General features: G+C 32.6%; 3 protein-coding genes across 11 annotated transcripts; 2 read left to right on the forward strand and 1 right to left on the reverse strand.

Annotated features, from left to right (window-relative positions):
• Positions 1-3,241: 3,241 nt before the first annotated feature.
• On the reverse strand, positions 3,242-16,489 carry LOC130448868 (hypoxia up-regulated protein 1). The gene is made up of 6 exons (XM_056786432.1): positions 16,221-16,489; positions 14,877-15,918; positions 14,486-14,761; positions 13,700-14,084; positions 11,508-12,403; positions 3,242-10,677 (listed from the first exon to the last, which is right to left on the reverse strand). The coding sequence occupies exons 2-6, from the start codon at positions 15,906-15,908 to the stop codon at positions 10,507-10,509; spliced, it is 2,760 nt and encodes a 919-aa protein (XP_056642410.1). The 5' UTR covers positions 15,909-15,918; positions 16,221-16,489; the 3' UTR covers positions 3,242-10,506.
• A 1,069-nt stretch (positions 16,490-17,558) lies between these two features.
• Positions 17,559-113,767, forward strand: LOC130448867 (signal-induced proliferation-associated 1-like protein 1). 9 transcript variants are annotated; one of them, XM_056786421.1, is made up of 16 exons: positions 17,559-17,868; positions 76,023-76,195; positions 77,726-77,979; positions 79,574-79,918; positions 81,806-81,968; positions 84,199-84,386; positions 94,302-94,422; positions 96,468-96,696; positions 97,593-97,749; positions 98,918-99,180; positions 99,527-99,791; positions 101,140-101,515; positions 102,762-102,779; positions 104,643-105,123; positions 107,392-108,539; positions 108,892-113,767. In XM_056786421.1, the coding sequence occupies exons 2-16, from the start codon at positions 76,032-76,034 to the stop codon at positions 109,103-109,105; spliced, it is 4,386 nt and encodes a 1,461-aa protein (XP_056642399.1). In that variant the 5' UTR covers positions 17,559-17,868; positions 76,023-76,031; the 3' UTR covers positions 109,106-113,767. The 9 variants fall into 9 exon arrangements, with proteins under 9 accessions (XP_056642399.1, XP_056642405.1, XP_056642402.1 ...); XM_056786427.1 differs by having other exon boundaries at positions 99,527-99,767; XM_056786424.1 differs by having other exon boundaries at positions 81,812-81,968.
• Positions 113,768-115,618: 1,851 nt separating this feature from the next.
• Positions 115,619-163,909, forward strand: LOC130448869 (galectin-8-like). The gene is made up of 6 exons (XM_056786433.1): positions 115,619-116,171; positions 120,497-120,588; positions 126,154-126,231; positions 129,114-129,444; positions 147,404-147,569; positions 160,236-163,909. Exons 1-6 carry the CDS (start codon positions 116,037-116,039, stop codon positions 160,550-160,552), a joined length of 1,119 nt encoding a protein of 372 aa, XP_056642411.1. The 5' UTR covers positions 115,619-116,036; the 3' UTR covers positions 160,553-163,909.
• Positions 163,910-282,187: the final 118,278 nt, after the last annotated feature.

Consider the following 282,187-nt stretch of genomic DNA (forward strand, 5'->3'; position numbering starts at 1 on the left):
AAAAACTTGTTGTATATCCTGTTATATACAATTAAATATATTCAAGTAATGATCAAAATTATACTGTAAGTGATAAAAATGTAGGATTATGCTTATGTTTTTTTAATATAGCAGCTAAACAAGAATTTTAAGTAAGCTAAAAATGTATATGTGTACTTATTTGATTGCTATATAGAGTCTCTTTTTCAAAAAGTACCCAAAATCAATTTTATTATTGCGATAGACACCTGTGATGAGCTGTGGCGAGATATTGTATCATAATTCTCTGTATTGTTTCAAAAATATGACTCGATTCAAATACATGCTTTATATGGTTTTCGATAGAATCACAACTCGAAAGAAAAAGTAGTTTTTTTAAATCAACCAAGTACAAAGATTGATATTCTACAAATAAGTGTCCTAAAAGAATGTTTCTTTTAATAGAAAAAAATAATAAGTTTGCTTTTGGTATAGTGACAGCGTCTACAATCAATAAAGACGTTTAAGAGAATGTGACATTGAGTTAATTGTTTTTGATTTGCAGATTTATCAACTACTCTGAATTGGCACCAATTAAGAATTGAAACACCTTATCATTTATTAAAATTCCATGAATCTTATGTCTGTACTAGCGAAAGGGCTACTAGTATCACGAATTTATAATTTACGAAGCCTCAAAGTATGTCTTTGTGTATTTCTACAGCTTTTTAAGATATCAATACAATAATAAAACAACGAAACATAAACATTATCTAACTAACAAAAATGCAAAGTAAACATACAGCAGATAAAGAGACATAATACAAAGGAATTGATAAAGGTATAAGACGTTTTGTGGTTTGCAATCAATTCCATTCCTCGTTAAGTATCAAATACCAAATATGATAATTCGAAACATACGGCTTATTAGTGTTTAAAAAATAACTAAGATTAATATTTTAATTAATTCATAAAGTTTTAAAGTAAGTCAACGGTATCAAATTTATATAAACAAATAACTTATAGTTATTAGCTTCAGGATAGAAAGGCATTCAAAAAACAAATTTTTTCAACTTAAAAATGATGTAACAACAAAAGATCTTTCGAAATTGATGGAATGTCACCACAAATGTAGCGTAACTATCGAAAAAATCGATACAATGCTGAAAAGAGAATTCCACAGCTGATCTCAACATTTATAATTCGAATGTAATATATTTGATTGAATATTGGAATAATAAATTCGAAATAGAAGTAAACTAATTAAAAGTCTTCCTTCGAAATTTACCGAACAAGTGTTTTTAGTAAGAAAAGTTTATTTTGGGTAGTTTTTGAACGAATATTATATTACTTCGGTATAATATTGACTTTTACATGTATATGTTTCATTTTGTATCACATTTTATTGTTGTTAATCGTTAGAAAATGCTTTCTTTTATAAGTTTAAATGTATTATCAATATCGCTCTTCATAAAATAAGTAATCAAAGTACAACAAGAAAAACTTTAAAAATCTCACTTTTTTAAAAATATAATAGTTTATGTTATGTTATATAAAGTTTCAATCGATTCAAATACCCATCATTATGCACCGCAAAATTAAAATTTTCAATTTTTTGTCAATATTTATGAATTTTCCGTAATATTAATTTGCTTCAAAGAATTTCTTGGGATTTCATAACATACTTTCCCATTTGATCTGTATTAGTTTTCCCTATTTGCTGTTAATCCTCTTAACTCCCTATCTTCCAACAGGTTTTCTTCAAAACTCAATTTGTATAGAAGCAACTCAAAAGCAACAAATTTTAATTCAAACTCATGAGGTTAGAAAATATCACGTGAAGCGGATTCTGAAAATCACACAAAACTGTAGCATCAACCACAATTGTCTCCATTAAACTCAATACAACGATTCCAAGACTGTTGCAATGGTTCAAAGAATCCTTGGTAATCGTTTGAAATCAACCACGGTTACAGCTTCCTCGACCTCCTCTACGCTTCGAGTTCTTTTGAGGTGTGATTCAACTTGGAAAAGAAATAAGTCGTCGAAGGTGATATTGAAGCTAAATCATTAGAACGCTAAACATATTTTATCAATCAATCTGCAGTGTACCGTGGTGCATGATCAGTTTATCTTGGCGAGTTCAAACAGCACTAAAACTGTCCAATCACTATTTCGCTGACAGACACATATTTACGATATCGAGAAAAAACTATCAACGTTTCCTTCACTCGCTACTTAGATATCTGCACTTTTGTTGGATAACATACGTTTGTACACTCAAATGCCCAGGTATCATCTCCACAGATTACCATTTTCTGCCTTCGCTTTGAAGGCAGCACAACAAATGTTTACAGATAGTTTTTCGCATTTGTTCTTGTTCGTGCGTGATACATTCTAGCAACATCTTCACCCGTGTTTAAAATGTCGTATAACGATGCTATGAATATGGAAAAAAACTATTAACATTGTCTTCAGTCGCGGCTTGGATATCGTTGTATTTATTAGACAACTTTTGCTTTCTCTCTGAATTCTGAATGCAACACAACAAATTTTTGCATTTCCCGCATTTGTTTTTGTTTATGAATGAAAAATTTTGGCACCATATCAAACGAACGATAGACATTAGTGATAATTGAAGCTACTTGACTTGGATCGTCTTCTACTGATTTACTGATCTTTTGTTCAATTCAAACCCGCATGGATTTTCCTTACACTTGTTTTCAACGCACAGGAAAATACGCACAAACAAAACATTCTCCGATTTTAATCTTGAATAATTCCCGGAACTTAACCACCTCACCCTTCTTTGTAGTTTAACTTATTAGTTGCGCTACTTAATAGTTTATGTTGCTTAAGAATGTTTCTTGCGCTTCATTTATAACCGCGCTAATATCTAATGTAATATCTGTTTATTTTCATTTTTCTTTCCTTGGTTAGGTTATTTTATCTCTCAAGTCTCAAATCTTTTTTGTCTATTATTTAGAGATGTTGTAATATGCAATACGCTCTATTCCATATAGTTTCTCTATTTGTTCAGTATTTGGGTGTATCATGTTTTTCTTTTTTCCTTGTGCTTGCAAGAAATTCAGAGTCTTCTTGATGTGATATTAACATGAAAAGTTGAATCAAATCAACGAATTTGCTTGAACTTGATTAAAATGTATATTTTACGGAAACAATCATAATTATTTCTGTATTTGAAAACAGATGTGCTTACTTTTGATTGACACTTTACCTCAAAAACTCGAGGTCTGGCTATTAAATAACGAGACTGGTTACGAAAAAGGGTTTTATTGTAAAAAATAGTCTACATTCGAATGCTTCCCTTCAATATAGTTCCCTACCCTCGCCATACACCTTTCCATACGTTTTTTTATTCATCAAAGCAGTGCTGGAAGTCTTCTTGGTGAGGGTCTTCAGGAGTTCTGGTTTACCGCTTCCATCGACTCAATTCAGGTCCCGTTCAAAGCAGATTTTATCTTCAGAAACAAAAAAAAGGTCGCACAGTGCCAAATCTGGTGAGTAGGACGAGTGTTCGAGCACTGGAGTGCATTTTTTACGAACTCATTCTCGCAGTGTTGTCAAAACTAGCAAACTCGTCGTGTTTTGGAACGTTCATTGATAAGATATCTAGATATCTAAGGCACTATTCCTTTTTAGCCTAACCTCTAGGCGCGTAGTCTCGTTATTTAATAGCCAGACCTCGTATTCTATTATTAAAAAAATATTAAAAGTATTAGTATTAAAACCAGATTTCCTGCTGTGAATATGAGTACTTTTTTAGAAGAGCGATTTAAATCAGATCTTTTTGCCGAAAAAAGTTTATTAAAATAATACAATATATAGAAGTACTGTACGCATAAGAAAGCTCTCTGTATTTTTTGGAAAAAATCTTCTATAAAATATGTCTTTCCCATTACGTCACTCTTATAGTTTTTAAATGTTAGAGAGCAACTCAAACTGTGATATTACGAAGTAATGTATAAAACTAATGCGTTTAAACTTAGACAAAAGTGTACAGAGTGTTCCTAGCTATAAGTTACGACTATGGATCTATCTTCTGCAATAAGCAAAGCTAATAATTAACAAAATAGGCAATAACAGCCGTTGAATAATTGTTGCAAGTTTGTGAAAAGTATTACTGAGATAATATGGAAATGTCTTGTTTGCAAAACTTTGCTAATAAGGTAAATGTCCCGATGTTCGTCACGTGAAAATAACCATTTAAAACATTAATTTTCCCCTATAGAAATCTCGTTGATATCAAGTAATTCAAAGTAGGTAGAGATGTTTTTTTTTTGTATCAAATTAATAGCGAAACCTGGCGTCTCGAGTTAAACATTTTTTAATATAGATACTGTAGGTTTCTATTTTCAGTTTCTAGACACTTATCCAGCAATAAAACATGCAATTGACTTTCCAGAACAATCCACAAATTCCTAGAACCTCTTAGAACTTGTTAAATCTCTTATAGTTTCAATTATTTTAGAATTTTCTAGATCATTTTAGAACTTTCTCGAACATTCTAAATCGATCGTAATACATTTCGAAACTTTCGGGAAATTTCTAGAACTTTCTTGAATATTCTTAATCGATCGTAATAAGTTGCACTCATTTTGGAACTTTCTAGATCATTCGGGAAATTTCTCGAATATTCTAAATTGATCATAATAAATTGAACTTATTTTGGAACTTTCCAGATCATTCGGGAAATTTCTAGAACTTTCTCGAATATTCTTAATCGATCGTAATAAGTTGCACTCATTTTGGAACTTTCTAGATCATTCGGGAAATTTCTCGAATATTCTAAATCGATCATAATAAATTGAACTTATTTTGGAACTTTCCAGATCATTCGGGAAATTTCTAGAACTTTCTCGAATATTCTTAATCGATCGTAATAAGTTGCACTCATTTTGGAACTTTCTAGATCATTCTAGAAACTTATTTTGGAACTTTCTAGATCATTTGGGAAATTTATAGAACAGTCTAAATCGATTACAATAATAGTCTTTTTAGCCCCAAAGACAAAAATATATGTTTTCACATTTTAGCTTCCCACAACCACCCCCTTCCAAGTTGATTGGGGTTGGTAATGATAGAGAAAACCGTGTCTTTACGTACTGAAAAAGCAATTTATTATATATAAATTCCTTAGACCGTCTTTATATGTTTATGTTTCTTAACGTTCTTGATTTTAGGTCTCTTCTGTTTTAAAATTAGTTTTTAATCATTTTTGGAAGATAAAAATTGACGTTTCGACTTTTCTTCTAGTCTTTATCAAAATCTGATACTGACACCGACAAGTATCATTTCCAGTATTCGTCAGATGAATACTTATTATTATCATCGTTTATTTCGGGACTTACAATTAGTTACATAAATTACAAATTTCATAAATTTTCTTTTATTTTTTTGGAAACAACATTGCTACACGTTTGATATTAAATCATGTCTTCTTCAAGCTTTTCCTCTTACATATTGGAAAACCAAGCTTTTTATCGTTTTTGATTAGCCGCACAAATTCAATTCTCCTGATTTTTTTGGTTTATGTTCTCATAGTCCTTTTTTCAGAAGCTTTTCTGTTTTCTTTGCCTTCCAGTCGATTTATTTCAATTTTTTGTTATTTTTCAATTGTTTGAATTTAAGCTTGTCTTGCTGAATAAGAGACTCGAGGTAGTTTGAATGGTCTTCTATTTCAATTTTGAAGTAGTCTGAAACATCTGGATCCAGAAGAAGCAATCCGCGTCTTCTGAAACCATTCCTCAACATATCGGATTTGAGTTTATTTTCAATACTTTTTGAAGAAGTCAAAAATTGTCGCGTTTTCAACGCACTTCGTTATTTTTTATTTAAAACTATTATTTTTAAAATGTTCTTTTTCATTGAATCCATTTTTATCATTAGTATATGCAATATCTTTAACTTTTTCTGCTTCTTTTTCGAAATTGTCAAAATTATCTCTAACAGTTTGTATGAAATCTATTAGTGAATCATATATTGAAAATTGCTTTATTTAGGGATTCGTCTTGCCAATTTATCTCGATCTGCTTGTCGTTTTTTTTCTAATTTTCACTTAAATGTTTATAAAAATTCATTTTAAAGACCACGTTCTAAATAATGTTATACTTCGATAAAAACATTTTTATTTTAGGAATACACGTGCCTAGGTCTCAGTCCGCCCCTGGTCTATATCGATCACTGGGACATTCACCTGACTTTAAATATTAGACTTAATTTTTACTAACTTGGCTTAACTTCTAGAACAAGTCACTAAGTTTTTGCAAGAAGATGAGAATAAGAATTCTTTGTACACGTAATTTGATCATAGTTCAAATTATAAAAAAATACGTATAGATTTGTAAAGATGAAAAAAAGTTTAGAAGCATTGTGTATCCTATTCGTGGGCTTCGCTAGAAATATTTATATTTTTTCCATTTTATAAAATTCATGTTCACAATCACGTCACACTTGTGTGTAAACTGCACCAAAGTAGGACAGATCTGAAAATGTAATCGTAGAAAACAAAAGCTTTGTTGAAAAACGCTTCGAAAACATCAATATTTAATAATAGAGTTTCTTCTTAAGCTCGGGCGTTCTATGTCAAAAAATATGATTAAAAACAACGAACTGGTGAACTGGTTATCGAGGTACAATTAAGTAGAATTAATCATATTTGTTTGGATAGCAACACAATTCAATAAGTCGAGTGACTAACTAAAAAAATTCATCAATGAAATCTCCTCCATACAATTATTCCAACGCTTCTTTAACTTCTAGATACCGTAACTGTAGGAGTTGTCCTTTACCTCAAAATAAGCTTCAGTGTCAGCAATTGCTGCTTTATTTTAGCGGAATTGTTTATCGGCGAATAACTTGTGGTCACTGATGGCCAGATCTGGACCATACGGAAACAATTCGAATTGTAATTCGTTTGATTTAATCATCGTTGCTACCGACTTGTGGATTGGTGCGTTGTCTTGATAAAACAGGGGTTTTTTCTTCTACATATGATCCAACGATTCTATGTAGTATTCGCTATTGATTGTCTCTCCCTTTTTTAGGCCCGTGGTTTTACGGCCTCAGCTATCTCACGCAATTTCAATTTACGATTAGATGTAACCAATTTGTGGACTTTTTTGATGTTTTCTATAGTAACTACCTGAATTGGATGACCAGAACGTTCACTATCATCGGTGTCTGTATGACTATGTTTAAATTCAGCAAATCAATAAGGTCTTTTCGATGGAGCAGAGTCCGGATAACACTTTTGAAGCCATTGCTGAGCTTGTACAGTATTTTTTTTCATCAAGAAGCAATGCTTCACTTAAATGGCTGTCACTTTTTTCTGACTAATCGAAATATCATGAAATGTGACACATAGTTTTTTGAAAGTTGATACTTCATAAACGTCATATGGATTTGACAGTTGCAGCGCCATCTGTGTATCAGTCACACGACTTATTGAGTGATGTATTAGGTCTGAGGTTTGTGTAAACTTAAATATGTTTCTCTTAGCTGTGTTGTTCTAACCAATCACATAAATTTACAGCCTACTGTTGCAGTTTTTATCTTGAAGTACGAAACGCATTTTAAAAAATCGTTTTTTAAATATAATTTTAATCAAAAAAAAATGTATTCTGCGGCAATCAAATTTACGATAACGGTCATTATTATTTAATTAAAGCGCGCAATTATGTAATTGGATTTACGTTAAGTTTATGTATTTAATATAAATATATTTTTATGTAATTTTCTGTATCATGTATTTTTTCGTTTAAGATTAAGCATAAAAAATTATTTAAATGCAATATGTATATCAAAAATTGTAAATGTTAAGGTTAGTTTGTCGAGAGTGACTTTAAGTTACATTTGATTTGATAACCCCCAGCTTAAATTGCAAACCTCGTAGCTCCATAGAACCAAATTTTGCAGTAGACAGAAAAAACTTGATAATGAAACAAATTGAATGAAAACTTAACCTTTTTTTATATTAAGGGATTGAAATAGTAGCCAGATAATAAATTTCTAAAAAATAAAGAAAAACAGTTCACGTAAATTAGTTAGATGTAAACAAAATGGTGGAGTTTTGAGGTTTCCTGTTTAGACTTTGAATCTTTCAGATCGTTCAGAAATTATCTATCTAATGGTATGAAAATGTTGATATAAGAAAAAACGGAGTTGCGTGGTTTGCGACGTTACGTATCATCAGATCTTTTATTGAACTTTATTTTGATTTCATGCAGAAATTTCCATTTTATTCAGCAATAACAATATTTGGAACAATTCCTTGACAAACGACAGAATACTTTTATGTTTATTGATTTAGTAGAGCTTTACAAAATTCTATTTGATGCTAGTTGCTTACAATATTTTTTCTACTCCCATTACATCTATAAACATTCAAAATATTAATGAAAAACTATAGAATCCAACTTAGGAATCAAGAATTTTAGAGAAAAGTAAATCTATAACTATTCCTTTGGATAAATAAAAATAAGAAAGTTATCAGTTATAAATTGTTATAAATCAATGCGTATTCAGTAACTTTGTGGAAATAAGGGAAACGGCCATATTGTTCAAGTCACTCAAAGAAAGCGCACGAAATTTAACCACATTTTTTACAGTTTCTTTTTTATTTTGGTTCATTTTTAAACTCACAAATTGAACATATTTCACAGTAACAAACAACTATAATAACCGATGCCGTTATTCATATACATATACAACTTTTATGCATATTGTTTTAGTTCATAATGATTTACTTTAAGATATTTAAGCTTAAATCCATATGAGATGAAAATCAATGAATTTTACTTTCAATACCCCCTTAAATCATATAAGTATTCTTTTGTTGCTTTTATGTTTCTGCCATGAAAGATAACTAAACATAATTGAATTTTGATTTCACTATTTATTTTATTGAGATTTTTGAAATGTATTTTTATTAAGTTACTGAAATATCTATTATCCTAATAAATAATAAATTTTCGTTTAGAATTCTTTCGATCGCTAACCGTTTCATCCTGTTTTATGTTTGAGCAGTTTCTCTATTTAAGTTGTTCCTTTTTCAAGTAAAGACATGTTTTGAGTAATTTTTTTCCTATTATATATTTTAATATTATTTCGTGTATATATCTATCTTATATTCTGTTATTTTAATATTATTTTTAAAAGCAAATTTGTAATATTTTTTGGGTTTTTTGCCATACGTTATTATTATTTGAACTGTATAATTTTTTATGTATGTGTTTTAGTTGATTTTGTTATAAATTTTGTTCGGTTAAACTGATCCAAAAATTATCTTTTGGTTGTTATGTTTGATGTCGTATGCTCTAGGAATTATCTGGAAAATTATTTTATATAACAAGAAAATTAAGATTTCAAGTTTTTAGTTTCTTCACGCGTTATAGAAAATGATTTGAAATTTTATTTTTTGAGGCATTAGATATTACTGAATTGTTCTTCATCTGAAATAAGCCATAGAAGCAAAATTTTTGTTGATACCAAAATAAATATGTTACCGTTCACATTCACCACTTTTGTATAAATACTTTTACGATATGTGAATTATTATTATTATTAAGATAATCTTCTATATATTATGTACATTAGGCATTATCACAATTTATAGATAATGCAATAAAGTACCTGAAAATATTGAAACCGTATTTTCTTGATCCTGCTAATCTTTACATCCTTTGAAAAATCCATCAAAAGAGAATTGAACTTCAACAAGAAACAAATTTATCATCGATGAAACCAAAAAAAGTGTATGTCCATTTCAACAGATTTTTAAAGAAAGCTTTAAAATTATGTTATTTCCAAAAATGCAGACATTGAGTCCTCAAAAGTTTTTGGATATAAAGCAGAATTACTCATTTACATACTAAAAAGAAAAAAATACTTAAAATACAATTTTTTTGGTTTATAATGGATTTACACATATTTCTAATAAAAAGTTGACTTATTTTGTATTATTACTAAAACAAAGAACATCAATTTGGGGGATGAGGAAGGGGGATGAGGAAGGGGGTTGAGCCAATTCTCATCAGGGAGGAGGGGCGGTAAGAAATGTATAAAAACGCCTCACGTAATTGGATACCCCCAAGTTTCTGCTAGGTAACGGTAGTGTAACTGAAACGTAATAAAAGTGATCAAAAACTGAGACAGAACAAGACAAGAAGTGCTAATAAAAATTTGATTTCAAAATACATTAATCGACCTTAAATGATTGTGTGATTTACAACGCTATGTTTCTAGTAGTTTTTTAAAAAGAAATTTAAAATAAACAAATTCGAACTGTATGTACAACATATTTATTGAAAAAAATATAGTTTAATAATACTTTAATAAATAATGGAGAGTGCACGTATTGAATTGACCCAACTTTTTAGAAAAAAAAACAAGAGAGAATTTGTCTAAGAAACAATGTAACTTTGGCGAGCATACTCGTGTTTACCACAATTGATTAACGGATTCTAACAAAATCCTTTAAATTATCTTTTCCCACACAAATTGTTCATATCCTAAAAAATTTGCTAACTATAGCTCTGAATGACTATCTGTATCACTGTCTTCTGATTTCGACGATTGAACTTCATCATTTTCCTCGTTCGTATCGATTTCGATATTTTCAGTAGTGTTCTTTTCTTCTTTATCCGGCTGTTGTTCTTCTGCGACTGGTATTTCTTCTTCTTTAACTGGCTTTTCCACCTATAATATAATTAAAAAATAGAAAATTGACATCCAAGAAGTAATTGAAGTACCTAACTAAATACTTAAGGTAAAATAATATTTAGTGACAATTTGAAAATTAGAGTTTTCGAATAAACTAGGTTGAAATACCAAATATAGTGAACTATCGTTATGTTTAATGTTTTAACACTTTTAATTAAACTATGCATATTAAATAAAGAGTATCCAATTAAATAGGTTGAGTAGAAATGTTATAAGAAAAATTTGGCTTTGTAATCGTGATTCTTTTTATTAGATTTTGTTAGTTGACAACCTTATAATAAAAATACATTTGATTACAACAATTGAATCTTTAAATTGAAGGTTATGTTTTCTTCTTCGTTCTTAACTTAGGAAATAATCTGTGGAGCTATATAAATTTTCAAGTCAGATAAACACGAAGTAGAGGTCGACCACAAAAGAGGAGAAGTGACAATCTAGAGCCAGGATGAGGAAAATTATTGTAGAAGGGACATGAGATAGACCTATTATGGAAGAAAGCAGAAGATATAATTGATACTGATTTACAAAAACAACTTGTAATACTACCCATCCGCCTCCAGAGTAAATTAAAGAAGGTTTACATATCACTAAATACATGGGTTTTATAGCCAAATAGTATATTCTCACAAATTTAAAAAAATTATGCAATTGAGATAACAGGTTTCAAGATAATAATCCTTTTGCAGTATTATCTTGACATATATTGCTGTTTAACATTCAAACTCCTTTATAAATCTTTAAATTTAGTATAACTATTTTTAAGAAAGAAAAAATAGATGAAACAAATTAAAAATGAATCCACTAACCTTTTTAGGTTTCCAAAGTTTTGCTTTATTCAGTAGATATTTCACTTCTCTGTCCAATGCACCCATTTTATCCATCATGGATTTGATACTCAATTTAACTGGTTCATTTTTCGGTGTTGCTTCTTGTTCTTTAACCATTTTATCTTTCCATTCTTCAGTTTCTTTAATAATTTTCTCTAAAGTTTCTACTTCTACATCAGTAAATATGTCTCTATCGGGATTATCTTTAGTGGCATTTTTAGCACTTAATAAAAAGTTGGAGGAGTGATTTAAAAGACTGTTTAGAGCATTGAGAGCTTCTGGTCGTTCTTTATGTTCAAAAACTCTCGCCAACACATCTTTTGTTAATTCCATCAATTCTTCAATCTTCTTTTCGTATGTTTCTGCATTAGCATCAGATCCTTCATCATATATCCAATCGGACGTTCGGCTACAAGCCATACTGATTTTTTCTCTTTCTTCTGCAGTTGTGGCTTCTTTGTATTCCTCTTCTTCTAATTTGTTCTGCATGTCAATAACGAAACTTTCTAAATTGTTCAATGCTGTAGACCTTCTATTTATTTCTCTATCGATTGCATCTAATGCACTAATTTTTTCTACAGATTTTTCCAGTTGTTTTTTATTTAAAATCGGAATTCCTAATTGCAGTTCAGCTGATACAATTGGTTCTTTGAGGGTAATTATTTTTGGTTTGGCTTCTTTGATTTTTTCTGTAGATTGTTTAGACGTTTCATTAGACGTTGCTGTGGGGGCTGCTTTTTCTTTGGGCTCTTCTTTATCTTCAACTAATTTTTCATCAGAGGTTTCTTCGGAGCGTTTTTCTTCTGATGGGGGTTCTGTTGGTTTTTCTTCTGCAGATTTTTCTTCTCCTCCAAACAATTTGCTAAATGTGCTCCCTAAAGCATAAAATAATTTCTCGAATTAATCTTTAAATAATAGAAAGATTTTCCCAATTAATTCTTATAAAAAGGTTGAAGGAACAGATTTCAATATTATGAATAGAACGAAATAGGAAAGTAACTGGTCAATTTAAATAAATTAAAAAAAGAGTTATAAAGTATTGAATATTTAATTAGAAAAGTAGTAATAAGTTAGTGTAGTGTAGAGTGTTTAAATAAATTAAATGAGTGAAAGAGAGTGTTTATAAATTCACCCCACGGATAAAATTAGAATAAATAAATAATAAAAACTTCACAATATACTTTTACCACGTTTGGATGTCATCATGTCCACTATGCGACATTTTGAACAAAAAAACAAAAGTTGGAGAAGCTGGTTATTAGCTACAATAATAGCAGTCTAAAAGAAAGGCGACACTTTCTTGTAGACTGGATGACACTTGTGGTTTTGGCTAATTTTTCGTTTTAAGACGGAAAGAAACCCACAATAATTCATTTTTAATCTAACAGTGCTTAAGAGTATCAAAAAAATTAAATTGTTTCCAAACAGCATTGTTTAATTCTACAGTTAAGTGAATCAAAGTTGCCCTACTATGAACTTCTAGCCTCATAAAGTTTATCATCACTATAAATTGTTTGTATTTCATATTTAGTCGGTTTAATAGATTGTCATCTTTAACCCCAGTAAGTTATCTTCAATTATTTATTATTTATCTTATAATTAATGTGACTGTAATCCAACATAAATATCTTTATCTACTTTTCTAATTATTATTGCATAAGATAAGAATTAGTATTTAAAGAAGTTTGTAAGCTAGTAACGTGTTCTTAATAGTTTGATATTCGTCGAGTACGCCAGTCAGATTATTAGAATCAAATAAATAAATCGCTGCAGTTAGCATCCTAACAGGTGGAATGAAGTTTTTTTGTCTTTGAGGTCATTATAAAGGTCATAGCGACAACCTCTTCATTGGGACCATTTTTTTGTCCAGCGTACATACTCTTGAAGCCTGAGAACAGGAAAAAGTCGGTAGAGGTCATATCTGAAGAATACTGTGGATGCGGTAGCAATTCATAGAATTAATACAAATTTTCCTTTGTTTTCATGGAACTGGGCATTATCTGCATTGTGTTTCCACTTGATTACCTACCTCCTGAATGTTAAATACTAATTAGAGTTAATACAGTATAAGATGAAACAAAAAATGATACCACAAAAAAACAGATGCAAATGTAGAAAAATCCAAATCCAAGACGAATTTTCTATTTAGAAGATATGTAAATTGGACTCACCTAATTTGGACAAAGTACCCTCTTCTTCATCGGAGGGTAACACAGTTTTTTCCACTACTAGCTCAGCATTCACGAAATTTAATACACCGGAATCGTCCATTGCAAAATGCGCTTTTATTCCCTTGGTTTCTACGTTGTCGCCAACATTTTTATTCAAAACTTCAGCAACTCCTTTCAAATCGTATTTAGAAATTTGAGTGTTGCCCAAATTTTTCAATTCTTCTTCAGTTAAATGATTGAGATCAGCATAGTTAACGTTGAAACTGAAATCTGTAGTGTGCTTGTTGAATGTAATTATTTTTTTCTGAGGATAGGGGTTCATTAAGCCAAAGAGGGTACGTTTTACTTGCTTAACGCCATCTTCGGCGTTTCTTTCAAAAGTGACCTAAAAAATCCGATAACATCAATTTGGAATATTCCCTTTACTATAATGAAGAAGATTTTTGAAAACCTAAAATAACATTTATTAACCTAATCAATTTAAATTAAATAACATTGAGAGTGAGAGATAAAGAGAGACAGAGATAGAGAGATGATTTGTTGGGTATATTTTGGGTGGGATGAGGACATTTTTTATAGAGAGAAGGGTTCATTTGAATTGGCCTTGACAGAGGAGTTGCTCCTCTGCTGCTTTATGCTGAAAATGAAATGAAAATCATCAACATAATTTTGATAATACTTAGGATTGAGGTTAACTGAATAAAAACACGCAACTAACTATAGTTACAAAAAGGAAATTTAAAACAATTCACTTAAATATTTGATAATATAAGGAAAATGTCTTACTTGAATTGGATACAAAACTGCATCTTTGGTGATAAATTTGGCAACTTTGAAACCGGTGCTAAGGTCAGCTGCTTTGTAAACTGCTCCCATAGCAGCAGCCTCATCTGTATTCAAGTTTTTTGACAATTCCTGTCCAACAGCTTTTTTTATGTATTCTTGAATTTTTGGCACTCTTGTTCCTGCACCTACCAAGACAACTTGACTAACAACATCTATGGTTAGATGGGCAGCTTTTAAGGCTTGTTCCACTGGTTTACCCACTCTTTCAAAGAGATCCTAAAATCAATTTTTTCCATCATAAATATTTCACTTAGGCTTGAGTAAACAGTTCAATGAGATTGCTTCATTGGTGCTTCTATATTAATTACCAATATAATATATACCTACTTACCGTGAAAAGTTCTTCCATTTCTTCCCTTGTAATTTTCAATTTGAAATCTTGCTCATCTAATAAATTTTCAATTTGTGCAATATGCTCAGCATTCGCAGATAAAACATTTTTCAATCTACCAGCTTCTTTGAACAATTTTGCCATGGCTCTATCATTCTTAAAAACATCATTTTGGGTTTTTTTCATGTTGTTAAACTTTGTAGCTAAATAATTTCTCAATCTGATCTGCATTTCAAGACCTCCAAGCGTCCTATCAAAACCGACTCCCAAAATTGAAGCTTGTGGATTTATTTCTACATATGGTTTATCTTTTGCTTTAACAGTTTGATAACTAACAAGAGTAGCAGTTGTGGAAGAAGCACCCATATCATAGAAGATTACATACTGAGCAGTTTCATTAAAAGTTTTTGATCTGAATATCCCAAAATTTAGTGCAACTGCTGTATAATCATTGATCAACTGTAATACTTTAAGTCCTGCGAGTTCTGCTGCTTGCAAAAGAGCTTTTCTTTCTACTTGATTGAAAAAACCTGGTACAGTTAATACACATTCCTTAATAGGTTGCTGAGCACCAGTTTCTGCAAATTCTCTAGCTTTTCCTAACAACTGAGCTACTAACTCTTCAACGCTGAAAGTAGTTTCTTCATCTATTTTAAATGATATAGTTTTCCTCTCTGCATCTTCTATAATATCATAATAAGGGAAGCGTTGTTTATATAATTGCACTATGGGATGGTCGATACTTTTTCCTAGAAGGTCTAGTAGATAACTGAATGCTAATTTTGGAAATCGTACTCCTATACTTTGAGCATCTTCACCAAAAAGTCTTGTATTATCTCTGAAACTGATAACAGCCGGTGTTTTTCTCTTAGATTCCTTATTTAAAGCTATTTCCATTGGAACTCCTGGAGAAACAATTCCTACTTTCATCCATTCTGATCCTAAATCTACTGACATAACAGCTAAACTGTTCACATATGATACCCCAATGTAACATATTAACAGAGATAGTACTGTAAAAGGTAACTTCATACTTGCTCACCTATAAAAAATATATTTTTCAACAATTTTTACGGCCGAAATAATTGTTTCTTCAAAACTTGATACATTACGCAAAATTTGTAATAGCTATGAAAATATCATCATATTCGAAAAACATGAAATTTTATTATAGATATAATAAGAGATGATGATGAAATAGCATTACTTTAATTTAAAAACTGGCTCCTACACCGAAAAATTGGTTACTTCTCAAGATTTATAAGGCAATTACTTTTTGTATCTTACAGGTTACCGCTGATAAACATTATTTAAAAGTACATAATACGGTTAATATAAACTTACCAAGATTTAGTCTTCGGTAATTTTAGCTTAGTTGATTTATCTGAAACGAGTTATTTTATCCTACAAATAATATGCAAAATCCACGTCATATATACCCATGTGCAGTATAATCCTTCTAAAAATTTTATCACTGAAAACAGCTGTCAAAAGAAAAATTTGTTGTTGTGACGTTATACAATGATTGTCATCGACTGATTGTGTGTGGCCTATTTCTATTGGTTGAAATCATTACGTGGATAACCATAATGTTTGTTGGTTGGTGCACCTCTATCGTGAACTTTTCAGCTATTGGCAACAGTGAATAAATATCACTTCACTGTGGACAACTCATTCTGTGATCAAAATAGAGATGGGCTTAATTATGTACCATGAGAAAGCTATTCAAAGCTATATACTTATTCTTAAGTAGAATATATTGTATTTTTTCACAAAATATTGCAAATATGCAAATCTTTAGTTTTAATATCAATTATTTCAAGTCAAATGAAGAGAAACTTTTCAACTGAAATCTGGAGTTTTATAGGTCACTAGTTTCTCACATATTCACCATTGAACATTGACCACATTGGCACAAAACTAATAAATCTTTTCAAAGAATCGGAATATTATACTGAACACACTGTTTAGACTACCACTACACCAACACTCACAATTATCCTGTTTGACGAGCGTTTCAATAACCAAGATAAACTGTTTACTTTCGTTCTTTGAAGGTGACTTGCATGTCAGACAGTGTAATATTAGTCAGACAGAGTATTGGTATAGTAGTAGTCTAAACAGTGTGCTCAGTATAAATATTACAAACGGTTATACGGCTTAATAGGTATATTGGATTGGTCGTTGGAAAATTACCTTCAACACGAAAACATTGAGTCAAATTGATATCATGAATCGATATATTGTGTTATACTACATCAGTTTTTAATCTGGAACTCGTACATTTATTTCATTTCACCGAACCACTCTTTTTTATTTAGTAGTTCACGAAGCGCCCACCTTTACATCACAATTATTTCATTGCAGATATTAAATGTGGTCTGTGGAAGTATTGAGTACATAATATAGGTATAGCTAATCGTGGAATTAAAGTTAAAATTTGGAACCTCAATTATTCTAAAAGCACATTTTATCAAAGAAAACAAGACGAAAAGTACCATCTCACACTAAAGATAAAATTTAAATTAAATTCCAGACATCTACTACCAGTTAGTAGAACTAGCAATGAATGTTTTGGATACTAGCGACCTCTATTGTTGGTAGCCGAAACTTTAAACAATTTTCTATATGACGATGTCATTGTCATCTCATATATTTTTGACATTTGACAATACCTAGAATCAGTCGACAAGAAAAAAATAATTGTTAGTTGTTTTCAAGTTACAGGCTGTGGCGGTGTGTGGAGTTTTAATAATAAACGTGTTTTGTTATTGTATTTTTGACATGTAAAACCATCAAACTTAAAAGTGTTTTTGTTTTGTTTGGTGTTTTAAATGTTTTGTTTTAACAGTTAAAATATTGTGCCGATTATTAGAACTATCAAATAAGTACTTCGACGAAAAATAGGAGTACCCGTCCAAAGGAAACAAAAGGCTTTAAAGTGACGTTGTTTTGTGTGCCTCGACAAAAACGATCATCTCAGAGCGAAAGCGTGAGTTCATTTTCCTATTAACCAATCATAAATATAGTTAATGTATTTCAGATTTTTGATGGCCATAAGTACCCACTTTAATATTTGTATGATTTTACAGTTAACTTCGTATTTTGTTGACTTCATAGCTAGGTTAATAATTATGTATCATTTGAACTTATTTTTTATAAAGTATTACTCGTTTTGCTCAAGACATTTTTTTATTCATTCATATCTGTCTACTTATTAAGTAGATATTTTACAGTTATAAAGGAAGCTTTTATCACATATTTTATAGGTTAGTATATAATTAGCATATTAAAGTACGTGATATATTTTATTATTATTGGGTATCAAATTTAGGTATATGCAATTCATCCACACCTTAATAGTTTGTTTTGCTTTGTTATTAAATAATAGCAGGTATATTTCAATTTATTGTATGTACTATTTATGTTTGGTTGATATTTAAATGTTTATATTTATATACACATGTCAATTAAGTCGTAAATGCCAATGAATTTATTTTTCTTCTTCTTTATAGAGTATTCTTACAATTTAAATCTCCATTATTTTTAGCAATAAGAAAGTTAATTTGCTTATTAATGTTTTTTGAAAGAATAATAATTATACATAATCATTTAAATATCCTCATAAAATCACCAATAAAGCTTAAAAGGATCATTTTGTGGAGATTTATATAACAATATAGTCTCACTATCTACAGCTCAGGAGAGTGAGGTGATGTGTCTTTCCCCACCTTGTTTGTATTTAGCCAATATAGGTGAAAAATATTATGGGAATACCCTCTGGGGCCTGGGCTGGTTATTCATTCATGCTCCTTCATTTTGTGATTAGATACATTTTAGTTTGCTTACAAATATTTTATACCGGGTGTATACATAATATTTATTTATCAGGACGGTTTTTTATACCTTGTTAAAAGATAATTATTAGTGCAATTATTTTAATAAATCTTATCCCAAAAAAATATTTTTTGTTCTTTGGAATTAATTTTATTAGCAGATTACAAAATGAAATGATGTAAAAAAGGAAGTTTTCAAAATAAAATTGGTCTTGAGTTTCTTTTTATAAGAATTTTTTTTTATTCAGTGAACATAGGTTAACAATGATCTTAAATCCCCCGTATACATTTAACGTCACTTCTTTACCATTTGATACTTTCCTAAAATTGTTTAATGTTACAGTTTATAGGCTCCTAGGAATGTGTTTAGTCATCTTTTCCAACCATGCAGCCAAATCACTTCTACCATTTTGCTGTTCTCATGAATTCTATAAATCTGATATTTTCGGTAATTTATCAGTGCTAAATCAATAAAAAAAATTGGGATACAAAATTATGTACTAGATGCAAAATAACTATACCATTTTCACTTTATGAATAATTCTTATGTTATCAAGGACCCACTACTATCCAAAGATATAAGTACTTAATATAAGTTGAACTAAGCCAGATTATTGGTCCAATTTTAGGGTGTTTAGTATGTATTTTGGGCTGGACGCATAATTTTTTGATAATGAGGCTGGTCAAGTAGTGATCAAGCAGTGGTACTGAAATATCAACTGACATTTCTGAATCAACAACTTGAGATAATTTAATTTTATATATATATATATATATATATATATATATATATAATTTTGTTAACATATTTTTTTAATTCTTACTAGTTTGAAACAAAATAATAGTTTTTGTTGAAAGATATTTTTGTGATTTATTTGTATTTGATGATATAAAGCTACATTTAAGTAAATTTGTCTTTGAACAATGGCACTTCCCATTTGAAATTATTTTTTTTTTCTACAAAGTAATTTGTATAATGACAATTATTTCATTCCACAATGGCAAACCAATTTCATCAGTTTACAGTAAGTTTAGAATCTCATGATTTCATTATTATTTAGGTTTTCAAGAAAATTGTTTTATAATTGTTGATATGATTCATGTGCAACACTTTTAATGATAGTTCATAATACTTTACAGTTTGCAGCTTTTCTAGTAAACTGTTTTTTTTTAAATATGTTCTGTTCCACTAGTAAAATGCTAAAGTATTTTATTCAAGTTTCGGTCTCTTGATCAACTGTGAATATGATCAGTTTAAATGTTTTCCTCGATCATTCATATACAGTAATTTTGATCTAATTTTTTAATAACTTGTAAATTATAAAATTATAAAACTTTTTTCAATGTGGAAACTGATAAGAAGAAATTAAGAATCCATATATATTTCTAAATATGAAATATTTTGAGCGTTCTTAATTTGAAATTTTTAACATGTAATCAAAGAATCTGAAACCCCATGTATTTCCGCTCGGTATAGGTGAATATCACCAGGACATGCATGAAATAATAATAAAGGAAAAGCAAATATGACGTTAATTAAATTGAAAGCTCAACTATATATCTACCTACATAAATATTTAAGATTACTTTGGAAAAACCTTGTATAGGTTACGCATATGAATATGTTAGTGGTTAATGATTAATTATGAATTTTTAATCACCTTGTTGTAATCGCAACGTCTCCGATTGTGTTGTAAATAAATGAATAATTTTTATTTATAGTACTAGCTTCTGCTTCGAACGGTTAGTACCTTTAATATATTAATTATCAATGCCTACATGTTTTCTGATGTTGGGTCGCATCAGCTTGTTGCCTTGAATGTAATATAATCTTTAGACAACTTGAGTTATTTTAATGCATTTTATCCACGACTATTGAATAATAATGTACCTATTATACGTTTTGCTTGGCCTTTATAATACCCATTAACCACAGTAGTGGTTAATGAATTCATTAATCACTGCTTTCTTGTTTTAACTATATTATATTATTTTGTTACAAAAAAATCTGTTTTCATAATTTTATCATGTAAAACACTGCTAAATATTTTCAATTTAGTTCTGTACACATAAAAAAATTAGAAAAAGTAGGTTTTCTTATACCGGATTGGAACCCAGGACCTAGAGCTTAAAAGCACGAAGCATCAGTGACATTGGATGTGTTGTTTATTGTATATCTGTTTTTTAACGTACCATTGTTTTCGAAACAATTTTTATATTGAAGTACCTTTTGAAAAAATATAAATTTGACTACAACCTGTCAAAATTTTTGTTTGCATGCGTGGATTTTTCAGTGTTTGAATAGTTGATGTTAAATTATGTTGAAAAAACCAACTAAAAATGGATATAGAAAGTGAAAGTGAAGCTGCTGAAGTTGCCTCATTAAATTGATTGCTGGAAAAGTTAAAGTATATAATACGGCATATGAATTGGGACTGGGAACTGGGAAAAGGGATTATTAATAACTATAAATAAATACTATCCTCTGGTAACATTAGATACCCAATATTTGTGAAACTAATACACAGTGTAGTAAATAGCCTTTTCTGCGCCTTTGTTTTTATAGATATTATAGATACCATAGAGCAATGGTATGTACATGCCTACTTCATTTCATTCTTGGTGGACCTTGGTGTTGATGGACAAATTATCTAATATTTTGGAAGAAAAATCTAACTAGAACTATTTACGTGGACCCTTCGCTTCTTATACAACCCACTGTGTCTAACTCACTAAAAGTCAAACCCAAGTTTACTACTGCAAATGCGTTGCCCAACCTGATGCTTAAGATTAAATTTTTTGGCCTTTTTGGTCTTCATCAAATAACACCCTGCACTACTTGATATGGTAGTTTTGAATAAGGAAAGCAGCGTTTAAGTATGAATTGTTGAAAAAACGTTTATTAGATAATATTTGCAAATATTATTCCAGTAGTTTCCAACCTGATGGAATCGCCTCCCTAGGGATACTTGATACCAATAAATTATGAAAGCTTATTGCAGCACTTTGGTTTTTGATGAAAAACACTTGAACACTTTGGGAATTGCAGCTTTAGATGTGATTGGGAGGATTGAATGTTTACTTTTTCTTGAAGATATTTCAAGTTATTAAATATTGTTTAATCATTTTCGAATACCTGTTTTTCTATTTCTACTTGGGATTGTATAATTGTATTTTAAGAGAATTTACTATTGTTTTAAAATCTCACAAAAATCCAGTTTAAGTGTGAAGGTTCTCTACAATAACCTCGAAATATAGGAGGTTATTTGAGCTTATCCTTTTTTTGTGTGTAAAAAAACATTCTTACAAAAAGACATCAATGAAATTAATAAAAAACAATTCTCATTCAAACGCGTCAATAACGTTTAATTTTAACTGTATTTCCTTGGGAATATTTAAAAATAAACTTCAAAAACTGTTTATGAAATAACATTCTATTTTAATTTAAATGTTGTTTGGACATTCCAATTTTTTGTTTACACCAATCAAGACACATGAGATGTGTTTCAAATCAAAATAATTAAAACTATAAAATTGCTTCCTGTCATTTGTATTGTTTGATTTTACATTTGATATCGAGTTTATATTTAAATAACAAAAAATAAATTTTATAAAAAATATAATTGCTACAATCGTAGTGGTTTATTGTTATATAAACTGCAATTCATAGGTGTTTACAGCTGATCTGTTAAAATCATTCTTTTTAGATAATCTAGAATTTGGCTACCAGAAATCTTCGTCTTCTAACACGTCTAACACATTTTTTTACCAACATCGATTTTAACCTTCAAGAGCAATATAATCATTCTAACGCTTCTCTAACTTCTCGATGCCCTTCTTGTAGAAGAATTTCTCTTTTGTCTCAAAATAGGCTTCAGTTTCTGCAATTGCTTCTTCATTTCAGCTGAATTTCTTACCAGGGGAGCATTCTTGTAAGATCGGCGAATAGCCAGTAGTCACTGGGGGCCAGATCTGGACTATACGGTGGATGAGAAAGCTGTTCGTTCAATTTAACCATCGTTGCCATCGACTTGTGAATCGGTACATTGTCTTGGTGAAACAGTAGTTATTTCTTTGACAATGAGGCTGTTTTTCCTTGATTTTTGCATCGAAACGATCCAACAACTCGACGTAGTATTCGCTATTGATTATCTTTCCCTTTTGGAGATAGTCGATGAACAATATTTCATGGGCATCCCCATGCCACTTTCTCAGCCGACTGTTGTGCTTTTGAACGCTTCAAACGTGGTTCATCGACTTCAATCCACTCAGATTATGATCGTTTTGATTACGAAGTGAAATGATGGATCCATATTTCATCCGTTACGTGTAAACATGGCCAAACACTGTCCTGAATCATTAGCACGTTGTTGTTTTTGATCGACTTGAGTAAACGCGACACCCACTTTGAAAAAAGCTTTCTCATGGTCAAATATTCATGCATCATTGTAAACACAATGCCTTCTGATATTTTTACGGCCTCAGCTATCTCACGCAATTTCAATTTACGATTTGATATAACCAATTTGTGGACTTTTTTGATGTTTTCTATAGTAACCACCTGAATTGGATGGCCAGAACGTTCACCATCATCGGTGTTTGTATGACCACGTTTAAATTCAGCAAATCAATAACAAATGGTCCTTTTCGATGGAGTTGAGTCCGTACAGTCCCCTTGTACAGTTTTTTTCATTAGGAAGCAAGGATAAATTTTGTTTTGAATCCATTCTTTTGACAAGAACGTTTAAATGGCTGTCACTTTTTTCTGACTTATCGAAATGTCACGCCGAAAATGCGTATCTGCTATGTCTAGCTAAGTCTTTAGGTGTCTATTGAGGCGACAGTGCTTCAAGAGAAAACTCCTGTTAGTATTTGTAGATTGTTCTTACTTAGATTGATACATTCAGCAGATCTACACTGGTTATAGTTTCCCAGAAGAGTTTTTGCCTCTCTCGGCCCTTGTAGGTTGTACCAATAATTGATTTTGTTCCTATCTACCTTCTTTTCCAATTCTTTTACAATTATTCTGTAGCTGATACCACAGAAAGGTTCAGATCCCATCTGGTCTGTCATCGCTTTAATGAACAGCATTCATAACATTTTCTGAAGCAACGTTCGACAATAACAACGCAATGTTTGTGCTTTCATAATCACCCGTTCCAGAAGTTGAGCTTTGTATTGCACTTTGAAGGACTGAATAATGCTTTGGTCTAACGGTTGGATTTTCGATGTTGTGGTTCGAGGCAAAAATTTTAATTTTACATTTATGAATAGTAGAATAGACCCATTTTTTCCTCATTTCTGCAACAATTTCTCTAACCCATGGTTCGAATATAGCACTAGTCATCCAAGTAGATTTATTATCTCCCAAGAAGACAGGAAGGGATTCAAGTTGATAATATTTAAATGCATCAAGTTTTACCGATCGTCAGAGATTTCAATGTTTCCCCAGTCATACTGGCATATAGAAGAACAGTAACACGTTATTTTCAAAGTTTTTCTTTTTTGCAAGTTACGTCTTTCATTACCAGACTTCTATTAGGCATTGTTTTATACTAAAAAAAAACTATTTGAAAAGATTGGATTAATATAATTCCTTTCTGGTACAATTTTCCCATGGATTTCTTACTTTGTCATCCACAAATCAGATTTATCGTACGTTTTTTTCACTATTATTCAGAGGTACATATTTTATATTCCATCCGCCATTTGTTATTGTAAAGAATAATGAAAATGTTGTTTTACAAAACGGAGGCGTTTTTTTGTATACCGTTCTTGCTTCACCGGAAGTTTAAAAATACCTTGAAGAATTAATTAGACATGTACTCGAACGATTCAGACCTCGTAGTCGGCCGTTTTTTTTATTATACAACAAATTGAACCAAATAACAACTCAAAGACAAAATCAACAATAATTAAGTAAGACAATCATCCTGTTAGAATTCCTCTGCGAATCCAATAAAATTGAGGCAGCTTAGGCAATACAAATTTTTCAATTATCCTTTTATTCAATAAGCGCAGCAACAACTTCTGTGATATATTTTACGAGAGTTGTCTGAAAAGTTTCCGATTTAACAAAGGCAACAAAACATTTTTTTCCTACTCTATACTCTGTTCCTACAAGAAATGGAGTCTCTAAAAGTGCGTCTCCATTGAACGAACAATGGGGAAACAAGTTTGTCAAACACGTTGATTAAAGTGCAGTTTTAACAAACATTTTCACCAAACAATTGCGATTCGGCATGAAACATTAGTCAGTTAGGTTTTGTCGAAGAATGGGTGATTTAAACCGCCGTCGTCGTCTGGTCTGCATTGCAGCAGCTTATATTCTAATGGAAGAACCTCGTTCTCGTCGATGGTGACAGAGACAATTGTTTTTACGGCGTTATGAATATAGTGGTGATGACAAAATACTAAATTTCGTCAAGCAATCAGCGTTTAAGATCGTTTGGCTACACTATCTTAGACTAACTGTTTTATTATTTTTTTTCATTGAAGATAGGCCGGAAAGTAAATAAAAATGAGTCCGTTAAAAACTTTTATTGGACTATCACAATAATTTTCTGGCTCGGTCCGACAAAATGAGATTTTCTAACTTAAAAATACACCGGAAAGTACTAATTTCTAGCCCAGTAAACTAACATTTTCATCAACTCGTATTCCATGATTATAAATTGAACTCTCGATGTCGATTCACCTATAAATCATTAATATGTAAATTTTAGATTTAATGATGATTTCGAATAATTAGAACTTATTAAATTTCTTAATTATATAATTACCTACCAACGAATTAAATTAATTAGGATGAATTAAGTCGACTGTGTGAATAAACTTTTATTTTTTATACATGGTCCGTTGAAATGGAAGGAACATTGAATTTGTGCTTTGATTATGTAAAATTGTCTCAAATAATTTTTTTCGTATATTTCGTTTACTGTTAAGTCAGAATTTCTGGATCGGTTGCTGATATTCATACTGAACACACTGTTTGCATTATCCCTACACGAATACTCAATTCAAGCGACACGCGTTTCGATAACTGAGTAATCGTCTTCAGTTTATCTTTAATCTTTGATAACGATAACATACTTACGAGTCGATAATTATTCACTAATGATAGTGTTCTGCTTATAAAATTCGGAAAAGTCATTTTTTTCATGACATCCAACATTTAAAAACGCAGCATTTAATTATGGAAGCTTTCTACTTCAAGTGTCAATTGATTTTGCACTTGTATTGCTCTGCTAACTTTTTTCCAAAGTTAACAGAACAGCCAATTAATTAGCGTTTAATTAGCACGTAATTTTCCGCTTATTGTTTCTTCTCTCTGCTCATATTGCTCTGCTAACTTTATAGTCCGGTCAAATTAGACCAAATAATAAAAGTGAAGCTACATAAATTCCAACCAAGCTCAAAGTCAGTAAAATTGTTTAAAATACAATTGAACATAGAATTTGAATGTTCCCCATCATTTCCGTGTATGGAAAAAATTTTATTCAAGGTCAAAGGTGAAAAAAAATGAGTTTTTCGCAATTTTTAGCAAAACAGTGAGTTTTATCATAAAAATACTTCAGACGAAAATTGTCGACCATTAAATTGTCTGCAAAAAACGTATGCATACTTTTTTTCCTACAAGCCACTGTTTCTAAGATATAATGACTCAAAAAGTTGTAGTTTTAATGTTTCAGATTTAATGTCGTATTTAATTGCTATAATGATTGCACGAGAAATACCAAAGCTGCAGGACAACATCGTCGAACTTTAGCAACATCTTCGTCAATTGATAATTTATTTGAGAAACTTATAATAACAGTTCCAATCAGGCAACAGAAATTTCTTACCAATACTCACAACAAGTGTCGGTTCATTCCAATGTTGTTAGAAAAACTGACCGCTGAAAACATATTGATGAAACCATTAAATACGACAGTAGCTTTTATGATCTACAATTTTCGTCTGAAGTATTTTTATGATAAAACTCACCGATTTGCTAAAAATAGCAAAAATACTCATTTTTTTCACCTTTGACCTTGAATGAAATTTTTTTCCATACACGGAAATGATGAGTAACATTCAAATTCTATGTTCAATTGTATTTTAAACAATTGTACTAATTTTCAGCACGATGGAAATTTATGTTTGTATGTATTATTTAAATACAAGATGAAATCCTAAATTGTTTTAAGTCAGATAATAAAAAATTAAATTGTGCTTAGATAATATTATGGCTCGCTAGATGATTTTAAAGAATTGATCAAGTACATAAAAATTATTTTTACATTTTTTCATGATAACTCATCTCTTGAACGAGGATTTTCTATTAATAAAGACTGCTTAATTGAAAATCTTCAAGAAGATTCGAAGATTCTTCAAGAAAATTCGCCCCAAATTAAAAAAAAAAATTTAAAAAATAAAGAATTAAATACTTTGATAGTAAGAATACATATTGAAAAAAAAAACAGCAATTGAAAAATCTTTTAGATAAAAAGAAAGCTCTAGTCGAAACTAGTCGTCGAGATATTTCATCCACAGATGATGAAATTGAAAAATAAAAGAATAAATGAATAATTATAAGATAAAGAAAAGAGTATTACATATGCTATTTAATTTGTTTGCTCTAAAATTGTTAATTTTTCATATTTATTTAATAAAGGGTGGTCCAACCAAAATGCACGATGTTAATTGTAACTAAAACAAAAAGTTTTCAGAGAATTAACTTAATATTTTCTATAATGGTAGAAGGATCTATGACAATTATGTGTGGGACAAAATATCGGCCAAATGCTCGCCACGGCTTCGCTGGCATACCTCTATCCGATGGTCCATATTTTCAATGACTCTGAGACATAATTGAAGTCCAATGTCGTTAATGTGCCGAATTATCTCGTTCTCTAGCTCTTGAATTGTTGTTGGCTTATTGACGTACACTTTTCCTTTCAAATATCCCCAAAGAAAGAAGTCCAACGGTGTCAAATAATCACATGATCGTGGCAGCCAATTAACATCGCCACGACATGAGATAACACGACCATTGAATTTCTCGCGCAAAACAACCATTGTTTCGTTGGCTGTGTGGCAAGTGGCACCATCCTGTTGGAACCACATATCGTCCAGGTCCATATCCTCAGTTTCTGGCCACAAAAAGTCCGTTATTATCTCGCGATAGCGAACACCATTCACAGTAACTGCTTGGCCGACATCATTTTCGAAGGATGACGTCCCAGCCCTTAAACCGCACCAAACAGTCACTCTTTGTGGATGCATCGACTTTTCAACAATCACTCGTGGATTCTCATTTGCCTAAATGAGGCAATTCTACTTATTAACGAATCTTCTGAGGTGAAAGTGTGCCTCGTCGCTGAAGATGATTTTGCCGACGCTTGAAATGGCCAACAATGTTTTCCGCAGAACCAACGGGGCGAGCATGAACAGGTATTTTCACATTTCCTACAGACCCGGTTTGCTGAAATTTGCGCACAATGTCCGTGGCTTTTTCCCGTCTGTATGAGCTTGAGAGTTGAATATCTCGGCACTCGCAGGATGTGTCCGAAATAAGATACTTTTCGTTGTTTAATTACCGCGATCAGTTCTCATTCCACACCCGCTTTCCTCAGTACTTCTTCATTTGTCATGTGCTGTGTCCATGGGATTCGTAGAAGTCTGAGCAACAGCCACATTTCCATTGTTTAAGGATCTCACTTTCAGGGACCACTTCTCCACACCATTCAAAAGGATTGTCCAAATATAACATTTTATCACCCTCAATCTAAGGCTTAGGGGGGCTTCTCGGCGGATTAGGAACTTATTAAACTTTGTAAAAGCTGTTTTTGCAATTGCTATCCGAGTTTTAACTTCCTCGTTGCAACAGCCACATTTCAATTGCTTCATTAAGCTAATTTTTACGTACTTACGTTTTAGGTTAAGTAAATTATTTTAGTCAGAGTTAGAAATTCACTTCCTTCTGTCGTCAATAAAATCGATGAGATAAAAGTTTTAAATGACAATATATATACTGTCTATTTTTAGAATTGGGTCGATTTATCAAAACTGTCGTTATATATATAATTTACTCAATAAACTTTGTATTATACCAACTATAACAATAAGTAATTATATCAGAGAATAAATGAACGAGACATGCTGTCTCCAAAATAATTATTAATGAATAATTCACTACAATTCTCAATTGAATAACAATGGGACAATTGAGAATGTCTAATTTTTGAAAATGACTTATTATACTTTATATAATCTTACTTGAAAGACTATAAAAAGTATCTAACTGCAAAAATTATATATCGAAGGGAGTTTTAAGGTAGCGATTAGGAATAAATAAATAAAGTAGAGAACTTCACTAATTAGTAAACTCGATTAGAGATCAAAGTTTCACAAGTGATCGTAACCAAAAAAGCTCCATCGTATTTTTTGCATTAAATGAAATATTTAGTTCGGCTTCGACTGTTGACATTAACGTTATAATTATTTTAATTTATTCTTCGGATCCCAGTCTATTGTGCCCTTTTTGTTATTAATGGTAGTATTATCTTTCTATCGAAATGTTTTTCTTATTTATTTTCATACGGTGAGGTGGATTCATACACTAACACTAAGTATACTAAACTATTCACTATGCACTAAATTATACACTTAACTATTCACCAAACTTATTACTAAACACTTTTACTTTTCTGTGATGATGTATGCGGGATGACATCAGATTATTTACTGACTACTACGACTGTTAGAGACTCGTTTATATACGTTTTAATCAAATCCATAATAAGGCCTTTTTAGAAATTAATTTTATAAAAACGACCACAACATACTGTAAATAAAAATAAATATAAAGAAATTTGTGGTGTTTATGAAAACATCGGTGAAAATAGTCTTTCTGGAATTGCCCTCTGCATCCACTACATTTAAGATTCTATTAACATAATAAAACAGGACCGACTTCACGGTCTACGTCAGTGGACGAGTTGGTAACACTTTTATTAATAATTATTCGAATTCATAGAGGGTGATGGTTTTTTTACGACCATTTTAAGAATTTGTGATAAAGGGTAGTACGGGTGTCAGTCGAGAGTTTGAAGGGTTAGATATTTTAAATATGTCTGAGTGCCTAAGACGAAAACATGGAAATTAGTTAAAAAATATTATTATTGAACGTATTAAACAAACACCTTTTATTCCGTCTTCTACAATTTATCTAATACAAGTTTGGCAGGTTATAGATTGCAAAGTTTTAATTATTTACATAGAATTCTAATATAAAAGTTATATTACTCTATTCTTTATTTAATTAAACATTTAAACAATCCAGGTCGCTATCGATTGACACACTTTGCGGTCAACAGTGGTGTTCCCCAGGGATGCATCTTGTTACCTCCTCTCTAAAACTTCACCGACGATATCACACTGGTGTCGTCGTGCAAATCAACTAACCCAATAAACAAACAAATTATCCTCAATACCGATCTTGAAAACGTTCTGGTGTCGAGAAGAAGCAATCTGATTGAGTTCAATGCCTCAAAGATCCAGGTTGCTATTCTTACGAAGAAGGCTGGTAATGCAGCTCAGGATTTGTTCAAATACCACCATCAGCGCAAATACACTTGTTGGATGTTGAAGTTGAAGCGATTTAGCCAAGGCAACTTCACAACACATTTTTGCAATATCGTTCGCACATTTGGAGCTCGTCTCTCAAGCATACCGTGAACATGCTCGACTCAATACAGAAGAAAGCAGTTCGACTTACAGGCGATCCAGAGTTGGAAAGCTTAGAGCATAGAAGAAAGGTTAGGTTAGGCTCATGAACAAGGAATTCGTCTATAGACGCTCTGAACTTCAATTTATCGCGACTCATTTTTTTTTTGAGAAATGAGAGCTTGTGGAATCAGCTACCAAGGCATTACAAACTACAGGAGTTCAAGATCAATATCCACATATAACTCCACCCGGCAGACAACACTTACTCAAGTGTAGAAGGGTTTACCATCTTGTGCTTGCTTTTGGGACGCCGCTGAAGGCGGCATAATCATTTGTTATTTGTCACTGTTACCAGACTGTTTGACTTCCCATAGGTTGACAACACTTTAGCTACGGTAATTGTTAGTTTCCGCTATGTTTCTGATGTCACTTTTACATTAATCTGATAGATACTCATTCAAACATTATTTTCGTTGTTGGGTGAATATGGAGAAAAAAGAATTTAAATTGTTAATAAAACATTATTATTTACGTGAATGAACAATCGAAGAAACCGACGAGAAGCTACGTAAATATTATCTAAATCTCCCTGACTCTTGGGATGATTGTTAATATCCTGGACCGTTATTCGTTATTCCAAAAAATGGTTATTATGCATGTCATCAAATAAGAAAAAATTTATCTTTACTCGAAGAGATAAAAGACGCCCCACTGCGAACTGAATAGTAAAAACCTTGTTTAGGTCCACGTTACAATATTTAATTTTCAGAATCAGTGAATCATTTAAAAGTATAAATAAACAACAATATCACACGTAAATTGGGTATTATACATAATTCGGAATATTTCTGATGTTTTTGAACTTGTTGACTAGACTATAAACTCTAAATCCAAAGTCGTCCACTTAAAACGCCACCTTTGATGTAGTTTATTCTTCCGTTGAAAAAATTATGTGACACAAAGACAAACAAAAATTAATGCAACTAATCAAGTAGTTTAGTCAAGACAATTAAGTTTATTGAAATTCTTCGTTTTAACCACGAAATGACACCGAATATAAAATGGGATGTATTTGTATGAATGTTTAAAAGAATGGCTGTGCATACGACAATAGGAGATATGCTAATTTTATATTATGCATTTGCGTGTCCGAAAAGTAATTAAAATGAACCACAAAATTTATCTCTATAGTATTTATTTTTTTGTTCTGGAAAACGAACAGTGACATTTTTGAGTTACTTTTTTGAAAGACTAATTTGGAGTATGTTGGAATATTTAATGCAAAAATCCTTCTCTTTTAAGATATTATACTTTGGTAATTTAACGTTTATCACTCATAACTCCGATAACCTTGAAAATTTAGTATGTTGATTAATTTGATATGCATATACGGGGCGCGGAAATCATTTATTCATATATTTTTATGTTGAAAATTTAACTGATACTGTCATACCAGACATACCGAAAATTGCGTTTTGAGTGTTCCATGTAGTGAAGATCAGTGATAATGATAATAAAAAAAATGATGAACAACATATTCAAGAAAAGCTTAAACAGATACTACAATCAACATAATACATTATCCAAATATTTCACTAAATTAAAATCGAAAATACCAAAAAACAAAAGAAGTAATATTATATATCGAGTGCCTTGTACTAAATGTAACGTTGTCTACATAGGGCAGACATCTCAGTATTTAGAAAATAGAATAAAATGTCATCAATACGAGAAAAGAAATAAAACTGCATTAACCAAACATGAAATATCAAAACATAAATTCAATTATAAAGATTCGAAAATTCTTGGAACGGAATCTAATACAATGATAAAAAAGGTCCAAATAATTTAAGTAAAATTTATAGATCTATTTTGTAAATTCTATTAAAACAAATAATTTAATTGGTTACTGCTTTATATTTGAGATGTAAGAACTAAGAACAAATTCATTTTTCTTATTAAAACAAATTTTTATTTTGATTTTATTCTTATTTCGATATTCATGATGTAAGTGATCTATTGATTAATATAAATATACAAATTGTCAGTGAAATAAGTCAAAACGTCAGTTTTTATCTTTCTTTTATAATTATATACAATTACCTATACTTTTATAATATTAATTTCAATATAATTTTGGAAGTAAAGTTTTCTATTTTAAAACATCTGTTAAACAAATTTTTAACCTTGTAATATATTTTGGTATTTCCTAAAATAAAGAAAAAAAGGTTTTCGAGCTACAGGTTATACATCCAGGTACGGGTTTAAATATAAAATCAATAAAACAAACCCAAAATATATTAATTTTAGGAAGTTCTCTCCGATCCTCAACATTGTAAGGACACACCCCTGTAACTCTAATAGAAATAAAAAAATCTTTCAATTGATAACGTATTTAGTTTTTTTTTCCATAAAATATACCGTTACCTAATCCATAATCCCAACAGAGGACCTGCCTGTCATTCGTGAGGATTATCCCTTTTTTTACTCAGTTAATACCGAAGTACTTATCTATAGGTATGAATAGTGCAAAAAAATTTTCAATTAGGAAAAAATATATTTTTATTTTGGAAATAATGGTGGTGTCATGCCACGGCGGCTTTTATTGACAAGCCTCTATAATTGTCAACCATTTACTTTAAATAGTATAAAATGTAAAAAACCGCAATTCAATATGTGATTTCAATAGAAAAATACTAGAAAAAATAGAAACAAATATAAATTTTACATAATCTAGTAGGCGTTTACATGTCATAAATTGTTGACAACTGTAACGGCTAATTATCTATAAATAGGTAACGCCTTGTACAAATATAACTGTTCCAAATGCTTTTCGAATGATTTGAGAACGCAGCTAAGATATACAGTACCCGTTAAAAGTTTTTGCCCACCTCATAATCCATTCAGTAAATTTCCAAATGATACACTTTGAAAAATTTCTCTTTCTTAGTGTCATGCGAAGGTCGAAACGGTATCTTACCAACTCAAAATATTAGTATTCGTTATTTGTTTACTTCATACGAGCGCATTTTTATATTTTATCTGTGATTGCAACATGTTTAAACTTGCAATTACCGGCTGATTTTCTTATTATTCTTTAACTGTGAATTGTTTTCTCGGTGTTTATGATTGTAGTTTAGTCCCAGTTAGTCCTATGTAGACGTGCTCGGATTTATACTTTTTCTTCGTTCGTAAACGTTTTGTTTTCCCTAAATTCAGACTTGTAAGTTTTAAAATGGATAAAAACCAAGGCTTGAAACTATTGCATTAATCGTGATTCTTCATAGACTGTAAATATGATCGCCCAGAGATAGCAGCTAAGATCATTGAATCTAGGGATCTGCCTTTGTTTACTTATACAGTGGAAAGGAAATTGAGAGAAGCTGGGTAGAAGGGTGGGCTAAAGAAAATAAAAATTGGACCCATGAAGAATGGGAATGAGAGTTTTGTGGAGTGATGAGTTTAAGTTTGAGGTTTTTGGGTCTAATAGAAGAGTGTTTGTGCGCCGGTTAAAGAAAGAACTGATGTTAGAAACATGTGGAATCCCGGCTGGAAAACACAATGGAGGCTCGGTGATGGTATGGGTATGCTTTGGAGGAAGAGCGACTGAAAACTAGGTAAAAATCGAAGGAATTTTGAAGAAAGAAGGCTATAAAAAATACTAAAAAGAAAATGTAGTACGTTCTGGCCAGCACCTGATCGGTAAAAATTTATCTTCCAGTATGACAACGATCCCAATCATTCCTCGAGACTGTGCAAAGATATATTTGAAAGAAGTGGAAAGGAATAGTGTATTGAAATTATTGACAATTCGTTTGAGTTGTTGTGGGACCAATTGAACATAGAAGTCAGGAAGTAGTGTCCTACTTCCACTTTACATTTTTGAAATATCCTGAAAAAAGCATGGAATCAAATAGACGACGATTATTTATCGAAATTGTTACAGAAAATGTCAAAATTTTTAACCGGTAGTGTATGCAACATAATTTTTGCTATAGGATGTTTGAAAATGTAACTGAACCTTGAAAACAAAACAGATCCGCTTAAATAAAAAGAAACAATACGGAATTAACAAGTTGGAATTTCTGAAACCGTTGATGATATTCATAATGATTCATAATATCTGCATCTGAAAAAATGAAGAACATTTCGAGTTATAATATTTAATATCAAATATCGACTTTCATCTTTGTTTTATCGGCAAACAAAGCTAATAACTTAATTAAAAAATTAATGTCCGAAATCACCCATTAATTACTCATGAAGCATGACGTTCATTAATTGTCATTTTAAAAATGTGTACGAAAATTTTAGACTTAAATACATTCTAAGTAGTTAAATAATTTAATTCACAACATTGTAAAAACTATTTATTAACATAAAATATAAATAAATAAATAAATAAAGTGGTTTCAACAATCTGACTACCGTACTCGGTGGAAGTCAAAACTATTAAAAACACACTATGCGTGTATATGCTCTCTTAAATACTAATCCTATTGTATACACAAAAGCTATAATTAATTATATTTATGGTAGTTAGAATCACATCAATACAAAAATAAGGGTAAGTTATTTGATAAGTTAATGGAACTTCAAGTGTCTAAGGGATATATGGAATCGCTTAAGTAAGACGTTGTTTCCTATCAGGGGACGGTCAGTTGACAATAAAACTTAATGATTACGATAGTAACTAACAATTCTTCACAGTCACATAAATATAAGACAAAAATTAGGTAATCAAGTAATAATATAATAAAATAAGAGACATATATGACTTAATATATGGTTAACAGATCTTAAATTAGCTGCCTTTTTTGAATCACCTTGTAGTATGTAATAACCATCAGAGTAGTAGTCACTTCTAAAGTTCAATTAAGTTCGTGGTAAAAGTAAATTTTTAAAAGATGATTCACCAGACTGCGTTGTCCGTTATGGCACATGAAGAATATAAAAGTTGCCCCACTTAATGTGTCATCTAAGAGGTCGCTTTAAATTTTTATAGAATGACATTCCCATCAGACTCGATGAGAGAAGTTCGAAGAATTTATGTTCAAAGCTATGAGATAAATAAATAAAGGTGTTGAAACATTTTATCATTATATTTTCCTTTGGTTGAGTACTACAATAAGACAATATTTGTGGTAGGTGATCAGGTCAGTCCTTAACCCTTATTATTGATTTAATTTTAACAATTTCTTTTTAATATTTCTGTCCGGTTTCGCTCAGGGAGTTGATTGATTGATGAGATTCAATGGTAGTTGGAATAAATTGATAATATCCAGTGTTTTCAATAACTAAGTCACAAAAAATCTATTTATTAAACAAAAAAATATAAATAAATAGTGGTTTCTATAATCTGGCTACTGTACTGACGGTATCTATAATTTTACAGTGACATATACATGGCAAAATGATACACATATTCTTGTCCTTTCGTAGCATCTATCAATAATAATCTTTCAGATGCCACATTACCAATGGTGTATTAAAAGTTTGACCTTCCCGCTTAAGGCATTTGGCCAGCAGAGAAACGAACATTTTCGGCATATTTTACTTTTCTATTTCCGAAAAGAAAAGAAAGCTGCGGCTCACAAAGAAATTTGTCAAGTTTATGGTGCTGATTACTTAACAGATCTCACGTATCAGAAATGGTATAAAACATTCCGTTTTGGAGATTCTTCCCTTGAAGATAAGCAACGTTCTGGTCAACCTACTGAAGTTGATGTTAACCGAATCAAAGTCATACTTGAAGAATATCATCATATAACTGTTCGAGAGGTTGCGAAGAGGATGCATGTAACTACAATTGAAAACGTCTTAAAACGTCTTGGGCTAGGTAAGAAGCTTGATATTTGGGTACTTCACGAATTGAAAGAAAGAAAGAATCAACATTTGCGATACGCAATACGCATTCTTGAAAAGAATCATCACTGGTGATGAAAAATGGGTCCTGTACAGTAACCTAGTTCGAAATCGATCATGGAACAAATGCGATGAACCAGAACAACCCACATCGGAAGCTGAAAAACAAAAAAAAATCTCATGCTGTCAGTTTGTTGGGATTACAAAGGTGTTTGAGCTGCTTCCACGAAACCAAAACATCAATTCTGATGTTCACTTTCAACAATTAATAAAACATGAAGCAATCAATAGTGTTCCACCATGATAATGCAAAGCCTGACACATCTTTGGCTACTCGCGGGAAACTATTGGAGCTTGGTTGGGAAGTGATGCCATGTCCCCCATACAGCCCTGATCTGGCACCATTTATTTCGAGGTTTGCAGAATTCTATGAATGGTCAAACTTTCACAAATGACGATGACCTTCAATTCAATCGCACCTGGTTGAGTTTTTTGCTGAAATTTTATGAGTGCGGAATCTTGAAGTGAATAAAAGATGGCAAAAGGTCTTTGTCTAAAAACTATTTGTTAAAAAACAAGTGTTTTATTCTACAAAACCGATTTACTTTGTCGCCAACCCAATATTCAGATTATTCTGTAATAATACTAACTAAAGTTTTGGATTAGTAAGTAAGTTTTATTACTCTCTCCCACATAGAAGTACTACTACAATTCCGGGACACCCTATATATAATACGCTTTTAGTTTCTGTATTATTACAAAATTATCTTGTATCTTTGTATTTACAAAATTCACCGAAGCGAAAATGATGGTTTATAAGCAATTTGCGGAATTTTAAAAGATGAATCACCAACAGACTGCTAAAAGATAATGGGGCTCTACCATGTGGGTCAACGATTCACTTCTTTAATATTCTTTTGCCTCGATAAACGACCATCTCTGTTGTGTGTTATTTAAAAGCATTAGGGGTCTACAGAATAGAAACTAAATTATTTTATGGTCTCTGAAAAGAACAGCATTCATCAAATTTTTTTGTATTTATATATACGAGTATGTGAATCGAACTTATACATAAATCGGATCTATGAATCTAATATACATCGAATAAAAATAATTTGAATCAATTTGGTTTGGCACGTTTCTACATAAATTAAATTCATATTAATCGAGTCTACATAAATGAAATGAAAACCCTTAGACCAAAACGCAGTTCCGGCATTAAAAATTCGGTAGGAGAAACAAACATTAAGGAGAAGCCAATTACCAGAGGATCATGGACATCGACATCTCAAGATCGAGACTGAAGAAATTGGAAGATACAGGACAAGCCCTAAAATAAGTGGAAGAAGGAGCAAATATTCATTATGAGAAGAAAGATACAAAACTTTATGGCAGGTGCTCTAGTCGCTTTAGGTCAAATAGATGCAGATCACAAAATCACTCAGGAATTGGAGCGTAATTGAAAAAATAAGTAGAACACATTTACAGATAACTTATAAAGTAAACGTTATACATTAGGAGAAGATGATGAAGTAAGTCGTAGTTTATTTCAGAAATGTATAGAGCAATAAAAACTCATTAGGTATGCACAGGGACCACAGAGTGACCCAACGAATATTTAAGCCACTTTCATAGTTCGGCATTGATTTCGTTATACAATTCGTTCTTTTTATCAAGTGCAGGTAATACCACCCGGGTTAGGGTCAATGTATGGGTTTAGCCTATTGTTATCCATTCACAAACACTGAAAATAGTGTGCCAAAGGCGTGCCGTGAGGATACTCGTAGAAGTTTATTTTAACAGAATAAAAATTAGGCGTTATGTACATAGTATTAGGTACACTTATTTTTTATTGAACATTATACAGAAATTAAATTGCAAAAAATCATAATATTCTTCGTCATCTGAGTTACTGTCATCTCCTCCTTAATGGGTCGACGGTCCGATCGATTGAGTAGTCAAGATCCCACATTTTCTCCTCTTCTTTAATGACATGCTGGACTGCCAGTTCTCTGGTGTCACCACCTTAATGGCTTGATCAAACAGTAGCTTAACGTCTTTCAGTTTGAATGTCGTGTTGTGTCTTGCTACAAATCCTTCCATTTGCGCCCATATAAGTTCTATAGGATTAAGTTCGCAACGATATGGCGGTGTGCGCAGCTCAGTTACACTATGTATCCATGTCCTTGTGATAATCTTCCGTATGGCTCTACTGAATGATTAGCAAATCTGTCTTCTCAAAGCACTGTTATTGAATACTTTAAGGCGAAAAAACCTTTTCGGCTCTTAAAAATTTCTTCGTCGTCGTCGTCTGGTGACTGCATCAAAATTAAGGTGCAATATATTGTTAATGGGAAATTGGCCATTCGATTCATCCCGAATTTGATGTATGTGTGTATGGATTTGGGATCTCGTATACACTGCGACACAAAGGATCTATTTTATCCCTCTTTCTTGCTGCTGGAGAGCCCTGTGTGTACAGCTGATCCATCAATCCCACTCCTTGCTTCGTCTTCTATTTCATACGCTCCCAGGTGTAGTGCTCTGGAGTTTCACACTTCGAGAGAATGTGGATAGAGTTTTCATCCTCTGTGCAAAACCTGCACCCCGCATTATCTGCTAGATCTAACGTCTTCAGGTGTTTGTTGAGGCAACAGTATAATTCCTGTTAGTATTGGTAGATTGTTCTTACTTAGGTTGATACGTTTAGCAGATCTACTCTGGTTATAGTTTGTGGGTTGTCCCAATAATTGGTTTTGCTCCTATCTACCTTCTTTTCCAGTGCTTTTTCCATTTCCCTTCGCTTCAGGTCCGTCTGATTTTCTCTTGTATGATGTTTTGATTCCACTTGCTTTTACAGTTTATTATTCAGGTGAAATTTTTTTTCAAAGCTAAACTTTTTTGATGTAGCCCAGGGTTGATTATTATTTAGGAACAGGTTTTCTTTGATGATTTTAAATGATGTTTTCTCTGCCACGCTTTCCGGAACTATGTGGAGAGGTAGGAGATTTTCTAGTGCAGCTGTTGGCCAATATTTCATGGCTCTAGCTGCACGTAAAAAGTCTTTGTACCTTCGAGAAATTATTCCTCGTGGTATTCGAAATAGTTTTAGTACCTCAAACCACAGCCCCATTTGTGATGATTGTACATGTACATTCACCGTAGGATCTTTGGGTTACAACCCCAATTCCTCCCTTTTTCATGTTTGTTCCAGAGAAGTTTATTGTCTTGTGTGAGTCCCAGATATTTCCCGAGTTTTGTATGTCAGATGAGTTTGAATTCGAACTTATTATAGCATGATATCTAACCATTGCGCCATAAATTTTTCATTTGTTCAAACTTATTAATAAGATGCCAGCTTAGAATTCAAACATAACCTTGACGTTTGCCGCTAAAGGAGAGACATTTGTGACTTTACCTTATAGTTCAAATTAAAATAACATTTAGGCTAAATGTCAATTATGATTAATTTAATGTAAACTTTGAATTTAAGGCTTCCTTTGAATGTATTACGAAACCGGCCGTTAAATATTTAACCTAACACATTTCTTTCAACATGACGGTAGCCCTATTCATTCTACACAAAGGATTATTAAATCGCTCTAGTAAAGGTAATAGGGAATCGTTTAAATAACGCCCTATTTCAATAATGACCTTGTAATAAGCGACGATATTGAACTAAATGAAGTTATAATAAAACCAGATTGATAATATGCGTATGTTTAATTGATCGAATCGCAGTAATCTTTTGCTGGTAAGAGTTCAAACTGTTTTTTTTTTGTTGCTTTATCAATAAGTACCTAACTCTCCGTTGAGTTAAAACCTTGACCCTTCGCGACTGTCAATGAATAATGCATTTGAATGAATTATTCTGGTATGTATATAATATATACCGGAAATGACCAGAGAATATCGGATATAGCAACTTGATCCGGTCGACCATATCTCCACCCTCCTACGTACTTTATATATAAAATAATACAATTTAACTTAGATAGTTAATATGGTATTATCTGACCTTTCTATTTGTCGATGACGACGACGACTTATGCGGGTGTCATTTCGGTATTCAATCAGTCCGCTAACAAACTGGTTCTGTCGTTGAACCATGTTGTTGGCCTTTTATGTTTATTGAAGTAGTTGCTTGATTAACAGGACCGTATCTACTATAACTGTTTTGGTATTGGAAAGATGCGAATAAAACGTTTTCAACCTAAAAAAAGTTGCTTTATTGGGACTTTTCGGGAACCGGGTTAACCTGATCATGATCTGAAAGTTCGAAACTAATCCGGATTACGTTCATTGTTATTCGGAAACTGAAGTAGTCTTATGATCGGACCCTTTCTATTCCGATAGACCAGTGGGTATGAGGATGGTTCCAGAAGTACCTGGCCATGACCTAGAGATGGCGAAAGCTGCTTGAAAAATACCAAATACAATACATCTATTCAAAAGCTTTAACCCAACCAATATAAAAGCTTGAACCAAATTCTACTCTGAGTGAGACCACGGCAAAAACTTTTGTACAAGTAATGAGGAATGGGCTTGGTCGTTATGGAAGTGCAAAACTCAATCGCCTCAGGAATGCTAATATAGAACTATCTGATAAGAATTTGGCTGATATTCACAATGAACGAGAAGATGGATATCGAAAACGATCATATGACCTTTTGTTGGACTTGCCACTACCATTTCTATGCAATTTGTTTATAATACTATTCCTGAATAGTTGTGTGATCAGTGTACTAAAAGGGTTCACATCAACTGTCATCTGCGAAGAATTTCCGAGGGTTTTTCACCAGATTTCATTAAGAAATAGAATGAAATTATCAAAACAGTTTCTTTAGAAATAGTTGCTTAAAATACGTGCTATCAACTTCATGCTTGGAATCAAAATGAAATAAAAAGCTGTAATTGAGGACGAATGTGATGCAGTGTTGCCATTTCCAGAGTTATGATTAAATTTCCAGAAATTAATTGCCGCACCTCGTAAGAATATTTCAGTTATGAATGTGATTACGCCCCTCGATGGGCATATTTCCAAAGAAAATAATTCCCATTATTTTTTGGCAACTTCCTTCTTCTATTCTTTAGAATTACTTTTCAAGATAAGGCCGTTGGATACAATGCCACACTGACATTTATCTATTTTTGTTTAAACTGACTAATTTTGCAATTTCTTTTGAGTTATACTTATTGACCCTAATAATTTACAGTCAATTGGATTTCGTCTTTCATAGGGATGCACATTCTTTTAAGACGAATGCATTTTCTATCGTATCAATTACTACTTATTTTATAAAAAAATACAGTGTGATACTTTTGTGGAATCATAGTTATAAGTTGAAATTAAACTGAACGTCACGATATATTAAGAACTGTTGATCATTTCTAAGAAAATTTACGTTTAATTTTAATGCCTGATTAATTTAAAACCATCAATTTAGACTAATTGGAATTGTCGATGGTGAAATAGTTATTAAAGTATGAAGACATATTAAATAAAGTATGATTGTTAAATTAGAAGTATACAAGAGAGTAATAAAACTTAATTTCTCATCTTATATTTTAAAAAAATTGATGATGATTTCCATTCCGTTCAGGCGTTCTACCCAACCGATTTGCTTAATTTTTTTTTTTTTCAATGAAAGGTATTGATGCACAGATCAGCCATCAACCATCGGATTTCATCTAATTTTCACCATTCTCAAGTTATACTCAAATGCGATTTCCCCCTGTACATTACTTTTGGGAGTTTTTCACATACACACGTTCTATCCTCAATATCTCAGGTTCTATTCAAGATAGAGACTTCATTGTTTAAGAACACTCGCTGAAACACCCTTTTTCTTTTGAGTTTTTGAACACTTAAATCGGTTGAGTTGGAGAGGCGCTAGGCGCGGACATTCAATGTGGAGTTATGGATTTTTGTAGGTTTTTGGCAATTTTTCTACATTCAAAGATCTATATCTCAGGTTCTAATATAGCTACAGAGTTCGTTTTGGTTAAAGAACACTCGCTGAAACACCTTCTCTATTTTGAGTTTTTGAACACTTAAATCGGTTAAGTTGGAGAGGAGCTAGGCGCGGACATTCAATGTGGAGCTATGGATTTTTGTAGGTTTTTGGCAATTTTTCTATATTCAAAGATCTATATCTCAGGTTCTAATATAGCTACAGAGTTCGTTTTGGATTAAGAACACTCGCTGAAACACCTTCTTTCTTTTGAGTTTTTGAACACTTAAATCGGTTGAGTTGGAGAGGAGCTAGGCGCGGACATTCAATGTGGAGTTATGGATTTTTGTAGGTTTTTGGCAATTTTTCTACATTCAAAGATCTATATCTCAGGTTCTAATATAGCTACAGAGTTCGTTTTGGTTAAAGAACACTCGCTGAAACACCTTCTCTATTTTGAGTTTTTGAACACTTAAATCGGTTAAGTTGGAGAGGAGCTAGGCGCGGACATTCAATGTGGAGCTATGGATTTTTGTAGGTTTTTGGCAATTTTTCTATATTCAAAGATCTATATCTCAGGTTCTAATATAGCTACAGAGTTCGTTTTGGATTAAGAACACTCGCTGAAACACCTTCTTTCTTTTGAGTTTTGAACACTTAAATCGGTTGAGTTTTAGAGGAGCTAGGCGCGGACATTCAATGTGGAGTTATGGATTTTTGTAGGTTTTTGGCAATTTTTCTATATTCAAAGATCTATATCTCAGGTTCTAATATAGCTACAGAGTTCGTTTTGGATTAAGAACACTCGCTGAAACACCTTCTTTCTTTTGAGTTTTTGAACACTTAAATCGGTTGAGTTGGAGAGGAGCTAGGCGCGGACATTCAATGTGGAGTTATGGATTTTTGTAGGTTTTTGGCAATTTTTCTACATTCAAAGATCTATATCTCAGGTTCTAATATAGCTACAGAGTTCGTTTTGGTTAAAGAACACTCGCTGAAACACCTTCTCTATTTTGAGTTTTTGAACACTTAAATCGGTTAAGTTGGAGAGGCGCTAGGCGCGGACATTCAATGTGGAGCTATGGATTTTTGTAGGTTTTTGGCAATTTTTCTATATTCAAAGATCTATATCTCAGGTTCTAATATAGCTACAGAGTTCGTTTTGGATTAAGAACACTCGCTGAAACACCTTCTTTCTTTTGAGTTTTGAACACTTAAATCGGTTGAGTTTTAGAGGAGCTAGGCGCGGACATTCAATTGGAGCTATGGATTTTTGTAGGTTTTTGGCAATTTTTCTATATTCAAAGATCTATATCTCAGGTTCTAATATAGCTACAGAGTTCGTTTTGGATTAAGAACACTCGCTGAAACACCTTCTTTCTTTTGAGTTTTTGAACACTTAAATCGGTTGAGTTGGAGAGGAGCTAGGCGCGGACATTCAATGTGGAGTTATGGATTTTTGTAGGTTTTTGGCAATTTTTCTACATTCAAAGATCTATATCTCAGGTTCTAATATAGCTACAGAGTTCGTTTTGGATTAAGAACACTCACTGAAACACCTTCTTTCTTTTGAGTTAGCTACAGAGTTCGTTCTTTTCTATTATAATGATTTCTGATACTTATTTAATGGATTCGATGCGAGCGAAGCCGCGGGTAAAATCTGGTACATAACTTAATACGGTCATTTTAAATATTATTACAGACTGATCAGACTATTTCCGAAAATTTTGATAATTGTAACTAAGCTAATCCAAGTTTTCTTTTTTTAAATATAAGCTGTACAGAACAATAGAAAAAGCTGCAGTTTTATCAGAAGCCCTTTGTATTCCCGAAAGTCTATTTGAATAGAAAGCAACAAAATTGTAATATGGAGAAGAAATTACGTAGGTCTGCAACAAAAATGCTGGTTTTAACTGAATACACTGGATTTTCGTAATACTTTATTTTTAAAATGGAAATACCTGTCCAATAATAGAAAAAATATTTATAGAACCGTAACACGTACCACTTTTCAATAGCTTAATTATAATAATATTATAATAATAAATCTAAAAATAACATTAAAAATATTCTGTTTAGTTTCATAGTAAGTTATGTAAGTTTCATAGAAATGAGTCGGTTGGTGAGTGTCGTGCGAGATGTAAAATTAAAATACTCCGAGGGAAAAATGCTACGGAATGTCGCAGTGCATTAGTAGAAACCCTTCGAAATAATGCTCTACCATACCGTAGCTCATTACACAGTCTTCTGGCGACTTGATCTGTCTAAATTCAATAGCGTCAATTTTCTGACTACATAGATGTCGCCACGTCCGTGCGCACGCCGACCCTTACTGATCACTGGTTGACCCACTTCCTGCTACTATACCAAGTATCTCAGATCCATGGTATATTCTACATTATACCAGCAGAACTTCCTAAAAGACATTTAAACTTTTTTGATTCATTCACGAAAGAAAAAGATATTAACGATGATTTGTGCCTCAAGCCTCATAGAAAACTAGTCACCTAGACTATCGGGTGTTAAAATTCAAAAGATGTTCAACTAATAAAATGAAAAGATAAATTTTTAACTACTTCCCGTTACCAAGATAGGAACTATAAAGTTTCAATTCACAGGTGTGTCCTATCAAAACATTTTAGTGGTTCATACGTTGTAATATTACGACATTTATTATGATGTCATTACGTGGTCTTTTAGGACGTGAGTGCGTTAATATTTTTAGCGGAAGCAATATTTACCTATACGAATAACTAAACATCAAATAAATGCTACGTTGATTATAGCAGTAACCCCACGTTTGTATTTTAGGCCAAGCAACGGTGAATTTGTTATACAACCATGACCAAGCAATTTTAATGTCTTCACTTGGTAGAAATAAAGTTTTTAAAACCTACAACAACATCTCCAATACGTCATTATGCGTTTCAAATTAAAAGAGATTAATTTTTCGTGAATTTGTCTTCCCTACAGCTCAAGAGACCTCAAACCAAGGGAATTAACACGACGAACAAGTAAAAAGGTCTTTGTAGTAGAAAGAAAATGAAATTAATTTACTTTACATCACCATTTGATCATTATAGGTCACGTCACTTATGACAGGGACCTTGAAGGGCACACTTCAGTTAATTTGGTAATTATACACTTTCACGGTCACCTGGTTTTTTGGCTCTAGAAAATCGAAAAATGGATGGATTTTAATGATCTTGGTCTCAAAATGCTCCATTTTACGGCGGATTTATAAAAAAAATAGTAGAAGTAGCTGGAATAAAAATTTCTCATAGTTTTACTGTTTTAAATCGTAAAAAAAACGGTTTTGCAAAATAATCCTTTACAAAAAATTATGGTAATTAAACACTTTCGCGGTCACCTGGTTTTTTGGTTAGGTTAGGTTAGGTTGGCTCTAGAAAATCGAAAAATGGATGGATTTTAATGATCTTGGTCTCAAAATGTTCCATTTTACGGCGGATTTATAAACAAAAATACGAAAATTAAAAAAAATAAATATTTTTTACATTCATGACTTTAAATGCAAACAAATGACTTTCTACATATAATCCTTCGTAACTGTTTCTGAAGTCGTGGAATCAAGTTCGTATATTTTGTTTCGCAATTTACATAAAAAAATGAATATTTTGAAAAAAAAAAGTTTTTCTACTATTTAAGGTTTAAAATTATTAAAAACCGCAAATTCAGCCACTACCCCCGTGTTTTTCATAAATTCGTCGTAAAATGGAACATTTGAAGACCAGAATTATAAAATTTATTCATTTTTCGATTTTTAATGGTCCAAAAACTATTAACATTGAAGAATATAGTACGAAACTATTCACGAAAATTGATTGTTTTTCATCGATTTCATTTTAAGCTATAAAAACTGAAAAAATCATTCTTTTTGGATTTTTTTTTTAAATTATTTATTAATTTATGTAGAATACAAAAAAATATAAAAACTTTATCTGATAATGAGATAATTTTTTGTAAAGGATTATTTTGTAAAACCGTTTTTTTACGATTTAAAACAGTAAAACTATGAGAAATTTTCATTCCAGCTATTTCTACAAATTTTTTTATAAATCTGCCATAAAATGCAACATTTTGAGACCAAGATCATTAAAATCGATCCATTTTTCGATTTTCTAGAGCTAAAAAACCAGGTGACCGTGAAAGTGTATAATTACCGTTAATTTTCATATAAAATTGTATAAGCAATTGTGAAGCGTTTGGTTTTTACTAGCTTTTACCCGCGGCTTCGCTCGCATCGAATCCGTTAAATAAGTATCAGAAATCATTATAATAGAAAAGAACGAACTCTGCAGCTATATTAGATCCTGAGATATAGATCTTTGAATGTAGAAAAATTGCCAAAAATCTACAAAAATCCATAACTCCACATTGAATGTCCGCGCCTAGCTTCTCTCCAACTCAACCGATTTAAGTGTTCAAAAACTCAAAAGAAAGAAGGTGTTTCCGCGAGTGTTCTTAATCCAAAACGAAGTCTCTATCTTGAATAGAACCTGAGATATTGAGGATAGAACGTGTGTATGTGAAAAACTCCCATAAGTAATGTACAGGAGGAAATCGCATTTGAGTATAACTTGAGAATGGTGAAAATTAGATGAAATCCGATGGTTGATGACTGATTTGTGCATCAATGCGTTTCATTGAAAAAAAAATTAAGCAAATCGGTTAGGTAGAACACCTGAACGGCATAATATTCGTCTTAGTAAGAGTGAGTGATAGAGAATGAGCAAAAAAGAGTCGATTCCATCTCGATTTACATTACTGTTACAAAAGATGGAGGAATAATTAAGAACTTATTTCAATCGCTTCTTTAGGCTATATCAAAATGGAAAGTGCATAAACCAACCTGTCAATTTCCTCGATCCCAAGTAAAATTGCTAAATATCTTAAATTTGATAACTTGATGGGATATACTGAAAACACCTTCAACGCCCGTGTAAAAGCGCTCTAGCGCTAAGAAATGGAGGTAGAAGCACAGGCACGGTGTGTCTGAACCAAAGTTAAATGAAATGGCTCAACACTTTGAAACTTGCTTCAGATATCGAAAGTAGATTACTTATAGGTCATAAAAAATCTATTTCCAAAATAATCTGTGTAGCCCTTTTCAAAAAAAACCATGTAATAAGAGAATAGTAATAGCTATACTTATAGTTTTCATACGTAATAATAATAATAAGCATTTTTTGATAGATATTTCATATTTCATTAGTTTTTTATTTATTTCTGGTCAATGAAACGAAAAAAAAATTTTTTTTCTTTAAATCAGTTTTTTTTAAAAGGGCTATACAGATTATTTTGGAAATAGATTTTTTATGACCTATAAGTAATCTACTTTCGATATCTGAAGCAAGTTCCAAAGTGTTGAGCCATTTCATTTAACTTTGGTTCAGACACACACCGTCAGGGGAACGTTGACAGGGAATCTTTAAAGCCGTTTGTTTTTATTACAAAGATCAAAACTTACTTTTGTTTGTGGGATACTTCGGACACCAATTATAACAAAAGAACTGTGAAAAAAAGTGCTGGAAAATCTTTACTTGAACGATTTTGACATCATTTCAAAAGACGTATTGAAAACCAAATATAAATCATTAGAGGACTGCTATTGGATAAATCTTAACAAAGTTAAACCATAGTATAATTTTTCTTTATTAAAGGACTTACAATCTTTGAAGGATCCATTCTTAAAAACTCAAGGACTCAAATTATTGTAAGCACCACGATTTTGTGGTAATCTAATAAAATTCCGAATCTACAAAGTCCATTTGTTTTTATTATAAATATACCTGGATACTTGGGACATCAATTATAGCAAAAAAAAGTGAAAAAAAGGTCTAGGAAGAAATTATTAGAAAATCTTTGATTTATCGATTTTGACATCATTTCAAAAGACGTATTGAAAACCAAATATAAATCACTAGAGGACTGCCCTTGGATAAATCTTAACAAAGTTAAACTATAGTATAATTTTTCTTTATTAAAGGACTTGCAATCTTTGAAGGATCCATTCTTAAAAACTCAAGGATTTTCATCTACAATGAAATCTCGTCTCCTAATCCAATTTCGAATCTACAAAGTCAGTTTGTTTTTATTAATTTTAAGCTACTTCACACCAATTCTTAGAATTTGTAGATTAGCCACGTCTACAAAGGCCAGTTTATTAATGAATACTAGAGTTGGTTGTCTTAACTCTCAGGAGACATTCCGAATGGAACAACAATAAAAATGAAGTTGCAAATAAAATTTTAGTAGATAGTTAAAGTATTTTTCCAAATTATACATAGAGTATTTTCGTATGAAATAACATTTGTATGAACATAATGAATATATCGAATGTACTTGTATATTTGAACCTAATCAACCCGATTATAACTTCCATACAGTGAAGAAGAAAAAGTGTACTGTATACTAAGAACATTGTGTCATACTGGTTATATTGGTATGAGCGTTTTCCAGCCCTGCAGAGGAGCAATTCCTATATCAGGGCCTACTCAAGCAAACCAAATTCCTTTCAAAAATCCTGCAATCCTACCAAACTTTAACCGACGAATCTCTCTCTCTCTCTTTATAAAAATTTGAACTTTTATTTGTAAATAAATTCACGTTTATAAATAATAATTTTAATATAACCAACATCCCCTGTAGAAGATCAAGCTTTCTTCAGGATAATTTGTCCAGTCCCTTTAATCTCAAAGAATTAATCTAAGTAATAATATTATTCTATGATAATTTTTATTTATTGTTTCATCCAAAATTTAAAAATTATACATTTTTGAGATCTACTTTTCAAACCCCTTCCAACGAAACGTCGCACTATTCCTTCCTATTTCATAAATCTAAAGGGAATGTTGTCAAATGTATATATTGTATGTTAATAGTTTTGTTAAAATATTTACGACTTTCAAATGAGAATTTAATTTACCATCCTACTCTAATAATTTCTGGAGTTGTTTTTAAATCTTTCCAATTGCTACTGAAGCGCCACCCTAATTTGTTCCCTTTTAACGGACATGAGACATTGACACCTGACTCAGAATGTCAGTAATGCCACTTATCAAATAAAATAATAATGATACCAACTTTTATACCCCTAAAAACACCCCTTGAATGTCAAAAAATAATTTGTATCAAAAATTTAAGCACTGTACTTAATAAATGGCCACTAAGTGTAAAGTAAACCTCAAGCTGTGTGTTCACCGGTGCGTTTTCCTTTGTAACACGAAAAAACTCCCGTAAACACAGTTGGAATTTGGAGGAAATGGATAGAAAACTGTGTTGTTTGTCGTTTCTTTATTCCCGGTTATAAAAAGATCATTCACCCAAGATTTATCGATCCAATTTACATTTTCTTTTTGTGCCAGTATTCCAACTATGAAAACACATTCAGTTAATTGAGTTTGCTTGTTTTTCTTGCATATATTATCCTCGTAAAAAGGATCATTGTTTAATTTTTCATTAGATCTAGGTCGTAATACCAACTGAACTAACAATTGCGCGGATTGTTTAGATCGACTAAGTATATGCCAAAGTTGACCTCGTTTTGGTTTGTTACCAGTTTAGCATTTATCGGAAGTTGTACTCTGGCGTGGCGATGATTTAGTTTAAACTCATTTATATACCGGATGTCTCCTAATCACATATACTTCAACTTGTGATTGCTTCATCAATTATTGGATAAAAAAATTAGTTGCTGTTGTTTTTTCTATTGGTGGCGTATAACAAGGTCTTTCATTCATTTATTTTCAACAGTTCGAGTTGAATTTTGGTATCTTATTTACACATATTTGAGTTTATGATTAAGATCTGTCTGGAGTAATTTTTGAGGTTGGTTATATTGTATATAGGTCCTAAAATGCCAAATATTGTTCCGAGTGATAGATTTGATGATGATATTTCTGCGCTAAAAGATAGACACTCTGAAATTAAGTGTTTTATAGTCAATTTGCAATTGTAGTTGTCACATTTAGGTTCAGGTTTAACATCGAATCGATTAAAAGAACTTTTCGGGACCACTGACCATGGTTACCCTCACTTCAAGCTTGTATATGGACGTTGACCATTCGCTCTACCATTCATTTAGCACTTTATGTTTTGGGGGCTGATCACTATTACAGTTTCCTTAGTAACTAGGTCTGCTTTATCGTTTCCTTTTATTCCAGTAGATTATAGTCTCATCACCCGTTAAAATTGATCTTGATCCTCACGGCAAACCTCCCCTCGACGCTGATTTTCTACTGCGCTGAAAATTCGAGGCTCCCAACTGAAATTAATCATATTTGAATGCTTACGTAGAAACATTAGAAAACTTATTTTTGAAATGCTGGTCTGTGCTGCAATATTTTTTGTTTTCAAGTGCGGGTCACTTAGAACAATTTCTTTCACTAATTTAATGTTTTTTTGGAGTAGTTACCATCACAGGACCTTCCGCACGAGTGTCATCTTCTAAAGATCCTCGTCCGTAGCAGAAAGAACTAATTTTTAATTGTTGAAAATGTCAGACACAAGTCACCGTAAACAGAGCTTCCATTCCGTTTTTAATTTGTGTTGGTGTAAGTCCTTTTTTAGTCAAAACTTTTATGAATCGATGGAAGTAGCAAGTCGAAACTTTGTGTAAAACTTGTGAAGACTTGTCAATGACGCATGCATAAATATTTTTGCGAACACACTCTATATACTAAGTCAGAACTACATACGTTTTCCATTGCAAAATATTTACAGGGGATTTTTCCTAATTATCTCACTAATTTTTTGAATTGGTTGTGGTTATATTGAAGGCATTATCTCCATAATTAAATTACCCACTAGTCCCAATGTTTATCCTTTTCTTTTACCAAGTCGACTCTTTGTATTTCTCGACTAGGTTGACCTCATGATTTTTTATGTTTACTTTCTAATTTTGTTCAAATATCTTTCTCGAACAATTAAAATTTAAAACCTATACAAGCGAATTTTTTTTTGTCTCGGAATATTCCCGCGCGTGCAAATTTGTTCATTGTTGATTTGAACTAGAGCTCAATCCATAATTTAAACTTGAGTTTAATTTTAAATTTTATCCAAAGTAAAATTGCGTTTTAGTAGACGAAGATCGAGATAAAAAATTTGCAACCTGTATAAATCATAAGAAGCATCTAAGAAAATAGAATCCGTCCAACAAAAAGTTCAATTTGAGATGAAATAATCGTTATAATAAATCACTTTTTCCAAATAAAAATCTAACCAATTCTAAAAATAAATTGTTATTTAAACTCATTACCCTCTATATTTTAAACTCCCCCAATACAGAAATTAGATACTGTGATTAGCTTGTAAAATTTCTCTTCGTACCCTTACATAGTTATCATTTTAATTAATAGTATTACTTGCATGACATGGAACTGTAACTAGATCGAAAACAGATAGTACACGTAGTATGGCAAATCGTGCAGATGTTTCAGAAATATGATTCTTTTGTGAAAACAGATGGCGCGTTACATCATCTTTTTTTATTCAAACTATATACACCCCTTTTTAATGTTTCTTTCAAAGCATTCACTTAAATAAATTGTCGATGCTTCCAAATAATAACGCAACTTATTTATGAGGTTGCTTATTGTTGTTAGTTTAATTAATGTTGGTTCTACGAGGATACATTGAAAAATTCTTAGCCTACTATAGAACTAAAAAAAATTTCGATGTCAAAATATTTTACTACGCAACATAGTCTCCTCTTAGTTGGATACATTTATTACAGCGAACCTGCAACGTCTCTAGACCTGTTTCTTCTTGCAAACCAGACCTCAACAGCTTTTATTACTTCCTCGTTGGAAGAAAATTTACGAGCTTTTGAACTTTTTCAAAGTTGAGAAAAGAGATGATAGTTGGACGGAGTCAAATCTTGTGATTAAGGGGGGTGTTCTAGTAATTCAAACCCTAAACTCACGAATTTTTTGCATGGCAACATGAGATTTGAGTGCAGGAGCGTGCAAAACACCTTTGGATAGCTTTCCGCGTCTTTTCTCTTTAATTGAGTGGTCAGTAATGTTCAATAGTAATCTCCAGTTATTGTGCTACCCTTATCCAAAAAATCAATCATGATTACTCCATGGCAATTCCAAAAAACTGAAGCAAGAACTTTTCCAGCTGATTTTTGGACACGAAACTTCTTATGTCTTGGAGAACCAGAGTGTCGCCATTCCATCGATAGTTGCTTTGTTTCTGAAAATCAAACATTTGGGGATCCATTTTGCAGCCATTTTTCTGAGATGACACAGAAACTGACCTTCCCGATCGGTCATCATCTTCAATGGAAAATTTATCTCTTTTGAAGCTTGCAGTACAATTTTTCACGGTCGCTTACGAAGGACATCGATCACCAAGGGTATTAAACATATCTTCGTAAATCTGCTTACCTCTTGATCTTCTTTTCTTTTAATTTATTGCGTAGCTCTGGTTTACTTTTTCGACGTCAAACTTCACACTGACACTTCTGATAAGTTATTGGTAACGCAATATTTTGCATGGAACTGGTCTAAGCTAGGATATCAATACATTCTCGTAATTAACGATTTATATGAGGTAGTGAAAAATTAGATGTAGTCTTACTGAATAAATACTCTTGGTCTGAAACAAAATATCAATAACCATATTAATCAAGAACTTCTCGTGATGTCCAGAAATGACATTAAGATGATAGGCATGGCAGAAGACGATAACCTCAGATTCCGCGAGTAAACTATGGAAAGCATGTTCTCTGCGAATGTCCTGCTTATTTCATTAAAAGTCTTATTGGGATGTTCTCATCATCCTTCGATGTTCTCAACACCGTTTCCCTATTCTAATATATGAAACTGTCAACAAATTTGTTCCGCCTTAGAAGCAAATAAGATTTGAGCTCCATTTTTGGCCAGGTATTTTGGTGTATAGGTTGCACTTTTCAATGAAGCATTTCATTGGTCATGGCGAATGCAAGACGAATAGGAAACTGAAGTCGGTTAAACTCAAACGACAAATCGGTTTAGTTCATTTGGATCCTCGGAATGAGAACTTCCTCATATCCAAATTGTCCTTTGAGTATCGACGCGTAAATCATATTTTCAATCAATTTACTCACCATCAAATGCTTTCCGTGGCACAGTTTTTTTTAGTTTATGTTTCGAAGCATGATTACAACGTAGCTAACCTTTAGTCTTCAATAATGTCTGCTCCAAAAAAGATCATTTAGAAACAACAATTGTCTATATGAGTGTTTGAGAGAATATTTTTTCCTTCGGATGTCTCATGTCGCGGAGTTAATAATAGCAATTTCCCACTAAGGCAACACAATCCTGACATTTCTCCGGAAAACATCAATGGGCTATACTATTTGCAAACAATGTCCATTGGCTCATTACGAACACAGTAATCAGTGCTGCAATCGTATCGAAACACTGCTCGATTCAAATTAGTACTTCAAAATTTTTTTCTTATGATGAAAAATTATCGATGATTTCTGAGATTCTCTCGACCATTTCGCATTGCCAACCGAGCCGTTTCGCGGTTAGCCTCGCTGTGCTCTTGTGATGGAAAAGCACGAAGTCGAAACATAGTAAAGCAGCGTTCTTTACTTGCAATTTCTTGTTCTTCGGTTTATTCATTCGAATGTTTCGAATCCTAGTTGCATTACGGCTTTGTCGAGAAAGATTGTATTGGTCTCGTCACTGTTAATGACTCCATTTTATAAGAATCAAGTGCTTGCAGGGATGCTCTGCTATCTGATCAGTGAGCGCCTGGAAAATGGAAGATTCTGCGCTCATTGAGATAGCGAAATTAGCTCTTGGGCCATATATTCCTGACCCTTCTTGTCTATTTTCCGTTTTAGAGCCATCAGTGTAGAATACAAATGAAGCTCGTGGAATTGCAATCTCTGCACTTGTTATTATAATTTTATAGTTTTTAGTAAAGCATAGTTTGGAAGAGGTAGGATCCGTGACCGTGTCTATGTGCACCTTACATTCCTAAGGGCGAAGATGCCCAGTTAGGTAGCCGGGCTCCATGTTCTGTTCCTTATATGATCATGTTATCACAAGGTAGGTTGCAACTTACCTAGAGTTGTATCCCCAATTTTGGTTTTTGTTCTTGGCCACAATATGAAAGTTGCATAGCTTATGATCATGGATTTGTGCATCCAGTTCATAATTTTGGGCTTTAAGTCCCATGTTCCTCTGATCATTTCACAGCAGTTGTATAAAGCACTTCGTGCCTTTTGGCTTATTGCCTGAAGATGATTTCTCCATGTTAGTCTCTTATCGAAGGTCACCCCGAGATATTTAATATCCGACTTAAAGGCTAGTTGGACCCCGCGATATGTAAATATCGTCAAAAAGATGTTAAAAGCTTTTCGAAAAATGGGATACAAAATGTCTTTTTTTGCAATCACATCTCAATATTTTGCGACGAGCACTTTTATTACCCTATGTTTATAAAAACCTGACGGCATATCCGGGTTTTGGGCTCTGAAATCCAGAGTTTTGACGCGTCTTGTTCTCTTCTTCAGAATCTTCTTATAGAAAGTTATCTTCTTATAGAGTTTTGTTATTTTTACCCCCTTCAATAAAAGTTTACCAGAAAATACCAACTAAACAACACAATGAAATAATATAACCATCAAAATACCAAAGTGTTGAGTAATTGTTGACTGAAGGACAACTTAACAATGCAATGTCACAAAAACGTTGACTCGGCACCATACGATCCATCTTTATTGGATAATCTCATTACGACATTATAATATTGACGGAAATTAATGCTTGTTCACAAAGAACCAAGTCGCTCAGTATTGAGTAATTTTATCTCGCGTACAATCGAAGTGAATATTCACTAATTCAACCAAGAAAACCGGTTGGCGCCAGCAACACTCATATCATTCGCTGTATGTGTTTATTTATACGAATACAACCAATGACTTACGTTTAAAGACTAACAGTCTGTTCCAGATGTTCTACGACTATTTAAATTGTTTTAATTTAAGTGGAATTCACAAATATATTGCGTAATAACTACGAGGGCTATTTTGTTTTCAATCTCCAATTGGGGGCGAACAAAAAAATGGTAGAAAGGTCATAAATAAATAAAACTTTGATTATTTTTCAATATATTCATTTTTCATTTCAAGACAATTTTCCTAACGTCTGATAAAAGCTTCTATGCCACTATAAAAATATGATGAATCTCTGGAGTCAACATTTTCGTACACTACCTGCTGGATTCATCGTTGCTGTTTAATCTTCCACCCTTTAACTCGATTTTCAGCTCTGCGAAGAAAAAATAATCGGAAGGAGCTAGATCGGGGTTATATAAGTGGTGTTCATACTCTGTGAAGCCACATTTTTGTCCATTAGCCTTGGAAAGCGAAGTAAAATGGACTGGAACATTGTCATGAAGCAGAAGCATACCTCGGCTGATTTCGCCTCGCCTTTTTTCGATTATATTTTGATGTTGATGATTTTAGTAAGTCAGGTTAATACGGCCCCATTCACAGTTGTATTTGATCCCTTAAAGTCAACCAAAAGGATACCCTCGCAGACTCAAAATACCGAGACTCTTACTTTTTTATTGTTTTTTGTGACTTTTGGACTTTTTGGCACGGACTTTCCTTTTCCATGCCATTACAAAGGATCTCTTTTGGAAGTAGAATCACCCGTCAACATTGATTAAATTATACTCTCTTGGTCATCGAGGCAAAGCCCTAAAAATCGCTCTACTCTATACACTCCACTTGACGTTGATTTTGAACTGCGCTGAGATGATTTTGCACTGCGCTGAGAATTCGAGACACGCACCTTGCACTGAATTTTTGTTATATTTAAATGCTCATGTGGGATCCTATTTTGGAAGTGCTAGTCTGTGCTGCAAATTGTTTTGTTTTTAGGCGCCGGTCACTTAGAACCATTTCTTTCACTAATTTAACGTTATCTGGAGTAGTCACTGTCACAAGAACTCCCGCGCGTGGAACCTAGACCAATTTTTAATTGTTGAAAATCTTAGATACACGTGACCGTAAACAGCCTCCATTCTGTTTCTGATTTGTGTCGCTGTTATCCTTTTGAGTCAATTTTATAACAGCGTTAAACTCAATTTGAGACATTTTTCGACACAACTTGTGGTCGTTGTGCTGTAATCTAATAAAATGCATCGAAGCAAGTTGAAACTTTGTGTAAAACCTGTTGAGCTTGTCACTGCCGCGCGCATAAAAAATTTTGCGACCGCACTACGTGAAGAAGATTTTATTACCAATAGTAATATACATCAAATGTCCCGAAATAATCAATTATATTGATAATTGCATTGATAATATCGATTGATAGTCCTTCAATGACCACTCTTAACATTTTATCAGTCGTCAATTTTTCAGTGAATCTCTCGAGTCGTTTATTGTTTGTGATGTCCATTTTGGCTTCAACTTTGACAATATACGTTCAAAAAAAAGCCAGGACAAAAGAGAACAAGAAGAGACGCTCTGGTCTATACATTTACTCCAAGTTTTGCAAGATACTGAACTAGATGTTTAAAATATATCAAAACAGTTACTTCTGGGACCATCCTCGTGTTAGCATTAGCTTTACCATACTTTTATGAAAAATGTTCGTTTTAATACCATAATATAGACATCACTAGAACCACCTGATTTTTTCCATTTATCTCCTGGAACTCTGTATTCAAATTTGTTCGTGGAATATTTAGGGGGATAGTTTATTTAGTTCTATTAATTCATTTCATAAAGTGAACACACTTCGTTAAAAATCTGGTGGCGTCTAATTTAGTATTAAATGTTCACAACATATGAGTACCATTTAATGGGTTTCTGAACCAGTCGTAGGATAAATACGTAGGATATTCCTGATCTGAGTTGGAAGTTGGAAACTTATCAGACAACCCTCATATTTCACATATGGAATATTTAATGAATTGATTACTAACAATTGACTAGTTGATTAATAAATTTTTCAATTGATTCATGTAATGTCATCATTCATGTTAGTTTCCAAAAAAGTCATTCAAAGTTGGACTCGTGTAGAATTGAAAATATTAAAACCGAAACGATTTCTTTGGAAAATCGACTCGACTCATTGTGGTTACCTTGTACATTTTTTTAGCCTAATTTGTTTGTCAATTGCTACATTGTATTGCTTAGACTTTCGTAATTGTTACCTCAACATTATAATCTGCTGCATTCACTTATGGTTCTCCCCCATCTTATTTACTTTTGTTATTATCATAATATGTGGAAACTATTTGTGCGACGTAATTGTTTGTATCTCATTTTAGAGAATCATGAGAAACGCCTAAACAACTTTTCATTTCAATTAAGCTTTTTTTAAACAAAAAATTTGAAGAAATTGTTTATAATTTTCATTAGGACAACCTGTATATCTAATTTTACTGTCATTCTTCAGATAAGAATATACAGGGTATTTCTAAATTCATGCGTCAAAGTTTCTCCTTTCCGAGATGTCACCCTTAAAAGGTGGTGTCTGAAATTGAGATGGCGTCTTCCACAGACAAACAAGATTGAAATTTTTTTATTACTTCTGTCGATTTGGACAGATGACGGTATCCACAACGAGTTTTTGGCATTAATCGACATGTCATTTATGAACCATGCATCTCATTCGTGCATTTGGAGTATGTTTTCAATATTTCAGCAAAGTAGAAAACAAAAGTCCACAGTTGCACGTTTTTAACTTGGATTTTAACATAAAAAAAAACACTGTACATATATAAAAAAAGTTAGTAATGCTATTCCGGCATATTATTGGATCCCCATAGTATTCTAACTGTTGAGGATTTTAAAAACACTGATTAAGTAAAAACATTTCGTGACCATTTTATTATATAATTTCATTTGTGTATATTAACATTAATAATGTCACTAACTACTTATGCATGTTTATATTAAATTGGATTAGTTGTGCGTGCGAAAGGTTAAGGCCCCAAGAGTCTCGTATCTCTTCGTTGTCTCTAAGTGAATTGTTCAACCAGCACCCATTTGATTATTAACTGTGACCTGCATTTACACTTAGACACACATCGGGGAATCACTTTTATTATTTTAAATTATAAGTGAATTCAATGTAAGTCATTGACGTGCTACGAGGAGTACGCAATTTCTCAATTAAAGTGAGCTATGTTGGTTTGTGTTTGTTCTCCTGATTTCAGGACACAATCTTTTGGGGAAAAAGTAAGAGTAAGATTGATAAATATTGAACAATTCAGTTTCAATAGTGAGAAAGTGGTTTACTGGATCTACACCTAGCCTTATAAGCAAGGAAGACGCCGAACGTTCTGCGCGATCGGTAAGTTCACTGTCGACGGCAGATGTTCAGTCCTCGAGTACCGTCGAAGATTTCCTAGCCTTCCGACATCAACTGAATACTTATCTTGAAGAGACTAAGAGATCTTCTCGAGGATGGCCAGTCCCAAAGCAATCGTTCTATTGAGGTTGACGATTAGCGGGCCTTTTTTTTTTTTTGAAAACCTCATGGGCCAAACGACAACTGTGGACGACGCACAATGATCGAGCACATAAACGATTTTCTGAAAGAAGCATTACCAGTTCGCTTATTCTCTCGTTTTGATAACTTGCAGTGGCCGGTGAGATCACCCGATCTAACCCTCCTTGCCCTTTTTTTTGAAGTATCGGGTTCACATCAACAAGTTTCACACTCTTGAAGTCCTCAAGAAAAATATTCGGAGCCTTTCGCACGAGGCTCTAGTAAGAGTGACGGAATGTACCATAAAATGAGTCCATATTGTTAGTAACTTTGGTGGCGGCTACTTGACCGACATCCTTTCCTCAACTTGATGGAATAAATTCTTATGGATTGAATAAACGAAGCGGTTTTTCTACCGCTGTGTGATCCTAAACTAGTAAACACCAACTGTCTTGTAATATTCGCTGTGTATGTCAGTTACCTAAGTTTACTCAATTCACCAACTTGCTTTTTTAAAAACAATTTAATTAGCAAACTGAGAATTTAATAATTTAAAGTTACAAATAGTTACATCAATCTGACTGGCGTACTAGACGAATATCAGTTGAATGAACAAAATATTAGTTTCACAGGCTTCTTTATATATTAGTTCTTATCTTATACAATAATAATTATAAAATTAGATAAATATATTTATGGTTCATTATTGTCACATTAATAATAATTAACTGAAGACGATACTTCCATGGGGTTGAAGTGGAAACTAAAAAACTTACAGACTAAACATATTCAAAATTTATAGCAAGATAACTTGAAGAGGTTATAGCTCATAATAATAAATAAGTAATTGCTCCGCTGTGGAGAGGGTTGTTTTGGATAACTTAACCCTATTAAAAACGCTTTTAAGGATCTTAAATAACGCAATCAACGCAAACGTCCATCAAATCCTTTACGTTAGGGAGGTGCTACTATAGCGTTAGTGTAAATTTTAAATAAAGCGCTAGAAATTTAAGAATAAGGAGAAAGAAGGAAAGAAATACAAAAATTCTTACAAATTCAATATTCAATTAACGACTCTTGTCATTTGAATTATTAAAGTTTCTAACACTGGATACTTCACTCTATCTAAAATAACTTAGTTCATATGATATCTCGTCCGACAGCCATTCTGGTCAAATTTTGAATTATAATTTACCGTCTACAAGCGAACAGTTTTTAGGTTAAGCCCTCATAAGAGATGGCCCTCCTTACCTCTACCCTCCATACCCCAAGTATGCCTTAATCTCACATAATGTCTCGTGACGATCTTGCGATATCCGTTTACGCACAGTATCGATGTTTTCTTGGTCAACAGCCGATTTTGGACGACCTGCATGGAATTCATTCTATAGCGAAGTGCAATCATGATTGAATTCGGAAAACCAGCAAAACGCGATGGTTCGAAGTCGAAGTGAATTGATCGGCACACTGCTGTTGGTTCAATCCAGGTCGAAACTCATAGAAAATCATCGCACGAAAAAATTCGCGATTCATTTCCATTTTTTGACCAAAATAAACGTTCTTTATCTATAATAGCACTCGTATGATAACACGTTCTGAATACGTTCACTATTAAAAATGTTATAATTTATGATGGTAATGTCAGATTTGACATATTCACTTCATTGTTGCCATGTCTCAAAACTTGAGTAGCAAATATTCTGGTTTATGCTTTTGTCTTATTTTTGATTCGGATTTTTTCTCTTCCATCACTCTAGTTTTCTATTTTCTTTTTCTTCCATTATTCTTGTATCCTATATTCTTTTCCTTCCGTTATTCTTATTTTCCATATATTTCTCCATTATTGATGTTTACTATACTTTTCTTTCATGTGCGGTTCAATTCTCTTTTTCTCCCATTATTCTTGTTTCTTATTTTCTCTTTCTTCCATTAATTCTGTTTCCAATATGCTTACCTTACGATTGGCTTGATTTTTTTTCTGCCATTATTCTTGTTCCTTCTTTTCCTTTCATTATTTTTGTTTTCTATATTCTTTTCCTTCTTAGTGAGACTTGATTATGCTTGATTCTTGGTAAATTTTTTCACTATACTAATTATTATTATTTTTTTTAATTTTAATATTAATTCCAATTATTTTCCGTAATCATCTCTACTGTTCATTTTTTATTGAGCATTTTCTCTAGACATTTTTCTTTAAATATTTAAAAATAAAAAAATGAAAGTTGAAATCCAATTATGGAGGACTCGAATTCCAAACCCATTCATTACTGACACCGTGTAACATAAGTCATAATAAGTTTTTAAATTTTTCAAATTTCTAGTTTCGTTTTTTTTCTTTTAGTTATCGTTTTTATTTTCTCCCATCTCTATTCTTTTAACTTTAACTAAGTACCCAAGTAAATTTCAGCATACTCTGTGAATCCGAAAAACGTACGGTTTCCGGAAAAGACGCATTATTTTGTTTAAAGACGTAAAGACGACGGATCGCTTTAATTTCAAAATAAGACGTGTTGGTGAATCATTATTTTGTTCATTTACGTTTATATTTCCATCGTTATTTTTTTTAATTGGAACTTTATATCGTTATCGTTTTTTTTTATATAAATTTTTCATCTAACCTACCGACTATTGACATTCTAAATGATACCCTAGACTACAAGAACTAAATTAGAATCTACAGAAGTATTATTTGTTTCAGACTTCAAACACCTCATCTCTAGATATCATTTTTCTGAATATCTACATAGTTTTATTTTATCCAAGTAATCTAAATATGATCAATAATCTTTTTTCATATTGCATCCTGTGTTTACTTTCTGATAGTAAGTTCCACTCTTATCAAAGATAACTTCATTATCAGCATAGTAGACAACTACACCTTCGTAATAATGACGTCTATAGGAATATATAATCGTTGTACGAGGCGCTTCTAATATGTTCTTGTAATAAACTAAAATTCGAATTTTACTAATGGGATAATATGGTCTGACGGAGACTGATGATTCAACGAATCCGCCTCCGAAGAATGCGACGCGTCTTTATCGATATTTATATCGTTTTTCTTTTTCAAATTTTGACGATTATAACCCTAAAGGACTAGTGTTTGAAATCCGGTAGTTCTGATTTTTTGTAGACTTGTTTGTGATGTTGACCTCATAAATAATCCAAGTTTGTGACCTCGAGCGCCGTACGCTACTTGCTCAAAAATCGAAAAAACAGCGTAAATATCTTTATTTATTCCAAATTTTGGCAAATTTAACCCTAAAGGACTAGTTTTTGAAATCCGGTAGTTCTGATTTTTTGTAGACTTGTTTGTGATGTTGACCTGATAAATAATCCAAGTTTGTGACCTCGAGCGCCGTACGCTACTTGCTCAAAAATCGAAAAAACAGCGTAAATATCTTTATTTTTTCCAAATTTTGGCAAATTTAACACTAAAGGACTAGTTTTTGAAATCCGGTAGTTCTGATTTTTTGTAGACTTGTATATGATGTTGGCCTGATGAATAATCCAAGTTTGTGACCTCGAGCGCCGTACGCAATTTCATCAAAAATCGAAAAAACAGCGTAAAAATCTTTATTTTTTCCAAATTTTAGCAAATTTAACACTAAAGGACTAGTTTTTGAAATCCGGTAGTTCTGATTTTTTGTAGACTTGTTTGTGATGTTGACCTGATAAATAATCCAAGTTTGTGACCTCGAGCGCCGTACGCTACTTGCTCAAAAATCGAAAAAACAGCGTAAATATCTTTATTTATTCCAAATTTTGGCAAATTTAACCCTAAAGGACTAGTTTTTGAAATCCGGTAGTTCTGATTTTTTGTAGACTTGCTTGTGATGTTGACCTGATAAATAATCCAAGTTTGTGACCTCGAGCGCCGTACGCTACTTGCTCAAAAATCGAAAAAACAGCGTAAATATCTTTATTTTTTCCAAATTTTGGCAAATTTAACACTAAAGGACTAGTTTTTGAAATCCGGTAGTTCTGATTTTTTGTAGACTTGTATATGATGTTGGCCTGATGAATAATCCAAGTTTGTGACCTCGAGCGCCGTACGCAATTTCATCAAAAATCGAAAAAACAGCGTAAAAATCTTTATTTTTTCCAAATTTTGGCAAATTTAACACTAAAGGACTAGTTTTTGAAATCCGGTAGTTCTGATTTTTTGTAGACTTGTTTGTGATGTTGACCTGATAAATAATCCAAGTTTGTGACCTCGAGCGCCGTACGCTACTTGCTCAAAAATCGAAAAAACAGCGTAAATATCTTTATTTATTCCAAATTTTGGCAAATTTAACCCTAAAGGACTAGTTTTTGAAATCCGGTAGTTCTGATTTTTTGTAGACTTGTTTGTGATGTTGACCTGATAAATAATCCAAGTTTGTGACCTCGAGCGCCGTACGCTACTTGCTCAAAAATCGAAAAAACAGCGTAAATATCTTTATTTTTTCCAAATTTTGGCAAATTTAACCCTAAAGGACTAGTTTTTGAAATCCGGTAGTTCTGATTTTTTGTAGACTTGTATATGATGTTGGCCTGATGAATAATCCAAGTTTGTGACCTCGAGCGCCGTACGCAATTTCATCAAAAATCGAAAAAACAGCGTAAAAATCTTTATTTTTTCCATATTTTGACAAATTTAACACTAAAGGACTAGTTTTTGAAATCCGGTAGTTCTGATTTTTTGTAGACTTGTTTATGATGTTGACCTGATAAATAATCCAAGTTTGTGACCTCGAGCGCCGTACGCTACTTGCTCAAAAATCGAAAAAACAGCGTAAATATCTTTATTTATTCCAAATTTTGGCAAATTTAACCCTAAAGGACTAGTTTTTGAAATCCGGTAGTTCTGATTTTTTGTAGACTTGTTTGTGATGTTAACCTGATAAATAATCCAAGTTTGTGACCTCGAGCGCCGTACGCTACTTGCTCAAAAATCGAAAAAACAGCGTAAATATCTTTATTTTTTCCAAATTTTGGCAAATTTAACCCTAAAGGACTAGTTTTTGAAATCCGGTAGTTCTGATTTTTTGTAGACTTGTATATGATGTTGGCCTGATGAATAATCCAAGTTTGTGACCTCGAGCGCCGTACGCAATTTCATCAAAAATCGAAAAAACAGCGTAAAAATCTTTATTTATTCCAAATTTTGGCAAATTTAACCCTAAAGGACTAGTTTTTGAAATCCGGTAGTTCTGATTTTTTGTAGACTTGTTTATGATGTTGACCTGATAAATAATCCAAGTTTGTGACCTCGAGCGCCGTACGCTACTTGCTCAAAAATCGAAAAAACAGCGTAAATATCTTTATTTATTCCAAATTTTGGCAAATTTAACCCTAAAGGACTAGTTTTTGAAATCCGGTAGTTCTGATTTTTTGTAGACTTGTTTGTGATGTTAACCTGATAAATAATCCAAGTTTGTGACCTCGAGCGCCGTACGCTACTTGCTCAAAAATCGAAAAAACAGCGTAAATATCTTTATTTTTTCCAAATTTTGGCAAATTTAACCCTAAAGGACTAGTTTTTGAAATCCGGTAGTTCTGATTTTTTGTAGACTTGTATATGATGTTGGCCTGATGAATAATCCAAGTTTGTGACCTCGAGCGCCGTACGCAATTTCATCAAAAATCGAAAAAACAGCGTAAAAATCTTTATTTTTTCCATATTTTGACAAATTTAACACTAAAGGACTAGTTTTTGAAATCCGGTAGTTCTGATTTTTTGTAGACTTGTTTATGATGTTGACCTGATAAATAATCCAAGCTTGTGACCTCGAACACCGTACGTAACTTCGTCAAAGATCAAAAAAAACGGCGTAAAAATCTTTATTTTTTCCAAATTTTGGCAAATTTAACACTAAAGGACTAGTTTTTGAAATCCGGTAGTTCTGATTTTTTGTAGACTTGTATATGATGTTGGCCTGATGAATAATCCAAGTTTGTGACCTCGAGCGCCGTACGCAATTTCATCAAAAATCGAAAAAACAGCGTAAAAATCTTTATTTTTTCCAAATTTTGGCAAATTTAACACTAAAGAACTAGTTTTTGAAATCCGGTAGTTCTGATTTTTTGTAGACTTGTTTGTGATGTTGACCTGATAAATAATCCAAGTTTGTGACCTCGAGCGCCGTACGCTACTTGCTCAAAAATCGAAAAAACAGCGTAAATATCTTTATTTTTTCCAAATTTTGGCAAATTTAACCCTAAAGGACTAGTTTTTGAAATCCGGTAGTTCTGATTTTTTGTAGACTTGTATATGATGTTGGCCTGATGAATAATCCAAGTTTGTGACCTCGAGCGCCGTTCGCAATTTCATCAAAAATCAAAAAAAAACGGCGTAAAAATCTTTATTTTTTCCAAATTTTGGCAAATTTAACCCTAAAGGACTAGTTTTTGATATCCGGTAGTTCTGATTTTTTGCAGATTTGTTTATATTGTGGGTTTAATGAATAATCCAAGTTTGCGACCTCGAGTGTCGAGCGCACCTAAGTAAAAAATCGAAAAAAACCCAAAAAATCGTTTTTTTTTTCTTCAAATTTCAGCGATTATTACCGTACAGAATTGGTTTTTGAAACCCGGTAGTATTGATTTTTTGCAGACATGTTTATGATGAATAATACAAGTTTGTGACCTCGAGCACCGAACGCAACTTTGTTAAAAATAGGAAAAATCATTATTTTTTCAAATTTTGGCGATAATAATCGTAAAGGATTACTTTTTGGAAAAACTTTTTTGGATCGTTCTTGAAGTAAACTGTATTTGCTACAATATGAAATTAGAACAATCTCTGTGGACCCAATAGTTTGCGATATTAAACCTTTCAAAATTTATAATTTTTTTCAAGCTTTCGCAATTACTCTAATCATTCTAATTAAATTTACATTCTCGAAGAAGTCATCAGATGGTGTGAATTGTATTGTTGTGACTTTGCGACCATACATCCTCCTGTATGACTTCAACTGCTGCTTTCCCCACGCGTAGACTTTCTCTTAAGGATCTGAACTTCTACTTTCACCACCAATTAACCCTTAACCGTAATGGCAAAGATTTGTAAATTATTTGTAAACAAACACGCCCACGGTTGACAATCCCGATACTAGAGATACTCCCAATTACTCTGTTCTTCCACATTTGACATTTGATTGAACTGACGTTTTAAAAGAAAAGAATATTTTGAAATATTTGTTTTATATAAACATAAACATAAAAATTATTACAACAAACTTCATATTAATTTTCCCCGTTTCTATGGTCTCAAAATTGAGTGATATACCGGATTTCATATTATAAATTCGTTCATCTATATGAGAAATTTTTTTGTAGTTGTATCGGATTTATTTATAAATATACACACCCTCGCTTACAGAACAGAGTAAAACTACCTGGGTTTGAAGGAATTCAATGAATAAACCGTCGCTTTAGAATAAATTCCTCAGCACATACAATACGTGTAAAAGTAATTCATTTTCTTTACATTTTGAGCGTGACTGTTTTTGTTTGTGGTAGTATTCACATCGTTGTCAGATTTTTCTTTTTATCAAAAATATAATGAACTTTGTCATTTCTTGTATGGTGTGTATGTAAAACAACATAGTCCACTGCAAGGTTTTGAGAAATAATCAAATAAACAAATGCTAAATGTATTTCTATGAATCAAAAACTGCTAAACAATGTGAAATCTACGATAATCAATTTTGTATTATCAAAAAAGGTCTTTACCTTGCTTTATAGGAGCTCTTGCACAAGACCGATTCTTCCTTATTAATCTTTGAATCCGTTTGCCTAATTCGTAAGTACGCTACTCCAATTTCAGAGCTCTATCAAGGTAGCACCATCAAATTAGCAAAAATATTCAAAATTTGTAGCTTTTTTGTTGCTGTAAGTACGACCAATAATTAGAAATAAAGACCGGACGAATTTTTTATACTAGCAGTAATATTCTTGACAAATGCTAGCTTGAACTCGACTTGTTATACGAAAAATGGAGAGAAGATTTAGTTGCTACATTGAACAATGTTCAAATGAGGCTGAAGAATGAGCAACAAAATAGGAACTAAAAATCGGCCGCTCCTTTCGATCAGCAACAATTTTTCTAGTACACGCTACCTTGAACTGGACTTGTTGAACAACAAATGCTGAAGAAATTTCTTTGCTACATTAAACAATGTTCAAATGAGTCTAAAGAATAAACAACAACATGGAAATTAAAAATCGGTCGATACTTCCGATCAGCACCAATCAACGTGGTTTTTTGCGCTCTAATAATTATTCTATTTCATCAAAAACGACTCGAAAAAAAATTTCGAAGTTATGTAAAATTGTTCCCAAATTTTTCGATAACGATATCTCTCGAAGCAATCAACCGATTCTCACGTTTTTGTCGGCAATAGACGCAGTTTTTTAAGCTCTAATAATTATTTTCTTTCGTCAAAAACGATCCGAAAAGAAATGTCGAAGCTATGTAGAAAAAAACCTTTGTTCAGTTTTCTTTCGTTCACGATATCTCTCGAACAAATCAACCGATTTTCACCTGCTTGGCGGCAATCAACGTGGTTTAATGATGTTAAAAGCTGATTCGTTTTTGGAATCGATCGATAAAGCCGTTTAAAGGTTATTTCAAAAAAACCACATTTGAAAAAAACATTCGTGGTTTTTTTGAGATTTCTTAAAATCCACTAGTTGTGTCAACCAATTCGAATGGCTCCAACCGCGACGGAATCGGTCGAGCCATTCAAAAGGTATAAGAGGGTCACATACATACGGACATAATCGCGGAAATATTCAAGGAAGCTTCCTGGGATCTCTAAACGTCGAGATCTGAGGAAAACTTATTTCGAAAAACGGGGTAAAACCAATAACTACCCGATTTTTGAGAATTTTCAATTTTCTTAGCGGAAAGTTGAAGAAAAAACTTATTTTCGGTTTTCTTTCTCCAACGATAACTCACAAACAAATCAACTAATTCCGACCAGACTGGCGGCGATCGACGTGGTTTTTTGGGTTTAAGAACTGATAAGTTTTTGAAATCGATCAGTAGAGCCGTTTAAAAAATATCTCAAAAGGACCACATTTAAAAATCGATTTTGTTGCTTATTCTTTAGGCCCATTTGAACATTGTTCAATGTAGCAACTAAGTCTTCTCTCCATTTTTCGTGTACCTGTAACAAGTCGAGTTCAAGCTAGCATGTTGAAGAAAATTACTGCTAGTTTAAAAAATTCGTCCGGTCTTTTTTTTAATTATCGGTAGTACAACAAATTTTGGTTCACTAGTTGACTCGATATTCATTGGTTTATCAAAATTTTATGCTAGCTTTATATGAATTTCGCATTAATTGCGTTTTTCCGCGAACGGCTGCACTTGATAAAAAAAAGAATTGTACAATGAAATCAATGCCAAACTATGAAAGTGGCTTAAATATTCGTTGGGTCACTCTGTGGTCCCTTTGCATACCTAATGACGTTTTATTACCCTATACCTTTCTGAAATAAATTATAGTTATTTGTTTTTGTTTGTTTTTTAGTTTTTACAAGCCTTTGTCTATAAATTGTCTCAATTTTTTTGACAATAAAGCATTTCTCTCTCTCTCCCTTCCCTCTCATAGGAAGTATGGTTGTTATTATAGATTTTATTATTTCGTTTACTATATTGTTTATGACTAAGTATAATAAATTAAATTCTGTTTAGATGTATGTATAAGACATTTCTTTCTTTACACCGGGTATTAAAACTCCATACGCTATATATATATTTTAATCTTCCTATAACAGAGCTATAAACTACATTTTATTTTACAGTTTAATCTGTTCTTAAAATTTCATAGTTTATTTTTTCATGGAAGTTTGCAATTACGGACTTCCTGCTATTCACATGATATTAATAGATTATTATTTTTTAATTATAACGTTAATTGAAATATCTATTGTATGCAGACCTATTATAATGATAACAAGTTAGCCTGGAAACCTTGCGAAAAGATAAAAGATCATTATTGTTAATAGATTACTACGTAGTCACTAGGTTATTGAGGTTTTTGTTACATGCACATACAATTTTTCTAATTAATAACATCATTTGTTTTAGTTAGAATAGGCCGTATCAATACCATGTCAAAATCAGCTCATTTATATCCTTGTACCCTATAATAAGGGATTGTTTTATAGGCGGCTACAGGGTGAATGAAATATATTGGTGTTATTAGAATTAATTTGCCACAAAGGTCGTATATTAGCGCTTCTCAGAAACTACGATCTGATGTCAGGTGATTGTTGATCGGAGCTAGATTTTGATCACACTTTCAAAACTTCTCGTTCAATTTTCGGTGGAAATTTCAAATTTTAAACATGATCTACAACAACTTTTGATTTTTATTACTTTTTTGTGTGTTAATTGATCCATAATATTTATTTAGTTATTCCTAGATTTTTAATACTTGTTCTTGATCAGTTACCAACGATTTACCTACTCAAACGGATTTTGCACTGAATACGGATGGTTATACAGATCCTAAATACCAGGTGAAAAAATGTCAGCTAATGTAGATGCAGCAAATAATTTTAAGAAGAAATTGGATGAAAATATCTGCGACTTCGATTTTGTTTATAATTTTGTTGAAACCGGATTAAACTGGAAATCATTACTTTCGAAATATTCAGTTTTTAGGCGAGAGAATTCAGCTCCAGGACTTAAAACTACCAAAGAGCGAGTAACTATATTAGTCTGCGCTAACGCTACCGGAAACCATGAAATACTCATCGGAAAATCAAAATATGTTTTAAAAATATTAAAGTGCACTTAATTTATAAAAATCAAAAAAACGCATGGTTGAACTTTGAAATATTCATTCATAGATAATGAGCCAACCCATCCTTCGGTTGAATTGTTAGAGTGAGAAAATGAAAAGTTTAAAGTAAAATTGTTGCCTTCTAATGTGACATCCTTGCTACAACCAATGGATCAATATTATTGAAACGACTTTATAGAAAACAACTTTTTTAGACGACGCCATCTGAAAGTTGTTCGTTTTGTATTCATTTACATACCGAAAGTTGCGTTTTGAGTGTTCCATGTAGTGAAAGTGACAGCAAAACACTTTCGGAACGCTCTGGAGAATGTTGACAGTTGACAGTTTCACTTCGATGATTTTGCATAACCTTAAATTTTTAATTTTCTGAAATTTTTCTCGTCCAACAAAGTGTAGCACTTTCAGTCCTTGGCATACAAATAACTATAACGTACGGTTGTATCTGTTGATGAAGATGATGTAGAAGTCGTTTTATCATTTTCGAAGGGAATGAATGTAAAGGAGTGTTATTAGATGGTTGGGATTTGCTTAAAAAGATAACTTTAAACAAGGCTTGGAACAGAGTACTTAATCGGGAGAATGAAAATTCAATAACCAATATTGGTGATTTTATTCTCGAGGATATGAATGAACTAATGTTAAATATACAAATATGCCAGGATTGTGATGATGATATCAAAGAGTGTTTCACTTGTGACAGTAATGATCAAGGCTTTCAGATTATATCGTATGGCGAAATCATAGAAAACATATTGCAGATAAATGGACAGCAGGAAATGCAAGAAGATGAAATAAAAGAAAATCTAGACGTGGAAAATGATGTAGGCCATCTCATGATGAAGTACTTCAGGCTCTGGAAACAGCTCTCAACAGAGTGATTCTGTGAGTTTACTACAGCTGCAACGAATTCGTGATATAGCAGCAATGAAGAGAAAAAGTAACTTACGTCATACGCCAATTATCAAAAATTTTTAACCAAATTAAACTTATTATTATTATTGATGAATAATATTATTATTTGTTAATAAATATTACCATTATTGAACTTATTTTATTTCACAAAACACGCTTTTCTTCGTACAATCGATTATTCGAATCCCTATAATTAGTCCGGTTAATCGAGTTTATTTCATTTTGGTGTCTACTTCAAATATATTCTAGATGTTAATATTTAGGTGCATACAAATTGGATCTTATTGCGAGAGATGGTTTGAAAATTGAATAATAATTCGCCCACAATTACTTCATCTCTAATAAGTATTAATTTACTACTCGATTCCCATGACGAATTTATGGATACAAGTAGTGATTAATGTTAACTTATTCCCACATGTTACTTAATAGAAATTCAAACAGATTGCGAATTTCTTAAAATATCGGTTACTCAACGGTGTTTGCAAATATATTTTTTTTGCAACGAATTTGTTGTATTATATAAATTTCTGGAAAATTAATTACAAAATTTCATTCGAACATAGGTCTGCTAAAACAATAATATTTTTCTGTTCCACTGAATATCTCAACGAATTTTCTTACAAATTAAATTACGATTATTATCTTGAGTAAGTGGTTTATGTGTTCAAATTTTGTTAACAATAAATATATTGTTTCTAATAAAAATTCCTCCTCATGATTCGTTATTTGCGCAATTTTCGCGCATAAAAACAAGGGCGTCGCTGGCTTAAGACTAAGGGGGGGGCAATGGGGCAATATTATGGCCTGGTACAGATATAGGTATAGGTAATTATACAAACTCTTGAAATATTCTGTATAAAATGTAAAAGTGCTAATCTCATTAAATTTTTCTTTCAAAATACTGTCCGATTGAAGATCTATCAACTCCATTTGCAAATGAACTGGAGCCTGTGAAGCTTCAAAACGATTGTTGAATTCCGTAATCAAATTTTTCAGAAGTTGAGAATTTTCATCCAATTTTTTTGGTTCACTTTGCCAAATGATTTTAAATGAGGGAAATGGTCCAAAGTTTGATTTTTTACCTGATTTTCCCACAGCATCAACTTTGTTTCAAAGGCTTGAATATATGAATACATTTGAGAGAAAATCAGATTTTTACTCTGTAAATTTATATCCAGATCAGTCAAGTGTTTATTCATATATACCAAAAAGGCACAATCAATCAACCAATCATTGTCATAATCAATTGGTTTGCCTTTTTCTAACATTTAAGCTTGAATAGGGTCACGTAATACAAAAAATCTTTCTAAAAAAACTCCTCGACTGAGCCAACGAACTTCGGTGAAATAAGGGACATCAGAAAACTTTTCGTCCAAATGTTGTAAAAATTCCCTGAACTGTCAGTGATTTAGTCCTCTGCTCCTTATAAACTTTACAATTTTAATTATAGGTCCGTTTTTAAATGTTTGGATGCTAATGATTTCAAATTAATTATACAGTGAAATCCCAAAAAATTCCCTGATGTTTTCTGTTTTAATTTAGTTACAACGCCGTAGACTTGAGGGTACGAGTATTTAAAACATCCGTAGAGGAATTAAATGAAGTCTAAAAGCTCTAAATTCTTCTTTATGTGACACATTGCGATCGCGGGCCTTATTGATACAACCCGCGGGCCGCTTCCGGCCCCTTATCTTTGACAAGACTGCTCTAGTAGAAAAACAAATTTGGACATTTATTTAACAATACCCACCTCTGATTTGGTAAAAAATTCCATCATCTTCAATGCCAAAAAATTATTCAATCAGCTACCTTCCGAATTAAAAGTGGCAAAATACATTCAATAAGTTCCGGAGATTGCCAGAGGTATTTCTGCCTTATTTTTCTGTGGCAGAATTTTACAATCTACCATGGACTAGCATAATTCAATATTTAGTATCGATAAGATGTTAATATTTATTATTAAACCAAATATTTATTTTATTTATATTATCTAATTTAAAATTGCGTTGTTTTGTCCATAAAATTGTAAAAGTTTCTTGTGGCAATAAAACTTATCACTTTCTCTCTCTGATTTTTATACAGGGTGTCTCATAAAGAGTGTCGGTTTCCAATGATCATTGTGTTTATTAAATAATCATACAAAACATTGATATTCGAGCTACAGCCCATCAAATTCTACGGTTTTAACCGAACAAGCTTTTTGATACTTTAGTAAAACCATTATTTGGGCTCAGGTGCATTATCCATAACAATGACTTGAATTTGGCGGAATGTTTGGTAGGAGCTGATCAGTTGCAAATTTTTCAAATAATGTCGCAGTGACGATTAGCACACAAAAATCGCTAACTGAAGTAAAAAACTAAAAAGCACACAACAGCGAATGTAACAGTCGAATTCAAATTAGTTTTTTTATTTAATTCAAATAATGAGACAGATTTTTCCTTGATGAAACACTGATTTTTACCCCGGTTACTAACTTGTTAAATTCTCTATTAGTCCGGTCAATTTAGACATACGAACTTACATAAATTCCTACCAAGCTGAAAATTAGTAAAACTGTCTTATATATAATTGAAAATACAATTTGAAAGCTCTCAATCATTCCCTTGTTCAAAAATTGGTTTTTCGCGATTTTCAGAAAAACGGTAAGTTCAATCATAAAATTATCTTAGACAAAAATTGTACATCATAAAATTGTCTACAAAACACGTATCGATACTTATTTTCTTACGAGCCACTGTTTCTGAGATATAATGATTCAAAAAGTTGTAATCGTCATAATATGAGGTAGTGTAATTTGCCCGTTTTTTAACTTGGTTTCCCTCGTAGACTTATTCTAAGGGACTGTTGTGATCGTGTTCAATTTGAAACTATTGCAAAATAATGGAAAGTGGCAGAGATTAAGAATATAAAAGCGATTTGAATTAAAAAATTTCCGATTTTTAAGATAGTCCGTAAATTTATCTGTTCTCTCGATACTTGCATTACTTCATACCACGTTCAACAGTAATAATTTCACTTTCAGTTCAAAGTTTGGCAGAAATAAAACAATATTCTGACATTTTTGTTATATCACTCAAAACAGCACGATATAGGTTAGGTTAAACACGTGTTTTCACTACCATTTAGCGCTCAAGAATAACGGTATTTAATTTATTACAGCAGGTATAAGACCCATGCACAAAAATATATTATAAACATGTAACTCAACTATATACGTGGCGCACTTTATGACGATTACAACTTTTACAACTTTGAATCGTTATATCTCAGAAACGGCGGCTCATAGGAAAAAAAGTATTCATACGTTTTTTGTAGATAATGTTATGATCTACAATTTTTGTCTGAGCTATTTTTGTGATAGAACTTACCATTTTGCTGAAAATCGCGATAAATCCATTTTTTGACTTTTGACCGTGAATAAAATTTTTTCCGATAGACGGGAATGAAGGGGAACTTTCAAATTTCTTTTTTAATTATATTTTAAACAATTTTACCGATTTTCAGCTTGATGGAAATTTATGTAGCTTCACGTTTATTTTTGGTCTAATTTGACCGGACTATATATTTATTATAAGAATAAGTATTGTAAACGCTTCTTTGGAACTCTCCTTGGTATATGAATATCGCTGTCGGAGAATACTTTTCAGCCAAATGGCCGACGATAGGGAATAATACATCCGCAGATGTACCCACCCACCCCAAAATGAATTAAAATAAACAAAAAAATCTCAAAAATCCAAAAAAAAAACGAGAACAGCCGTTTTTACTTACAAGTTTCACTTCGTTTTCTTCAGCCAAAATCCCCCGTTAGAAATAGTTGGACAAACAAACCCCAACGAAACCACTACAACCCCAGCCCTGCAGAGGAGCTATTCCTATATCGGGGCCTACTCAAACAAACCACATTCCTTACAAAAATCTTCCTTATCCCACCAAATTAGTACAACGAATCTCTCTCTCTATTTAGAATACTTTTTAGTCATTTTTCAAATAAGAATATACAGGGTATTTCCAAATTTATGCGACAAAATTCAGGAGGTGATTGCTCTTATGAAAGTAAGATTAGTCTTTCCTATAACAAAATTTTCTCAGTCCACCCCTTTCCGAGATATCACCCTTTAAAGGTGGTGACTAAAATTGAATTTTAATTGTTTTCTCTATAAACTTGAAATTCTGTGATTTTCGAGTATTTGCGCAATTTTCCTGTTACTTCATACACAATTACGGGTAACACAAAACACTAATAAAATATGTTTATTATAATAAATAGAAAATACATATATATTAATTCAAAACAATATCTATCCTACAAAATGACTCATTGAATTCAAGGTGTGTGGGTCCAATTAAACAAATGTTAGTCACAACTCATCTAACTTCTCTTTTGCTTTTACGTAATCTTGATAGTGTTAAAATTGTCACGCTCGGTGAACCTGGACATCGGAGCTACTACCAATTGAATCGGTACCATTATGAGTCAGCTGGTTTACGGATTGCATGACAGATATAATCAAAATTGAAATTATCTATCATACACCTTATTATCCATTTAAAACAGAAACGCGGTGTTGATGAAATTTAAAAATAGAATGGGTAATACCATACTTTGGCGTGTGTGTATGTGTGTGTGTGTGTGTGTGTGTGTGTGTGTGTGTATGTGTGTGTATGTATGTGTGTGTGTGTGTGTATACAGGGTGTCCCACGTCGAGTTGAAACTATTTGTATAAATGGCAAAATACTTTTGGTAAAATCTTGAAAATTTCTACGTTTGGGTTTTGCGTGCATACATACTTTTTGAGATATTAATTTTTTTGTAAAAAATTTGACCGTTGCAGGCCCTTATATATCATTTTTTACGAGGATACCTTTAAAAATATGAAAATGATTTTTGCTCGGTTGCTTTTAGCCAGGTCAGACGTATTTGAATCCATTCGTATCCCAAAAAACCGTCGCCATGACCTTGCCTGCAGATGGAACGGTCTTTGCCTTCTTTGGAGCCGGTTCTCCTTGATTGTTCTTTTGATATGGGTGTGAATTGTTGGACCCATGTTTTATCCATCGTTATGAAACGACTTTATTTATTTGAAACATTGCCGAACACTCGATGGAAACATCTTCACGACTCTGTTTTTGGTCCATTGTGAGCAAACACGGCACCCATCTGGCTCACAGCTTTCTCATGTCCAAATTTTTACTTAATATGCGATGTACCGCACTCTTTGAAATGCCTACTAGCTCGTGCACTTTCAGTCGACACTCATCCAGTACCGTTTTGTGTATTTTCTTCAACATTTCTGGAGTCGTCACCTCATTTTGTCGACCACTGCGATGCTGATCTTAGCAGGTCGTACGGCCTAGTTTAATGGTACCCAATAACTTACTGTTGATAACGAAGGAACAGATTCACCCAGAGTAGAATCTAGTTCATCTTTTCTATTAGTTGGACTAATGCCTAAACTTGAAACAGTGTAATTTTTTGAAGCAACTACCGCCATTTCTAGGACTGGCCAGGTACTTCTGCTGAGACCATACTCGTGATATATTTTTGGAGAGTCTATAAACGTATTAAATCTAGTTTTTGTTACAGCGTGATGGGATGATCGGCCTGCAAGAATGTGGGCCCGCGCCGCCTAGAGCGCCGCTCTCAACAGCAGCGCCACCGACCGGCAACAGAATTCGAGACAGAACCGCCCAGGCTGTAGACTACTATAACACTCATGTTCATCGAGCTTGGAATAACGTGGGACTCACCAACAATAGGTTGGTACTAAATCATTTTCATTTATGCAAAATTTAATAAATAATCTAAGAGTATCTGCAGGTGCAGCTTCTCCAATGATATCAATGCTATGATTGTCTCACCTTAAATTCATTGAACCAACCTTCCGATACTTGAAATCCTTAATCTGAACATTCACCACCACAACCACCATCAAGTTTTTTAAAATGTATGTCTTCTTCTGAACTATTGGACCATTTAGTAGCACCATATTTTGGTTGCGGCCTTCGATCCATAATGACAACGCTAAAATTTTTTCCATTGCTGGATCACGAACTCGTATCTGGGTCATGAGATAAAAATTACTAGAGGCAACCAAACAACAGAACTGTCTCGAAGAACGACCCTAGGATGGGCTTCGTTTGGTACATTGCGAGATGTGTTCAAAGGAGATGTGCAAATCGACCTTAAGAGAAAAGCATTTAACCAATGCGTCCTCCCAGTCCTGACATATGGCGCGGAGACCCTGACATTAACTAGAAGATCAATACTTAAATTGCAAATTACACAGCGTAAAATGGAAAGGACTATGCTTGGCATCACTATGAGGGATGGGATAAGGAAGGTCGAATTGCGCAGACAATCTGGAGTTAAAGATATCATAGATACAAGATAACCGATGGACAAAAAGAATTCTAGATTGGAGATCGAGAACAGGCAGACGAAATCCAGGAAGACCCCCTACGAGATGGACTGACGATATTAAAAGAATACGAACAAATTGGGTAGCAACCGCTCAGAGCAGAGAAAACTGGTAGCATTTGGAGGAGGCTTATGACCAGCAGTGGTCGAGATAAGGCTGAATGATGATGATCTCATAAGATATATTTTACTTTTTTATTAGTTCATTAGAAGACGCAATTAGAAATAATATTGGATTGGATAACTATTAGAAGATTAGAAGGAAGCGCAAATAAGGGTCTTTTACGGTATTCTGATTTCGAAATTTGGTATATGGGTTTAGATGTTGATTTTAAATAATTACCAATACTTTTTTTTATTATTTTTGTCATATAAAAGGTACATTAAATATGTTTTTTGTAAACCTATTTCTTATGGTGCGCTTCGACTCATTTTAGAGTTATCCTTATCACTTCAAACCATTACAAAAACTTTGTCTACTGTCAGAAATACTTTTCTAAAGAAGAGATTCTTGGAATCAAAATAAAACATAATTTCTGAATTTAACGAAACTTATTAAGAAACAAATCTTAAAACACGGCTATGTAATCTTAAAAACACAGAGCTTTTGGTCTGTCCAAACCTTTTTCTATAGTTATAGAAAACCAATAAAAGACGAAGACCTTGTATTAGTTCATATACGTTTATGAAAATTTTAAGGAATACTTAGATTATTTCGTAATAATTTTGTATTAGAAAACTGGTATTATTACTCTATCGTGCTTAAATAGTTGAATGTTTTCCAATTGGAGACAACAAATGTACTTTTACTTATTAATTAATATTCGAATTCAGTTATTTTGAACAATAAATTTCAATTTAAATTCAAGGTCTTCCTTCAACGACAGGCATCATCATCATCCAGCCCCCAGGAAACCACAACTGTATGCTCCCGAGCATCTCTGCCGCAGCAATTCTAGTTTAGAACTCCTTGAACATAACGGTCGACCGTCGAATTCGAACTCTCCTCTCTTGAAGAGGGAATATGGTAGTCACGGATCGATAGACGTTATTGATAGGCAACATCCAGGAATACAGGTTAACAATGAATTCTTCAAGATGTTGCAGGACTACAGACCTGCAGGTAAGACGAAATAACACTGAAAATGAAATAGGTAAGAATCAGAGATTTAGTGTTATCTTAATTATATAATAATTTAAAATTAAAAACAAAATAGTTTGCAATTATTAGTTTGTACAATGGCTTACTTTTTGTCAAAACTCAAAAAAGTGAAGTTATTCAGATACATGCCAAAATACTGTCGGTAAAATAGAAGTAGGCTAAACATGATAACGAAGTGAGTCTGCGCTCTTTTATTTGTCTTTAAATGTTACATCGTCTGGTCCTTCGAGCCGGATACCAGGATTGCTACTCCAGTTTTGAGACAAATAAAAGTAAATATTCGTAATTGGATAGGGTTTTACTGTTTTTCAAAAAATTCTTCATCAATATCAATATACTTTTGCATGCGTTTGAACCAATTATTGTCGTATTTTTTCCATTCCGATTGAGGTACCTCCAAAACATGTGATTCGAACGCATTTATTCTATTTATTTTTGATCTGCAGTAATAAGGATAAATTATTGGGTGCCAATACGGCGACGTTTCGACTGTTCAAAAATGTTTCAACTGATGTGTGATATCTCGCATTTGTCGTGGTGGAGAATGATTCGTCTTCAGCGATTGGTTTCCCTGATTTTTTCGAACATATCTGACAAACAAATTCTGGCGTAAAATACAGAATTGACCGTTCTCTGTTGCCCTAATGGAACGGTGACGACATGTCCAGTTATTCCGAAAAAACAGGCGACAATTTGCATCGTGCGCGAACAACTTTTGTTGGATTTGACTCGTCTTACAAGATACATATAGTCGATTCTTGTTTAGCTTCTGGTTCATTTGCATAGAGCCATGATTCGTCCTCTGTCACCATCTTATAGATCTTTAGAAGAATTTTTCTCAGTATTTCTTTGTACCAATCGACACTAGCTATTTTTGAGCGGTATCCAACGTGAACAAACCTTTTTGACAGCCAAATGTTCATCTTGCAATATCAGTTTACGCACAGTATCGATTTTTTATGCCCCAACAGCCGATTTTGAACGGCCCTCACGATATTTGCACGATTGAATTTGCAAAACTAGCGAAACATGGTAGCTCGAGATGGTGTTTTATCACCAAAAGTCGAAGGGAATTTATCGGTACGCTGCTGTTGTTTCAAGTATCTTCTTTTTCTTCCTCTTTCAATAGGACCAGGTCCTGTTCAATCATGTACATTTGGCCCACTTCCTGGATCTTCCTGAGAAGCTGAACTCCAGCTCTCGTACCACTTCTTTGGAGGTCTGCCTACAGGTCTGCGTGTGTTCGTTCTCTGAGTTTTGGCCCACTTTGCCCATCTGCATTCTTTCTACATGATCGCTCCTGACCCATCTCACGCCCAATTCTTCTCTTATATCATCACTTCTTAATAGGTCCCTGAGGGTGACTCCCTTGATGTTAAAAATGTGAAACTCGATTATGGCAATGTCAAATTTGACAAATTCACATCAGTGTTGTCATATCTTAAAAATTAAGTAGCAACCCTCGAATGAACGCATTGGAGAGAGAGTGAGAGAGTAATTGTTTGATAGTTTGTATTAAGTCGAGTGAGTTTGTTCGATTGAATTCATTTTACAGGTTTGGTAAGCATCGATCAACGTTCACCGGGACCCTCGGAGTACCTTCGGGGCAAGGTAGAAGGAAATGCGGATGATCAATCAGCACAAAGCCCCAAACAAAAAAATAGACTAAAAAAACATTTCTGGGCGAACGGTAGTGTCCCATCTAATAATTCAAAAATATCGAAACAGACTATGGATGACAGTGTAGTGAGTAGTAGTTCTTCGGTATGTGTTTCCGCCGAAAGTGAGGAAATCGCGAGGAGACGCGCTTTTACCCATTACGATTGTCAATCATTGACTACAAATTTAAATTACGCCGTTAGATTGAGGAAGAACCTGTTAGCCAAAAGGAGGAATACAGGTGAGTCTTACGGATATTGATCGCTAACTCTTATTATACTAGTTCACAAACAAAACTTTTTTTTTCATATTTGTATTTTCAATGTTTCGATATTAGTTCGTTTCAAAAACATACCATTTATACGTTTACCTTATTCTTTAGAAAGTTTTCTCTAGTTTGGATTATCAGTAATTTAATGAGCCATTAAATTTAACGACATTACACAAAAATTCATAATCAAATAACTTTTATCTGAATTTAATAATTAGTCCAGTTATCTTAGGCCAAATTAGGTGAATATATCAGAAAATCGAGCTTAACAATAAAAATAAAACTAAGTTTTACGAAAGTTAAATCTGTTAAGCCAAAAATAATTAATTAGATTTCTCCCTAGAATTGCAACTTACACGCAATAAAAATGGCACCAAATCGATAAAATTGCAAGTGCGAGATCTTGCATCAAACAATCAGATCAACTTCATCTGCGCATGATTTTGATCAAGAAATATTGCGTCTTGCATTGTATTGCACGTTATCTTGCAAAAAAGTTCAAAAAGGTAACAGAACAGCCAATATTTCGAAAACTTGCACAGCGGAAAATTTCGTAACCTGGCATTTAATTAGTGTTTTATTTTTCTCTTATTGTTTTATTTTGTCTACTCATATTGCTCTGTGACCTGTGAGAATGTGTGCACCAATTTTGCACACACTTATGGAACGTTAAAATTTCCTTTTGCCGCACACATTCTTGTCAAACACGATTACCGACATTTTCGATATTTTCGTCCGTTTTTGACATATGCGATCTGAACGTGATTTATCTTAAACCACTCAAAAACATTCATTGTTATATAATTGTTTCAATAATCAATGAATTATAAGTTTCATGAAAAATTTCACAATAATTTGTTGCTAAACAAAAAATGAGTCCCTATACAAAAGAAAGACACGGCTACACTGATTTGTTTAATGCTATACAACTATCACACCACGTATAAATAAATATTATAAAAATAATGAAACGAGAATTGATGGATCTAGGATATACTTTAAACTTTAAACTAGGAGGTAGTCTAAAGGTGATATCAGATGGTTCACTTTTCGGTTCATTCGGATGAATGAACCGAAAAGTGATTGTTCTCTTTTTTTTTATTCCACCCTTACAAGGTACACACAAAATGACACAAAAATGAACTTTACGCGCTCATTTCCTCGAATATGTCGTCAAACGAATTCGAGTGAACGTTCTCTTCGTGTTCATACGATTTTTCGTTCATTCGGAGTGCGAGTGATTGATGCCGAATGCCGAATGCCGAAATCCAACATCGCTGGATTGGTGCACTAATAAATAATAAAGTGATTAATGAATTTATTAGGCATCAATCACTCGCACTCAGAATGAACGAAAAATCGTATGAACACGAAGAGAACGTTCACTCGAATTCGTTTGATGACATAAAGTTCATTTTTTTGTCATTTTGTGTGTGTCTTGTGAGCGTGGAATGAAAAAAAGAGAGAACATTCATTTGAGTGATCATTCATCCGAATGAACCGAAAAGTGAACCGTCTGGTATCACCTTAACATAAAAAGTCGAAAAGCGAAATTTCCATCCCGGCGAGAGAAAAAACATTCAAAACTTTTTTTCTTTACTGCTAGATTACTTTCAATTATCAATTTCAAGGCTGCTATTTTGTAATAAATTGGTGAAAATCGAGGTTATGATTTTTAGAGAAAATAATGGCACGTTGATATGTGTAAACATGTGATTTTTTTTTTAAAATCCCTTGAATGTCTTGATAAAAAAAATTTTATTTACTTTTTACACATTTTTTTTTGCATGCTGCACCAACAATTATAAAATTTTTGGTGAAGCTTTAATCGAAACAATATTGTTTTAAAACGAATAGCTACAGGTGCTTCAGCTGCTTCTGTGATGGTCCGTTCTTCCACGCCGGATGGAGAAAACGAGGACGATTGTGGAGATGGTCAACGAAACGATCTAGTGGAAAATTGCCCGTTTTTCAGAAACGAAATCGGAGGAGAAGAAGAAAGAATAGTCAGTCTATCAAGGTATTGTTCACAAAGGAATTTATTAAAAATAAAGTTTAAATTATAACTTAACTACATTATAGATTTAATTTAAACTTCGTAAAATTGTTTTGCGAAAATTTTGACTTATACGAATGCCCCGGCTGGCATTTTCATATCCGATCTGTACAGAATTTGGTGATGTACTAATTGCGGGCCCCCGTTTCCAAGCTCAAACATCGTGTACCTTATCGATGCTGTTTTATGTAGCAAGCTCTGGGACTAATTCGATGTTGAGGTTCACGCTTTTGCTAAGAGAGAACATCGACATATCCAAATTTTTCAAGCCTAAAGAGTCTTCTGTCTTCTCACAAGATGATAACATAAAACTTTTAGTACAAGCCCCTGATGAACGTTTATTGCAATTAAAGTAACTTTTCCCATTTCATGAAAACCTTAATTTCAATTTCAAGCTGTTTTGGCAATAGAAGTAGCCGGTACTTGTGATTATGGATCCCTCTATGGATACAAAAAATTTTAGTTCAAAATATTCATAATAATGGTCAACCTCTTCGAATACATCCGGGAAATGTGGACCAGCGATATTCAATCTACAACATAGGAACTCAAATGTCCTAATTTAACTACTACGTGAACTAAACAACTCTAGAGGACTATCCAACAGACCAGTGGCGTAGCGTGCTTTGGAGGGGCCCTGTATCAAAATTTGTTGGGGGCCCAAATGAAGGGTAAAATTTTCTCACAAAAGAAACAAAAATGCTTGCATTAAATTGATTATAAGTTATGGCTACATCTTAGAAATTGAGCTAACCAAACCTTTTTTTCGGCAAATTGATTTATTAAATCATCTATAGCTCATGACGATTTCAGTTTTTTCTAACAAGTCTGGAAGCCATTCCTGCCCCATCGAAGTCCTTAGGTAATTTTTTATCAGTTTTAATTTTGAAAAACTCCTTTCAACTGTTGCTGTTACTACCTCTGGAAAACTTAATGCAAAGTGATTGAATTTTATCAGCCATAATTCCATGAGTTCCTTAATGGAATGAATTTTTTGAATTTCAAATTTTTAGCATGTTTTCAGACCAATTAATTGTATATAAAGATTAACTGAATATTTAGCCGACAATTTTCCGGAAGCATTTTTTATCACTTCGTTTGAAAAAGATAGGAGTTTCTCCGGTTGTAATACTTTAACATATTACTCAGGTCACAAAGGCTCTAAAATCTTTGTTTAGTTTGAGAAATTAATATATCTAAACAGCAATAGTATACATTGACTTTGAAATATAATTCCGGGTCTGAAATTCTCTCATCTTGTGATAACTCATCAAAAAAACGCTTCGTTATCTTTAGTCTTTTATTTTTAAAAACAGTTGTTACTTTCCACTCTTTTGCTCAATCTCTGTACTCATTCAGCATCTCATTGAATGAATTTTGATTTCTAATTTCGCCCAGTCTATTCAAAAGATTACTTCATAAAGTACTAGCTTTCTGTAAATCATTATTTTCATGCTGTAGAGCTTTAGAAACAGGATTAATGATTTCAAATAGTAAAGAAAAAAATGTGACAAGTACTAAGAAAAATCTATAGTTTGTGTACGGCATTTAGCATTGAAAAGGCTTAGCGGGTTAAAAGTATTTACAAGATAACACACTTGGATTCGCAGTGATTAACCCGGGAAAAAAGAGAAGTAAAAACTGTATAGGCACGTATGACAGTTTTTTTTTATATATTTTTCCCGGGAAACACGAGTTACATTGGGGATAACATTTGTTTACACACGTTTGGGGCCTCTGTATCCCGAGGGCCCAGTATCATTGATACGGCTGATACGGCGGTGGCTACGTTCCTGCAACAGATTTAACAAAAGAGAAGATAACTATCATCAACAATAACCAATCCGAAACAAGTGGAAGCTAGGGAAAATCGTATTAAAGCCTGGAATTTTATTTATTACACAAATTTAGTAGCTCCCGAACTATCAAATTAACTCATAGATTCTTGTAATTCTGATTGATGATTGAACTCATACTGAATACACTGTTCACACTACCACTACACCAACACTGTCTGAAGCGCTCTTCAATAACCAAGTAATCGCCTTCAGCGATTAGTAAACTGTTCACCTTAAGTCTCTGGAGACGACAATTTGGTTACGTCAGACAGTGTAATTGTGAGTGTCGGTGTAGTGGTTGTGTAAACAGTGTGTTTAATATGAATATCATCAATCACCATATTTTTGTTTTGTAGATTACAGAATGGACAAAACCGAAAACCTCTTCATCGTCCTCCTTTGGCGTATGGCGTGGCTGTTTTAGAATTTCCTTCTGGCGAAACTCACTGGAGACATTCGACTTGTCCTTACCAAAGGTTTCCTAGACCAATAGAAAATGTTGATCAAGGTGCGCTGTATTATAGGAAATTCTTCGTCGGACAAGGTGAGATAGTCTTTTATTAACACGATTCTCTTTGTTTCACCTGTATGTTTGACTAAATTCTGAATGCTAAGAAGAAATGAAAGCTTCAGATTAATAGAATGTTTAGAACTATATTTAAATTGAACCTTAGAAATGATGATTAAGGTAGTTGCAGCTTCTGCTTCTTGCTTATAATTTAATACATTGTTTATAATGTTAAGATTTTGATCTGTTGAAAATTCCGTCAGAGATTATACCAACGATACCAAGTGCTCGAATTAAATTAAATCTCCATTTACTAAGTACTTGGATTGGCTTGGACACCAACGTTTGAGTTATGGCTTAACACATATTTTTAGCCTTGATAAAGATCAAATAAAAGATCGAAACGCTGGAATTTGAAAAAAAAAACTCTTGGACTTGAGTCCTCAACAAGCAACACCATTCGAAATGTATGATAATTTTTCTACCAATCGGTACCTGCTCATACAATTGAAAAATTTGGTTAGGACATCCTCAAAATTATTAGAAAAAGAACCACGCGGTTTTTACGATTATAGGTTTGACAATCAAGGCGTGGTTTCTCTTCGTCATCATCGATACGAACCACGACTATATTGAGCGACTAGGATGAGCTAGTCGTTAGAGCTGTGCCAAATAAATGTTCCTCAACCAAATCTGCATATGGGAGGAGTTGATCATCAATATTGGTTAATGGGAAAATATGCAAATCAGAGGCAAAAATAGTACTGGTCAATATTTGACCATGAGAAAGTGGGTGTAAATTTTACTCACAGCCGATCAAAAACAACAACGTATTGATGATTCAGGACAGTGTTTGGCCATGTTTACACCTAATAAATCAGATTTTTTGCGTCGATATGCGACAATGGATGAAACATGGATCCATCACTTCACTCCGGAATCAAAATGATTATCATCTGCAGCAGGTGAACCATGTCCGAAGCGTCCAAAGGCAACACAGTCAGCTGGGAAGGTTATGGCTATCTCCAAAAGGGTGAAATCATTAATAGCGAATACTACATAGAGTTCTTGAGTCGTTTTAACCCTTAAACAGGAACACCGGTCTTTTTAGCACGGTTTATTTTTATTTCGCTCCAGTAGAGCTCGCACTGTTTTACTGTTGGGCTTGAGGTTCTAGAAGAGTCTCAGTGTGTTTCCAGTCGAAGTAGAAAGTGCGTAAGTTTTCGAATTCACCAACCTCCGCGGTCATAGTGCACGATTTTCAAAGACGAACAGGCTCACAAGCCGGTATTCTTGTTAAGGTAAGTGATTATGCCGGTCTCTCATACCAATAAAACAAAAGTTGAGAGATAAAAGCTCATTTTGGCTTTTTGATTCTGCCGTGCATTTACAAGTCGTCCAGAGAATCTCTAAAATCCCTGTTTTCAACTCGTCCCTGGTTAAATTGAACGAATTACACTTCGAATTGCTTCCTCATCCACCGTATAGCCCATATCTGGCCCACAGTAACTACTAATCTCAAAAAAATGCTCGCCGGTAAGAAATTCAGCTCAAATGAAGAAGCCTGAAGCCTATTTTGAAGCAAAAGACAAATCCTTCTACGAGTGCGGCATCGAGAAGTTGAGAGAAGCGTTGGAATGATGATTGTATTGCTCATTAATAAATAAAATATATTTTTTTAATGTCTGTTTTCCACCTATCGTCTATCGTATCTAAATTATTGATATCGAAGTAACTAAATATTTACGGATTCCCTTATCCGTCGTATCAAATAGTGAATTCAATGGCGGTATGCTAATATATTCGAAACGTTGTATCTAAAATTCAAATTCACGGCATGCGGTCGGTTGGCATGAATGGATTTGGTCTATGGTTCGCAGTTACTTACCTACTTAAAATGCTCGCGTCAAACGCGTCTGGCGTTCGTATTTATTCTGCATACCAATTAGCAGTATTTATATTTTCTAAGAAAAATAAAAACCTCGAGTATGATAATATTATAATAACTGTGTCCGCAAACATGGAATGAGTCATTTTTCTACAGGAATGCAAATAAATATAGTTTGAATAAACTGAAAACTTTGTTCCCAATTTCTCGTACATCGAGCGCTTTGTTCCATATTTCTCGTACGTCGAGCGCTTTGTTCCCTATTTCTCGTACATCGAGCGTTATGTTCCATATTTCTCGTACATCGAGCGCTTTGTTCCCTATTCCTCGTACATCGAGCGCTTTGTTCCATATTTGCCCTAGTATTTTTCATTCATTAATGTTTCAAACTTATTTTAATAATTACTTTTAACTCTTTAGTTTGATGTGTTTTAAAAGCGTATTTTTCAGTTTTTCTAAACCATATTTATTTTTCAAATTCTGTTACCGGAAGGATGGTTTCCCTTATAATATACTAATTATAAATTTTTTTGAAAAAAAGATAAACAAAATAAATTCTGATTGAAAAGAAGAAGGATGATTTCATCTTCTCATGATAACATTCAAACCAACTAAATTGATAATAATAATATCTATTATAATAATTATAATTTTACAATATTACTTAGACAACAAAACATGGCAGGGCGTGCGAGATGAAAGACGTTAAAAAATTTTTTCTAATCAAACCATTACGCTGGAAATTATTGATACCTCCTGTATAAAATATTTGTCTATGACGCTCCCCGCCATATCTTAAGCATATTTTTTGTATGGCCCGTTTGATCATATTAACACCTCGCCTATTTTTTAATTGATACCACCCTCGTATAGTAGCTTCGTTGCTTATATACTTACAACTCGTCGAAACTTGTACCGATCCATCAAGGTGTAGTTGGTAAGGTTTTCGAAGTGCTTAAATTCCAATACGGAGATCGGAGGTTAGAATCCTCTGTAGAACGAAATTTTTATTAAGTAAGCCACTTTTTCTTAGTCTTAGTGTAATCAACGTAGAATTCCAAAATCGAAATTTACTTAAAACACTACAACTTACTTAAAATGTTCACTTTTGATAGATTTTTTTTTTCATAAATCGTCTAAACTTAGGTCTCCTTTGATTCAAAATTGATTTCAAAAAACCGAGAAAAATTGAAACTTCTACCTATTTCGGTCTTTATCAAAATATGACTTGACAGTGACAATTTGCATAATTATATTAATCAATAGAACACTTACATTACATTAATATAAAAATTCAAATTTGTTTTAACCACAAAAAATAGTTTTTTAGATATACTATGGTTTGTTAATGCAGTTTTATTTTTTTATCGTATTGATGACCTTTTAATCTATTTTCTGAATACTGAGATGTCTGTCTTATGTTTAATCATTACAAGGTACTTTATACACAATATAACTTCTTTTGTTTTCGAGTTTTGAGCTTAATTCGTTGAGACCATCCTGCAGAATTATTTATTTATCATTCGGAGATTAGTTTAAATTTTTACTGCAAAATTTGTTCGAAACAAGAAAATAGAACATTTTTTTTGTATCCGGCAAGTAGAAATCGCGTACTTGTGCTTAATTGAAAATGATAAAAATTGCATCAATTTTGAAAGGGTTTTAGGAAAACCTCGGGAAAGTTAGTTAAAACAGTTTTGCGGTAGCATTTCCAAAAAACATTGGTTGGAAAATAAACTGGAGGTCTTGACAAACACATTGTACTTTAATGCTTTCTACGATGATTTTCAAATAATTTTGTTTTCCTTTATTGCAATAATTCTATATTGGTGGTAAAATGAAAAGGCAATCTTAGATCACGGCTTTCAGTCGCGTTTTCTGAGAAAACGACTAATTGTACGCAAAAAGGGCAAGAAATCTTTTTTGTAGAAAATTCATAGAAAATTCATACTCAACGTTTCTTTCTAAGTGTTACCGGTATTCGAAATATAATCAAAAATGCAGTTTCTTGTGTTAAATTCAAATTTTTTTTGTGTAATATCCGATAAGAAATATTTTTTCCTCAAATAGTTATTATGGTACAATAGCTTTCCACCTCAAAATATTATTTTCCTTCATTCGTTTTGATATGAGTATGAAAAATTTCTACGTTATTAAATAGAATAATATTATAGGTTATGTTTGAGTAATATAATGATTCTATTGGTGAATAGTGATAGTTGTACACATCGTCTAACTCATGTTTCATTTCTATACTTAACGATGGTAGTATTTAAAATTGCGGTGTTGTCAGCTCTAACAACTCTCGTTTCGTGACATCTCGAAATATATAGAGTGCCCCTCCTGTACTCAAACTTCTGCCAATACTATTTGTTATCGTGGAATCGAAGAACGAAGTATTAAGATACTAATTCATATTTTAGGTGGAAAAATAGATGAAATTAACTATCGATTATTGTGCGAAACATTTAAAACACCAACAAAAATTATTTGCCAGGAAATAACCCTACTTTTATGAAAAATACTGAAAGAGGAAGGCCCTAGTATAATCTCTGGATTATCATTTTTATGCAAATGCAGAAACGGAATGTATGAAATAAATGAGGATAGCAAGAAACCTGAATCCTTCCCCTACAACTGACGAATTTGTTTATAACGATTTTAATTCATATGTGTCTTCTTGAAAATGATTTTTTCTGAACTTCCCTTTCAAATTTTTGTCTTACAGAAAATATCTCGGTGCGTCGCAGTATTTATAACCATAAAATCAAACCGGAACTCAAATTGCAAATTGAAATGATGTCTATACATCAAATTTAACTTTGGTCTGATAGTTATTTTAAGCACAACCATCTGGAACATTTAGGAAATCTATTTTGATGAAATTGTATAAACATACACGACTGTAAATGTCGAAAGTTTATCCATTCACATTAACGAACATCCCACCGATTAATAAAAAAGTTATTTTATTTTATATCGCATGCGATATGGAAAAACAAATAAAATCGCTTCGATATTTTAGTATAAATATTATACAGTGTGTCGCGTACAAGCTACTCATTTTGTTTGAGTCTCATTTTTTGACATACTGTTGAGGAAGTCCTAAAAAAGACCTAAATAAGTGCCATCGATGAGGATTGATCTGGGCTAACAGCAGGAATACTCAAAGATTGCGTACGGCCAAGATAGAGTACAGCTGGAAGTTAGCGAAGATCGTATAAAACTTGTTATGTTTGACAAGAGTGTGACAAGGCCTGACCCTTTCCTCAGCAGAATATGGCAAGATAAGAAAACCTAAACCTATACCAACCTATTTTTATTTAACAACATTTGTGGGGTGTATACATTCGTGAGCAAAAAATCTCAGGCGTGACTCCTGCAATCGCAAGTCACTAGCGAAAAAACTGAAGAGGAAATTGTATTTTTCTTGGTAAAATCTTAAAGCTAACGAGACATTATCTTAAAAATTATATAAAATAATTGTAGTAATGTTTCTTGTTCTCACAGTTCAACAATATCTTATGATCGTTAACCACCCATTTCATGCCTGTTTCCAATAGTGCCAATTAGGGGTAACTGACCGTTATAAAAGGTTTACCACCCGACCAACCACTATCAGTAAGCTAACAAACGTCAACTGATATACATCTCCGGTAACAACAAACAAGGATCCTATCTGAAAACGGACACAACAAGTGATAAAGCTGCTCAAGCGATCACCCTATTGCGACAAGGCCAGTGTCAGCAGGAAGTGGCGAGTGAGCTGAACAGGAGTCAGTCTGCTGCTTCAAGATTTTACTGTCGTTACCATTTTCTTGCATATCCGAGAGAGATAGCCGATTCAGTGTCAGCCCATCGCTGACTGCTGTCTAACAAGATCTCAGAGAAACGCGAGGAGTGACTGTGAGTGGTTGGACAGTCAGAAGAAGACTAAGCCAGCTAACCTTGAGCCGAAAAGCCCGCAGACTAGCACCAGCCCACCCAGCATCCCGTCTACTATTTGCCAGAGGACACGTTAATTGGACTGCCAAACAATGGGATTCCGTTTTCTTCTTAGACGAAAGCAGGTGGTCATAAGACAGGATTATTCTACAGAAGACCTTCCCGCAGTGTTGTATAAATGAAAACGTGGCTTTTGGAAAAAGTTTTTGGATAGTTTCGACAGAAATACAACGAAGAAATGTTAGGAGATCACGTCGTTTCCTACTCCAATACTTATAAGATGATTGCAGAAATCAAAATAGCAAAATGCACTTTTGATTCTATTTCGAATACCGGTAACACTTAGAGAGAAACGTTTCTTATAGAATGAATTTTCTACAAAAAAGATTTCTTGCCCTTTTGCCGTAAAATTAGTCGTTTTCTCAGAAAACGCGACTGAAAGCCGGGATCTAAGATTGCCTTTCCATTTTCTCTCCAATGTAGAATTATTGCGATAAAGGAAAACAACATTATTTGAAAATCATCGTAGGAAGCATCAAAGTACAATGTGTTTGTCAAGACCTCCAGTTTATTTTCCAACCAATGTTTTTTGGAAACGCTACCGCAAAACTGTTTTAACTAACTTTCCCGAGGTTTTCCTGATACCTTCCCTGATGCAATTTTCAATCAAGTTATTTTTATAATTTTCAATTAAGCACAAGTACGCAATTCCTACTTGCCGGAGACATAAAAAATTGAGTTTCACGATCCCCTATTTTCTTGTCTCGAACAAATTTCCCGGAGATTTGTAGTGAAAATTTAAACTAATCTCCGAATGATAAATAAATAATTCTACAGGATGGTCTCAACGAATTAAGCTCAAAACTCGAAAACAAAAGAAGTTATATTGTGTATAAAGTAACTTGTAATGATTATAACGCTGTTAAACATAAGACAGACATCTCAATATTCAGAAAATAGATTAAAAGGTCATCAATTCGATAAAAAAATTAAACTGCATCAACAAATCATAAAATATCTAAAAAACTATTTTTTGTGGTTAAAAAAATTTTTTCTCAGATTTTTGAATCAAAGGACCTAAGTTCAGACGATTTATGAAAAAAAAACATATCAAAAGGTCTAAGAAGTGAAAATTTTAAGTAAGTTGTAGTGTTTCAAGTAAATTTCGATTTTGGAATTCTACGTTGATTACACTTTTTCGACTAAGAAAAATTTCGTTCGACAAAGAATTCTAACCTCCGATATCCGTACTGGAGCACTTCGACAACCTTACTAACTACACCGTAATGGCTCGGTACAAGTTTCGACGAGATGTAGGTATATAAGCAGCGAAGCCATTATACGAGGGTAGCATCAATTGAAAAATAGGCGAGATGTTAATATGGTCCAACGGGCCATACAAAAAATATACTTAAAATATGGTGGGGAAATATTTCGGAGAGTCAAATCTTTTGGAACCAATTTTCTATCAAAATAGATCTAAAATCGAGACTATTTATCAATCGTATTCATATTTCTTATTATTTTTTTTCTCTTTTAATTAATTCATAACCACAACTTAATCATAAAAAAAGAAATATTCTATTTTAAACTAAATTACCTGTTAATTCGAATAAATAACTAGAGTGAATTTCCAGAATTATCATTTAAATAATTATTTCGAAACGTTCGCTCTACAAAAACAACTTTGATTTATTTACTACAGAATTCTACAAATTCCAGTTTCTAAATTCGTGTCAGTGTCTCAAGAATAATTTAACAAATCCAGGTAGCGAAAAATAAACTACTCGTTTGGAACCTTGACAGAAACGTAGAGACGAGATGCCGTTGATTTATATGAAAATAACTTTTACTTGACATAGTATCAATGTCAATGTCTTCGTGCACATTAAGCATCACATATCAATAACATTCCACAGCCGGAGGAGAATATTTTTTTAACACTATTCAATAATTTTATTTCATATTTCGAGAAGTAAAACATTGATAAGGAGAAATTTTATTCGATTATTGTTACGTAAATATACAGTATGTGTTAACGTGTTTGTATCATTAATTTTAATACCGATTTCTATGATAATTGATACTTTAATGGAAATTTTCATAAAACAACTATTTTCTTGTGGAAAAATAATAATTTTGGTGAAAAAAAATTAGAAAGAATTTTCGTTAATAAGTTTCTCATCCCTGATTTAGTCTACGGTTGTGGTATAACGTTTCAAGCTTCTAGAATCCGTCTAAATTATCTACGTCTACCGATCGTATCATTCGGCGAAAAATTATGAGGCTGAGCAGACCAGGGAAGAATAGTGACGGTACAGTCTTCCCAAAAACGTATTTTACATTTTGATAGTCCCTGAAGATACGGGAGTGCAACGAGTTTTAGCAAATTGGCAAACCAGCTACGTTTAGTTTGCCGTCAATTAAGACAAAAGGTGATCTGTCACCAGAACGGTTATTGCATAGCTATCTACATAGGAACACGGAGCACAATCTTCATCTACCTACTTCATGTTAAAAATTAGTTAAAGGCTCATAACTGTACCATGCTAAAAAAATGCGCAATCATTAGCCAATTGAAATCAAATCTATAACATCTTTTCTCGCATTTCACAAGGCATATTTAGGGCAAAGTTCAAAATACTTATTTTCCAAGGAAATTTAATACTCTACAAAAAAGGCTTCTTAACATTTTCAATTTAATTCACTCCTTTCAAAGTTATTTGACTTGAATATTGAAAATCACCTTTTTTTGTTGAATCACTAATTTTTTTAAAAATAAACAAGAAATTGATAAAATTATAGAATAAAAATACCCCAAATTTTTAATAGAAAACAACGACATCAACGTTTATCCTGTCCAAAAAGGGGCCCAAATATTAAAATAACAGGTTATTTCTAAGAATAAATCACAACAACTTCTCAAACCTGCACCTTATAGGCAACAGGCCTACGAGGTCGGTTTGTTTCCATGCAACAAGCTTTTGGAATACGTTATGAAATTTGTTCGAACATTATCAATATCTCCTTGGGTTATTGTGTCCTCCTTTCTTGCTACGATACTGGAGAAACCAGTGTTTATAGCTGATCCATCATTCCCACTTCTTTTGAAAAGTCTATAATGTAGGATGGCTTTAATTGCCTTCGTCTTCTATTTCAAGCGCTCCCAGTTGTGGTGCTCTGGAGTTCCTTACTGTTTCACACTTCGAGAAAATGTGGATAGAGGTTTCGTCCTCTGTGCAACAAAATCTGCACGTCGCATTATCTGCTAAATCTAGCGTCTTCAGGTATTTGTTGAGGCGAAAGTACCTCAATAGAACTCCTGTTAGTATTCGTAGATTGTTCTTACTTAGGTTGATACGTTCAGCAGATCTACTCTGGTTATATTTTCCCAGAAGAGTCTTTTCCTGTCTCGGCCCTTGTAGGTTGTCCCAATAATTGATTTTGCTCCTATTTACCTTCTTTTCCAGCAATTTTTCCATTGTTCTGTAGCTGATATCACGGAAAGGTTCGGGTCCCATGAAGGGGACCCTAACTAGTTTAATTTTTCAAGGCAATCCCAAACTAGTTTGGATGATATTAGAGCTTAGAGCTGCTTGATGATGATCTCTTGTTTGCGATAGTTCTTCTCTGCATTGAACTGAACACATTACATGCTTGGTGCGCTGCCCAGCTTTTTAGAGTGTTTGGTTCTGGGGCCGTACACTCCTATTCCAGTTACGTCTGGTGTAAACATATGATATATATGAGTGTCAAATATAAAAGGTTAAAAATATTAAGCTTCACATGCTTTATTTAATCAAAATATAATATTAGAAACAAAGATATTTCCTCCTTAAGTAATTGTTCTAAGTTTGAAAAGTATTTGAGGTTGTCAAAGTATCTCAAAACTCAAATCAAATCATAACGCGAGATTGCGGATTCATCCACAAACAAACAACGAAGCAAAGCGAACGAAACAATGTAAAAACTTGACGATAAATTTCTAACAAGAAGATTATCATGTGTAATTGAAATATACTTGAATATTTAAATGACGATTGCATTTTTCGAGTTATGTTAATTTAATCGTCATGATACGCCTATGATATTACATATCCGTTACCATTTCCTTTCAGAGCACCAGAACTGGTTTGGAATGGACGAACAGCTCGGACCTGTGGTCATATCCATAAAACGAGAAAAAGTTGTACATCCTGAGAATCAAATAACAACAACACTTATACAATATCAATATAGGTAAGATAAAATTTCGAGATGATTCATTGGGAACTTCTTTAAAACGGTCGATTCAAAAAATTCATCTTGTAAAAATCTTTTTTTTTTTTCATAATGTGTTAACTAAGATTTTTCATTAAAGAATTCTACATTGTATAATTGTTATTTTATGTCACATAATCCTTTCTTGTAGATAAATCGTGTTGAGTTTAGGTTTCTTCTGTTTGAAAATTAGTTATCAGGTAAAAATTTTGACCTTTCGACCTATTTCGGTCTTTATCAAAATATGACTTGACAGTGACAATTTGCGTAATTATTTTAGTCAATAGATCACCCGCAACAAGGATATCGAGATAAAAATTTGTGTGACGCGAAAAAAGTTTGACATTTTGACAGTTTGTATAAACACATCAGCAAATGTAGATATACAATCTTATATTAAAAGTACAATAGGTTCCTTGTATACTTTTTTTATACCTTAACTACGTTTAGACACACTCTATTTTTTAATTTTTTCAAATGGTATACTAGTTTATAAAAAAAATAAATTTAAATACCTAAATGACGCGCCAAAACGCATTTGTTGTTACATGACTGAACGTGACGTAGAAAGTAAGTAAACAGCACTGAAAGGTTTAATCAAAACATAACCTTCAAAGCTATCATCTTTATGACTACATTTTAATAAAGTTCAAGCAAGAAAAATGTGATAATGATGTTACTATAAAAAAGTCTAACTAGTAGTACTTACGTATCTGCTTTTACTCCACGTATTTCAGCCGAAGTAAATAATTGATTATAAACAAAGAATGTAGCAATCATGAATGCAGCTACCTTAGGTAAATTGTCCATTCTGGTTTCGATAAATCCTATTTCGGCTATCGTTTCAATTAGGATAGTCTTTGAAACCCTTAAAAAACACAAATCGGGCTAAACAACCAATTACCTCCACTCACAACAACAGTATTTACTTACTTTCTACGTCACAATCTCAATAACCAATAGAAACATGTTTTCTGTCACGTGTTATTATTCAGATCATCAATTTCTATTTGTGATTTGTAATATTTTAAGTTATAATACAATTCAACCTAAATTCATAAATTTTTAAATATGTTAACTACCACTGCAAGGACCCTATGTGCATTGCATGAATGACACGTTCCTTAAACTATTTAGTACAACAGTTGAATTTTTTTGTGTTGAAAACAATATAATTTAATGATGTTCCAGGTTAATGTCTTTTTTTACTGTTACACTCTCGTATACCTACGAGTTCATTCTGAAACATTCATTACTTTGAACCTCTATGATCAAACTTAAATCGAATCACTAGTTTTCTAACAATCTCAGATACCACACTATAAGCAACTGGTGAAAAACCACACTGTATAGATAATACTAGAGTATAAGCTGACTTTACAGTTTAAACGTTACATTGCGTGGGGTGGCGTGGCGTGCTGCTAGTGGGTTTCGACTTTTTTTATTCGTACTTAACGATGTTAAATTGAATAAAAAATTAAATTAGTTCTTGAAAGAAGTGATTTTAACAATAAATTCACGTTCAATCCAAAAATTCGTTGGAAACAAGACAGTAAACAAAGCTCACGTCAAATTCAATGTTTATTACGGTCAGTTAATAACGTTACGTTAATTATACCGTTGTCCCCTTTTACGATTACTACTATCAATTTAAAGAAACTGTTACGTATGTCTTGTGGAGAAGACAATCGATCTTATGTTTGATTTCTATTAATAGAAGAAGATGTAGTAGAAAATATGTCTTCGATAAATCTTAGATTAATTAAATTAAGTTAATCTTAGATAAATCACCGCATTTAGTTTGAGTAACCCTTATACTCTCTGTTCAGTCAGAGGATGATAACTCTTTAGACAGTATAAAAAAATAATAATAGTACATTGACTAAGCAATAAATATATAAACCACAAATCCAATATGAAAAGGTCTAGGAAGTAAAAAGTTGAAGAAAATTATCCAATTCCTTAGATAATATTCAGGTAATTCATAGACAAAAAGATTAAAAAATGTCTTATATTTTTTATAGGTTAGTTGTGAGGACATCAGAACTCCAAACTCTCCGAGGAGCCGTCTTGGAAGATGCTATTCCGAATATTAAATCTTCCAGTAATCCAAAAACTCTCAATACCAAAGAAGTACTCGAATATGTAGTTCCAGAAATTCAATTAAGTTGTTTGAAGCTCGGCATACAAAATCAACATGTCACAGAACAAATTTTGAAATTGGACGAGCAAGGTCTTACCAATCATTATAAGGTAAACGGTTTTTAATTTAAATACATGGTAACTTCAGCATAACACCCATTTTTTACCCTAAAGAAATTTCACATTAATAATGCACATGGAATGAGGGAGTGATTGACCAAATTTTGTTCCGCAGAAACATCTACATTTGGAGGTATGGGAGTTCGAATTTGAGGTCTTTTACTGGGGGAAGGGGATGATGGTTGCCAATTTCGGGAGGGTTTGCTCAGCTGATGAAAATGCGAGAAACCAATAAGGTGCTTCGTAAAGTTATAACACTGAAATGAGGCTATGGATAATAAGGTGTGGGCATGCACGGGCACCAGTCCAACCTAAGTTATCTTAACCTAACCTAATCTAATCAAATCTAGCTTAGATTACAGATGTCTCCTCCCTGGAACCAACTTCAAGATTTAACTTCCTTCTTGACCACATTATGTGTCAAAGGCGATGTTTTTAAGAGGGATAAGGACATATTTATGTAGGGTTGCGAGTTGTAAGTGCCTCCCTCATTTAAGACCACCCACTACCACTCCCCAGACCTAGGAGGTGCTGTCATCTCGGGGCAAAAATTCGGATGGACCTAAGAAAACTTCAGTTGCCTATATATCCACTATTTTTCTAGTTTCTGCAGGATCAAATTCACACTGTGTAGGCATTGAAATATTATTATAAAGGAAAAGTGATTAAATTACATTATGTAGTATTTTGACAAAAGTTTCTGAAACTAGTGTGTAAACAATGATTGAATCAAACGATATTAACACTTCAAAGTGTTAGACCAGAAGAAGAACCAAAATAAAATGGGAGGTATAACCAAACATATCATTCATCTTACAGTATTAAATTATAAGAGCATTGTTGAATGAATATGCCAAATTATTCTAATAACAATGAATTTTATTCAGGTGGGTATAATGTATTGTAAGGCCGATCAGAATACAGAAGAAGAAATGTACAATAACGAAGAAGCAGGTCCTGCCTTTTTGGAGTTTTTAGAAACAATTGGACAAACAGTGAGATTGAACGGATTCGATAAATACAAGGCTGGATTGGACAACAAAAGTGAGTTCATATTAATATTAAAATATTTTTAGACAAATAAAATTAGTGCATGTTAAGAATGTAGGAAAATGGTCCTAGAAGTATTTCAATAAAGAAAACACAAAAATTTTGGAAAATAATATATTTATTTTTCAACATTCATAGATTCATATACTTTTTCCAGAAATGTTCAATAAGTTTGAGACCCTTTTTATAGTAAGAAAATAGCCATCAACTGCCGACATCACCTCTCCATTGTTGGAAAATACTTGACCACCAAGATATTTTTCCAAATCTGGGATCAGAAAATAATCCAAGCGGGCTAAATCTGGTCAATAGGGTGCATAAGGAAGCAATTTAAACTTTAATTCATTAATTTTGGCTATTGCAATAACGGATGTGTGAGCTGGTGCACACACTGTTTTCACTACCACTACACCAACACTCACAATAACACTGTTTACTTTCAGTCTCTGAAGACGATAACTTGGTTATCGAAACGCGCTTCAGACAGTATAATTGTGTGAGTTGGTGTAGTGGTAGTATAAACTTTGTGCTCAGTATAAAAGGATTCTAGTTATTACAATTTTTGTCAAGTACTATATTAAGGTTTTTGTCTTGATTGCTGAACTTTTGAGAAGTCAGTATTAGATATTTTACAGTGAGTTGTGTTCACATTTTGGGGGTTCACTTTTAATAATTGAATAACTGGGGCTAAGCTTAATGTAGCTTATTCATAATCTAGTTAATTTAACATGGAATGACCTTGATGATGATTGACTGTGACCAGGGTTTCACTTACGTTTTCACATCGCGTAGTTTTGATGTTTCCCAGGATTGTTTTTTCTAGAAAATAAAATGCATTTGGTCTTCTCAGTTTAAAATTGCAGTACTGTGAATTTAGATCAGTTTTGCAGTTGGTTTAAAGTTCCTTGGATGTGATTTTGAATCGAATGGATGGAGCATATCACCATATCGACAGTATATGATCTGCCTTTGACTAGTTTTCAGTGATGGTTTAATATATTATTGATAGCAATCACCAGTGTTGTAATCATGACAGATACTTGTGGAGATCTCTTCCCCGTTTTGTTATTAATTCCAATATGTAAATATGATAAATATACTTTTTTATTATATTGTAAGTTGATTTTGGCAGAGAACTGTTATTTTATTATTGTTTTCACAGCCGATTCGACAGGACTGTATTCAGTATACGCACAATACCAAGATTGTGAAATAATGTTCCATGTATCAACGATGCTTCCCTTTACACCAAATAATAGGCAACAGCTACTTAGGAAACGACACATTGGCAATGATATTGTGACCATCGTGTTCCAAGAACCTGGTGCTTTACCTTTCACTCCAAAAGGTATACGATCTCAATTCCAACATGTTTTTATAGTCGTACATGCTATAAATCCGTGTACGGAAAATACTCATTACAAGGTGAGTTCATTTTTCATCCAAATAGGTCAGTATATAGGAGCACATTCGAAAAAATATGGTAGTTTATTAAAAATAAAATTAAATGAGACTAGTAGAATATAATTAATATTAGCAGAATTAAATTCCGGCATTTAGCAAATATTTATTGTACGTTAACAATTTTTGAAAAGAAAAGTTGATCAAGGACACAAGGTATATTCAAATATATTTCTGTTTACCTTACAAGGTATTCTTGGTAATTATATTGTAATCGAGGTTGATTGGATTGTCCCATAAATCAAAGCACAATCCAACTTTTTCTAAATATTCAACTCCAATTTTAAATGCCTTTAATATGCGATTGTAGGTAGCGGTAAGCAGATCTAAAGACGTCGAAGTATTCGGTCCTCCTATAAAAGAAGGCGCCATATTTCCTAAGGGTAAAGTTTTTGCTGAATTCTTGCTTGCCAAAGTAGTGAACGCCGAAAACGCTGCTCATCGTTCAGAAAAATTCGTAACGATGGCAACGAGAACTCGTCAGGAATACCTCAAGGATCTAGTAATAAATTATTCCACATCGACTATTGTCGATACTGGACAAAAATTTTGTGAGTGTAATGATTTATTCGTAGGTATAAACATTTTAACAGCCATGATTTTGCTTTGGTGGTGGGAAAATGTAAAAACAATATTAATTTTTATATATTATTTCCCTTTTCACTTGCCCCTAGTGTAAATTCACCACTGCCTAGGTGTGAGAATCCCTAACAATAACTAATCATACATAAACTACTTCAATAGTTATTTTCTATTACGAAATTTTTTTATTGCTGAAATAATAATGAACATTTTATTTAATCACTTCATGATTTAAATATTGGATATGTTTTCTCACCATTCGTGCATGACAACCGCATTAATTTCTAACTATTCATCTTTAAGACAATTCGATTTATTTTGTTATTTCTATTTTTTATTTATTTATTTTTGGATGCAACTTTGAGTTTGTGAATGTACAATTGCACGCATGAGATTTTATTTTATTATAATATTATGCTTGATTTTTGTATAACCAAATTACCAACTACTCGTCAAGAAAAGCTCAAAAAATAGGAAAGCAAAAAATAGGAAAAAGTAGGAGGGAATCAATTCCAAGATATGGGCCTAAAAGGATTGCATGTAGTACCTATATAAATTTATTTAATTATTTCTTTCCTAGACTTTTTATATATGTTTTTGTTTCAGAGAAGGACTGAAAGTAGTCGAATCGTAAAATTTTTATCTGCTTTCAAAAATTATAAAAAAAAACTAATTTTAAAAGAGAAGAGATCTAAAATCAATACGATTTAGAAGCATATATACAGTTTTATAATATATTGAGGAAAAAATAAAAAATATTTATTCTTTATGATTTTTAAAGCAAGATTTTCTTCGTCGAAGAAAACTTCTTTTGGTTGTTTTTCTGTCATATTCAGTTCATCGTTAATATCCAATAGTAATTGGACATCATTTTTATGTCCCAGTACCGTTGGTATATTTTTCTCATCTCTTATATATCTCAGTGAAATATTTTACCTTGCTCCTCACTCAAATCATCAACATTTGGGAAGATCTTCAATAACAATAATTATTATATTGTAATTATTATTGTTACTTGAAAATTAACCTAGAAAAAAATTTCAGGTGATAATAAAGACCTTTTTTCATCTAAGGATAGAATTGAAACTCTTTGGTGATAAAAGATCACCTGTTTTGTTTCACACAAATACTTGGTTTGTCTCATATAACTAAAAAATCCAAACATTAAAATTTATATCAACATTATATTAAAACGAATAGATTTCTAACAATTTAAACCATAATACTCCTAACAACTAAGATAATAATGTATAAAAATATTAACTGTTAATCAACATTAATTGAAAAATCGAATTGCCTTAATGAGCTTTCTTTCACTTAATACTTTTTTATTGTTTTCAGCGATATTTAGCAGCAAAAAGAAAGAAAAAGTCCGTCCCCGGTTCATACCGGATTTATGCCAAAGAGGTGCCATTTTGTGGCAAGTATTATTAGATGATAGCGGACAAGGTCAGCAAATTGAGTGTTTTCTTGGTATCTCTTCGGATACATTCATTTTAATAGAAGAAACTTCGAGGCAGATCGTCTTTGTAACGCCTTGTAAATCTATTCTGGGATGGTCTCCACAAACGAATAGTTTGAGATTATATCATCATCAAGGAGAATGCATGACGATTCACATGAGGGACTCTCATGGCGATAGAGATGAACTTATGGAGATTATGGATAGATTGAAAGCAGTTACTTCTGGACATGTTGCACAGGAATTAACCATAAGGTAAGATATAATATCTATAATACTGTATAATATTTGTATATATGTATATGTCTAGCTGTAATTTTTGCTTTGATATCTTCAATGTTTGAAATCCTCAATAGTTACCAAATCAAAAACGATTGCATTTAGAACGAAAAACTGTCAAGTTGAAGAAATTTTGATTACACTTCTGTTTTTAACCTGTTAACCGGGGAGTTTTCTTTTTTAATTACGCAACATATAATGGGCGCGCATTCTTCCACTAGGACGTGTCAATAAGTCACACCCGGTGACCGACATTAATAATACTATTTTTTTTATTTATATGTAAAGAAAATATTTTGTGTTTAAATTACGGAAATTGCTTAGATATTAATTTCAATTTTTGCGCTCAAGCTTATCAAACATGACTAGATTACAAAGTGATAATCCAATGACAGCTGAAAGATATAAGGAAAAACTTGAAGCTTATAATTTAACATGTAAACTACTACTAAATATTTTTAATTTAGTTCTGTACACTTGAAATAAATTGAGAAAGTAATTTTTCCCAAACCAGATTTGCAGTTGGAATGCACGGAGTATTAACACTGAGCTATCAGCGACATTGAATGAGTTGGTTAGGTCTTAACGTACCATAGTTTTTGAAACAATTTTTAAACTGAAGTACCTTTTGAAACAACCTAAATATGACTCAAACTTGTCAACATTATTGTGTGTTTAGATTTCTCAGCGTTTTAATGTTTAAAAATCAACTAAAAAAAGGTATAGAAAATGAAAGTGATTTCTCTTCAACACCACTAGAAATTAGATAAGCTGCTGAAGTTGCTTCATTAAATTGATTGTCGGAAAAGTCAAGGGAAAGTATTTACTATGTCATATGAATTTTAAACGGGTAACAGAAATTATTAATAATTATAAATAAATAAAATTCTCTTGTGACATTAGATACCCAATATTTGTCAAAATAATACATAGATTTTCTAACAAATAACCTTCAACAAAAATATTCAGTAATCGTATATAAAGTATAGCTTCCCCCCGTGAATGAATACCTTTATTATACACTCGTGAATAATAGACTATTGTCCTATTATGTAACAGTTGCTACTGCAATCTTTTTATTGGGTAGATTAGGATAGGTTATGGAAAATCAATTTGAATTCTAGTTTATATTAATTGTTGACACATTTTTTGTAAATCAGTTATTGCAAAATAATATTAGCACATGAAAATACATGGAATCAAATTTTGTCTATGTTTTTAGAAAGCTGAATAGCGATGGGTGAGTTTATTGAAAACATATTTAAATTGGTTTCAAATTGTTGTGTTTGTAGAATTTTGGTTGAAAAAATTTTAGTGGAATGACGTTTTAGGCTGCAAACGTTTACTGATATTGAAACTAATGTTGCTTTTTTATTTATTTAATGTCACTTTATTTAAATTCGAAACAAAAGATATTTTAACACTAATGAGGATGATAGAAATCTCGATATCTTATAAAGTTTAATCAAACAAAATTAAATTTTATATAATTTCTTCTTTTTGTACAGTTCTCTCCTCAAAGGTTGGCAATCTCATTAATTGGAGAATCATAACAATTCTTTAGTTTTAAAATATTTTTTTCCTCTATTGTTCATGTTTATCTAATAGTAGCGTTCTGATAATCGACTTTGAACCCAAACTATTTCCATTTTTCCTACTTTTACGAAGATGAAGCTACATTTGATGATGATGAGTGTTAAATTATATTTGATTATAACGTGAACTTCATTTTGTATGTTTATTACGAATCTTCACATTTTTTTCAACACGCTTAAATTAGCTTCACCTGTATGTAGTTTGGAAGCTTGTTTGTTTGCTTGTAACTCTCCTTTATGGCTTATTACTGCTAGTATATCCCACCACTTTAATTACGTTCGTTAGCCGAGCTGGCTAAGGCGTCAACCTCTCGATTCGTCGGTCGTGGGTTCAAATCCCGTTCACGTTGTAAAAAACTGTAAACATGCTTTTCAAGCATATCAAACTAATAAGTTAAAGATATTAAAAGCGTGGGGTGATCCATATTTCTCGAAAGTACTGATCTCGGTTCTACTTTCTGTGGTATAAGTTTGAGCGAACCTTCAAATTTTTAGTGATTATCTCCTTTGGTCTTCTTGATGCCAATGTTATTTGTTGTTTGCAGTATTAGTTAGGAGTCAGTGGGTGGGTTCCTCATGTGTTATACATACTACAAAATTGCTCTATGAAATAGCTTTGCTCAAATTTTCATGTGCAACAATAGAGAAAGAGAGAAATGCTTTATTGTCAAAAAATTGTTACAATTTGTAGACAAAAGCTTGTAAAAACTAAAAAACACACATGGATATAACTAAATAAAGATATAAATAAAATAAAATTTTTATTTAATTGAGAAGTAAATATTTTCGTATCTGCTCAGCTTCAATTCATAACAAACCACGCTAATTTGGCGTTTTCGAGATTGCAGAATCAATTTATCAAAGTCCTAGATGCGGGAAATGCGTATTTGAATTGCAGTTTTGCTTTTTGAACTGTTATCGGCCAGTTAAGATAACCTAACCTAAGATAAAGTGAACCTAACCTGTTCTAAAGTGAACTTAACTTGATCGAAATTAAAGTAAACGTAACCTAATCGAAGTTAAAGTAAACCTCACCTAACCTAATTGAACTTAATCAGAAAATGGATCCGTTTTACCTTATTAATATCAAGAGAAAGTTCTCAATTCGAATGTAAATTAATGAAAAATGGGAACAATAATTATTTTCTACTTTTTTATTACTGTACAGCTCTTTCTCTTTCTCCTCTTCAGCTAAGTCTAATTTCTTAAAAATAGATCTGTCAAAATGAAACCTTTAGGTCAATTCATAAATCAAGTTCAAAAAGCCGAACTGGAAGTCAACCAATGTAATGAAACCGGAAGTCCCAATTTCCGATATTTGGGACCTCGATAAATGGATTTTACGAAGTCGAAAACGCTAAAATAACGTGTTTTATTATAATCCTAAACCGTATCCGTTTTTCTTCAAAATAAAAAGTGTGAATATTTTTATTTTGTAGTTACTAATACATTTTGCATGCGAAATCCAAGCATAATAATTTCGTTTTTCACCAAAGCAAAAATTTTAGTCGGAACATCATGGGTCAACTGGGCTTCCACGTTCAACCCGACGGTATTGTTACATTGGTAGAAAGTGCAGGTCAAGCCTGGCAGGCGGGTCTTCGACAAAACTCCCGATTAGTAGAAATATGCAAGGTAGCGGTAGCCACTCTCACTTATGACCAAATGGTGGACCTCTTGAAAACGTCTATTACTGTAACTTTGACTGTGATACCACCTTTACCCGATGGAACGCCACGCAAAGGATGTACTCTTCAAAATTGCAAATATAATGAAGCACATTACGAAGGGGATTATGACAATACAAACAATGAAGAAAATAAAGGTAGGAAGGCTCCTCAAATTCAACAAGCCGTTTCTGGTAATCACAGAAGAATTTATGAGAGAAGCTTTTCACCTCCAAGAAGTAGTAATAGTTCCGGTTATGGTACCGGTAGTAGCAGCAAGTCTTTTCATGCACCTGAAACAAGATTTCAAAATAATATAGAGGTGAGTCTTTTTACTTTTTCAAATATTCTCATCAAAATAAAATTAATTCGTTTTAACTAAGCTTTATTTAATTTAATAATACGAGGTTATATCAGTTTTTCAAATTTGATTAGTTTAGATGAGTATTTGAGTTTAATGTTCTTTTAGTTAGTTCTGATAGAGGCCTTTAATATGTAGTGAAGTAACTAATTTGATATTCCGCTCGACATTTTACGTTCAGAAACGAGCTAATTCAAGTGGGTGTACTGTGAGATACGTCTGAAGAACTACTTCATGCCCTTCAAAATAGAAAATGTCAACTACAAAGGGTAGCAGATAAAAATTCTTCACGTCCTGTAGCGTATCCAGGACATTGTAGCAGCTTCCAAGTTGCATTAAATGCATAGAACATGTATGTACACAAAAGTAGAACAAAAAATCTTATAAATCTGAGAATTAGTCAACATAAATAGGTGTCTTCAAACTACCTATAATTATCCTACATTAATAACGAAATTCTATGTAATCTGCAACCCTGCTTCGCTCTACGTTGAATCAATTACTACAATACATGTTACTTCACTATATGTCTATGTAATTGGGATAATGGTGTATTGACAAAAAAGGATAATTATGGAAACAAAAATTTTAATGCTTCTCAGTTTTTAATATAAAATTGAACGTAGATAGTATAACTCGTGCTATTGGATAAAGCTTAGTATTCTATTTAGATTAAAATTTAATAATTCTATTACCTTGTATAGTTCATAGCTAACGGAACTAGTTGTAAGTAAGCCTAGGAAGATAGTAAATGGATGTTGCTTCCTAGTACAAGTAGGCTATAGGCAGTATTCTCTTAGTATAGTTAATATCACTGAGCTTGAACCACTTTCCAAGGTAGCTATCACAAATTGAATTTCACTATGAGTAGAAAATAATGGTGAATATTTATTTCGGTTTGATTGTATATCACATATGTTTCAAGTAACGGTGGGTCTTGTACCCACCACTTTTATTTTCTTGGTTGACGAAAAAACTTTTTTTCCATTCAGCCATTATCTACAGTGTTAAAGGTATCACAAGTGAACCGATTCTAACCAACCATACATGTTGTCAGTATCAAATTGGATGGGTTAAGGGTTTCACATCTTGGGGTCTTTCAGGGTAACTAACTCAAAAGCAAGGTAGACCACGGTACAGATAGGAATAGGTCTCTTAGGTTTGAGTAATAGAAGAAACGAAACTATCTAGATTATAGTTAAATTAGGGGTGGAGGAAACCCCTATGTTGGGACCTCTGCGTACAGTAGACAGATGGTTGAAATGTTGTGCATGATCCACCATTCTGTTGCTGTGTGGATCGAAACATAATCATATTTTGTAATGTTGATATTTGAAGTTATAAAATCCCCAAAAATACCTCTATATATATATCCGATCCCACATTTTCCACCTAAGTTAGGGGGGGAAACTCCTAAGTTGGGAACACTGAATACAGTAGACATAAATATATTAAACATTAAACCAAAGTGAAAAGAAAGACTATATAAACTCTGTATATATTATATTCTGTTCAGAATTGAAAATAAAAGAGGAGTAATAAAAAATTTTTAAAAATTTGATATTTTTCGAAAATATGACGTGTTCCCTTATAAAATATCAGTTTATGACTATAATTTACATTTGCTAAACTAAAGCATCTATTTAAAAGAAAATTACTTAGTAGTTAAATGATAAAAGCAAAACATACGTGATTTACCATCAACTGTAATATCTGAAATATGAATATAAAACAAAATTCAGGTGAATTTATAAAAAGTCCAAGGACATATTTAAAGTGATACTTCACTTAAAAATATACTTGAACATCTTCTGAATTATTGTTGTTTTCAAAAAGACACTCTATCAGAAAGGATGGCAGTAAATTGACATAATCTTCACATAATGAACAATTTGAGTTCTATTATGTTTAATGCGAGAGTTGCTACTTTAGTTTAATGGCAACTGCTTCTTCAGGTGTAGACTAACTTTGACCTCGCACTTTATTTTAGATCTGCGGGAATAAGAAGAAATCGTTGGGTGCCAAACAAGGACTGTATGGCGGATGACCCATTGATTCGATGTCAGATTTGACATAGCCACATCAGTGTTGTCATATTTCAAAAATTTATTAGCAACTAAGCCTATCAACATGTGGTTGATTTTGATTCAGAAGATATTCATATATTGTTTTGATAGGAATATAACTGTAAATACTGTTGACATTGAATATAATACTTTTTATTTACAGGGTACCTTAACAAGTTCTTCCAGTGGCCATTCTGACGACAAATGGTATGATATTTTGCAAGAATTCGAGGCGCCACCAATACCTATAAAGATGAATCAGCATGTTTCTCGGTTACACCATACCAATAATACTTTCCCTAGTACTCCAAAGCGTAGCAACTCTCATCAAAACACACTTTTACAAACGCATCAAAATAATCAATATTCCGTCCAACATAATAAGATCCACATCAGTAATTCTTTGCCACTACAACACGTCAATACATCGCAGTCATTAACAACTGCAATTCATTCTAATACCGAGATGGATATTTATAAAATGGAAAAGAATAATCTTATCAAGCAACATAACGAAAGGTTGAGACAAGAAAGTGACTATATGAGTGCTAGAGGTTCTAGTAGATCTGATTATGCTACAGTACAAAGTTTAAATAACGATTTTAATAGAGTAGCGCTCAATGAGAGTCTTTCTACTGATAGTTCTATAAGTGAAAGGATCAATTTGATTGGCAGCGAAGAAGAACTTTCTTCGGCTGCTGGAAATGCATCGCCCAGATCTAGAAGAGCTGCTAAACATTCAAATTTGACTCAAAGTTATAACCGCAACCAAAGTCCGAGATCTATGAATGGGGAGGCAAAATTACGTCCAGGTGTCACGTCTCGTAGTTCAAATCGTAATAGTGCCAATTTATCCACAAACTTCCAAGAAGAGCTTCTTCGTTTAATCAATCCTGATAATATAGAAGCTTCTGCTGACCAAAAAATAGTTAAAGAAACAAAAAATCACTCAAGGGAGAATCTTAATAATGCATTAAGCGTTCACAAGACTCAACCAGAAATTATTTTGACAATGGCTAGGCCCGCAACTGTTATTTCTAACGCTAGTACTACCTCCAGTCCTCTACCAAATGAGTTTAAGAGGACTCCAGATGATCTTGGTGCTTCTCACGTGCCTTTAGGTAAGTTGAAAACTAATGTGAGTTTTCCTGACGATTTCCCATTGCCGGAAGATGGGGATTGGCCGAGTTTAGTTGACACGGCTACAAGTTTTATGAACCAAGTAGGATCCAATTGTGAAAACAATAAAGAAACAGAGAGAAACCGTTGTTGGAGCGACGATGTCGTCATTGACGCTTCTATTGGATCTACGTAAGTATTAACGACTATAAATTCACTTTAAATTGAAATATAAATCTAATTATCGCCCCTATAGCATTGCAAGATATTTCCCTCCCAATGACTGACTGCTGAGAATAAAATTTCAAATTTATCTGTAAATTATCTATAATTAATTATTGTCTCAATATCAATAAAAACATTGTCCTACCAATAGGAGGTTTATGTAGGTTAAATACAATTGGGATTAAGTGGCTTCAGCTTCCTAAATATCAGTCATCCACCAATAAAAAGTCATTGTCGTGAATTTGCTTTCATACCTTCTTCAAAAATCAGTAATCAGAGTAATACTAATAAAATTGAATTTCTATTCACAATATTTTAGAGTAAGTTCGAGTACGAGTGTTCCAGAACTTCAAAGTCATGTTGCAGAACTGGAATCGAAAGTTAATCTCGAAACAAGGAGAAGATTGTCTTTGGAGAATGAAGTACGTCGACTCAAGGAAGAAAACCGAAAATTACAAGACCAGGCACATGCAGCTGTACAACAACTCAGAAAATTCACTGAATGGTTTTTTAAAAACGTGAAAAGGCAGTAAATTGCTAATTTTTAATGTTTTTTTACCAATATTAGTTGGGAATTTTCTTTATCTATATAAATGTATTGAGTAACAATACTGGAATAGCTGAAATCTTGCAACTATACCACATTCACCATTTAATTCTTCGACGCACGTTTTAATAACCAAATTGTTCGTCTTCAGAGACTAAAGGCGACAGACAGTGTAATTTTGACTGTTGCCGGAATGGCAGTGAACGGTAAGATAACAATATGGTATTATTTTTGAGATGCTATCCCTCACTAAATGTATTAACCATATAGATTTTCAGTAAATGAATTCTATGAATCAAAAATTTTCAACACATTTTCAAAACTTTTTTGTTACCCTAATCACACAATCTTAAGACACCAAAATCGTATAGATTTTGATAATGTTAGTTTAAAGATACTTAACACTTTGTTAGGTGCATCACTATAAGAGGATCTGAGAAATTCAAATGATTTGATATATGTAAATGTTAAATGCTACTTTTAGGTAAAAATCTATTGAACATACTGTTTACACTACCATTACATCAACACTCACAATTAAACTGTTTACCTTGGGTCTCTGAAAACGATAACTTGGTTATTGAAACGCGTTGTATGTTGTGGTAGTGTAAACAGTGTGTTCAGTATGATTATCACCAACGATTTCAAAAATTCCAACTTAAGTGAAAATATAAACTAAAGACTTATCACTAATGTTTGGCTACACTTGGAATCAAAAAACTTTTTGAAAAATTCTTATTTTTCTTTTGCAAAAAATAAGTTTATCTTTCTTCATCTATTGACATGCCGAGATTAGAAAACTTCTCAAATTATCTTTTTACATTATATATACGTGAAGTTATTTTTTCACCACAAATTACACATTGCAGATAATCCATAAATAAGTCAAAACAACATTGGAGCTTTGAGTACTGAATACTTTAGTTCTTTACTTCAAGGTATCGGCATTTTACAGATCCACAACAATTAACCAAGTGTTAAATAAAAAAATCCCAACTATATATTGTTTAAAATGTATTTATTTGATACAAAATAATGGTTGCAGTATGCAGCAGCCATGTATATATGTATAATTTTAGTAATCTGTTTCTTTTAAAAATTATGTATAATAATGTATGTTATAGTACAAAAAAGTTGTTTGTTTTTTTTTAATTTATTTTTAACAAATGATAATCCAATTTAACAAAAGAGCGCAATGTTTATATAATAAAAACATTGCTTGCATTATTCATTGTATAGAATCTTTGTCTTTATTGTAATTTTTACTAGTTACCACAATAATCAGATTTTAGAATATCTGAAAATATTATTAATAGTGGCTTTAACTTCTCTTAAAACAAATATAAAGTGTTTCATTTGCAATTTTTAATGAAAAGTTTGTTTTAAACTAGTGTTTTTCTTCGCATTTAATAGCTAGAAGTTGATGGGATAATAAACTGTAAATAACACTGTGACATTTATATGCATTTAATTTTTTTATTTTTTGATTTTCATTTTCGAATTCTAATTAATTTGACCAATATAAAATGTGCAAACTGTACTGTACCACTAAATATTCATAGCGTCCAAACACTTGAGTCCAAAAAATGTCTTTTTGATTTTTAAATGTCATTCAATAGAGAATCGAAAGATGCACCTATAGACAACTGTTACAAAAGTCTTGAAAAATATATGTTTATAAACTTTCAAAAAAATATGTGTATTATGATCACAATACATAAAAAGCACAATTTTTTTGCTCTCCCGAAAAGTTGTCCTTCTGGTGAGCTCTATTAATATTTTGGAGATATACAATTTTGACATGTCTTTTAGTAATTTGTCTCTGGTCAATATTATTTTATTTATTTATTTGTATATTTTTCAGAAAAGAGATGATTTACTGTTTATACTTTCGTGTATGTTGAAGTACAATATGTACAATGGATTTTTGTTCTCTACTCTTTCTTATATTCCTCTACGGTTCGTTCTTTTTCGCATAAAGTGATATTTGTGCTGTTTTTTATATTTAGATGCTTTAAATAAATTCTACATTTTTAATAAATTATGGTTTTCTTGTTCCATCCAGTATCAGGTTTTCCATTCTTTTCACTATATTCAACTTTTGGACCAGGACAAGTGATCCAAAGACAAAAACCCAGAGTCTTTCTTTAACAAGTTGAGCTCCAGAGCGGTCTATAGGCCCGTAACTGAACTTTCCCCGCAACCCAGAGCGGTCCTTGCGACTTATTTTATTTCAAACCTTCTCCGCGGCTCAAAGTACCGTATTTAAATGTGTTCTACAGGTACGGTTCATAGGATCGCTCTGGGGCCGGGGGAAAAACATAATTTTTTCGCACTTTTGATTCCATTTTTCTTTGAAACCACACCCCATATGGAGTGCAAACATTTTTTGGGTTCAGGGGAAGATTGATCAAGTTTAGTTACTGCTCAAAGTGTTAAACTCATTAGTGTTTTCTAAAAACTTCTATTCAACCACTAGTTAGTTTGTTTGCTTCCTTTTTTGTGTTACCGATACTTTTTCTTTGTTGATTTCCAATATAAAATAATTGAATACATTTACTTGAAACACTTTATATATTTATTAATATTTATACCTAAAGTGATATCTTACTATTGTGCTACTTGATTGAATGTTTTAAAATAATAAGTATTATGTAAAAACTTGACAAGAGATCTAACAGATCATTTGAATTTGTTTTACTACAAATTTAACGATTATTACTATTTTTAATCGTATGCACGATATTCCCGAACTATTCAAAATAATACTGAGCCGTTGTCAATTTTGTAATCTTGTTAGTTTTTTTAAATGTAATATTTAGAAATTAAGATCGCGTTTCTTATGAACCTAAACTCCAATCTTTGCTTAAGGTGAAACTGTATTTTGGAAAGTAAGCACTTTCATTAGACCAAAGACAAATTGAGACAATTTTCCATATTACAAAAATATTTTGAGAGGCAGCTAGTTACATGAGATTGATTCATAACCCATTTAAATTAGTGGGAAACGTCGAAACAAGAGATAATAAGCTGGATTTTTTTATATATACCTTCATGCTGGCATTCTAAAATTTGTCTCGATGATCTCATTTCTCGGGCCAGTCTCTGTATCATATCGGTTTCCATTCATCCAAAAATGGTAATATATAAAATTAGTGACCAATTTTATTTTAAGTATTTTTTCATATAATCAGCCGTTTTGCGATAGATATATGTACTATAATGCAAATTCAATCTATTTTGAATGATAATATTTACTTCGTATTCCGCTTAACGCATAGTTACTTTAACGTTTTTCTTATTTATTTACACTCTTTCTATTCGTGGTGTGAATTTAGATTGTCATTTTTTAAGTTCTTAATTTATTCTTCATACTACACTTAACTAACTTGCTCAGTACAATAAATGTGGAAAATTGTAAATTTGTCATTGGAAAAATAAAGTGCAAAGAAATATGATACACACGAATTTTGCAGAAGGTAGCTACTGGAAACCTCTCTCAAATTTCACCTTTTTGAAACGTTTTCATATTTTTGCACTTGATTTTTTAACTCCTCGTCATCATCCTTAAATAGTATTAATACTAGTTAGTATTGGATCAACTTTTCTCATTCATTTCTTTAGCTTTACCCATTAGAATGGTTAAAATAAGTGAAAATTGCAGATTTTTAAGAATATATTGTGACATGAATACACAGGGAGCTTATAAAAATAATATAAACATGGATGAATTTTAAAGAAAATTTGAGAAACCGGATATGCGTGTCGTCCATCAGCCATATCTGTTTTCGAGTATTCGGTATTTGAAAAGAATGAAGATTTCCAATTTGAAAAAAACAGTACATGTATGGTGCACGATGTGAGCTCGATCAAATCTCTCTCGATCCAATGAATCAAAAATATCTTAATTCGCTTTATTTCAATCTTCATCACATGTGCATGTTTGATTTTACTGTATTTTTATAAATCTGTTAATGATTCAGCTTTACATGTTTACAAAGTATAAATTCATGAAATATTTGAAACTGTTGTTTCAACACATAAGTTATTTGTTTCATTAATTTATATAAAATAAGTCTTTCATTATATTAGGCTGTTAAATATTTGTAATTTGCTTCAGCACTGGTCGATCTGCTACATCCTCCCTGTAATATATCGTAACATTTTTCAGTCGATTTCATCCATTTTCACTTTATCACTGAAAATGTTCAATCAAATTTCAATAATCTCAATATGAAAAAAGGCTTCTATTCCGATTTGTAATTTTTAATTACTTTTGTCATTTGGGCTAATCTAAAGCAATAAATGTGATTGAAAGTGAATTTATTTAAATTATTATCTATCAATTAATTTAAAATTTTCTGTTTATGTAATTAATAAGTATTATTATTGTTAAATATAAGTTGAATATTTTTAAGGAGCAACACCAAATCAACATTATTCGATTAATATTCTAGTTATAGTTGAAGTAATATATGAAATTTTAGTTACTTGCATTCCCGAGTGTTTTAATAATTTTTGTTGTGTTATAATTAATTAATCTGAGTTTTATGTTTAATATCTGTGACCTGGTAGATGCCTTAGAAATTGATATGTTAGGATTTCAGTATACAAACTTTTTAATGAATTAAAAATCTTGTAAATGTTATCTGTTGTTTTAATTTAAATTTCTAAACCTAGTAAAATGACATAGGGGAAATTAGAAGGATCTAGACTAATCAGAATATTAACAGACATCCAGGTGTACAAAAACCTCGATAGCTAGCAGCAGACATGAGTGGGAACCTGACAGTTAACATATAACCTTACGTCCCCGACAGGAGACTCTTCCTCAGGAAGTGGTATTTGGCCTCAGTTAAACTATAACGAACGACGTTAACAATTAATAATAAAACACTGGAAACACCTTATGAACACAATTAAAAATAAAAATTAACCAATCTAAAACTATCCCCGGACACGATTAATCAAATTAATATTTATTGCTAAGAGCAATAAATAAATTTATTGAAAAAATAATAAATTCTCATTAACTGCGTATCCAAAAGAACACAACGGATAAAATCAGTTATAAATTAAAAACAACTCAGATTTATTTAAATATTAAAGATAAGTCTGGAACTTATCTATGGAAATCCGGCATGGTTGCAGCCCTCAACTGGATTCCCAGTTGTTGGAGTGAGTTGAATTGGTTCTCACTTTGATATGGTGGGTCAAATGGAATGACAAAATGAAGCATTCATTCAGGAAAATAAAAATAATTCGCAAATCATAACCACGATGTTAATCACTGGACACTAATCAAAAAACAAGTAAATACACCCTTAAAATTTCCAATTATTCATCAAATAACTGAACTGAGTTATTTCCGTAAAAAAAGTTAGTGCTACATCAGTAAGGGGAGAAGTAAATATCTCAATTCATCTGATTTCAGTAAAATTAAATGGGACGAAATTTTTTTAATGGAAGTTCTGAACCATAATTTCAGATATTTCTAAGCTCTTAATAATTTTGCGCAATCCATTAATGCAGATAAATTTGGGGAATGCATTCTGTTTTCAAGACAATAAAGATCTACAAATCGAAAAAAAGTCAGATTAGCGGAGATTACGATAGCCACAATAATAATGCAGCTTCAGAAAATCCGAAAGGGCTAAAAGGAATAACGTTAATGGAGTGTGTTGGATGTTAAAGAAACATAACAAATCTGGGGCGATAAAAAATATACGAACATAAAGAAGAGAAAAATTCAGTCGTGTGAGAAGAAATGATTCCCAATAAGAAAATAGAAAACAAAGAGAACTGGGATTATTATAAGTAAGCAAGAAGAAAAAAGATGGGAATGGGATTATTTTTTGAGAAGATCAGAAATAATTAGGAAGTAGATGTACATGTAAATTGTCCCAACAGCAATCCGTCCTAGAATTCCACAAGCTGAGTGAAGAACAAAGACGTACTATATTTGAGTTTCATTTTTACATTAATATTTTTGAAAGTATTTATTTATTTTAAAAAAATATGTGTAAATCCATTATAAACAAAAAAAGGTACATTATGAGTAATTTTTTCTTGCAGTATCTACGTAAATAAGTTCTGCTTTATATCTAATAATTTTTGACTGATTATTGTCAGCATTTTCAAAAATAACATAGCTTTAAAGCTCTTCTTTAAAATCCGGTTTCATCGACGATATGACTATTGAAATTTGAATATTAATATTAAAGTTTGACAACTCAAATAAATACAAACTTCTTTAATTTCTTATTTCTTAAACCCTTTTATATAATAATACATCTAAATGTTCTTGACTTTAGGTCTATTCTGTTTTAAAATTAGTTTTTTTAATAATTTTTGGAAGAAAGATAAAATTTGACGTTTTGACTTTTCTTTAAAAAATTATTAAAAAACTAATTTTAAAACCGAATAGACCTAAAGTCAAGAACATTTAGATGCATAAATACAAATTTTAGCAAGCAATCGTTGAGCAGTCTTAAAATTTCGATCAACTTTCTATGTATATTTCAACATTATACATATTGACCTTGTTTTTCTGAATTGATAAGCAGGTCTCATAAATTTTATATTATCATTATGGCAGCTCTATAAAAAATCGAAAACTTGCTCATCGTCTTACAACAAAAGCAATTAGTTTATTTATCGTGGCGATTAGTTACACATATTCAATATTTATTTCGATAAATGACCCTTGTACGTTGTGGCAAAATGCATAACTCATACATTATTTAAACAATGATGTCTCCGCCTAATAAAAATTAACAATGATTTACTCATAGACATTACAGAAAATTAGTTGCTCTAAGTAAGATCGAGGTTAATAGGTTTTTCAGGAGGCTATTTTTATCATTCAGTGAACAGACATAATATAGCTGTGAAAGTGCGGATAATAAAAAGTGAAAATGCCTGAAATTAGAAACGCACAAAAATTAAACAAAAAACGATTATGTGGGTGCTGTAATTCGTGTCGGATTTTCCCGTCGTATGGCAGAAGGAATCAAATACCTGAGATAATCATTACTAATAACATGAACGAGGTAAGTGAACTGCCTTGAAATGAATTTTTGTTATATTTAGAGAACACGTTTAATGTGTTTTGGAATCGATATTCATGAACATTTTTATATATACGATGTGAGTATGTTGAGTAATTTGAATATTTTTTTTACAATTTCTTGTCTTTCTCAAAATGAGTTCTTTGCGAAATTATATAGCTGCGGAGGTGATTATACCAATTCTTAGAGCATTGCTGTAACTCTGACACTGGAAAATCCTTTAACTAATAGGTTATAGCATGTTAATGTTTTAAAGCGTCCCAGAATGTAATTTTCTTGATAAGAGAAAAGTCACAAGGACTTGGAATCGAGTTAGGTGATTAAGAAGGCTGAAGAACGGAGAGGTTATTTATCCCTCAATTCGTTGGTTGAATTAAACTCTTCTCTGACCATTCTGAATATCTATCGATCCAAAAAATCGTAGAGATTGTCCACATTTTTATCGGTTCTTGAAAATGAAAGCCTTTGTCGCTAATATTCTAAAATGTCTTGAATAAATGAAAAAACCTGGGTAAATAAGTTTCCTTAAGTAATTTGGAAATTGGTTCACGTAGTCGAAAGTAATTGATAAATCTGGAGTTTATTGAAAAAACGTTTGATACATATCAAATTAGATCGCTTGGGAATTTATTCATTAAAAATAACATCGCCCAAATGTAAATATTCATTTAATCGGGCACAGAAATTGCCATTTGCCATTGATGGCTGCCATTTTGTGAAAGATATTTTCTTTGGATTGTGCCAGAGAAGTCCGTTGGTTAGCATAAACTTGATTGATTTGATATAACCCTATAGGAAAAACTCCATAGACGTTAAATCGGTTCTGCGTCAACTTATGTCAACTCTCCTTGATATCAATATGCCAGGAAAGATTTCATGAACTCGTGGCAGAGATCTACTCGACGTGTGTGAAGTTACTCCGTCTAGAATTCCTATAGACGGAAGGCCTATAATCCTACGTTCACTTTAGGGCAAAGTAGGGGTTGTTGATGTTTGTTTTTTGGATTGATTGCACTCCAATAGCGACAATTTTGCTTGTTGACGTGTCTATTAAGATGAAAATGAGCTTCATCCGAAAACAAGATGTTGGTAAGCTTAGAAAGCGTTCGATCATTTGATTTACGAAGTTAAGCCTCTGACAAGCATCCCCAGGCTTCGATTTTTGCACCAACTGAATGTAAAGGTACAGCCCCAAATCTTTGTGTAAAGTGCGAAATAGTGATGATCTACGCAGATTTAAAGCAGCAGCACGCTTTCAAATAAACAAGTAAGGCTCGTCCCGAACATCATCGACCATTCTGGACAACATAAAAGAACTTCTCGACCTATTTTCCAATATGTCTGGCGTATCATTTAAGCCATAATCATTGTGAATATTGCAGAATTTTCTTCGTACTACAGTTGCCTAATTACCGTTTGTTGTAAAACTCACGCACGTACAATGCACGGTCCGCTCTCGAGAAACGCCCCATAGCAACTAAATTCTCAAGAGCTACCGCGCCTCTCCTTGTAGCTGTGTTCACAAAGGTAAACTTTTCTTGGAGATACATTGTGCTTCACAATTTGTAATGTAATTGTACAAACTATGATTGAAATCCATTTGGCGCTCTTTTCTAGTCGAAAAAAGTTTGTTTTCAAATTTTAAAACTTATTGAGAATTTGTTTTTCAGTAGGCAGCATTCCCAAAGCAAATAATTTTTCTCCTTTCATCGAATTCTTGAAGAAAGTTTCAATTCTTTTTAACATTCTGTGATGAAAAGCAAGGATAAAAACGAAATGGCACCAGAACAGCTCTGAACTCTTAGTTCACTCTCCCTATCATGACTAACAAAAAGGAGTATGACTCCTCCATAGTTAGAGAATAGAAAGAGTACGCAGAGTGCCAGTTCGACGCTTGAAAAGACAAGAAAAATAAAATTCTTATTTTAACCTCAACCCTAAAATCTTAGTTATTTACCCTGTATTTTGCCATATTTAAATTAATCTTATCTCATATCCTTGTTTTATAAAGCAATGCTATCGATTAGTAAATACAGTTACTGGTTAATTTGTAAACGCGATTAGTGAACAATATTTTTTATGGTATGAATAATAATTTTTATCTCAATGTTTACGAGAACGTAATAAGTTTGAACTCCCAAATAAAATTGTACACCAGAATAAGGTGTTAATGCATAAGTACTTAGTTTAATATTATAGTTCACGGTCGATATTTCCTGATAATATATCGAATATCGACAGGAATATCAATAAGATTAAGTGATTAACAAATATGGCATTTACAAAGTTTTTATTGAATATATCGAAATGTCCTTGTCTCATTGGGGATTCAACTTTATCGATGGCAAAATTATTTACAGATTATTACTATAAGGTAGGTCATAAAATAAACAAATGTAGATTGTTTGTAGTTATTAACATTGCGTACAAAGTAGTTACATACCTCGGAAATTACAGAATTACAAAAATAAGCATTGCTCCCTCATTCATTTATTTATCAAACAAAAAATTTCGAGGGCATTATAGTGCAAATAACTTTTCTCGGACTGTGTTAATAGTCATGTATAGTTTTTCTTTTTTTATTCAAACGACTCCACTAAGGCACTTTTTGAGGAGGCAACCCAGAACAACATTTCAACGAAATTGATCGCCAATTAAATCACCAAACTAATATTTTTATACTTGTGGTACATTATCGATCATAAAATTTGGATTACCACATTATTTCAAATTATTTTATGATTTATACAATTTCAAACTATTTTTGCATGGTTGGATAAACGTAGGATAAAAAAGGCCCATCTCCAAATGTCGGTATTGTTAGGTACTATAGTATTACTATTGTAAAAGTTAGCGATGGCCATAAGTACTTTTGTAGTACAAATTGTCACAGCTAACTACAGGAGATAGCCGCTGAAGTTTGGTATAAGACTCTCTAGTCAACAATGAAGAAACTGGTTGATTTAATAGAAGACCTGGTTTAGGAAGAAGAAGAAATATAATAGCTATAAATGACTCTGCTTTCTCATTTGTAGTGCTTTGAGAGTGAGGACTTAATGCAGCTGAATTATTATCTGGAACTAGAGCTAGTGGTCTGCTCTTATTTAGAACACCAGATTGAAAATATCTAAGTTTTGCATCCAGGACAAGAGAGAATTGTAGTCGCCTAGTGTTGATGAATGGCAATTCTGTCTTAGGATAAGATAAACGCCCAAGTATATTGACTACAACGCTGTAAATATGCTCAAAAGAATCTTGCCCCAACCGTTGATTGGAGGATCAGTTATGGAATGTGATACACATCTTTTGAACCTCACAAAGAATCAGTCTCATCTATCATCAGTAGTTATGATTAGGATGAGCATAGGCCTCTTATATTTTCCACATTATTCTGTTTTGTATCATTAGCATCCAGTATCATCCTGATACTATCTTAATATCACCAAACAAAAGCAAAATATGTAGAAAATTTCATTGCAAAAACTATCGAATTCGAAGTTGTACATCTAAGGGTATATAAAATTGAAGAATAAAGCTAATGTTAATTTTAATCTGTGTATACATTTTTTAATTCATGAAAACAAGAATCAATTATGTTGAATCATTTCTTACATTTTCATCATTAACCGCACGCCTATGACTCGTTGATTTTTTTGTCCATGTTGAAATTGAATCAATAAAAAAGATATTTTGCATTGATTTTGTCTTCAATTTGCAAATTTTATAATGTTTCACTGAGAAGATTGAATAAATTTTGATTAAAAGTTTTCCAATTATGCAACAAAACATTTTTGTATACCTTTTGTCAAAAATAAAGTAACTTCAAGGAGATGTAACTTTTTGGTGAGCCTATTTTTACGAAAATACGTTCATTTTGTTTTCCAAAATAAGTGGTTTAATTTATGACCCACTTTTTTGTTACACCTTGTACACTTAATTATAAATGCTATTGTAGTATTCATAATTTTTTGGTCAGCTATATGAGTAATAATGTGAAATAAGCTTCTAATTTGGCAATGGTAACCTTAATATAAAATCAATTTTACAAGGACTTAAAAATATCAGCTTGCAGTATATGCACTACTCAATGCAGATTCAACTTTAGTTCATGTATACCTACCTACATGAAACTGTCGCAGAAGCCAAAGAAAAACATAATAAGTACTAATAATATGAGTCAATCGCTTGAACAATGTTACGTAAATTTATTATCAGTTTTGTGAGGTTACAATTGTTAGCTTTATCTTGTTTTAAAAATAATGGATGAGATTGGTGTAGATGCTTTAGATTTTATTATTGTTCAACAGAAGGACTACCGGCACTTTTACAATATTCCCCAGCCACTCGATGCAGGAACTGTCATCAAAGTTAAGGGAATCGTTCTTCCAGAATGCTCAAGGTAAGTTCAGATTAGTCACACTATTTTTTTAATGGCACGATGCTTAGTTTTGTTTATAATAAATTGAGTTCAATAACTTTTAAATAAACAAATCTTTATGCTTACTTACGTAAAGATAATTTTGACCTTAAATAAATCAATTTATCTGCACTGAAATTTATTTTAGAATTATAGATTAGGTTAATTTTTTGGTGTTGCCATATTGCCAGTATTAAAAATTAGTATACATTCACTTTATAGTTAAAATGTATTGAACTGTTTCTAAACTGTTTCCTCTTAACGGTATATGGAAAATTTGAATTAATCATAGAATTTTATTGTCTGATTATTAATCAAAATAAAAAATTACGAGAACAATCGGAATTGATACTACGTATATTTGAAATCGGGCAACAGTGTTTCGAATTGTTTAGAAAGAAATTCTTTTATTCAGTAGATGGCGATAGATAAATTATCTCAACGCTGCAATATGATATATACAATAGAAACTAATATTTTCAACTGTGGATTTAAATAGATATTTATGTGATTAGAAATGAGAAGTATTAACTTAATACATTAGGGCGGATAAAAAATGTTTATATAAAAGTAAACTTGTAAGTAACCTACTTAATTCACCTCATAAAGTGTGAATTTTTGGCTACCGAATACAAGATGGCACAAGCGATACTATATATGAATATTATTATCTGATAATTTTTTACATATCCTGACAGTTGAAATTGTTACGTTACCGGAATATTTAATTATTTTCGATTGTCGGATCGTAAAAATGTAAAAAAATTAATTAATCAATAACTTATGTTTAAAATGAAACATTGAAAATTTGACAGAGATTATACACAATGTAATCAAATACTATAAATACATAACCTGATGAATTCTTGGTTTATTGAAGAGAAAACAAACTTTTCCAATAAAATTCATCCACTAGATAATTAATTGAAAAGTCATAGAAAGTTCAGATTTGAATGACGAACTTTAATAATCATTTCTTCACCCATGGGATTTGAAGATCAAATTTTGTACTCAGTGGACTCGCATTTTCCTTTGACTTATTTTTGTTTCTAATACCTCATCAAACTCAGTTTCACAATTCAACAACCATTACTCGAAATGGGAGGAAAAAATATATTAAAAGCAGACAAAGAAACAATTTGTGAGGTCAAAAAAATATAAGGAAAACTAGAAGGAATAATGTTATAAAAATACGAGCTTGCAATCAGGTATTATCACAATATACGATCAAATGCTGTTCAGGTGGAATTTTTTAATTGATTGATTCTAGAATCGACCAAGAAGTTGATGATGAAAGTATTTGATGAAATATCTTTGCTGTGTTTACTCAATGATGAAGTTAACAAGGTAATCTATGATCTAAAGAATAACACACGTAACCTTGTGTCTACCATGGTTACTACAATAATAGAAGGTTTGTGACATGCGCATGTTTTTTGTAAACAAACGATCAGCCGCTAGAACAGCAACTACGTCATTATGTTCACATTTTTGTTTTATTTATATTTTTATGTCAACCTAACCTAACCTAACCTAACCTCACTAACATTATAGTCGAGTTATGAGTTGCCGTTCTCACAGCTGTGAAGAATCGGCGACGTCACTTGTCTACTGCGCATCTTGTTATTGTCACAAACCTTCTATTTTTCTAGTAACCTTGGTGTCAACAACACTTTAAGGTCACAGACAAGAGATCAGAGCCCAAAGAGTCAAGTGATTGGGGCATGTGTACAGAATGAATGCGAACTGAATTGCCAAAAGAGGAGGAGATAGGAAATCGGAAAAAGAAGAAGATTCAGATCAGAAAAATAAATAAATAATTTCTAGGAAAGTCTATTTATTTATTTCTTGTGTTTATTTTTGTTCTAGTACTTTATAGAAATCTATTTGCGGTATATAAATAAGTTTATGTATCGCGTTTAGTTAGTTTTAAATAAATAGTCGTAGTGAATAAAATGAATTATTAAAAGTGATCACAGAAATTATTTAAGTGAAGTAAATTATTATAAGTTGAGTGTATTGTATAGTATGTACATAAATTAAGAACGTAAGTATTTATTAATTCACCCCACGAATAGAAAGAATGTAAATAAATACGAAAAACGTTACACTATGTTACTGAAAAAACGGTTACAAAATGTATTTAAGGCTGTCCGCAGAATAGAGTAAGCGCAATGAGTAACGAGATCGATTAGCGAAAATGCTTGTTTAATATAAAATTTAGAAACCACTGGTAATTTTATAATAATCAATCACTTGATTCACTTTTTATTTTTCACTTAAAAGATCGTAAATTTGTGTTTTTTATGACGTTTCTTTTATCTACGTATTCGTGTGTGTGTGTGTCGTGACTTGATTTTAAACATGAAACAAGATTAGTTGCTTTAGATACATCTTATTGACAGTATCTAACCGGTAATCTGACCTATAATTGTAACTGTAAACACTGATAATGCCCAACGATTGTCTATAAATCAACGCATCGGTTTTACGATTTGGGTTTATTATTCTGTACAGATATTAGAAGTGAATTGAACTACTATGTATACTTTATTAAGGTCTGTAAGGGCAAAATACACATGACTAACAATACATATAAAAATTTAGAAGAAGAGTTGAAACTATCTCATACGTAAGAGATAGCAAACAGAACCGTCAAATGAACTTTTAGACACAAACTAGCTCTTGAGATGAACAGATGAAGAAATCTGCACCAGATTATTTGCTGGCAAACACAAAATATTAAATCTGTGTATTAAATCTGTATAGATAGAGCATCATAGAAGGAAATAGTCACTGAATTATCAGAAGATCAAAAAAAAAGTGTTAAAAATCGGAAGACTACTGATGTAGACTGACTGACACATCTATATAATTCTATAACCGCTATGGTTAATATTCAATGACCGACACACAATTCTATTTAAAATTTAATATATATTTACAATCATACCAAAAGTATCTAATAATTTGAAAATAGTCATGGATCACACTGGAAATCCGGGATAGTGGTAGCCCTCAATTGGATTCCCAGATATTGGAGTTCTATGTTGGTTTCTTGTGGTGCACCGGTTGAATCCTTTGTTGAAATCCCAACCTGGCAGCTGTAGAACTGTGGAAAAATATAAAATGAGGAAGGAAATGGGAACACAGATGGAAATTATTGGAGAAGGAACGAGTAGGTAGAGCAGATTCGAATAAAAAGGAGCTTATGCTATAAAAAACTGTACTGATATATTTTTTAAAATATAACCCAAACAGAAATATGTTCTATTCTATTGGTTCGGTTCCCAAAATAAATAGAAAATACGAATTGTTAAGGATAACTGGAATTTTGTGGGCACTTATATATAAAAACCAAAGTTAAAAGGATATTTAAAAAACTTACCAGCGAATATAAAGGATAATGACACTTCAAGTTTTACTAAATTTGATTATTTTTGCTATAGAGTGTAGACAGATAGAAGACGATTCAGAATACACACCGAGGTTTTATTGAATTCCTCGAATGGATTGGAAGGTCATAAACAAATTAATTTCTTCAAACACTCGAATGTAAGAATTGAAATAACTATTGAACCACAATACGTGAACAAAGGAATGTTCGAAAGTGAAACGTAACAAGCTTAATGGCATATTACAACACCTTACCTTCGTATCAAAAAAAGACGTACATGATGTCAAATATTACAAATAGTTAATAATAACAAAATATTTACCAATTCTTGCAAATAATAGATCGTTATCGAGCCAGAGTCAAACATGCTACCACAAAAACTATAAATCTGCATTTCTGCAATCCTCACTTATGACTAATAAAAGTACTACAGATATAAATAAAATAGAATGAAGTATTGACTATATACTCAATATTATGAGATTATCGAATATTACCTCACAAATATTTTGTGTTTCCGCTTTAATTTAAACCCGATCTCTCATCATCTTCAAAATCAACGAGGTAGATACCGTCTTAAAGAATAAGACCTTTTTCATTATAAGTTATTGTCTAGACTGTATAAAGTTTTAGTGGCCAAGACAGCTAATTCCACAGTTCACCTTTTTGCTGCTAGAATGCGCCACCTGCTATGGAAAATGAGCGTTTCTTCAGATATTTCATGGATCAAAGTAATTAACTTTATTGTAGGTTATGTTTATGCAACTATATTGTGCTTTGAAGCTTTATAGTATCTCATACATAGTGTACAATGAATGTTAACAGTAGGAATGTGTGTTTTGAGTGACAATAAACACTCAGGTTCACACTGCATATCAGGTATACATGAAGAAAGTTGTAGATCTGCCAATAATATTAAGGTGAATCAAAATAATGATGATAGGATTTTGGATGAGAAAACTAGTTAATCTACTACTTCACATTTTGAGATTAGGCCTACCCTTAGAGGCCGTGAATGTATAAGCAACCTTGATAGTTGTAAAATGAGACAGCAAAAGAAAAAAAGGATTTCTGTTAATGCTTGTAATTTCTTTAGATCAGTTCATAGAGTTGCTCAAAACCATGAAATTGTGTTAGTAATTTGCTCAGACTTCAATTTACCAATTCTAAAACTCCAAGAACCCGTAGCTAGTATAGAGATAGTTTGCACAACATATTTTAGACAAACCTTTCCAGTGTCCAATAACAAAATTCATTCTTGGCGAATTAAGGAAGTCGTGAGCTCTGTATTCTCTATGAAGTTCTCAAACTTTTTTCCTCGTAAATCACTTTTAAAATACTTAATACTAGTTTTTGTTGATAGATTTCCACCATATTACCAACTCGTTAAACAATCAGATAACTACGGAAATTCAAGTACACTTCTGTCGTAGAGCTTCCCGTGGACTCCTAAGGGTGCACCTGGTCCACTGTGGGAATAACTGTTCTAGATTAAAGGCGGAACCTAACTCTACAAAATAAAGTGGATATTTGTTCTTAGCCACATCAAATTATTTGCCCTTTGCTCGTTAGGTTTAGAAGTCTCTCTGTGAGATGGATTCATAAAAAAAATTGAATTTCTTTGTCTTAAATCATAAGCTTTACTTCATAAGTACTCAAATTTTGAAATATCGAAATTAAAGGTCTCTAGGAATACCAAAATAGCGGTTCGAGTATTTTGTTCTAGATGTGAGCAATTTATGTACAACGTTGGTCTATATTAAGTAGGATGATTCTGTATAAATTAAGAATGCTTTTATTGGAACTCTTAGATCTAGTTGACCAGCACGGATACCGAAACAAATATATCAGAGAATATCATAGTAATAAAATATACAATGATTTTTTTCGACAAGAAGATTATTGAATAGCCGAAAAACGCCGTTAATATTACAATGTGGTCTTTCTTTGCATTAACTATAGTAAGGTATTTTATAAACAAAATTGATTTATTATTTAATTTTTATAACAAAAATAACGTTTCAAAAAGAGAATCATGGATATTAGTTGTTTGGAAACATAGTAAATAATGGCAAGTGTTATAAATAAAATATGAAATAAGTACTTTTATGAATTGAAATGATTTTTAATCTTATTTTGAAAATTTCCAGGTTTGCGGTAAATTTATGTTGCACTAAAGAACCTACAACGGATATAGCTTTGCATTTAAATCCCAGGATATCACAGAGGTGAGCTGATATTTTCTATAACTCTAAACATTAAAAACTCTAATTTGTTTTATTAGGTATTATCGGCTCTGATTGCAACAGCCTGTGAGTAACTATATAGTATTCACAGTTTGACACGCGTTCCGACAAGTTATTGTCTTCAGAATAGATTTTTCCATCGCTTTCATGATTACATAGCAAATGAATTCATCCGTTACTTTCGAATCTCATTTCGTTTTTACTTTATCTTGAAGTCAAATCTCACTATTTTGTTTTGCTATAATTCGGTTTAGTTCTGAAAATTTTCGCCCATAATTTTTTTACAATTTGTTCAACTGTTGAACAATAAGTAAAATCCTGTTTTTGTATCATAACATTTAGAAAATTCTTTCTTTGAGCAATTCTGTATATATAATAACACTTTGATAGTTGGTTATACAAAATATTAAATAATTTTCTTCAACTTTTTACTTTTGGATTCTTCTATATGTTTTTCGTTATGATTTATTTTGATTCCAGAGCTCTTTTCTATGAAAATTAGTTCAAAATAGCATGTAGAATTTTGTTTTGTTTAAAGCGATTAAGGTGGTGGGATCTACTAACAGTAGAGTGAGTAATATTAGTGTTAAAGTGCGTTTCAGAAACTAGCATAATATCGATTTTGTTGTTATAGATAAAGAATTTCAGCTCTTGAGTATTTGGCTCACGCCGTTGGCATTCCATATAGCTATGTTCAGAATTTGGGCCATTATGACTGTTACTTTGGGATTCCATTTCATTTCTTCTTTATCTTGAAATGCAATCTGACTATTTTGATTTGTTTTAACAAAATGATTGGTCAAAATTGACTATAATTTGGGTACAAAACTCTCTCGATAAAACTCACATCGCCAAGTTTTTTGCCACTAAAACATAAAAGTTCTCTACATGGAAAATACTTGTTAAAGGACCCTATATAAAAAGTTATAATTCAGTTTATGTTACAACGGTATATCCTTACAATCAGAAACTGACTTTTGTATTTATTTTAATGGATGTTTGATATTTTGAAAGATCCTTTTAACAGACCCAATTATGGAGTCTAGACACTCGTAAACGTCAAGAATAATTTCAGAAATAAAAACTCGATTCAAACGTAGAAGTTTTGATCGAATTTCTCTCTTGTTTTCATGGATCTATATTCCGACATCAAGTACAATAACATTTTTTTCGAAGATACCTCCGTAGTGTTCAATTTTCGAATAAAAGCGCCGTTTTATATCTCGAGGGAGATGAAGATGTAACTTCAGTGACCAAGTTAGAACTTTATTTGCCGAAAATATGAGAAGAAAAAAATAATATTTGTAGATGAAAGTTTTATCGATGTAGCAGTAAACTGAAAATGTATTTGTACTTTTGCTTAAACTCAATTTAAACTTTCATTCATTTCAACAATGTGTAAAAAACTTACTTTCTCTACTGTTTGTCCCATTTCATAAAAATTGGAATTTGAAAATGTGAACCGAATATTGAATGTTGAGCAACACAGAAAAGAGTCTACTCAGATATTTGGTCGATTTGTTACTACGTCAACTATACTACCATTAGAAAGGTATTTAGATGGATTAGTCGTCCACAGGTTTTTTAATTCTAACAAAGTCAAATTCAAAAGAGTGTTAATATTGATTTAAATTCCAATACCTCTACAAAACAAAACGGAACACCGGTGGTTTGCTAACAAAGTTTACAGGAACAATATGATAGTCAATTGTGATGTAATTAATTAACTTAACTAGAAATTCTGATTTATAACACGTATCAGTTAACATTGAATTAATGAAATAAATATTTTGAATTATATACATCGATTTACGTGCAATTGTATAGCCGCTGATGAAAATTACGTTGAATATTTTGATTATTTGCCGTCTTAGTTGTTCAATTAAACCTCTTCTGCCAATTTATTGTCTAGGATCTTGTATAGTTAGATATTGCCTCGCAAATTTACTAAAAAGGATCATCATTTGAGTACCAACGAGGGTTGCTAATTAAGTTTGACCCAATTGTCGAAGCAACTTTCCCATTCCGTTGAGGTACCTCCAAAACATGTGATTTAAACGCATCAATCGCTTCTTCAGGTGTAGAAAAACGTTGAACTTGCAATTTATTTTTGATTTTCGGGAATAAGAATCATTTGGTGCCAAACAAGGACTGTACGGCGGATGACTCATCAATTCAATGTTCAAAAACTCCTGATCTTCATAAAGCAGAATACGCAAACTACAAAAAACTCTTGAATCCACTAATACAAGAAACAAAGCGGAACTATTACATTAAAACAATTGATGAAATTAAAAATTATCCCAAAACCTCGTGGAGTATCATAAAAAATCAAGGAACTATTAACATATTAAAACAAACTAATGAGGGACGACTAACACAAAGCAGAAATTTTCAACAATTACTTCTTGGAAATATGAATGAAATTTGCAGGAAAAATAAAAATGACAATGAATCAAAATTTTTTCTTTAGACCTACTACACCTGCAGAAGTAATATTTACTATACAAACCTCAAAGAGTGGAAAATCTTCCGGTTATGATGGTATGAGAAATGGAAATAATCAGGAAAGAAATTCCCACATCTTTCATCATAATGAATAAAATTTTTGAATTTGGCATATGCCCGGATGACTTCAAATTGGTGATTGTATTGCTGGAGGTAAAAATATAATAATAACCGCAAATACGCAAAGAAAATTGTTGTGAATAGACTGACCGACTTTTTGGAAAAATTTCTGATTAACAATTTGGATTTCGCAAGGAAATATCCACTTAGGATGCGATTACCTAAACGGGAGGCGTAATGCTCCACCATTTTGTGTAATATCTAAAATGAATAATCAATTTGGTATTTTTTTTCAGATATGTAGTACGAAATACCCGCATCAAAGAACGTTGGGGAGTAGAAGAGGTGACTTCGTTATCAAAATTTGAATTAATAAGAAATCAACAGTTCCAAATCGATATTGTTATAACGGAAACAGAATTTCTGATCAACATTAATGGTAAATACGTTTGTTCTTTTGCCTACCGACTTCCTGTAATTGACATAAAGGCGATATCGATCGAAGGACCTGTGGATTCAATCAGCATAGAATATGAAAAAACTTCGGTTTATCCTGTTATAAAGAAATTTATGGCTGTTGAAGAAATTTATGAAGATGAAGATATTGTCAATTCTGATCAAAACTTGGTAAGTATCTACTCATATAACTTCAATTTTTATTTCAATTGCATCATATTGCAAATGTTCATGAATTATTACATCGGTCTAGATTTTCCTTTGCTTAGATATAATGTGAGAGGCACTTATAATACGAGGGTTGCTACTTAAGTTGACATTTTTAATGGTGAACGTACTCAGAACATTCATATTGGTCAAAACATGGAATTAAATCGCGAATATTTTAGCGCGATTATTTTCTTCAATTTTTGACGTGGATTAAATCAACAGTAGTGTGCCGGGGGTATTTTTTTGATTGACTTCAAGGAATCAAATACAACCGTGATCGCGGAATATTGCTCTGACTTATTAAGGCAGTTGCGGCAAAATCAGTAGACGTTTGCTTCGTAACAATGTTCCAGCCTACACTGTTTCGCATTCCCAAGATACTGAGATTTAACATCAACTATATAGCCCTGATCTAGTCCCATCCGACTATTTTTTGTTCACAAAGCTGGAGTTACGAGGCAAAATAGTTAAGAACGACGTTGGAATTAAACTGACGATGTATCAACGTTTCGACTCCAAGCTTGCATCATATTATAGAGCCATAGAAGCTTTAGTCAGACGTTCTCCGTTTGTTCTTTTTTAATTCCACCGTAAACATTTCTGAGCATTTTACGTTCCAAGATTTCTAATTTATTTTGGGAGCGCTACAATTTTTAATTCGTTGAGAGTAGGATGCGCCAGCTCGGCACGGGAATATTTCAGGTAAACGAAAAGGTAGTCCGAGTACATAATGCAACTCGTGATAGAATCATTGAGAATATTGCCTGGAATTTAGTACCTAATCCCCTTTGTAAATTGAAATTTGAAAAATCCAAAAATCAAAAGAATTTCTCAATCCGTTAAATTGCATTTTAACATTGGGTAGATACTAATCAATATACAATGAAGAAATAAATGTTTAAAATTTCCAGAAGCCGTAATTTGCAAAAAATTCATATAATACAATAATGCACACTTACAATTGGTTAAGTTGGCTTAAGTTAGGTTAGGTTAGGTTAGGTTAGTCAAATAAAATAACAGAGTATGGATTTTTAGATACAAAATGTGATATTTTTTTGTTATGTGCTTAGAATGTAAAATATTTTTTAATGAAATACACTATGAATATTTATTTTTTTTTGTTTTTCATTTCATAATTAAAATTCCGAGCTGCATAATGCTTCGTAACGAGTTGTCTAATATTCATGACAACCACGATCACGAGTTAGTTGGCATACACCCTTTATTTTGTTCGATGTTCGATACATTTTTTGTTCTTATGTCTTTTGAGTTTAACATTTTTGATACCATTCCAGCTACTTTACTATCTCTATGTCTTCCCCTCTGTGTTTGATAGTGACTCCCACATATTTGATGCTCTAATTAAATTTATCTTGGTTTTCGTTTTTTTTCTTGTTGAACACCAAACCAAATTCTCTTACTTTTTCTTCCAGTAGCTTAAATACACTGTGAAGCTCTTTTGTGAATTATAAATTGAAAATAAAGAATTTGTATAAATAGACAAAATGATAAAACAATCAGGTTTGTCATTGAAGCAACGATATACAAGGAATTTCAGTATACTGGTGATTCCAAGAGTTTTACTAGTCATTTTCAAACAACTAAAATTTGATGTAAAACCATGGGATCGGTAGTTGCAAGTTTTTGGAATTAATTTGTTTTCCGGAATCTTACGTCGCATGATCGTGCGTGGGAATGCCAATATCTCCGACAAATATCATACAAAAATATTTTATAAGAAAGCTTCATATTGATGAACTGTATTCATATTTCAAGAGCGTACAGAAATAGGAAATATCTAGACAGGATGGTATCTTATCTGAAATGATGACATACATAACAGAAACGGGAAAAACGTGGAGAAAGAATTGGTTGCTTGGATTGGAGGACACACATTATAATGTCAATTCACAACTAGTGAAATTGCTTGAACCATTTTGATCAGTATACGAGTATGTAGAAAAAAGAAAATGGATTAGTCAACGAGAAAAATCTTAACAAAAATTTAGTAGGAAAAGGAGCACAGAATATCTGTTTCATGTCCAGACAAATCTGAGGAAGTAAAAAGAGACTGACATAAAAAAAGGAGAAATAAAATTTGGAGTAGTTTTAGGAAAAAGGAGTCGAAGAGACTACAATCTCAATTGTTACTTTAAATAGAAATAGTTGAAACATTTAATGGAATCTACTTGCCAAATATCAAAAACTCCATTTGAATCGTGGTGGAAACTTTGGATTTACCGTTAGAAATAAGTTCCTAGGAGTCACCATCGAATCCATTTGTGCTTACGTACTTAAAGTGAAAGCTCAAAATTTAGGTTTTTCTCGTTAAAAACAAATTTTCCTTATACTTTTATCACTGAAAATTTTGAAACTTGAAAAAGTTAGTTATATATGTTAAGCAAACATTTTCAAACTATATGCGATGAATATTTTTCAACGTAGTTTCCTTGGTAATACGACTAAATACCAAAGAACAGAGAAAAACCTTGGAATTTAATAAAATATGATGTAAGGGCATTAATGGATGAAAGTATGGCGAAAAAAATTGGAAATGCAATAACCTGGAAAGCAAACAAACATAGGAGAGTATCGACATGGAAATAAAGAAGATTGTGACTCAGCAAGAACCAGGAAGATTAGAGAAGAAAACAAAAAATGATTGGTTTGACGAAGAATGAAAACGAGGGTTACCAGGAAGAAAACAAACAAGACAGAGAATGTTGAAAGACCCAAAAGACGAATTACACGCAGGAAGGTTGCGTGAATTATAGGAGTGTTACTTTATTGGATGTCGTATACAAAGTTCTAGCTAGAATTATAGATTAGGAAAATAATTAGCTGAACAAGTAGGTTAATACCAAGGAGGTGACCAAAAAGTCAACAAATTTTCATTCTGAACAATACCAATGACTAAAGATTAAACCTAAGGCACCTCTTTTTGGATTTTAAGAAAGCGTATGACTCAAAGAGTAGAAAACATATGTTGGAGGCGCTAGCAACACTCGAAATACTATACAATAACACCGGTAATGAAGTAGTTATCGAAGGAAGTCTATCGGAAAATTTTGAACTAAAACAAGGTTTGAACCTGTGATGATACTGAGAAGTAGTGGCATCCGAACCCAGGGAATAATCTAGAACAAGAAAACACAAATCCTTGCCTACGCAGATGATGTACTATAATTAGTAGAACTGAAAAGGAACAAGAGAAAATGCTTAAAAAAATGTGGACTACACATAAATGAACAAAATAACAAATATGTGGAGATAGAAATAGATTTTAATAACTTCAACCAATTAAAAGTGGAGACAGAGCGTGGATTTGATAGGAATTATAAATTTGATAAAGTCCAGCGAGTGACAGTGACAAACGAAGGAGATGAAACCAGGAAAATCGACAAAAGACGGGCGAGAGGGAACCAAACATTTGAAAGAAAACAGTTAAACAATCAACGGTGAGAGGACAAAAGGGCACTGTTCACAATCTCCCTCTTGTCTAGCCACAAGGAGTATGGTCGGGATTCGGGGAATAAATTGAAGTATAGGAAAATTATTATAGATAATTGATCCATTACCTTAAGTTTTGACCACTGACTTGAAATAACTTGGGATTAATATCGTCTACTTGGAACAGAATTTAACTCTGTGGGAGTTTTTGTTATTTTTTGTACGATTTTGACCAGAGTATATAGCGAATTTAAAAAAATCTTACGTTTCTCTAATATTAAAAGTTACGAAACAACTGTAAACTTTGGTTTTTGATAACTAAAATTTCAAGATAATACTGACTATGTAAATTAACATTTTTGTGTTCATATGGGAAAATTGTGCGTCTAAAAGTTTAAAATATAATTTTATTAAATGCACCGGTAGGGGAAATTACTGTAATCCTAACAGTTTGCAACTAACGCTTAATTAAACCAGATTTCAACTTTGGTAAGCTGATGCACGTTAAAGTTGTTAGGGTTGCAATGAGAGGATCAATATTTACCAGAAAAACTATAACTTTCGAAATTATTAATGCATGAGCAATGTCATTAAAAGTTTCACTCTTTTTTTGCTACTTGTTAAATTTATGTGGATATAAACTTTTAATTGGCAATGGGAATAATATTCATCACTAATTAAAAGAGTATATTTTTTATGTGTTTTTTATTATGTCGTAAAAATATTACCAAAGTCGTGCTAGCGGAAGCTGTAACTTTTGAGGTATACATTCGGTTTATGTACAACTCATTTTTCTCGAGCAGCATAAAAAGCAAGACATTACATTGATCAGTCATCGTAAATTCCTAATTGGCCCTAGATTCTCAAATTAACTTTTATATTATTTATAAAAGTTGCTCAAAAGTGGTTCTTTATATGAATAATGAAAAGAATTTCTTTAATCTCTACATAAGACGTTCCTAAACTTTCAAAATTTTACTGGATCCGGTGGATCTTGAATATTGATTCATCTCTAGTGTCCGTCTTCAAAGTTTTATATGCCAATAATAATGCTCCATTGTAGATAATTACACAAGGAAGTTTCAATACCGGAACTCATTTCATCAATGCGTCTTTGTACAGTGTTGTTAATCAAATTATGGCTTGATATCAAAACTAGTCCTATATTCTTACGCAAATTCCATTATTAATTTGTTCAATTTCATTTTTACATTGTGGAACTAAAGAACGAAACAGATATTACGGAAAACAAGTCTGTGGCTATAGAAGTCTTGAGATTGGCTAGACCAGTACCAGATTTTCAATCTTAAAATTTGCCGTTTTCAATGGTTAAACCAAGATTTTATTGTTTGAAATACGTCATACTCATTTTTCTTTTCGAAAACAATTCCAAATACAAATATAAGAGCTATACCATTATTGCAGTGAAGGAAAACATTTTGAGTGGCCTTAAGGTTTTAGAATGATGCATGACAATGGTACGAACACACTGTTTATTGCAACACAAATAAATTCTTGGAAATGTGCTTCGATAACCGAGTTCTGGTCTCCGCAGAGATTGAAGGTGAATTAAAATGAACTAAATTTTCTTCAAATCATTCCTTAAGTACTACGTGAGTACGAATATGATAAAAAAACGGGGATTGCCACTTAAAGGTTTTTATCAAAAAATGAAACAGTAACGAACAAATTCGAAAAAAAGAGTTGCATTGATTTTCGAAATATTCGCCATTAAGGAGACAAAAATAAATACTAATACTAACCAAAATGTGACTCCTTTGGACAAATGACGTCAAATGATATGAAATGACGTGAATCGACGTCAATTGACATAAGACATCCGATGACAATACAATAGATGCAATCAATTGGCTTCAATGGACGTCAACTTACATTATTTAAGGTCATTTTTCATATGAGAATTGTCAAGAAATAATAGGGACAAAATTATTAAATATATTTGAATGATTGATGTTCTCCTCGTTTTATTTTTAATGGAAACTTGCTAATAGGGTTACCAGATGTCCGGTTTTCGACCGGACAGCTCGGTTTTTTCGAGGATCATCCGGTTGAGTGCTTTGATTTCTTTGAAAGTGAATACAGGCATGTTATTCGTTCCTACAAGATGGCTAAGCTTGTTTAAAGCTCACTATTTATCAGATGAAGAAAACGAAATTGCAAATGAGAACAATCCTACTTTTAATGTATTTGTATTTTACTTATAATTTTATGGCGTCTTTCAAAGAAATTTTGCTTTTGCTAGAAAAACATATACCTGAACACCCTTCTAAAAAAATAAGCGACCACCATTTTGGCATAAAAATACACATGGCCTTGAAGAAAGGCTATCTTTCAGAATATCATTCTAAACAATTTGTGAGAAATGCTCTAAATGTTTACCAAAGAGCTCTGGTTTACGTAGCAAAGTGGTATAGCTTTGAAAATAATCATTTCAAGACTTTTAGTTGTTTAGATTTAGAATCTGGAATATTGCCCACCCTGGATCAATTAATAGATTTTTGGTTCATATCTCCTTGGTAACAAGAGCAACCTACTTGGAGGTAAAACAGTAGATTGTGGTGTACCTTCTTCATGAAAGAGGTAGCACCAAGTTTGTTGAAACTTTTGCAATGTGTTTCCCTTATCCAATGCCTTCGTAGAAAGGATATTTAGTGAAATAGGAAATTTTTAGACAAACGAAAGAAATATTCTCTGTGTAGAAAGCGTTGATGGTGAGCTCTGTATTTTTTTCAACATAAACAGTAGTTGTATCGAATTTAAACATAATCGATCGGTCGAAAAATAAGATATCAAAAAAAAAAAACGAGTTGTAAGTAGCGGCATCTATGTGAAATATATTGAAAAGTGAAAAAAAGTTTAGTTACCTACAAAAATATAAAATATTCTTTGTTTTTTAAACTTTTTATTAAGGAATAAAATAGTTTTATTTTTTGAAATTAGAAACTGTTTTTTTCGCGACCACGTCTGGCAACCCTACTTGCTAACGGTAAAAAATGCGCTGAAGCCCTACTCTGAAACTAATATAATAATAATAAAACCATGAAAGTCTTCAACAGCTTCTTGAGGTGATGAAAATCGATGTCCGCGTAATGACAACCGATTTTGGCCGACCTTCTCCACATCCATCACTGACGGACTTTCAGATGGTGCTTAATTACAAAAAGTTGCACGAAACGATTATATTCATTGTTTTTGAGTAAGACCTTCTTTGAAATTTGAGAATTAACCAACGTAAGCCTCTCGGGTGATTTCCATTTTTGCATAAACCCACTTCTTTTAAACGTTCAGTATCAACAACTTACTCAGTCAATATCTAAATTGCCACTAGATTCGCAATAACAAATTTCTATGTTCACAAATACAGTGGCGCCACAACTCATTAACGCCACCTATTATCTGATTGTAGAAACTTTATTATTATGAAGAGGTTTGTGAAGTATGGGCCCTTTGTCACTATTTAAACTTTTAAACATTTAATCATCTCAAGAGTTTCAAATTTATCCAACTAATCTATCCAACAATTCATTTTTGAGACACTATATTTTGATTGAACAAAACAGACAATTCAATCAAAATTATTTGGAGAAAGAGTGGAAACAATTCTCGTATTTTAGAAAGTATTTGAAAGAAAAAACAACAACGCCTCGAGCTGTATGCTTTACTAAGCATCTGAGGCATAATAAGAAAATATTTATTGAACACGGAAAGTGTGTGATAAATATTTATTTACTGTTAATAATTTTCCAAAACGCGATTTTTAGATTTGGAACTAAATAATTTATTAAATACAAAAACATAATTTTATAGCTATTATTAAGATTGTGGGGGCCTTGTTAGTCCTAATAGCTTGGATGATCCCTTTGCAGTCGAATTTGGATTTATCTTTTTTTCCTAAATTATAAAAGATACCTCAAATATCTGAAAACCAGGGTTCACAATTTCTCGGTCGTCACATATCTCAAACATGGGCATTTCCAAATTCAAACAAAGTCAAATTGACGGAGGCAGGGATCAATGGTAAGATAAATTCTGATTGTGATCGAATAGGGAAACGAACGAGTGCAAAAGAAATAAAATAAGAAACGCTAGAGAAGAGGTAGCAGAAAAAAAAACGAAAGACGGAACGGAACGAAATAATTATGAATTGGAAAGTCTGAAAATACAAAAGTAGTAGAGGAAGACCAAAATCAAGATTTATGAATACGACACAAAACAGAAAAGATTTTGGGAGAGGCCTATCTGTATCGTTTCTCATGTTAATGGTTTGTGGATAGAGTAAATTTCACAATTAATATTTTTTTAGACCCCATTTATCATACTAATTACCACTCAACACTGCTAACACCTTAGCATCGATAACGTTATTTTGGTTATCACCTTTTTTACCGCCAGAATTACATGTATAGTTTGTCGCGTATCTTCAATATTCAACTAAATGCTCTACTGTGAGCTCCTGCCTCATATTTGGTCTTGAAATAATTCCAGAATACAGGAAAATTTTGAACAGTTACCAAATAATAGACCGAGCCCCCTGTCATCTTTAATAGTTTCCACTACATTGAATTATGAACGGACAGTATATATACAGACAAGTTGAAAGGGTCTAACACATATTTAGAATCAGAATAATTGTTATACCTTAAGAGAACTGGGAGTACAAGATGTCGTTAGATGGGTAAGAGCAAGACGCCGACAATGGAGAGACCATGTAGAACGAATGGCTCCAGAACGGATTGCCAAATGGGCCAAAACACAGAAACCAGACACAAGACGCCCAATCGGTAGGCCCCCAAAACGCTGGTACGATAGCTGGACTTCGGCGTCACAAGAGGGCAGATGACAGACCTGACAGGACCTCGTCCTACTACAAGAAGGAGAAGAAGAAGAAGAAGAAGAAGAAGAAGAAGAAGAAGAAGAAGAAGAATAATTGTTAACAGTTTGGGAGATTCTAATCCATGGGCATAAATGTACGTAATAAAGATTCATCAATCAGTATTTATTTCTAGGTTCACTCAGTACCGTTACATTTGAGGGTTAAAGTTTGCTTAATATTTAAAATAATTCTATTACAGTTTGCACCTTCAAATGTAGGTTATGCAAATTATAGAAAATAGTACAACAAAAACATTAAGCACAAACAAAGTCTGCAAATACTCAGAAAACGTACTTGTTGCCAATTTTTCCAAAAAATTTAAGATACTAAAATCATCACACTGTGCTATTTATTCGATCTTAAAATTGATAGTATCTTTGAAGTTAACTGCATTTTTAAAGAACTCTGGAATTGGATATACACCCAAAAAAGTCAAAAACCTTTTCTTCTTCTTCTCATATAGGGCGTCGCAAATATATTAATTATCCATTTACATATTTCCTCTATCTTTTCCTGTATTATCCTAGTATCATTTGATTTATTGTCTGTTGAATTTAATTTTCTATATCTGCTATTTGTTCGTTCCATATCTTTCTTGGTCTGCCCTTTTCTGTCGATGAATTCAGTGTAATTTATTCCAGTATCAAAATTGGAAACTACTTATCACTCTTCAAATTTATATTAATTTGAAACTTTCGTCAAGGCGTACTCGAAATTCGATGCGATTACCCATTTCCTCTATCTTTTCCTATCCTGTGTTAGTATCGTTTGATTTATTGTCTGTTGACTTTAATTTTGTTTATCTGCTATTTGTTCGTTCCATAATCTGTCTTGTTCCATCCTTTTTAAATGTCTAAACCGGTATACGATTCTTCTATTTAGTTTTTCTTATAATTTAGTCTCGTTGTTTATGCAACTTAGTTTTTACTTTTAATTTTCGTTGACACTTCATCTCGATTACGTTTTTTTATTTTATCTACTTTATTGTTATCAACGTTTTATTTTTATATATCAGTGTTGGAATTTTATTCAATGCTTAGTATATATTTGTTGCTTTTTTAATCTGTTGATAACCTCCTCTTCTATTTTGCCGTCTTCTATTATTCAGATATTTTTGTCAGTTGTTATCATTGCGTTTCTTTATGTTAATTTCCATTTGCAATTTTTCTATCCCTTCTATCCAAATTTTTGTTAGTGCTCTCAGCTTTCTGTGATTTTCTGCCATAATAACGATGTCGTCTACATATAGTAAGTTTGATTCGATGAAATGTAAATCAAAATAGTTTATCATTTTAGTAAAAATACTTAAAATTTATAACTTTTGTTTAAGTTTAGTTAATACCAGTCGAATGTTTGATAATAGTGTACTGCATCATGAAAAAATTCAAAATATCACTTTTAGCTTTTAGTCCTTATACTGAGACTGAACGTTTGGTATACCTCTCACTTAAAGAATAATGGTGGGAATTTGTATAAATAAATAGAAACTGATGATGTCAAAATATTTGTTGAAACATGTAATTTGCTCGATTACTGCACAAGCAGCAGCTTTATTCTAAACGTATTATGAGTATTTATAGAACGAAATAATTTATTTCAAGATATTTAATGCACAAATTGACGATTTTATTCCAGTATCAAAATTGGAAACTACTTATTACTTCAAATTTCCATTAACTTGAAACTTTCGTCAAGGCGTACTTAAAATTGGATGCGATTCGAGAAAATGTCTCTTTAAGGATTGCGAAAAACAAAGAGTTTATAAAGCATTTCTAATTAAATGAAAAATAAAATTCCAGCTAAAACAGTCTTGATATCTTTTTCAACGTTTTCCAAACAATTTTATGTCTCCAACAACATAAATATGATGAAAGCATTTTATAGGCCAGTATCTTATTTTGTTTCGTTATTTATCAATAGAAAAAATGAGAAAGAAAAAAAATTTTTCCAACGTTTAATTAGTTTTTTTTCACTATGCAGTGTTTTGCTTAGTCTAGACAAACGGTAAATTTAATCTAAAACACAAGTATATCGGAAACTTGTGGAAAGTGACTAAAGCTCTTTTTATGTAATGAAAAGCTTCAATTTTGCCCTTGCACGTTTCAGCTACCAATCAAGAAAAACTAACCCAGGTACCCAGTTACCCCTCGGCCTTCAGTTCCACGTAAATCAGCTGTTTTTTTAGAAAGCGTATTCTATTTTTTTTTGTAACGTTGCCTTCGTCCATATGATTATACAATCTTCAACAATCCCGGGAAATATTTTTTTAAAGAATTTACAAAAGTATCTTAGATTGGGTGGAGCAGTAGCGCACGACACGTTTACAGAAGTTGTCAGATTTGAAGTGGATTCTAATTGAGTCGGGCACTCGGCAATTCAGTCATTTCGTGCGATCCTTTCGAAGGACAATTCATAGATTGGAGTATAGATTATGGAGACATGTATATATCTAAATTCTTTATTTCGATGTACTCTCTAGCGCTCGAACACCCCGAACAGAAGAATTTGAACAATAGGTGGAATGAACTTTCCTTATTTTCTTTGCATCTTGGATATCGAGCTTCTTGCGTGATGTAAATAGTCTTGTAGTACTTTGCCATATACCACGGCCAGAAATTCGTTTCGATTTGGATGAGGCTGCCCCCAGTACCTTATAGGGCTCTCAAAAGAGAGTTTTGGTCTGTTACATACCAGTGGTTTTCAGCCATCTGTTCAGAAAGCTGTCTCCAGATCTTTTCTCCATTGGAATATCAATGAAACCATCGGGTTCGGGAATTGGCCGGCAGCCGGCAGTCATTTACATGGACAATGAAATGACCAGGTTCTCACACAAGAAAGACATAAATAATAGTTGGCAGCTTTTCAAGCAGTTTAATACAGTTTTGTACCACCTTAAAGGTGATAATAGGTGCACTGAGTGACTAAGACCTTGTCGGCTGTCACAGCAAATAAAAATGGGTTTGTTCTTTTGCTTTTGATTGATTATATTTCCAGCACAGGCATAAATTACACATTTCTCTGCTTGAATGATTGTGGCTGGGGGCGGACCTCATTCCGTCGTTACAAAAAATTGCTGTCCCAAGTTGTGTCTTGGACTCATCTCTAAAATGTGTTGTTATTCCAAATACAGATCTATAAACTTTGATCCTTAGTTTCTGAAAAAAATAACAGAACCGGTCTGTTACAATTTAGTGTCAGCAAAAAAGCAAGAGACTTGTAGATGATGAAGATTTGGAAGAGACATTTTATAATCGAATGTACCAATAGAGATCGAAAAATAGCTGCAGTGTTCATAACACCCGGAGTCAAAGTATATAATGTGACTATGTAAGATATATTGGACAATGGGGGCGCCGATTCATCATGAAGAAGCGGCGATGATAATAGCTTCGGAAAGATTATCCTAAGTCCTAAGAAAATGCAGTTAGCTTGAATTCCAAGGGGGACCCATAGTGATTGTATGGTGTCGAAAGTCGTATTGGATATAGAAACAGATGAGTTCAACATATGGTGAATTGTCATTCCAAGAAGGAATTATTCCAAGTTGGAGGCAGTATAACGAGGCTAGATTCGTTTACAAAGTTGTAACTTGGTATTTACTTAAATGAATCTAGGATTGGCTATAAAAGCAGAGGATAGTAAGAGATAAGTTTTTAAGAGATAGAAGTTACGAGATGATTCGATGAAAACGTCGAAAGTTTAAGTGAAGTCTTATAAACCCTTATTTCTGTAAGTCTTCGCACAAATAATAAAGTTCCGGCGTATTGTTACTTTGATTTTTCAGATACTTTCCAAAGCAAATTTTCAATGTGGGTATTTTTGTTTTACTAAAATTTGTGAATTTCGGATAATCTTGGTGTGCGTTTAAGATAAATATTAAAAGTTTCACAAGAGATGTTTTTTTGACGCTTATATTATTGAAGCCAGCAAAGAAAATCGTTCACCGTAAAATTTCATGAAAACAACAACAATTTTTGTTGTTGAATATCAACTTCATATTTAGCCAGGAATATTTTCAATACGTAAAAAGAAAATATAAGTTCTAGAATCATGATAATAGCTAGCAAAACATTCAATTTCACTTTTTGATTTGTTTCTCCTATACTTTAACGAGTTATTGGGAGAAGATTTTTTTGTTATACATATTCTATATATATACTTTTCATCTCAACTCTCTCAATCAATACTTTTTCCATATTCGATGATCATCCTTTTTATGTTATTCACTTTCTAGGAGAATGGTCCAGCTTAAAATATCTGTACATTATTTTTCCTTCTGCCAAACGAACCGTCTGAATTTATTGTTGTTTCATAACCAACTTTTCATCGCTGTCTCCCTGTATCTACGACTACTATTCTTTTATGATTGCAATTCAAAATTTGTATTCAAGTTTGTTGAATAAGGATGAATGATGATATATTTATTTTGCTGTAGTATTCCAATCTGAACACACTGTACGATACGAAGCGGATAGCAAGTGAAACTGTTAGTTTTCAAGTTTTGATCTTAAGTCTGAAAACTTTCCGTATCTCCTCAGATAGGCTGCTTTAACTACCAAGAATTAGTTTTTCGAGTGCCCCTTGAGAAAACATGTCGCCAGTAGACAAGTAGTTATCAGCATGCTGCTCTATCTGCTTTTTATGAATGTTTTGCTTAAAGTTGTTTCAAGTTGTTTCAAGGTTTCAAAGATATGAGGTGAATCAATATAAATTTAAGGTAAAATTCAGTTATGAATATGATACGAACAAGCAATAAAAACTATTAAGTTAGAATTTTTGGAACCGTTGCTGATATTCGTACTGAACACACTGTACCTTTACACCAACACTTACAATCTTCAGAGACTTCAAAACGCGCGACGACAGTGTAATTGTGAGTGTTGGTGTAGTGGTAATGTGAAAAGGATGGTCAAAAAAAAGTTCAAAACGATTTTATTTATTATTGGAGGAAGTCTAGAAGTCGGTGAACAAATCAACTAACTTGTCTTCCTCAAAGCTATAAAATTTTTTAAATATTATTAAGTAAAGGGAAAGAGAGGGAGAAATGCTTCTTTGTCAAAAAGATGTCTTTAATTTGTAGACAAAAGTTTGTAGGAAAATAAGAAAGAAATAAAAACTAAATAAAGACATATTATTTTAAAATCATATTCAAATCACTGCCACTGAAAGCGACAGTCAAACTGATACTGATTGAATGTACACCAAACAATGTAAAAACTATCAGTTTTGATGACAAATGGTATTCAAATATTATAATTTAGATACAGGGTGAGTTCAAAGTACGATAAAATCTAAATATCTCACAAAATAGAAAAAAACAAACATCGTGTATCTGTAAAGCATAGGGACCTTAATATATGGTTTTTCAAATTAGATACTCTGTAAACCATACAAGAATATGATATATTGAAACCACTAAATTAACCACTGACTTTCTAAATTCGGTTATAGACATGATGTTAATGATTGTCTTTTTAAATTCTATAATTAGGCAGATTCAAATATAAAAATAAAACTTGTCATCATATTAAACGAATTAACTAAACGAATAATAAAAAACTTCAATTCTCAAACCTACTAACGATAAAAATTATTTAGAGAAAAGGAAAATAATGACCAAACAAATACAGCAGAAAATGTTAAAGTGCGAACCATTTAAGAATTGAATTGCTCAAATATAATTGTGGTATCAGATTTATCTATTGCTAAATATGATCTTGTAGAATCTATTATTTGTAAACTATATTTCATTTATATCCCCACAAAAATAAATCCAACTTAGTTAGGTCCAGTAACTGGGGTTCCAATTCTTGTTGATACTTAATGTTACCAGAAGATATTACGGGATGGTTATGATTGGTGAGTTTATCTATCTTATGGTCATTTTCTATTGAATCCAAATATCTGTCATGGATGAAACTGATAATAAGTTGCAAGAAGTGGACGGTCAGTATTCATCAGATGCTTCACAGCTGGCTCATTTCGATGCTATGCGATGCGATTTGAGTTATGCACATGGTGTGCTTGTTTATATTGTATTGGGTGTTATCCTATAAACGTATCCTTGTTCTACGTTATAATAAGCAATCTCAACTTCGTCGATTAATTGCACTAGAGTCTGTAGAGGATGGTGCAAATGAAACAATCTCCAAACATATAACAAAATTTTTCGTTGAGATTGGAATCGATTGACCGGGATGGCCTCGAAAGAGCATTAATGTCAACTTCTTGGATGGAATCGACGTGCAATATATGGCCTCGAATTGTCTTGATAGAAAAAGACTTTTTTATAGATTTAAAAGATTCAGATACGGCAGTAAAGAGATTTGTAGGACATCCTCAACATAAGGTCTAACTGTCATAAGTTTAGAATCAGTACAAGTGATTATCGCTTCCATAAGCAATAGCCCATAAAATCATGACTTCAAGAGTCCTGCCTTTCAATAGAAAATATAATTTACGTCGTTTATGGTGGTGTTTTACCTAAACAGAAATTTCGATTCATCGTTGACTACTATATTAGGACCATTTTGTCTTCCGGTGCTGCTGTTCTCTGCACGAATTCAAACATTGACCTCAGAGGTCCGCTATCAAAGGAAATGCTAATCAAGGACAGTATAAAAAGAGTCAAAAGACTTAAATGCAGCGATGTAGCGTAGAAATAGTAACTGGTTTACCTTCCTCTCTGAAAAATTGGTAAAAATTTGACGTGAAGTACCAATTTTTTGTCAAAGTTTTTCCTAGTATTTGATTTTATAGTTTACTCTCAGATTCATTATAGTATATCTTTAGTAGTAACTAAATATTCTTCGAAATTTTTGGACATTGTTTGAAGAAGCTTTCTCGCCGGAGAAGAAAATCATCTGACCTTATATGTTAATGATATAAAATATTAACTGTCAGTATTTCCAATTAGTTTTGACATAGTGTTTCAGTGATTAATTCATCGCAGTTTGACTGCAATAAGTTGATTGCTTCGCGGAAGCGTGTAGCAGGTCCCAAAATTTTTAATTTGTGTCAAAATAAATTGCTATTTCCAACAAGGAAATTATGCAATATGTTTCACCTTCGAGTCCAAGTTTTTTGAAGTTTTTCAGGTACTAATAAAAATTACTTCCTTATCTGATCACTTACAATCATTTAGTTTTTTAGACTTGAATACTATTTTGTGGGCATATTTAATTTTAAAAAAATATCCAATTACTATGTTAGCATGTGATGTGTCATTTCAAAAACAATGGTTATTCAAGAAATTTCTAGAATTTGAAACTTCTTGAGCCAAGACAGGATATAAGATATATGGCGTTTGTGAGGCTGCAGACTTCATTTATTGAGGTTCCAGATCGGAAATTAATACTTCCGGCTTTTGTATTATCGTTTTCCATAGAAAAATATATTTTTCTCGATTTATTGGGCAAGATAACCCAACCTCAGTCCTCAGTTCCTCGTTTTTCTTGACATAAACGTATTAATATCTGACATCTAGGACTTCGATAAATGGATTCTATGACACCGAAAGCGGTAAACTAACGTGATTACGATCCTAACCGAGTAGGTAAGGAAGTATAGCGAATTTTCTAAAAATCAAGGTTATTCAACCATGAATTCCTCTTTGGTCGATTTTTTTCCCAAAAATTGAAACTTTTTCCGTATTAGATCATCATATATATGGAACTATTTTCGTAAAAGTGGAAAGTCAGACGGCATAAAATTATTCGTTTACTCTAGAACCGGTCTAATATTCTATAATAAAACCAAAACTTTCTGGTTCATGCAGATTCCAATTTCTCTGAAAAATAATGAACATGAATCTTTTATTTCCGTCGTGCTCTCAAATGTATTAGAAAAACTAACGAAATGCGCGTCGTAACTCTCACATCAAAGCAAAAATTCTGTGTACTCCACTAAATTGATATCAAATAACGGTGTCTCTTTTCTTTGTACTTCGAGTCACATGTTGTTACTGTGCTTTCGGTTCAATTTGGATTATAATGAGATTCGTTTTTTAGTTAACGGAGGAGATATATTGAATAGGAAATTGAATAAAACGTAGACGTAGTTTCAATTTAAAAGGAACTATGGAAAACTGACTTTGTAATGATCTTTTCCTCTAACTTCTCACTTATACCGTATCAATACTTTGCAAAATATTAAATTTAGGTATGTGAATAGAAACCTTCGATCAAATACTGTCATAAGTCGAAAAATTAGAAAATATTTTACTGTACTATTGGCGCTACAAAAATCTCCAATTAAGTCACTCAATTAGTTATTATTGTGTTTTTGAGTAACCATCCGAAAAATGAAAAATCAAGTTACTAATTATTTCAAACGCTTATTACTCGATTTTTTTGATTTATGACACTATTTGAGCAAAGGTGCGATGTATAGAAGTATACAGTATATACTTTTATACTCTTGTGAATACGGGAGTTGTCTGAAAAGTTTCCAAGCTCAACTTGAAGATACCCTTACCAATGTAAGTTGGGAAATATATGGGCGCATGCGTTGAGAGATTTTCATTAAAATTTCACCCATTTTTAACGCTGTTTAGCTTATTTTTCTAGAACAATAACTCTTCTTCTTCCAATGCCTGCTTCATTCTAACTAAGGTTGCCAATCATCCTTTGGAATTCCTCACGATCTTGAGTCATGCGCATTCCTTTTCTACTCAGGCCGCGCGTGCCTTCTATCTTCCCTTCCATGATCAGCTATAACAAGGCATATTTTTGATTTCTAAAAATGTAGCCAAAGTAGGAAGCTTTCTACAATAGTTAATAGTTCTCGTTCTCTGCTCATTCGTCTTAGCACCTCGTCGTTGGTCAACCGATCCTTCCATGGTAGCCACATTTCAAAAGTTACCACGTTACGCATTTTGGAGACCTTCAAAGTCCAGCTCTCAACACCATAAAGTCAAAACATAGCATTGTGTTATTCTCCAACGTGTTCTCAGGTTAAGGTCATAACATGCTCCTGGCTATCTACATCCTTGTCTTACTTTCTTCATTTGGGTCCCAATGAAAAATCCAGTATTGTCGATCCTGCTAGTCATAATCATGAATTTAATATAAATAATGTAAAATTATATCCAATAATAAATTGTTGTATGCATTTGAACCCTTTAAGTTTTTAAATGTATGAACAGTTAAAATAGAGACAGAGAGCCTATTCCTTACATTGCATTCTATAGTTTATGTGGAATTTTTAGCTGGAGAAGGTTTATTACGTTTTAATCCAAATATTTGTTTGATTTTTAATACCACGAAGCTTTTGATCAGCATCAAGCAATTGTGCCACCTAACTTACAGATACTTTTTCATATTGTTTCATATTTACGTCTCTGCAGTAACTAAAATCTAAAAAGCACCAAACTTAGAGCAAATAGTATCAATGATGTATTAATTTTGGAATTTCTCATTCTCTTATTTTAATTTGTTATGGAATATTTTTAGAACTTTGTTTTTTTATACTGTTGTAATGTAATGTAATAGAAAACGTATGTCAGATAATCAAATCCATTCCATGGCTATATTACAAAATTAAAATTTTTCGCTGTATCATTATTTTTAATTTCAGTCTGTTCCGTTGAAATTATCTTTAAAAGACGGTTTCCAACAAGGATGGCAACTAGAAATACAAGGAAGGGTTAAAGTGTTGCCAGTTAATTTTTCTGTTAATCTACAAGATGGACCTCAGTTATGGCCAAGACCTAACATATACCTCCACCTTAATCCTCGTTTCGGTAAGTAAGAATTTAGAAAATATAACGAGAATATATTCTTTATTCCCATGAATATATTGCCCTTCTTTATTCCTTACAAATCCTTAATGTTTTGAAACAGTGTTGTCTATTTTGTTAGCGTCCTTGATTCGCAACGAATAAAATATTCCTAAAGAAATGCAAAATATAGAATACAAATATTTTTGCTTTTAAACATGAGAATTTTGGAATTTCTCGTAAGTTGACAATTTATTTTTTCTATTTTTGTCTTCTCGATAATCTAGGATACGTTTTGATCACTTTGAGAAACATGCACGCAATTCCCATGTACTTCTTCCAATAATTGATACCAGCAGCTGCCTCACTGTTGTAGTTGTGACGCCAATCTGTAAAAAATTGGCGTTTTCAAGCCACTGTTTAGGTATCAGGTTGGCTGGGCTGCCAGTTTTTTATCGTGGTGTAATCCACATGATCCACATGCTCCAGGGGTAACTATACGAATATTTCACTTGCTCTCCTGGATTGATAACCTAGATATTTGCTGATGAAGCTCCTAACGAAACTTTAAATATAATGCTCTACATTAGAAGTACCTAACTGTACACAAAGAGAGTGAAGACTCAACAAAGAAATATAAATAAGTTTTATCTAGTGATTATCAAGCGATGTGCAAAAAAGTACAAATACGTGCAAAAAGCGGAATGCTCTCGGATGATCAAAGTTCTAGGGTAAAGGTTGCAGTACTCAGATCTTGCATTAGCAAATTATCGATTTCGATCTTTGGTAACAATTTTCTATATTGTTTGCCTATTCGGTATAATCCATTGGCTGAAGGCACAATCACGACCATCATTGTGACGTGGAAACTCAGTTCCATCAATTGTAGTTTTGCAACTCCTACTGAAGCGTGAGGGTCTCACCTCCTCCAGTACCAGTTTCTTTATTATTGCTTGAATATGTTGTCTAATTTCCAAACAGGACCTCCACTGAAACTCAGCTACCTCAATAACAGTTTCGCGATTCCTACTGGAAATCCGAACGAATTTGCCATGTTTATGGACTTTCGGGAAACTTGTTCTGATTCGGTCAATTTAAAACCTATAAGCGTTATAAAAATGATACAGGAAATGTACTCAACGAAATTTCACTGAATAGAAGAACTGAGGATTTTATAGACCCATCAAATTAGAGGTTTAACTATACCAAAAAGTTGTTATCAATAGTTGTTGAAATAGTCTCAAAAAGAAAAATATCTTATATAGTTGATGAAATAGTGAGTACTAACAAAAACTGTTCAATCTTTTATAAATATACAAAAAAATCCTCCTTTTCCACTCACTCTCCAATGAAACGGATAGTTTCACAAGAATTGAGAACATTTTTTTTTCTATAACTAATTTTTTTCCCTGAAAAGATGTTCGTTAATTTGACTGGTTTATTTTTAAACAATTGAGATGTCTACTAAGCAATATATCCAAAATAAAATGTTTTCAGAGAGTATGATGAACTTGAAGACAGCATGGTTGAAGTTTATATCTTTCTAAGTAGATAATCAAACGAGATAAACAAAGTTATTGGTAACAACGCCATTTATGATGTAATTTCTGTCAGTTTAATACATATTATGCTGGGTTTCGTAAAGCAGAGACCAGAACTTCTTTACATTAATAGGAGAAGACAAACTATAAAAAAATTGTTTTCTTCCTGTTTTAATTTTGAATGTTGTTGAGTTTATAATGTGTATTTTCTGGATAATGATTTTTTGAGGATAACAATTATTTAATTCTCTTCAAATCTTTTTACAACTAAAAACTACTATAAAATAAAAATGCTTCAAATGTTGATGATAAATACTAGACTGGTTTTTGGTATTCGAACGACGATACTCTTATTATCGATGTTGCCAGAATTTGTGTATTTTCTGATGATTAGTACAATTTCGTAACACTCTTCAATTCAATTCACCTCAGGTATTTGAAGAGAAAGTAACCTTAGTAAAAAAGAGGGTTTTGTTTTAAGACACAGAAAAGCAAACGTCAAACTTTTCTAGATGGTTTAAAAGCCGTAACTGGGAAGGGACAACGCCTTATTATTGCCCGTATTGGTACTGACTAACGATTTGTTGGAAGGGGCTTGAAAATTTATCTCTAAAAGAATGGATATTATCATGAGGAAATGGATGCAGAACATAACTAAAAATGATTTTCAGACTTTTTTGAAAATCGAATCAGCCTATTTCCATAAACCAATTTTGAAAATCGAATTAATAAAGTGGAATATGTAAATGATGAATGTTTTGCGGTCATAGATTGAGGGCAAAATAAGACACGAGCGGCCCTAATTTTATTAGGAAGTGAAGGTGTAAGTTTTAGTAAATCTGACATCAAATTCATAATCAACTAGCCCGAAACTCTTGCAAGTAATATGTAAATTCATTGCTTTATGAAGTAAGGGTTATTTAATGCAAGGTGGTGGTAGTTGGGGGGCGAGGAGGGTACGTTATTGTAAATTTGACATCGATTTCTAGTTAGTGACCCCAAAAATCCCCGAGTACCAGATTACAGAGAGGTAACTTTTCAGTTTTGGCCAGCTTTTTGAGATTGTGCGTTTTTTATCCGACACCAAAAATGGATATCATTCAATGGAATTGGAGAGAAGAGCCCGAGCCAAAAAAAGGTCACAAAAGTACCAAAAAAGTTATAATATTTTGGGATTGCGAGGGAATGCATTTGAATCACTTCGATAAGTCAAATACACACTGCTTCACTTTCTAATACTACTATATAAGAAAGTGGCTTAGCAGAGATTACATCCACCATCTAGACCAGATCTAGCCTCGTCCTCGTTGTCTGTTCAGATGTAGGAGATGAGAGGTAAAATACTCAACAACGACGATGAAATGAAACAGGTGGTGTAGGAATATTTTGACTGATGATGATGATCTTCCTTTCTATGTTTTAGGCTGAAAACTAATGGACTGCACTACTTACATTTTAAATAGTTGAAATACTAATATATCCTAATTTAGAAATTAGACGACATCTATGATCTAATCAAATGGTATCACTGTTATTTTGAGGTCGTTGTACATTATTGCCAAATATCGAATTTTTGTTCCTTTCTTTTGTATGTGAAACAATACAGAGCGAAATGAATGTCTTATTATAACGCTTCGTTACCTATTCACGAGCGAATATTAACAGCTAATACAATCAATTTCGGATATAAGGTATCGAATTCGGTATAGCCACAGTCACGTTATCAGTGGGTCGCAACATCTCTAAGCCTTATCTATATTATGGCCGATACAAAAGATTAATTTAACTTGCTTTGTACTGAACTAACGTCGTATTATAAAATGAGCACGTTATTGTGCGAAATATTCTATGAACACATTATCATCGTTCAATGATGGAAACCTATTCTGCTAGAACTACGCAAACAAAGAACTGAGGTACTTTTTCATATAAATCATTTGACGTTTGACGTACTTTATTTATTTCTTACTTAGCAATATAAATTACATTCACAACTATGATATATACATAGTTAATTCAATTCCTACATGAATATTAAACTAAAGTCTTTTTATCCTCTTTCAATAAGACCAGGTTATGTTGAATCCTGTACGATTGGCCCCTTTTCCTGGATCTTCCTGAGAAGCTGAACTCCAGCTCTCGTACCACCTCTTTGATGGTCTACCTACAGGTCTGCGTGTGTTCGGTCTCTGAGTTTTAGCCCACTTTGTCCATCTGTCTTCTGGCATTCTTTCTACGTGATCTCTCCAGAATCTTCTTCGTGCCCTGACCCATCTCATCACATCCTGTACGCCCAATTCTTCTCTTATGTCATCACTAAACTTAGCTAAACTAGTCTCTATATTCCAAAAAAGTTTCAATCAAATAATTGATATACCGCGGCGGGTTATAGAGAAGCATTTATAATATAATTAGGGTGAATGTGCCAGTGTTAGACCGGTTAAGGATTTCTTATTGCCTGAGACATATTATTTTTCTTTTCCATTCAAATAGATAAATTGGAAAATTTCAGTTACTCTTCTAATAGATTATATATCGAGCATAAATGACGTCTTCCGATTTCTAACCAAGTCTTCACTATAGGAATGATCGTAGTACCAATATCGACTTTGGTATTTTTGAATTTCGACATCATTTGTTTTCTAAGACAGTTTTGTACATTCTATGTGTTTTAGATTATTGTTCCAAGGCTTTGTTTAGGTTTTACACACACATTTTATTTGTGTTACGAGTATCGAGTAGTTGACCCGATGTCTTAACCTTCCAATCTGGAGGACCAGGTTTTTTTCTTATAGACGAATTGTTTGCTCCACAGCTGAGAGCCTCATCCGACCTTAAAGGCTTGGGTTGCCATTTCCGTCGGATTCGCTTTGTTGAGGTTCCTTACCCCCTACCTTAATTTTTAGAGTATAGAAGATGTTTATGTTATTCTCTCTTTGACAACTTTGATTATATAACTTGACCGAAGTTATCTAGTTTTTGTCTGTAAGTAAACTTTTTTGCTAAGTACCTTTATCTAGCTATCAATATTTGAGAACTGCAAGTTGATAATGAATGAAAATTATCTCTGGGATAATAAAACAATAAAATTATGAATATTTCTGTCTCCTTTTTCGCAAGAACTTTGTATTATTTTGGGTTAAAAAATCCGCTTCCATCGAAGTTGAAAACTCTTCTAGGACCATTAAATACAAGCGGTAAACTATTGGATATAACTTCTGCAAACCAATGGTTCAAGAAGATTTTGTGCCACGAGCTCTAAATGCAGTTTTCAGATTTTCAGATAACCTTCAGGATGCCATGATAAAAATACGTTAAACTTTTTCTAGAAGCTGAACACTGTCCAATAACTGGGATCTGCTGAATGAAACAACCACTCAATCAATAGTTTTTGTTTATCATGTTTGAGAAATGTTGGGGGCTCCATTTTTCTTTCCATTGATGTTTTTCCTGCTTCTTTATAAATTAATGTTGGGTTGGGTACATTAAACATGTTGGCTGCTTTTTTATAAGATGGACCCATACTTCCTGCATCGAGAGCCATTTGAAGATTTTCACTATATTCGAATTCGGGGTTCGTTGACACATTGGAAATGAAAAAAGGATGCCTTATCAAAAAATCTATGAACTCTAATTATATTGATACGATTTAAACTTGCTCTTTTTTAGAAATATCAGTCATATAAGTTTGACCAGAAATTGACCTCTATCATCAATCCAACAGTTTATGAAACACTAATGGCAAACCAAAACTAAATTAATGTAACTACCCTAACATCCCAGTTGTATTAATGCACGATGCAATCAATCGAGATTACGAAGCCGTTCACTAATCAAATTAGAAACCCAACAGCTGAATGTAAACACGCCATGCTTTTTCAGCTTCAACCACTGTAATTTGTTCAATAGTTTAATACATTAATATATAAATGTATAAAATTTGGGAAGAGATTTGAAATTTTTACTTTATTTGAATTACCACGTGACAAGTAGATCGATTCATTCAATAAAGACATAAACGACGCTGTCCAAATCTTGCGTGTTCTTTCGTCACTTTTGATTGATGTCTCAGTTCTGTTCGGTAACGTAATCTATTTCTACTTCGCTTCCTTTTTTCATTTTCTACGTTTTTCAGTACTTGAGAATGTAGTTGCAAGTAATAATATACTTGACAGCAATAGATAAACTTCAAATACCGCCGATTCCTTTTTTGTATTTCTTGACAATTTAAGTGCTTAGAAAAAAGTATGAGGATAATTTCTTATACAAGATAAATATGTTTTGTTTGAGATGAAATAATTATTTATTAGGATAAAAAGGGTGCGATTGTCAATGTAGACCTTGTTAGATGGGGACTGTCGAAAAACCATTTACAAAAGCTTGATGTTTGCTACTTACATTTAAACCCTGCTAAATTTTTGCACGGTATGTACCTCACTCAACCAGGTTTCTTCTGTTTAATATGTTTTTGTACCCTCTATTCGAAGCTCTGCTATTTATTTCATATATTTTCTGTGCAATAGAATAATTTTCATTAGATTTAAGAGAGACAAAAATTTTTATTTTAGACGACGTCATCTGTAAGTTCTGTATTCATTTATATACCGAAAGTTACGTTTTGAGTGTTCCATGTAGTGAAAGTGACAGTTCCGTACAGCAAAACTTTCGGAACGCCCTGGAGTAGACAACTTTAAGTTCCTTAAATGTGACTCTAGCCACATCAATAATGACAGTTGACAGTTTCACTTCGATGACACAAAGACATCTACAGAGATTGCATCAACATCTAGTAGAGATATACATACTCCATCTTGTCCTGGAGGTACCATCAACATTACTTTTTTCAAATAATTAATAAATTAATATTTACATTGCAAATATCAATAAGTACATTATATCTTTCATCTGTGTAATTGAAAAAGTCTTGAATCTTATGCGTCGTCTAAAAAATGTTGTGTACGCCGTGGCTGAAATACTACTAAAGTATCACTTTCAGTCCTTGGCATACAAATAACTATTTTCTTCTACTAGTAAAATAATGAGGAACGATAGCAGCATCTTATTATGGGCGTTGTAACCAAGTAGGTAGGAACTGTCATTTAATTTGGAGTATGTCAGATTTGGAAAGTGTAAAAATGTCTCAAGAAGAATAATATTTATGTATTATTAGTACGCTTGAAAAAAAAATAGTATATGTCTCTCAGAGCAGAAGACCCATTGTATGATTCGCCCAGTTTGCACAGAATCTGGGCTCAACAATAATGATAGAGCCAGCAACGCAAAGTCGGGAAATTTTATTTAGAAAATGCCAAAATTAGGGGCTTTTTAGGTACTTATTAGGTGCCAATTTCAAAAATTAGGTGCTCTGCAATTTTCATAGTAACACAATGAAAATAATTACAATACATTGATTGTTGAGGTAATAAAATAAAGTTCTTATTAGGTGCTAAAGAGTCAATATCGTGAAAGTGCCCAAATAATTGACAAACGAGTTCAATTTTTTTAAAATGTTACACCTCGGACAGCTTCTACTTTAATAAAACCTAGCCTAACCTAACCATAGGTTAGGTTAGATGTTATGAAACTACAAGAAATAACATTAATAACGAAAATGTAGTAGGTTAGGTTAGGTTAGGCTACGTTAGGTGTTGTTAAAATAGAAACCAAAATCCTCAAACTTTGACTCTCAACTCTTATTGCGTTCCATTTTTATTTCCATCAGCTCTCTGCTTTTATTTTGACGTCTTTAATGTGTTCACTGCCAACCTTTCAAAAAGGTTAGATCCTCATAATCTTTTTGGAAGCACTATTCAGTATGCAGTTACTATTTCAAAAATACTATGATCAAAGAAAAGGTGTCTTCGTTTGCTTTATAGATTACCGAAAAGCGTTTGACTCTATTCGGCATGACTTACTGTTTGACATCCTAAAGGATGTTGATATTGATAGTAAAGACATCAGTTTCATACGAAAACTGTACGCAGATCAAACAGCGGAACTGAGAACTAGAGGCTGTATAACTACGGAGCACCTTCAGATACTTAGGGGAGTATCTAATAGATTAGAAGTTTTGGACAAGAGAATACCTACACGCTGCAAAGTGTAGGGTAATTGAAGAAGAATAATCTTTTTTTCACTGTACAATTCCTCAATGGCAGATCCCTAGATTCATATATCTGAGCTGCTATCTCTGGGCCGTGAGTCGTCGATCATGTTTGCTGATAAAAAAAAATACTTTACCCTCAACGGTTGTGGGAATTGATTGGTACATCGAGGTAATTTCAATTCCAATTTCAATTGAGATAAAGACTTTCCAGTGATGCACGAATTTTAACCGATAGTTCCTTGGTTTTAACCATTTCAAAACTTGCAAGTGTGAATTGACGAGAATGAAAACACTTCGTATAAGAACTTCACAAAAAGGTCGAAAAGTATGACTCACAGAATGATCTTGGAGTGGGACTAAACTACAATCATAAACACTAAAGAAATAATTCACAGTCAAATATTAATAAACAAATCAGGCGTATGAGTGTGTTGATTTGAAATTGAATGATCGGATTATGGAGTGGGCAAAAACTTTTGACGTATAGTGTACATATTTATAAACGTTAATGTAACGATAGGTATGTGAATTTCTCATTTCTAAATTACATCACATGTAAATTACAAAGAGAAAACGATGTATGTTACTGCTCTTCGTATGAAATATAGTAAAATGAGGTATGTTCTACCGTCACATGTTACGATTTGAATACCAAGCAGACGTTATTAAAACCATGTTTGGGGATTAATTAAAATAAAATAACAAACTTTAATAAATTAATTAATGAAGTTATAATTTAGTTAAGCAAGTTTATTGTTATGTTTTGTAATGCAAAACCGAATTACTGATATAGTTCCGATATTATAACAAAGGTCCGACGTTTATTGTGTAGAGTATGTGTGGCAAACATGGCTAAAATTTTAATATACGCGCTCTGGAATATAAATATTAATTTAACGACAGCGTGTTTGGAAAGTCGTTCGTTTTGATTGAAAACTTGATTGTATTGTTTGATTTGGTGAATAATCTTCATTCGTTCGGAAGGTTACAATGACGTTTGGAATTTTTAATTATGGAAATGTACCCGAGAAGAAAAAAAAAATATAACATTTGAAATATATAGAAGAATCCATCCATTTTCAGTGATAAAACCGGTAAATTCATTTTCTCAAGTCTATGTATAAGTCTCGATAAATTCAAGGTGTAATAAACTGAGCTTTGAAACATTTTATTACACTAAAATCTAATTTTTTTTTAAGTCAGAAGTTTTCTTTAGATTTTCTTTGGTAAAAATTCTTGGGAAATTCCTGGGTAATGATACGGTTGACTGAAAAGTTTACGACTTAATAAAAAAACGGATTCATTTTCATATACATTTTTATTTTTCAACGTACAGTGCTGAAAATTTCTTGGGTAATTTCACCAAAAGTGTGTTGGAGATTTAACGCTAAACAATTTAGTAAATTTACTGAACAGAATAATTTGATTCAGTTTGAGAAAATAACAGAAAATTTCATAAAATTTACTATTTATAATTATTATATAATCTTTTAATTTTATTCAATGATTCATCAAAAGTTAATTTACTCTGTAGTGTTGTTGGTATACCACATTGTAAACATTTGAGTGATTTTCTTAGATAAGTCTACTGAAACTAGGTGTAATTTTACGATTTTTGAATATAAATCTCACTTGTAAAGTAATTATACTTAACTGCTCATTATTTATCATTAACAATGGCTGAAGATTATGATTCTAGATGTTGATTTACTATGTTTTATTGTAGAATTATCAAAAATGGGATGGTAACATTTGATAGATGTCGCTAGTAACGTCGTTTGCTTTTATGCTCAAGTCTAAAACACATAAGTCTCTTATTTTCAAATAAATGAGTGAGTTTCTGATTTAGAAAAAGACAAGGATTTTATGAAAAAATAAAACCTGGAATAGAACACAGCTACATAATAATAGCTTGTCAGAAACAGATAGTTTGTATATAAAATGTTTTGTAATTTTTTTCAATCTGAATTGATTTATTTTGTTTGGTAAATTTACTAGATTGTTGTGCGTTAAAACTTCCTACTTACACATTTGGTAAGATTACCAAAGACATTTTTGACAGTGCACTCAACTAACTCGAACTCAGTTTGAGAAGCTAATAAAATATTTTTTTTTAAATCTAATATAGAATAAACAAATTATCTTTCTCTGACAAGCTTTTACGTTTAGGTAGAATTTTCCAAAATCCTCAGAGACTATTATTAAAAAATGATAAACATTAAGTATAATTTCTATCCAAGTAAGATTTATAAAGATTGTAAAATTACATATAATTTTCTTAATTGCGATATAATTTCAATTCGTACCCAAAGATTAGTAATTTTAATCATCATATCTTAATCAAAATAATGGTAATTTTACAAATGTAGTGTTCTGTTAATTCTATAAACTGTTTCCAGCGATATATAACGGTATAACAGCGATAACGTCCTCATACATTGGTGAAATCTCCTGCAAGTGAAACTTTAAGCTCATAAAACAGGAAAAAATCGCTCAGGGCGAGATCTAGTGGATACCTGAGAAAAAGCACTTTACTCTGCTGTTTTTGTTTTGCCTTTTTCTTAGGTAATCGATGAACACAATCCTATGAATGTCTCAAAAAACGGTCACCATATTTTTTCTGGCAGATGAAACCATTTTTGTCTATTTCGGAGCTGGTTTGCCTTCAGGAGTGTATTGTTGGATCCAGATTTCATCTAAAGTTATGGGTAGATGTAGAAAATTTGATTTATTTGATTTTAACCGTGTAAATAAGGCTTTAAAAAATGTTAATTTGAATGTGCTTTTGACCAAATCGGGCAAACTCGGTACCCAACGCCCGGATAACTTGTGCTGATTGATAGCATCTTCTATTTATTTAACCTCAATAAGACTGTCATCCAGTATCATTTGGTGAATGATATGGCTGTCAGTTACGTCTCAAAAGCAGATATTAAATAACATTCTTATACTTCATGTCCACTTGCACCGTAATCACTAATTCAATGTTTAACATAACAATTTGTTAAAATTCAAATATAGGTTTAAATCATAATCGCTCGCAGTTATCGATTTGGGTGAAGTTTCTTAAAAATTAAATGAATTGGCACAAACACCTATCTTCAAATCATACATTTTAAGGTTATACAATCAGATTTTTTGTGTTTTTTGTTCTTTTTTAAGAGTTTCTTATGAAAATCACGTAATACATACAAATGAAGAAAAAAACTTGACATGGAAGAAATTTGTAGCATGGAAACCAGTTGATTAGAAAATGCAATTATGATAAGCTATTTTTTGCTGCATAAAACCAGAATAAGCCTCGCTAATATATGTTTTTGACGATACATACATCCAACACAAACTTACATGTCATCAAGAAACTAGAGACTATCATCAATTTTCTCCAAAATGTTAAAAACTGTTACTGGAAAATATCATATCTACAATCTCCAAAAAATCAAGATCATCTTCATATACGTCTTCTGCAACTTTTACTGCTGCCATTTTTTGTTTTAATCGAATGTCTTGTTACTTATGAGAACAGAGATAATAATATTGTGTAATAGTTATACCGATAATTATGTTTCTGTAATGTTTTTCAATACAAAATTACCTGAATTACAGGTTAGAAATTGTTTAACTGAAAATTAAATCAGTTTAATTCCCGGTTTAGAGGGTTTAATTTAATGATAGTTGTTAACAATTTATGATAAAGTTGAGTGTCTTTTAGATATTTGATTAAGTTATTTGGTATTACAATTATTGTAAGTAGATAAATTATGGTGTTTGTAAAGTTTTTAGTTGGTCTTTCGTTTTTGTACTTTTGATAGTTTAACACTTAAGTTTAGATTCACGTTTAGATTCTCGTTACAAGTTTCACATATTGGTGTGTTTTCTCGATTTTTGAAGCTGTTTTTTCATGGTTGGACGGATGGTTTCATTGATTTTAATATTGACTGCTATCTTATTTTGCCACTTGCACTGAACATTTGTTTTGATTGTCCCTTTATAGTCGTTTGCTATCACTTCGCGTACAATTGTTGCTTCGTTGTTGTCTGCTGCTTATTTGGCACATTTTTCTGTTTTTTGGGATGCCCGTGTGTGATGGGACCCAAATAATTGATAGGTTTTCCTTGGATTGGTGGATAAGGTGTAATTGGTTTTTAATAAGGATACGGGTGCTCGGGAAAAGTTGTTGAATGGTTTGTATTGAGCTACTTTAAATACTTTCAAACTTGGTTTAACACACCTTGCAATTCAAAAAACAAAATTAAACCAGTGTTGAAGTTTAAACCATTGACAACCTTACGGTGACAGTACCCATTAGGAATAAACTAATAAACACAACCAACACTCTGTTTTGAACTCAATAAATTCAAGACGTGGCATTTTGCGTAACGACCAAATATGATGCGTTTATCAAATTTGAATTTCGCTCGCTTATTTTGCACTTTTAATGATCATCTTATACAATTGAGAATAAATTGAATTTATTTACCAGTACATTACATTACAAAGTAATACAAATCACAAAGTAATCCGACAAAGAAAATACTAATTTAGAAAAACATTACAGTAATTCGGATAGATAATGAATCGGTTATTTTTTATCATTGATATTAAAAAATATTTTATCATTTATTGCTTTTTCGTTCTAAATGATTTCGGTAAAATTTTTAGCTCTAATTTGTAAATAAAATCTAATGAAACTACAAATAATTCAATTGATTCAGTATTACTACATATTTGAGATGTAAGTACTAAGAAAATATCAATCACAATAAATTTCTATTTTCATTTTATTCTTATTATGATGTTCATGATGTAGGTGATTTATAGATCAATATAAATAAGCAAATTATCAGTTTTGATATAGACTGAAGTTAAGTCGGAACGTCAATTTTTTATTAATCTATTAATAAAAAAAATTTAAAACAGAAGACATCTAAAAGCAAGAAGCATTTTATTGAATTTAGCGTTCACCAAGTTTCTGAATGCATTTCTGACTGAACAATTTCTTTATAATGAAAATATGACATTTATTTTTGTTATTTTTTTCAGGGTATGCAAATACAAAGCACGTATTCGTTAGAAACGCTTGGTTGGAAGGTTCCTGGGGTCCAGAGGAGAGAGTTGAATGCTTCCTGTTCACTCCAGGATCATCATTTAGTTTAGCGATTCGAAAATGTGACAGTCATTTCTCGATATACGTTAACGGTCAGTTAGCAGGAGAGTTTACATTTAGGGGCGACGTTAATCGAATCAACACTCTGTATATACAAGGAGATGTCACAATTAGTAATGTAGTTATGAGACATAAGATCAACGACAAATATTTTCATAATAGTAAACAAAGTATCTCGGCTAGTAAAGAGTGAATAATTCATAAAGTACACAGTTTGTTGAGCAACTTTTTCACTCTATATTTGTTGCACATTCATTTATAATACGATGTAGTCACTTAAAATCACGTATCTAGTATTTTTGTATAAATATTGTTATGAATTTCTTTAATTTTTTATTTCTTAAACTTTTTGATATATTAATGCTTCTAAATGTTCTTGATTTTAGGATAATAATTTTTGAAAGATTGATAGAGACTGAAGTTAAGTCTTATTATATAAGAAAAACTAATTTTAAAACAGAAGAGACCTAAAATCAATAACATTGAGAAGCATTAATGTTGTTATATAAATAATATATTGTACTTTTTTTTGATAATTACTGTTTTACATTTTATTTCTTGAATAAATAATCTGCTTTCAATTTTATCCTACAGTGAATAAATGTCAACTGGAATAAATAATGAAACATATCAAATTTTAAATTAAAAATTGATATTCTTCAACGTGAACATGAGATCTCCGCATAGATTTGGTGATCGCTCTGCCCACTCCACCAACTTTTACCTCTTTATCCACCCATTGTAAACTACTGCGTTGAAGTACTGCCGGGCATTGCGTTGGTAATGTAGTAGTGCCTCAACTTGCTGGAAAAATATTGTTATCACTGTAACTTGGAGGCTTTCTAGATCGTGACGTAAATTGCCAGCCATAGCTGGAATGAAATCAAAGAAAACGCTGCAAATGTTGTGGTTTCTAACAATGCCTACCCAAACAATAACTTATCAGGGTATTGAGTGTATTCTCCTTATATTAAGTGAGAATTTCCCTCCCTGGGGGTTGTACTTATCATTCGAAGAAGATTGAAGACAGGGATCGCATTTTCACGTTAAACTTTGTCAATTTATAAGTTGAATTTGACTTGCTTCGAAATTATTTATGAATATGTACGAAATAATGAATTTATTCCATTTGGCGATTATACATTGTAAATATAACTACCGTTAGAAGTTTCCCAGTAATATTTGTATTTAACTTAAGAAATATTTGGGACTTCGTTTCTGTGAAACACTCGATGGGAATGTCTTCAAGACGATGTTTTTGGTTCATTGTGAGAAAACGCGACACCCATCTACAGTCCAAATTTTCTCTACTCTGTCTGATAGCTCGCCATTGGACGATCATCCAGTACCGCTTTGTGGAATTACCTCAACATTCTGGTCTTCACAGGTCGTACGGCTTCGTTTAAACTCTGCTACCCAATCTTCTACAGTTGATAACGAAGGAGTGGTCTCACCCCGAGTAGAATCTAGCTTTTATATTGTTTGGGTTGAGGCTTTTCAAATAAAAGTATTGTATCACATAACGCTGACCAATGTTTCTTTATTTCTTGATTATTAAAAAATTCCTTAAATTCCTCAGAATTTATACCTGCATATTGATCAGCTAGAACCATACAAACATTTTCAGTTTGTGATACTTTCTTTATCAGTTTTATGAAATTATCAGCGGTTGAAATGTAAGAATCTGCTTGTAAAATGATGTATTAACAAATGTTATTATTTTTTTGTGGATCTCGAACCTCCGAAACCTCTAATTGTGTCAATTGACAATTTAAAATGGTTTTGTTGCTGGACCTAAATGTGACATTGAACCATATTTGTGATATCGTCTTGATTTATTTCTTATACAAATTTTACAGTTTTTACTAATTTCTTTAATGTTCCTTGTCTGGTTCTTTCCTACATATAATGTACTGACTGCTTCTTGCATTTGGGAAATTCCAATATGACAAATTTTCTTGTACTGATTTTAAAAATGTCTTGCTGAATTATTCTATTATTCTTATCCAAACTCTTTTCGTTTGATACTTCTTCAAGAAACTGGTCTTCACCTTTGTATAAGCAAGAGTTTTTAAAATCTCTTTATGGAGGTCTGGTATTATCAAGGTCAAGGTATTGAGGTTATGTAATAAATATTTGATTTTGCATCGCTTTCAGGCAATATCTTGAAATCGAATCGAAGTTTCTCCATATTTTTTTTTATTTCTTCACTTGGGTAAACGAAAATTGTCGGTTCATAAGATAATAGTTTGGATTAGTTGAAATAAACATGTGTTGTTCTGGAAACAAAGATTTATTTTTTTAACAAATTTCAGTACTTATGTAATATTGATAGACTACTTTTACACTTTAACCAAATCTTACTTGAAAACAGAGAAACGACATTTAAAGTTCATTTCTTCATTTATTTCTTAAATAAGAAATAATTCTTGAAATAAAACTATTTACATCTTCCAGCTTATTTAATCTCTGTATTTTATCTCAATAGAAATTGACAATAACTTAACCTTCTTAACCTTCAGATAAGTGAAGCAAACCATGTTTCCAATAAAAGAAATTTCTGTGAAATTTGTCGGAAATACATTCTTGGAATAAAAATTTCTAACTTTTATTGGCAAATAGGTATGGATCTTATGATACTGCTATGGGGTCTTTTGACTACTCCAAACATTTTCTATTGTTATGTATAGTTTATGGTTATAAAAAAACCAATAAAAGCCTGAAAACTTGTATTAGCTCTCGTATATTTATAAAAATTTCAGTAAATATTTAGATTATTCTATTTTCCCGTACATCGAACGTATTACCTCTACTACTAAGCCCACATCTACCATTTAATCTAATTTAACTTCATCTTTCTCCTTTCTAAAGAAAGTAGCGTTAATATTTCAAAAAATGTTCTCAATTACGTTCTTAATGTTATAGATAACTCTATTTTGATTCAAATGTGTACATTTTGTAGCAAATAGTTCAGTAACTCCCGATTTTATTATATTTTTTCATATTTTTTGAACGTCAAGAAATTACCGGGATTCAGTTTGTGAAACAAGGATTATCACATTCTTAGTATCTTACAAAAGCATTCTAAGGGCGTTTTAAAAAATCGGTTCGATTTTTTTTGTTGTCCGTGACTAAAAATGCTGACTCGAAGTGAATGTTGAGGACTGAATCAGGAAAACACAGTATTTTTGGCAAAAAATTAGTTCAGTATGATTAGTTTGTGATCACAGAAAAACGTTGAAATTATAGAAACTATTTGATTCAAAATATTCGTGGATTTTTAGGGGTCTTACGTTCAAATAAAAATATAATTTGTAATACAAATTATGACTTAGATTCTTGAATTGACTATACATTTATATAAGCTTTTTATTGATCAATTCTCGGTAATTTTTTACTCTAATAAATCTAGAGTGACATTTTTCTTGAAAATGTTGCTTACTTGAACAGCTTTTTATATGATTACGCTTATTTTTTATATTTATTTTGTTTTTTTTATATTATTAACACTGTCTTAACTTTTATTAAAATATAACTATATACCAAAAAAGTTTTTTAATTGAAAAAACCCTAATTCCTTATGGAAATATATTACGATCCCGCTGGCCATATATTTTATTAGTATCAATACAAAAAATACCAAAATAATTGGAATTATTATTATAAAAATTAGTTTTGGTGTATTAATTAATAATTTGTGTGTCATTAGTCACTTTATGAGATTTTTATTTATAAACTCGTTCTAGTTTTCGTAAATCAACAGATATGCTTATATTTGCACATCTTAATTGATGTTGCCGGTTTTCATTTGATGGATTTGAACGTATTTCATCTTTGAAGAATTTCCTTTTTGAAAAAAAAAACACAATTCACATATATAAGTAGATCTAAAAGCACTCACAACTTTTTGTGTTGTTGGTATCTACTCGTATATGTTTTGTTCTGATTAGATTAGAATTATTACTTTTGTTGCGATTCCAGATTATCCTATATGCACAAAAATAATTTTATTTGTAAATGTTTAATAATTCTTGCGGGCCGCACAAACTTTTCAACGCGGACCTTGGATTGGTCTTCACTGATTTATACGATATCACCACAAGTTGTGTATACCTTTTTATCAAGAATCTTCCGCTGAAAGATTAAGATCTGATCGCGACCATATCTTCTCGGATCTGGCAAATAAGATAGCACTAACCTTCATTACAGTTAAACCAGCAAAGTTATTCTGCTGTTTTCAAAATCATTTACCAAAACATGGCAATTAACAAATGAGAATAGAAGCGAATGCTCGGAAGATAAAGACAGATTAAGTTCATCCCTGTCATACTCAACGAGCAGGAGTAATAGAGCTGTATTACTTACTGTATCATATAAAGAACATATAAGATTGGATCCTGCCGCTTTTTATCAAGAAGTCACTGAGACACCTGTTTCGCAATCGTTTAGCTGAACATAGAAGGAGTTTCGAAAACCTTACCTAGTGTTTTTTGAAACCCAAATAAAAAGGTTTGACACCCATGAAGGGATTGAGGTTTATTAAGACATTGCTTTATCGCTTCTAGTCTGCTCCTATTCAATCCACGAAGTTTGCAATACGAATCAACTTCTTACAATCCCAGAGCCGAGAAATTTCTGTTTCAATAAAGCTGTGATCTGTTCACTATAATGAGCTGTGACACCGTAGTGATGAACCGAACAACTTGCTAATTTGAGCATTAGTAATGGTTAATATGGTACTATAGTATGGTCAAATATTTTTGGAGGTATTAATTACATTATTCAGCAATCAAGCCCTATATTATACAAAAATCCCAATACCAGTATTAACAAAGATGAATCCTGTGAGTTTTACTAGTAAAATTTGAACAAATGTGATACATGACAACTACAATAATAGAAATTGTTAAAATAGTTGATGATAAAGATGATTATCTGAAATCGTAACTGATTTAGTTTAGCTTCCATTTTTTTATTTTTTAATGATTTTAACACAACTATGGATGCAGTTATTCAAATTTAAGACTACTGGAAAGACAAAACTTTTTATATATTTCAATTTCACATTTCAACAGTGTGCTCTGATCATATTCCGAACTTTAGTTGCACTACGTACGACTTAAGTATAATCTTTTACCAACATGTACTCAACAATTCCCGCTGGAACGTCACCTTTAACACAGATAGGAAAAAGGGACTACACCTTCCACCTTTATCTTCTCTACCTTCATCTTAAAATTAATTCACAACCTTATAAAGCACGAAAAACACACATATAAAATATGTGTTGACATTCGCGGATCATTTTTGCTCAAACTACTACTGAACAAATTGAATTTGTTCCCGGAACGTGAAAATTTTTGTTAATTACTTGATCTTGATACTGTTAGAACTCAATTAATTTTTAACACGCTTATATTAGCTTCACCGGTATGTAGGATTGTTTGTGAGCTAGTTTATTTGCTTGTAACTATTCTTTGTGCCTTATTACTGTTAGTATATCCCACCACTACAATAGCGGTCATCAGCGGTGTCAATCTTTGGATTCTTCGGTTGTAGGTACAAGTCTTGTCCACCCTGCAAAAAAATTGAAAATCTAAACAAATTTTATAACTGTATTGCTCTCTGTTGGTGATTTACTATATTACCTGTAACATTATTACTTTAGAATTCAACATCTTAAATTTTATTATGTTGTTCGAGAAGAATTTTACATCCATGCACCCTATGTTAAAGATTTACTATACTATTGACTAGAAATATTTTATTTTTGATAATAAATTGAACTAAAAGAGAAAAATAAACATAGATTAAAAAAACTAACGAACACGCTTTTAAAGCACATCAAACTAAAAAGTTGAAAATAATTTTTAAAATAAGTTCAAAACAATAATAAATGAAAAATACTAGTATTATTATGAAAAAACGAGAGGCGCTTTGTTTTATATTTCTAGTACAACGAGAGCAGTTTTTTTGTAAATATATTTATTAATATTACAGATCAATAGTGACTTTTTTGTTACACACAGTTGCGTTTACATTCGTAGCGGCTGTTGTAAATATTCTGCATGCAGACACTCAAAGAAAACAAAAGATTTAATAAATAGGCGACCAATCATTGATTTTTTTATTTGATTACATTCACACCCATTCAAATTACCATACCACAAAATCTGAAGTATCTCAGATCATGGCAATACATATCGACCGAACTGTAGATCCAGAAAAAGTTTCAAATCATTCAAATTAGTTACAAAACAGCATTCAAAAGCAGAAAATTATTGTAAATGCCAGTGAATCAGTGCAAATAACATTTACAACAAGAAAATTACCGACCCGATAAAACCAGTTATCCAAGTACTTAGCGTTGCATCTAGAGGAAAAAACGTTTCATTCCAAAACATTCATATTTTGAGAATAGCACGTTCCTAACCTAAGAATTAAAAACATTAGATACAATAACATTTTTACTATTTTTTCTGCTTTATTTTAATATATCGTGGATTCTTCTCAATATGGTATCGTTCTATTAGTCCAGTCTTAAAGCTTAAGCTCTAATCGTTCAATCGCTCATCTTAATATATGTGACAAAATTTTTATTTATCTCAATTTCTGCTTCCCGTGAAATTACATTTACTGGTAGATCGTTCCTTGTGAATATTTTCTCATAATACGCCGGTAATCCAAAGCTTGTAGCTTGTATTATGATCTTTTGAAACGCGTTTCAAGTTGTCCTTAAAATAAATAATTCAAAGCTCATCACTCATTCTCGTACATACGTGTTCACATATCTCGGAATAAAAGCACATCCGGAAGGATTTAGAGGCTTTTCAAAAAAAGCAACAAACCCTTAAAAATGATGTCTATTATTGTTTGTCGGTGATCTATCATAACGCAAGCTTAAAGACATTTTAATGTCTTTCTTAAGTGACACTGTTGCCACTCTGTTTCTTGGTAAAACTAGATTTTTCTTTTTAGATAGTCTTTATTGCTATTTAATACAGAAGAATGACACAGTTGGGAATACACGTTAGACATCATCAACCAATCCCATATTGACAAAGAATCTTTAAACTGATGACTAACTAGCGGAACCCTCTTTCCAGAGGCTGAAGGCATCATGATGGATATCCAGGATCGAGTTATCGTCACTAATAACTTCAAGCAAAATGTGATTTAGGATTTAGGAACACTCACTCCGACAAATGCGGAAAGTTTCAACAAACATCAGAGACCATTTAACGTATAGCATCTGCTTGTAGTGTGTTAGCTAATACTGATTATCTGCACTGGAATAATCAAGTTATCATACATCAGAAACTGGGCATGTTTGGTCTTTTCAATACTTATACACCGTATTACAAGTACCAGACGGAGAAGAGACTCGTAAATGACAATTTTAGAGTATACTACGATATACAGATGACGAATAACAGACCTGACTTCATGGTGGTTTATAGAAGAGTCAAATTAGTCGATGTAGCTATACCAAACACTCATAACGTTCTCAACAAACACTAGGCGAAACTGGTCGAATAAGCGGATAGCCTAAGTCCGTGCACGATAGCAACGCCTAACTGGGATTACCAAAAAACACCTTCGTTGACATCCAGAAGGCTTAGTACTGAATAATTGCTACACAGTGTACAAGTTGGTTATTATGTGAACCGAGCCTTTTGATACTTTGTATCCAGGATATGTAAATAATACTGGCACTAAACTGAGTAGTGCATAATAATAATGCTAGTTCAGATATATTTCTGCTATTTTTCAACATAGCTATCACCAGGATTAAGACATTTGTATCGTGGGAGAAACTTTTGTATTCTTCTGTCCTTGAGCTCTACCGCCTGCCTCTATTTCGGAGGATAGAACTTCCTAGAGGTCTAAGAAAACGTCGAAATATCTAGCAGTAAGATCAGAGCTTCAGTGTAGATGTTCAAACAACTCCCAGCCAAATTCTTTTAAAATCGCTGTTGTGCTTTGAGATGTGATCTAACAGCAACGCTCTTGTTTTTCAGTGATACTTTATACTTTCAAGAACTTCATCACCACCTGAACGTGGCAGGCAGCGGGAGAAGTAATAACAGCTTCCATTTTCAATCATTGTCGTCATGCTAATAGCATGAGGTAGGACCTGTCCGGCTGGCATATGATTGATACACCATTGATCTGTGAAAAAATAGGAAAATTCACTTCGGATTCACCAAGTATGACAATATTTAACACCAACACACTTTTGCCTCCTCTCCGGAAGCTTTCGATTGCATTTTGCGTGAAAATCTCTTGGTTTGCCACGTATCCATTCGCGCACGATGTATTCTACATCTGTATTGCTTTCAAATCGCAGTCCGCGAAGTGCCACTTTCAATGGACTAAGTTTAGCCCGTGGTGCAATGACTGACCTCCGGTTCTGCCTATTTTCTCTCTTTCTCTCTCCTTATTTTTTATAATATTTATTTGTTCGCTGTGTCACATCCTTCAGAGGCTCTTCTCTCAGCTTTTTTCCTTTTTTCTTGTTCACTTCGGTATATTCTCTTTTCAAGGGAATTTTTGAGCTCTCCCCCTCATATCTTGTACGGTAGAAGGACATGGGTTATTCTTTTTCATTCTGTTAACCATAGCTTCAATATTATTCAAAAGGTTTGACATGTTTATCGTTAACAGAGACCCTTTCATTTTCTGTTTATTTCCTTCTTCTGTTTCCTGTTTTCTTCTTCCTTTTTTCCATTTATGTAGGACATGATTAGATACGACAAGCACACAATAAACAGTAAAAATCACATGTAATAACAAGAGATACTCTTTCTTATGAATGAGACACTGCACCAATGCCACAATCAATATTGAATTACATCTTCTCCTTGTCCATATGGATTGTAAAGTTTATTATGAAAATACTTACCGAGAAATTAGCTGGAAAGATCAAAAATCTATTCTAAAAAATACGTTATTTATTATAAGATAAACCTCTATTCAATGCTGTTATCATCAATTATATTTTCTCTGCACTTACCTTAGACAGTTTCACCATCGGTATCGGCAACGTTGCTATTTTGTAGATGGAATTTGATAGCGCCTCAAGCAACACGGACAGTTGATGGACAAATTGTGTTAGAGTTTCCCAGGCAGAATGGCAGTAGGATTCCATTATGGCTAGCGCGGTGACCTTTGTCCGCATTATGCGGGATTTCGTTCGGCTTAAATTATTCTTTCACATTTCTTTAGACATTTTCATAAAATAGCGCCGTCACAGAATGATACGATCCTACGAATACCCGGAGATAGGATACAAAGGATACGTATACGAGTGAACGTTTTAGATTTATTTTTTGCAATATTACTTTGTTGTATGTCAAACCTGCATGTTTTGGATTCAATTATGACTATTTGTCGTGAGGGTTGTCTGAGAAGTTTCTGACCTAACAAAGCAACAAAACATTTTTATTTTTCAGCATAGTCTTCATTGAAATATGTACACTCAACCGCTCTTGAAAACATTCTGGAAGAAGCAATCCGATTGAGTTTAATGTATCAAAGATCCAGGTTGCTATTTTTACAAAGATGGCTGGTACTGCAGCTCAGAATTTGGCCCTTCCTAGACGTAAAATATCACCATTACTACAAATTCGCTTGTAGGGTGTTGAGATTGGAAATAATATGTCCTGGTATAGTTACGTGGTCGATTTAGCCAAGGCAGCTTCACAAAAACTTGAAGCTCCATTTAAGATCAAAAAGCTATATACTCCTCAACAGTTTCCTGTCCTCTACAAGGCGTCCATATTTGGAGCTTGGTTCCCAAGGATATCCTGAAGATGCTCTACTTTATAGAGAAGAAAGCAGGCGACCTAAATTTGACTAGAAGCTTGGAAAGAAAATGCTCATCCGAGCTCTCCAGCATAATATCGCCTAGATCAAGACTTACTAGACATGCAGACGTGGTTCATAAGAACTGAAAGATGCCCAGAACTTCAATTTATAGCGACTCATTCCTTTGGAGAAATGATAGCCTGTGAAATCAGCAACCAAGGCACGTCTTTCCCGAGCACTAGAGCCTACAGAAGTTTAAGATCAATATTTGTGTTTCTTAAGTCAAAAAAAAATTGATTATATCAAATTATCGTTAGGTATTTATGCCAAATTTTGCTCAGATACTTTATGGATAATTCTTATTGAATATCCCCGTGTATTGTTTTTAAGAATGACTACGTGTATATCTAAACTACACACAAATTAAGAAGTAATACAATCAATATCTTGTCAATACCTTTAATTAAACATCCATCATAGCAAGCTGCTAATATCCATTATAGAATAGTTCAGATCGCTAACCGCAGTTCTGTGAATGACACACGAATGGAACAATGACAGTGTAACGGTTGATATAACCAATTTGCATTAGTGCAGGGATTGTCGCGGACCGTAATCACTTGGTTTGCCACACTGTGAATCCATGTATATACATGCACTTCCCCAACGAATTATATTTTCAACAACGTGACGCAACACTGCAGAACATTGAATCGAATTATTATTTTCCGGTTTGTAAATGCCGACTTTAGAGCTTTGTTTTCGCAGTAACATTGTTTATGGTTTCAACTGTCGATGTTTCGTCAGGAAATTACATGGTCTTTATAATGGAAATGTGGCTTTTTCATTTACAGGATTAGAAACCTTCTATTTTTTCAGTACACTCTCTTTGTTACTGATGTTTGCGAGATAATATTTGAAAACAAGTATAATATTTTGTTCCAGAAGTATCCAGTTTATTGCCATATCTCCGCATCAGAACAAGGCCAAATATTTAGTCAACTAGCCAGTACAATAGGTGCGTTGTATATCTGAGAAATCAAAGCGCTTGTGGGTGGGTATCTTACGCAAATATAGTACTAATCTTGATTATTCGGTGATGGAATGGAAAGTCTATTAACTTTTTCTAATCATGCAATTTTCACTTAGACCAGGACTGCAGCTGTTGTGCTGCTACTTTAGTATCGACATATGGCAACACTGATATGAATATGTCAAATACGACATTGCCATCATAAAGTTTGACATTTTTTTGACAGCTCCATCTCGATTTAGCGTGATATGCTGATTTTCCGAATTCAACGTGGTCGCACTTCGCTACAGGATGAATTTCATCAAGGTAGTCCAAAATCGTACCAGAAAACATCGATGTTGTGCATTAACTGATTTATGACATACTGTGAGATTGAGGCATATATTTGGCTGTCAAAGATATTTGTTATCGTTGGATTGCGCAAAATTTTACAAAAAAAACTTGTGTCGATTGGTGCAAAGAAATGGAAAAATTTACTCGCGATATTTCAAAAGATATCCATGAGGTGATGACATGGGATCTATCATGAATCTATGCATGAATATGATACTAGAACTAAACAATAGTTGAAGAAATCAGGAAAACCAACCCCGACTCACCACGACAATTTTATTCCTCACACATTAGTTCAAACAAAAACGTTTTTTAGCATCGAATTGATGGGTCATTGAAGACCTAATGATTTCTTCTTATTCCCGCAGATCAGAAATAAACTACAAGGTCAACGTTTTTCTAGAGAATTTCGAAAATTCCTCTGAAAAACGATAAAGCCATATCCAATTATAAATATTTGTTTTTATTTGTCTATCTCAAAGTAGCAACCCTCGTAACAGTTTAAAATGTGGCTGCCAAAAATATGGCTCAAATTGAACAAACTAATGCTCACGTTGTTATGAATTCTGCAAGAAGTTGAAGATTTAGAGGGAATTGAGGATGAAAATACAAGGCAGATCAGAAATAATATAAGAGACGAAGATGGTAATGCTCTTGAATATTTCGAAGATCCATTAGAATAGGGAAGGTTTATCGAAATTGATCGTGAAGAAATGCCATAAAACTCACAAAACTTAATGGATGAGTGATTAAAATTCAAAATGAGTCATCTAAAAGTAACAAAACTAATGTATGATAATGTTTTTGTTATTAATACACACTCTTTCTATTCGTGGGGTTAATTTAAGAACACGTTCTTACGTTCTCAATTTATTTAAACACTTTACATTACACTTAACTAACTGATAATATTCAACTTTTCACAAACACTTAACTAACTTATATAATTTATTTAAATTCTTCGGTTACTTTTCTATTTCGTTCCGTTCATTATAACTATTTATTATAAACTAACTCACTGTGCTCAACGAACTCGTTTATATATCCAAAAACGAAGTTCTCAAATATTCTAGAAAATAAAGAAGCGAAACAAATGAATAAATAGACCTTCCTAGAAATTAGTTCAAAAGGAACGATGTAAACAAATCGCTTGCTATGATAAAAACTTGTATAAAAAAAACGTACGATCATATAGACATTCGCTTGCACCGAATGTATATACGTATTAAACTTATTTTCGTTCCGTTATTTTACTTTATATTTTTTGCGTTTCACGAGATCTTCTGCAATTGTACATGGAAACATTAAAATTAATTTTCAGTACAGATTTCAAACACCATTTGTGCAAGAAAATTCGCATAAATTAAGTTATTCTTTGTACAGTATTGTCATCCATATTTCTTCTCTTTTAAGATGAAAGCTTGTTATGAAAATTCTTGTACCTTGTAGGAAACGGCAGAATATAAAATTCTTATAGAGATTTGAAAAGCCATCTTGTTAGGACCATAAAATGTCAGCCGTAATAAGAAACACTTGTGCCTAGCCCAGCTGCCACATGTTCAAGACAAAGATACTTTAAGTCCTTTCTGTCCTTTAAAACAGGACAGGACTAAATATTATTTGTCAACTGGTGAAGGTTTTGCTCGTATGAAATAATATGTTTGATAAAATTTAGGAAATTCCATTCTATTTAGTAGTGAAAGACTTTTTCGATATATATAAATCACTATGTTTGAAAAGGGTTGACATATGACTTCTATAGTATTATCTAATCTTTTGATTTGCTTAAAATAATATTTTGAGCACGAAAGATGCTTTATTATCAAAAAATTGTTACAATCTGTGGACAAAAGCTTATAAAAACTACAAAATAAACATAAAAATAATTAAAACAAGATACAAAATAAAATAAAATTTCAATGTACAGGTGAAAACCACAAATATTATTTTTAGAATGGAAGTCGTTTACAGAAGGCGGGAAAAGATAATATCGATTTGATTTCAATTGGCAAATGATTGTGCATTTTTTGCATTGTAAAATATTGAGTCCTTAACTAATTCTGAACGTGGAGTAGGTAGATAAAGGTCGTGCTCCGCGTGTTTAGGAATTAGGCAAACTGATTCAAATATGAATAAGGAAGGAAGAGTCAGTGTTTTTAATCTTTTAAAGAAGTCCCTGCAGTCAACACTGCTGTTTAGTCCGAGTAAATATCTAACAGCTCTCTTTTGTAATTTGAAGATTCACCCGAATTGAGTCAATGAGGGCATAATAAACTGTTAACGGGGTGGGAACTGATGTCAGCGCAAAATAGGAGGAACTCAATTTTTCAGATAATTGCCCACAACAAGCCCTAAGAATTTTGTAGATTACAAATGAAAGCCCTGAGAGTAATCAAAGAATTAACAAAAGATCGTGTGTACTGTTTTAATATTGAGTAGCTAACAGTTGTTCTATTTAAATATCAAAAGTAGAAACCCGAATGATCCGTGGCAACATTGTTGTGAATTGGCTTAGGAGGACCTAGTTGAGAAACAGACGTATGACCAGGAGACGTATGACGTTTGAAGAGGGTCGGATGTATGACTAGTTTAGTTCTGTTAGTATTGAAATACGAACATGATATGGGAGCGGAGAAGGTTGTAGATATTGAAACAGGCAGATTTGATAAAATCATTCAGATTCTAATACAAAAAAATATCATAGCATGTTCTGAAAATTATAATAAACATTTTAATGTTCCATTATTTAATATTTGAAGAAATTGAGTTGTAATCATTGTAAAGCTTATATTTAATGTGATATAAAAAAATATTAGTTTCACAGGAAAACAATTGCGCAGGTTCTAAAGATGTGCCATGATGAAAAATAAATAAAAAATAAATATTGAATCATGCGAAACTAAAGGGACTTGTTCGGTTCCAACTTCACAACTCTAATCGAAACTGTTGTCACTTCATCAAAAGATGCAGTGACACCATTTATATTTGATTCAGCAGCTGCTTCCATGCTTGTGTATCCTGTGTAATCTTTTCGGCACCATGCAGTCTCATATTTATTAAGGGTTTTGTTTGTTCAACCCATCTAGTCGCAGATCTGCTTCTTGCGCGTTTGATTTCTACTTTCCCTTCTATAATTAATCGTTCAATTGTTCCTGATCTTCTAGCTGTATGTCCCAGGTACTTTAGATACATGCGATTTACTACTCGTAATAGTAGTCTACAAACCCACAATTCGAAAGCCTCTATTCTGTATTCATCTGCTTTGCTTAAGGTCCACGTCTCCGCTGCGTACGTTGCAATGGGGAAGATAAGAGCATTGAATAGATGGAGTTTTGTTGTTTTCGTCATATGTTTGCCTTTCCATATTTTATTTAACTTGGTAGTTGCTGATCTTGTCATAGTCAGACGCCATCGTATTTTGTTTTCGAATTTCTCAGTGTTGGTGATTAAGGAACCAAGATAGTTGAAATTGTTTATTTACCACTTCGTAGTCTGGAATTTCTGATGTTTGTGGAAATTGTTGTATTGTCTGTTGTATTTTACGTTTTAACCAAATTTTTCGCTGATAACAGACAGTCTGGTCATAATTTCTGTTATTGCTGGTATGGTTGACGCTATGACCAATGTGTGGTCGGCGTATCGCAGGCTGTTGATCCTCTTTCCGCCATATATTCGCTTTAATAAGGTAGGGGAAAGAATGCAGCTCTGTCTAACACCTGCAGCCTTTCTGAAGATACCCGAGTCGATTCTGACTTTCGCGTTGTTTTTCTGATAGAGGTTGCGCACTAGTTGAACCAGGTGCTTTGGCGTTCCCATTACTCAATTATGGTCTAAAGATAGCTCCAGTTAAGTTTATCAAACGCTTTTTGATAATGTACAAAACAGAGATACAGTAGAATAACAAATTCTCTATCATTTTAAATAAGTTGTCTGATATTTAATATTTATTTCTTAGTTCCCTGTTCTGCTTGCTCCTCTGAAAGCTGTGGCAGAAGAAATGGCTTAAGACGGTTATATAAGATGGCAGGAAGATCTTACTAGCTGCGATAGAAATGTAGAAATATAGTAACAGTATACAGAGAATGTTAAAAACGCATTGAAAAAACATTGAATTTGTTTATAAATAGAATTATGTAGTTATAAAGATTGGTACCATTAATATCACTTTACCTGTAAATCAACTTTATTTCTATATGGGTACGTTGATACTCTCATATGGCAAACATTAATCCTATATCTCTTCGAAAAATTTATTGTCAAATATAATAACGAATACAGCAAAAAAAGATGTAGTACAACAAGTCAACATGCAACATAAATGGACTAAGATGGATGAATGATTAAAAATTGAAGAAGTGCTTAAGCACATAAGCATTAGACAAAAGTTAAAAGATTAGTTAAGGAACAAAAACAAAAGACGCAAAATAAGATATAAAAGCCAAATATACTCTTATTGAATTCCAATTCAAATTATCAATTATCTGTAGGAAACAAATAAACCCTCGAAAAATTTTTATATTCTATGATAACTGGAAAGTGATGTACCATAAATTCACATCCGAAATTTGATCGCCATTAACGCGTAGCGGGATGTCCAATGAAAAAACCTTTCCGGAAATTTATGCTTCAACACATTTATGTATTTCCAATAATTTATTGAAATGGTTATATTTAAGGTTCTAACTTTCGACATTCCCTATCAATTTATTGAAATAATTTGTGAATAAAATATAGTCGCTACTTTTCACTCTCTCGAGATATCAAATTGAGGACACGAATCCCTTGAGATACGATCCTGCATAGGGTGCCTCAAATAAAGTTCTTCCTTCCAATTTATCGACGAAATTTCTAGGAAGATAAGATAATTATGCTAATATATTTGTAATTTTGTCAAAATGTCATTTTATATAAGAAAATAGAGAAATATTTTGGGGAATGAGCGCAAAAGGTAAATGCGGAATACTTTGGCTTCTCTTGGGGTTAAACGGCTTTAATGCGTGGTAGTTGAGGACCCGACGTATGTATATATGCGAATTTGAAGAAATGCATCTTAATCTTAATTAGAAAAATCGAGGATTCAAGGTGGGAATCTATTCAATAATTTCAAATGAATAAAATACAGATTTTGATATCATTAACTTAATACCGAGGATTATCTTTATCGGTTTCTCATTCGTGTTGACGTTTTATATACAGGTTGTTTCAGAATGCAAAAAATTCGGGAGCAAGTAGATGATGTCAAAATAATGCTGTAATTCTGTAAATCAGAACTAATGTTTTAGTATATTTTCCAAATGATACAATCGAACATTCTGAAGATTTAATGAATGATTACGTATGTCCATGTAATGTGCTCAAATCCTTCACCCCTTTCAAATCTAGAAAATACACGGCAAGTTAATTATTAAAATATTTATTTAGAAAAATCGAACTCATATATTTTTGGATATAGTAAACTCATATAGATACTTATTGAATAATTGTAAGAAAATAAAATTTTATAAAGGATAGTTCAAACAAATAAATTGACATATTTATCGATATCTTACCGATTTATTGGCAAATAAGAGGACGGTCCCAGAAATACCTGGTCAGATCTAGAGATGGCGGTAGTTGCTTGAAAAATACCACTCACTGTATAAGTACACAATCTATACAGGCGCCACAATGTTTAGTTTTTGTTCGGCAGCTATCAATAGTGAACATTTTCAGCCCAACCGATATAAAAACTGAACTAGATTCTACTCTGGGTGAGACTGATCCTTCGTTATTAACAGTAAAATATTGGGTATCATTAAACGACGACCCGTACGACTTGAGAGGACCAGCATCGCAGTGGTCGATCAAATGAGGTGACGACTCTAGAAATGTTGGAGAAAATCAACAAAGTGGTACTGGATGATCATCGCCTGAAAGTGCGTGAGCTCTGAGATATAGTAGGTATTCCAAAAAGTGCGTTATATCGCATATTAACTGAAAATTTGGACATGAGAAAGCTGTGCGCAAGATGGGTGCCACGTTTGCACACAGAAACAAAAACAAAGTTTTATAACCATAGATAAAACCTGAAACAAAATAACAATCAATACAATGGACTGAAAAGGAAGAACCGGCTCCAAAGAAGACAAAATCGTTCCATCCTCAGACAAAGTCATTGCATCGGTTTTTTAGGATGCGCGCGGTATAATTTTTATTGAAAAAGGTAGAACTATCAACGGCGAATATTATACGAAAGTTTAAGTGGAAAAAACAATGTAAAAATGGCCGTATTCGAGTAAGAAGACAATGCTCCAGCTCACACATCCGTTATTGCTACTTCATCCACCCTATTCGCCAGATTTATACCCGTCGGATTATTTTCTATTCCAATACTTGAAAAAATATCTCGGTGCTTGACGATTCTTATTATAAAAAGAGTGTTGAACTCATTGTACATCGCTGGGAAAAGTGTATGTAGCTACAATGAAATTACGTTGAAAAGTAAATATATTTTTTTCTAACATTTTTGTGTATTCTTTGTTCGGCCAGATATTTATGAAACCATTCTCGTATGATACTCAATTTCACGTATTAGTCCTTTTCGCAAAGGATATTTAGGATGCATAAGTCTTGAATTTATTAAATATTTGTCTTTCACTTTCATTGTGAATATTTTTATCTGGATGTCGAAAATTAAAAATGTCTGCTGCTTCTCGAAATGTTTTATATTTATCACCCGCTAGTAGCACAATCTCAATATTCTCTTGCAGACTTAATGTTGGTGGCATGTGTAACTTATCATAAACAAATAAATCTGTTAAACATAAAACTGTACAATACGGATCTCTAAAAACTATGAAAAACACTGTTAGACTGACTAGAAAAAGTGTTTATGCCGTGGTACTTTTTGAAATACGATTGTAGACGTTTTTTCGAATGTTCGATATTTAGACAATTCGCAAAGCCCATTTCAATGATTAGTTTTGAAAATTGTGCAAACTTAAATTTCCAACTTAATCGCAGAGAAAATGTAGAAAAAAATATTTTTTCAATATAAATAAACAATGTTGAATATTTGAAAAATATTTTTAATTCTTTAACATCTTAACATCTTTTCTCTCTAGAGCAAAAATCACATTTTTTGACAAACCTCGTATACGACTGAAAAAATTTAACATCTGATGTTTGAATTCTAGTTTTTGGATTATGCAGAACTTTTTATAAAGAATAACTTTTTTTCGTAAAATTAATAATAAAAAAGTTTCCCGTATGCCGCTTACTTACGTGGACAAACTGTATATATATATGATTTTTTAAATGCTTAATTTCAATGGTGGTAGTATATAAATCATTTTCCAATTCTATAATTATTATTAATTCGTCATATATCTTGATTTACTCAATAAACGATCATTAAATACAATGTTTTTGTTATTATATAATATTAATTATAAGGATCCAAAATTATCGTAATGCTCTATGAATATTTGATGAAAATTGAATCTTCTTCTTCGAGTATGTTATTCCATCCACTTAATTCTAGATGAAATTTGCTGCCAAATCGTTCACCCTGCTCTTATCACAAGTGCAAGATAAACTAATGCAGATCTATAGGATTTTGATGGCCTTAATGGAACAATAGGCCCCCAATTGAACGGCCCAATTTACTTATTGACTTAATTGCGTAATAGAAGACTCTCCGAAGCACTCATTGTTATGCTGATAACAGAACGTCTCTTCCCTAGGGCGAGTCAATTTCGATTATTTCAGACAAATTGCTCGTTTACTTCGTTTTGCTAACACAAATGAAATTTGTTCTCTATGCAGGTTAGGATGCCAGATGCTTCGATACGGAATTAGACTATAAGTACAGCAGACTGGAATAATATAATGTGACACAAAGAAAAAAAATAAAAACTCACTTTGAATTATAAATGATTATTGCCATTTTTTCTGCGAATAATTTTGTAATGACTGTATTCATTTCGAAAACGATTTGTGCAATAACTTAACCCTTTCGCTGCTAGTGATGTGGATCCTCGCAATAGAAAAATATTACCCCAAGTGCTCACGACGAGCGATTTTTTTCAAGCTGCTCAATGCGATTTATCGAGCATTCGCCGTATTTATTCTATGGGTTAGAATCTCGAAAAGGTTTTGGTACGCGTCTTCAGCAATTACAAGCTCAAGGTAAATATCATGATTAAGTTTGTACCTATGTTAAGCGTGAAGACAATTTGCGACTATTCGAAAGAATCCAAATGGAAAGTAGTGACGAAGAATTAAACTATTCTTAGTAGGATGAGATAGAAACCCGTCAAACTCTATAACGATTGGTGGTTGCCAAACCACCAGTATGCAGACGATGTAGATGATGAACTTTTGCTGAATAATTTTGAATTGAAATGAGATTCAGATTTCATTTCGAAATTACATACTATTTGAAAGTTGTGGAGCAACTGATAATGATCAAAAAAAGGAGGAATTTATGATTGGTTTAAACATTTTTTTACTTCGGTTACTTTGATGAAGGTTATTGAAGTTAATGCTAATCAATTAACAGCTAACCAGAGTTTAAAGAAGGCTTCAAAGCTATGAAAGTATAAGAAAAAGATATTTACTGCTTCCTTGCAGTTTTCCTATTAGTCAGAACGAGAAAGCTTTTTCGAGTCGATTACTGGTCCACAGGTATCCTAATAAAAACCCCAATTTTTCTAGAAATAATAAAAACAAAGAAATTATCGGTATAGTTCGCTTTAAATTTACTATTGACGTTACGGCCTACCCAAACTTTTAATTCAATTATTAAATTGGTATAGTAAAGCAAAACATATGTATTTGGTTTGAGAATGCAATGTTTATTAACCGGATGCTTAGATAAAAATGGGAATTTTGGATTATAATTGAGAAATTTTATAGTTTTTGATACGTATGGGTTTGTAAGAGCCGTATCATTTTGGTTAATAAAAAGTACATTAAAGCATCACATATTTCAGTGAAGCTTTAAAAGATACTTCATTAAAAGATAAATTACAATTTTATAGCTGAAAACACGTTTCTAACAACGTGACAGGTTTTATGGATATTTGACATCATTAAAATTTATATCCCACTTTCGTAAAATTCTATCCACCATTAAAAAGTTTGATTAATTCGTCAATATCGTCGTATACAGTGGAATGAAATTGTAGGTATTATTATTATTTTCTAAAAAATTCAAACACATCAAATATTTGCAAATCTTATTTTTGTTGTTTTCGATGTAAACTTTATTGCACTCTTTATAATGATAAAAAATAAACTTTTTCAGGATGGATACCATTCACTTTTAGCACAAATATCCGGTAATCAGTTAATTATTTTTTGGCGTTCAAACAAATTTCATCAACAAACATGAAAATAAAACCTGTCTATGTTATTTGTTCTTGCCGTTGCATCCATAGGTTTGGTGCAACATAAATTCAATGCCCACGTAGTATAGGTGGTAAACGGTAGCGTGTTAATCTCGAAAAACGATTTTACAGAGAAGATTGCACTGGAAAATCGTAGTGCAGTGTCTGGAAAAATTTCTGAGAATGACATACTACATTATTTTCCATAATCATTTTTATCTTTTAACCTTTGAACTCTATACATTTAGTCCAGAGATTCTTCAACCTTTTTAACTCTTTAAATTTTGATTAGGATACAGGAAATCTTAGCTAGGCATCATACTCTACTCATTTTGCTTAAACCGCGCCAATAAGGTTTGAGAAATGTTCATTCCAATGCGATTTAGGTCCAAAGTGATCAAATTGGGTATCTAACGCGCGGACAGCTTACGCATGTATAATTTCGCAGTCAGTTTATAGCAAATTCGTCCTTTTGATATGTTGAAATCTCCTTCAATCTCTCTAATCTCTTAATTTGGTGAAAATTTTAGCTTATAACGCTGGCTGTCGCAGCTTTCGGCCGTCCTCAACGCTCGTCGTCAGTGAAACTGAAAAGGTAAAGATGGACTATTGTAAATGGGACCTTATAGCATGTGCTACCTCAGGATATCTCCACAGAAAAAAATCTAAAGGTGTTAGGTACGGCGACTGAACTGGCCATTCTATTAACAAACTCCCTACTGAAATGAAATTAAATCGAGACAAAAAAATTACGGGAGTTAAGAATTAGATTAACGTACGAAAATGATACGCGAGATTGTGATTGTAGCCCACAGTAACTCTAGAACTAATTTCGAAGCTCGATGACTCCTAAAAAGGTGATAATTAGTTTGCTGAACTTGAAACTTGAGCTACTAAAACCTGATCAAACTATTAATTTGATAATCTACTTCCAACAACTGATACGATTGACGAAGTTGATCAAAAACAATGAGGAGTATTGATCAATGTCTTTAATCACGACAACACTTCATTGCACATATCTTTAGAAGCTCAGAAAATTAGAAAAGGTAGATTGGGAAGTGTGTATGCATCCACTGGATAGCTCTGACTATGCTCCTTTGAACTGCCGTTTATTATGATTTTTGCAAATTCTCTCGATGATATAAATCTCGCTTCAAAAGAAGAAGAAAGTATTATTAATATTGAGCACATCACGCTTTAATTGTTTTCTACTTTTATGTTTGCTAGAATTATCTTATTGATTTTGATTTGATAGCAAATCAGTTTATACAACACAAACTTATCTCCATGTAAAATTTAATAATCAACAATTAAATCAAGCAAATATAGTTTAATATCTTTGCGTACATCTAGGTTTTAGATCGAATTGGTAACAACACATATTTGCAGAGAGAAAACAGCTTGGTCTACAATTACATAAATTATACTGTATCCAGTTATTGGCAAGCAACTCAAATATAGTTATTTTGGAAAAATTTCAAAGTAAGGTGTTTCGAATGATAATGAACATCCAGTGGACTGTTCCAACTGACGTAACTGCGAATTATCTAAGTACTTCACCAGTATGGAAAAAGATGAAGTATAGTGAATCGTATCAAAGTGCATTTTCATTGAAGGGAGTTCTGAGAGTCATACCAAATACTCATTGTCCTTCACATGGACAGATTTTATAATAGGTGAGGTTAAAAAAATTATGTAGCTATCAACTTCTATTAGTATACTGTTTAAAGACTGTACGCATTATAATTAACAGTACAATACTGCATCTTGTTGACAGACAATGTTCAAATAATTGTCAATCTGTAAATGCTTCGATTAATTTAACGCCATCTTCCGGCAGTGAGTTTATTGCTCTGTAGAAACAGTGGACTACGATTTTTAGACCACGTTTTAAGAAAGAAATAATTGAAACCTAATGACGTTGATAAGGACTGTGGTCATCAATGCTTGAAAATTGTACTAAATTTTGAAGATCGTTTAAAGTGGGTAAAAAAATCGAATCCAAAGATTCTGTTTTATTCTGCCCTGGCAAGGACCATGACATGTATTTTTTCTTCATGTTGTCCTATCTTCCAATATTTTAAGTCCAATTTCCATACCATGTAACAGGTGTGCGCGTAACAATGTCTATGGGACACTCTTTATGTAGTTAAATCAATTTTCCACATGATTTCCTTACGGGAGAATGCATCGATATAATTTCAATCAAACCTGCATATAAAAAATACATCTATTCAGATCGTTCAGAAGTAGCACCGAAATAGAAAAAAATGAACAAATGAATTTAATTTAAATAACATTTGAGTTCAAACAAATTTGCTGTTTTGCAAAAGCTTCAACTGCCAGGCTGGAAAACACCTGTAAATTTGTAATGGCAAATTATTTCAGGCATTCTTTCATTGCGTTGCTTTAAATTGGAACGTTTATAGTAGATGATTTAAATTATTGTTTGGACCGATTTATTGTTATTTTGCGATCAATATTTGGGTGAACTTTTATAGACAACTAGATTAACTAAAGGATACTTTAAGTGGTACGTATCCTGTTGATTTACCATGAAAAGCGGACTTTTGAGGAATAAAAAAGATAAATCAATAAGTACAACGGCTTTCATGATGTACAGAGGGAATAGCTAACAAAATGTGATGATTTAGTCCCCGTATACTGTGTTGAATATACACCATGATAGTAAGGCTAATAATAACCCATAGAGACATTCTCTGGCAGGGCAAACTAATAACTGTATGCGAGGTGTGCTTCTGCACTCGAGGGACCCTGAAGACTTTCCTAACAGCAACAATAAGAGCCGTTCTAGACCTTACACCATTGAACATTTTCGTATATAGATCGCGACAATGATAAGATAGTCAGATGTAGATCCAAAAAAGTAAAAATAAAAAAGGATAAAATAGAAAACACCCATGAAAAAAATGTCTCCTAGAACTCCCAATCTCTAGAATAAAGTCTTATTATTGTCGAGGGTCAAAAATAATTGGAAAGACGAAACATTTAATACAACAAAAAAATTATATGCAACGCATATGGATCGAATCCCCAATACTTCGAATCGAAAGTAACCTATCCTAAAGCTTTCCAATTGACAGTTCAGGTCATTTTAAATATACAGTTGAAAAGTAATTTTGAAAGAAACTACCAGAAAAGTTTATTGTGGATTGTCTACTGGAGAAACTAGGTAAAAATATACTACTTACATGGGTGGTATACACGGTAACGAAAAACCAAATAATCGGGCGAGCAATAACCGGACTTGAATCGTAATTCTTCATAGAAAAACTTAAGCCAAGCTGAAACAAATAAATATAGAAGCTCTTAAATCGGAGTCTTTATCAGACTTGAGACAGTTCCTCGGAAACCATAATTGAGAAAGAACAAATAAATACATCGGCTAAGAAGGAATAACCTGCGCATTCTAATAATATTTTTGCTGGGACACTTTCACTTCAAAGAACACCTTGAGGAAATGAAAATATAAAACATCGGCGACTGCAGGTTCTATATAGAAGAGGATGAAACAACGAAAAAGATCATTTCTGCATGATCCGAGAGAGCAAACACCCACCCTAGCCATTTGCTTCGGAAGAGATCGTGGAGAATTAATCTTCCTGTAGCAGTTTCAAATAATAGCATTCAATTCAATCCTCTCGAGCTGTACGAAGAGTTTTAGTTACATGTTCAGTATAACTCTACAATAGGAAGCAGTATAAAATTAAAAAACTTGGAGAGTATTGCATTCTGCGAAATTTGTGGGATTCTGGTAATATTTGGTATATAATCAAGTCCAACAGTATAATAATGAAAACCTGGAAAGAATAAGTGAAAAGCAAGGATATAAATTTAATCCTATTGAAAGGAGCATTTTGGGATGCTGAAAAGTCTTGAGTAAAAAAAGTATCCATGTTATTCCTGATGAGAACTTAATGTAACAATGAACGATGGGCATTGAAGATGATATTGTTTGTTCCGTTTCTGATTATAAGTCATTCTCGGTACTGCTTCCAGAATTAGAGATAATATCCGGCATAAATAGTTTCAGCTGTATTATCCATCTAGAAACACTTTGTAACTCAAGAACTTTTATGCACTGCAAATCACTGAGTTGATATTGTTCTTGTTGGGGAGCAATAAAATGTGATGAGTGATCCCACACATTAGAAGATCATTGAACTATTGTTGTAGAAGTTCTTGGAAAACGAAGTCAGCAAGATAATTTGGGAGGTTCTAGACAGAAGCTCAAGTAGAGAGTTAGAGGGCAAAATTTACTTGTACTACATTCAAGAGAAAAACGTTACAAATCAAAGGCGATGATATTATTCTCTGTTGTTCTACGAACTCATCATTTGTCTTTGATCTTTCAAGTTTAGGTTCAGAATTCTTGGTGTTTGAAACTATTTTACAGCGGTATCCGCAAGTCTATTCAATCTACGAGGAATTTCTGAAATCACAGTCCAGCTTCCCTAAGACTAATCACTCAACTTCTTCAGAACGGTAGCTGCCGATAATATGCATTCGTACGTACTTTAGACATAGCAATCACTTGTGAAGAAAATGGTGTCTACTACGTGTTTGGGATGTGGATTTTCTAACATTATTTCAATCTTCTATTGGTTTCTGCAGACCTTGTATAATGGAGAAAGTATAGAGATTGTTCTAGCTAGATATACTGTATGAAGTCAATAATAATTACCAATGAACTTTTAGCCGGAAATAAAATTTGAAGTCGGTGGATTTTGACCGTAACACTTTGTTGAAGAGCCTGTCCAATTAGGATAGAAAATAAGTTTTACCCGTCAGAAAATCAATTTAATACGTGTTCCAATTTACAAAACACTTTGGCTGCTCGGAGGAAATTTGATTGGAAAAGTCATATATTCTTCTACGTAGGATTTAAGTTGAGAGCCAGAACACTGGCAGTTTGAAAAGGTATTGAGGAATCGAATAGTTCCTACAATGATTGAGAAAATTAAATGAGTTCAACCTTTTCATAGAAATACTTGCACGTGTAAGTTTCCGTTCATTCGTCTTAACTTTTCTAAATTGTATATAGAGTTTCGTTGATTTTGGAGATTTAATGCATCAGAGACATGGTTATATATTTATCTACTTTTTTTTCTGATATTTCTCATTTTTATATATGATTATAATATCCATTTTCAGTTTTTTTTCCGTATTGAGCTGTTTCGAGGATTTTTGAATTTTCACAATTAAATGTTTTGTTAATTTAACTTTTGGAGAAATTGATGATAGGATATATTTGACATAGCTATGGTCACAAACGTCTAGAGCACTTGTACCAATCACAACGAAAAATAAGGGCAGAAAAGTGATGAAAAGTTCAGGAATTTCTGGTGATTCTAACCTCCCTAGTTCGATTCTCTTGTCCATCAGCACCAGAAGACATGATAGAGTGTTTGGACATCCAAGACGTAATAACGATAAACAAATATGCTTTGTTTAGCATAAACCAAACCATTGGCTGATGTTGTTCAGGTTGAAGTAGTTACGAAGACATCGGAATATGATATGATTTAACTAGAGCTTAAGCAGAAATTAAAAGTATGATCGACTAGACAATTAAAGTTGCATGAAAATACAGAATTTTCTAAGAAAAAGAAATGTTTTTGTTTTTAGACAAACTTTTAATGTTAAAAGGGTGAAGGTAAAAATGAACAGTTGGTTTAGTTGACAATATAATATGATTCATAGTGAAACGAAGTATTTATTGCCAGTTACCTGATTGACTTCATTGTGGAAAAAGTAATTTTCTTTGTGACTGACCTATAATTTTCATATTCATGAATTCTTTCTTTTACTATCATCAAAAAACGGAATTATGATTATCCCAAAAATTGCCCTTGCAATCCAATGTTTCGACTGATTTTTAGTCTAAGAAATTTAAGGAGCGTATTGGACGATTCAGATTTCATCTACTGTTATGTTACAAACTAGTCCACGACATGGTCAGTGAAGTCGGTCCTGTCCAGTTATAATGGAGTTCTACAATTTGGCGAATACGCCGAATTGTTTAATGTTTGTTGTTCGACACGACGAAGAAAGATATTTCTGTGGATATTTTTTCATTTAAAACTGACATTAATGTAACATAAAATGTCATCCCTTAGGTTGGATATAAAGAATAAGATGACAACGATGAATGAGAAGATACAATCAAATATGGAGAATAAAATGCCAACGATTGACCAGAAAATCAATAAGTTAGAAACACAAAACTCGAGAACAAAAGATATTCTAGTAGAAGGAAAGAAGATCGAACAAATGAAGTCCTGCAATACACAAGTACTAATCAAGACCGAAGACATCAGGAGTTTTACACGAGTCAGGGTCCCATACGTTAAACGATTGAAGGCAGCCGCTAGAGTGAATAATTGGTCCGATAAAGAAAAAACAGTGAACTTGACCATTGCACTGCGAGGAGACGCCATAGATGTACTCCAGACGATACCTCTTGAAGAAACTAATGACTTCACACCGCTGAAAAAGAGGAACCAATTTGTACCAATCGCAACGTAGGTAGACATTGCCGGAGTTATCTGTTTTGCTTATCCATCAGCCTACGCAAGAACATGATGGAATGTTTAGGAATCTAGGCATTCATTAATGTAATGAGCACGACTTGAGCCTAGGACCTCCCACATGTGAGCCTTGTACTCTCGCCACTACGCTACGGAGACCCCAATGCTACGAGCAAGTCCATGACATGGGCCGTGAAGCATGCCTGGTTAAAATGGAACTCTAAAATTTGGCGAATACGCTGAGTCGTTTGATGTTTGTCGGCGCGTTTGATTTATATTTCTTATAAATAGCGGAGGTTTGTTTATGTTGTTTTGTTCGGACTAATTTCTAGGAAGGTCGTTTTATTTATTTGTTTTTGTTGTTTATTCACTACTTAGGATTCTAGATCTGTCGGCTTTGATATAATCGATCATGTTAGTTAGTTTATAATAAAAATTCATAATGAATAAGGCCTGGGAGATATTCTTATCAAATGTACTTTTGGTTTAAAATGGGCTAACACGGCATTCATCGCTTAGGTATCTTAAGCATGCATAGTGAAGCTTCATTCTTCTAGAACAAGTACGAAAATTGTTGTTTCAAATGAGGCGGAGGATGCAAAATATTTGTATTATCCATAGCTGTGCTTAAAATTCTTACATATATTTCAATCTAGATTTAGCCATCAGTATTGAATTTAGTTTGTTATCAATAAATTACTAATATACAAGGCGACCGGATGCAGTCAGTGAAGTAGTCAGTCCAAGTACTTTTTGAAACCATTTTTATCATAGTAATTTACAGAAATATTACCTCAAGTAAGTGAATAATTTTGATATCTGGATCCACCCTCTGACCATAAATTGATAGATATAATAAATAAACTTCTGATTAAATTCTGTTAGTCAACATGTCAAAACTTCTATATTGCAGTCCTTACTAGTTTTGGACATAATTGATTATTAACTAAATCCATGACGTGTAAACAATGTCAATTTGGATTTGGAAGCACGTAAACTCAAAGTCTCTAGAGGCCTCCTTGCAACTTTCCTATAATTTATAGTAATCAAGATCGAATCTTGTAGAATTCTACAAAGTTTGGGGTGAGACCGCCTCGGGTAGCCATTGCCTTATTGTGATATAGTTTTGGGAAGATAGCAAGGACGTTTGCTCTATTTGGAGAGTGAACTCTGTACTTTGCGATAAAATAAAAAAGTAAATCATATTTAGACGTATCTTTCTCTTCTCAACTCAATATTACTGGCCGTATAGAATGATTTAAACTCGATTGATATTTTTATGCATTGGCATCATAGTAGATCAGCGCCACTGAAAAATGTAGCGTTAATAAAAATTCAGTTTTCTATAATAAAATGATGAGTTCAGTGTATCCATTCATTTGACTAAAACATACGTTGATTTGAAACTGAATAGGTCTATATTTCGAGTATTTCGATCAATAGTCCCCGGTGATACGGATAGAGGTTACTGCAAATCACATTTTTACATTTTCCCGCTTTCAAACTGAGATCTGGTCATTTTTGAGTTCATTAACTCCAATAGTAGTTTATTACTATATTCTTGTGCTTCTTCTATGATAAGAAGAATAAGAGATAAAAGAAACAATATAACAGTAAACGCGGAAGACGATGAATTATACGACGATAGAAGGACAAGGGGAAATAATGGAATAGGAAGTGGAAAAAGCGATAGCGAAAGCGTGTGGAGGATAAAATCGTCAGTTATCTTACAAAAATATACGAGAATCATTGTGATAAAGATAAGGAAATACATAGATGAGGAGAAAAGTGCATATAGAAAAGGGAAATTAACGATAGATAACAAAATAGAAATCTAGAACAGAAAAAAGTAGATATATGGATAAAGACAATAGAAGACCTGAGAATGGAAGTAAATATAAAGAAAATGAAAAGAGATAGTAGTGAATCAAAAAAGAAAAGGGAAAGATTTAATAACGAAAGGCAAACGAATAATTAGAGTAAACAATTTTGAATAACTGGGAGTTTTATTATACTCTAAATAAGACAAATTTCGGAATCAAAGAAATAGGAGAATATGAAGAAACAAAAGTATACAACTCGATAACTGTACTCACGTTAATAGATGGTGAAACTTGGATATAGATACAGAGTAGAATAGTAGAAGCGGAGATGAAGCAAAAGAAGAAAATAGCAGAGAGAACGAGGATGAATGGATAAGAATTGTGGTAATTTTAGAGAAGCTCAAACAGGAATCACTAGGTAAAAATAGCTGACTATGCTTAAACTAGTACAGACACATAAAGAGAGAAACACCAGAAAACTCGATATAAAAAGTGAAAAAAAAACAAAAAGATATAAGGAAAACTTTGATACAAGTATCAAAAAAAAGAAGGAAGACAAGGAAAGCAATACAGCAAATGAATAAAGTAGCAAAGTATCGAAAATAGTGGAAAAAATGGTGGAAAAGGAGAATGGAAATCAAAATCCCAATAGACGGACATAGGCAGTTCTAGAGAAGTAGAAGAAGAAGGATTTTTTGATGAAATGCTCTCAATTCTTATTCTTGAGTATGAACAATGAAACTGAATCAAATACAGATAAGAATATCAATAGATTCCGTTTGAATATTGTTTTTTGAATTCGATAAATTAACGTTTAAAAATTAAAACGAAATTCAAAATGCTGCAATTTTTAATTGATTCCCAGACAATGAATACGTGAGTATTTAAAAGCTCGTAAACAAATTAGAGCTAGTACACTTTAATTTTGCCACAATCCCACTACGAAAACTCTCTTACAGGTAACAATTTGACGCTTCGACCTACTTCGGTCTTTACCAATATATTTTGATTCTCAAAAAGATATTGACAATTTCATTTGTAGTCAAATTTTCGAAATACCTTTAACTAGTTCATAGATATGAAGAAAAAGTTTCTCGAAGCTACCAAACTCTATCACGTAAAATAATTATGCACTATGACAGTTCTTGCTGTAATTTATTCTATCTTGTCCTTATTTCCCATTTTTTAGTTCTTTCATTGATTATATTCTTTCCTCTAATATTAGATCAAATTATAATCTGATTATCCTGGTCTCTTACTTCATTATAATTTCACAATCTTGGTATTAAACAGCACCTCGTATATAGTGGAGTATTTTTTCGATGGAGACGGTAATTTAATTCCATTTGTGTCAAACAAAATGACTGAGTTTGCACATTTTTACCACTTAGCGTTTCTATTTGCATTTTAGGCATACACACATAACGCTAGTGCAGTTTATTTCCAGCAAGTTTATGGGGTAGAGAGTAATCCGCAGATTTGTTTGTTCTCCGTTTTAAATACTAATTATATTTACCATTCCTATCTGGCTTCATATTTCATCGCTTTCTGTCCCTCGAAATGGTGGATGGCAGAGAATGATAATTTCACAACGGCCGGTCTGCCGTTTCAGATAACTGATATTTATTATTATTACGAAAAGCCATATTGCTACACTTCGATTTCCGTTGAAATGCCCGAAATAAAATGAAACATTGTGTATCGTTTACCGGTCTGATGTCTATTTAGAATCGCACTCAGAATATATTATAGTAATAAAGGTGATATAAGAAGATATTATACATCATTCAATAAATCTTATTCGTTATTTCTACTGATTTTCTGTTTCCGAAAGTTTCTCTAACCAGAAACGATGCTTTTCACAATTTACTAAAATGGTAGAAACAGAAAACTGAAATTTCTTTCATACAAATTTGAAAGGGAACCAAAAAGTGATGCCGATTTCTTGAATTTCAAATTGAACAAATTTAGTTCTCATTTTTTATCAATAGATTATTATCGTTATCAACATTTTGTCATAAAGTATACAAATTTTTCAATTCCGAGGTGACAAAAATTGATTGGATGTAGAGAAAGATATTTCGAAATAGCCTTTAGGATATTAAGTAAATGTTCAAAAATAGTCGTTACCATTTTACATTATCATTATGCTTTTTATGTTGACAATCATCAGGAACTTTCCCATTAAAAATTGAATCACACAATTCAATTATTCAAAATAGAGATCTGTGTTATTATTTTGAACATTGTTTTTGGTTTTGTATCATCTCACAAGGCCCATTTTCCATCTATAGTGATTAAGTGATAAAAACTCGATCTGTGTAGTGTTTTTAAAGTGGTTGCATGTGATGAATCGGTTTGCTTTGTTCTTTTCGGACCCAAATACTGATTTTTCCAATGCGCAGCAAATATTTTTAGTTGGCCAAACCAAGATTTGACAATTTCTTGAGTGTCTAATATGGATTTGCTTCCACTTGTATTCTATGAATGTCGTTGTTTAATATTGTAGGTGTGATCGATTAGCAAGTGGGAAAGAACTAAAGATGCCGTAGAAGAAACATGTACAACGTATTTTAAACTAAGACAGTATTAAAAAAAAGCAATGGATGACGGTGAGGTGAGGTCATATTTATGTTATAATTAAATATGATGAGGTTGTATAACCATTCAGTTATAAAAATTATTCCTTGTTGTTGTACATTCAATTATATTCAGATAAACTTGCACTTATTTTCATCATCGTAAAGACTATAAAACACCACGTCGGTTTCTCAACATTTTCTACATCTTTGATAGTTACATCAACCAGAATTTTCGGCAAGTCGGCGATTGATATATTTGGAATGTCGTTCTGCAATGTCGTTTGTTATGTTTCGTTTCAAAATTTCTATGATAGAGAAATTAATAATATGGATGAAATTTAAAAGAATCGTATTAACTTCACTTCAACGTTTCAAGGAGCGAGATTGTTAAACGTCATTATTAAACTTCAAAACAACTGACTATGATTTGTCCACACAAGTTGACGTTACTTTTCTTGTACATCTGTACCTAATGCTTCTTTATCTTTACAAAATATGTCATTACCATGAATTATTAAGTTTTACCAGACGACATAAATATCATGATGCACACAAATAATGTCTTCAATATAATATGAAAAGTGGAGAAACTTTTTGATAAGAGAGGTAGATGTACTTTTTGTAATTTAGGAAAACTTTCAACTATCCTGTATTTATTAATTGCCTGATTAGGAAATTGTCCGTTGCTCTTTTCAATTAAGGCTCAATATTTTTAGTTATCATCTAAGTACAATAAAATAGTAAGTAGGAAAAAAATCATTCGTGTGAAAGGAAAGCTTGATTTATCCAGCTATTTATGACTATTATTTCACAAAGTTTAGTAAGTGATACGAGGTCTGGCTATTAAATAACGAGATTACGTGCCTAGAGGGCACCCTAGACGGCTGGGGTGAAAAACGAGTAGTGCATTGGGTACCTAGATATCTTGTCTATGCACGTTCCAAAACACGTTTAAATCACTATAATGGTATTTGTGCAGTAGCGATTTGAAACGACTGAGTGCTATAAATAGTTGCAAGAGGTGTTTGGGGACAATTCTCTATCTCGTGTGCATGTTTTTGAGTGGCTTAAGCGCTTTAGTGAGGGCCGAGAAAGCACTGAACGAACATGACCAACGGCCAGATCGTCTTGTGACTATTTCAACTCCTGAAACAGTGACCAAAATCAACCAATTGTACGTGCAGATCTTCGAATGAGCATCCGGATGATTGCCGAGGCTGTAAACGCCGATAAAGAAACGGTTAGAAAAATTTTACACGAGGAATTACACATAACAACAGTCTGTGCAAAGTTGGTGCCTAAGAATCTGACTCCTGACCAAAAGCTCTTGCGTCAACGAGTCTGTTTAGATTTCCTTGAAAGGTTACAAAAAGATCTGCTTTGAAAGGGACCCAATTTGAATCGATGGAAGCGGTAAAATAAAAAACGACAAACTTCCTAAATGCGTTCACTAAAGAAGACTTCCAGCACTGCTTCGATCAATGGAAAAAACGTATGGAAAGATGTGTAGCGAGGGAAGTGAAGTATATTGAAGTAGAGCATTCGAATTTTTATAATAAAACCCTTTTCCGTAGCCAGTCTGGTTAATTTAATAGCCAGACCTCGTATTGTTACATCCCACTTCTGCCAAACAAAATGAAATATTTGGTATATTTTGTTTTTGTCTTGTTTTCGCAACATTGCTTCGTCGATCACTGAAAACAGTTCGGAGAGGATTATAAGATTAAATATTTGATTAAAAACAAATGGAAAAATGGAGTATTATCAAATATATTGAAACTGTTTGAATTTTATTCAATAGCTAGGGATTATTTTACTGTCCGCTGAAAAGCGTGACACTTTTCACAGTCTGTATATTTACCGTTACAGAAAAAAACGGATGTATAAAAATGATCCACGTTCAATGGTTTGGGAATTAGTATAAATATGAGAGTTTTTTTAGAGCTAGACATTTTCAAAAGCGTTCAATGAAAACGAGAAATTTTTTTTCAATGAAACTGCCGAAACAGTTTTTGATAGAATTTATCATTCAGATTGTTCCATTAATTGATAGGATTGAGACAGTAGCGAATTGTAGGGATAGTGTTCACGCTATGTGAGATTTTCACTCCGATCTAATGACATTTCTTTCAATACATTTCGAATGTCCAATGAGTGAATCAACTTAATGAAAACACGCGGAAAGTATATGTTGTACATATAGAGAAAATGAAGACGAAGGAAAGGAAAACAATATAAAGCAGAGTTTGCAAACTGCATCAATCAATTGTGAACAACAAAGACCTGCAACGAAAAAAAAATAGTTCAATAAAAGGTATATGAGCGTAGTAAAAATGAAAGTCAGAGCAAGACTGAATTGAATGAAAACGAACAGAATTGAAGACAAGTCTAGTTTCAGCAAAATTGTTAAAAATACGTGTATTGGTTTGCTTCAACGCACTATACCTTGAATAAGGATGCCACACAAGCATTATTTCCCAGTTTTATACCTATTTTTCTCCTAAATCGATTAAAAAATAGTATAATATTCATTTAATAACATATCTGTTTAATTTTTAACTGTTGTTTGTAATATATTATGTCTATAGTATCAGCTGTACAAAATTATTGTTTTCTGCTGACTGATGTTCAATTTCAAAGATTACAATTCCATTTGTGTGGAAGTATCAACCATATAAATAATTCGAGAATTATCAAATGTAATACAACCAAGAAATTAATGATAGACCATTTAATGGATACTGTAACATACCACTTGTCAGCATAAACGTTAACTCAGCTGAAATCCCTCATTCATCATAGAGTGTTTTATCTTCATAATTTTGCTTATGAAGCTATATATTTGTCGGTTATACGGGTAATGTGTTACATTTAGCGATTCCTCTGTGGCCTGAATAATATACTACTTTAATAAAGAAGTGTCTTAATTTTATGTACGGCGGGTTAATTTGAAATGTTTAATTTTGTTTGAGAATGTACATAAAGCTTTAGAAGTTTAGAAAGAAAGTCATTTCGAAGTTATAATTTGTAAACATAGTGTTGAGACTGAGGGCGTCGTGGCTTCGGTGTACATCTTGGGGATTTTAATAACCATTTCACAGGATTCGCAATTCTATGAATAAAAGGTGTCTTTAATTGAACTAGTTACTTACACTATTTTCCATGATCTATTGATATATTAATATTGGATAACATATTTCTGCACACATTTACTTTGTAGGTTATTTTCCTAAATGTGTGCTGAAACTGTTTGTTGCCATTTTGATGACTTTCGACGTGAATGACACCAAGAGCAATGTGTCGATGAATTCGCTTTGACTTTTCGTGATGAGTCACCGTTTTTCGTTAATTTTCCGGATTCAATCATGGTTGCACTTTGCTACAGAATGAATTTCGTGAAGGTCGTCCAAAATCGACTGTTGTGCATAAATTGATAATTCAAAATCGTGTGATAGACCGTGACCGGCTGTGAAAAAGATTTATTCTACAACATCTACAACGGATAACATTTTGCACGCATCTGAGGTTTAGTAGGAGGGAAAACATAAGTTTTCAGATTGAAAATTTTACGTAACCGCTCGTCAATGTCATGGGATTTCTAGAAACGTCACTTCACGTTCGGTTAAATAGAATGATAACATTAAAAGTTCATTAGTATATAACTAAAATCAAAGAAATTCGAAAAGTAAGAACGTCTTTGTCTTAATATTTCTCGTCAATTTTATCATGCTATAATTAAATAACTCAATTCACCAACTTGCTTTTTCAAAACCAATTTATTTAGCAAACTGTGGATTTAATAATTTAAAAATAATCTGACTGGCTTATTAGTCGAATATCAAATTGGATGAACGAAGTATTAGTTTTACAGACTTCTTTATATATTAGTTATTATCTTATACAATAATAATTATAAAATTAGATAAATATATTTATAGTTCATTATTGTCACATTAAATGATAAATAATTCGATACCTAAATGGGGTTGAAGTTGAATCTATAAAACTGATAGAAATAGTAAACACAGACAATTTATAGCAACGATAACTTAATGAGGTTAAAATGAGTTCATAATAATAAATAAGTAATTGATGATGATGTACCACTGTGAGAAGGGTTGTTCTGGATTACTCAACTCTATTTCACTTTGTTGACACTAACACGTATTCTTCTTAATCTGTTTATGGTTTTTTATTTATGTGTTCTCTATTCAAATTTTTTATTTTTTGAGGCTCAGCCATATACTTGATATTAAAGATTCGCCAGAAAAAATTAAGATCAAAGACATACATAACTACAATCTAGGGATGGAATTGGAAATTTTGGAGCTAATGCTGTCCTTGTTCCTATTTTTTTTTATTCAAAAGACCAAAACCGCAAATTGAAGACCCATATCGTTCACTACTAATACACAATTTGATTAGCTAGATAATTAAATGTAATGATCAATTTTTTTCACGACAATTTTTGGAGGAATTTTTTGTATTTCGTTCAATTGAGTTACTGAAAACATACAATAATGAAAATAAATGCCATTAATTTTGTTTTTCCATTGTTGAAATTCAAATAAACAGACATCATCCAGCATGTTTCGTTAAAATTTGTATAAATATTTGCCTGGAAATAATTAAAACTTTAGTAATATAAGTTTCGACGTTGTATTGTTAAATAAAACGGAATCCATATTGCTAGCGGAGCAGAGAGTGTTAATAAGAGCCGCCTGAACAAAACGTGATGTTTTCCTACTAAATGTTTACAGAGCCAGAAGCAGAGAGTAAATGTAAAATGGAAAGCGTGCTCGTGCACAAAATAGTCCTTTTTTGTTTAGGTGGCACATTCCGTTTGTTGGTTTTGATTAGTCCGGTTTTTAACAAAGATACAAATATTTCTGCAGTCACGCTTAACTAATCTGGAAACATATAGGGTGTTCATATTAGGAAAGAATCAGCGAGATCGTTAGTTGAAAACATCGCGAAAAAAACATAATAAATTATTTATGTATCTTCTTATCAACGTTGATGAAAACTTTCTCTATTGTTGTTGTTGAAGTTGAAGAAGTTGATGAAAAAAATGCCAAAACTATTAGTAAACTGGCAATAAAATTTTACAAGAATATGTTTTTGAAACTTAAACATCCCATGATTTTGTTTTTATACCTGACACTCATAGAGGGCACTAGTTACATGGGTCTCACCAAGTAATTTTGGAAAGAATTTTTAAGGTTATATTTATTAATCCAAATTATTAAATTATCCAGCAAAGAGGTATTCCTGGTGAATCTTGTTATTATACAGATTTAGGAAAATTCCGACTTAATAACCGATGCTGGTGAATATACGAGGATATATTGAAAAATTTTTAGACTATTATAGAACCAAACAAAATTTAAACGTCAAAATATTTTATTACTCAATATATTCTCCTTTTAATTGGATACATTTATCTCTAGACTTTTCAAAAAAAATATTTTTTTTTTGCTCTGCAAACCAGACATCCGCAGTTTTTATTACCTCCTCGTTGGAAGAAAATGTACGTCCTTTTAAACTTTTTTTCAGTTGAGGAAAGAGATGATAGTCAGACGAAGCCAAATATGGTGAATAAGGGGGGTTTTCTAGTAATTTAAACCCTAAATCACAAATTTTATGCATGGTAATATGAGATTTGTGTGCAGGAGCGCTATCTTGCAAAAACAAAATACCTTTGGATAGCTTTCCGCGTCCTTTCTCTTTAATTTTTCCCGTTGAGTTGTCAGTAATATCGAATAGTAATCTGCAGTTATTGTTCTACACTTATCCAAAAAATCAATCATGATTACTCCATTGCAATCCCAAAAAACTGAAGCAAGAACTTTTCCAGCAGATTTTTGGACACGAAAATTCGTAGGCTTTGGAGAACCAGAGTGTCGCCATTCTATCGATTGTTGATTTGTTTCTGGATCGTAGAAATGTACCAAAGTCTCATCTATAGTAACAATTTGGTTTAAGTAGTCTATATCGTTTTCAAATCTAGCACAGATCGAACGCGATCCTTCTACTCTTGCGCGCTTTTGGTCGACATTCAAACATTTGGGGATCCATTTTGCAGCAATTTTTCTCATGTCCAAATTGACGTGAACTATATGATGAACAGGTTCGTATGAAATATTCAGTGCTTCACATATCCGTTTCAGCCCAATTCGACGGTCTGATAAAATCATGTCATGAACTGCATCGATATTTTTGGGGACTGACACAGAAACTGGCTTTCCCGATCGGTCATCATCTTCAATGGAAAATTGACCTCTTTTGAAGCTTGCAGTCCAATTTTTCACGGTCGCTTACGAAGGACGTTGATCACCAAGGGTATTAAGCATATCTTTGTAAATCTGATTTTAAATACAGGTACTTAATGACGGCTCGATACTTCATTTTTCGATTTTCACAATTTCGGTGGACATCTTTTTTCTTCTAATTTATTGCGTAACTCTGGTTTACTTTTTTGACGTCAAACTTTACACTTACACTTCTAATAAGTTATTGTTCGTTGCTATGGTAACGAAATATTTAGTTTATGCATGGAACTGGTCTAGACTAAATAGATATCAATACAACCTCGTATATGTGAAATAAAAATTTTGCCGCTCCGTGATATCTGCCGTTCTAGGCTACAGGCTACTCACCCCGCTGGTAAATCCAACATTGGTTATGTGGTAATCAAATTCTGATGAACAGTGACTTATAGTAAAGTATTTGTTGTCCATCACTTAAAAATGCAGGGATCTAACTTTTTTGAATATTCTTAAACATACAAATTTTTGAATTAAGCAAAAACATTTCAAGATTTTTCAATTTCTTCAATTGAAATTGAACGAAAATTCACAAAAAACTTGATGGTATCGTGAATTAATAATTATTTATAACTGTTATACGCTTATTGCAAGAATATTATATTCTTTCAATTGTGAAAAATCGAAAAATTTAATTATGTTTATCACGATCCTACTACCTCACTTTGGAGTCTGCTCGATTGTATGTTATCAAAATTTGACATTTAATTTGACGCACTTCCGATAATTGGATTGACCTCGAATTTCTTTTCAATGCCTTCGGCTACCTAACAATTCGATACTTTCTAACTGTTAATTTGATAATCGGATGAATACAAAATTTGTATGTCGAAAGTTAGAATTCTAAAATTTTATGCGTAAATTTTGTCGATATGTCAAATTTAATTTTTACTAAATCGTTATACTCGGTTCTGAAAATAAAAACAAAAAGTAGAAAAGCCCAAAATTAGAAAAATAACTAAAATTATGAAATCTTCTGGTATTAATTAAAGTGAATCGAAAGTTGGAATTACTTAAATTACAAAAACATGTTGATGTTGATCATTAATGAAAAAGTGAGTGAAATTAGAGGTTCTTATGTGACCGGCCACTTCTTTGGTGAAGCCGAATTTTCACATTTATCATTATTTTGTTACCTGAAACGACGTTGCTAAGCGACCAACGTTTGGAAAAATCTTGCATCGAACAATTTTATACAATTTTTTATGACGTTTAAGCGTAGGAAATTGATGTTTTCTTAAAATCACAGAAACCTTCGACGCTTCGTGCCGCCAGAATCCGATACTTAGTTGTAGTCACACGTAAACGCTGATTTAAAATCTGTATTTCAGTTTTTATGTAACTCGTTAGGTTATTTTTCAAAACAGTGAAAACCCAAAGTCAACAAGAATGTTTTTCATTGATAAGTTAGTCTTATAATATATTAAGAAAAATTCAAAATAATACAAAATATCCATAGAGAAACTGTGAGAAATATTTATTTTTTTACACTTCTTAAAACCGTCTTCTTTGCTGGGGAAAACTTCTTTTGGTTGTCTTTTTGTAACATCCAGCCAAAGGAAAATCTCTCAAAAGAGTATTCGGACTTATACTATCTTTCGAATTTCTTGATGAAACTCTTCACTTTGTTTTTCACTCACGTCATTAAGTTTTTTTGAGATATAGTTCAAACGAAAACTTTTTTCAGCATATTTTCTGCGATCTCAAAATTTGCCTCTTCATAATTTATTAGGAATTTATATATAACTTCTTCAAACGCACTCCATGAAACTTCATTCATTACATTTCAAAATTATGGTGTAAAAGTAATTGGTAGAAGTAAAACTTTTCGAATAAGACTTTTGAGAATTATATTTTTGGTTTCAGGTGTTCTAGGTGCTAAAGTTGTTATTTGTGGCCAGTTTCTTTGCACAAAGTTGTTTTCGCTTCGGCTCCTACCATCCCACTCAAATAGGAATTTTGTAAACTGCTGATACAAGAGAAGTTTTAAAATTTTCATATCTTCACACGCTTCCCAGATGTGATTTTTATATTGTATTTTGAGTTAATTTCTCTAAATGGTTAATCCTTATCTGAACTGAAAGCGAAAACATTGCTATTATATAAAAGAGCAGCTTTTGAACTCAATTCTGAAGAATCGATGAAAGTCTCCACATAGAAGGTGTGTACTCTGGACCTCCAAGGAAAGTATCTGGATCATCAAATATTTTCAGTCTCACAATTTTTATATCAACAGAAAGTAGTTGCTGGGGAAAGCATTAATCTAGACACAAATTCAGTTCAGTTGGAATTGTAAACAAATAGTTCAAAATCATCACCCAATTCATGTAGAGGATCGGAAGTTGAGGAGTTTTCAGTATTTTCTATTCTAATAGTTTATTTAATATGGTTTGGGTACAAAATATGTTCAAAAGTTTTTCGGTTATGCGTCTTAATATAACAAAGACAAAAGTAGAAATCACATACTCAATCTCTATCTACATTTCCTAATTTGATTTTGGAATGAGGAATTGACCTTTTGAATTTCAAATTGAAATGTCCACAAATATAACAAAAATCGTCTGTGTTTTTTTTACCAGCTAGATATATATTTAATTTGTATCAAATACAACGCACAAAACTAAACTAGCTGCCCTCCACAAAAAATAATTTTTCTTTGCTCATTGATCGAAACTCAGAACTAATCTCAACCAAAAGTCAAATGATATTAAAATGAAAATTGTGCTTTTGATGATAAAAGTAGAACCCTTCTCGTTCGCAGTAGAATTCCCAGAAAATTTGTTCAAACTACATAAATTCTGTTATATATGATAAAAATTATCACAGGTGGAATGAGATTATTTAATAAATTTATAGAAAAGTACCGCAGGAAAATATTTTTGGGTCAATTCGTACAGTTAGCTTGGAACGCTAGAAGGAAGGTAATATAATACCTGGAGTAGTCGAGGTGAACATCATCATCATTTCGAAATATATTAAAACTCTTCTTATATGATTTTCCTTTGCAAAAATATGTTTTTCCTCAGCACAAATTTCGTGCCGGCCTGTGACAATTAATCAAAATAAGCACTACGATAAAGATGTTCCATGTCTGAAAGTGAAAACAGTCAGTAGTTTCTAGCTAACATTAAAGTATACGAAGTATTTTAGCTAGATGCGTCAGAAGGCGTCAATAATGAAGAAAACTGATAATTTTTATATAGAATACGCACTTGAGTTGTTTGTAATTAATAAATTTAGTTTGTAATTGTAATAAATTATTATGGTTAATAGAGAATACTCATTAATGACTACATGAACATATTTTCTGTTATAGTTTGATGACTATTTAGCTATAAGCGACAACGAATTCAAATTATACTTCATTATTGAAAAAGTACAATTTTATATTTTCAATATTTATCTATTCATTTCCTCAGAGGTTACAAGGCTGCAATAGCTATGGCTTTCCTTGGATATTTCATATCCCAAAGAACGAAATTTCCATAATATTCGGCATATACTTCAGGAAAATTTAATAATCGGGACACGTACAATTTACATTTCCAGTAAAATATCAAAGGCCATATAATCCCCTTTTCTAGTTCGGCTGTTGTTTTGCAAACCAGGCGCTAATTTGGACCCTCTCATTTATTTCATTACTTTAATGAAACTCCTTTGTTCATGTCTCCTTCGTTTCAAGGATTTTCCCAACGACAAACAAATGTAACTCTGGATCCTGAATATTAAATCCAGATTACGTGTTTTATCCCCTTTTATCTTTTTGCAGTTGTGCACTTACTTAAGGCTAAAATCGCTGATTCAAGATAGCGTCGGTATAGAGAATTTGAAATAAGTCTTCAATTGACGCACGTAGATTTAATTATATTAAGAGAAGGAATCTTTTAATAAAATTCTTAATTAAAATTTCCCACCTAAGTTTCGTAGCATTCCACCTTTTATTCATTACGAGGTGTGTGACAAAAGTAATGAGTCTTTGTTATATCGATCTGTTCTTCCCCTTTTCTACGCTAACCCCGTATAGTTACAATGGAATTTTAAAATACGGCGAAGGCGCATAATTTTTAATAATTGGCGGAATTCATTAGATCCCAAGTTTTTATAGCCAGCGGTTTATTTACATTTTTACTTCTTAATAATTTCTAGAAGGGTCTATCTATTTGTTTTTTTCTTCAGGTTCTAGAAGTTTGGAGAATTCTATTCGACGTATATAAATAAGTGTTTTTAGCGCAGTTGAGTTAGTTTATAATAACTAATCTTTGTGAACAGAAGGAATTAAAAAGTAATCGAAAAATTTAAATGAATTATTTGAGTTAGTTGAGTAATAGTGACAAGTGAATTATTATGAGTTGTGTGTAGTGGATAGTGTAGTAGTGTAGTAAATTAGGAAACGTAAGAGATAGTATCTATCGATTCACCCAACGGATAGAAATCATATAAATAAATAAGAAAAACATTAAAATAGGATAATCATTGAGGTTGTGTGACTTTTCAATATAATGGGTGAAGAAAGTCTTATGTACGAGGAATCTTCATTTATAGTATTTTCATTCAATGGTTACTATACGGAAATAACAAAGCATAATTTTGTCTCTCCTTATATTTTTTGGCAATAGCTTATTTCGCCATTGAATCAATCCATTAGTCATTTTTCTATATTGCTTTGAACACTTGCTTGGGCGATTGGAAATATCGGCAAATAAATAATTTTTAATGATATTTCTTAATAGATAATAACTTGTTTATGTCGAGTGGAAAGTTTAATAATATATTTTCCAATTTATTTTATTCCTTGTTCAGTGTGGGCCATACAATTTTCACGTAGGAAACACTCCTTTATTGCTTCTTGGAAATTCCGGCATAATGAGTCGCTTTATGGAAGCACGGCGCGTGTCCTGCGTAAAACAAGCTTGTAAATACTGATTCTTACGTTGTCACTCGCCATCTACTTGATATTATTACTAATTGCACAATTAATAAGTGTCCAAGGTATAATTTAAACAACCGGCACGACTAGAGATAAAAAACAAACAGTTGAGAACGTGGCGCAATTAAAACAGTCTGTGTGGAATGATGCAGGGTTGTCAGATGTTTCGGCGATATCTCGAATAGCTTTGCGTCAGACTTGAAATTGGATCCATTTAAGATACAGTTAGTGTAAGAATTGGAAAAAAGTAAAATCATTTTTCGTGAAATATTCGTCGGTCCTTTGTTTGAGCGTTTTGGCAACTTTAATAACATTTTTTTCTCAGACGAAGCTCAAATTCTCTAAAAAAGACATGTCAATGAATAAAACTGCGGATTTCGGAGTAGAGAAAACCTCTAGTCCAGTCATTTTAGGGATTATAAACCCAAATAATCTTGTAGTAATCGCATGTTTTTTTAGATGTAAATATCAATACATTTTTTGGTAAAAAATGGCTACATGTATAACTTTTACAAAAGGTTTATCAAGCCCAGTTAACAAGCTTTAATTTTTTTATTTCATCCTGCCATATATCCTTGGTTCATACAAGTAGTAAACTTTTGTGTCAAGCTTTATTGACAACTTTCTCACTTTACTATTTTTTCGAATCGTTCAAAAATACTGCTTCTCTAATTGACAAAATTCTTCCTTATAGTTTTTTTATAAGTGAAAAAAAGACACTTTAAGCATAACTGTTTTTTCTACAGCCCTACAGCAATAACCTTTGAATTCTCCGAAAGTGATGGCTCTGCAGGATATGTCGAGATTCTATGACAGGTATTTTCCCTCTGCTTTCCACTCAACTATTTGTCCGTGTAGCTCGAAGTGAATGAAATTAGGTACGTCTTGTTTAAATTGACGTCTGATCGACACCACCTTTTTGTATAGTTGCGTCCTCTTTGAAATATGTCGCAGAGCGTATCCTTAAAACATAATTTTGCGTAGAGGACTATGTCGTCTGCATATCCTTGACAGGGTATGTCGAATTCAGACAGCCCGCATAAGAATTCGTCTACTACTAAGCTCCACATAAGGGGAAACGCGACTTCCCCATGTGGGTATCTCCTGTATGCAGTGATTGAAATGGTGTCTGCTGTTTTAGTAGATAGTAGTTGCGTCATCCATCTGGAGGTTGTCCTATCTACTCCTCTCGCATCTAATGCTCTTTTGAGAGCGTGTGGAGTATTGTCAAAGGTATAAGAATGCACATACTGAGTTTTCTTTGTTCGTTCTAAATCCCAGTTGTCAATTGTACCAATGCAGTCCACGTGGATTTGTCTGTTTGGTATGCGATATGGCTTGGAGAGGTTTCTAGAATCTCTGTTCTAATATAATCGTCGAATTTGTCTCATAAGATAAACATCCTTGCGCATTGTCTTGAGTTCGCTATTTAGATGTTAAGAGTCAGGTCACTGAACTTCCTGTATTTGGTTAACAAAACTTATCAAATTATTTTTTTTTTCACAATTCCTTTCATACTTTTCCTAATTTTTGCTTTGTTACAATAATCAAATTAAAAAAAAAACATATAACTACCACTATTTTGATTACTCTCGAATAACTAACTCATGAAATGTGTGATAAAAGCGTCTCGATGTTTTTACATAAATCCAGTGAAACATAGTATCTTTACATGTATTTTGGTCTTTTCACCCAAATACAATCCTCGTAACTTGTTAGTTATACATGACCCTCTTTGACGTCGACAACTTAAAGGACTTTGAATTTAGCCTAGCAGAACCTTTATAAAGTATCACTGTAATTACTTTTGAAAAGTTCTCGCTATTCCGTGAAATATTCGTAGTCAGCACTTAAATAGTTTATTATGAAAAGTAATGTGGGAAGAAAAATAACATTCGAAGTTATTAGAATAATTTGAAATCAAAATTTATTCTTCTCATAGTAATAACCTTAAATCTACAACAACATATATTATTCGAAGTAGAAGAATGGTTCAAAAAGTGGAGAATAAACGATAACGAAAGCAAATTTCATCACATAATATTTACACTGAGAAAAGAAAAAATATCTTTAAATATATATAAACAACGTAGAAGTTTCTATATCAATTTGCATTTAAGATGTAGGAATACACCTAGATGCCAAATTAACACACAGAGAACACGTCAAAAAGGAAAGCATACTAATAGATCTTAAAATGAGAGAGACTGTCATCATTCCTATTTGGACTTACGACATAGAACTGTGCATTATCAAAGACTTTCTTTGCTCTGAGGTGGGGTGGAAGCTAATGACTTCCTCGCAGCGGGCTGTGCAATGCTACGAGTTTGTGTGGGACTCTCACATCGCTAAACCACCCTGCTCTTTTATACTTCTTGGGAGTTGTGTACGCCGGGAGGACAACAAGTTGTCATATCATCGGCACACCTCCCGTTTTTCCTTTCTCATATAATGTATTTAGCCTTGTGTGTTCCTATCCTCGTTCTCCTTTTTGGTCATAACGTCGCTCATGAATTTCGTTACCACATTCCAGATTTCCTTACTATTAATCATGTATCCTATGATCTTACCGACCGGTGGCAATTCTCCTATTTGGTTTTCGAGTGTTGTCCTCTCCCTACTCCTACTCCTTCTCCATAGATTCGTACAGGACATGGTTCGGGTCCTCCCTTTGGCCACATGTTACACATATATCATCTGTGGTTTTTTGGATTTTTTTAGTGAATGTGCCAGCTTCTGATGTCTTTTATTACCGTTTTTGCCAACTGGGCCTTTGTGTCCAAACTATCCCACATCTCCTTCCACTGTCGACGGCCAACCTGCCTCTCTCTGCTACCATGAGATCAATGGGGGGAAACCTTGCAATAGCCTAGGCTGTCTCAGCCGATGCGATCCTGCAGGCAGCGGTAATCATTAGCAAACCTCTCCTTTGTACCGCAACTAGTCTTCCCTTGTATAATTCATGGCCAAACTGGTGCTGTATAAAGGAGCACGCTGTGTATCACCTGACACGGTACTCTGCGTTTGTAATACCCAGGCCCTCTTACACTCGTCATCAGTCTCTGTCTTTTTGTTTGCTTTTTCAACCGCGCGTTTACGAAAAGTTGAAATTTTTGATAGTATAACTCCTAGATATTTAATTTTTTGTTTGGCCTTGACTGTCTGTCCTTCAACCATCATCCTAAAAGGGGCGTTCGTTTTCCTAGACCTTTTTATTACCAGAATTTCCGTTTTATGCGGAGCTATTTTGAAGCCATTTGTCCTAATCCATTGGACTGTTAGAGCCAAAGCATTATCCAAGACTGGAATCACATGCTACTCCCCTTTATCAACTATTCATCAGTTCCTTGACTTTTTCAATAATTTCTTGGTTGTTTTTTCTGATTATATTTCTTTATTGGTCCATGGAAGTTCATACTAAATTTTTTATCCAACTTCCAATTTTTTTCTCCGTTTTTTTTTATTTTTCCACAAATTACATGCACCACAAAAACTATTCATAACCATGACATCTAAAACATTCCCAGTGTACTTTCCAATCAATGTAGAAACTCCAAATAGAGATGAAAAGCCTCTTTTCTTCCAAGTACCGTCACCTGACACAATCAATTCATCCTGTGGTTCTCCTGATTCTTCATTCATAGTTTTTTCTCGTGTCACAGCGAATGATAATAAAGTATGACACAGTGAAGATGTGACAATATGAATGTTTTTCAGTGGTGCAGTATAAGTTGAATTTCCAATACCCGAACATATGTCCATGAAGTTGCAGAAAAGATTTATTTCTTCGTGACCAACTCCTAATAATCGCATCACAAATACAAACTGGCGATTAACTTCAAATGCATTCTCGATCAATGGGCCTGAGTTTATAACTGTCTGTTTTTCACACTCACACAATAAAATAATTTTAAAACCTAAGCCACGGAAACTTGATTACGAAATAATCACTTTTACAAGTTTTACAACAAACTCCAAAATGCAATACGCGAAATTCGAAGGTTTTGAGGTTTTTTCGCCGAAGCTGATGTGAATGCCGTTTTATTTTGGGTGGTAAAACGGTTTCCACTAAACTTTTTTTTTTACTACGACCAGTATGAACATTTCCACTCGTACTTCCTTTCGGTCCACTCATTATGAAAAAAAAATCAAGACTAAAATAACTTCGGTAAAATATTTAATAACTATAGAAATTTCTGCTTAAGCCTGTAGAAACTTGCCTAAACCTGTATAAATGTATATATGTATAAAAGGGGGGCCAGGTATAAAGTCGACGGTACACAATAGACCCGGACTCAAATTGCCAACTCAGCGCTCCGAACAGCTCTTTCTTCCACCTGCTGTATCTTTAAAACGACTTCGAATTTTCAAAAATCACTTTACTACCGTATTCTAGACATGTTAAGAAAGCAATTTATGAAAAAAAATCTATTTTTGCCCCCCTTAAAAATAACAACCACAGTACTGTACACATCGTACTGATGGTTCAGCGGCACTAATGGTATTAAAAAGCATGATCACCAAATCAAAATTGATCCTCTGTTGCTACAATGCACTCAAGAAGCTGGTGAGAGAACTTTAAAGCTAAATAATATGATTTCATGATCAAATTGTTGAATATAAATGTCTCTAAAGTATTTTTCCATAACACACGAACCGATTTGTTAGCTGATGACAGAAATTCGAACAGTACTTTTTTTTTCAAGTGTAGATTTTCATGACATATTTCCTTTGAATATAGTTGTTAGCATTTTTACAGGTAATGTTTTTCTATTAATTGAAAATATTATTTAATGGATAATTTTGAAGATTTTGCTTGTTTTCTAAATCTACTTAGGTATTAATCACGTTGTTAAAACCCAACGGGAACTTTATAAGAGAAAATGAATCACAACGGAAATAAAAATGCGAGACAGTATTTATTAAATCAGTTTGTTGGCGAGAATTCCCATTATAACTAAAAGCGTATAAAAATATTTATTCTAAAAGCATGTCGCTGCACTGAGTTGAAATTGCCGAGTTCAAACTTTTGCATCACTGTAGTCAAATGCAAAACTTTCGTGGAACAAACTTATGCAGATTCTACTAGACATATACCTTCAGGATACAATAAACCATTATAGGAATAAAAACTACGAAATATTCAGTTTGAAAAGTTCGATGCAAGACAAGCGAAAGAAATTAAAAACTTTTATCTTTCAAGAAACAGTTTGGCATGTTGTTTCCACATTAGCGTACCTGTATTGAAAAACTCTACAGATATTTAATGTAACCAAACAATAAATTATTCTGCATCAATACAATAACTAACATAATGAGATATGACCAGTCGAGATCCGCATAAAGCCTAACAAAACTTGACGCAAATTTTTAACTTCTATTCAAGCAATAAACAGGGTTAGCCTAAGTTAGTATCGTTTTCTAATATCAATTGCAGATTATAAAAACCCTTGCCGACAATTTCGTTTGATCTACCATAGACGTGGACATGTCATTTTCTAAGATTATTTTTTTTAGATACTTTTAAAAATATGCGAGAAAGTATTCGTTAAAAGGCGATCAAATCATTATAAATTGAACGGCATCATACGCTGTTATTTAGACAGATGCACTTAAATGTAGTACTACTTGGAACTTAAGAAAAAATCATCATTATACCTTGCTAATTTGCTACAACTGAATATTGAATTATAAAACATAAAAAGACGAGTAAAATGTACCTGCCTGTAAGGGAGTTTGGCTTAGACAGGGTACCAGATGTGAATTGAGCCCTTTTTGTATCCCATCCATCCGTTTTTTTTCTTCAAAACGAAATTTCAAAGCAGAAACCATAAAGGAAAATAAATTCTTTGCAAATAAAACGAAAGAAAAAAAACATTTCAATTCCAAATTATCTTTATAAGTAATTATGGTGTCAGAATCGACTAAAGTCATCATTTGATTGAATTATGACGTGTTATAATTTCATCTACTCATCTTCTTTTTCGACAACATGTTCAAACAGTTTTTCCAAAGCTCTTGGCGTTCAGTTTTGATTTCGACAACCTCTTCATTCATTTCTGAAGACTGATTACATTTTCTTAATTTTGATTTTAAGTTTAACCACATTAAATCTATGGGGTTGAATATACAATGGTAAGGAGGTAGCCCGAAAAGAGTATGATCCTGTTCTTTGTACAGCTTGTCAATATAATAAATTGTCTCCAACTTTAAACCTTTAACAACAGTAAGCGGGTCTTTTATACGATCGCTGATATCAAACCACTTTTCAAATAATTCTGCTGTCATATCTTCATGATAATCAGCTGCACAGTTTTTAATTTTTTGAGCAGATATTAATAAAGCATTAACCAGGAATATTTCGAAGAAATTGTGTACGGATCGATGTTTTGATTGGTAAACAGTGGAGATGAGAGTCCACGTGGACTGACGGTTTGTTAGATATTTACTAAATTTTATACGGGGCGTAAACATTATTTTTCATTTCATGAGTGCCGTGCGTATTTATGAAATACTGCCTTCTACAATTGATATTGAAAAAACTATAATGTAGTTTGGAATTAAGCTACTTTGAAATAGTTTTAATTGACAAACTCGTGAAATGGTCACTGATACAGAGTGGATAACAAAAAATAGTTACCCACCACTACGATAATGGATATCAAGAAAATTTCGAAATATGTTAGAAAGGAAAATAAAACACTAACCAGTTGTACGTAAGAGAATAAAACACATTTCTAAGAACTATTTTCTGACTAATCTTTTTATTTAGTACCAGGGTCATCTAAAAGGTTTTTTTATGTTAACCTGAAGTTAGCACATATCATAATTAGTTTGAAAATATAACTCGAATGCTAACTTTAGACGAATGAACATTTCCCAGATTTTATTGACACGGTTTAAGCAAAACGTGTCAAATTTTCGCGCAGATCAAAATTGGATTTACTCCTAAGATGAAAAAGCAGTCAGTGGATTGGAAAGAACGAACCTGTTTTGAAAAAGGCAGTTTCATTGGCCGGAAAAGAGATAGTGATCGTTTTTTGGGATCATGCCCATCCTCAAAAAGGTGAAACAGTAAAAGGAAAGTATTCCGCATCATTGTCTGACAAGGGGACAAGGGGGGTTTCCACAATTCGGTGATTGTGTGGTTAACATTCACGAATTGCACTTCGAACTGGGTGATCACTAACCATATTCACATCTAGCAACTTTTTCCTGTTTCCATACCGTGAATTTTCACTTGCAGGATAGAGACATTCATCAGACGAATGTTATTGCACATGTAAATGGTAATTTTTAGAGAAAATGACTGATAGTTTGGAAATGATCAAATCAAAATATATAGTGAGTGAAAGCTATTTTACGACGGTACGACACTCATTTTACACACCAGTGTAGTATAAATTAGAGGGGCGATTGATATTTCACAAATCTCTTGAGCATTTTATAAGATTCCCAGTGAGAAACAGGAAGAGTATAAAATACATATATACGTGTTTTTAACGCACCTTAAATTCAGAATTTCCCGCTTGCACTTTGCGGTTTATACGGGAGTGTCTAAAATACTAAATTTTTGTTAAAAATTGTTGACAAAATAATTTCACTGTGCCGCATGAGGAAAGAAAAGCTGTGGTCGTAGATATCGAGTGTTAGACAAGAAACAACTTTTTACTCTTCAAAAAAATACTAAACACTGTAAACTTTTGACTTTAACTATATATATATATATTTTAATTATTCATCATATCAAAAAAAATAAATATGCTGGTTGAAAGACAATTTATTATGCTTTAATGTGAGTATAAATTCTTCAGCAAGGCTTTTCGTGTATATGCGTAGCAGGTTGTAAACAAATGAGACGCGTTTATGTGGTTTATGTGGTGCGTTTTTTGCACGGTTTTGGTTAGTTTATGTTTGGAAGCACAATTTTTGCGTTTCTACGAAAGACTTCAATGCACCATTCTCATACGACGTCCATTGGCGCAATGCAAATGCTGCAATCGAATCAAAACGCGGCTCGAATCAAATCAGTGCTTTATGAATTTCTTCCTGTGCGTCGAAAATTATCTAGTTGGTGATCTCTAGAGGTTGTTCAACGATTTTGCTTTGCCATCGGATTCCTTTCGCAGACTGCCTCGCTTTGCTATTGCTATTCAGAAGCATGAAGAAGAGCGATACTAGCGCGGCGATCTTTAAGTGTAACTTCTTGTTGTTCTTCAGTCATTTTATTCGAAATGTTTCGAATCCCAGTTGAATTACGATCCGCATTCGTCATGTACAAATCACAAGACAAATCTTAGAAAGTTCGTGATCTGAATCTAGAAAAATCCATTTTTTTCAGTTGGACAATGGTCGGAAGACCATCTGAGTTGTTTATTCTTTCGCCTGATAATTAAAAGAAAAAATTAGAGATTATAACATATGCATTAATAGAGTTCACGCATGGTTACTTAGCGACAATTGTCGCCAAATCATCTAGAAATGTCGCCAAAATCATACACATCGACGACAAATTTGTCGCCCAAAATATTTTAAAAAAAACCTATGTTTTATATTTACTGTGCTGTTTTTGCATAAAAGAATTTATATATGCCGTAAAAATATGTATAAAAGTGTGTGTAGCATGCATATGTTGATTTTTTTACTTTTGTCTATCACGTTATATTTTTGGACCACTAAATCATAACTTAGGTGGTCCTTTTGGACCACTAAATTTTCATTGCTGGTGTGAACCCTATGCACTAAAATACCGGGCCAAAAAGAATCATTAAAATACTCAATTTGCTCAATTTATATTCATTATCCTAATAAAAACTTAATAAATTCCAAAATCTGCTCAGTTATCACTTCTAAGGTAAAACAAAGTTCGCTGGGTTAGCTTATTTGTAATAAAACACTTTGTATGTAGGTATAGTACCTATTTTGTGCTGAGGTAGCTGCAGTTATTATATGGATAATTTCTCGCCTAGTAGTTGGAAAATTATGATACTGCTCCAAAATATTTCCGAATTACGAGTATCAAATAAAAAGAATACAATTTTCGTTTCTAGTTGCTAACAATTTTATTTCAGCCCATTTTTTTATCAGTATTCATATTCAATGCGATTCCATTCGAATTTCCTTCGGTTTTTACGTTAGCAATAAATTCAGATTCCTGTCAGCGGTCACACATTTTCAATAAAAAATTTCACCCAAGTGTATCACATATATACTCAAAATAGAAAACGCTTCTTCCGGATTCACTTTATTTTATAGCCGAAAAACGAACATCTTCTCGGAATAACACCAAAGTTATTTATTATTGTCCTGTTCTTTGGAGTGGCATTTTGTGAATAAAATATTTCGTTAGTAGAATGATTTAAATGCGGCGTTGATCAAACAAAACAGCGTTAGATCCTTTTTTTGTTACTTTGCATTCCCTGTTTTTTGTGGTTATACTATGTTGTATAAAAAATTGTTGTGACATGTTTTCTTTGCATATATGAATGTTTCACAAAATGTATTTTCCAACCTATCGACTAACGAAACGAGAAGTTGATTTTCCAAAGCCGCAGGACCTCAAGTGTAACTCGAAATTCGTCCAAACAGAAAAAACATTCATTGTGTGTCCACACACTTATGAAGATATTGCTTTCTAGTATATACAGGGTATTTCTAAACGGTTAGACCATAGCATAACTGTAGATTGAGACAATAAAAATAGTTTGTCAATACTCACAACGTGTTGTCATACAAGTGCTATTGCTTCGCTACAGGATGAATTTTGTGGAGGTTGTCCACAATCGACTGTTGTGCTAGAAAACGTCGATGATGGGCGAAAACTGATATTGAAAGATCGTCATGTGACATACCGTGAGATTGAGGCATATTTGGAAATTAGTTTCACTAGCACATATTCAAATTGCATGAACATTTGGCGGCCAAAAAGATTTGTTCCATACCACATAATTTGTCAACTAGAAAAAGCGCATATAGATTAGTGCTAAGAAATTTTGAAAACATTCAATCGCGGGGCTTTAAAAGACGCTAAATAACAATAGAATGTATGGGTTATTCAAGACGAGCCGATTCAAACAAAAGCTGTTTCTATATAAAGCACTTAAAAGCAAATGGTTGTCTGTTCTTTCGAAATAACTAGACTTGTAGTAATGGACATGGAGTAACGCAGAACGGTCAATTCTGTATGTCGTTTGTATGCCAAATGTATTTGAAAAAATCAGCGAAACTAATCGTAGAAGACGTATCATTCTTCACCACGACAATGCGAGATGTCATGCATCGGTTAAAACGAAAACCTTTTTGAACAGTCAAAACAATTGATGGGTCATCCGCCGTACAGTCCTTGTTTGGCACCCAATGATTTTTCCTTATTATTGCAGAGAAGAAGCGGTGAATGCGTTCAAATCACATATCTAAATCTGAATGGAAAAACGACAATTGGTTCAAAAAAATTCAAAAGTGTATTAATCTCAATTAAGAATATTTTTGAAAACAATAAATCCACATTCAGTTATAAATATTTAGCAGGAGGCGTATAATACTAAAAGATAAATTTTACATCTATCAAAATAATTTTTCTCCGTTTTTGAAAATGAGAGCATAGAATTTCAAGTGTTATTCAAACACTATTTTTTAATTAAAAAATCAAAGAGAAAGTTATTCTAAATAAATAAATATTATACTGAAACTGCACGGTCTCATGAAATGATTTGTAATTAATTCTTTGCTTTCAAAAGTTATAAATATACATATACAAGTCAATATGATAAAAACATGGTTAGTTGGAGAGAAAAATGAAGAGGTGGTGGCATATTTATGTAGCACGAGAACCTTCATTTTCTAGATGGTTTAAAAAATGAGAATCTGTGTGTAAAGTGAAGTAACTTTTCGATCAAACCGTTTCTTGAGTTAACTTAAATCTGGAATAGTTTTGTGTAATGGTATTGAGGGTTTTCAAAACATCGAACGGATTCTGTCAAAAAAGGTTTCATTATTTGCTTGTGTTGAATTATAACGTCTTCTTAAAAGTTGAAAAGGGCTTTGTGGAAATGTGGAATTTAAACTTATTTAATGTGAAATGTGGACACCCTCCGTGAATTGCAATTCACAAAAGAAAGATGACATTCCAAAGGATTTGGAGGACATCCTGTTGTACTTGTTATCTTTATAGAGAAACTCTCATCTACAGATCCCAATTGCTTCTCACATTCTGTAGATTTATTTATTTAAATCTCTAGTTCATTGTGTATTCAAATGAAAACCCGCATACAATCCGACAAAATGAGTTTACATTCAATTTTTTGGTAGGAATATTTTAATAAAAATCAAATAATTGCGAGGTAATATCCATATGATTTCAAAAAGAATGGACTAATAACAAAAATGTCAAGGAAATATAAGAAAAAAATGATATGCCCACAGAACTGTGGATTGATCAATACAATTCTGAAAAAAGGAGACAGTTATAGACCAATAACACTCCTAAACACAACATTCTGAGCATTCTCATAAGATACAAACTATGGGATATATTAAAGAGAAACTATCAGCAGGGGTTTAGAGCTAGCAGATCAACAATAAATACAATGCGTGTGATGTCTCAAACAGTAGAAAAGATTTTTGAACACGGAATGAACCTTTTGGTAGTGTCAATAATAAACAACTTTGAGCAGGTGATGAGGAAAAAGGACGTCTAACAAAGAATTCCAGTACAAAGAGATGTAAGGTATCTCAACGACTCTGTTAAATATCGCAATAAATGGAGTAATAGATGTAATGGGGCTGGTGGTGAAATTTCAGAAAAAAGTCCATGCTGGTGACAAAGAGAATGATAAATAAAAAGAGAGAGAGATCATTCTGGGAAGATAGAGGAAAGAGAGTGATAAATAGAGCGTACTGAAGTTTTTAGGAAATGCACGAGAACCAAGCTAAAAACATACAGACCAATAATTTCATATGTGCCTGTCGAGGCATGAATAGGATCTTCTAATAATGGAGAAAAAGATATTGAGGAAGATATTGTGACCTTTCAGGACCAATGGAGAATACTTAAGAAGGTTAATGAACCACAAGATCAAGAAGATGTGGAAGAGGGCGATAGTAAATGTGATGGAGATATAAAGGTTTAGATGGTTTAAACATATACGAAGAAGAGATCTGAAAGTTCTGATACGAAAGGTTACAGAATGGAAGCCAGCAATAGTGGGAACTGGAGACAATCGTGGGGGATAAAGAGAAGTAGACCAGGACAGTGAAGGTAACGAACAAGTAGCTGTAACTGGCTGGAGAATGAACCAAGAAAACTCAAAGTGGAGTGATTCACGGCAAACATAATAGATAAGAATTGATTACGGATTATTATATATGAATTAAAATTTATCTTACACTTATCCTTGACAGGATTTTTTTCCCGGTCAAGCGATCCCAATTTGGAAAACTAAAATATTGAGAAAATTGTTATTTAATACCTTTGTAGATATACGAGAACGTTTTGCCGAGTACAAACACATTTGACCTAAATAACGTTAGATATGGTTCTTCAGACTGTAATTTAGACGATTGTTTGGGTAATTGAATTTAAAGCTATTAAGTCTTACGTGAAAAGTTTGGCAATAAGTTGAACGTTAAATTATCTGGAAACTTGAATGATCAGAAATAGAAGTCGAGTACAAGGTAAATAGTTTTGATTAAAAGCAATAGCGGATGTTAAAAATATGAGAATAAGTAGCGCTAATAATGAGTTTTTGACCTCATATAGTAAATAGAGTAGATTCGCAAAAATCTCTATGCACGCGCAGTGACAAACCTCAACAAGTTTTACACACAATTCTAATTTGCTGCTTCGATCCATTTTATTATTGCAGAGTTCGAACGACTACTCAGTTAAGTTGTTTTGATAAACGTCTCAAATTGAGTTTGGCGCTGTTATAAATTTTTTGACCAAAGAAGGTTTAATACCAACACAAATCAAAAACAGAATGGAAGCTGTTTACAGTGACTTGTGTCCATCACTTTCAAAAATCAAAAATTAGTTGTTTCGTTGGGGACGAGTATCATCAGAAGACCCACGTGCGGGTGGTACCATGACAGTGACTACTACAGAAAACAAGCTGGAGTTGCGACTACTTTGGAAATCGTCCAGTGCCCTATGGATTCCAAAGCCTCAAGAACTTGATGACAAGACGTATGCTACATTCCTGCGTGGGTCTTTTGGAATTATGCTAGCTCATGAGGGCCGTAATAGATTGCCTTATATATTTTAATGATTTAGCATGAAAAATTATCGTCAGCAGCTTGTGAAAAAGACGTGCCAGTGGTATAAAGTGTACTTCTGTAAAAAGAGGAATGTGGGGGTACATCTTAAGCCATGTCACAAACAAACTAATCATATAGTAATCCAGAGATCCATAATGTTCGTCCTTTACGATCCTTGCGCGATTCAAAGATACTTTCAATTATAAATCAGGCTTCAGGCATTCTCCTAGTCTGGAGCGAAGATTGGGTTAAGTAGACTTCGATATTGCTGCCATTTTTGACCTAATGTAAGTATGCCTTTAGTAGACGTTTGACTGTGTTGAAGTCCTTCATGCGGATTATTCTTTGTCCAATATTCAATCCACTCAATAGTATGTTTTTAAAGTTTGCAGCATTTTGTTCTCAAAATTTAATCGATTCACCTTGACTGTATGTCTTAATGTTATTGAATGTGAAATTGAATGTGAAATTTCCTTTTAAATCGAATGTAAACATTATTTTGAATATTTTGGATAAAAACGATCTTGATAAACTTTTATCTTCACTTCTTCAGTTGTTTCTAGGTGCCAGATTCAAATAAACGACCAGAGTTTTGAGTTTTGAGCACCTGTATTTTCGAACATGCGAATACATTTTCTATTGGTATAGTGTACACGTACGTGATTACTGAATCACCGATATTCTCTCCAAGAGGCACCTCATAGAGGCTCTCGACGCGAGTTTTAGCGAGTGAAGGCGGGAGGTGGGATAACCATCCACACTCTCTATTTATTTAGTTACCCACTACGTCTACTACAAAATGGTGATTCAAGTGACAGCGTTAGTTAGTTTACATCTTGCGTTCACATTACCTAACTAAAAAAGGATGTTGAGATAGAGAAGCTGGTGAGGATTTGGATTCTCATATGACAAATATCAAAATCGAAGTTGTAACAGAACACGGAATGTTCTGGACTAAAATGTCCATAATTTGTTCACAAAACTTCAGTCTTTAATTAAGATTATCTTCCAGTCATTCCTGGAGCATATTCAGTAAGTAACGATGCAGAGAATGTTATTTTAGAATTTGTGTCACTGACATTAAAGGTGGTTTAACGACGAGTACTTGTTTTCCTCACATGTAATTATTCCTTTTAATTGTGGACAAGTATTTTCAATGAATTTTCAAGAGTATATGAGGTTTTTTATTACAGTTATTGAACTGTATGCGCCTAAAAAGTATCAAGGAAGCATTTATCGTTATATATAGGAAGAGGATGTACACATTATGAACCCATTAGTGCGAGATGTTCTCGATTTGATTGTTGTCATTACCCACATAATATGCAATTATATCAACAGTACAGGTATTGTAAACAGTAATTAGATACACTAGTAACAGGTACTTCGTTTTTTGACATAATTAAATTAATGTTAAGTGTAAAGCTGATTCAAATCTATGACATGAAATTAAAATTGCGTCTTTCGATTAAAAAACTATTTTTGAACCCTTTGCTTTTCACTTGTTAAATTCTAAATTTGTAATATAGTCTAAAGCCCCGAAATAAAACTATTTTCACCGAGATGTTTATTTGATGAAAAGTATTTTATATTTAATTTGATATGTCAGTAAATATATTTTATATGGGTTGCCTAGTCAATTTTAGTCAAGGATATGATTAATTAATAATTAAAAAACATTTCCTCGAATTATTTATTAGCCAAATTTCATACCAGCTGAAAGTATGAAGCCAACTATTGGGTAGCCATGTATAAACTGAAAAACGGATACTTGCATTTTACACCGGTCTAATTATTGAATTGAATGCAAAAAAAGATTATTTCATTATGAACACGGTGGTATAGGATTGTCTGTGGAAATGTGAAATATTGATTTGTTTATTCATATTTAATGTTCATTCCTTCAACAAAAAATTAAGATTGATAAATTATTTCTTTGTGTATAACACTAATTTCAGTATATATTGTAAGCTTCAGGCTCTAAGTCTTGTATAAACAGATTACTTAATGCGTGTACCGTGAATTTTGTATATATATAAAGTAGTCATTCGGAGAGGATGAAGCTGTAAATTGGTATGATGTTATGAAAGTATATTTCTATGGAAACATGATTTTTCCATTTTATTTCCAATTTTAAATTCGTTTTGTTATATATGGAAAATATTCTTTATCTATCCATTTTCAGTCACTTACTACACCTTTTCTCAGAATGAAATTCTATGTGGAATATCTCTCGGATTCTATTTTCGCTGCATATACTTTCTTTGTCTATTCCCTTCGAAATAAAATGTCCATTTGACATTTTTAGAGATCTCTGAACCGACGCTGTATTGCAATTCATCAAAAATGTAGCCGGTTTTGTCTAGAGTTGTGTCAGTCTTCCTTAGTGTTTCAGACTTTCCATTTCAATAGTGTATATCAGAATAAAAGCTTTCTGCTTTTTTCTGCTCAATTCTTCGGAACAGACAATAACTGAGTAGAACAATATCCATTAGGTATATAACCTTTTAATTTACAATATTGATGAATAGGCTTTTAATGTTTCCTTCAAAAAAGTGAAATATTACGTTTTAAATATTCAACAGAATATATAAATAAAGGAGTTTGAAGAGACTTCTAGTGAATTGTTCATACAGAATCTAAAGTTTTCAGCTCATAACATAGAAATGTTACAAGATTGAAATGGATGAAATCACAAAAAGTTTAAAGAAGAAAGAAAATTGGTGAGAATGTTGTCCTATATACTGCGCCATAGTCTGTGGAGTTTAGTGATAATTGGTCTGGTGATTAAAGTGGCATATAAAACATAAACGCCATTTTATAAATACTCGTTTAGGTACAGCATCCACCTTTGAAATTCGAATAAATAAAAGAGTGTTCAAAGACTATAAAAACTGAGTCTCCAACTATTTCTTTAGCAGTCGTGTCCATATTTTCTCATCAGCAAATCCATTATCACAGTTTTCTTCCCGGTATCTTAGTGTACCAAGGCTGTTGTTGTGCATTCCGATGCTGTTGTTCTCTGTACGAGCTCAAATTTTGTTGACAGTGATCTGCTGAAGAAATCATTAATCGTTAAAGGTCAGAAGAGGAACCAAACTATTGGCGAGAAAGTTTTAGACACACTTTTAGACATATAATCTTCAAAACTTCTTTTCTTGGAGAAACTTGTGAAGCAAAGTGTTTGTGATCAAATGGACAAATATTGAGGTGATAAAAGCTTTTAGTGTAAATCAATTCCGCCCAAAATCATTGAAAATATATAAAACGAAATTAGATAGCATTTAGAATATTATTTACATATATAACAAAAGAGCTTAATTGAACTAATTAAGTTTGATTCTTAGATCAATTTCCTTCAGGTAACTGTTAAATGGCAAAGAACAAAAATTTATTTAAGTTTCCAAATCGGCAAAAATAGTAGGTAACACAATAGGTATCATGCCTCCGAGTGAACCACGCGGCTGCTCGTACTAATCTAACCTATACAACCTCTATGTAGTTTTGCAACTTGCAGCAGCAAAAAGGAGAAGGAGCAGAACCGTTTAAAGCATAGTGGTGTCAAAGAGATTTGATATTGACAGCTGGACAACAAATTTCAGAAGAAGAATCAACTCTACGAACTACTATGCTATGATTAGAAATATGAATTTTTGATTCTATGGAATTTTCCTCTAGTGTGTACATCACTTGTCGGCTCGTAACTTTGCAGAAAATGATTTCTTTGTTTTTATCCTGCATTTTATACAACTAATTTTGTTAATAACTGTAATATAATGATTTGAGAGGATATTACGTTAAACATTCTCGTTAAAACGAATTGTGTTTTCAAGTGTTTTTGTATGACCAAAAATATATATGCTGTGAATACTTTTTTCAGTTGTCTAACCATTTTTATTCCATAGCAATCCTACAGCACCCGTTCATTTTCTTGCCAATCTCTAATCTTCTTATTTTAAACAATAAGTTCTGACTTATTTATGTTCTGATTACATTGTGGCATTAACAGCGAGTAGAAGTCTCATCAGTTGACCATCAAATTTGCATTCTAAATTAAATTTAATGGGAACATGTGTTACAGCAGTAATCCGTTTATATTAAATATGCAATAAAGTTATGAATTTGTTTTTTAGTCAAAATTCAAAATTATCTAGATAGAATACAATCATGTTACCACCACATATGTCCATGTAGTGTGAAGAAAAATCATTTTCGGAAGTTCCCATCAACACATTGATTTTGTTAAGATTTAATCAGTATAAGATAAAGATACCTCTATGTCGAAAACAGTTCAAGGTATAAAAAAATGTTGTGGCGTAAATCCATAGAAAACGAAATATTTGCAAAAAAGGTGAAAAAAATGTATTTTTGTGACTTTTGACCCCTGACTTATAAACTTGCGACCATCCTAGTTACCTAATTACCCTTAAATCATGGTGCAATTCTAATCTTCTCCGTCTCAACGTTTCTAAAACTAAAGTTTTGTTAAATAAAAACACATTGCTGCATTTTTTATCAAATAACACCACCATTGACGTCATTAAATTTTTAGGGCTTGTAGTGGACAATTCTCTGAAATGGGAGTTATATATTACCGCCTTATTTAGAAAATTAGTTCCTCCTGCTTTGCACTGAGAACAGTTTCCACCTTCTTGACAGTATTATTGAGTCGCATCTCCGATATGACCTTCCCTTCTGGGTACGTGTAATGCCATTCAATTTGAGCGAATCTTCAAACTAGAAAAGAGAGCTGTTCAGGAACGCGGAGCAATACCTTTACCTACCTACTCCACGTTCAGAATTAGTTAAGGGCTCAATATTTTACAATTAAAAAAAAATGCACAATCATTTGCCAACTAGAATCAAATCGATATTATTTTTTCCCGCATTCCGCAATAATTTGAAGACATATTTACTGAAAAGTGCCCTCAGCTTTTAAACGACTTTTATTCTAATAATATTTAATTTCGGACATGCAGCATACTGGTTTAATTTTTGCTATGGACTTATATACTAATTATTACCTATTAGTATTACCCATAATTTTGTTATTCATTGTGGTTTTCTTCTGTATATTGAAATTTTATTTAATTTGCATCTTTATTTAGTTATTTTTATGATTATTTTTTAGTTTTTGTCTACAAATTGTAACAATTTTTTGACAATCAAGCATTTTTCTCTCATTCTCCCTCCCTTCAATTATATGTGAATTTTGAGAGTAGTTTTACGATGCCAAAATATAAATTTTTACGTGGTTATATACTGGGTATGTCGATTTTCCGAGATATTGACCTAATTCCTAAGATGAATGGACCATTTGCTTAGGCACCGATCGCATGTGTGCTTTCAAAAAAATAAAGAAGTACGAGGTTTGGCTATTAAATAACGAGACTGCATGCCAAGAGGGTGCCCCATACGGCTGGGGTGAAAAACAAGTAGTGCGTTGGATATCTAGATATCTTATCAACGAACGTCCCAAAACACAAAACTACAACTGAGTGCTATAAATTGTTTCAAGAGGTCTATGAGGACAATTCTCTATCCCATGCGCGTTTTTTTGAGTGGTGTAAATGCTTTAGTGATGGCCGAGAGAACAGTGAAGATGACTAGCGCTCAGGTCCCCCTGTAACTGTTTCAACTCCGGACCAAAATCAACAAAATTATGCATGCAGATCGTCGAATGAATATCCGGATGATTGTCGAGGCTGTAAACACCGATAAAGAAACGGTTAAAAAAAGAAAGAAAGAAAGAAAGTTAAAAAAAAGAAGATCTGCTTTGAAAGCGACGCGATTTGAGTAGTTGGAAGCGGTGAAGCAAAAAACGGCAGAGCTCCTTCGAATGTAGAATAATTTTTATGATAAAACACTTTTTCGTAACCAGTCCCGTTATTTAATAGCCAGACTTCGTATAGCGTCAGCCGTATGGTTGCAGGAAAGCCAAAACCTCCAACGGTAAGATACACCCTGGAGAAATATCTGAACTACACGTGTATACACCATCTGTAACTGTCAAATTATTGTCAACACACAAAGGAAAATCTTAGGACTCTATCTAGTGTAAGAATCTTATTTAAAAAACAACTATCTGGAGGATTCTACAATCCATGGTCTTGAGCTAGGACAACTGAGGGGACTACAAGTGGATTACCCAGGCAATTGTGATGCTTCCCAATTCCTAGTGATGGTCCCAAAAATGCAAATTGTAAAATTGAAACAATATAAGTTTTTTTACATGGGAACGTAATTATGTTGAATGTGTTAACCGACCTATATATAATCTAATCTTTTAATGTCCTTCTAGTCGGTTTTTTATATTTTCTGAAACAGTTCGTGTACAACAACCTTGTATAATCTACGTATGGAGAGAAAAAAATTCTATATGGAGTGTAACTAATTGCGGTTTCTTATAGTTACTTCGACAAAGAACGATCTGAAACATAATAGTAAGTATTATCGTATCTCATAAACCACGTGACTTAGTCTGTAACGTCTGCCACAGTACCGTAGCTGTATAAAATATCGGTTTATTATTTATAAGACCCTCATAACTCTTTTGCAGATGGCACTTGTTCATTCGACCGAAATCGTCCTTAAGAACAACATTCGCTAAAATAAATCTTAGACGTCACTTACTTAAATTAATAATAGGTTGCCTAGCAAGTATAATTCATTTTTTCACGTAATTCTCGTCAAATTTCCTACAAGTACAAAATGATAGTTCATAATATTATTAGTATTATCAAGAATTTTATCTCCAACTCTTGAAGAAGCGGGTTAATTTTTGGATCTGGCGGCAATGTCAGATCAAAACATTTCTTCCTTTCTCCAATTTTTATTTCGATTATTTTGATTGAGATACGATCTGTTTGCTTCTGTGGATTTGTGGTCCAATTTTCAGTTTCAATTTAATGAAACTTTTTGTTACCATTCGTCGCGAGCTACCTGCGACTTTTGATGTGAAGTTGAGGCTCTCAATATTATTGATTTTATCAAAAAAAATTGCAAATTTGCGTAAAACATATCTTCCTCAGTTTTGGTTCGTTTCAAATGCTAAAGATATATGTAACTGAGTATTGAGATCATTTTTAAAAGGACAGAAATTACAATTTGTTTATCTGGTGCGGGTACATATTTACATACATGCGCAAGCAATTGGCGTTTAGTATTAGTTGAAAATGTCATGTCGTGTTTAAAAATTAATGTTTCTAACTCAAAAAGCCAATACAAATAACGCAAAAAGTGTAGATTGTACTTCAACTGAAAATAAACAAAACAACGAAGATAACCCAAGTGTAGTAAATGCGTGCCGAAGTCGAGGGACCATGTATTGCAGGCATGTCAGGCCTAGGGGCCGGAAGCGGCCCGCGGGCCGTATCAATAAGGCCCTCGATCGTATTGTGTCATAGAAAGAAAAATCATGTTTTTGAGAGGTTGTGGACTTCTATTCCTTTACGGATGTTTTAAATACTCGTACTCTCAAGTCTACGGCGTTGTAATTAAAATAAAACAGAAAACATCAGGGAATTTTGTGGGATCTCACTGTATAATTCAACAAGAATCAATGGCATCCAAAGATTTAAAAATGGATCATGTCATGCAACCTATAATTAAAATTGTAAATTTTATAAGGAGCAGAGGACTAAATCACCAACAGCTCAGGTAATTTTTACAAAAATTGGACGAGAAGTTATCTGATGTCCCTTATTTCACCAAAGTTGGCTCAGTCGAGGACTTTTTTTAAAAAGATTTTTTGCATTACGTGACCCTATTCAAGCTTAAATGTTAAACCATTTGATCATGACAATGATTGGTGGATTGATTGTGCCTTTTTGGTATATATGAATAAACACTTGACTGATCTGGATATAAATTTATAGAGTAAAAATATGATTATCACTGAAATGTATTCATATATTCAAGCCTTTGAAAGAAAGTTGAGGCTGTGGGAAAAAATGAATGAAATGGAATGCCCAATTTTCAAGAATCCATTAAATTTTGAAGCTTCACAGGCACCAGTTCCATTGCAAATGGAGTTGATAGATCTTCAATCGGACAGTATATTGAAAGAAAAATTTAATGAGACTAACGCTCTTACATTTTATACACAATATTTACAAGAGTTTAGATAATTACCCAGAATTAAAAAAGGATGCATTGCCTGCATGTTTGGTAGCACCTATTTATGTGAGCAGATGTTTTCCGTCACGAAAATAAATAAGAACAAAAATCGCACAAGACTTACGCATGAACATCTCCAAACAATTCTTAAAATAACTACATCGAATATGATACCGGATATCAATGAGCTTGTCAAAAAAAAAAGAGAAGTCAGGCATCTGGATCCTCGAGCTCAACATCTTTCATAATTTTGATATGATTTTTAACAACCGTATATTATATACTTATATAATTTTATAAATAAAAAGTTATAATAATTCAGTTAATTTTTTTTATATTCAATCTGGAACAGCTACGAATTCAAAATTTAATAGATGATCCTCTGCAAAATTAACATCTCTGATGTATTGGCAGAGTTGCCAGATAGTGGTTGAACTGGATGACTCTTTGATCCAGACGAAAAAAAGCTGTCGACAAGCTCGAAAAACAAAAACAGCAATTAAGTTCCATGATCCAAGTAATTGGACGCAATATGATTAGAAAAAGAAAAACCATTCACAGATGATAATGATAATAAAAATAAAAAATAAATAATGAAATAAGCATTCTAATCTTCCCGTCTCACGGCATTTTAGGTATTATAAAATGGCAAAATCTTACAAATCGATGGTGTATTTTATCCGAATTTACCGATTAAATGAAAAATGGAATTATTTCTTAAAAGATCTGATTTTAACAACAAATACACGTTTAATCCTAAAATTCGGTAAAAACAATACAGTAAACTAAGCTCACGTCAAATTTAACTTTCAATACGGTCAGTTTTTCACGTTTTCATCATTGTATGTCTTTTGGTTAGTCTTTTGAAGAAGACAATCGATCTCATATTATTATGTTTGATTTCGATTGATAGAATGTGTTCGATACATCGTAAATTGGTGCATGGTTGAGGTAACTTGGACTGATTCATTGTTGTTGATTTGTAATTCTCTAATGATATAACATTATTTGAGGTGCTGCTATTTAGAGGCTACTAAAGGATTCCCACTAGCAGCTGCAACATCAATAAATGAGGTTATTTTGGTGTTGTTTGTTTCTAGTATATTCGGAAGTGTCTTTTTGATAAATGAGGTTTAGAGAGAAGATAACAATCATTTAATTGATAGCTTTCTGATTGGAATAGTAGATCCCTATGCTATTCTTTGTCAAAGGCGCAAGAGATATCAAGGAATAAGCCATTACAATACTTCTTGTTTGCGAGCTCTTTCAATATTCCATTTATTACTTTGTGTACTTGCTGCTTGGTGGGGTGATATTCTCGGAATCAGAACTGATATTTAGGCATTACGGAATTCGTGTTCCATGTACATAATTTTTATCAGAAGTCAATCAAGAATTTTCCTCACTAAAGGTAACTGGTTTGAGGATTTACTTCTCAGTATCATTTTAGTCTCGAAGTATTACCAGATTATTGGAAAATAAGACTTTATTTGATATCAACGTAAAAATTTGTGATTTCCGTTTGATTTGCTGTCTAAAGTTATTGTATTCCCTAAAGTTTTTGTGCAATTTTATTATATACGAATCTTCATTTTATGAATGGAATAATAAATCATAAATGTTTTCCTCGAAACGAATTTAGGTCGTTGGAAAGGCGTGGAACATAAAATATGATTGTTAATGAAATTGACTTGACTTACTTATTATCACGAGCCCATTCTTTGTAATGCTAAATATTAAAAAAAAAAAAAAGAAAAATTCCGCTTCATAATTCTTGCTTTTCGCATTGTTAAATATGCGATTCAGTATTAATTTGGGAATGATGCTCTTTCGTACCGTCGGAAAACATTTTTTATTATTCCTCATTTTTCTCCAGTTCAAGCAGAAACGGCGGAATGAAAAGTTGTCTGTAGTTTTGAGATGATGGCAGCCATAAAGTTGCTTTTATAATCTCTCTGTAACGCTATATAATTAAAGAAATAAATTAAAAATATAAAAGAACGACCTCGGAACGTCTACTCGTGGCAAGTAAAACAGGGCTGGGTTGAAAACAGTCTAAGCTTTTCACATTCGTGTAAATGTTCGTCATGAAAATTTAAATTATTGTTTCCATTTTAGTCAATACATTATGAGCTATATAATGATTAAACTTATCAGCTGGTGATCTGGATCTCTTCTATTGTTGTAATAGGTTTGATTTGAATGTAAATAAAATAGTGACTGCCTAAATCACGGGCTATAGGTTGACGGTAACAGCTACCTTGAGGATCTTGTTGACCAGCGATAACCATTAATGCAGTACTAACATCTGGAGCCTGGGTGAATCCTGATTGATGCATGCCTCTATCTTGATTCTACTTCATAGAATACCACATAAGCTTTTTCGTACCAATTTAGCAACCAGTTGGTTGCTCAACTATCTAGAGAAACTGATTTCTTGGTTACAGTGATGAATTGCACAAACGTCTTGGTTGCAGAATTTTTTCCTATACATACTATCACACTCAAAGAGACTGACTACCTGAGTAACTAGCTTCTGATTGTTCACAAAATTCGCCATTTTTAACGTTACTTAAAACTTTCCTATTTTTTTACTTAAAGATAGGAGATACATGGAGCTAAAACTTCGAAGGTTTATTGATATAGAAGCAATTACTGGAGATGCGTAATCATGAAAACATTCTTCAATAACCATTAGTGGATACTTTGGATTATAAAGGCTGACTACTACGCAATCAGCTGCCTGCTAGTATAACTAGGTGGACAGTGTAAAATTTTGGTATTAAATTTTAATATATTGATGGAAAAAATGTTGTTCACAATACATAATTGGAATAACTGATAACGAAATTATCTGGTTTCTATTTAACTGTCACCATCAGTCTCTATATTTACACAATAGCTTTAAGATTACACACAGCAAAGAGAACACAGTACATTGTTTCACTTAGGGCGACTAGAGTTGCACAGGTGTAGTGCCAAATTTTTTATAGCTATCAATATAAGTTGCAAGAGATGAGATTTTTATGAAAAAAGATGAAAATAGTTCGAATATAATGTATTTGAGCTTCATTATTGATTTTGAAGCATCTAATCAAAGGTTCTCGAACGGATCTGTATCAATATTGGTTTTACAAGAACTACGCTCTTGCAAATTCTATGTTGATGTTTACTAGAAACTAAATTCAAGTAGCAAAATGAAGAGAATGTTATCCCTGCTTCTAAGAAAGAATGTTCGATTGAAAACTAGCAATCAACTCTTTGTACAACATATTTAATGATAAGGACAGTGATAAATTTATAGAGGAATCTTCAGTTCCCTTTAAAAACCTCAAATTTCAGCTGCGGAGCAAAAAAAGTTTCTCCTGGAAGCAACGTATACAAACGCTTTGTACTTATTTGAACAGACTCATCCAAATCTCAAGACGGGTATCTCTACTAACGCACCAACCATCAAATATATGGTCAAAGCTCCACTCACCCATCTACTTTCTTTGCTGAATTGTATGCAAAATATCGAGCTACATACATCGCTGCTTCGTCAGAGGCACCTAATCACTTCACACTCACAGATTCCCTTAGCTCAATTCATCCAAAATAATGAAAGAACAAAATGTCAAATGTCCAAATACAAGCTTCGTGAAGTTGAAAGGCTCCGTAAAACCATGGTCAGTGCTACCAAGAATTGTTGTGTTGAGGTTCTCCTAAAGCATCTCCATCTATGCCGCATGAGTCTGACCTTTAGCTAGTCATTCGATGTTAAACCTGACCTCAAATGTGACGACTGCAGTTGTGAATTAACTATAAAACATAGATGGATCATTATCCAATCTACCACTCGGAATAATATCAGAAAGTTTAAGATTTAAATACTTTATCTATACTTAAAACTTAATCTAGCAAATAACCGTGAATAAAGTACAAAAATATCAAATTTCAACTAATAACCAATAACCAGTATGGTTAATGCGAATTTTGTAATAAAAAAAGAATATTCAGTTTAGTGGATAATCATACTACACGGTTGATTTTATTAATAAACAAACATGGGAATAAAGTTCTGTAATTGTCTTAGTTTTTATTGTTATAGAGTCGTAGATAAAGTACGGTATTCATCTTGCGGTAATGGACATAACTCACATGATAAATTACAGCACTCGCCTGCAGCTAGTGCTACATCTGCCTCATTTATGATCTACATTACCGTATCGTTAAATGATATACTATTATTTTATGGTGAAAAGTCAGGAAAAAATAACAGAGCTATTACCATAACTCTACATTGTAGTTTCGAAAATGAAATAATTTCCACTAGCCGCCAATGAGTTTTGATTTAATTAAAGGGCAATCGATGCAATTAGTGTAGAACGGTGGAAATCCGAGATCTCGTACCCAACCTGCCCGCTTAATTAATACATGATTACACCTGCAAGCTACTGCTGCTGTTACGTATTCGCCGCATACACAACTAACTTCTATTATGAAAAACCGAGTTTTTTCACCGGGTTTAATGCATTTTGCTTGCAGGAAAATACGACAGTCTCTGTGAACAAACACGACGAAATCGAATATTTTTATTCTTCGTTTTAATTCCTGTTTTCTAAATACGTAGATAAATATACCTAGTGTGTAATGAAAATTCCGTATCTCATATGTATCGTCATTAATATATTGACAAAATATCTTTCAAATTGGCCATGTTTTTTTCACATTTAATAGAGATAGTAATTAAGGGTAATTTAGATTTTTTTTGTAACATGCCATTCGGCTCGTTACGTTTTTCTTCAAACATTTTGAATATTCCTTTATTCACGTATTGTGGTCCAGTAGTCACTTCGGATTTATTTATTCTAACTTTCGAGTTTTTAATGAAATTAATTTATTATCGACCTCCCACTCCATTCGAGAAATTCAAAAAAACCTCGAAATTAATTCGAATTCTTCGTCTACTTCTTCAAGCAAAGCAAAGCAGTTTTTCTTTGCTTTTCTTTTTGTGCTCACAAAAATTTCAGTGATATTTCTGGATTTCCTTTTGTTTTAAGCAAATTTTGTTTTCATGAAATATAAATTCAGTTTTTTCATATGTTAGAGTATAAGCTCCTTTAGTTCAAATCTGCTCTTTCTACTCGTTCCTTCCTCATAATATTTTTTCCCGCACTTCTACAGCTGCCAGGTTGAGAGTTTCCACATCAATCACTAGACTACAAACTCAACCTCAACTGGGAATCCAGTGGAGGGCTGCAACCATCCCGGATTTCCATAGATAAGTCCCAGCCTTATCTTTAATATTTGAATAAATCTGAGTTGTTTTTAATTTATACGTGGTTTTATTCGTTGTGGTTATTTGGATACACAGTTAATGTGATTTTGTCATTTTTTCATTAAATTTATTTGTTGCTGAAACTTTTTTCATTGTTCTTAGTAATAAATATTAATTTAACCTGTCCGGGAATAGTTTTAGATTGTTTAATTTTTATTTTAATTCAATTCATGAAGTGTTTCCAGCTTTTCCGCCTTTTTAATTAATTTTTAAAAAGCTGGTGGTGTCCAATTTAATATGAATTGTTCACCCCATCTAAGTTTTTATATACTTTAACTGATGCCGAATACCACTTCCCAAGGAAGAGTCTTCTGCCGGGGACTTACGATTATATTCTAAATTAGTAGTGAATACGATATGGATTTTATGTACAATCCCGATTCTCGCGAGGAACTTCTTAGAGGCTCTCCAGACGAGGCTTGGGGACGGCGGGCGGCAGGAGTGCTAGAAAACCACTTTCTCGATATACTGTAAATTTAATTCTCTAGTTTTCTGATCCCACGTCCTTTGACTTGCGCCTTTAAAATCGACACGAGAACATTTCGGTTTTAGGAGAAACTACAGTACTGAACAGCAAATCTCGAGACTTCACACATTCAATAATTTATGTGCTAATACAAATCTCGTAACAAGGTCTGGTGCCAGTTGGTAAAAAGTTTAAAGAAACTGGTGCAGTAAAATATTTATCTAAATCATGGCCCAGAGAAACTACAACAACTCAAGTTAAATCCTCAATTTTTAGTGTCATTTTAGAAGTAGATCCACATTTGTGAAGTACAAAAAATTTGAATTTTACAAATAAAATCTGATAATGAAGATTTTTTGGGTGGGAGATTCACGCATCCAACGAGGATTGTTACGTGACTAGCATCAACAATAAAGCCGATTTACGTTTCCATTGATACAAAAAGTGGCCTCATGGCAAATCATAACATTACTTAAAAATTTGGATCTTTTTATTGCAACATTTTTCCATCATTCGGTCTGCAAAATCGTCATCTGACAACTCTTGAACCATCGATACTTTGTATGGATGGAATTTATTATCACGTAAAATTTCCATTACGGATATTTACGAAATAGCAAGTACCCTGGATCGTCTTTTAACAAGACACAAACATCTAAAGATTTGTTTTCAGTTGATGCAGTTTTTCTGCCCCCTGATTTAGATAAATCTTTTACTGAATTTTTTCCCTAATTTACTGAGAGTAGATTTTGACTTTGGTTAGGATATAGATTATTACACATTTCTCGTTGACTTCTACGCCTATCACTATATTCTAATATCATTAAAATATCATTTCATTCTTTATCAGATGAACGATTATTGTGACTTTCAATAAACAACAATAATAATTTATTGAAACGTCAAATTTGTTATTGTAGCAGTCATAGACACTTAAACGTATTATTTTAACTTCGGAGGAGATAAAGCTATAACCGAAATTATGTTTTATTTAAAGCTCGGGGCTTTTTATATTAAATATCTGCATTTGTTAATGAATGAATGAAATAATAAGAGTAATTTACAAATATTTTTGTATAAAATACAAAATACACCCTTGAGAATCTGAGGCGGTTATCTAGTATATCCTATTTACGAAACACTTGGTTTTATTGAGAAAAGTATTTCACCATCATATTTCACAACATATAATGCTTGTGAAACTTAATATAGGTATTTTCGTATCAAAACTTCCTTAGACAAACAGTGTCTTGACTTATAATCGATGCATCTTTAAACCCGGTATATTACAGAGCTCAGCGGAACGCATTTTGATTTATTTATAAGCAATCCCAGTTTAGAGTCTCCCAGATTTCCCTCGTTAGGTTATATCTCACATTTCGATGTACCAAAAGCAAACTACTTAATAAACACATTAAGAATGTAATTTCGAATCAATTATTATCAAATGACGTATTCTCCTTCAATATGTATACTCTATTAAATATGAAGATAACTGGATACATCGAATCCAGATAATAAGATTGAAAACTTCTGTAATAGGATGAGAGTTTTTTTAAAACATCTTATATATTTTCATTTTTTGAGAGATCATGGATGAATTTGATTTGGTGAATATAAATCATTACTTGAAGTATATTGAATATTGCATATTATATAGGGTGTTTCGAAACTTTCGCATGCGAGTTATATCACTGCATTCAGTGAAAAAAATCGATTAAAAATCACCGAACAATCACATGTCTACAACGCATATATTAATCGCAAATTAACAATAAGGTTTAACCAATCAAAGGTTTAAGTTCCTCCCTATCGAGCGGTCGAGAGAGCCATAAAAGTATTTAGCTGCTGCCGCATTTTTGAACTTTGCGTTATAGACATGAGATGGTTTGGTGATTTTTAATCGATTTTTTTTTCACTTAATGCAGTGATATAACTCGCATGAGAACGTTTTGAAACACCCCTATAGCAGGGGAGCATTGGCAGTCGAGAGGTTTAGGCATCACTTCATAAAAAATCATATACGATTGTCGGTTTCAATGAAATATTCCAAAAAAATAATAAATGAGAAAGCATTTTGCACATCTCATTCTATATTAATCTAAGTTTATCAAGGTAGATAATTCCGTCTCTAGGATAGATAGAAAACTGAAAAATATTTGAGGTTTGCTTAGTAAAAAAATTTCGTAACGCCAAACATATTCAAGATAAAAAGTGTTGAAGAAACAAAGTTATACACATTTTTTACGATTTTGCCAGAACTACTGGCAACACTGTATTGAAATTTTATACGAATATATTTTGGAAGCTTTTAGATCCAGTGAATTTGTTTATATGCCTGACTATCATTGAATCATAGTTACACGGTTCCTACTAAGTGTTATTGAAGATAACTTTTTCAATATTAGATTTATTATGTAAAATTTCAACTGAGCTTAAACGTTATTTAATTTTATTCTTGATAAAATTCGATATTCTGTACCGTTTTCGGAATATTTTGATTGAAAATTATGAAGTAATAATCGATGCTGGTATGTAGAATGATTAAACAAAAAAATCACAAAATGAAAATTTAAAATAATAACATAAAATAGAATTCAATTTGAATAGCCGTTCAAAATGTCCTCCATTTTCACCAATACACAAGTTTATACTTTTTTCTAAAGAATCCATTTACCAGTAGTAAACCCTCAATATTTTCCAGTTTTCTATCTACCCCAGAGATGGGATCACGTTTTTTAAACCACCCTAAATTAATCTACAAATGGTGCTAGGAGTTTATTTGAAAATGAGTGCGTATCTAGCATTGGGTACTGATTTTGAAGGATGCTTTGGACATTCATAATGCTCCCCATTACTGACTTCAAATGCCTTTTGAATTTAAAAATAAGAACAAGCGACGGGTCATTCCTAAAGACATTAACTTGCGTGCTATAAAGTAGGGTTTAAAGAGAGAAAAAATGAAACTAATGAAAGTTAATATAATGTGCCAAGGTTAAACCTTCAACGATATATAAGACGTTTCTTAAGAATATTCTCCAAAGATAGAAAACGGCGAAATGCAAACTGAAAATATCATCAAAATTATATTATGGATTGTCAAATTTTCAGGCGAGTCAATTGGCTTTTGACTATGCCATTACAAGAAATAGAAAAAAAACACTGAAAATTGGATTAACGTGAAAATTGAGTCGAAGGACTGGTTGAGATATTTTTTCAAGCGACAGCTACTGTTCATCGAACCAATATCAAATTGGACAAACCACATATTATGCGGAAAACGGTCACTTGTTGCAGAAATAAATACTACTGGAGTTTCAATACAGGGTCTCTTCATATTTTCACGGGTGGAAATCAAACCATTCATGATATACGGTACTCCTGTTAAGTCGGATGAACCAGCTCATCCATAAACGCTCCGATTTTTTTGAAATATATGCAACATGTTGTAAAACATACTAAACCGATCACATTCTCGCCAATTCATCTACTGTTGGTTTATATTAAGGAGCGATATTTCAATTCCTAATTTCGGTAGAGTGAGGCATTATTTTAGTGACTTCTTCACCTCATTTTAGTCATAAACAAAGCTTTAGATTAGATTGCTCAATTGGGGTATCCAGCTAAAACATTTATAATTTATAAAATCCCTAAAATTCCACTTGCTATTCCACCTATTCCACAAGCATTCAACCAACAGTATATTTTTTTGTTTTTCTGTCACTGATCGAGGTATAACTGAAACAGATGATTTTAATACATAAGAGCCAATATCGAATCAATTGCCACTAAATCGACCACAAACAAATCACAGCCAAAGGAGTCTTACTATTTCATACAATGGGGGAAAACGCAACTTTAGAAATTGGGACAATAAACTCCTGATTCTATAAGACCATATCCTAGAAAACTGGTTGGTAGGAAACGTCAAAAAAGGTAATACCACAATATTGAAAGACAGAGAATGGGTAGATAGAAATGGAATAATAAGATAAACAAAGAAAACAGATGAGATGGAGAAGAAATTTTGAACTTGGTGAAGATCAGGAAAATTAGTAACGACGACCATATCGAAAACGTTTCTCTCTTTGACGAAACAGTCGTTGAATCTTCAGAAAAATATCTATGAAGATGATGTTATTGCTTTTCAGGCCGGCAATTTGATCTCGGTTGAATATGATGCAAAAAAATCTCTTTGTTGGAAAAATTGCGATGCGGATTTAGATATTTTGAGAATTTCTTCACGGGTCGAATTATATCGGATAGTATTTTCTTGAATTCACATCCTATATATTTGTAAAAGACAAACAACGAACTAAGAAAATGTGGACTGTATTTGTTAAGCTTTCCGGCAACCAACAAGCAAACTCGACTTCAAACATTCAAATTAATAGGGGTTATTAACTTGATTAATGTTTCCAATTAACAGGTTCCATTGAAGTAAAGAGTAATTCCTTCTTTTCCTTTCTTTCGTGCTTTGAAACATGGAACTTGGTTGGTTGAAGTGGCTTGAATTTAGTTTAATTTACTTTTATCTCTTACTTAATTTGTTGAATTTATTTTATAGTTAAACTAATTATACTTCACAGATATTAATTGGATGAAACCTTCTCTCCATTCGAATTTCATATTTACTTTAGTTCAACTTTATTAGAAGCATAAACATTTTCCAAAGTGTTAATAGCAAACATTAGAAGTTTATTATCAGTTACTAATACTACTTGAATATATCGGACATAGGAAAACACACGAATGGTCCCAGAGGTACCTGGCCCAACAAAGAAAACACAATAATTTTGGAAAAAAATATATTTTTAGAAATAAGAATCGTCGAGCTTCAAAATAGTCATTCACTGCTGACCTGTGTTTTCTAATACAGTAGTAATTTTCAAGCAACTACCATCATCACTAGGTCAGGCCAGATACTTCTGGGAAAATTCTCGTAGAACATTTCATTACACCACTTCCCAGGATATTATAAATAAAAGGATAGGATTTGTTCATAGAAGCAAATCGCTTAGGCAGATTTGTTCGGTATTGTACATGAAGGAAACTTAAAGACAAACTACTCCTCTACAAACTACACTTAAGAAAATAGGAAATATTTCTACCTTGGTGATATTTTATTTAGCTCGTTAGATAGTACACATTCTAAAAGCACATAAACAAAAGCGTTACATACTTCAGTTTAGTGAACAAATTATGCTTCAATTAGCCACAAAAACATTTTGAATAAACATTCATTCATGATGAATCTACATTTTCTTTAAAAGGTGAGATACTTAGATAAAATTGTGAATATTTGGATAGGATTATTAAGCGATATGACGATTTTGTGAAATTGAAAAATCATTTCCTCAATCAGCTAGTAATATATATTTACTATTGTCTCGAATAGAGAGATCTGATTACAAGATGTTGAGCCTCACTATTTCGCAAGATCTGCTTGAGCTATTTATGCTATTCAACCAGAGTTATGAGTAAAAGAAAAAGGTAGCAAGACCTAATTATTGACCACTGATATACACAGAATTGAACTTAGAGCAGGTACCAATATAGAATCGGTGATAATTCAGAAATAAAAAACACGAATAAAAAAGTTAAATTTAGTTTTATTTGGTCATTGGACCAATTTTTGACAATGCCAACTATTATGAGCCTTTGCTTGATTGAAATTCTATCATTTTATAATTTTCTGTCTGGCATAGCGGACTCTGTCGAAAGCTTCCGATATGAATAGAGCGCTTCCCGGGGATCCACATATTTCTCTATATATCTATAGCATACATTGATGACATTGGATAGGAAATTCCTGGTTTATCTATGAGAAGCCGTATTGAAGGACGGAATCAAGTTTTCTGGTGAATAAGTAGTAAGATAATCTTTCTTAGGAAAATTATTTTTTTGTTAAATCAGCCAGTTAATCGCCACTGATCCTAAATGAATGCGGAAATGTAGAATACATAGTTAATGTTTTGGAACAGCGTTTCTCAACCTTTTTTGGCCCACGGACTAGTAGATTTGTTAGAAAAAAATTGCGGACCAGTGATATTTTCTTAACCAGAAATTTTTACTAATTATTTATAAAGAACTACTACGTAAGCTAGTTGTAACATTTTAATTATCATTTGCCTACAGTAATATTTAAATTTAAAATGACAGAAAATTATAAAAAAATCACAAACTCATGGATGTAGGAACACAACAAAAATATCATTCTTACGATTACCAAAAAATTAAATCAATGGGAACAAACTCTTAAGAAAAATTAGAACAAAAATTAGGAATTATAAAAATAATCAAAAACTCATAAATTACGTAAATTTTTTTCGTTGATCGGGGATATGTCCGCGGACCAGCGGTTGAGAATAGCTGTTTTGAAAAGCAATATTGACACCACTGGCATTTAGATTGTTCGAGTAAAAAATAAATTTGATCAGAATGTTCATGACATTTCGTTTTAGCAGGATTTTGCATCTCCACACAAGTTTTTCAAGACAAATGGATTGGAAGAAGGGACCTAACAGAGAAAAACCATTTGAATACTTATTCCAATAAGAATAATAAATGATAACTTTCTAATAAATAACAGTAGAACCAAGTGATTTTGATTGGTGGATTGTAATTTGGTAAATTATGAAAAAATGAAAATGACATTAATACCCAATAAAATTAGCTACAAGTTACATTACTTTATAAATATACTGTAGATAAAAATCGAATCTTTATTATATTAGTATACGTCACAATTCTATAAAAGATTTCCAAATTGGTTGAATTCATATACTCTTCGGATAAAAAGCATATATACAAATATAGCGTTCCAATAAATATTTCAGTTATACAACCAGATAGACCACAAAAGAACTGAAAATTGAATAACAAAAAGGCCCGCTTTGTGTATCCCTTTATTCATACCTGTTTCCTTTTTCTTGCTGTAAATATTTTATATGTTTCAAGTTTGTAAAAAGGTGAGGATGTAGGGCTGATTGATTTAACCAATGATATAAATATTTGATGATATAAATATTTGACACCCTAGTAAAATAATTTTCTCTGTTACCATAGATAAAAAAAAAAGATAATTGGAAAAATCAATTATATAGAGGTTCGAAAATTGTTAACCATGTCTCACTAAGGATGAGCGTACAGATTAAAAACAGATTGAAATTTGGTGAAATTTTCAAAACCGAACTAAACAGATTACCGAAGAAAATTGGAGCGAATTTATGCTGGAAAAACATTGAAAAAGTCATGAATCCATGCCATTTGTCATAACGGAACTATATAAAAATTTTATGAGAATTCACAAAGTACAAACTTATGATACAAGACAAAGAAGCTCAGACAATTTCCAGAGGAATATTTGACTTCTCCATACCAGCATACGGCCTAATGGAAGAGATAATAACGAACCAGGGAAAGGAAAACAAAAACTATTACATATAAAACATAACTTTCCTACCAGGTATCTACATGAATCGATAGGGAGTTGCGAAAACTTCACAGAACATCAACGAGTATGATTGCGAATATGCTAGAATGTTTGCTTACTGCTACAGTACAACACGGAACACATATCACGGTTGGACACCGTTTGAGTTAGTGTATTGGTGAAAACCGAACGTACCAGAACAGTTGAATACGATAAAAGAGCCCCGGTATGACGTATCAGAACCATCTCAAGGTACAAATTCCAATATGCACACAACCGTACTTGATAGCTCTTACTAAAGCTCAAGATAAATAGAGAAAAGAAAACTGAGCGAAACTCATGCTTCGTAGATTTTAATGTTAGAGAATTAGAGCTGATGAAAACAGAGAACGTGACAAAATTTACTCTCAATAATTAGGTACATTTCGAATAATAAAAATAGAAGACGTAAATTGCGAACTTAAACTAGACAGAACTAAAGCGGTTCATGATTGCAGGTCGTAAAAATATAACGTTCAAGTTTAGTTAGAATAGGTTGAGGATACGAACATTTGAAAAATAACTTACATAAACAGTAAAGGAGAGAAGTGCAAAAGTGCAAGGGATAATGAGAACGTAATAAAACGCATTTTTTTACGAAAAATTCTGAATGTAATTTTTCACTCCCAAGAGAGGATGATGTGGTAGTTATTAGCCCCAAAGGTCAAAAACGTCAATATGAACTGAGTTGAACTGACGCGAGGACAAGCTTAAAAGAAACCGAAATTATTTTCGTAATTTTGTTAACAATTTAAAAGTTGGTTATTTTATATTTGGGAATTTATATAAACAAAAACAATGTGTATAATTATAGAAAGAGTGAATTGTTTACTACTAATCTTAAATAATCAAAAACAGTGCTATGAAAGAAAATATATATAGAGAGCTATTACCCATATAAATGTATATATGCCTGGGCACTGTTCGTGTTCTAGGGGTTGAATAAAAGTTAATTGCATAAAATTCAACTTTTTGTCTATGTGTTATTTTATTAAACAATAAAAACACCAAAAAATCGGTACAAATTTTGTTTTTTGCGTATTGCGCTGAACCTATGCCTCTTTGTTACTATGGGCAATATTGTTGAGAATTGAAAAATCTTTAAAATAAGCTTTTATAAATTAAATTTCGATAATTTGTTGCTTAGATAATTTAACTGAAAGGAGAAAAGTTTTGATTGTTTGAATTGTTTTAATTTTAAATATAAAGGTTTCTTATTCACTGAAAACCGACATCTCGATGTACTTAATCAATGCTCTAAAGATGGGTCCTGTGGCCCCAATAGTTTTTGCAAAATGGCAGATAAGCCATAGGAGGCCTTTTTTTTTAAAGGGCCGGATGGTCCTATGATCATTTGGAAAGTCGCGTTGGAAAGAAGAAGAATTGAACTAAAAATCCCTCAACTCAGTTTTTTAAATTTTTTTACTGACTTCAAAAGAGTGCTTAAAAAAAGGGGGGTAAAAAATTATAAACTTTTATTTTATTTATTGTTTTCCCTTAATATTGAAAAACAAAGCCGTAGTCAATTTAAAAAAAAATGTCGAACTTCGCCCCAAATTGACCAAAATATGACATTGGTATTACGATATTTTTATAAAATGTTTAAAAACCAATAAATTGTTTATAATTTTTTTTACCCCTTTTTTGAACATTTTTGGGGATAAAAAAATACAAAAAACTGAGATGAGGGAATTTTAATTCAACTCAACTTACATCGAGATCTCGGTTTTCAGTGATTAAGAAACCTTTATATTTAAAATTAAACAAATTATAAACAATTTGAAGAATTAAAAATTTTCTCTTTTCGGTTAAATTATCCAAGCTATTATCGAAATTCAATTCCTATAGTAACAAAGAGACATAGGTTCAGCGCAAAACGCAAAGAACAAATTTTGTACCAATTTATTGGTGCTTTTATTGTTTAAAAAAATAACACATAGACAAAAAATGTTCAATTACATGCACATAACTTCTATTTAACCCCTAGAAGACGAGGGCGATGTTTTTTTGTTTTTTTTCTACTATTAATTTTGTCACGTAATTGCCCTGGTTTAATATAGAACTGATGTATATAGTTAATAGTTGTATTTAACATGTTTATACGTTTTGAAATTGACAATAAATTGTTATTTAGTGTGTAGCAGTTCCTAATATTTTTCGCAATTGAAAATACGTCGATTTAAAAACTGATATGCCAAATTTCTTTGCCAATAATTTTGCAGCAGATCAGTAATATGGTCTCAGGAATATATCTAGCATTTTCTTCACAAAATATGTTATTTATTAATCAATCAACATTTTGCAGTAGGTCAAGAACAATTATTATTTTCCCACAACTATCTAAATTCCATGTTTCTATCATTAATATAAGGAGGCTCAACTTCAATTTGTGAATCAACATCAGACCAGTGATCCCATCTCTATCGGAAATGAATCACAATCACAATTTTGGCTACAATTTTAGGACTGTAAATTATGTTATACGCAAAATGGATTACCAACTTTTCTGTCAAAATCATGAAGGAACAATTACAAAAGTCATTAACCATCTGTCAAAATTAATGACTTTAATAAAAGATCTTTTGTTTTTTTGGTGGATTTTGAACCATCTCATGAAATATAGGCACATGGATATAACAAAACTCCACTATTAATAGGCTCCCACGCATTCACTTACACTCTATCATTTTTTCGCAATGAAAATATTGAGCCACTCAAGTTGTAGATCACCAGAAAGCATTTGGAGATCTAGGTGATGAAAATATCGATGCATCCACATTGTTTCTTATCACAACAGTTTCTGTGAGTGTGAAACATGTAGATACGATGGATGAAGCGCATTTGGAATCATTTTATCGAATTTAAAAAGCAGACTGTACTGATGACATCTTTCGATGCTTGTCTGTACCAACAATTACTTTCACATTGATAATGTTTGGCTTGATGTGAATTTGCAGCAGCCAACTAAACTATTATCGCAAAACCATGACCTTTTTCATATTAATTTTTTCAACTTTTGTGGACATAGAGTTCAGAGCAACAAGCGATCAGTATTCAGTAAAAGAAGAGCTGAATTTCTAGGTAGTGAATTCATCGAGGCATGTATTTATAAGCGAAAAGATTTTATGGAGTCTATTTTATGGCTATTCATTCTTTTATTTTTTTAATATTTGAGTTTCAAGGTGAATGACTATATTTCGAGAACTATTTGAGTGGGTTCTTAAGGCAATATAAAACGTTTTCTTTTACAATTTTTAAATACAAAATCGAATAACTGGTTGGTGGGTGGCAGGGCAATATCCACCCTCAAATATTTCAATTAATTTTGTTTGCTTTTTAGATGGTCTTGAAGGATTATAGATTTTTAGCTTGATGAAATGAAAAATCAACAAACCAGATCATCTCAATGAGTCTAAAATATTGCCTGGTGCGTTTATAAATAATTTTTTTCTACTCAACAAAATTTAAGGCACGTTTATACTTCGACAGATTGATATTTGCAAGAAAAAAGAGATGTCAAATCAACATTTGGTTTCATAGGGTATTTATACCTGCCAGGTGACTTGAATCGTTGAGTGCGAGCAAGAGTGAAAAACACTTTGTGAAAAGTAAAGTGCAGGAGAAAAAGTGTTTATTGTCTGCCGGCTGAGTGACTGTGACTGGCACTACGATGCGATTGGCTCTAGCAAAGCCACTTTAATTATACACGTTTTGAAGCAGGCCTGGGATTCTTATTTGTAATATTTTTTTATTTACATCACATATTAAAAAACACGGTCACGTAACAATCCTCGTTGTATACGTGTATCCCACCCAATAACCCCATTTTATTATTTAAAAAAAACTTCATTATTTTCGGACAATACAAATATCCCAAACGACAGTTTTGGCTACAACAAGATGGTACTTCAACTCACTATGCGTGTGCTGAAGCAATACCTAAATAATGTGTTTCCCATAAGATACATTGGAAAACGTGGTTTTATCGAATGCCCCCCGCGATTACCCGACATGAAACCTTTAGAATATTTCCTGTGAGGTCACTTAAAAAACATAGTTCATAAAACAAAAACTGCCAATATTCAGGAATTAAAAGATAGTACCACAGAGATAAGAAGAATTGAGCAGGCAAGGATGTTGCAAAATGTATGGCAAAGCTTTAAAAATCACATGGTTTGTACTGAAGTAAATGGACAATGGCATCTGCTGTAATCACCTTTACTGTACGTTTCCTAAAATTCGTAAAAATGTTACATGAACAATATTAAGTATTTCATAAGGTTTTCTAAAAACATAAAATATATAGTGTGAAATAACAAAGTTCATTATTTTTCCGGAAAAAAGAAAGATCTGACAACAATGTAGATACCACCATAATACCAGTATCACTAGACCTTTGCGCACAAAAATTTATAAAAATGTACGGACCGTTTCTTAAATAATTGAGGAGTTTCATACATAAAACTAACTCTGCAAAATCTGCATCCAAGGATTTCATTTTTTCTCAATTTTCTTAGACTCACAAAAAATATAGTGAAATTAAATAAACTATTATGGATTTAACGCGTTTCATTAAAATATTTTCCATCTAATAATTGTCCCAATTTTTATAATTATGTATTTAAGTGGGAAGAATGTTTTAGTTCCCATAATTTAATTTATATTGGATTAACCTCGCTTTATTGCCCTCTAAAGAATAAAATTAAAAACTGAACATACTACAGCCGGTTAAATTAAAAACTCTTTTGTGTAAAATTTTCACAAAAAATTTTCATTAAACAGGATTTTTCTCATGTGCTCTCATTCTCTGTTTTAATCATATCCTTCAATCCACCAACTCACTCATAATATCAATAAATAAATTTTAATTATAAAGTCCAAGTTAGTCTTATTAGCTTCAGTGGCTCGTATATATTTTTGACCTGGCTGTGATACCGTTAACACAACGATTTCCATCTTTGTTTTGGGAAGGAGAAAAGCGGACATGTTTGGGATAACGGAAAATAGCTTATTCTAAAGTGAATAAAGAGAAAGGATTCAAAGGTACTTCAAAAGCTTTTGTATGAATAATTCAAATTTACGAGAACAGAGAAACAATACAGGATGATTCTGGAGTTATGTACCAAATTGTAACTGCGCGTTATACGAGGGTTGCTACTTAAACTTTGACATTTGACAACGCTGATGTGAATATGTCAAATCTGACATCGCCATCATGAAGTTTGAAATTTTTAATGAACCGAACGTGCTATCATATGAGAGTTATATAGATACAGAACATTCATTTTGGTCAAAAACGTTGACTAAGTAATTTCGTCGATTGAACACGTGCGTAGTGAAAGCTTACAAGGAGTTAGAGGCATGGAGCCTGAAAGCTCTAGAAATAAGTGAAAACCATAGAGGCACGTCGTTTGATTGAACTATAATAAATTATGAAGCGATAATGAAAATACGAGAAAAAATGAAACAGAAATACAGAAATCAATGAGCAAAATAAGAGAATACAGATGCTGATGTGAACCATAAATAGGATGGAGATATATATGATAAAAATTCTGGAAAGCTTTGAAGTGTTGCCAAACAAAAAGTGGAGAAGGAAGTTCGCTCTAGCATCATAGAAGGAAAATCAAACAAAGGAAGCCAGAGAGTCCGAGGAAAGGCAAATAGATGATTGCTTCATGGAAAGAGAGTGAACCAAAATGAACAACAGGAAAAAGAGGAAAAAAGCCGAGTAGAACACCTCTGAAGAAGACGCAACAAATAAATAAATACAAGAAGAACTGGAAAAATAAATGAGAAAGAGAAGTAACGGGCAAAATCGGACATAAGTTCACCTCCAACAATATTAAAGTCCTCATCCATGTGGACATCAATACGGTATCAGCTAGTGAAGAAGAAAATCGATGCCTCGTGCAGAATGAGAGTCCTCACCGAGAAAATAACGACAACAACAAAAGAAGATGCTGATATGAAGTGGTATATGACTTAATCAACGAAAAGAAAGAAACGAATCTAGTCGTTAAAGGACTGGCTGTCACCCCTGCATCGGACGTCGAAATCGAACTGAAGAGAAATGGACTGAAACCTAAATAAGTATGGCAACTGATGAGGACCTGTCGAAATGACAGGTGGTGGTGAAATGTATCTCTTCCCACCAATCCGCGGATTTATCCGGGGAGAATGCTTAAAGGGACGTGCTTTCTTACTTGCGCGCGGGTGTGTGAGTGAAATTGAATTGAATTGATGACATTTTCTTGCGATGACTTTCCTATGACTTTAAACGTGATTTAAACTAACAGCAGTGTTTTGATCTATAATAACGTACGATTGTAAAACGCAGATCTTAACACTAAAATTGGCAGATTACATAAATATCTTTGAAAGGAAGATATTAGGGAGGATATATGGCAAGAAATGTGAAAATGGAGCGAATGGTTGAACAGAGAATGCCGAGAGAAGTAGAAAATACGTGGCCAATTGTGGCAAAAAGAATTCGCACAAGACGCAACTAGTTATTTAAAGAAAAGAAATTGGAAGAGGGTAGCTCTAGACAAGAACAACTGGGGAAGAAGGTCGCAGCGGGAAGCAGCACCATAAATGAAGAAAATATGACTGTCTTTATATTGTTTTAATCATTCTTATAAAAATAATTGATTTTTTTAGTAACATAATTATACTAAAAAAATACATCTTGAATGGAAATCGCAGTGTATTGCTAGCTTTCATAATTAAATCATTTTTTGCTAACAACCAAACAGTTGTTTGTTTCATAATTATTTTCATCAAATTATTTCTCGAAAAACTTCACCCTCCCACCAATTAGAACGTTCGGTGGCGTTGTCACTTCTCCCCCGACGTAGTAATTACTTTCTGCTGCCTTTAAGAAAGCAATAATTTCTGTTTTTAATATCTGTCTCAATGGTTCAACAAAGTTTCTTCACGATATTATTTTTTTTTATTACACTGTAAAAATTACGAATCTAATTATGTCGGTGAACTTTCTAATATTCCTATTGATGTACAATTTTCAAAAAAAATTAACATTAATAGTTATTTATTTCATAATATATTATTATTAATAATTATAAGTTTTTTTGTAAAAAATTTTGAGAATTAAATGGGCGAGTTTGGAATAACATTAAATTTAATAAATTTGGGCGGGCAACTACGGTTCATAAATGGGTATAATTTTAGATTTTATATGTAGATCTGTTACAAGTGAAATTAGTTTTCTACAATTACAAAGTATTTGAAGGAAATTGAGTAGTTGCTCTTTTTCAGGTTTGGGTTTTCATTTCAGGATGCAGTAGACGTGCTTTTAGATTTAAAAGCACTTGCTGTTTTGCATAAGAATATGAAGGGGATGACTGTGTCAAATGTCATTTAAAGGATAATCAGCTATAAGTACCTGCAAAATTTGTTATCGAAGGTACCAGGATTGAAAACATTTTAACGCAAAATGTTGATACTGAATCAGAAGCTCCAACTCCATATTTTATTCAAGGAGATTTTAATAAAGATAAAAACAGTTGCCGAATGTGATGACATTATTTTTATTGGCTGGAAAGATAATGAAAATATCCCCCGGAAAAAAATCTTGTGGTCTAAATGCTCCAGCTGATTTACAGATATAATCAAGATATAGCCAATCTTTCCATGAATTATCATTGCTGCTATTTAGAAAGCGTGGTTATTGCATAAATAAAATAAATATATTTTAATAATTTCAAGCAGGCTTTTGAAGCACATCGAACAAAATACAAGCGAGACCTTTATTTTTATGGAAATACCCGTCAAATAATAGAAAAAATATTTATTAAGCCCTAACACGTACCACTTTTCAATAGCTTGATTATCCCTGTTTACCTTAGCAGGTGGGTAATTTTATAAAGGGGCGGTTAATGTCGGTGAATTTTATGGCCGAAAGTATTTCTCCTAACAAATTTTTCAATGTTTGTGGAGGATTTATGGTAAAGTCGCAGGCCAGGCCATGCTCCGAAAATGTGAGAAAAGCCTATTTCAAATATTTTGGTACTTTAATTGGAGACCAAGACAAGTGGGTCCCCCACTCGTGTTGTGTTAGTTGTAGCGTGTCATTGGTGCAGTGGATGAATGGGATGAGAATGAGCTTAGAGCATGGAAGGCATTTGTTAGTGTAGTGAGGAGATTTTTGGGGCAACAATATGGATCCAGACTACCAACAGCTGGAAATGGAACCAATGGAAATTAGGTATCAAAGAAAATGGGATTAGGCCATGATGGATGATTACTGCAACCCCTATTAAAAGGAAACGAGTAAAGCTAATTGATATTTTGAGTGTTTTTGTTTAAAAGTTTTTCTTTTCAATAGATGTGAGGCGTGCTTATTAGATGTAAACTTTAAATATTGTCAATATATACGATTTAAAAACATATTATTTTTTTAAATTAGTATTAAATCTTGTACGTATGAATATGGTGCTATAAAATTGCTTTCATTTTCATTGCTATTTTTAATTTTTTAGTTTGATGTTGTTAAAATGCGTCTTTCGTAGTTTTCCAATCTGTATTTATTTTTGACTTTCAACTTTAATAATTAGTGCAACCCTAGTATACTGACTTCGCTGCTTACATACCTATATCTGGTCGAAACTTCTATCGAGCCGTAGAAGTGTTGTTGGTAGTGGTAGTTTATTGAATTTATTGAATTTTATCTCTATGTAAATGTGATTTTTGTATATTCTCAATATATTCTTTTTAAGCTAAATTTCGAAATAATAAAATGTGATAATTTTTACAGTGTAACTAAGCGCAACTTCTCTGTCTGATAGAATTCTTTTATTACTTTTTGTACTTGCCATATACACTAGGGAACCTAACTCGGCCTAATATCTGACATATATTTGCTTTCCGCACATTATTCCTAATATCCGCTTTTATTAAGTTTGTCAGGGTTTTCTCACTGTTAAATTAGTTTTTAATGGTGAATTATTTGCCAACATTCTATTTCGTGTAGGTAGTAACTAATAACACGTGTTTAGATGGAAATCCCATGGATTTTCTTCGAAAAACATTATTGCTGGAAAGAAACTGTACAAATATTTTATCAACATGTGACAATTTTACAATTTTTTTTATGGAGTGTACAACCGTGAGAACGTTTTGAGATTTATGTCGATAAAAAATTTTTTTTCACTAATGAGATGAGGAGTTTGATACATGAATCATTTTGGCAGTTCTTATCTAATTGATGCCAGATATTGAATCGATTATATGGCAAGCAAAACCAAATGAAAATGCCTTAGATACTCATAAATATTGAGAAACAACCAATATGACAAAAAGATTCCGGATATCATTCTAAATGTCTCGTGAGTTGTATTGTGTACGACTTTTTCCTTACCAGTACTTGTTGAATATCCATTTGTGGATTTAGTGGTGCAGAAATTATTGGGCAAGAGGGATGATATTTATGAGCAAAGGAAGAGGAAACCAACCTGAACCAATAGATGTAAATATAGGAGAAGAGTACATAGAAAAACTCTTGCGTCAACAGTTCTGTTCAGATTTCATTATTGAAGAATGGAATAGCATCGAACAAACTATGGCATTGAAAAAGGGGCTGAAAGCTGTTATTAGGACCAAGAGGAGGAATACTAAATATTGATAGCTAAATTCCAAATAAATCATTATTTTGTTATTATTTTAAGTTTATATTCACTCAACTGTTGATTTTTCATTGTTTGAGATTCCTTTTCATTTGATATTTTTTCTATATCAGCAAAATAGCTCAATATAAACAAAGGTCGCTCATTACAAAGCTAAGACAAATGGCGATTAGATACTAAAATCAAAAAGGATGGAAACTTCAAATTTTTTAGAGACTTTTGACTGCAAAGGTGCACATTTAATAATAAACAATTATAGCTGAATGATATTGAGAGAATTGAAATAATTATTGGCTATAATATTCCGACAATTAAGTACTTGCTTATTTATTATCGGTTTAGCACACGAACGGAATAGGCGTCAGCTAATTTCGTTCGTGTGTACATATAGGGTTCATTTATTTGGAAGAATAATACGTTTTGGAAGATGGCGGTGATAAAATGGTTATCCAATTAAGTCTCTCTTAACGCTAAATCGTAGAGCTGACAATCTATAGTTAAGGCAGGATACAATAGGTGCAAATTAGGATAATTGTCATCTCAGAATTCCCAGCATATTGCTGTAATTAGATCTCAGTAATAGTTTCGGTAATGCCGGCAATTTGCCTGATGACACGCGATGAGTTTTCGCGAAAGCGTCTTCTGCAAATTTAATTAACGTCGAATCTATTTCTGGGGTATTCTAAACTCCAAGCCAGATAGAGAAATCCGTATTTGTTCTAGGGAAAACTCCAGCTAATTAGAGCAAATCATAACATATTAAAGTTAATTAAATATGATGAAGATTTCTTGAGGTAACATAAAGGGAAACTTTTTGATTAACTGTGTGGCCAAGTAGTTGACAAAATAATCAATTTTCCTCATATTTACCATAAAACTTATTAAAACAAACCCATATTAGAAAGTAAAAAGATGCAAGAATAATATTGTTCACAAAACTAATAATAATTCTTTTAATTCCTAAATTTCGTTTTTAAAGACGAATTTCCGTTATTCTTGGCTTTACTTATTTCCTACACCAATATGTACGAAGGTCACATTCTGCTCTTAAACCTCTGAAACGGATTTGTGGAAAAGGATTTTAGATAAACCGATAGAGAAACTCATAATTTGTGAAACATCTACAGCTGAGTAACTCTTTCATTGAAAAGTCACTATTCTGTCTATCTACTCTGGTATACTATCCTTACTATCCTTCAATTAAACGGTAAACTATCCTTAAACTATATTGGACAGATCCCGTCGTAATGGAAAAGGACATTAATTGAGAAAAAACATACGTGGCCAAGGTAATTATAAGGTCAAGAAAATATTTTATCAACATCTACCTACACTAAAGAAAGTAACAACGCGATTTGAAAAAGTATACGTATATAATTTGATAATTTTGAGAAAAACTATGAAATTGAAGAAGCATTGATCAAAATTATTCACAGAACATATAAAAACTTTGATGACTTCCGGTAAAAGTGCGACTGATTAAATAAAATAATAAATAAGGTGAACAACTGGAGCTTCACTGATCCATACAAAAGACAATGTGCAATTTGATTATCTAGACATACCAAAATGGACACATGGAAGCAAAAAACGTAAGGCAGCAAATAGTACAATCATGAAAAATTTTAGGACATCAACTTGAGTACACCAATAGAGAACAGAAAAAACAACTTGGGCATTATACAAAAGTGAGGAAAACATTATTAGATGGGGATTGTTTAACTAGAAAGAGACTAGTATGGTAAGCCGCATCCAATACGCCTTATAGATAGACTTCCAAAAAGGTAAATAGAATGATGGACTAGAGACATTGATATATGTCATATATTTAGTTGAAATTATTATTGGGGGGACCAGAAAGTGAAGTCGTTTCTGTGGATGTCGATATTAAATTTCCATTTTCCAACTGATAGTGTACTTCGACGATAGAATTTTTTAGAAATTTGAGGTGGAATTATCAGCCAAATACTAGGAGAATATTCATAATTACATCTTTTTGAGTTTCGAAAATATAGTAACCAATTTGCGATGTACATTCGGGCGCATTAGATGTTAATACGAAATATGGTTCTCTCAGTTCAGATCATGTAATTTTGATCTCCTTGACAAACACCTTTAAGTAACCTTGGTCGACCATACAAGAACATTAGCAGAAGATTGAAGAAATAAGCAGAACAGTTGTTGGAGTCCTCCATAATCTGTCTATGTACAAAGCCCGTCACCATATAAACCGTTTTTTAAGCGCTTGATCACTGAATAATGATAATCCTGAATGTAGAAGGCAATAGCTCTCTCTAAGGGCATTAACTATTTTAAAACTGGATTAAATCCTAAAAAAGATTTGTGTGTTTGGGAGAATATACGCCAAGTGCTAAAACCTAGAGCTAACGCTTTATTGTGAACGATTTGATAGAGTGAAACAGGATAATGCAAAACCGTACTGTGCAAGATAAACCTTGGAAAATATTGATAAATTAAAGTGCTGACTCATTCCCTATACTTTCCCAAAATCGTTTCTTCAAATTTCTATGTATTCAGATTACCACAACATTTTCATTGTGGCAAAAAGTTCAAGAACTTGAATGATACCCAAAATACTCTCTTGAGGTATTTCACTCAAAATTGTTAATCCTTCACTAAAGTGTAGTTGGTATTCATTATTTGTTTACAAAACTACAGTAATCAATCAGTTTTATCTAATAGATTTGTGAGAATGCAATTCGTGCAACTAACGACTGGCTAATTTCAATTTCATTGGGTATCTGGCTGGTAGAGACATTAGGGTCATTTTGAACAGACCGTAGTGCGTAAATTTTGATATGATTTTTATATCCGAGTTGACAGAAAATTGTGAAATAATAATTGAAAAGAATTATTGAATGCTTTGGTGATAATAGTAAGATAATTGTGGTATTTGATCCAATTCACTCATTCATTCTTAATTCAACTCAGAACAAAGAAAAGCCAGTAAGAATTGCTTGAAGGTTTTCCGTAAATATATAATTTTTAAAAATAACAAGATTACACTGTTTTCTAGAGAAAGAATTATAAGTGTATTTGTGACTTTTGTACGTGTTATTCTAACTTCTTTGTTAAAATTAAAACTTGTTCAGAGCACATAAGATACTAATAAAAATTCTATCAGATAAGCTCAACTTTTTACGTCTGCTCCTTCAAGAACTGAAAGTGAACTTTAAAATTAGATTACAAGCGAACCTCCTTCAAATTAGCAGAAACTCAATATCGCCTTTGGAAGAACAGCGCTACGGGAACTTTAGTAACTTTAACAGATTCTATCTTCTAGGGCCGCACTAAGTCAACTTGAATTACACGAAAATTTTCTTTAAGACTGTTTGATCTCTTGGAATGGAATTAGCGCCAATCATACAAAATCATGAATTTTATGGTTCACGAATATATTGAATAAATAATTAAAAAAGTAATCAAACTCGTATTTAAGTAAACCATTACAAAATTTCAATATGTTCAATGTGTGATCAAAATGTTTTGGAAACTGATACGAGGATATATTGAAAAATTCTTAGCTTAGTCTATAGACCTTTAAAAAAATGTTTTTTCTTGCTCTGCAAACCAGACCTCCGCAGTTTTTATTACCTCCTCGTTGGAAGAAAATTTACGACCTTCTGAACTTTTTTACAGTTGAGGAAAGAGATGATAGTCGGACGTAGCCAAATTTGGTGAATAAGGGGGGTGTTCTAGTAATTCAAATCATAAATCACGAATTTTTTGCATGGCAACATGAGATTAATATGCAGGGGCGTAGTCCTGCAAAAACAAAAACACATGGATAGCTTTCCGCGTCTTTTCATTTTAATTTTTTCCCGTAGAGTGGTCAGTTATGTCGAATAGTAATCTCTAGCTATTGCTCAACCCCTTCTTCAAAAAATCAATCATGATTACTCCATGGAAATACCAAAAAACTGGGGCACGAACTTTTCCAGCAGATTTCTGTACAGGAAACTTCTTAGGCCTTGGAGACCAGAGTGTTGCTATTCCATTGTTGTTGATTGTTGTTTTGTTTCTGAATCGTAGAAATGTACCCAAGTCTCATCCATAGTAACAATTCGGTTTAAGAGCTCTCTACATCGTTTTCAAATCGAGCACAGATCGAACGCGATGCTTCTACAGTTGCACGCTTTTGGTCAATATTCAAACATTTGGGGATCCATTTTGCAGCAATTTTTGTCATGTCCATATTGACTTTTTAGACCAATTCGACGGTCTGATACAATCATGTCATGAACTGCATCGATATTTTCGGGGACTGACACAGAAACTGGTCTTCCCGATCGAACATCATCTTCAATGGAAAATTTACCTCTTTTGAAGCTTGTACTCTAATTTTTCACGCTCGCATACGAAAAGCATTGATCACCAAGGGTATTAAGCATATCTTCGTAAATCTGTTTACCTCTTAACCCTTTTAAATGCAGGTACTTGATGATGGCTCGATACTCCAGTTTTTCGATTTTCAAAATTTCGGTGGACATCTTTTTTCTTTTAATTTGTTGCGTAACTCTGGTTTACTTTTTTGACGTCAAACTTCACATTGACACTTCTAATAAGTTATTGTTCGTTGCTATGGCAATGCAATATTTTGTTTATGCATGGAACTGGTCTAGGCTAACTAGATATCAATACATCCTTGATCAATCCATCTAATGATTTCTCCAAACTCATGTTTAAAATTATCAGTCAATGATTTTTATGTCTACTTGACAGTTCCAAACGTCCCTAATTTATCTTTTTGTTTCGTAGAATATGGGTAACAAATCTATTAAATTTTCTGAAGCATTTGAAACTAAACTTTTCTATGGTTTAGTTCTTTACAAATAACTTAGTCTCAGCTCAATATAATAGTGTGTTATTACTGATAACATAAATTGACATCTGTTGACGATGATAAATGATTTTATCGCGTCCAAAATATGATTTCGATCAACACTTGGACATCTTAGCTTCAGGAGGACACTCTCCACTCGTTCCTATTCAATACTAACGTTGTTCAACGGTGTTAGGGTCATACCCAAATATCAAACTCCCTTCATCATTGCTTATCGAACTGATCCAGCATCTGCTGTCGCTCTGAATGTATCCTCGCAGATCGCATTTGTTTTTTGTCATGTATAAGGTCGTCTGACATCTTGAGAATGGTTTCTTTGTTGATATTTTATTCATTAGACAAGGTACGAATGGTTAAGAGCCGGTCAGATGTGATCAACGTGCGTTTGTTCGACAGGAGCTCCTCTACTCTCTTGAAACTGCAAGTTTTGACAAACAGTTATCTTCATACAGCATTTGAAATTCGCGAAGAAAAATTTAATGACAATTACTAAACAGTCTTCTATTCACACTACACACACTAAATAGTATACACAACCAATAAAACATCTATTCACCGTTATCGTTTCTCTGAAAATTATCAGTGATTTCCATCGCATTTCAAATACGATTTTGATTTACTGAAATTGCCGGTGTTTTATTGGTCTTTAATTAGTGATTGAAGTAGGGAGTACGCTGCACTAACGAGGAAAATTACCAAGAAACGCGCGTCTCCAATTACAATTTCAGACGATGTAATTGTATTTTACACTTGAGAAGCTCAACTCGTTAGGGAGAGAAAATAGTGCGAATTTCCTACACACTGTCATAAATAAAACAACCTTATCAGAATGTTCCATTCAGTTTAATGCATACTTAGTTACATGTAATAACAAATTTGTATTTAACTTGCGATTTATAAACATTGAACTAATTATGAAATATTCTAGAGATTGTCCAACGTTTCTTGTACAACATTTTACAAAAAGAGCTTTTGAAGTTCAATAACTGAAAATTTCATATTTGTATTCTCCTTACTTTCTCTTTTATCCAGAAGAAAATTTTCATAAAACTGTCTTATATATATTCCATAACGTGTTACAGATCATCCACGACGTAGCTGTTGAAGACCGCAGTTTTCAGTCATAACGGAACCATATTTGATCAGAACGTTGAGCTCTGATTGACTAAGAAAATGTGATATAATTGAGGTGACTGGTTGTTAGATTCGTCGTTACAGTTTCCATAAACACGTACGTTTCATGTAGATGGATCAACGCATTCGTATTTAAATTGTTGCGCCAAGTATTCTGGTACAATGCAATTCTTAGTTTCGGAAAATGGTGCCTTGGTGCCCCACTTAAAACTACAAACAAGCTTAGGAGAAACAAAACAGGCACCTTGGCTTGAAGGATTTATAGCATGGGAATTGCTTCGATGACTTTGTTCAGTTAAAGAAACGCATATGCCTTCACATGCCTCACACCAGGTGGTTTAGATACTCTATTGTGAGCAAACTTCTAGGTGATGTAAGATTTGACTACAAAAATGGATGGTAGTTTTTCTGATCCTAGTGTTGTGAGAGAATATCCGCGCTGCGAAAAGTAGTAATAAGAACGATCGTGCCACATCATCGACTGAAAGGGATTTCGTAGAATCCATGGGAATTTCATTAGGGTTTCAATAATTTGGTCTTGGCTCCCAAAAACCTAATCCTAATAAAAGCAGCTGTGAGATGATATTCAAAACACCCACATTTTATGGTATGACTATGTTTATTCACACATTTTGTTGAAGAATAACTTATTTTTGAATAATTTCCGATTTAAATTTCATTATAAGACAGTGTCCATAACAATGAATTTCAACTTTACTAAATAGCAGTTATTCATGATAACTAAGTATTAAGATTAGACCATTTTTTCTATACTTATATTTGTGTACCCCTCTGTTCACAATGTACTTTTCCAATTTTTTCAACATCAACATCCACCATACAAAAGATTTTGTACAACTTTTCGTAATATAGTAAATTTAAGATTGATGTTAAAATTACAATCAAAATTAACATCGCGGTTGAAAATTATATTTCGATTAATCGGACGTTTAGATCGATGTTAGTTGAAAAGCGAAAATTTTTGTACAGAATAAGCCCATAAATCTTTTTTCTCAATTTCTTAATGCATTTTGTATCAGTTTTCACTGTATTTTGAGAAACATTTTTTTGAATTTCTTATAATTTTTGTTTAAATAAAATATTTTGCGGAGAATGTTTACGGATCATCTAAAAATCAAAACGCAACTAAATGTTATTGATGTGACGAGACTGTAGTAGATGATACTACATTTTAAAGGTTCAATCTATTAAATTCCATAATAATTTAGTAAAATTATTCATTGCAGATTCCATGTACATATTTTGTAAAATATTATGCATGCTGTTATATTAATTAAAAATCAACGGTTCAATCATTTCCGTTGTCAGATTCAGGTTTTTGGTAATTATGATTGGTACATTATCACTATTAATATTTTAATTTTGTGACGTTAACGTTCAATACAAACATATGTTATGGTTATTTTATTTAGGACAATATATTTTGAGGTGACCACAACCACATTTGAAAACAGATAAATGATGAGTAAAGCATAATAATTTACAATGTACATTTTATCATTTGATCACTGCCGTAGTATTGTGTGTGGTTTCAAATAACTCTAATTTTTACTGAATATGCGAATACGAATTTGTGGCATGGAAATATATATACAGTTGTACACAATTTATCTCTATCATCTATTAATACATTAAGAAATTTTCAATATTTAGGTTAAAATATTAAATTCGCTGTCAAATTCATCCCTCATTTCAAAAAAATGTTACCTAAAGCGACAAGCACTTTTTTTTATAGAAAACTAATTTCTGAAACACGGAAAAAATCTAGAGTTGCTAAGTCGGTCGATCGTGGTGGCTATTCTTTCGCGTGATGGGAATCATCTGCTACAAAATCTATCCACTGTCTAAATGGAAACATATAATGTGGTGGATGGATGGGAAATCACGCTAAGTACCAGCCGCGTCAATTCAATTTTCCAAGTTAGTTGTTATAAAGTTGTTATTTTTTTTAAGTAATATTGATAAAGGTCAAATGATACTTATCTCCAGAATGAAGATGTTCATAGTGCTAGTAGCCACAATTTTTTATGTTAATATACGATTTGATAAAGACCGAACACTCATCAGCGAAGCAAATATTTTACAAAATATTTTGGTTTCAATTATGGAAGCAGTAATTGTTGCACAAAATTCAATTCTTCTGTGGAAATCTTACTCAAAAAGTTGTTAAATTTCATACGGCTTAAAATGATTTGACATAAATCAAGACATCTCCATATTGCGAGAATGCTAGATACGGAATTATTTTAGCAACGAAATCTAGGAAATATTCGTGATACAAATTTTTGGATTTCCAACATTATTGATGTTCCTCTTGAGAATCGCCCACTTTCCCGATGTGTAAGAAAAGTTTAAATTCCATGTTAAGAACTGAAAAAAATAGAAAAAAGCTCACTATTACTATTATTATAACTGAGAATGGATTCTTGGTCACACCTTGCTCTAGCCAATGCAGTTCAGAGTTTCAGAATACTCCCAGCAACGCTAGCTTTGGATCAAGCTTTAGGAGCAATGTAAAATTCTAGGACTTTCCGCACTTGTGTATTGTCATGTCTTTTGGTTTTTCTAGATTCCCCACAGCGTTTCCCAACTGGCGATTAAAAAATTCACTGTCCAAGTTAGAGTCACGTTAACAGTTCAGTGGCTCAAAGATTGGCCAGGTTATTGGCAATTTCATTACAGTTCCTTATATCCAGGTAATCAAAGTCCTGCAAATGCCTTTTCGCGAGCCATCTGATTGAATGTTTAATGCTACATATTGTACCTTCATAGAAGAAGGTTGTGTCGTTCATCCTCTTTGCGTTTGTAATTATCTAGATCATTATTTTACCGACCAGCTTTGTAGTAGAATACGTGTGGTAAATCACCATCTGAAGACAAGCTCACCTAATTTTGGTCTCATTCCTTCCTGCGTCTTTGAATTGGAGAATTGGATCCTAAAAGGATCTCCCAGGAAGTATTAACAGGATACCTTTCGCCATAAGTTCTTAAAGCTCATGCTACCTATCTATAGATGGTTGACACCTAGGAAGTCTCCTATGGTTCCTAGGTGTTGAGATTGCCACCCTTGCCACCCTATGAGTAAGATGGAAGGGTGGCAAGCACCACTATTGTCTTTTTTTGTCTATTCTGTTCTCAAGCTTCTAGACTTCTAGACTAACTCCCTCAGAGAAGAGGGAGTTAGTCTAGATTTGAGTGTCCACCTTAATGCCCACATGATCGAACAAAAGTTTCTTTCAATTGAGATTCCAAAAAAATTTGTTATACCATCTCAGTATTCCAGGGATTAACTGGGAGTCCTATCTGCTACCTCCTAGTTTCAATCAATTGCCTTTATTTTCTTCCTCTATCATATTTTATCGTAAGGCAGGCAGATTTAACACCGCATGTCTCCACTTTGATGGTTTTTTCTTATTAGTTGGCCATGAGAATATGATTGGTCAGCATATGGTTCATTCATTTTCTGATAGATCATTTGGGTGGGTCTACTTTTGAAATTGTTTTTCTAAAAGGTAGTTAAACGAGGTATTAATCCACCCCTGTTCCGCAATCACAAAATCTCCCTTCAAAAATGAATCCGACGTGATTTTGCATATTTTGGAATGTTGTTTAAAGGGGCGAATTATAGAGGGTGATACGTTTTCAAGTTTACTTCTGGAACAAATATGGATTGCTGTGTATCTTGTGGCTTTCCCTTAATTTTTTTTTAAATTGTCTTTCTCTTTATTAATCATCTATGCTTGAACTTTTCATCTTCAAGTTGAATGATCACCGAAGTTTTTACTCGATAAATACTAATTAATATAGAACGCCGTATCAAATAGAAATCTAGTCGAAGTTCGAGGCACTTCTGATTATAACAAAACTTAATTTTAAATGGAGAAGCATTCAGTAATCTGAAACGGAAATCTATTATAAGTCAGTTTGGGAACGAAGAATCGAATCTCATCTTCTATTATAAAATCCGTTATCAATTTATTTGGACGGCGTCAATAGATGCACTAAATTAAGCAGAACCGGAGTAGCAGAGATATTAGTCCGGTCAAATGAGACCAAAAAATAAGAGTGAAGCTACATAATTTCCCACCAAGCTGAAAATCGGTAAGATTGTTTAAAATACAATAAAAAACGAAATTTGAAAGTTCCCTATCATTCCCCTGTAAGGAAAAAAATTTATTCACGGTCAAAGGTCAAAAACATGAGTTTTTCGCGATTTCCGGCAAAACGGTAAGTTTTATCACAAAAATACTTTCAACAAAAATTGTAGAACATAAATTTATCTACAAAAAATGTATGAATACTTTTTTTTCTGCGAGTCACCGTTTTTGAGATATAACGATTCAAAAAGTTGTAAGAGTTGTAATCGTCATAACATGCATCGTTTCAACCTATGATAGTTTCCTCAGGAGGCCTATTCCACGGGTCTATTGCGATTATGTTTAATTTAAAATTATTGCAAAATAATGGATATTAGCAGAGATTAAAAAGATAAAAGCACTTTAAGTTGAATAAAAGCAGTGAAATTTAATCGACCGAGTCGAAACTTTCAAATTCTTCTTCTTAATCTTCTTGTTCTTGTTCATCTTGTTCTTCTTCATCTTCATGCACGTAAACTGCGTTAATAGCGATGTATCGGAAAACAATTCATTAGAACCAGTGCAAACTTTACTTCCACCTGCTAAATACGATTTTTTGCAACTGCAAATGTGATTGCAAAAAAGTCGGACTGTTTTGTTCTCTGGCATGTACACCTTGTCAAGGCCGGTCGTGCTCTAACATCGAATCACCAACAGTAGAGAATCCATTTGATTACGACGTAGTTCAGTAAAGAGGTTTACCTTAAATGGTTCTTATCAGGATTACTTTACAAGGTCACCAATTGTACCCATGGATATACCGAATTGTGAAAATGTGTTATGTCCTCATTTCAAAGCACTTTCATTTTCTTCAAACGCGATCGCTGTTTTGCAATTTCTCCATTATCAGACAATGATGCGTAAAGGGTCGTTGTTTCAAATTTTTTAAGATAGACGATGAACATAATCCAATGTCTATCTCAAAAAACGATCGTCGTAACATTTCCAGCTGATGACACGTTTTTTCGCAGCATTTTCACCCTTTGCAATCCAGTGTCATTGCTCATTTCAAGAGTACAGTGGTGGATCTAGATTTCATCCACAGTTATAATTTGACTAGAAAAATAATCCGACTTATTTTGTTGAAGCCACGTCAGTAAAACCTCGCAAATGACAATTCAAGTCCCGTCTGTTTCAAAATAAGCAAACCAAGTCAACCATCGCACGAATAGCTTACGTATGCTTACGAATGCATAAGTCGGGATAAGCTCAATGCGGTCTTCCTGTACCAGTCGATAAGCTTTTTTGATACTGAAATTTTTAGGTGTCCCAAACGTTCGTTGTTAGTCAAGCTGATATGGATACACTTCTATTCAGTTGCCCAAGATGTTACGGTCTCAAATGATAGTGTAGTGTCTTCGTAAACGGTGCCTAGCTTCTCTTTCATTTGCGTAGGCGTGTTATTTGAAAACAACTGCGCAATTATTATTATTTTCCAATTTATACTGATAACTACTGACATGTTAAAAATGAGGTGGAAAATTGTTCAGACAACCCTTGTACGAAAGAAACAAAATGTGTTAAGTAACCACTTGAAACGTAATATTTTCGCATTTGTCTGTTCTAATTTTACCGCAAACAAATATAGTATACGCCGCTGCTAAACAGCCATATGTCCAAAGCTCTCACTGACCGTTCTGAATTCAGCTCGTCTCCTAATTTGATTTGCTTGCTTCGTGCCAGATGGATTGGAAAGACATCGCATGGTAACGGGCAGGGTACACAAAGAAACACTCTTTGATCCTGATGTTTTCTAATGCACTATGTGTTGTTTTATGTAAGAAGGAAAATTAGATTTGGAATCCACGAGAGATACGAGAGGCTTTGGATTTTGCTGGCATTAGCCTGCATTGAAAATGCCATCGAACTCCCGTGAGGGACTTCAAGTATTTTATTTTCCGTTTTTATACGAGCTTTTAGGTGAACGATTCAATGATGTGCGTATTTTGAATTATAAAGGAGAAACAACTTATTTATCTCCTATATAATTTTGTCAGTTAAAGATTAATCATAATGTACTGTAATTTTCAGTTTATTTTTGTAAATATGTGTCACATTTTGTTAGTGCAATATTCACGTGATTTTCGCCAACTTAATAGCAAATATCACATGATATTACAACAATTTTCCGTTCTGTAGATTGAGGAACAATCAATTGCTGAGATGTATTTAGATTTTCTAGTAAATCAATCACCTCTTTTATTAGAAGAAGTCCCACTTAGTCCACGTCAAAGAATGGAAGATGGATCGGAGGAAATGGTCTGGTACAGTGGCCACCAAGATCACCAGAGTTCAATAAAATGGACTCATTTTCTGGGGCCACATTAAAAATGAAATGTACAAAACACTTCCAGAAAAAGGGATGACATGACAGAGAGAAGACGAAATGAATCTCGGAATGTTTCTATAGAAATGGCGCGAAAGAATTATCGCTTCCAAGCATCCATGGATGTCTTTGGACTTCATTTAGAACACATATTGTGGTAATCAAGATGTCTACGTATACTCTAGTGAATAGGATAGTTTTTATTGTTTATTTCTATAATAATTCGTAATATTCACGTTTTTTATTTGTATTTGCAATTTAGTAACAAACGGCAATGTTAAAATGTCAGTTTTTGAGAAATAAATCATACCAAACCCACATTTGATTGTTAAATGGTCCCAGAATTAATTGGCCCAACAATAAAAAAGGGAAAAATTCTGGAAACAAAGATATTTATTTTTAAACGTAATTTCTTGTAGCTCCATACACTTTTCCCAGTTATGTTCAATAAGTTCGTTACTCTTTTTATGATAAGAATCGTCAAGCTCCTTAAAATAGTCATTAACTGTCGACATCACCTCTTCATTATTGTGAACCGAGCCATTTTTTCAAGTATGGGAAAAGAAAATGATCCGAGGTAGCTGAATCTCACGAATAGGGCGCATCAGGTAGTAATTCATTAACTTTGGATCTTGCAATAACGAATGTGTGATCTGGTGCATTGTCTTGATGAGAACACACTTCAATGCTGGTTTTCACAGGTCGTTTAAACTCTGCTACCCAATATTTTACTGTTGATAACCAAGGAGCAGTCTCACATAGAGTAGAATCTAGTTTAGTATCACATAAAGATGACACATTTTTTCCACGTTCACAATTTTTTTTAAAATTGGTTATTACTCTTTAAATACCTCGTAGAACACATCACAACCCACTATTATTTTAATAGGTATGTCAAGTTGATTCCAAATATGCAATAAAGTGTAGGATATTTCTTCTAAAAACTGTAACTTTGATATACAGCATTTTGGAACTCCCTGAATATTATAAATAAGTTTGGAATGTGGAAAATTATTGAGGCTATTATTTCTCAAATCTTCAAATTGATATCACAAAGGACAAAGAACTTTCAATCACCCTGTATAACAAAGACCTCTTCTTCAGTTTAGAAATACCTCTGTAGAAGCTGTTAACAATTGCTACAGCTCATCCCAATTTTATGTATTGCCTAAGAATAATAAGAAATCATCCTTTTCAATGAATACAGACAGAAGAGAATTGAAAATTTGTAGATTTTGGTTTCACTCTGTTTTGAATCTCAAACCAAAAGTAAAAGAAAAAATAAGTATGAGATATAAACTTACACACTCCCCGCTGAAGAGTTCCATTTCCATATCAAAATATATAAAGGAATTGAGAAAAATCCTCCAACTTCATGTTTAAAAAATTATACTTTGGACAAGAAAACGTATTCAATTGAATTAACCTAAAAAAATGTGAATGCTTTTTGAAAACTGTGTTGTTTACTCTACGGAAAAACAGAATTCTGCAGACCTGTTGAACTAGTTTTTTTTTATTCAACTCATTGCGAAAAACGTACCTGAAAATACTTCAAACCTTATTCTCGATCCAGTTAAAACCACTGCAGTGCATTTCAGTTTATTTTTTAAACAGTATATGAAATTTGGAAATTTAATTAATTTCGTTAGAGCGCAGGCACGTTTGTAGTTGAATATACGAAAACCTCGTTCGAATTTTATTGTAGTGTTTGGTCAATTTGATAGCTTCACAGTTGAGTACATAATATGTAGTGTTTTGGACAGATGGGAAATTAATGTTTCAGATGGAGTCGCACACGATTAGACATTTTATAAATGTGTCTCTTGTTACTGCGAAATTTTCTTCATATCAATCCGTTCAATTTGTTTAAATTAATATTGTTTCATTAAATCAATAAAATATATATATAAAATAAAAACCTTGAAAAATTCATATCTGGAGACTAGGTGGAACTAAATATTTAAGAATATTTCGGAAAATCATGTTTTGCTTGAATTTAAAAATATGCAGATAGTAAACGAAGAAACATTCCTTTTGCTTCCACATATTAAAATAAATTACAAATACACAAGTAAAAATTAATACAGGGTTCTTCATAACTGTTAGGCGAAATTGTAGATACACGTTGGGGTGCCAAAAAAAAAATGTTTTTCCAACGACCACTATAAAATATGACAAATTCCATACAATTTCCTCTTATTGGAAATTATAAACTGCAAACAATTCCCAGAAACACAGAAACGAACGAGCTGCAAACCCGTGTGAAATGAAAAATTGACAAATCTGTCTTTATTTTCAGAGAATTATAGAATTTTCAGAAAATTAAAATATAGTAATTTATACATTGAATAATAAAAAGTATTAGTTCAATGCAGTAAAATTTGGAAATTGGTAAAAGGATGGATGTGTGCGATGGAAATGACGATAACGAATAAGATAACCCCTGTAATTGTAGAAACAGCAACACAAATCAATGGAAATTTATTACCATCGATGTAGAGAGAACGTAAGACCATGCACGAGGACAATGGAATGACTGACAAATGGAAAACGAATACTTTTCTAAGAATGCTAATAACTTGGGTGAGCTCTGTACCAAATACAAATCCAATATCCTGAGTCCATATATGTTATGCTCTGTGGAACGCTAGTAGTAAAACATTGCTACTTATCGCAAAAAAATCCAAAGTCCTAACCAGCGATGACATTGAAATATCTCTTGAAACATCTTCTATTTGTTAACAAAAGTTTGTAAACATGACGCGGAACAATTTTTCCAACTTAAAACTATATTTTTAGACCACCGTTACCATCAATCGTTGAGGTTTCTTTTATTGAAACTGAAAAACATTGACTACTTGTTATTACTAACTATTCATATTTAGTTTGTTGAAAATAGATCAATCTACGACTAACAAAGATAAAAGAATCTCTGTCAACTATCAAAAAGGAAAATGCAAATAGATATCAATAAATTTGTTGTACTGGTTCAAGACATCACTAAATTTTTGAGGCTACTTTACCCAGAAACTTATATAGGGCACTCGTACAGAAGAATATCAGCAACAATTCTCCTGTGGAATCCTCTTATGTACCTTGTATCAATTTAGGAACATAAAATGGTTAACAACCACCTGCAAGCATCAATTTATATTGAAAACTGTAGTAACTTTACCATAACCTTTTGAAATTGGAAAAATAAATACAAACTGAGTTTCTCTGTGGTGAAAAAATTCAATAACGTTGCTTCAAAAGTGCTATAAGATCGTGACAGGCGACGAATCATAGATCGATTGATATGAACCCTAACTAAACAACAATCAACTGTATGGGTCTTTCAGGATGAGCTAAATCCAACAAAAGTTGTTCCCGCACCAAGCACTTCAATACAAACTCTTAATTCTGAATGGTACACCAGCATTTAATTTACAGGAATGTTAGAAAAAATCAGGAAAACATTCTTGGCCTCGACAAAACCAGCTAAAGCACATCAATTCAAACAAAAACGTTTTTGAACAGGCAAAAATCTAATTGATTGGTCATCCGTCGTACACTGCTTATTTTGGCACCTTATTCCCACAGATGAAAAATAAGTTGCGAGGTCGACGTTTTTCTACACTTAAAGAACCGGTTAATGCTTTCAAATCATTTGTTTTGGAGGTAGTTTTCCCATTTCCTCCCAAAAATATATGTGTTCTTTCAGTGAGAACTATACTATGTTAGTTGGGATTTCCATACAAATTCTGATAAAACTAAAATTGTGTTATTTTACACTTCAACTAAAGTGACACATTGGATAAATTTTGTCTTTATAAAACATAAGCTATGAAAAAATTGAGATGAGATATTAAGTATTATCTTGGGTATTCTGATAGTGGGCAGAATGGATCCGGTAGATGTAACTTTTGTCCAAGAAGTCGTATTCAACATCCCGCATATCAATAGGGCACCAACTAACTTTAAAGGTATCTGATTGAATAAGCTAATCTGATCTACCGTGTCATACATGGTATAGAAATTCACTTTTTCAGCATAAAGTATATCAGATATAAAAACGAAATGGTCATCTACTATTTTTTCTATTTCTTTGTTTTGTCTTTCTTCTCATTATATATAATTTTTTATTTATTTAATATGAATAATCTTTATAAGATAATACAATTATCTACAATATTGTGGAATCAATTCTATTTCAGTATTTGTTTGGAATAAACTTTTTGCTTATGACTAAAGCAACTTCAAATATATGTATTTACTCGTTTTTACAGACATTATTACCAAGCACACGTGAATGTCACGTACATGCATCTAAACACGGCGCTAACAAAGTCAAAAGCACACCGATATCAAAGTATTGCGCTTTTCTTTGAATTCGACACTTTTAAAAACATTAAAACAAAAAATTTAGGTGTGTTAGTATTCCAGGACGAATTCAATAGAAAGTATTAGGAATTCCGTTACACAATACAACAAAGGAAAACATATACAACGTGGTCTAAATAATAGCATATGAAAGTTATAATCTATTGACTTGCTATTCTGATGATCACTGAAATATTTACCTGAGTTACCATTTGTTCAATGAAAATATGAGCACAGAAACAAATTGAAAATTAAATATTCATGTCTTTCTGTGGTTTATATATATTTAAAAAGCCTTTTATAATGATTTCCCTTTTATGGAACGAATGCGAAATTAAATTGAAATTGTGGTCTTCTAAAAGCAAAAGAGAGAAGTGAGTAAAGTACTCAGTATATAATTTGATGAGTAGCTTCATCTTTCATATTGATCTTTATCATTTGTAAATAAAAATCTGTACCTTCATTCGATCACAAAAAATTAATATGGTTCATACAGCGCGAGTCATTCGTATTTACAGTGTCTTCTAGTAGGTAAACGGTGAGATTTTTAAAAATTTATTCCTATACTTCAATCACAGCTACCACCTACATCATTTGATCACATTGCTGGATCATACATGGAATATTAGGTCAACTTTGAATAAGGTTCTATGTAGCTGTTTTGGAAATATTCTATTTTTTCGAAACTGAGAGGTTTGCAACAGTGATTAGAGGGGACCATGAACTAAAAATAGGGATATTTGTTGTATTTTGGCTGTTTATTCTAATGATAATATTTTGGAATGTTGTCATAAAACACGGAACAATATTCTGTTCAAGAAAGAATTGGCATACTGAACACAGTTTACACTATCTTGGCACCAACACTCACAATTACACTGTCTGACCCGCGATTCGTTAACCAAGTTCCAGGATGATAGTCTTGGAAGACTAAAGGAGTTTTGCAATATGCTTATAGTCAGTTTGTTGAGTAAGGGTGGAGGAGATATCGAAATTAGACAAAAAGTGTTCCTTTGCCCTGACGAAAATACCTAGATTTGTTTGTCCAATATAGGAACAGGAGCAATTGAACAGGGGATTTCGTCCACTCCATGGTGTCTATTGAAAATTTTATGTTCGACAGATCTGCTTAGGTGGAAGAGTTTCTGATTGGCTTCGAAGTACGAATAGCGAAGGGCTAGAAGATTCTGCAACTCCCAACAATGTGTTCATACAAACAATCGATTTCAAAGGAACCAAAAACTATCACCCCATTTCGCTCCTCCAAGGCCAGGATAACGTTTAAACTGTTTGAACACAAGGGGAGATAGTCAGACTGGAAACACCTTCTTCATCCACTTCTTTCCAATACCACTTTGGCCAATAATAGCATTTCCTCTAAAACCTCCCGAGAACCTGAACTCCATTACCACTCTCGCCAATAATATACTTTCCAGTCGTGCCAAAAAGATAAATCAATAAAAAAAAGGTGATTCGTTGCATGGAGCAGGCAGATTGGGACCACGGTATCGGATAACTTCGAAATTTTGACTCGATTTAACCCGTTCTTCTGTTCAAAATCCTGATATGAAAAACCTTTCCAAACATGTGAATATTCACAATTCGTTGCTCTATTTTTACAGAAGAGCAGAAACAACAGCCCCTATACAAACGGCTACACTGAATTGTATACATACACGGTAGACATCCCATTAGAACAACGAGACCTCAGGTTAAACAGAGAGTTGTTAAGCTTTAGTGGATGCATACTTTTTCTGTAACAACCCCAATCTCGTCACTTAATAACCACATCTCGTATATTCGACTGGAATCTTATCAAAACAAATCGGTATGAGCCTCGAACTTCCAACAGGTATTGTAAAACAATGATGAGATTTTGTATTAGTTTCTTTGTTTTGTCTTTTATGTTCATTTCACTTTCATTAATATGAAATAACTGTTCGAGATTTTTTAGACTAAATTTAATTGGAATACATCATTTTCTAATCACGGAATAGAAAGAAATTACATTAAATAATGTTAGTAGTGAAAAAAAATCAGCTTTTTCCAACCTCACCTAGCAATCGTTATTAATTTCATTGAAAAATTACTCAGTTTGGTTCAAAGTATTCAATTATCATTTGGGAGAAGCAAACTCTAGTATCTTTGTGCTTTCCTATCCGTAGGAACAAGGCCTTGTCAGTGATTCATCATCCGGAAGGCAGCATTCAAGGTAATTTATAGAGCACCATTCTGCTCTCTGCCTGGACATGCCAACAACCCCTTAGTTATTGATGGCGACATGTATTAAGCGGAGCTGTCCTGTGATTTTTTATCGAAATTTAATAACAAGCGTATGTCGCGAAAAGGCGACTATTGAAAGATAACTGATGATTTGCTTCCGATTTTAATAGAAGTTTGAACGCTAATATTATAAAAAATTATTTGATTTTCTTTTATTTGCTGGAAAAGCTAGAAAAAATGATATCAGATCAATTTGTATACGCTTCTCGAAAACATGTAGGGTGGTCTATCAATCTTGAGTCGTATATAAATTCTCAAAACCTTGTATATTGCTCTGAGGTTTCGTTGAAAAATATATATTATAAATATTGATATCGTTTGGTCGTTTGTGTCGTGAAGTTTGACAAAAATCGGTTCTAGGTTTGATTGGACTTTCACGAGTTTCAATGGTTTTGAGTTTTAGAGTTGCTACTCCACCGCTTGCTCTCAAAGGACCATTACGGCAACACTGCTGATACCTGCTTAAGGCGTAGATTTTGTCTCAATTCAAGTTTATTTATTTGGTAGTTTGTCAATGAAACAATCTTGGTTCCACTGTAGATCTGTAAATTAAAATGAAAGTATCGAACGCGAAAATTGATAATGGCCAGACGTCACTAACTGGTTCTGAGGTGTCTTCTTCAGTTTTGTACATCTAGTTTTTATAGATCTGTCGTTAAAATTTTCGTGATAATGTTTATTGGGTAGATGAAGTCTGTTGTGTAGTTTTAAATTGTACTTATGGCATCCGTGAACATTTTAGAGGAGATGCAATATTGGATCAGAATCTTGAACAAAAAGAAAGTCATATTCAGAGATTTTTCGAGTGCTGAAGTATGAGCGCATTCTGAGAACCAGGAACTGCTTAGAACGTTTTTGAGATGACTTAGAATTTTCTATTTTATTAAGATAGATTAGTGTAAGCTGTAGGATGCTTGAGTAGGGGATTGATCGTTGGATTTCTTCTCGGCGCAAGTTGATTACAGATTGTTGAGGAGTACTTAGGATTGTGCAGTAAAGGTATTGATACAATTATTTGGCGTTAAGGATCGTAGTTGTATTATTAATGCTCTTATTTTTTTTGAGCGTAACATATTGAAGAATTGTCTGCGAAAAATATTCTATATTTGACCTTTCAAAAAAGAAATGGAGGAGAGTGGTTTGATGCTCAAGTTATTCAGCACGTTATTATTGGATTATGAGTTGGAATTTCTAGAATTGACAGTAAATTTTGGTGTGGTGGTAATGTGAACAGCTCAGAATCAGATCATGAGGACTTGTAGGGTTTACAGCTTGACTGCTGGTGTACCAAGTCTGCTAGCCTGTAAAATTTGGCTTAGATCTAGAGAAATCTAATAAATCCGAGAAGATAATTCATGTGCAAAATCAATTCTATTTTTTTGTATGACAGAAAAGATGACAAACTACAAAACTATGGAGTTGCTTTTCATTTGAACGGTGTTGCACTTGTTTTTAATTAAAAATGCGTTATTCTTAGATCACAAGCTGATGATACTATTTTCTGTGGCCCACTTTGTATTTAGAAAGTAGAAATTAAAGAGAGTTGACGAGTAAGATAAGTTGAATTAATATCATGTACTGTTTAAAACGTTAATTAGACTCCGCCAGGCATGATATTCTAATTCCTAATTTAGTTCAATTCGAACCAGATACGATACAAAATATTTCATTATCATAATTCCATTATTCCACTACTGCCTTTAGCAGTTTTCTTTGCTACACAATATCGTCTTTCTAGAATGTATTCGCATCCATAATTTACTCACAACAATGTGTAGTCGAATAATGCCAGTAACGGATGGTTGAATGAGGTTCCAAAATATCCTACGGTACAGATATTCATAATTGATGTAATCATATCACAAACATATTTTGAAGTAACAAAGGATCCAATTATGATACCGCATTATTTTGCAAATGTAGTGGTTTTGTTTGTTGACAAGCCAATGAGTTTCTAAATTTATTTTCATAGTGAATCATTTGTTGAATAGATTAGATTACAAAAAGGGTTTTCATTATTTTTTATTGGAATTGGAAATAGCAAAAACAAAATATAATAAATTGTTGAGTTATAGCGATTGGTTATTGACCATAGGGTTAATATTGAAGATATAAAGAGCGGCATGTCAGTGGAATTGCACTATTGGAGAGGGAGAGAACACTATCTACCTCTTTTTACTCGCTATTCAAATCAAAGCTTGTTATTTTCCCTGTTTGCCGTTCGAAACTTCTAAACAGTGATTTTTTAAAGGGAATAGGATTGGATTTTGAGAAAAACCACAAAAAATTTGAAAAAATTGATGAAATCTTTATTGGAATCGATAGAACGATCAGTATAATGTTATGTTTGAGGATGATTTCATGAAAATGTTAGACGCGGTACCGCTCTATAAAGCCCAAGCGCAAGGTCCAATTTTAGCACACTATCTCCAACATTGAAATTATAGCCCAAAAGAAATGGAAATGGGCAAGCCATGTAGCCCGAATGTCGGATAATAGATGGACGAAAAGAATATTGGAGTGGAGGCCAAGAATGGATAAGAGAAGTAGAGGCAGGCTGCCAACAAGATGGAGTGACGATGTAAAGAAAATTGTAGGAAATTGGATACATACAGCTCAAGATAGAGATAGATGGTTTAAACTGATGATGATGATGATGATGATGATGATGATGATGATGATGATGATCTCCAACATATAGGCCGGTATAAATGCTTCCAGTGCGTCAATCGATACTGGTTCATCCCAGAAGACATTAGCCTTTTCAAGGCTCTAAAGGCGTTAAATTACACGATCCAGGCGGCCAATTGACGAGCCCCAAACGTGAAATAAACTGTTCACCGAAGGCGGCTCTCTATTTGGCCATTGCATATGGTACCGTCTTGTTGAAACCACATGTCATGCATATTCAATTCTTCCATTCTTGGCAAAAAATCGTCAATCGTCACACGCTAGCGCTCGCAATTCACAGTAACGCTCAGGCCATCTTCGCTTTTTAAGAAGTACGGCCCGATGATGCCACCGGCTCATAATTCTCACCAAACAGTGACTTTTTCTGGCTGGTCTTCATTCCACATGCGGCGATATTGCTTGTTGACGTATCCATTCAACCAGAAAAGAGCCTCGTCGCTGAACACAATTTTTCGATAAAAAACTTTGCCAGCGCCCATTCAACAAATGTTACACGTTGTAGGGGATCGTGTGGCTTCAATTTTTGCACCATCCGTATCTTATAAGGTTTTACACCCAGATCTTTTCGCAAAATTTTTTACGTAGAGGTCAATTGCAGCGAAATGCGGCGAATCACGGTCGTCAGTAACACTTGCGGCTACAGCCGCCATATTTTCTTTGGTCCTCACTGTACGTTTACGTGTTAGTGGTTTAATGTCCAATAGTGTAAATTGGGTTCGAAATTTCTCAAGCTATGAACGATCCAAAATATCATATAAATCTTTAATTGTAGGAATTATAGTTGCCATTAGTTAAACATGATGTTAGGGGGATTGCGACCCCTATCCCGCTTTATATTTCTATGTATTGGTAACATGACTGATCAATTTCTTCTTTAGCTTGTTAGACAATTAATATCAATGTGTTTAATAGATAACTTTAAAATAATTAAAACCAACAATTCAATTTACTTACTAAAGTTTTTTCTCGAATATTTATTTGAGATTTTAATCATTCTTATGATTAGAGACTTAGTTACCAAGCTTTATACGAGTTGGGTACAAATTGCTGTGTACAAATTCAAACGAATTATTATTCGATACACAGTTAATTGATTCAACCTGATTGCTTCAGAATTATCGTACCCATTTGTTCAGTTTGTAATAACAAACAAAAATGAGTATTTATTTTTCAATTCATTTTTCTGTTCATGGTTCGTTAAAATTCATAACGACTTTTTCAAACAATCGCGTAAATCCAAACAAAACGAAAAATGTCTTGGATAAAGGAGGAATTTCAATTTCTGTATTTGACAGTTTATAAATGCAGTTCTTAGTTAAATCCTTTTCATGCGAAGTGCCTTCGTTCTTCTTGAGTTCACAAAAGACCTTGCCTAAGAGCATTGAAAATGAGATGCTAGTCGTCAACAAATTACACATTCTTTTGAAATTCACCCTCAACATATTTTATTGTAAGTAATATTAAGACGCACTCTATAAATCACATTGTTGTTAATTTGATTCTAGTTTCAAAAATATGATATTAAACTGAATTTTGACTTCAAAAAGCAGTTAACTTGAATTGTATGATCTATTCCGTACGTAATCAATACAATAAATTGAGAAATATTTCAATTTAGAGTTAGATTGAAAAAAATAATGTACAAGACATTGGAAACATGTGTATTTTGTGAAGAAAACCTATGGGTGGATTCATTTTCATTCATCATTTGATTCTTGAAAAACCAAATAACAAAACCTTATTACAAACTTATATGTTCATTATTATTTATTCTAGATATTGCGTTATCAGTTTTCTGCGAATAGTTCTCCTTAGTTTTGAGTTCTATATAGAATCCGAAACCATCCCTATTATCTTCAAACTCTGAAGTGCTAGAAGATGAACTTTTTCTCTCCAAAAATCTTTCCAATGTTGAATTTGATGTTCTTGATTCACATACTGTTGCATTAATAATGTAGTTGGTTGCGTCTAATTGAGTTGTATCTTAAATCAAATCAAGCAAAACACTTTTTTTCACACTTAAGCTTTTCGATTGGTAACGACTTTTAAAATGGAGATTATGAATCAATTATTTTTCTAATTGATTTCTTGTACTATATTATTTTGGAAAACATAAGCATGTGTTTCAAAACAATGATGAAGTACTGAAGAACTGGCAGACAGATTTTATCAATATTCTTCCCATTTAGAATACATATCAGGAAACGTTCGGAAAATTGAAAAGAAGTTTATTTATCTTGACATATGTACAGTTTTATAACACTAGCGTTACGATTGGTAAGTGGAAGGACAAACTTTGTGTTGCCGAAATTTACATGAAAGTTGATTTTCTTATTGGATATGTTTTGTGATTACGACTTGGAAGTCAGGATCTGCTGGAACAAAACTATAATGCCTAATCTAAAAATGGATGATATCATACAAAATTATTCTGGATTAAAAATTGAGAAAATCGAAACATATGTTACATATACAATTTTATATTGTGCAGCAACAATTTTCGCAAATAATACTGCGTATTGTTATTCATATCATCAACTGCGATTTGGATTATTATTTGGATATATTTCAAATTAGTGATATTTATATTCATACAATGATGAGTATGATTATAATATAAAATCACATAAGCCCGGACCGATGTTTTAGTTTGATTGCCTACTAAATGTATAAACGTATTGTATGTTGAACAATATTCTGAATAATAGTAAATATTTTGATTATTTTATCAAATACTCCCTTATTACAATACCATTATATAACAAATCAAATAAACCTCCATCGATTCATTTTAGTAATTAGGAAAAGTGTTATTTTGTGTAAGTACAATCAATAATCGTTGGTTTGACGTTTTTTTTTCATTTCAAATAACATTGTTTATGAAAAGTGTAGTTTGTAAAATAAAAATTGGTAAATACAACTATATTGAACTAAATTTTATATAGTATAATCATAATATAATACATTTTGATTTCTTTATATACGCCAAAAGAAATTTTTATCAAAAATTTTTCACTGCCAATATTATTTTATCAATATTTTCTTATATCCATTAGAATGTTTATGGCCCTATTTTAGTCATTTGTAGACTTTAGACGTGCTCTGCAAGCACCTAATGCTCCTAGTCTGCTCCCCTTTCCAGAGGTGAGTTTAAACCAGTGAATATATTTAAATAATTCAGCCCTTGAGTTATAACAGTTCCATCTTGTCAATTTTCGGTATGTGTCCCAAGGTTTTGATGAATGTGAGGATTACCACTGGTTCCCTTCATTTTATATTCGATGATGTGCACTGTATTCTATAGAAACGAGAGAGCTCGTAATCAAACTGTATTCAAAATAACTTATCGCAATATACAATTGACTAACAGTGATAAAAAACTAATCATAAACCTAATAATTAACAGAGAAAATATTTTTATAAATGTGGCATTCGGACTTTTAACTTCTTCCTTTTAAATATTTCCTATTCAATTTTTTTTTCCTGGATCTCTACGTTTATTAATTTATCGTCCTCTGCTCTGGTTACAACAACTACATTGAATGATCCGAGATGCATCAACAAGTTATGGTTTTCAGAGACCGAAGGTGAACTAAAACTTTACAGAGAAAAATCCGCTATGGCAAAAAATTTCACTATCTCTTTCTATCCATATTTTCAATGACCTATGTGCTCTTTGAACTATACACTAGAAGATCTCGTAGTTTGCCCAACATACTTCCATTAATACCCATCAAGTTTTTTAATGTTTTATTGGATTGATAGAACAATTTCAAACATATTCTGCTGAAGATGTTCCCTAAACCTTTTGTGGGAACTGGATCGAATGACATCATAGCAAATTTTTCCTACTTTTCTTTATCATCAAAGGTTTCAGATATTTCATTTTGATATACAGATATTTAATTCTGTATCTATCCCCTCAGATTTTCTATAGTCTTGTTGGAGCCATATACTTTGACAATGTAAGAAGCGTGGTTTACCAATAAAATTTGAATTGGAATTTCGCGCGTTTTTAACCAAGTGATAGTTTTCAGAGACTTGAAGTAAACTACTACTACCTTCGTCTTGAAGACGATAACTTGGTTATCGTAACTTGCGTCAGACAGCATTTTTGGTACTAATAAAATCATCGTATAATTTTTGGCAGCAAAATAGAAAACATTTTGCAAGGTATTGCATGAGTATTGCTCGCTGGATTAGTAAACTGAGAATTGGGTAAACTAATTAGTCTATTCAATGTGAATGATGCCTAATCGGTAAAATTTATATACCTCAACAAAAAGAGAACAATTTTTGATCAATGAACTATGATTCGTAGGAATGATGTTAAGTTACATTCAAAATTCTTCAAAATAAAAGTGATATAATATCAAATAGAATCCACATTTTTGGACTTTATGTATGGCTCACTTTAGTACCTAATTGTAGTATTCCAAGTTCTAACCAAGTAGAATTTTTTATGAATAACATTTCATGAAGAATAGTATTTTTTTATAAAAAATATTCCCATCAATTTTCTATTCGAGGCTTGGGAGAACCAATAAACAATCCAATATAATTGTTATTTGTGTTAGAATGAGTATCCTCCATTCCAGAAAATAATTTAACCTAAAAGGTCACGGTGGTTACATACGCACTATATATTATACGGAAATGTAATTAAAGACAAGAAGGCACTAGCAAAAACAAGAAAGATAAAATTAATGCCTTGAGAAAATCACTTTCCTAAATTGAAATTCTGCGGTGTATCAGAGTTGCATTTTTAATAGGAAATCTGTTTCTTTGGGAAGATATATTAGTCGAGGAACTTATTGCTATAAATTAGATCAAAAGTTTTTACGAAGAGGCGTACATCTTTTTGATAATAAACGGGAAGACTTAATGAAGATTAAACTACTTTGAGTGATTTGATAGATTACAACGATGTCATAAATCAGTATTAGGAGCCCGTGCAAATGATAAAATATATATTAATGGAATAGGAACGTATGGAAAAGAATACAAATACGAGGATGCTCCCATAAGTACCTGACCCAACGAAGATAACACAAAAATGTTAGTAAAAAGTATATTTATTTTTCAAAGTAATTTCCTCCAAGCACCATACACTTTTCCCAGCGATGTTCGAAATCTTTGACTACCGAGCCATTTTTTCAAGTCTGGGAACAGAAAATAATCCGAAAAGGCTAAATCTGGTTAACAGGGTGCATGAGATAGCAATTCAAAACTTTTATTCATTAATTTTGGCCATTGCAAACTCAAATTTGTTCGTTTGAGGACGTCCAAATAACTGTGACGGAATTGCTGTCGGATATTACGGTTCGCATAATATTCGTCGTTGATAGTTTTTTCTTTTTCAAGATAGTCAATGAGATTTACCCCACGTGTATATCAGAAAACCGATGCCATGACTTTGGTTGCAGATGGACGTGTCTTTAACTTCTTTGGAGCCGGTTCTCCAAAATCTTCAGGAATCCGCTAAATAAAATTATCACAAACGAACACTTGAAAATGGTAAGAACCTTGTCACCTATACAATCAGGTATAAGTTATCCTAGAGGATCAATTAAATTGACAATTACGATTGATGGGACTTCTATGATTACTTAAGTGTTTTATTAATGGTTTGTCCTGTCGATTTGGGAATGTAACTAGATGCAACTGATCTCTTTTCAACCCTCTGAAACCTCCCCTCAAAATTTGTTACTATGATAGTAATTTTCTTTCTTTCTTTTTTTATAGTAGATTTGATCTCTTCTAGGATCATCCTATACTCAAAATATGTGTGAAGATTGTGCGTATCTTCTTTGCAACTATTCAAATGTTTTTTATTCTTAGAAAAGTGTTTTTCTTGTGAAGCTTGGTAAGCATTTTCACTTCATTTTCCCATTCCACTCCCACATCTCGTTCATCCAGCTTCTATAGTTATAGTATTGTGAATTTTTTTCTCTTCCGAGCCTTTCCATTTGTGGACATAACCTGGATAGAAGAAATTGAGATAGCAGGGGAGCACGGATGATGAAATAGACTTGAAAAATAGGTCAATGGTTGTCTCCATCATAACATTAAATCGTTCGACTAGTAGCATCTATTAACGAGATTCAGGTAGCTGAAGTACGTCGTAATCCGTCATTTTTACCGGATTTCGTATCATACATCTTTAGGCACTTGAAAACAACTAAAATCATAAGGTCAAAGAAAATTGACTCCATTTACTTGTTTCGATTTTAGTTAATTAGCTCCCAGACTATCGTGTGAATTGATGATTTGGCAGTTATTGGCCTTCCTGTTTTCATAGATTAGTTACGTGAGAAGAAAGCATTACTTAATATTTATTGAGCTCGGAAAAGTTCGTAGATAATAGCGTTTTGGCTTTTGTAAGTCGTTGTTTGGATTCTGCCTCCTTTTTGTTTGATGTTATATAAATTCAGGACTATGTATATAAAATATTTCATATTTCGTCCCTCAGTTAGTTATGAATCGACATTTCTATTAACAACATCAAGAAATTGGATATTTTTTCTTATATATTTTTTAATGTTATGATGTGTCTCATTTTGGTCAAGTTCAGCGAAACTTCAGGATTAAATTCCAGAGAGACCCATCATCCAGACCCTCCATCCGTGCATGGCACACAAGCTTCATGAGCACCGGATCAGTATTGCATAAAAGTAGGGCCGGAAGACCCAGCACAAGTCCAGAAAATGTGGAGCTAATACGGTGAACATTCCAGCACAATCCGAAAACTTCAATAAGTCATGCTTCAAGGCAACTCCAAATGCCTACAACCACAATCCACAGGGTTCTTCTGTATGCCTATTAGGTACAGTTGCTACAGGCACTGTTACCAACAGATCGATCAAAACGTGTGGAATTTGCCGTAAACATATTTCAACGTATTTAGTATGATAAAGATTTCTTGAAAAAGGTGTGTTTCAGTGATGGCCACAACGTATGAATTTGGGGCTAAGAAACCGCACATGCAGTAGTCGAGCTTCAACGAGACAGCCCAAAGGTTAATGTGTGGTGTGGGCTTATGCACAACAAAATAATTGGTCCATTCTTCTCCATAGAAACCACAGTTACTGGCTGCGTGTACCTGGATATGCTTCAAGACTTTGCTCTACCCCAGTTGGAAGAATGACAGCCGATTGTTTACTTCCAACAGGATGGTGCACCATCACACTGGTTGACAGCAGTTCGAGAACACCTCAATGAAACTTCTCCCAACCGATGGATTGGATTGGACATAACACCCCTCGACTTCTTCTTGTGGGGTTATTTAAAGGACCGTATAATGATATTGATGACAAGCTTTTAGTACAATCACAGGCGACATGTTACAGCGTAATTGAAATTGAATACAGATTGGAGGTGCTTAGGGCCACCAATGGTGCTCATGTTGAAGTGTACTAAAAAAACTTTATTAGTTGCAATGATACATGTAAAAGACAGAATATGAATATCTTGTTTATTTTCGAAGTTATGAATTATTAAAGTTTTAAATATAATTTTGGAACACCCTGCATTATAGATCCAGATAGATTTGCCAAAAGGATCCCATATACAACATCGTTCAATGCACTATTTGTTTAATCAATTACTATAATTTTGTTTCTACTAAATTCCTAGAGCAGTTTGATTAATCTTTTTTATTAATCAAAATACGAGTACACGTATCAAATGACTCTTTCATAAAACATTTTCCACTAAAATTTATAGTTTAAGCTTGGTTTGTTGGATTTAAACTTCGGAAAAATCAAAAATACACATCAACGATATAGAATTTAATGGTTTAAGAGCAGTTATCATCGAATCCCGTTGGAAAATAATGAACTGCGAAATAAAATCGACGTTATTTACGATTATTTTTGACACGCGGTAGTTAGCCTGATTCTCATGCCTGAACTAAACTTCCGAAAATAGTCATATATCGTACGCGATAAAACTTTTTAGCGCCATCAATCGTTCACGCGCCATAAAATTTGCTCGTTTTGACGTTTTACATTGACTATTCCACTTTCGAGTGAGGTGTAATGCTTGCGGCATCAGAGAGGCTTTAGAATATACAGTCGCAATCGTCTAAAACAAATTTTCTCACCTAAATGATAGAATCGGAAACGACGATAATGAATAATTCACTAGAACGGATGCGGTTTATAACGAATGATACTCTTCATCAGCATTTTTACCTGGATACGTTTCAGGTAGAATATAATTGAATACGTATGCGGTTTTACAATTTGTGAAATATCAAAGGAATTTTTATGCGAAATGTAACAATTCTAGACAAAAACAACCCACTAATTTAATTAAATTGCATACCGATGACAATCGAAATAACTATTTTACCGAGTATTTCAATTTAATTCGATTTCCCTGTTAATATTGTGAACAATACAAATAGATATACAAAACAAAGTTTCTTACAAAAATTACGAAATCTACGAATGACTTCACAAATTGTAAATATACACTACGCGTCAAAAGTTTTTGCCCACCCCATAGTTTGCGTGATACACATTAATTAAAAACAATATGATCGATTTTAATATTTATATTTCAAATAATATATAGATAAGAATTTGGTATTAATAAAATTACACTTTGCACAGCTTCAAAAAATGCGTTGTCATACTAGAAGATAAATTTTCTATCTATTAGGCACTGTCCAGAACGTACTATATCTTCCTTTGATATTTTTTATAGCCTTCTTTCATTAAAATCCACTTTTCACGAGATCTCCAGTCGCCATTTCGCCAAAACAACTCCAATCCATCACCAAACCCCCGCTGCCTTTTACAGTTAGGATTACACATGGATCTAACAATCATTCTTCCTTAGACCTGCGCACACTTCACTTCACTCTTAGACCCAAAATCTCTCTCACTCTTCATGCATCAAATCTTCTTCAGTCTACTGCAACCTCTAAATTTTATGTAGAAATACTCAAATGTAGATCATTTGATTAATTGATCTGAGCTGCAATCTTTGAGCTCGGGAGTCCTCGATCACCTTCACTGTTGAATATAATATGTACATCTTTAACGGTTGTTGTTTTTTGAGGCCACCTCGACCGTTTTCTATCTCCAAAGCTCCTAGTGAATGCATATTTTTTCACGTTGAAGTCCACGACCACGACAACTTCAACCGATAGTTCCTTGGTTTAGTCTAAATTTGCGAACGAAAAAAATTCATATACGAACTTCACTGATTTATTTGTCCAAAAAATATAAATCACAGTGCGTCCTTACGTCTCTCAGGGCTAATTTCGACTAAGCTACAATCACAAACACAAAAATTTTAACAAAATATGAACATGGGCTTGTATAAAGTAAAAAAATAACGGACAATATTTTTTGTAGTTTTATAAAACACCGTTTCGACCTTCACTTGACAATACGAAAAAGAAATTTGTTAAAGTGTATTATTTTGAAGTTTAATGAATTAATTTATAGGCAAAAACTTTTGACCGGTAGTGTATATATGAGAATTTAAATAAATTCGTTAGTTCAAATACAAATATTTAAAAAAAATACATGTAGATTAGTCCAACCTTAATTTAGAGATATCGCTAAAAAATTAAATTGGAAAAAGTTATGATATACAGGATGCTGCAGTAAATCCTGCATTTTTTGAAAAACCTCAAGCGGTTCAACAAATTGGTGACGATGTAGTAGCTCAGTGTCGCAAGCAGTTAGTATTGGTGACAAATTTTGTAAATATTGGTAAAACAACGAGCAAAACTAGCGGCAGAACGAGATTCATCGAACTCCTGAGAATGTTGATCGCGTGGGATACGTTGTAGGATGAAACCTTCGAGGGTGAATACGTCGGCAAAGTTTCATTTTGGAATTTCCGACAGGTCTGCTCGAAGAATCTTGAAATAGATTTGCACCATCTCCTTAACAAAATTCAAGCGTTTGAGACATTGAACAATAAAAAGTTTTTGGTAGAAGAAAATGAGGAGCTTGTTCACGAACCTATGGATAAGTGACGAGGCATATTTTCATCTTTCGGGATTTGTAAGCAAGCAAAAGTTCAAGTAGATAATTCCTCAGTGCATGATTCAAGATGTAACGGACAATTTAAAAAATCGGCTGCAAATATACATTAACCGCTATCTGACGGGTGTTTTTAAACGTTGATTAATTACACTTAACGTTTCGACTATGCTTTTTAATAAACAATAAGATTATAAAAACAAAAGTTTGAGTGATGTATCCGTTTATTTTTCACATCAATTTCAAAAATGCAGGATTGACTGCCGCTCCCTATATTATAATTATTTGAAATAGCAGAAAGCCAGATGTTAATTGGAAAGATGGCATTGGTATCAGCACTTAAATATCACGATACCCCAACCGTTCCCTCCCGTTCGGAATCATTAGGTACCAATTATAAATATAAAAAATAAACATCAGATCTAAATTCATATGTACCATGTCGATATGATTATATCCAATTATTATTGCTAGTTTTTTGAGATGCAAGACTAATTTTCCACCTCAAACTGAAGATGACAGCACTTATCAAAGTGGGAAACATATTAATCAATGTGTTGAGAGATTCTCACACAAATGAAACACGCGGCACACGTTGGGTGCTGCGTTTGCTCACTGTGGACCGAAAGAGTATTCGAATGAACATTTCCAGGTATTAGCAGAATGAATTGGATGTTTCGCGTCGGTGCATAACTGTAGAAGGAACTTAGATCCAAACCTACACTCCTGGAATGACAAAATAGTCCAAAGTTGGGATTTCAAAGGTCGAACCTGTTCCAAAGACGGTTTCATCGGCCAGAAAGGTGAAACAAGAAGAAGCATATTACGCATCATCATTTGACAAAGTGAATAAAGAAATTTCAGAGAAAGCCATGGAGGTATCATTCGATTTGTTAATAGATCAGGAAGTGGTAGAGTATTATGTTACCACAGAATCTATAGTCTTGATGTATTAACTGTTTACCGTGGTCATTTAGATCGCACACTTTCTGTCTCGAATTAACAAGAAGAAACCCTCGTATTGTAGACAAATGCGTCAGAGCTCTCAGTTCCATAACATAATGAGTTAGCTGTTTCAGTCTAGTTATTCAATAAGTATGAAAAAATAAATATGAACAGATATTTTCAGATTTTATCTCCTAATATCAATTCATCAAAAATAAGTAGAATGATTGATCCGATCAATTTTTTGCGAATTAACTATGTTTTGATATTAAATAAGAAAATCGGTTGGAAAGGGGCAACAAAAATATTTACCCATAATATTTCCCTAATATATTTGTCTAACACTTTTGGCATCGGTGTCATTTCTGTAAACAGATTACGTCGAAAATCCGAACTATTCTGAGAGTAAAAAAAGGTGTCTGCCAGCGAAAAGAAGATAAGAAGTTATGTGTAAAGCTTACTGTCATTTACTTTTATAGAGAAATTTTTGTAAAAAATGGCTCGGCAGAAGCGGGATTGAAGCGATGAACCACCGAATTCAATTTCTATTGACAACCATTCATCTTGCTCGATTTCGAAATCACGGTATTGTAGAATTGAGTAGCAGAGGTGTCGTTGAGAGAATTCTTCACATTTCAAATAAACGGAGAATATGTTTTATTGAAATACAATATTTTTTGCATCATTGTTTTATGCTTACTTGGTATTTTTCAGTCGATTTAATAATATATGAGCAAATAAAAAATATCACGTTATATATAATACCGATATTTTTTGGCGTACAAATCAAATTCATCTTTATCTTCTACACCAGTGTTTCCCAACAACACGTCCCACGGGGGAGGGGGCGAAATCAAATTTTTAAGAATAGCAATTTGAAATTGGGTCGACACGAGTTCAACCCTTTCGCTACGAGTTATTTAAATAGATAGATTTCTGTGCCGAATTAAATTATTAGATATAGTCTGGCTTGACCGAATAGAAATATAAACTGGGATACAATGAAAGGAAACGCCGAACTTCTCGCTGTAATATATCACAGTATACAGTTGATGTTAATTTGAAATAAGTGTTGTAAAACCTCCTTTATAAAATAAATTTAGAGATATAATGTAGATATAGATATAATTAGTAAGTACTGAGAAAAAATGAATATGTTACAGACCATATTTAAAATGTATATGACCTCGGTCGTATATATACGGTCTAAATTGGACAGACCGTATAAAAAAATATGATATTTCATAGACCGTGTATATAAGGACTATTGTGATTCAGGCCATATGCTCGATGGCAGTGTTTCCAAGCACGTGGTGAGGTTAGATTAGGTTTTAGCTATAGTATTGGAAGCTACAGAAGATGGGTTTTACCGCTTGGGAACAAAACAAGGAGTGATTTCAAAATACTATAGCCGTTCAGAATATAGTAAGTGCCCTGCTAATATTTTGAAAATTGAAGAAGTTTCCGAAGACAGGGAAATCCCTCTTAGATCGGTGGCTACTGCTCAATCGTCAGGACATGGGCAAGGTTTCAAAAAATGTAATTGTAAGGGTAAATTCAATCAAGGAAATGTGCTTGTCGAAAAGGTAATGTATTATGTAATTCTAAATGACATAATAGATTAAGTTATACAAACAAAAAAAATGCAGTTGCAGCTGGGCCGTATAGAAATAGACTAGATCTGTTACAAACGGACTAGACAGTTCATTAAAACACAAGCTTTTTATTAATATAGACTAATATCCACAGTCCTTTTCTATACGGACCAGTCCTTTTATATATGGTCTACTATTCATAAACGGTCTGTAACAAATATACTAAATCAAGGAACAAATAAAACTTTTGTCGATACGAAAGCGAAATTTCAAATAAAATATCTGCTGATTTGAAAGAAATACATGGATGATGCAGGCAATGATAGTGGATTTGTCTGGTATATCAAATATGCAGTATCAACGAGAACTCGCAGAATTGCAAACTACATAGTGAGTTGAAACTTAAAGGAGCGGTGGTATACTTTT

The sequence above is a fragment of the Diorhabda sublineata genome, chromosome 9 (genome assembly GCF_026230105.1).
Source record: "Diorhabda sublineata isolate icDioSubl1.1 chromosome 9, icDioSubl1.1, whole genome shotgun sequence".
In the NCBI taxonomy this organism is placed as follows: Eukaryota; Metazoa; Arthropoda; class Insecta; order Coleoptera; family Chrysomelidae; genus Diorhabda; species Diorhabda sublineata.

Excerpts from the sequence above, each read along its gene's own strand:
- LOC130448869 (XM_056786433.1), top strand. The coding sequence starts at position 116,037 with ATGCCTGAAATTAGAAACGCACAAAAATTAAACAAAAAACGATTATGT. Across the intron at positions 120,589-126,153 it reads GTTCTTCCAGAATGCTCAAG|GTTTGCGGTAAATTTATGTT; the intron begins GTAAGTTCAGAT and ends GAAAATTTCCAG. Across the intron at positions 126,232-129,113 it reads AATCCCAGGATATCACAGAG|ATATGTAGTACGAAATACCC; the intron begins GTGAGCTGATAT and ends ATTTTTTTTCAG.
- LOC130448868 (XM_056786432.1), bottom strand. The coding sequence starts at position 15,908 with ATGAAGTTACCTTTTACAGTACTATCTCTGTTAATATGTTACATTGGG. Across the intron at positions 14,762-14,876 it reads AAATGGAAGAACTTTTCACG|GATCTCTTTGAAAGAGTGGG; the intron begins GTAAGTAGGTAT and ends AATTGATTTTAG. Across the intron at positions 12,404-13,699 it reads GGGTACTTTGTCCAAATTAG|GGAGCACATTTAGCAAATTG; the intron begins GTGAGTCCAATT and ends TTTATGCTTTAG.
- LOC130448867 (XM_056786421.1), top strand. The coding sequence starts at position 76,032 with ATGATCGGCCTGCAAGAATGTGGGCCCGCGCCGCCTAGAGCGCCGCTC. Across the intron at positions 97,750-98,917 it reads GGCTGGATTGGACAACAAAA|CCGATTCGACAGGACTGTAT; the intron begins GTGAGTTCATAT and ends TTGTTTTCACAG. Across the intron at positions 108,540-108,891 it reads GACGCTTCTATTGGATCTAC|AGTAAGTTCGAGTACGAGTG; the intron begins GTAAGTATTAAC and ends ACAATATTTTAG.